General features: G+C 43.2%; 9 protein-coding genes and 1 long non-coding RNA gene across 15 annotated transcripts in view; 4 read left to right on the top strand and 6 right to left on the bottom strand.

Annotated features, from left to right (window-relative positions):
- kcnb1 (potassium voltage-gated channel, Shab-related subfamily, member 1) overlaps positions 1-35,122 on the top strand; it is a 72,087-nt gene extending 36,965 nt beyond the window's left edge. Inside the window, exons 3-4 of the mRNA XM_055912372.1 lie at positions 28,043-28,253; positions 28,386-35,122. Of these exons, the coding sequence (XP_055768347.1) occupies positions 28,043-28,253; positions 28,386-30,226 (2,052 nt within the window). The 3' untranslated portion in view covers positions 30,227-35,122. The remainder of the gene's footprint in view (positions 1-28,042; positions 28,254-28,385) is intronic.
- On the bottom strand, positions 34,891-46,100 carry si:dkey-7k24.5 (somatomedin-B and thrombospondin type-1 domain-containing protein). Its single transcript, XM_055912374.1, has 5 exons — positions 45,609-46,100; positions 38,823-39,014; positions 37,971-38,049; positions 35,850-36,026; positions 34,891-35,613 (listed from the first exon to the last, which is right to left on the bottom strand). The coding sequence occupies exons 1-5, from the start codon at positions 45,847-45,849 to the stop codon at positions 35,493-35,495; spliced, it is 810 nt and encodes a 269-aa protein (XP_055768349.1). The 5' UTR covers positions 45,850-46,100; the 3' UTR covers positions 34,891-35,492.
- Positions 46,101-49,567: 3,467 nt separating this feature from the next.
- On the top strand, positions 49,568-54,083 carry rdh20 (retinol dehydrogenase 20). Its single transcript, XM_055912371.1, is given in 5 exon segments — positions 49,568-50,108; positions 51,442-51,531; positions 53,329-53,495; positions 53,730-53,861; positions 53,927-54,083. Coding segments are annotated over 5 exon segments (924 nt in total). The 5' UTR covers positions 49,568-49,688; the 3' UTR covers positions 54,042-54,083.
- Positions 54,084-54,930: 847 nt separating this feature from the next.
- On the bottom strand, positions 54,931-63,018 carry LOC129843770 (double-stranded RNA-binding protein Staufen homolog 1-like). 2 transcript variants are annotated; one of them, XM_055912369.1, is made up of 16 exons: positions 62,811-63,018; positions 61,549-61,869; positions 61,335-61,456; positions 60,873-61,023; positions 60,481-60,637; positions 60,226-60,400; positions 59,454-59,546; positions 59,074-59,292; positions 58,601-58,744; positions 58,181-58,327; positions 57,928-58,006; positions 57,480-57,637; positions 56,802-56,969; positions 56,566-56,688; positions 56,234-56,328; positions 54,931-56,041 (listed from the first exon to the last, which is right to left on the bottom strand). In XM_055912369.1, the coding sequence occupies exons 2-16, from the start codon at positions 61,742-61,744 to the stop codon at positions 55,945-55,947; spliced, it is 2,124 nt and encodes a 707-aa protein (XP_055768344.1). In that variant the 5' UTR covers positions 61,745-61,869; positions 62,811-63,018; the 3' UTR covers positions 54,931-55,944. The 2 variants fall into 2 exon arrangements, with proteins under 2 accessions (XP_055768344.1, XP_055768345.1); XM_055912370.1 differs by having other exon boundaries at positions 60,481-60,634; positions 62,811-63,017.
- Positions 63,019-71,855: 8,837 nt separating this feature from the next.
- LOC129843751 (protein polybromo-1-like) lies at positions 71,856-105,173 on the bottom strand. 4 transcript variants are annotated; one of them, XM_055912336.1, is made up of 31 exons: positions 105,049-105,173; positions 104,175-104,330; positions 100,910-101,007; positions 100,586-100,733; positions 98,171-98,320; positions 97,689-97,874; positions 97,260-97,358; positions 96,883-97,060; positions 96,506-96,722; positions 96,101-96,242; positions 93,883-93,980; positions 93,231-93,369; positions 92,773-92,910; positions 92,035-92,146; positions 90,135-90,342; positions 87,566-87,869; positions 87,151-87,287; positions 86,841-87,052; positions 86,499-86,681; positions 86,109-86,266; positions 84,561-84,803; positions 80,690-80,835; positions 80,212-80,369; positions 79,813-79,996; positions 79,333-79,543; positions 76,123-76,321; positions 75,640-75,780; positions 74,897-75,058; positions 73,418-73,482; positions 73,080-73,287; positions 71,856-72,847 (listed from the first exon to the last, which is right to left on the bottom strand). In XM_055912336.1, the coding sequence occupies exons 2-31, from the start codon at positions 104,310-104,312 to the stop codon at positions 72,684-72,686; spliced, it is 4,926 nt and encodes a 1,641-aa protein (XP_055768311.1). In that variant the 5' UTR covers positions 104,313-104,330; positions 105,049-105,173; the 3' UTR covers positions 71,856-72,683. The 4 variants fall into 4 exon arrangements, with proteins under 4 accessions (XP_055768311.1, XP_055768321.1, XP_055768331.1 ...); XM_055912346.1 differs by having other exon boundaries at positions 75,709-75,780; XM_055912356.1 differs by lacking the exon at positions 74,897-75,058 and having other exon boundaries at positions 105,049-105,172.
- A 6,749-nt stretch (positions 105,174-111,922) lies between these two features.
- On the top strand, positions 111,923-169,864 carry camk1a (calcium/calmodulin-dependent protein kinase Ia). Its single transcript, XM_055912314.1, has 13 exons — positions 111,923-112,109; positions 113,383-113,425; positions 117,608-117,737; positions 154,471-154,602; positions 157,044-157,118; positions 157,725-157,863; positions 159,795-159,921; positions 160,372-160,447; positions 160,796-160,908; positions 161,720-161,798; positions 163,283-163,370; positions 163,837-164,014; positions 167,547-169,864. The coding sequence occupies exons 3-13, from the start codon at positions 117,646-117,648 to the stop codon at positions 167,636-167,638; spliced, it is 1,191 nt and encodes a 396-aa protein (XP_055768289.1). The 5' UTR covers positions 111,923-112,109; positions 113,383-113,425; positions 117,608-117,645; the 3' UTR covers positions 167,639-169,864.
- Positions 169,865-170,134: 270 nt separating this feature from the next.
- Positions 170,135-178,377, bottom strand: LOC129843740 (actin-associated protein FAM107A-like). Its single transcript, XM_055912324.1, has 5 exons — positions 178,104-178,377; positions 173,772-173,829; positions 171,868-172,087; positions 171,627-171,783; positions 170,135-171,249 (listed from the first exon to the last, which is right to left on the bottom strand). The coding sequence occupies exons 1-5, from the start codon at positions 178,125-178,127 to the stop codon at positions 171,133-171,135; spliced, it is 576 nt and encodes a 191-aa protein (XP_055768299.1). The 5' UTR covers positions 178,128-178,377; the 3' UTR covers positions 170,135-171,132.
- Positions 178,378-179,346: 969 nt separating this feature from the next.
- LOC129843700 (protein FAM3C-like) lies at positions 179,347-183,286 on the bottom strand. Its single transcript, XM_055912310.1, has 9 exons — positions 183,048-183,286; positions 182,819-182,929; positions 182,681-182,710; positions 181,586-181,712; positions 181,288-181,346; positions 181,089-181,139; positions 180,719-180,803; positions 180,071-180,197; positions 179,347-179,798 (listed from the first exon to the last, which is right to left on the bottom strand). Exons 1-9 carry the CDS (start codon positions 183,058-183,060, stop codon positions 179,712-179,714), a joined length of 690 nt encoding a protein of 229 aa, XP_055768285.1. The 5' UTR covers positions 183,061-183,286; the 3' UTR covers positions 179,347-179,711.
- Positions 183,287-186,947: 3,661 nt separating this feature from the next.
- Positions 186,948-251,076, bottom strand: cfap20dc (CFAP20 domain containing). 2 transcript variants are annotated; one of them, XM_055912308.1, is made up of 17 exons: positions 249,096-251,076; positions 248,902-248,991; positions 246,481-246,574; positions 246,278-246,350; positions 233,215-233,326; positions 230,198-230,351; positions 229,366-229,512; positions 224,227-224,420; positions 223,221-223,347; positions 220,248-220,364; positions 220,034-220,111; positions 212,393-212,802; positions 208,483-208,968; positions 204,192-204,443; positions 202,569-202,630; positions 189,489-189,592; positions 186,948-187,368 (listed from the first exon to the last, which is right to left on the bottom strand). In XM_055912308.1, the coding sequence occupies exons 1-17, from the start codon at positions 249,114-249,116 to the stop codon at positions 187,247-187,249; spliced, it is 2,643 nt and encodes an 880-aa protein (XP_055768283.1). In that variant the 5' UTR covers positions 249,117-251,076; the 3' UTR covers positions 186,948-187,246. The 2 variants fall into 2 exon arrangements, with proteins under 2 accessions (XP_055768283.1, XP_055768284.1); XM_055912309.1 differs by lacking the exon at positions 220,034-220,111.
- A 13,029-nt stretch (positions 251,077-264,105) lies between these two features.
- LOC129843663 (uncharacterized) lies at positions 264,106-281,281 on the top strand. The gene is made up of 2 exons (XR_008757870.1): positions 264,106-264,270; positions 275,435-281,281. It is a non-coding gene; the product is annotated as an uncharacterized LOC129843663 (long non-coding RNA).
- The last annotated feature ends 7,077 nt before the right edge of the window (positions 281,282-288,358 follow it).

Here is a 288,358-nt window from a genome sequence, read left to right as displayed (position 1 = left end):
CTGTCGCGATCAATACAGCTGTTTCAATCGAACATGCAGTCGCAGACCAGTTCAGGTTGACTGACTTTCTAACCTTCTAGGTTTCTAAACGGTAACCATAACAACAAAGAGTCTCTAGTTTATGTGTCAGCTGAGAAAGGAATGAAATAATGAGAGGGGGGAATAGAAAGGTCAAAAGAAAGACAGAGAGAAGAGAGAAATGGAAAGAGCGAGGAGAGAGCTGAAGGCAGCGAGAGAAAGAGAGAGAGAGAGATAACGCTTGCGTGTGTATGTGTGTGTGAGACTGTCAAACTTGCTTTTCACAAGCAGCTCCAAGTAGCTACCTCCTGTCGAGCATCAAGGGGGTTGTCATGGCGAAGGCAGCCCGGACCCCCAGCCTCTGAGAGCATGGCATGATGTACCTATGGCCGACATAGCCGTCCCTGGCCTAGGGAATGATGGGAAATTGGAGGTCAGGGGTCGACCGGAAATATATTTTGATCTCAACCTAAGTATCTTGGTTTTTTTCTCCTCTTTTACTCTCTCTGCCCTATAGGCTACATGAGAGAAAGAGAGAGGGGGAGATGGAAAGAGAAACAACATGAGCGATATCCCTGGGTAGTCTCACAGCTCCTTGAGTGCCTGTTGTGTACTGTGAGTTTAGTGACGATGACGGAGGAGGGATTCTCAGGAACAGCCTGGTTAGAGCACAACGCACACACGTATAGCACTCAGCTGGGCCTGCTAATGAGAGGGATGCCAGTCTGAGCACTGGGAGTTTCTTCCTGTTGCATGGCCCTTTGGGACGGCAAAACACTTCCCAGGGTGTACACTCCTGTATAACACAGGAGTGCACATCAGAACAGTCTGAGCTGTAGCACACTCAAAACACACAAGCAGGACTGTGAGCTCTATATTCCAGGTTCAAGGTTCAAAGTTCAATAAAGCTGGGGTTCAGAAGTGTGTGAGACATGCAGACAGAGACAGTCAGGCACCTGACCCTGAATAACGCACGTACAGGCAGACACGCACGCACATAGAGCAGAGGATGAATCATAGCTACTGGGACTCGACAAGCATGACATCTCCTGAGAGAGGGGAATACACAGTCTGTATGAGAGAAACAGAGATGCAACTGAAAAGCGAACTGTTGTCAGGAACTCAAGGAGTGAATTAACATGGAAAAAAGAGCTCATTTTAAAAGGGTTTGGATGCTTGCTTTTCTGTGTAATGCAGGAGCATCTTGAAGGAGGAACTAGTTGTGTTAAGTGGTACACATCCTGTAACAATACACTGTAGAACCATTATACTGTGAAGCCTTTTAGAGACAATCAAAGTGGAGCATCCTGTACAGAAAACTCTGTTTGCATCCCCAACAAATCAAATGGAGAAAAAAATGGTCACATGCACCGAATACAACAGGTTAGTCAAGTTAATTGGGGGGGGGGTCAATGTAAATAGTCCGGGTGGCCATTTGATTAATTGTTCAGCAGTCTTATGGCTTGGGGGTCGAAGCTGTTAAGGAGCCTTTTGGTTCTAGACTTAGCGTTCCGGTACCGCTTGCCGTGCGGTAGCAGAGAGAACAGTCTATGACTTGGGGGACTGGAGTCTTTGACAATTTTGGCACTCTGTTTCCTATGTAGTGCATCAGGGCTCTGATCGAAAGTAGTGCACTATGTGGGGAATAGGGTTCAATTTGGGACCTTGTGAATCTTATCATCATAAAAGATCTTCAGGGTTTCATGAATAACACTTTCAATGAGCTTCCATTAAATGTTTTTATTTAACCTTTATTTAACTTGGCAAGTCAGTTAAGAACACATTTTTATTTACAACAACGGCCTACGAACAGTGGGTTAACTGCCTTGTTCAGGGGCAGAACGACAGATCTTTACCTTGTCAGCTCAGGGATTCGATCTAGCAACCATTCGGTTACTGGCTCAACGCTTTAACCACTAGGCTACCTGCCGCCCCATTTCCTTTGGCTTAGGTCATCATTGTTTCAAGGAAACATCACTCGAGTGCGCATCTTGTCAATGACACAATAATACATAGTATATTACATTACTCCAGTACAATATTAGTAACTATTAATGGCTGTATGCTGGCAGACTACCCATTCCTTCAGAGCTGTTTGGTGTTGTGTTGTCTGCTTATCTGGACTGATACGCCCACCAACAATGTCTGGGGAATCTTCAGAAATAGCTTGTTGGAGGTTGGGACAACCTTGTCTAATACAATGTCTAACAGAACATTCTGTCTACTATACTGTGTGATGAGAGTGCTGTGGTGGGCCTGGTGTGGTGGATATATGACAGTTGACGAGAGGGCTCCGGGTGTGTGTAGTCTCTGAGTTGCAGGTGCTGTCAATCTGGTGTGTCACAACCAGCCATATCCAAACCCCTGGCTCGCAGCTCTGTCTCTCTCTCCCTCCATCTCTCTCGCTCTCTCTCGTCAATATTCACTCACATAGTCCATTGACACACAGGCAGCATAATACATATAAACAAACAGCAGCAAATATTGGTGCGCTCGGCTCACGCTTACTCATTTTAGACAGATCACCTGGGGCTACATAGCCGCTATTTTTAGACAGACAGAGAGTTTCATCATGCATGTTGCCTTAGGGTCCAGAGTTAGTGCATATCACCAGTCTGCCTTGTTGTTTACTGTCTGCTGTCACAAACAGTAGTACAGCCAATTACTTTCTCTGTGTGTGTGTGTGTGTGTGTGTGTGTGTGCAGGTTGCCGCTTGAAGCAGTTGTTGACTTCCCGACTTTGTCATGTTTGTCTATTACAGTGGGATTACTAACTACCCACGGCCCTCACCCTAGAGAGAGAGAGAGAGAGAGAGAGAGAGAGAGAGAGAGAGAGAGAGAGAGAGAGACAGAGACAGAGACAGAGACAGAGACAGAGACAGAGACAGAGACAGAGACAGAGAGAGAGACAGAGAGAGAGACAGAGAGAGAGACAGAGAGAGAGACAGAGAGAGAGACAGAGAGACCAAGCAAAACAGAAAGGTAAAGAGCATCATGTGTAGAGGGAATTCCCGTTAGTTGGCAACAAGGGCAGGAGGTACCAGAGGGAACACAACACAACACTGGCTTTCCTCCTATAGTGGAACGTGACCTCATAGCCACAGCAGCAGCAGAGGCAGCAATGTGCCAATATTAAACTCCTTGTCTTAGCAACCTTTTAATAGCAGCCTCCCAATCCTATTAGCTCTATCCTTTCTTGTCCTACACGGACACCTCTTTCCCACAGGCCACACTCCCGGGGGCCACACACACACATGCATAGACACACACAGTCACAATTCAGGGGCCCGACACACACGCACACACAAACACACATGCACACACACACAGACACACAGATGCAACACACACATTGTATATTTAAGTGGACACATGGCGCAAGGATGTCTTTTATCGTCATTCTCCATACCTACACACACTTTTACAGTAATAGACACACTAACATATGTGCAACATACAGTTTATAATGGACACTACTGTATAGTCTTACACAGCCAGTCAGTCATAATTTAGATGGCGCCGACAGAGGTGGGCTGCCTCGCTTCTAGTTCTAAGGAAACTTTGCAGAATTTTGTTTTTATTATTTCTTACATTGTTAGCCCAGAAAATGTTTTGTGTTTTTACATACAGCCGGGAAGAACTATTGGATATCAGAGTGCCGGTAATTCACCAGCATTACCAGCATTACAACCAGGAAAAAGACTTTCCAGAAGCAAATTCTTTGTTCGCACCACCCAAGGCAATTGAACTGATTCCAGAGGCCGACCCAAACAACGGCGGTGGAAAAGAGGGAATTGGAGGGGTCTTCTAGTCCGACTTAGGAGGCGCACACACCCACCGCTTCCGAGTATATTACTAACTAATGTTCAGTCCCTGGATAACAAAGTTGACGAGATCAGGGCAAGGGTTTCTTTCCAGAGAGACATCAGGGATTGTAACATACTCTGTTTCACAGAAACATGGCTCTCTCGGGATATACTGTCCGAGTCGGTCCAGCCATCTGGATTCTCAGTTCATCGCGCCAACAGAGATAAACTCCTCACTGGGAAAAGGAACGGCGGGGGTGTATGCTTTATGATTAACGACTCATGGTGTAATCATAACAACATACAGGAACTAAAGTCCTTCTGCTCACACGATCTATAATTCCTTACAATCAAGTGCCGGCCATTTTACCTACCAAGAGAACTCTCATCAGTTATAGTCACAGCTGTGTACATTCCCCCTCAAGCAGACACCAAGACGGCCATCAAGGAACTTCACTGGACTACATGCAAACTGGAAATCATACATCCTGAGGCTGCATATATTGTAACTGACGATTTTAACAAAGAAAATTTGAGAACAAGGCTACTATACTATTCTATGAGCATATTGATTGCTATACGCGCATGCGCAATACCTCGACCACTGCTACTCTAACTTCCGCGATGCATACAAAGCCCTCCCCCACCCTCCCTTCTACAAATCCGACCACGACGCCATCTTGATCCTTTCATCTTATAGGCAGAAACTCAAACAGGATGTACCAGTGACGAGAACCATTCGACGCTGGTCCGACCAATCGGAAGCCACGCTTCAAGATTGTTTTGATCATGCGGACTGGAATATGTTCCGGTCAGCCTCAGAGAACAACATCAACCTATACGCTGACTCGGTGAGTGCATTTATAAATAAGTGCATTGGAGATGTTGTACTCACTGTGACTATTAAAACCTACCCTAACCAAATAAACGTGGATGGATGGCAGCATTCGCACAGAACTGAAAGCGCGATCCACCGCATTTAAGCATGGAAAGAGGTCTGGGAAAATGTCTGAATACAAACAGTATAGCTATTCCCTCCGCAAGGAAATCAAACAAGCAAAATGCCAGTACAGGGACAAGGCGCAGTCGCAAGTCAACGGCCCAACGAGATGTATGTGGCAGGGTCTACAGGAAATCACGGACTACAAAAAGAAATGCAGCCATGTCACGGACACCGACGTCATGCTTCCAGACAAACTAAACACCTTCTTTGCCCGCTTTGAGGGTAATACAGTGCCACGGTCACGGCCCGTTAACAAGGACTGCACCCCCCCTCCCCCGTTCTCCGTGGCTGATGTTAGTAAAACATTTAAACGTGTTAACCCTTGCAAGGCTGCTGGCCCAGATGGCATCCCTAGCCGCGTCCTCAAAGCATGCACGGACCAACTGGCTGGTGTGTTTACGGACATATTCAATCGCTCCCTATCCCAGTCATGCTTCAAGATGGCTACCATTGTTCCTGTACCCAAGAAGGCAAACATAACTGAACTAAATGACTACTGCCCGTATCACTCAATGCTTTGCATCAAAGCTGGGACCGAGAAGCTGTTTTTCAGTCTATCTCAAGGCCATCAGACTGCTAAACAGCAATCATTAACTCAGAGAGGCTACTGCCCACATTGAGACCCAATCACTGGCCACTTTAATAAATGGATCACTAGTCACTTTATACAATGCACTCTAAATAATGCCACTTTAATAATGTTTACATATCTTACATTACTCATATCACATGTACAGTATATACTGTATTTTATACCATCTATTTCACCTTGCCTATGCCGCTCGGCCATCGCTCATCCATATACTTACATTTAAATATTCTCATTAACCCCTTTAGATTTGTGTGTATTAGGTAGTTGTTGGGGAATTGTTAGATTACTTGTTAGATATTACTGCACTGTCGGAACTAGAAGCACAAGCATTTCGCTACACTCACATTAATCTGCTAACCATTTGTATGTGACAAATAAAAGTTGATTTGATTGGATTTGATTTGAGAGAACACCCCATTTTACTTGCCCTAGCAGAGCTGGTTAGGCTTTTTTCATGTTATCCAGAGCGTTCGTGACTGTAACTCTGCTGCTGGCAACAGTTGAATTACGCTTTGTTGCCGAGGTTTATTGACACCGGACATATTCAACAGGTATTGAGCGTTCAAAAATGCATCAGTTATTCTGTGCTCTGGCACACTACAATGAGAGTCTTCTGTTGAGAAATGTAGCTAGATAGCTAGCTAGGTAAACAATGAATCCCAATGTATGACGTAACATTAGTTAGCGAGCCAGCCAGGTCATGTTAGTTAGCGAGCCAGCCAGCTAACGTTAGCTAGCTAGCTAACAGTACACTTTAGCTTGAAATGAAAATACTTTGTCAAATTTAGAGTTGAGTCTTTTGTTAAGACATGTAGCTAGCTAGCTAAACAATGGACCATAATGACAACTCATGACGTTACTACCCTGCATGAATCTGCTAACCAACCAGGTTCTATGGCTAACGTAAACTCACTCACTTCTGTACATCGCCTTGGTCCGTACAATTGACCTTATTTTAGCGCCACAAAAACGTAATACTTCCAGATCAACTGTAATGTCAATACCATTGTAAAGCACAATTTCTCCCCTTTCCAACAGAATCAATTACATGACCAAAACGCTGCCCGTTTCTGCATGATTCAAGACGGCAATGAGCCGAAACTAATGCGTGATAGTGAGAAGGAGAGATGTGTGGGAAAATTGCTTTTTTTTCACTCGATCTGTCCAACTTATCACCTTATCGCCTCTACAATGTAAATTAAACACTATAAAGAGTTTATATAATGTGTTATTAGATATCTATTTGAAGGTTTGTGTCGAATTTGAGTCGGGTTTTTAGGGCAGTGGTAAAGGGATCTTAGAAGTAAACAGCGGCTTTGAGAATGATGATCACATGCAAAGATGACACAAAAAATGACTAGGTATCCCCCCTTACCCCCGTCACTGTCCATTTCTTGTTTTTAAAGGATGAGAGAAGTGTTACACCTGGTGGAGAGAGATTGTAAGACAGAAATAGTTGCTTTATGCGTGCTGTACGTTACGACATGACAAGTCACGATGTAACGGAGGGTCCGTTTTTTCAACTTTTCTCCAATACTATAGAGCCATTACCATGTCGATCAATGCTTGAATAGAAACGTAGTTCACACCCCCGATTTTGAAGTCAACACAGTCGCTACAGTCCCATTAGTTTTCTTTGTAGCCTCGTTTGAATGTTGCACACATTTGCACGGAATGGGGTGAATTTACGTTATAACTAGTCAAGCAAATGTGTCTGAGATACGAAGAATGAGATCATACACATAACGTCAGCTAGCGACCCAGCCAGCTAACGTTAGCTAGCTAACGGTACACTTGAAATGAAACCACTTTCTGTCAAAATTAGAAACGTGTTATATTTGAAAATCTTTCCAGTATACATCATGGTTCTACGCTTCTCCTGTCTGATGCCATGCATGGTTGCCTTAGTTTGACGATGTAATCCAGACTCGTGTTTTCTCCATCTCCTTAGCTATCATACTCGATTTCAAAACTCGGTCCTCCAGAAAGTGGAGAGCATACACATAACGTTAGCTAGTGAGCCAGCCAGCTAACATTAGCTAGCTAACAGTACACTTTAACTTGACATTAGGTTTATGCAGTTTTACTACGCGATACATATTTTTTATAAAGTTGCGTTCAACACGATTACCTAAACATGCTGACTCATCTCTCGGCTTGTCCAGCCCACTCATTATCTCAGCCAATCATGGCTAGCGGGAAGGTTGCTCGCTTTTTCTGTGGCGAAACCAACTAGGCTCGTAATTTAACAATTGTATTCATATTTACAGATTGCATACAAGTTTGATATTAAAGCACATTAAAGTTCACATGTTTGAGAAGGCATTTCTGCCAAAAAACATATTTTGATCCCAAACTAATTTTACATTCAAACAGCTCTCCTGTGAAGTCGTGACTTGCGATATACACCGAGTTTCCTGAATCGGGTCACAAATGTCAGTTGGCTTTTCATAGCTGAGCATTCAGAGTTAGAGACAGCAGGTGTGGTAGAGAGAGTGAGTCGAAAACAGCAGGTCCAGGACAAGGTAGCACGTCCGGTGAACAGGTCAGGGTTCCATAGCCGCAGGCAGAACAGTTGAAACCAGAGCAGCAGCACGACCAGGTGGACGGGGGACAGCAACGAGTCATCAGGTCAGGTAGTCCTGAGGCAAGGTCCCAGGGCTCAGGTCCTCCGGGAGGGGAGGGTGAGGGTATTTGAGGGAGCATACTTCAATTCACACAGAACACTGGATAAGACAAGATAAATACTCCAGATATAACAGACTGACCCTAGCCTCCCGACACATAAACTGTTTAGCATAAATACTGGAGGCTGAGACAGGAGGGGTCGGGAGACACTGTGGCCCCGTCCAACGATAACCCCGGACAGGGCCAACCAGACAGGATATAACCCCACCCACTTTGCCAAAGCACAGCCCCCACACCACTAGAGGGATGTCTTCAAACCTCCAGCTTACTACCCTGAGACAAGGCTGAGTATAGCCCACGAAGATCTCCCCGACGGCACGAACCCGAGGGAGGCGCCAACCCGGACAGGAAGATCACGTAAGTGACTCAACCCACTCAAGGGACGCACCCCTCCTAGAGACGGCATGGAAGAGCACCAGAAAGCCAGTGACTCAGACCCCATAATAGGGTTAGAGGCATAAAATCCCAGTGGAGAGCGGAACCAGCCAGGCAGAGACAGCAAGGGCGGTTAGTCGCTCCAGTGCCTTCCCGTACACCTTCACACCCCTGGGCCAGACTACACTCAATCATAGGACCTACTGAAGAGATGAGTCTTCAATATAGACTTAAAGGTCGAGACCGAGTCTGCATCTCTCACATGGATAGGCAGACCATTCCATAAAAAATTGAGATGTATAGGAGAAAGCCCTGCCTCCAGCTGTTTGCTTAGAAATTCTAGGGACAATTAGGAGGCCTGCGTTTTGTGACCGTAGCGTAAGTGTAGGTTTGTACGGTAGGACCAAATCGGAGAGATAGGTAGGAGCAAGCCCATGTACTGCTGTGTAGTTTAGCAGTAAACCCTTGAAATCAGGAAGCCAGTGTAGAGAGGCTAGCACTGGAGTAATATGATTAAAAAAAATTGGTTCTAGTCAAGATTCTAGCAGCCGTGTTTAGCACTAACTGAAGTTTATTTAGTGCTTGTTATGACTGTTAAACAGCCATCACTAACACAGAGAGGCTACTGCCTACATACAGACTTGAAATAATTGGCCACTTTAATAAATGGATCACTAGTCACTTTAATAATGTTTACCTATCTTGCATCACTCATCCCATATCTATATACGGTATTTTATACCGTCTATTACACCTTGTCTATGCAGCTCTGTCATTGCTCATCCATATATTTATATGTATATATTCTTATTCTAATCCTTTACTTAGATTTGTGTGTATTAGGTAGTTGTTGTGGAATTGTTAGATTACATGTTACATATTGCTGTATTGTCTGGCTCTGAGACACAGAGGCACAAACTTGAGAGAGAAACTCACCAGCCCAGCAGAGGCTAGTATCCCCCAGTTTCACACCTCTGGCCCATGGGAACTCTGTTGCTAGGGGCAACTCTCTCCTGACCTGTGTCATGTGACCTGGCCAGCCAATCAGTGGCCTAGCCAGGGGCAGGAGAACCCCCAACACAATCTCTGCACTCTTCAGTTGCATTTTGGAGCCCAGGTTGAGCACATCCTCTAAACCTGGCTCCACACCAACTCATCAGCTGGACCTTTCTTCCTGGACAACCCTACACCCTGGACGTCCTACCGGTGTGTTAGTGTGTCACTAACATGTTATGATTCATGTATATATTTAATATGTCTGTACGTTATAAGCTCCATAGTACGATAACTGCATGTTTATACATGCCTTATTGATGTTAGTATGTTGGTATTCATGCCTGGGTACAAGTAATTTTATTGTCCCCTGTTTATGCCCTCATGGCATAGTTTGTGTGTCTTAGCTATTCAGGTCATGTGGTAAAATCTCTCCCCATTAGTTAATTTTACCTTCATTTAACTAGGCAAGTCAGTTTTTCAAATTCTTATATATAATGAAGACCTACCCCGGCCAAACCCTAACCCGGACAATTGTGCGCCGCCCTATGGGACTCCAAATCACTGCCGGTTGTGATAGAGCCTGGAATCGAACCAGGGTCTGTAGTGATGCCTCTAGCACTGAGATGCAGTGCCTTACACCGCAGCGCCACTCGGAAGCCCCTATGGGTCAAGATGGCTGCCAGCCAGTCATTGGTCACACTCACCCAAAATGGCTTGTCTATGATGTCATCACGTCCCAGTCACTGCCTAGCCCCATCCAAAATGGCCACTTAACTTTGGCCAGTTTACATCTTTGCATCTGAGCATGCTTTCGCTAACAATTAGCCCCACTAGCCGCTAACTGTACTTCGCATGGGGTTAACACAGCTCTCCATGCTGGCCTACAGCCCTGGCCTACTAGCTTAGTTTTCTGGTCTCTATTGCACTGTATATAATGTATGCTATTACCTATAGCCTGAGACTACTACCCTAGCATGCTAGCCTCCACTGTACATACACTTTCAAATCCAAATTAAATCAAATGTTATTGGTCACATACACGTGTTTAGCATATGTTATTGCGGGTGTAGCGAAATGCTTGTGTTTCGAGCTCCAACAGTGCAGTGATATCTAACAAGTAATATCTAACAATTTCACAACAATACAAACAATTCACACAAATCTAAAGTAAAGGAATGGAATTAAAAATATATAAATATTTGGACAAGCAATGTCAGAGCGGCATAGACTAAGATACAGTAGAATAGAATACAGTATATACATATGAAATGAGTTATGAAAATATGTATGCATTATTAAAGTGACTAGTGTTCCATTATTAAAGTGGCCAGTGATTTCAAGTCTATGTATATAGGGCAGCAGCCTCTAAGGTGCTAGTGATGGCTATTCAACAGTCTGATGGCCTTGAGATAGAAGCCGATTTTCAATCTCTCGGCTTCGATGCACCTGTACTGACCTCGCCTTCTGGATGATAGTGGGGTGAACAGGCAGTGGCTCGGGTGGTTGTTGTCCTTGATTATCTTTTTGGCCTTCCTGTGACATCGGGTGCTGTAGGTGTCCTGGAAGGCAGGTAGTTTGCCCCTGGTGATGCATTGGGCAGATCGCACCCCCCTCTGGAGAGCCCTGCGGTTGAGAGCCCTGCGGCTGTTGCCGTACCAGGTGGTGATCCAGCCCGACAGGATGCTCTCAATAGTAAATCTGTAAAACTGTGAGTGTTTTACGTGCCAAGCCAAATTTCTTTAGACTCTGTGTGGGTGGACCATTTCAGTTTGTCAGTGATGTGTATGCAGAGGAACTTGAAGCTTTCCACCTTCTCCACTGTGGTCCCGTCGATGTGGATAGGGAGGTGCTCCCTCTGCTGTTTCCTGAAGTCCACGATAAGCTCCTTTGTTTTGATGATGTTGAGTAAGAGCTTTATTTCCTGGCAACACACTCCCAGGGCCCTCACCTCACTCTAGGCTGACTCGTTTATTGCTGGTAATCAAGCCTACTACTGTTGTGTCGACTGCAAACTTGATGATTGAGTTGGAGGCGTGTGTGGCCACGCAGTCATGGGTGAACAGGGAGTACAGGAGGGGGCTGTGCACGCACCCTTGTGGAGCCCCTGTGTTGAGGATCAGCAAAGTGGAAGTGTTGTTTCCTACCTTCACCACCTGGGGGCGGCCCATCAGGAAGTCCAGGACCCAATTGCACAGGGCGGGGTTCAGACCCAGGACCCAAAGCTTAATGATGAGCTTGGAGGTTACTATAGTGTTGAATGCTGAGCTATAGTTAATGATCAGCATTCTTACATAGGTATTCCTCTTGTGCAGATGGGATTGGGCAGTGTGCAGTGTGATAGCGATTGTATCGTCTGTGTATCTATTGGGGCGGTAAGCATATTGAAGTGGGTGTAGGGTGTCAGGTAAGGTAGAGGTGATATGATCCTTGACTAGTCTCTCAAAGCACTTCATGATGACGGAAGTGATTGCTACTGGGCGATAATCATTTAGTTCAGTTTCCTTTGCTTTCTTTGGTACAAGAACAATGGTGGACATCTTGAAGCATGTGGGGACAGCAGACTGGGATCAGGAGAGATTGAATATGTCCGTAAACACTCCAGTCAGCTGGTCTGCGCATGCTTTGAGGACGGCAGCCTTGTGAGGGTCTACACGTTTAAATGTCTTACTCACGTCAGCCACGGAGAAGGAGATCCGACAGTCCTTGGTAGCGGGCAAAGGCAGTGACACTGTGTTATCTTCAAAGCGGTCGAAGAAGGGGTTTAGCTTGTCCGGAAGCAAGACGTTGGTGTCCGCGACGTGGCTGGTTTTCCCTTTGTAGTTCATGATTGTCTGTAGGCCCTGCCAAATACATCTTGTATCTGAGCAGCTGAATTGCGACTCCATTTTCTATACTGACGTTTTGACTGTTTGATTGCCTTATGGAGGGAATAACTACATTCGGCCATATTCCCAGTCACCTTGCAATGGTTAAATGGGTGCTTCACGCTTTCAGTTTTGTGCGAATGCTGCCATCTATCCACGGTTTCTGGTTAGGGTAGGTTTTAGTAGTCATAGTGGGTACAACATCTCCTATACACATCCTGATAAACTCAGTCACTGTATCAGTGTATTCGTCAATGTTATTCATAGAGGCTTCCGGTACATATCCCAGTCAGCGTGATCAAAACAATCTTGAAGCGTGGATTCCGATTGGTCAGACCAGCATTGAATAGTCCTTAGCACGGTTTCTTCCTGTTTGAGATTCTGCCTATAGGGAGGGAGGAGAAAAATGGAGTCATGACCAGCTTTGCAGAAGGGGGGCAGGGGAGGGCCTTGTAGGCATCCCGGAAGATGGAGTAGCAGTGGTAGAGTGTTTTAGCAGCGCAAGTACTACAGTCAATGTGTTGATAGAACTTCAGTAGCGTTTTCCTCAAATTTGCTTTGTTAAAATCCCCAGCTAAAATAAATGCGGCCTCAGAATATGTGGTTTCCAGTTTGCATAAAGTCCAGTGAAATTCTTTGAGGGCCGTCGTGGTATCGGCTTGAGAGGGAATATACACGGCTCTGACCATAACCGAAGAGAATTATCTTGGGAGGCAATACAGTGGTATTTGATTGTGAGGTATTCTAGATCAGGTGAACAAAAGGACTTGAGGTCCTGTATGTTATCACAGTCACACCATGAGTAGATAATCATGAAACATACACCCCTGCCCTTCTTCTTCCTATCTGCGTGATGAACTGAGAACCCAACTGCTGTACGGACTGAGAATGAGTATGAGTATATCCCAAGAGAGCCATGTTTCCATGAAACAAAGTATGTTACAATCCCTGATGTCTCTCTGGAAGAAGATCCTCGCCCTGAGCTCGTCAACTTTATTATCCATAGACTGAACATTAGCGGATAATATACTTGGATGCGGTGGGTGGTGCGCACCTCCTTAGTCAGACTAGAAGTCCAATCTGAATACATCTTCTCCGCCGGAGGTGTTTTGGATCAGCCTCTGGAATCAGTTAAATTGCCCTGGTGGATACGAACAAAGGATCCAATTAGAGAAAGTTGTATTCCTGGTCGTAATGCTGGTGAGTTAGCGCCCCTCTGATATCCAAAAGTTTCCTGGGTTAATAATGTAAGAAATAACACATAGAAAAACAAATACTGCAAAGTTGCCTAGGAGCTAGAAGCACGGCTGCCCAATCTGTCGGCGCCATTTTACAGTTGGGCTACTACCCAAAGCCTGTGCCCTGCTAGCGTATTATGCTAGTTTATTTTGTATATCTTGTTAATCATGCTAGTCACAAATTGTATCCTGTGTATTACCCTATGCTATGCTAGCCCAACTTTACAGTGCATTCGGAAAGTATTCAAACCCCTTGACTTTTTCCATATTTTGTTACGTTACAGCCTTATTCTAAAATGTATTAAACCGTTTTTCCCCTCATCAATCTACACCCGAAATACCCCAGAATGACAAAGCAATACAGCTTTTCTTTTTGCGAAATAATGACATTTACATAAATATTCAGACCCTTTACTCAGTACTTTGTTGACGCACCTTTGGCAGCGATTACAGCCTTGAGTCTTCTTGGGTGTGATACTACAAGCTTGGTACACCAGTATTTGGGGAGTTTCTCCCATTCTTCTCTACAGATTCTCTCAAGCTTTATCAGGTTGGATGGGGAGCATCGCTACACAGCTATTTTCAGGTCTCTCCAGAGATGTTCGATCGGGTTCAAGTCCGGGCTCTGGCTAGGTTGTCTTGGCTGTGTTGTCTTGCCTGTGTTGTCTTGGCTGTGTGCTTAGGGTCGTTGTACTGTTGGAAGGTGACCCTTCTCCCCAGTCTGAGGTCTTGAGAGCTCTGGAGCAGCTTTTCATCAAGGATCTCTCTGTACTTTGCTGCGTTCATCTTACCCTCGATCCTGACTAGTCTCCCAGTCCCTGCCACTGAAAAACATCCCCACAGCATGATGCGGCCACCACCATGCTTCACCGTAGGGATGGTGCCAAATTTCCTCTAGACGTGACGCTTGGCATTCAGGCCAAAGAGTTCAACCTTGGTTTCATCAGACCAGATAATCTTGTTTCTCATGGTCTGAGTCTTTAGGTGTCTTTTGGCAAACTCCAAGCAGGCTGTCATGTGCCTTTTACTGAGGAGTGGCTTCCGCCTGGCCACTCTCCATAAAGGCCTGATTGGTGGAGTGTTGCAGAGATGGTTGTCCTTCTGGAAGCTTCTCCCATCTCCACAGAGGAACTCTGGAGCTCTGTTAGAGTCGGGTTCTTGGTCACCTCACTGACCAAGGCTTCTTATTGCTCAGTTTGTCCAGGTGGCCAGCTCTAGGAAGAGTCTTGGTGGTTCCAAACTAAGGTCACTGCATTCTTGGGGACCATCAATGCTGCAGAAATGTTTTGGTACCCTTCCCCATATCTGTGCCTCGACACAATCCTGTCTCAGAGCTCTACGGACAATTTCTTAGATCTATGGCTTGGTTTTTGCTCTGATATGCACTGTTAACTGTGGGACCTTATATAGTTAGGTGTGTGCTTTCCAAATTATGTCCAATCAATTGAATTTACCACAGGTGGACTCCAATCAAGTTGAGGAAACATCTCAAGGATAATCAATGGAAACAGGATGCACCTGAACTCAATTTCGAGTCTCATAGCAAAGGGTCTGAATGCTTATGTAATAAAGGGAAAGGGAAAGGGGGATACCTAGTCAGTTGTACAACTGAATGCCTTCAACTGAAATGTGTCTTCCACATTTATGCATGCTGTTCTCTTGTTTATTCTTGTCGACAACCACTATCACTATTCAATACCATCAGTCAACTTCCTGTCTGCTGTGTGTGTGTGTGTGTGCCTGTCTTGAGTGTGGCAATGAGGTGTGAATTGTATCCCTGTCTCCTACTGGTCATTTCCATCCTATTACCGGGATGCTGGGACAGTTGCACCTATATCTAAACCAGCACCTCAATCGGTGACCACGACATGGTGGCGCTCTCTTTCAGTCCTTATTTAACGCTTTCGACACCTTTTAGAGTCCATGCTCTGAAGAATTGAGGATGTTCTGAGAGCAAAAGGAGGGGGGTGGGCGACTCAATATTAGGAAGGTCTTCCTAATGTTTGAAATACATCAAAACTATGTATATCAAAACTAATTTCACACATAATAGGGTTAGCCTAAAAACATTATTAAATTGACAAAATTCTGATGAGTGAGTGCCAAAAAAGTGACGTTGACAAGTTCTCCTACAGAGTCACAAGCAGGTCATAATGTATCAGAAAAAGCAGATTCTGCAGTTTCCAAATCACATAACCTTGCCAAACAACTCTTAAAGCTCTATTTCAAAATATAATAATTGACAGAATTACTGCTATTACATGTGCTCTCGCAACACTCAAAACAGAGTAATATATTTAGACTTAAAATATTCCATTCCGTTCTTTTGAAATGCGTTTTCTTAAATTCATGAATGCATGCCCTAAGACCTGACCATAACAAAATAATAATGAATGATCTGAGTTGTGGTGTTTTATAATGGATTTTAACACTTGAAATGTGTTGTTTTCGTTATCTTTCTTTTGTACATATAGCCTAGTGTTACATAAACTAATTCAAATGCTGTTGTGTTCCTTGAAATACATTTTCTTTCATATTTTAATGTTGCCTAAGACCTTCATAAATACAACCAAATGATTATTGTTCCGATAGCATATATGAAATGTATTTATTTGTCACGCCCTGACCTTAGAGAGCGTTATTATGTCTCTATTTGGTTTGGTCAGGGTATGATTTGGGGTGGGCATTCTTTGTTTTGTTTTCTATGATTTTGTGTTTCTATGTTTTGGCCGGGTATGGTTCTCAATCAGGGACAGCTATCTATTGTTGTCTCTGATTGGGAACCATACTTAGGTAGCCCTTTTCCCTCCTTTCGTTGTGGGTAGTTAACTTTGTTTGTGGCACTATAGCCCCTAAGCTTCACGGTCGTTTTTGTACTGTCTATTGTTTTTGTTGGCGTCATTCCAAAATAATAGTAATGTACGCTCACCACGCTGCACCTTGGTCCGCTTCTTCCAGCATCAGGCCGTGACATTATTAGACCTGTTGACTTTCAAAAGACACGTCATTGGCCCAATCAAGGCACGAGGTGAGACCCAAATGCAGACACAGGAGGCAGATGGTTGGAGTCTTACAATGTTCATTAATCCAAAGGGGTATGCAAGAGAATGGTCGTGGACAGGCAAAAAGGTCAAAACCATATCAGAGTCGAGGAGGTACAGAGTGGCAGACAAGCTCGTAGTCAAGGCAGGCATATGGTCAGGTAGGCAGGTACAAAGTCCAGAAACAGGCAAGGGTCAAAACCGGGAGGACTAGAAAAAGTAGAATGCAAAAAGCAGGAGAGCGGGAAATATGCTGGTTGACTTGGAAACATACAAGACGAACTGTCACAGAGAGACAAGAAACAGGGATAAATACACTGGTACAGAGAGACAGGAAACACAGGGGTAAATACACTGGAACGGAGAGACAGGAAACACAGGGATAAATACACTGGGGAAAACAAGCGACACCTGGAGGGGGTGGAGACAATAACGAGGACAGGTGAAACTGATCAGGGTGTGACAGCCCGGAAGAGGGTCCAATAAGGCCTTTCTAGTGTTAAACACTGGCACGGAAGCATATCACCGTAGATCAGGTTTGCATTAGGTTACAAGCTGCATATAAAACACCTTCAAAGGAAATTGTAATTATAGCCTAACAGTATTTTATTACACATAATAATAGGCCATAGAAGTGGGATCCAACATAACATAAGAACATAACAGTATAACACCAACCTTTTCTTAGTTGAGATCACTTTGAGTCAAAATGCAAGCGGAGTGCAATTCTCTGCTGGGCGCGGGAGATCAAGTTTGCCTACAATGTATTGTGTGATATCAATTAAAATGATCAATAGCCTATAGAGCCTAATTATAATGCAATGGCAGAGAAGCACAGGGCAAAGTTCTATTTCCAATTACATGAAATTCTTAAATAATAGGCTATTTACATTGACTGGAAATAAATGTTGTTTCATGCATTTGCCTATTTTTATATATAATAAGAGAGGTCTGATTTTCTCCACGTACGTCTACCCCTTATTATAAATGACGTACACTGATTATACAAAACATTAAGAACACCTGCTCTTTCCATGAAATAGACTGACCAGGTGAATGCCCTGATCCCTTATTGATGTCACTAATCCACTTCAATTCGTGTAGATGAAGGGAACGAGACAGGTTAAAAGAAGGATTTTTAAGCCTTGAGACAACTGAAACATGGATTGTGTATGTGTGCCATTCAGAGGGTGAATGGGCAAGACAAAAAATGTAAGTGCCTTTGAACGGGGTATGGTAGTCACGTTCGGATCGTTTTCCTCCAAAGACTCACAAGATTTGTCTGAAGGTAACCCTGTACAAGTTTTAAAATTAATGGAAGTATATATGGAAGTAGTTTAGTGCCTAAAATATATCTTGCAGATATAGGACAGACACTTCAGAACAAACTTCCTTTAGAATCTTTGTTGACTATCTGTTTATCCATGTATGAGCTGTTATTCAATGTGTTTCTATGGGCGCATAGCAAATCAAATCAAAGTTTATTTGTCACGTGCGCCGAAAACAACAGGTGTGGACCTTACAGTGAAATGCTTCCTTACAGGCTCTAACCAATAGTGCGAAAAAAATGTGTGTGTGTGTGTGTGTAGGTAAGTAAAGAAATAAAACAACAGTAAAAAGACATTTGAAAATAACAGTAGCAAGGCTATATACAGACACCAGTTAGTCAGGCTTATTGAGGTAGTATGTACATGTACAGTAGGTATGGTTAAAGTGACTATGCATCTATGATGAACAGAGAGTAGCAGTAGCGTAAAAAGAGAGGTTGGCGGGTGGTGGGACACAATGCAGATAGCCTGGTTAGCCAATGTGCAGGAGCACTGGTTGGTTGGGCCAATTGAGGTAGTATGTACATTAATGTATAGTTAAAGTGACTATGCATATATGATAAAACAGAGAGTAGCAGCAGCGTAAAAGAGGGGTTGGGGGAGGGCACACAATGCAAATAGTTCAGGTAACCATTTGGTTACCTGTTCAGGAGTCTTATGGCTTGGGGGTAAAAACTGTTGAGAAGCCTTTTTGTCCAAGACTTGGCACTCCGGTACCGCTTGCCATGCGGTAGTAGAGAGAACAGTCTATGACTGGGGTGGCTGGGGTCTTTGACAATTTTTAGGGCCTTCCTCTGACACCGCCTGGTGTAGAAGTCCTGGATGGCAGGCAGCTTTGCCCCAGTAATGTACTGGGCCGTATGCGCTACCCTCTGAAGTGCCTTGCGGTCAGAGGCCGAGCAATTGCCGTACCAGGCGGTGATGCAACCGGTCAGGATGCTCTCGATGTTGCAGCTGTAGAACCTTTTGAGGATCTCAGGACCCATGCCAAATCTTTTTAGTTTCCTGAGGGGGAATATGCTTTGTTGTGCCCTCTTCACGACTGTCTTGGTGTGTTTGGACCATTCTAGTTTGTTGTTGATGCGGACACCAAGGAACTTGAAGCTCTCAACCTGCTCCACTACTGAGCACGCACCCCTGGGGAGCTCCAGTGTTGAGGATCAACGTGGCAGATGTGTTGCTACCTAGCCTCACCACCTGGGGGCGGCCCGTCAGGAAGTCCAGGATCCAGTTGCAGAGGGAGGTGTTTAGTCCCAGGTTCCTAAGCTTAGTGATGAGCATTGAGGGAACTATGGTTTTGAACGCTGAGCTGTAGTCAATGAAAAGCATTCTCACATAGGTGTTCCTTTTGTCCAGGTGGGAAAGGGCAGTGTGGAGTGCAATAGAGATTGCATCATCTGTGGATCTGGTGGGCGGTATGCAAATTGGAGTGGCTCTAGGGTTTCTGGGATAATGGTGTTGATGTGAGCCATTACCAGCCTTTCAAAGCACTTCATGGCTACGGACGTGAGTGCTACGGGTCTGTAGTCATTTAGGCAGGTTGCCTTTGTGTTCTTGGGCACAGGGACTATGGTGGTCTGCTTGAAACATGTTGGAATTACAGACTCAATCAGGGACATGTTGAAAATGTCAGTGAAGACACCTGCCAGTGTCAGCACATGCCCGGAGCACACGTCCTGGTAATCCGTCTGTCCCCGCAGCCTTGTGTATGTTGACCTGTTTAAAGGTCTTACTCACGTCGGCTACGGAGAGCGTGATCACACAGTCGTCCGGAACAGCTGATGCTCTCATGCATGCCTCAGTGTTGCTTGCCTCGACGCGAGCATAGAAGTGATTTAGCTCGTTTGGTAGGCTTGTGTCACTGGGCAGCTCGCGTTAAAGTCTCCGGCCACTAGGAGCGCCGCCTCTGGGTGAGTGGTTTCCTCTTTGCTTATTTCCTTATACAGCTGACTGAGTGTGGTATTAGTGCCAGTATCTGTTTGTGGTGGTAAATAAACAGCCACGAAAAGTATAGCTGAGAACTCTCTAGGCAAGTACTGTGGCCTGCAATTTATCACGATATACTCTACTTCAGGCGAGCAAAATCTAGAGACTTCCTTAGATTTCGTGCACCAGTTGTTTACAACTATGCACAGACCGCCCCCCCTCATCTTACCAGAGTGTGCTGTTCTATCCTGCCGGTGCAGCGTATATCCCGCTAGCTGAATATCCATGTCGTCATTCAGCCACGATTCCGTGAAACATAGGATATGACAGTTTTTGATGTCCAGTTGGTAGGATATTCGTAATCGTACCTCGTCTAATTTATTGTCCAATGATTGCACGTTGGCGAGTAATATTGACGGTAACGGCAGCTTTCCTACTCGCCTTTTGTGGGTCCTGACGAGGCATCTGGCTCTTCGTCCTCTGTACCTGCGTCGTTTCCTCTTGCGAATAACTGGGATGTTGGCCCTGCCGGGTGTTTCGAGAATATCATGTGAGTTTTGCTTGTTGTTGAAAAAGTCTTTGTCTAATCCGAGGTGAGTCATCGCTGTCCTGATATCCAGAAGCTCTTTTCTGCCGTAAGATACAGTTGCAGAAACATTACGTACAAAATAAATAACGCAAAAAAACACATAATCGCACAATTGGTTGGGCACCCGTAAAACTGCAGCCATTTCTTCCAGCGCCATTTTAAGGCGCAGTAAAGCCAAATTCAATGTTCCAACAAATACTTTAAAAAATATTTTGGGGGGATACCTTAAGGGGGTCTACATTTTTAAACAATTCCATATGTTAGCTAATGTTAGCTTAGTAGAACCTGCCCTCCCCCCCGCTCAATGCAATCAGCGATTTATATAGAGGGGGACTGGAGACCCTTCGTGGAAAAATCACTGATATCAAATAACTTGGCAAATGCACAGTCTCTTGAATTTTTTTTACAGTGAGCTTTGTTTGGCCATTTTACTTGTTTTTGCTTGCCACGTTGGCTAGTGAGTCTTAGCTAGCTAGTTAATGGTGAGAAACCTACACAGTGTAACCTAGCCTGATAAGCAGATGTTTTGTTTTTTGGGGGGGTAAATAATAAACCACAATTCATTACATAGGCCTAAGTGAAATTGATTTTAAGTACAGCACTATATTTTATGTAAGGTGTCATCAATGTATTATTATTATTATATTTATTGTCTATATATCCCTTTAGTTTTCCCACACCCTCCCTACTGCTTGCTATGAATTCTATCTGGATGATGTATGCATGTTTAGGCCAGTGCCTGACTAGGTGTCGGTATTCATTATGGATGCCGGTACAGTTTATATTTAGGTGCAGGAACTCCTCAATACTTTGTACCTAATATTCTATAGGACATGCAGGAACCCAAGCAGAAGAAAAGTTGAGGTGCCGGTTGTCAGTTACGGTGAGCTCCTGCCCAAGTCAAGTACTGTGTTAAAGGAAAATACAAATGATGTCCTATTTGGAACACTGACAAGTACGTTGCTCAATCTGATTGAGGGGGCCTGGCTCCCCAGTGGTCTGGCCTGAGCCCACCCGTGGCTACACCCCTGTGGTTGGGTCATCCATTTGTAGACTAGTCGTTTTGTAAGACTACATGTAGTATGGGTGAGCAAGGACGTAATACAGGTGAGTAATACTACAGATTCAGATTCAGTGTTTAATAGTCACATGTGCAGGGTTGCGGTTGGGATTGGAAGAGTAAGTGAAATAAAATAATGAGTTAATGGTCACAAAAAATATAAAGATGAGTTGACAAGTTGTCAGGGTGAGTTAAGGATAATGAACGCTGAGTTGTTGGCTAGTAGCCTAATCTACTGATGAGTAGTAGGCCATAGAGTAGCTGTTGCCTAATCCGAGTGTGTGAGAGAGAAGAGAGACAGGTGTAAATCTGGACTTTAGAAAAAACGTAAGCCTATAGGCATTCAAATATTGCTGAAGCAAGTCGTCTGACTCGATAAACTATAGGACTGGACTGGCTGGAAATTTCTGGACTAACTGGACTGGACTAGACGGGACGGAACAGCAGGCGGGACAGTTGTGTGTGTGTGTTTACGAGACACAAACAAACACACACACACACACACACTTGGGAGCAAATTAAATACGAACAGTAATTACCCATCATAACAAACACACAGTGGTTGGAACAGAAGCAGCAGCATGGTATCATTTTAATAGATCTAAATCCATGTATTAAAGCACATACATGTCAATTTATGCTTCTCTGAATCATTATTTCTTAGTCAAGTCACTACAGAGGTCTATTGTAATTGTAATGTCTGGGCTGGCTCTGGGAGATCATGTAGAGAAAGCATCTGCTGGATTTGTGCCTCTCAAGCTATGGGATTGAGAAGTGCTGATTCCATCATCTCCTTCTAATATTCGTGTCAATGGAAAAGGACTGAAGGGCCAGCTAGAGTGATATCCTGAAGGGCCAGCTAGAGTGATATCCTGAAGGGCCAGCTAGAGTGATATCCTGAAGGGCCAGCTAGAGTGATATCCTGAAGGGTCAGCTAGAGTGATATCCTGAAGGGCCAGCTAGAGTGATATCCTGAAGGGCCAGCTAGAGTGATATCCTGAATGGTCAGCTAGAGTGATATCCTGAAGGGCCAGCTAGAGTGATATCCTGAAGGGCCAGCTAGAGTGATATCCTGAATGGTCAGCTAGAGTGATATCCTGAAAGGCCAGCTAGAGTGATATCCTGAATGGCCAGCTAGAGTGATATCCTGAAGGGCCAGCTAGAGTGATATCCTGAAGGGCCAGCTAGAGTGATATCCTGAAGGGCCAGCTAGAGTGATATCCTGAAGGGCCAGCTAGAGTGATATCCTGAAGGGCCAGCTAGAGTGATATCCTGAAGGGCCAGCTAGAGTGATATCCTGAATGGCCAGCTAGAGTGATATCCTGAAGGGCCAGCTAGAGTGATATCCTGAAGGGCCAGCTAGAGTGATATCCTGAAGGGCCAGCTAGAGTGATATCCTGAATGGTCAGCTAGAGGGAAACATGGATAAGTCACTGTGAGTAATGGGCAGCCAGGCAGACAGACTGGAAAGTGTTCCCCATTGTGTGTGTGTGTGTGTGTGTGTGTATGCGTGTGATGTAGGAGACTATCGGCTTTTTTAGACCTGTCACACTGGACTAGCCACACTGAGCCTGAGGCTAACTTTCAGTTAACGTTTCATACACACACACACACACCGTAAACACCAGTGTACACCATTTAAGATGAGGGAGGACGATTATTTTTTTTCATGAGCATGTCCATATTTCTATTACAGCATATTGGATGACTGTCATTCATATTCCATTCACCCAGTTCAATGTAACATCAATAGGTTAAGGCTACTACATGATACTCTAATTTTCCCTGTACCCATCATGAGGTTGCCACAACCTAGCCTATGAATTAAAGTTTAAAACAAAGGTGCACACAGGTCGAGAGAAAGATTTGAGGTGACAGACATTTACACATTCAATACCACCTTGCACACTCTTACCTGCATCTAGCTGATCTAGGGTGTAATCATTAGTCCAACAGTTGCAAACAAGAGTTTCTATTGGACAAATTCAGGTATGTTTATCCCCGTTTCGTTCCGTTTGAGAAATGTTTTTCAACAGAAGAATCAGTGGAATGAATACACCCGTAATCACACGTAAACACAGTTCACTTTCATAGCAGCCAAGTTGTATTCCTTCTCGCATCTACTCGCTCTCCTCCTCTCACCTTTACCCTTCGCTTGTGTACTTCAATGCACAACACATCAGCTGTATGTGACAAGGCTAAATAAACTTTTCAAGCCAAACCATATCATACCTCTACACACAGCCTACATCATTCTCACCATATTAGCTAAAGTAACATCATAATCAACGTGGCTAATAGAACTAATGCGTTAGTAAACAATCATGCAGTACATTGTACAGTCAGTAAGCAGTTTAGCAGCTACACCGCCGGGCCCCGGTGGTAATATAAATTGGTTAAACCAAAAATGTACCTTGACTTGGAAGAGTTCCTGTGTTGTGTTGGATAGTCATAGCGAGCTATCTAAAATAGCATCCCTTTGTTTGAGCCAGGTGTTTGAGTAGGCTAAACTAGCTAGCTGCATTTGCTAGCTTCTTCTTCATTCCTTCATTGAATACATAAATGGTTATACATCTCCTCTAGCTTCTGAGGGTTGAGCCCCTGAGGACTGGAGGCCTTGGCCTTGCTGGGGGAAATATCTTTAAAAAACAATATATTTTTAAATGTTTCACTATTTTTATGAAGGATGGTCCTCCCCTTCCTCCTCTGAGGAGCCTCCACTGGTATACACACATGTTCCATACATGCTCTGGAGAGATGGATTATATCCAATGTTACTACAGTTAATCTCAGGTTAAAGCACTACCGTTGCTGGATAACATCAAGATCAGACAACAGTAACCTTGGGACCTATCTTGGGATATATATCATACCATTGGAATTGATTTGTATTTGAATACAGTCGGAATACTTTTGAATGAAGCAAGTTACGTATGGCTTGTTTGTTCTAAAAAAGGTTTTGTATTCAAACTTTTAGATAGAAAATGAAACATAGACTTATGAAATGTATAATGCCAAAAATTATTTGCATGAATTTACATTTAACAATATGACTTTTCTACTTTCGGGCTTCCTTGTGCTCTAAAAGCTGTTTCCATCCATTGTTTGACCTTTTTGTATTTTGTATTTTGGTTGAACTGTCACATCGTTGCCATTCTGCTGGCTAAGCATTATCTCACACTCTAACGCTCACTCATAGCTAGCAGGCAATTGTAGTCAGATAAGTGGGTCATGAGTTAATAACTTTTCCAAGTCAGTCCCCCTGCATTAGGCTGAGCTTCCAACCAAACACACACAAAGACTTGTCAGCTTTTTTATTGTAGGGTGCTTGATTGGTACCAGCACACTGGCCTCAAGACAGCATGCATTTGTTAAATTTATTTCTACAATAACACTGGACATACATTGACTATCCTGGGTGAAGATGTATTTTTTTCCCTTAACAATAAATCATACATTAAAATTTAACATGTGACATGTGTAGACACAAAACAGAAAAATAAACATTTCCAATTCACATTGTACCATAAAGTTGTTGGTTGTTTTGCCATGCAAAGTAGACACATAACCTGTCTCTGCTCTGATACTTTCTCTGATAATGCACTCAGAAATGCACTCACTGAACTTAACAGTAAGTCGCTTTGGATGAAACCGTTGGCTAAATAGCATATATCTGACATACAGTACCAGTCAAAAGGGTTTTTCTTTATTTTTACTATTTTCTATATTGTAGAATAATAGTGAAGAAATCAAAACTATGAAATAACACATATGGAATCACGTAGTAACCAAAAGTGTTAAACAAATCAAAATATATTTTGAGTCCGTATAGGGGTGGCAGCGATGAGACAAGACTGTAACTACCAATTGGATACCATGAAATTGGGGTAAAAAAATAAAAAATGCGTTTGAGTCAATCAGTCAGTCCCATACGGACTCGGGAGAGGTGAAAGCCAAGAGTCGAAACACAACCCAGCCAAGCCGCACTGCTTCTTGACACAATGCCCACTTAACCCAGAAGCCAGCCGCACAAATGTGTCAGAGGAAACACCGTACACCTGGCGACCGTGTCAGCGTCTAATATGTAATATGTAACTAATATGTAACACTGTAAACACATTAGTTAATTATATAAGCTAACATTTTGATAAGAATACCTGTCATTGAAATTACACTGAACAAAAATATAAACGCAGAAGTGTTTGGTCCCATGTTTCATGAGCTGAAATGAAATCTCCTAGAAAAGTTATATGCATACAAAAATCTGACAGGTGTGGTAAATCAAGAAGCTGATTAAACAGCATGATCATTACACAGGTGAACCTTGTGCTGTGGACAATAAAAACACCTTTAAAATGTGCAGTTTTGTCACATAACACCATGCCACAGATGTCTCAAGTTTTGAGGGAGAGTGCAATTGGCATGCTGAGTGCAGGAATGTCCACCAGATCGGTTGCCAGAGAATGTAATGTTAATTTCTCTTTGGCAGTACATCCAACCAGCCTCATAACAGCAGACCACGTGTATGGCGTCGCGTGGGTGAGCGGTTTGCTGATGTCAACGTTGTGAATAGAGTGCCCCATGGTGGCGGTCGGGTTATGGTATGGGCAAGCATAAGCTACGTACAACGAACACAATTGCATTTTATCGATGATGATTTGAATGCACAGAGATACAGTAACGAGATCCTGAGGCCCATTGTTGTGCCATTCATCGACCGCCATCACCTCATGTTTCAGCATGTTAATGCACGGCCCCATGTCGCAAGGATCTGTACATAATTCCTAGAAGCTGAAAATGTCACAGTTCTTCGATGGCCTGCATACTCACCAGACATGTCACCCATTGAGTATGTTTGGGATGCTCTGGATTGACATGTATGACAGCGTGTTCCAGTTCCCACCAATCTCCAGCCACTTCGCACAGCCATTGAAGAGGATTGGGAAAACATTCCACATGCCACAATCAACAGGGGTATTTTTCGCTGCTAATACAGGTGTAATAAAGGCCTATTTATTTATTTTGTACTTCTTTTTATTTTTTATCAGGGCAACCCTACTTCCAGCAGCTATGCACGACATGGTTTCTGAATGTAAAATGAGAGTCCCGGTGATCTGCTATATGAAGATACAACTGTTTTACCCGTAATATGGGTCAGGGGCCTCATTTATAAACATTGCATTTGCACAAAATATGCCCCAAAACATGCATGCGCCAGCTTTCACGCAAAAATGGACATTTATGAAAACGGAACTTGACTTGAGAATGTGCTTAACCTCCCGCAAACTTCAGTTTAGACCATACGTAGGCCTACGCACAGTTTCTAGTGGTTAAAGAATTGCATTGAAAGAAGCCAAAAGTAGTAGACCATTGTGCAAATGGGGAATATATGATGACACTCTTATTCGTCACAAAAAAACAGGTAGCTTAATATAATAACAAGATTCAATCATGTGCCGTTAGTCAGAGGCGCGAAAATCGGTTTATTTGATCTTTGCATTCTAAAATAATTTGAAATAGGCATCTAATTTCCTATTGTTTACTTAATTTCCATGATCATTGCATAATACATTCCTCAACTTTTCTGACTTTGATGGTTTCCAACACTGGACAACTGAGGAGTGGAAAAATATTGCCATGAACATGACTGCGAGTTCAGTTTACTAGAGTGGTTTGCGTAGTCCCCAGACTTCAACCCAATGGAGCATCTTTAGAAGGTACCGCCATCCAATCTACAGCAACTGTGTGATGCACACACCTTGTAGAATGCCGAGAATCATTTTCGTGCAGGGGAAAAAGTACATGCAAAACAGTATTGAATTCAAAAGATCTGTTTACAGGTGATGGTTTTTCAGGCGGAGTTAAAATGCTCGTTCACACGCACACAGTTTTAGGATAGGTCTGACTTATAACGGGAAAGATGCGTATATATTGCGTACGTCAAGTTAATGTATCAATATTTTTGTGCGTGCGCAGTCTTTTCAGAAATGGCGCAGGCAGATATTTAATGTAAAATGTATGCAGCGGTTATAGATGAGGTCCCAGATCTTTTGAACTGGTTGGGTTAGATGCAAGCCGTTTTCGCCGTAGTAATGGCGCAACCTTTACACTAATGAATCTGCACTCGGCAACAATTATTATCTGGGAGATTTTTTGCAGAGATGTCCAGTACTCCTGCATTGCAAAATACGTATTAGCACTATAGAGACCTGATTATGATACTGATAATCTATTTGGTAATGACACTGAGTCCCATACTCACAATTGGCACCCTATGGGCCCTTGTCAAAAGCAATGCACTATACAGTATAAGGTATTGGGTGACATTTGGGACACAGACAATGTCTCTGGCTGTCTTTTGACCAATCAGATCAGCTCGGAAAAATAGCTGATGTGAAAAGATCTGATGTGATTGGTTAAAAGACTAGTGGAAACAATTTTAGAATTGGGCTGCCTGTGTAAACTCAGCCTTTGTGTCGCAGATTCTCCTCAATGATAACATCTCTCTTTTTTCTCCAGATCCTAGCCATCATCTCCATCCTGTTTATCGGGCTGTCCACCATCGCCCTGTCTCTCAACACCCTGCCTGAGCTGCAGGACACAGACGAATTTGGACATGCCTCAGACAACCCCCAGCTGGCCCACGTAGAGGCCGTCTGCATCGCCTGGTTTACTATGGAGTACCTCCTCCGCTTCCTCTCATCGCCCACCAAATGGAAGTTCATCAAAGGTAAACACTTTCGTTCTTAATATGCATTCATGATGTGCTACTTTTAGTGTCCGTGTCCATTATAATGTACAGTATTTATTGGTGTTGTATGTTTTGTGCAAGTAATAACTACTGTCTTATCTTATCTTTAAGGTCCCCTGAACGTGATCGACCTGCTGGCCATCCTTCCTTACTACGTCACAATCTTCCTGACCGAGTCCAACAAGAGTGTTCTACAGTTCCAGAACGTCCGGAGGGTGGTTCAGATCTTCCGGATCATGCGTATCCTTAGGATTCTGAAGTTGGCGCGTCACTCCACAGGGTTGCAGTCTCTAGGATTCACCCTGAAGAGGAGTTACAATGAGCTGGGTCTACTCATCCTCTTCCTGGCCATGGGCATCATGATCTTCTCCAGCCTCGTCTTCTTCGCAGAGAAGGACGAGGATGACACGAAATTCAAAAGCATCCCGGCCTCCTTCTGGTGGGCTACCATTACTATGACCACGGTGGGTTATGGGGACATTTACCCTAAGACACTGCTGGGTAAGATTGTGGGTGGTCTCTGTTGCATCGCAGGGGTGCTGGTGATAGCTTTGCCCATTCCCATCATCGTCAACAACTTCTCTGAGTTCTACAAGGAGCAGAAACGCCAGGAGAAAGCTGTGAAGCGGCGGGAGGCACTAGAGAGGGCGAAACGCAATGGGAGCATCGTCTCCATGAACATGAAGGAGGCGTTCGCCCGCAGTGCCGAGCTGATGGACGTGGTGGTGGAGAAGAGCGAGAGGCCGCTAACGCAAGACAACCACCTGTCACCCAGCCACTGGAAGTGGACACCTAAACGGGCCACAACCGCCTCCGAGACCAGCTCGGCCCACTCCTTCAACCCTGTGGAGTCGCAGACCGGTTCCCCCAGCAAGGCCAGGGCCTCCAGTCCTCAGGGGCTCAACCCTCAGAAGCTGGAGGAGATGTATAACCAAATGGCCAAGACCCAGTCACAGCCCAACCTCAACGCCAAAGACAAGAGCTCCAGGGCTGGCAGGCAGAGGGATAGGGATGAGATGGAGCTGGGGACCATCCCTGGGGGTCCAGGGGACCTTATGCTAGGGGGTCGAGAGGGGGTGGGGGACATGAAGAGCCTGTCTAGTATTGACAGCTACATCAGCTGTGCTGCAGACTTCCAAGAGAATCCACGTGGTGTCTACGCCCATAGTCCAGCCTACGGCCTGGCCCTCCTGGCCCAGGAGACCAGCCGCTTCTCCCACATCAACCCAGTCACGGCCCTCTCTGGGCGGGTCAGCACCAACCCTGGCCTCCAGACCACCCTGGAGCATGAGCCCTTGCTGGATCCACTCTCTGCTGTGAAGCCTGCAGGTTCTGGCAACACTCGTCACTTTAACAATCCTCTAAAGGGTGGTGGCCTTTCCTACAAGGTGAACTACCGGAGCAGTGGAGGGGAGTCAGTGCCAGGACCAGGCCCAGGCCCTTCCCCCAGCAGCGGTGGTCCTCTCTCAGACAGTTCCGTCCTGTCTGACCGCTCCCTGCTCAGCCCAGAGGCGTCCATCTACACCACGGCCAGCAGCAGGACACCGAACAAGTCCCCTGACAGCTCCACCCTGACCACAGCCCTGACCTCCACACCGGCCGTCTTCACTTTCCACGACTCCTCCATCAGTAAGTACATTGACGCCGACACAGACGAAGACGAGCACCTGCGGGACATGTCGGAGGCCACCAGCCCCTCAGAGCGCCTGCTGGCCGGCTCCAGTCCCCCCAAACACAGCAGGAACATCAACAGCGGCTACAACCAGAGAGGCATCAACCACCTGGCACCAAGCACCACCCAGCGGATGCTGGGGCAGAACTGCCTATTCCCTGGCCTGGATGAGGGGACGCGGGGGAGCGGGGGCCACACGGAGAACCATGTGGTTCCAGAGCTGCCCCGCAGGTCCAAAGGGGACAGAGGAAGGTCTAGTGCCATGGACAAGAGTCTCTAAGCTACAGAGATAGGGCAGAGCAGAGGATAGCACGGCCAGCGTTAAGGGAGCTGGAGCAAGGAAGACTTATGTCAGGGACATCCAGAGAAACACAGACATGGTACTGTGTGGAAGGCAGAGAAAGTGAGAGAAAGAGAAAGTAAGAGAGTGAAGGAAAGAGACCCACTGTGCAGAATCCCTTTACAAACTGACAGAAAGGGCCAGGAAGGGAGAGAGATTCAGGGCAGGGTTTGGGCTGTGGTGTGGTGTTCAATACTATGGGAAAAGACTTGCAGGACAGATAAAGAACACTCTCCCTCTTCTCCCTCCCTTCCTGTTAGCCACAGTACACAAGCTACCACAGAACTGGGCAGAAAACTCCCACAAACCCAACTGAGCAGGGGCCCCACAGGGAGACGTGGGAGCAGGTCAAAGCAGAGCATGCTGGGAAGAGACATGGTCTGTTGGTTGGTTGAGGCTGTGGTGGTCCATTTCAGTGGCTATGGGGTAAGAGGCAGGATGAGGGGTGAGGTGGGAAACAGCAAGACAGTCATCCCCTATATTCTCCCACAGGTCTATATATATCAGCTGACCACTGTCCCATTCCACCCCAGCCCAGCTCACACTGTAGAAAACTACACTCTTAGAAAAAAGTTTTCCAAAAGGGTTCTTTGGCTGTCCCCATAAGAGAACCATTTTTGGCTCCAGGTAAAAACCTTTTTCTGTTCCAAGTAGAAACGTTTTGGGTTCCATGTAGAACCATCTGTGGAAAGGGTTCTACATGAAACCCAATATGGTTATATTTTGAAACAGAAGGGTTCTACCTGGAACCAACCTTTTAGGTTCTAGATAGCACCTTTTTTTCTAAGAGTGTAGGGAGGAGTTACGGTAGACGCCAATAAGCTACTTACTAGTGCCCCCCTAGACCCAAACCTGGCCTTAGTCATATGTGAGTATGTGTTTAAGCCTGTGTGCGCGTGTGTGTGTGTGTTTGAGTGAGTTGGCGTGTACGTGTTTAAAAGATATCCACACTTTTAGATTGTCTTACCTGACTTATTTTTATATAGATAAAGGAGGTTACATATAGGAATTTGTGATTTGCTAGTCTGTTGTGTCATGACCATAACTGTTTGAGTAATTCTGTATGACATATTTCTAGACAAGTTACAGTTGCTGGAGGTTTACAATCCAGACTCATCTTAGGGAAAACCACAGTCTGTCAAAAATAATCTTGTTCTTCTTGGTACCGTTTCTTTATCACATAGTAAGAGTAGAGGACCACATTTGATCTGACATTTCTGTCTGTGAATGTCTTGATTGTGTGTTGTTTTATTTTTATTGTATTGGGTTTGAGTCAGAGGGGTATGGTTGAAAGAAACCTAATCTTTTTGGTATTAAAGTCAGGAATCATAAATATCCCTGAAGAGTTTTTGCATCAAACACACATTTAGGAGAGCTCTCGTCCAAGACATGCATGTACCAAACAGCCTGCCTCTTCCTCCCAGTCATACCACCAAGACACAAGGGCCTCGATTCAGTCCATATCGGGGAAATTCAGCGTAACTGCGTTATTGAAATTGAAAAGCAATGTTTCCGCGTTAGCAGGAAATGCATTCATGGTAAACACTGCAAGTGTCAGCTCAATAGGAAATTACATTTACATCTCAAGTGCGCTTTCATTAACGCTTCAGCAATACTGATTAAATAGAGTCCAGAGTTCAAAAGAATCACTTCAGCTGAAGTGCTGAGATGTGTAAAACAAAAATTACCTGTTTATTTCTATGGTACTTTATAAAGAATGTGGTGAACGGATTTATGAACCTATATTTCCAAATCCAAGCAAACATTTATGATATACGTTCATTTTTAAAGTGAAACATTGATAATGCTGCCATAACATGCATCATCATACTTTTCCTTTCAACAAGATAGAGCCAAAGAGTGGTCCATTTAGAACTGTAGTTGGAATGAGCGAGAGAAAGATCCCCCATACAGTACTCCTTAGGTTGCAGTATAAGTCTGAACAGATTATTAATTCAAAAGAGGGAAGAGTGTTACTTCTCACTTATCCAGGAAACCTAGTTACAGGTTTTGATTGAATAGCATGTCTAGTCTTTTTGAGTGCATCTGCATTCATCCACACACAGACATACAGACATATTGAAAGGACAGCCCATACACAGGTATACAATATCTACAAGATAGCTCCAGGCCTGCCCAGTTTCCATAGTAACAAGCTCCATCCTGGCAAGGCTGATGCCAGAGCTGCATAGCTCTGCTAATTGGGGTGGGAATGTCTAATTGTATCAAAATGCATGCATTCTTTACGTTTACACAGTTTGCACACTCAAACATACAGTAGTTGTTACACAGGAATGCACGTAGACAAATAAACATCCTGTAACCACCCATTCCCCCCTGCATAGTTTTGAATAAATGTATGATAATGCATTCTGAAGAATAGACATCACAGTGCATAGATATCACTGAAGATGCTTATAAATTAAAAGACAGACCCACAACACTGTCCACATACATGTCCATGTGTTTGTCCTTGGCTCTCTTCCTCTTCCTCTTTCTGAGAAAAGTCAGCGTGAAAAGGTGAGAATGTCGCATCTCCAGAGACGCATTTTTCGCACCCATTCCTGTCTGAGCTGGATCCGAGCGAGGGGAGCTCTGTGAAAGGAATAGTAATGACTGCAGAAAGGGCAGAACCTCAAACACTGTGTGTGTGCGTGTTATTGTCATGTTTAAAGGGACTGATGCTCAGCCAAAGGCTTCCACTTTGTTAGCTAGGTTTCTATCCAATTGGCGACAGATTTTCATGCGAATATTCTAAAATCCACATAACAACAATATGCGCATTTTCCCACCAGAGATGTGTTTCCATCAAATTGACTTGTTGCGGATAAAAGCATGTGCGTGATGATTTAGGCCTAGTGAACATACAATTATTTTGCAGTTAAATTCCCATGTACCGAATGAACAAAATCTATGTTTAATGGGTTTCCATCGCATTTTCAACTCTACTGATGGCTTTGTCACAACAAATGTAGCGTTAAATATCAAATGTGCCCAGTGGTTTTGGCATATACGCTCTAGCCAATAGGCTACCTATCTACATGATGATGAGTATATTATGGATAAGAGCGAGATTATTTTTATTTGTCAAACGGCAGCCAAGCATCGATCATCATGTCAACAGAATGAGATCCTTGAAATGTATTGGAAAGAAGGAAGCTCATCACCGTGCACTTTCACAACCTTGTGAAGTTCATGATTTATTCATCCGTAGCCTAATAAACTGCATGCTTTCCCAAGTCATAACCGGAGGACCACACAACATATCGCATGACTAAATTTACTTCGATCTTGTGGTTATTATTAATATTTAAGGATAGTGTTTCCACCACCAATTCTTGCATAATTCATTTTACCAGCACAAAAAGATCCCACCTTGTCTGGCATATTCTGTTTTGTCGACATTTGGAAAGTTTACCGACACATTTTCTGTTTCCATCAGGCCTGTCATGACCTTTTTTTAATTCGACATGTACTTTAAATTTATCTGGAAACTTGTTTAATGTTAACATCCCACTGGGCACCACCTTGTTGAACCAACGTGGAATAGACGTTGTACTGACGTCGGTGCCAGTGGGATATGATTTGAAACTGTAGCGTGGACATACAATGTCACTGTTTTAATGTTCATTATGTTCACAATGCACTTCAAATCCATCTGGTTAAGTTGGCTGTCATCTGTATAGCGTTGGCTTCTTGTGCACTGTCTAATACTGAGTTGTGTTGCTGTCCCATATGTTTCACATAACCAGGCCTCATGTTATGCTCACACTGTAAGAATACATAGTGGGAGTCAGGGACAGTTGTCACGTAAAATATCTCTTTAAAAGAAAGATGACAATCAATTCGTCATGAATAGACACTATATACATTGTAGCATTGCTATGAGATGATCCTGTGGCGTGTCATCGGTTGGAAAGACTAACTGGAAAACACACCATGGACACTTACAGAAAGGAAGTAGCCACCGATAGCCTTTACATATTTGTTTTGGTAGAACGATTCTGGACAATGTTCTGACAAGGTGAAATGTGTTTACTGCTATACTGTGACCACTGACCAGTGTGTTTAAAAAAAGTTCATGTAAATTTGCTGCTAGTCTTTGTATTTTTTTTTCTTCTTAAAGGGCACTTTATACATCAGTCTCTCTCCGTCTCTGAGTGAGTCACCCAACATCCAAACGTCCTGTAGCGTACAAGAGCTTTAACTTTTACTGTAGTCCTGAACAAAAGGGTTTCTGATGTCAAAGGATTTGTAAGCGTTATGTTTTAATGAGAAAGCACAATCAAGTGACTTCTTTTATTTATCTTTTTTTGATAAGATATGAATAACATACAATTTAGGAATTAGACAAATGCCATTGAAATTGAGGTTGGGATTTCAGAGTTAGGGTCCATTTGAAATGCTTGGTAAATTGGAATTCAATAATTGGATTTGAATCGATTTGAAAGAGATCCCAACGAGTCATTCCCAACCAGTCATTGTAACATACAGAAATTCCAGGGAACTGAAGGGAAAAAAAAGATTTGACAGACTTTCAGACTACCCCCACCTCTTCTTCTACTGTTGTTTTTGTAGGTCTCCAGGCTACTGTTTGTTTTGTAATATTTTTACCTGTTGACTTTCTAATGCTGTAAGTTGTTGCTGTATAAGTGTTCTGTTGTTCGATCGATGCATGTCGTAACTTTGGAGCCGTGACTGGGTGTGAAACATGCACAACGCCAGTTTAACTGTCCTGTAAAAAGTGTCTCAATGTCCCAAGATCTTTCTATTTCTTTTTAAAAAGGCAACATTCCCCTTGGATGACTGAAAATTCAATAAAAGTCTGATTAATGACTGGGTTGAGTTTTGGTTATTGACATGTGTTACAGGAATTATTGAAGGCTTTCGCTAATACAAAGAAAGACTGCACTGACAGTTACATACACTTAGAAAATAATCTACAATAGTATTTTTTCAGAAGAAAGAGTCTGTCCAACCAGAGAACAAAATGACCCGAATCAGCCACATAAACACGATTAAATTGTTGGCAGAGGTTTCATATCAATTGTTAGGTTAGACACTGGTATGGTCCGGTCCATACGGATGCACACAGCACTGTCGATGTTGCTTTTTGATTATGCCTGATCCATGTGCTGTCCGGTCTGTCTGTATGGCCATGAAGAAGTTGTAGACTCAGGTCTGTAGACTAGACAGTAACACAGGGTTATATGAAGAGGAAGCTGTGGACGGTGGGACAGGAGCAGGAGTCTAGTCTCCCGACACGCCTCCACACACCACGACACCTGGGGTTACCCACCGCCTGCCACTGCAGAGACTGCCTGCCACTGAAAGAGGGGGGAGGGAGAAAGAAAGACTGTCGTTTACTAATCTAGTCTAGACTAAGACTGCCACCTAGTGGCTGAAACCTGACTCTTCAAACAAGAAAAGCAACATTGGGTTAGAATGTACACACGATTTAAACGGAATGTCCTTTACCACATATGTATAGCCTCAAGCTCTCTTCTCTACCCTCCCCCCCCCCCCCCCCCCCTCCTTTGCTCGTGGGCCCTGCATGTCTTACCTCTCCTCCTCATCTCCATCTCCAGAGCAGTGTGTCTGCCCGGCAGCGAGGGCTGGAGGCTGGCACTCCACACAAACTTGGTGGCCCTCCCTCAGGTACTGCATCCATCGGGTGTGTGGCCCCACACTACGCTGGCACCCAGGGGTCAGGGAGGTCAGCTGGAACTGCACACAGTACCTGGATAAGTATACACATTACAGACACGCATACAGACATACAGTGGCAAGAAAAAGTATGTGAAGCCTTTGGAATTACCTGGATTTCTACATAAATTGGTCATCAAATTTGATCTGATCTTCATCTAAGTTACAACAATAGACAAGAACATGGTGTGCTTAAACTAATAACATACAAATTATTGTATTTTGCTTGTCTATATTGAATACATCATTTAAACATTCACAGTGTAGGTTGGAAAAAGTATGCGAACCCCAAGGCTAATTACTTCTCCAAAAGCTAATTGGAGTCAGGAGTCAGCTAAACTGGAGTCCAATCAATGAGACGAGATTGGAGATGTTGGTTAGAGCTGCCTTGCCCTATAAAAAAAACTCACAAAATGTGAGTTTGTTATTCACAAAAAGCATTGCCTGAACAAAAGAGATCTCAGAAGACCTAAGACTAAGAATTGTTCGACTTGCATAAAGCTGGAAAGAGTTAAAAAAGTATCTCTAAAAGCTTTGATGCTCATTAGTCAACGGTAAGACAAATGGTCTATAAATGGACAGTTCAGCACTGTTGCTACTCTCCCTAGGAGTGGCCGTCCTACAAAGATGACTGCAAGAGCACAGTTCAGAATGCTCAATTGGGTTAAGAAGAATCCTAGAGTGTCAGCTAAAGACTTACAAAAATCTCTGGAACATGCTAACATCTCTGTTGACGAGTCTACGATACGTAAAACACTAAACAATAATGGTGTTCAGGGGAGAACACCACGGAAGAAGCCACTGCTGTCCAAAAAATACATTGCTGCCCGTCTGAAGTTTGCAAAAGGGCACCTGGATGTTCCACAGCGCTACTGGCAAAATATTCTGTGGACAGATGGAACTACAGTTGAGTTGTTTGGAAGGAACACACAACACCCCGTGTGGCCCAAAAAATGGCACAGCACACCAACATCAAAACCTCATCCCAACTATAAAGTATGGTGGAGGGAGTATCATGGTTTGGGGCTGTTTTGCTGCCTCAGGTCCTGGACAGCTTGCTATCTTCGACGGAAAAATGAATTCCCAAGTTTATCAAGACATTTTGCAGGAGAATGTTAGGCTATCTGTCCGCCAATTGAAGCTCAACAGAAGTTGGGTGATGCAACAGGACAACGACCCAAAACACAGAAGTAAATAAACAACAGAATGGCTTCAACAGAAGAAAATACGCCTTAAGGAGTGGCCCAGTCAGAGTCCTGACCTCAACCCGATTGAGATGCTGTGGCATGACTTCAAGAGAGCAGTTCACACCAGACATCCCAAGAATATTGCTAAACTTAAACAGTTTTGTAAAGAGGAATGGTCCACTATTCCTCCTGACTGTTGTACAGGTCTGATCCGCAGCTACAGAAAACGTTTGGTTGCTGCCAAAGGAGGATCAACCAGTTATTAAATTCAAGGGGTCACATACTTTCCCCACCCTGCACTGTGAATGTTTACACGGTGTGTTCAATAAAGACATGAAAACATAATTGTTTGTGTTTTATTAGTTTAAGCAAACTGTCTATTGTTGTTTGTTGTCTATTGTTTGTTGTCTATTGTTTCTTGACTATTGTTGTGACCTAGATGAAGATCAGATCAAATTTTATGACCAATTTATGCAAAAGTCCAGGTTTTTCCAAAGGGTTCACATACTTTTTCTTGCCACTGTACACCCACACACAAAGTACAGTGGAGGCTGCTGAGGGGAGGACAGCTCATAATAATGGCTGGAACGGAGCAAATGGAATGGCATCAAACCATGTGTTTGCTGTATTTGATACCATTCCACTCCAGTCATTACCATGAGCCCGTTCTCCCCAATTTAAGGTGCCACCAACCTCCTGTGCAGTACACACACATTCATATACACACAGGGGTCAGAAAATATGACAGGAATACTATGGAAGGAGACAAACACATAGACCGGATCTCTCACCCTTCGACATCATCGTTATCAGGGATGTCCCTCTTCTTCCTGGCATTGCCATAGCCACCGGTAGTGATGAGAGCCGGGACTGCAAAGACAATATCCATGAGGACAAAACCACGACAACAATAGCACAGCTTTAGCTCCCACACGCACATTTCTTTATTTAACCAGGTAGGCCCATTGAGGTCAGAAGACCTATTTTGCAAGGGAGACCTGGGAATGTGACCTTTACTTGAAGACAGAGGGATATCTGACAGAGACAAGAGGCCATTAAACACATATGGGTTAAGGTCCTTACCAGAGCATTTAGATATATAGCCTAAGGCAATATACACTGAGTGTACAAAACATTAAGAACACCTCTTTCCATGACAGACTGACCAGGTGAATCGAGGTGAAAGCTATGATTCTTTACTGATGTCACCTGTTAAATCCACTTTAAATCAGTGTAGATGAAGGGGAGGAGACAGGTTAAAGAAGGATTTTTAAGCCTTGAGATAATTGAGACATGGATTGTGTATGTGTGCCATTCAGAGGGTGAACGAGCAAGACAAAAGATTTCAGTGACTTTGATCGGAGTAGGGTAATTGATGACCGGGGCACCAGTTTGTGTGTCAAGAACTGCAACGCTGCTGGGTTAAGCTCAACTGTTTCCCGTGTGTATTAAGAATGGTCCACCACCCAAAGGACATCTGAGAAACTTGACACAACTGTGTGAAGCATCCCTGTGGAATGCTTGACACCTTGTAGCCCATGCCCAACGAATTGAGGCTATTCTATGGGCTAAGGGGGTGCAACTCAATACAAGGAAGGTGTTCTAAATGTTTGGTACACTCAGTATATGGCTGTGGTGCTTACCTAGTGACTTGCCGCACTGTCGGTGGTGTTCCCTGTACTCTGCACAGCCGGCGTGCTCCTCCACGTGTGGACAGGGTTTCCCCCCATTTCGGGGCTCCTGCAGGACTTCCCTGCTCCTTATCCGAACTGTGGCCCTGCAGGGCTCACCACAGCCAGACCACGCAGTCCACTCACTCAGCATACAGGACACCGCTAGGAGGGAGGGGGAGGACAGGCAAGGCCAGCTCCAGGCATAAGCAACATACATTATTTTTTTGTAACTCTCAACTTACTGTTGAGTTAGAATAGTAGAATACACAAGGTGTAGTTTTGAAATTTGGTTGTGCATCATCACTTTTGCTTTCGTTATGTCAGTCAATGAAAGTCACTCAATTATCATTCACATTTTTTTTTTAGATTGGTAAGTTAGTCTAGTCAGCGTGCCCAGGGGCCAGCTGCAAGTAGCCTAGTGGTTAAGAGCATTGGGCCAGTAACCAAAAAGGTCACTGGTTTGAAACCCCGTGCTGCCTAGGTGAAAAATCTGACGTGCCCTTGAGCAAGGTACTTAACCCTAATTGCTTCTGTAAGTCGCTCTGGCTATTAGCTTCTGTTAAATGACTAAAATGTAATGGCTCTGACCTCTAGGGGGCCCCCATTGATTTTGTTAGTCAATCTCACTCAGATATAATTTTAACATGGCATAAGTCGTGACAAAATGTGTAGAATTTTCTACTAACTCTCACATAGGGACCCCAAAAGGCTCGAGCGGGCCCTGAGGACAGGACAGCATGAGAACATGGCAGGGGTAAATGAAAGCAGGTACAAGCACAACTCTATGGTAGAGTGCCCTCTACTGTATTCATTTGCCACTGAAAAAGCATTTAGCATTTTTAGACAGCTAAATAAAAAGTAAATTGGTATAGAATTATAAGCAAGGTATATACTCTATGAATTACAAACAAATCATACGGCTCACATGACAATTAATCATCACACTTTCAGGAGAATCTCAATTACTTTTACACCAAACTGGGGCAAAATGACCATATCCAGTGTTGTCAAACACAGGTCTTATGCTAGTGTGTTGTAGAAATTGACACACTTTGGGTAACATATTATACACTACATGACCGAAGGTATCTGGACACCTGCTCGTCGAACATCTCATCACAAAATCATGAGCATTAATATGGAGTTAGTCCCCCCCCTTTTTCTGCTATAACAGCCTTCAATCTTCTGGAAAGGCTTTCCACCAGATGTTGGAACATTGCTGAGGGGACTTGCTTCCATTCAACCATGAGCATTAGTGAGATCGGGCTCTGATGTAGGGCGATTAGGCCTGGCTTGCAGTCGGCTTTCCAATTCATCCCAAAATGTCTCTATGGACCTCACTTTATGCACGGGTCACTGTCATACAGAAACAGGAAAGTGCCTTCCCCCAGAGCCGGGCGGGCCTATACGCTCAGTACGCAAGTTGCGTAGGGCCTCGCAAATTACGCAAGGGCCCCGCCTCCCCCTCGTGTCAAAGCGGGTGTCAATGTTTACACTCGATGAGAGGATGAAGCGGAACTATCCTTCTGGTCACGAAAAGAGAAGGAAAAAAAACACCACGAGAGTGAATTGTGGGAACAGCGATCATGTAAACTTGTTTCCTCTCCAAGTTTGATGTCAGAGCAAATAGCAGTAACGTTAAATTGATGTGCTAGCTTGCAGTGCATCTCTTGGTCTGTCTGTGTCTTGCTTGCCTGCCACTTCCGGGGCTGTGTCCTGTGACTTTGTGCCTGACAAAAGTGAGAGTGAAATACTAACTATTTAATACGTTTGATAAACGCCAACCGGCAACAATAAACAGCAGCTCGGAAAAGATAACCGCGTCGGGCGTGAACATGTGTTCATATGCGCGTGCACGAAATGAAACTCGCGCTTTGCAGCGGCAACCACAATATATGGGTGATGGCACTCCTCATAGGCGCACATCATTTTAAAACAAGACAATGATTATCTAGTCTCTCAGTCAAGGTTTAGTTACAACTTTGGACTAATGCAAGATGGAAAGCAATGGATTGACATTGACTATATATGTATATATTAGATTTATATATTGAATTTAAAATGTTGATTAGCTGGGCATACTGGGCAATATGGATGCACATCTCTAAGTAAATAATAACCATCAAGTATTCAGCCAAGCCATAGTATAAATTGTATTTTATATTTTAAAATTTATAAAATCAAATCTGGGGGAGCCAGTTTGAATGGGCCTGATGCAGCTGATAAAATGTATAATAGTATTGTTATCTATAATCTACAGGTGCTTAAGTTTGTTAGTAGAGGAGATGTTGGATCATCAGCCAGTACAAGCACAGACTCAGTTGATCCACATCCAGCCAGTACTAACACAGACCCAGTACAGCTGGCTTCAGCCAGTACTAACACAGACCCAGTACAGCTGGCTTCAGCAAGTACTAACACAGACCCAGTACAGCTGGCTTCAGCCAATACTAACACAGACCCAGTACAGCTGGCTTCAGCCAGTACTAACACAGACCCAGTACAGCTGGCTTCAGCCAGGACTAACACAGACCCAGTACAGCTGGCTTCAGCCAGTACTAACACAGACCCAGTACAGCTGGCCTAGGCAAATACTAACACAGACCCAGTACTGGCAGCTTCAGCCAGTACTAACACAGACCCAGTACAGCTGGCTTCAACAAGTACTAACACAGACCCAGTACAGCCATCTTCAGCAAGTACTAACACAGACCCAGTACAGCCATCTTCAGCAAGTACTAACACAGACCCAGTACAGCCATCTTCAGCAAGTACTAGCACAGACCCAGGGGAAGTACAGGCAGCCTCAGCCAGTACTAGCACAACCAGAGGTGTACAGCCAGCATCAGATACAAGCAGCTCAGACCCTAATAGAACAGTTGCTGCTCCACCAAATGACCCAGCAGATTGGCCCCCAGTCTTAACAGACTTTATGAGGACTGAGTTAGTGCGCAGAGGTCCATTCAAACAAGGACTGGATTTTTCAAACCCTAAAGACAAGTCAAGAGGAGGTTTCCATTCAGGCTTATTACAGAGACGGCTGTCAAATGGGGAAAATATTACCAGGAGCTGGCTTTCATACTCAATCAAAAACAACGCTGTGTTTTGTTTTTGCTGTAAGCTCTGTCGTGGCAGAATCAGATTTAGCTAAGTAACATAGATAAGATGTTATTTTCATCATATGCTTGTGAGATACTTGTCATTAGAAATGGGGCCCTCTGGACTATAGGATTGACAGTGCATTTTCCCTTCTGAGCTAGGAATAAGTAACTTGGGGCCAGAGAGGGGAGAGGTCAGGCTTGTCTTCATAAGTCAATGTATCTGTAACTATTCTTAAATCATGTGACGGGATGGCGTTATTAAATGGAGAACCAGTTAGTCATCTCATACAATGTCTGTACGCCAGTCACTCCCTACTTTTCTCATATGGGGAAGGAGTTTGGCAGTGTTTGGAACCATTGTATTTCCCCTCTGAGGTTGCCCTTATCTTGATCTAGTATATGACCTAAGAGGCTCACTGTCTTTTCTGAGCTTATCCAGGAGGGGGTGTATTTGACATGGGAGTATCTCAAATGACAATTGATATATGCCATTGGATGAGGTAATGGTTGGTAGACAGCGAAGTACCAAGCATGAGATTGAAACCTTGTCTTGGGAGATCAAACTGAACGATGATTTATAGCTGATGCTGTCTAGCGATAGGATACTCCTCTTCCAGGTAAAGGATTCTTTGTAAGTTGAGAGGGGTGTATCTTGGCTATAAATGAAACTAAGAATTGTTTTGTAAGGACTCTCAGAGAATTCATTTATAGACACTGAATTGATCTGAGAGTCAAAAAAGGGCTTTGGTAAAGCTTGTATATATATTCAAGATGGAATATATAATTTAACTCTGACTTGTGTGTGGTTGGCTCTCTCTCTCTCTTTATTGAGTAATACAGGAAATTACCACGACAGCTCTTTTCTACAAACGACTACAAAATAATAAAGGAAGGTGTGAATGACTGATCAAATATCAAAGCCATTCTGAAACACCATAAGGATAGTCCTGAACACACGGACAATATTTTTAAGTGGAGAGAACTTGATCTGCGCCTAAGTCGGGGACAGACTCTTGACCAGATACAAATGCCAATTTTGGAGGCTGAAAGAATCAGATGTCCTTACACGTTTAATAAGTATCACCCAGAAACCTGGGATTCAGACGACAAACTCTTCCAACCAGATAATGGAAACTTCCTAAAAGGAGGTTGAATTACTGGCAAAATTTGACCCTGTTATGGAAAATCATCTCAGCAAATGTAAAGATGGAGACACACATGCTCATTACCTTGAGAAGCGCACACAGAATGAGCTGACACAGATTGTGAGCGACAAGATTCTGGAAGAAACAGTAACTCAAGTAAGAGACTCAAAGTACGTCTCCTTTATCTTGGACTGTACACCTGACAGTCACCAGGAGCAAATGTCAGTTATTCTGAGAAGTGTGGCTTTAAATGGAAAGCCAGAGATCAAGGGGCACTTCCTCAGCTTGGAGAATGTTGAGTTTAACACAGGCTTGAATCTGTCCACTGTCATCTTAGATAAGCCGAACGAGCTGAAGATCCCATTTGAAGATTGCAGAGGGCAGAGGGCAAGCTCATGATAATGGGGCCAACATGAAGGGCAAGGAGTACAAGCCAGACTGCTCAAAAAAAAATCCCAGAGCCGTGTTCGTCCCATGTGGAGCACATACTCTAAACCTTGTCATTGCAGATGCTGCCAAATCTTCAAAATATGCATTTTTTGGGGGGGGGGGGGGGGGGGGGCATGTGCAAAATCTCTTCACCTTTTCAGCTGGCACACAAAAATGGAGTGTTTTGAAGAAACACGTGAACATAACTGTGAAGTCATGGAGTGACACGAGATGGGAGAGTAGGCTCCAAAGTGTTCATACAATCAGGTATCAGGCTTCAGAGGCATTACTGGAAGCCAGACAGTGGAGGCACAAGCACTTGCAGAGGAAGTTGGGTCCTACCGCTTCTTGAGTTGCTGTGTCGTATGGTGAGATACTGACAATGACAAACAAGGTGAACAAGCTCCTCCAATCCGCCTCAATGCAGTTGGATATCGCAGTGAATTTAATCTCAAATGCAAAGGCCTCCCTCACTACATACTGGCAAACTGTATTCTGAGGCCCAGAAAACAGCCAAACGCATGTGAAGAAATGAATGTGGAGGCTGTTCTGAAAGAGAAGAGACTGAGAAACAGCAAGAGGCATTTCAGCTATGAGGCTTCTGACGAACCAGTGACTGAGGCACTGAAAAACCTTGAAGTCAACTACTTCAACATTGTGGTCGACTCTGCTGTGACATCCATGGATGAGAGATTTGAAACACTCAACCAGGTGAAAACCAAATATGGAGTGCTGCTGACCTTCAGCACTGCCTCAGATGTCCAGTGAATCTTTAAAGGCTCACTGCATGGAAGTTGAAAACACTCTAACCTTCAGAGATGACTGTGACATCAGTGGAATGGATCTGGCACACGAGATTCAGAATGTACCTCATCTGCCATCAGATAAGATGACTGCCTTTGAGCTGCTTTCCTTTCTCTGTGAGGAAAAACCTGGAGGAACTCTATCCTAACCTTTGGATAACCCTAAGAATTGCAGTCACCCTACCAGTAACAGTAGCATCGTCAGAGAGGAGCTTTTCAAAATGAAAGCTCCTCAAAGCTACCTGAGGTCTTCCATGTCACAGGAACGTTTGAGTGGTCTGGCCATCATGAGCATAAATCATGACGTGGGGAAACACATGTCCTATGATGACATCATTGATGATTTTGCCTCAAGGTGCAGAAGAGGAATATTTTGATGGTAAGATTTTAATTCAAACATTCAAATGTTTACACACTTAGTAACATTTAAGATTGTATGGCAGAAGTGCATTTGTGTAAATGACTGGTGCCCATGCTGAAAATGCCCAGGCTGTAGAGGGAACCAAAGTTAATCACACAGCTGTATAGGTTTTATTTTACTATTTTGAGACATATACCCCTATAGGCTATGGCTGCAGCTACATTTACATTGTATAGACAAAGCTAATTGTGTAATATTGTGGACACTGGACTAATTACCAGGCAGCAGAGCCAAAGCTCAGTAATATATTTGATTATTTTCTACATTTTATATTTTCTACAATTTCTTATGTTAATATTCACTTATCTTAATATTCTATAGAACATATTATATTCAATAAATATTGTTTGTTTTTACACCTCCTGTTCTGTATAGGTCAACTTATTCTTAGACCGACAGATGGAGCAAACGTGTTTTAAAGGAGGGAGGATTGTAGTGGGAGCACTGGTAGTGGGAGCACAGGTGTGACTGAGACAATGGTTTACATGGCTCACGGGTCAGGTAAGAGGGCCCCCTTAGCAGAATGTTGCTTGGGGCCCCGGGAGGTCAGGACCGGCTCTGCCTTCCCCAAACTGTTGCCAAAATTGGAAGCACAGATTAATCTAGAATGTCATTGTATGCTGTAGGATTAATATTTCCCATCACTGGAACTAAGGGGCCTAGACGGAACCAAGAAAAATAGCCCCAGACCATTATTCCTCCTTCACCAAACTTTACAGTTGGCACTATGCATTGGGGCAGGTAGTGTTCTCCTGGCATCCGCCAAACCCAGATTCGTCTGTCGGACTGCCAGATGGTGAAGCATGATTAATTTGATGGGTGTCCACATACTTTTGTATAGTGTATGGGAAACTTACCTGGGCAGGCGAATTCATAATCATGACAGCAGTCCAGAGTAGAGGTACAAGCCTGGTCGCAATAGCAGGTGCCATATGAACGGTCAACTCTCCATCCCTTACTGACGCACGACCGGTCGTGCCCAGTGCAGCAAAAACCCGTGTCCTGACACCCTGCCTCGTTCGGGACGACCAGCAAAACTAGCAGCACGACACAGGAGTGGAGCCAGCGGCCGGTAACAGTATAACTGAACGGGTGCATGGCTATTGGCCTAGATTAGTATTTCTGTGGGATTTAGCGCCGCGGCTAACACCTGTAAAATCGCAAAACTGTGTTCACACGCCGAAGTTGATACTAGGGGACTTTCGATGTCGTTTATCTAAGTATTTCGAGTTTTTTGAAAAGATAGGCTATCATTCTGAAAAGTTTTTAACACAGAGTTTGTTCAGCAACTATCCCCATAATGGGATTCCAAGTGCTATTGGGCAATATATTGCAATGGCTTTTGTCAAGCGCATATCTCTCTCTTTCGCTCTCTTAAAGGGACAGTTCGTTTCTCTGACCACAGCGCTCCCTACAAGGAAGCTCATTTGCCTCAAAACTAAATTAAAGAAAACAGTACAGCTGTGAAGCATAGGCTTCTTGTTCATATTTTTCATAATTTGTATATATCATATTCTGCGGGGCTCTTAATTTAAAATAACATGGTCATTAAGCAGGCTACTGTTTACTATATGGTGATTTTATAATTGCATGATATGTGGATGTGCGTTTAACAATGTTAATGAATGATCACGGTAGGGATGTATGTGCAGGCCTGTGAGAATCTTTACTTCAACCCATAAGGTTTTATTATGATAAGTAGCCTACAGTGACAGTATGTGGCCTCATGCCCATTTTCCCTGGATTAATTAGTGGGAGGCATGAGTAACTTGTTTGCTTTGCACAGCCCATTCTTTCTACCCCTGTTAGCTTAAGCTGCCAGCTTTCCTGGCCGCTTGTGCCTCAACATGTGAAATAATGGATTGATCAAATTCCTAAGGCCAGGACCATTCATGCAGAACAATAACAACACTGTGGATAGTGCAGCAGCATGGGTCTTCCGCTCAAATACATATTTCCCAGCTACTCAGTACTGAGTGTGTGCTTGAGGACGTGTGGGCGTGGCGGGGCAGTTTCCCAGGCATTGACACACACACACAAACGCACAGACACAAATACAAAAAAACACCCACATACACACACACACACACACAGAGAGAGAGAGCGGCCCCATAGAGGGGCCCTGTCCTGGTGTAGTCTGGGAGTACTGCCTCAATAGAACCTCTGCATTTACCGCTCTAATAAACACAGATCAGCTCTAACTGTCATAGACAATCCAAAGGCACAATTCATAGTCCAATCAAATGTTACTTGGGTAGTTCCCCCATTTCAGATAAGCATGGCACATAGTAAACTCATCCAATGGTCCGTTTCTACATGGCACCTGTTAAAGGACTTGTATTCTGGATAGTTGCACATGTTAAATAAACCACAAGTAAGCCAAGTAAGTTATTTGGATTAACATTTGGATCATGTTTACAATCTGAAAGTGGCTTAGAGTATGTTTTTCTTGTACAGCAGTGAACAAAATGCTGTACCAGATACCTGATGCAGTAAAGGACACTAAATAGGGCCTATTGACTCCTATCTGAGTGGCAGAAATATGCGTAGCTGCAATTACTCCGCCTCCAGCGCTCTCAAACTACTTCTGTTCTTGTCTCCACGTTTCTGTATCAAGCATCTTATCAGATCTCTCTCGTTAACCATTAACACCTGGAGGTGAATCAGACGCCAACACCCATCCAGCCGAAACCACCACCACACAATCTAGGATCAATTTAGCCTTTTATATCATAATGAATAAGAGGGGGGACCTGATCCTAGATCTGCATTCCTTCTCCGAGACACTTTACAAATATGGGCCCAATTTTATAATGTAAGTTTATCAGCGGTTTTTATGAGAGGTTTCTATTTAAGGGCACCTCTTGCCTCATTTAACGACTGACAAGTATGTTGACTAGCCTTTTAGGTAATATACTACATTATCTCATGTTTACATAGTCCAGCTTCTTAAAACCATTTTGCATTATAAGGTATTATCATAGTCCTTATCCTGACTCACAATATAAAAACATATCAACTACAAAACCTAAATCAAGATTACAGCATTGAGGAAAACAGGGTTTGATTTGATTATCCCCACAGGTAGCAATATGTAATGATTTAAACCCTGACTCAGGCTTTAGGGCCTATCCTGCTATCCCACTGGCCTGAGGAGGACTTGGCTGGTTGGCACACCATCAGGCAGCACTACGTGCCAACAAGGCAGCCTGAGCCTTGGATTCAAATCACCTGATTTACAAGCCAAGATTTAGACCTACGGCAAATGGAGGCTTTGATAAGTTATTTGCACCGTTTTCAAGTCTATCCCAACAGATGCCAGGCCACACCAGCCAATCTGTAGTTTCATATAAAGTTGACCTGGTTCCAGTACTGTAAGTGAAGGCCCGTGTCTGTTAATTATTATTTATCTGACTGGGCCAGCCAGTTGTCGTTCAAGGTGTTTACTTCAGACATGATCCTTCGCTTTTGTTCAACCACACCCTGATGAATAGTCTGGCTGACACCAGCTCTTACTCTTCGCTGTGTAGTCGCGTGGGTCGCGTCCGCCAGGCTAGTTCCCCTCCCATAACCCTCTGCAAAGTAATTACCTGAAATAGCCTTTAGTCTTTACATTCAGATTGCCCAACCCTGATTCACGTGCTTGCGTTTGTGTCTTGTATTTCCATTTGTTCAGTCAGTCTATGCGTGTCTGTAACCTTAACTTCATGTTAGATGCTTAGGAGATTTAAGGTTAAACAAGGGAGGTAGCGTTCACCTAAACATTGCAGGAACTTTATAGAAACATATGTAAGCAGACAGGATGTAAGCATCTATAATAAGGTTTACAGTTCATGTATGCATAATCTTCTTATGACATTTACATTTCATACATTCTGGCTAGTGACTACAGTACTCAACACTAATACTGCAGTACTCAACACTAATACTGCAGTACTCAACACTGTGAGAAGAGAAATAGTTGAGAATAAGTTGAGAATAATCTTTATCCATAACCTTGAACGAGTCCAGTAAGCCAGTAAGCCATTTGCTGTCATATCTTGCAAGTGTGTGTGATGAAGGGTCAAATGGGGTTGAAAGTGTATGTGCATGTTGATACTGTAAGCATCATAAAACTATTAGACATAATGGCAGATATCTATTTTGATTATTTCTTATTGACAAAATCAATAGTGTTGGTACCGTCATTTAAAAAAAACAATTTGCTCTTAACTGCCTGGTAAAATAAACGTGTTTCTTATTTGCACATAAGAAAATTCTCAGCCCAATTTTCTAAAGTAATAATGAATATGCAGTACATGGTGTCCCTCTCAACAAACATGTTTTTTATAGGGGGCTCAAGGAGGTATTCAAGCAATAAGGCCCGAGAGGGTGTGGTATATGGCCAATATACCACAGCAAAGGGCTGTTCATAAGTTGCGGAGTGCCTGAATACAGCCTTTAGCCGTTGTATATTGGGCACTTACCACAAACCCCTGAGGTGCCTTATTGCTATTATAAACTGGTTACCAATGTAATTAGAGAAGTAAAAATAACTGTTTTGTCTAACCCGTGGTGTACCGTCTGATTTACCACGTCTGTCAGCCAATCAGCATTCAGGGCTCGAATCACCCATTTTGTAATTCCTTTTAACCTAATCCTGAAGGAGTTTTGAAATAAAGTGAGAAGGCAGGCCGGAGTCACAGAGTAGAGCAAAGGGAAGGTAACATGCACCAGCTTGGCTGTCTGCACCTTTAGCGTTCTCAGTTAGAACACTCCGTAGACTCTCAGACACACTTTTATTTTCTACCTTTTATTTAACGAGACAGTTCAGAACAAAGTCCTTGCATCTGAGCACAACAGACCTTAGCTAGCTGCTTTCATACTTGAACATAACACACACTCTGTACAGTCAGGACATCAAACCCCCAGGACCACCAGAGAAGATCATCTTTCTGATGGACCTCCAGATGATGCTCCTGGATGTGATCTCCTTCCTTCCTTCCAGCCGCTCACCAAGCCCATCGACGGCTGAGCTTGTCCTCATCACAGGGTCAGGGGGCGCCTTGGGACGTCTCTTCGCCCTGGAGTTCACCAAACACGGGGCAGAGGTGGTGCTATGGGACGTCAATGCTAACAACAACGAGGAGACTGCCAGGTTAGTGAGGGAGGCGGGGGGCAAGGCGTAGCCCTACAGGGTGGACGTGACCAACCGGGTGGAGGTGTACCACACGGCGGACGAGGTGCGGACGGACCTGGGCCGTAATGTCACCATGCTAGTGAACAACGCCGGGGTGGTTGCCGGGGTACGGCTGATGGACTGTCCGGATGAGCTGGTGGAGAGGACCATGAAGGTCAACTGTCACGCCTTCTTCTGGGTAAGACTGCTGCTGCTACTGTTGTTACTCTGTGGTCCAGATAACACTTTATAGAACGGGGAAAGGGGACTCTTATCAGATGGTGGAGGAAGAGGGTGGCATGCGGCTATCATCCAACTGTAATCTCAGAACCCAGAACCAAATCTGGTGTGTGCTGGCCAGCTACTCAGTTTGACATACTGTATATGTTAACAGTCTGTCACAAGAGACTAATCACACTGTGATACACTGTAGGGATGATGACAGTTAAATTCTGTCCATATAGTACCATAGAGTTCTGTTATCAGTCAGGCTTTAGGATGTGGGCTTGAGGTTTCCATGATTTATTGTCATTGATGATAATCAGACGGATTATTATAATCTATAAATATACAGGCTCCCGTTTGATATGCAATGTGAAGTAATATGAATAGTAATAGGTTTTATGTACAACTGTTTCTGCAGGATCCTACAGGCTGCGTTCACACAGGCAGCCCAATTCTAATATTTTTCCACTAATTGGTCTTTTGACCAATCAGATATTTCAGATATTTTGCCAATAATTGGGAAAAATATCAGAATTGGCCTGCTTGTGTAAATGCAGCCATAGTGTTACAAGGGCTATATGGGTAACATGAAGAAGACAAACCTACTGGTATGTGAAAACAGACTATCAGACTATAACTCGTAAAATATGAAGGGTTTAGGTTTACTCTTAAATCTTTGCATTGCGAAATAGAAATTCCAAGCCGTTTTATCCCTGTGTGCGTCAGTTTTATCCCTCCCTATACCTCAGCTATAGTCGAACGTATACAGTGCAGTTTATTGTTCTTAATGCGTCACATGACACGTGTGAAATGTACAACTTTAATAAGTTCTTATCCCCTTAGCTGAGCGACAACATCCCATACAGTGACCCTATTAAAGTGACACACACACACAGCCAATTAAAGGGCTAGGGGATTCCCTCCCTGATCCTCTTACAGTGGGGAACAGTAAGCCTGCTTCACATTAAGCAACTTTTTTAAGAAGCTTAGTGAGGCAGAACTCCCATCAGGACTGCAGTACAATAATACTGCCTCATTTTGCTCATTCGAAAATGTTCATGGACTATTTTGATATTAATCTCATTATTGCGACTCCTGATAGTCAGTAATTGTGTTCATCGAATAGCAGTCTTTTTGTGTGTGTGTGTGTGTTTGTGCATCTGGTTGTGTATGTTCGTGCCTGCGTGTGTGTCTGCCTCTCTGTGTGTCCGTGCGTGCCTGTGTGTGCCTGCGTGTTTGTCCGTGCGTACACGTGTGTACATGTCTGTGCGTGCGTGTGGACCTGCCTATCTGTGTGTGTCTCACAGATGACAAAGGCCTTCATTCCCCAGATGAAAGAGCAGAACCATGGACACGTCGCCAGCGTCCCGGGTCTCTTCAGCACTGCCTGTGTGGAGGTGAACCAGGGAGGACACACCACCTAAGAGTGAATATTACTGATGTCTATGACTGTCTTGTTGCTGTTTATTACCGTAAATATTATTTAACTTCTTACGGCTGAGATCCCATTAACGGGATCGATATGACAACAGCCAGTGAAAGTGCAGGGCGCCAAATTCAAAACAACAGAAATATCATAATAAAAAATTCCTCAGACATACAAGTATTTTACACCATTTTAAAGATAAACTTGTTGTTAATCCAACCACAGTGTCCGATTTCAAAAAGACTTTACGACGAAAGCACAAACGATTATGTTAGGTTTGCACCTAGTCACAGAAAAACCCTGCCATTTTTCCAGCCAAAGAGAGGAGTCACAAAAAGCAGAAATAGAGATAAATTTAATCACTAACCTTTGATGATCTTCATCAGATGACACTCATGGGACTTCATGTTACACAATACATGTATGTTTTGTTCGGTAAAGTTCATATTTATATCCAAAAATCTTAGTTTACATTGGCGCATTATGTTCAGTAATGTTTTACCTCCAAAACATCCAGTGATTTTGCAGAGAGCCACATCAATTTACAGAAATACTCATAATAAACATTGATAAAAGATACAAGTATTAAACATGGAACTTTATCTAAACTTCTCCTTAATGCAACCGCTGTGTCAGATTTTAAAAAAACTTTACAGAAAAAGCACACCATGCTATAATCTGAGTACAGCCCTCAGAGCCGAAATCAGCCATAAAGATATCCACCATGTTTTGGAGTCAACAGAAGTCAGAAATAGCATTATAAATATTCACTTACCTTTGATGGTCTTCATCAGAATGCACTCCCAGGAATCCCAGTTCCACAATAAATGTTTGTTTTGTTTGATATAGTCCACCATTTATGTCCAAATACCTTCATTTTGTTCGCACGTTCAGTCCAGTAATCCAAATTCATGATGCACAGGTCAGACGAAAAGTCAAACAATTCCATTACAGTTCGTAGAAACATGTTAAATGATTAGAATCAATCTTTAGGATGTTTTTAACATAATGTTTCAACCGGAGAATTCCTTTGTCTTCAGAAATGCAATGGAAAGCAGGTCGCTCTCACGTGAGCGCGCATGTTCAGCTCATACCAGACACCTGACTCAAAGAGCTCTCCTTCCCTCATTCCTCACAGTAGAAGCATCAAACAAGGTTCTAAAGACTGTTGACATCTAGTGGAAGCCTTAGGAAGTGGAATATGACCAATATCCCACTGTATATTGGATAGGCAAACCTAAAAACCTCAGATTTCCCACTTCCTGGTTGGATTTTTTCTCAGGTTTTTGCCTGCCATATGAGTTCTGTTATACTCACAGACATCATTCAAACAGTTTTAGAAACATCAGTGTTTTCTATCCAAATCTACTAATAATATGCATATCTTAGCCTCTGAGCCTGAGTAGCAGGCAGTTTACTCTGGGCACCTTTTCATCCGAGCTACTCAATACTGCCACCCAGCCATAAGAAGTTAACCAAGAACGGTATTACTACAGTTAGTACTGTGTAGAGACATACTGTAGGTAAAAGGGTAGTCTATGGTAAAGTATCTTAGCCTCTGTAATGTAGCCTACTGTATGTACAGTATGTGTTACTGTGATGTTCTAAATGTGTTCTGGACCCATATTCACAAAGCATCTCAGAGTACGAGTCCCTGATATGCAACCTTTTAGATCATACTGAGTAAGATTACATGGACAGGATGGACCTGATCCTAGATCAGCACTCTTACTCTGAGACTTAATGAATATGGGCCCTGACGTCTCAGTGGTGTTTCTGTTTGTACCATGATTATTGCGCCAGTAAGTTTGCGGCGGTGGGTTTCCACGAGTCCCTGGCCCACGAGTTGCTGACTGAGGAATTTGATGGAGTCAAGACCACTCTTGTGTGTCCCTATATTGTCGACACGGGCATGTTTGACGGGTGCAAGATCCGGTGAGAGAAACTATGGGCTGGAGAAAGGGCAGCACTAAAGAGGGACTAAGGGCAACTTTGTTCTGGGTTAATCAGACTGACATTGCAGGTGTAAGCCTACTTCATACAATAGTACACAGTGGTTCATCATTTGACACTGAACATAGGCTTACACAAGCATGTTTCAGAATGTTGTAGTTGTACTTCTAACAATGTGATGCTGTAAAGCTCTTTGCTCTCTGCTGCATCCCTCAGGGATGAGGTAGCACTGTTCCTGGCACCGCTGGAGCCGGAGTACTGTGTGGAGCAGGCCATGAACGCCATCCTAATCGACCAGTCCCTGGACTGCATCCAACTTCACATCAAACGTAGTGCTTGTACAGGACACCCTGGCATGATACTGACAGGTTTTACCTTTGACCTGTGTAACTGCACACTTCCTCTTCCTGCAGACTGTTGCCGTGGGAGTCCAACGTGGTGACCTATCGGTTCATGGGGTCAGACAAATGCATGTACCCCTTCATAAAGAGCAAGAAGTACAACCTGACCTACCCTGATTGCAGCTAACTAACTCTCCCTGTCAATTCAGTCTCTACAAACGAAATCTAAGGGCCAGTTTCACAGACACATATTAAGCCTAGTCCTGGACTAAAATTCTCCATTGAGCATGATTTTTATTCCAGGAAGAAGCTTAAACTGTGTCCCCGGAACAAACCTTGAGTGGATAGACAAATATTTAATGGGATAAAAATGATGTAATGGGGAAATAAAATGGCCACACTTTCTTCTCCCAAACTATTCTACCAACACTAACTGTATGACTGTGACTATGGCCCAACATAAGGTCAGTCTGCTTTTGTAACACACTCAGTTATTCCCAGGTGGTTTACGGGCATCGCCAACCAATCACCCATTCCCCTCGACTGGTTTAAAAGCAGGCTGGCACCATCGGTCCTGTTCAGCTCGCTTTAAGCAACCCTAGCTGTGCTGGAGAGGACAATGTGAAAAGAAAATATCTGAGGCAGCACAGTATGTCTCAAGTCTGCACAATAGTGTGAAAAGGTTATATGTGTGACACCTGTGATTGGTGGTCCTCTGATTGCATGTGATGGAATGGAAGTAATGGTCATTGGCCAGCAATGAAGTCTTGCAGGACAGGGTGGTTGTACCATGTGTTTGACAGGTCAATAATAATAATAATAATAATAATGTGTCAGCCGTTTGTTTGGCTTACCCACCATCCTGCTGCCACAGAACTGATTACGTTGAGTAAAAACACTGAGTGACTGGGTTTGTGTTTCCGTCACTGATATCAAAGCATGTCTAACCCCTATAGGGCTAGACATGCTTTGCCAGAAACATACTTCTGTCGAGAGAGTAAAAAAAAAAAAAAACGTATTTACCTTCCTCTATCCTCATACCATTTTCTCTTGGAACAAGAGATGAACAAAAAAAATATATAAACTGATGGTTTTATTTTGTGCGTTACAGCACACAAGTTCTACTTACATTCCATGGGGAGCAGAGAGGTGGTTTGACACCGAGGGAGGGGGAGAGATGAAGGGGGGGGGGGGGGAGCAACACAGACTTATATTGCCCCGCCATCTTTCAGTGGGGATAGACATCACACACACAAACGCTACAATTAGTCTCAAAACCTTCCCAGTCCTACATGGTAATGTAAATAAACACTGTTCACTTGTGGTGGTTGTTATAAAGCACTCTAGGAAAATCAACAGTGGTTTGCTAGCTGCATCCTATCCTTCTATGGGGTAACATACTTCACAAGTAAACACTATTGCAACAACTACAGTAGACCTGGGTTCAAAAGCCATTTGAAATCATTTCAAATACTTTAGCTGCGATTGATTGAGCTTGCCTGGCACAATGGAACCAATGGAATAGTGGCAAAACTGCAAACCAGTCCATCTGGCACGCCAGTCAGACTAAAGTAAACGCTGAAAATATTTCAAAAAAACGTTTGAAGCCATGTTTGTGAACAACCCGCCAAGAATTCCAGGCCCTGGGTTAAAGAACAATAAAATATTTAAAAATGAGAGAAAGAAAGTTGTTAACAGAAAAGGGAAAAAAAGAGAGAAAACGCTTCTACTCAAAAACAAAGCTTTTCACAGTTAACATTATCCCATTCCATTCCATCTCAACAGAGCGGACTGCCATTATATCGGATATGATGCAGCTACACTTTTCTATTAAGCAGCAAAAAAAAAAAAAAAAAACGTGTACAATTAAACAACATTAAGGAGGAGGAAATGAAACTAAAACAATTTCTTCTATTAATCTTGTTTAACTGTGAACATTTCAGAACATTTAATATAACATGAACACTAGTGATGCTTTAGAGCCTACAGTTGCCCTGAGCTTCCTGTAGAATCCTAAAACAGCCTATCACAACACAGTGTCAGAGTTTTCTTTTAGTGCTTCTTGCAAACAACCAATGGTGTGTGTCTGTCTACACAGTGCCATCCAGAGTCTGTTGTCCCAAGGTGCTTGAGTTAGCCTGTTTGATGAGGAGAGAGTCGCTGCCACCCATGTCCTGTTTGCCACACCTACAGAAGCAACACAAGCCAGATCAGCATTACCAAGTCATACAGACCAAATTCTCCAGTTGGAGGGAAACAAGGATTTCTGATAAGCTTTTAAAGTTTCCAGTTTTACAACCCTATGAAAAAAATGTATTATTCAACCGTAAGTGTTCTCGTACTGGTTCACATCTGACCCATTCAGACGCGTGGTCTTACCCAGAGGTTGGTCCGCTCCCTGTCCTGTCATTGGTCTGCTGCTGGTGCTGCTGCTGGTCCAGCTCTGACAGTAACTTTAGGATACTCAAGGCCGCCTGTGGATGGGGTTGGAACATTTGATATAGCCTATATCATCATTTCCCTAGTGCTTGTGCCAGTATGTGTCTGATTTAAAGCATCCGGGTCGTGTTCAGAGGGTACAAGTGAAAAAGAGAAGTATATTCTGAACATGTCCAATATATGAAAATGTTTAGCTACGGTGTGCCCTAATGGACAAGATTCTGGTCTAACCATCAAAGCACCTTCAGTGTGGTTGAATATGTGTGTCTCACCATGTCGTGACAGGACTCCACGTCCTTGCCAATGCCATGGCTGATAAGAGGCGGCTGGGAGGAGCAGTTGATCAGCGATACAAATTCATTCTTGTTGTTTTTGGGGAAGTCTTTGTAATCCACCTGCAAAGAAAAAAAATGGTTTTTAATACTAACACTCCAAAATACATAAATAAAAATGTGTGTGTCTGTGTGTGTTTGTCCGCACATGCTTGTGCGCCTCTGCGTCTGTTTACCTGTAGACCTTGTACGTTGGCTAGGTAGCTGAGCTGTTCGGAGGGTCTGGTCATGGGTCCGTGAGGTACTAGATGAGCCATACTGTTCTGACTCTTCAGGATGGTATCGGCGGTCAGGGAGGTACCAGTGTACAGCAGCTCGTTGGCGATCATGGCCGTCAGGGTGACCTTAATATAATAACATTAAAAAGGTGCAATATGCAGAGATCTCTCCATTTCCTGCTTGCTAAAATTCTAATAGTATGCCTACTACTTTCAAAATAAGCAAGTGTAGAGAATCATTGTACCATCCTAACTGCTGTGAAATATCTTTTAAATAACCAAAAACATTGTATTTTCAGCTGTTTGAAGCCAAAAGTAAGACACAAAAACTAAACTTAACAGGAAGTATAGAAAAAGGGAACATAGAACATATCTATTGCTTCTTACACTTGCTGTCAATAAGAATGACAGATCTATAACTAATTTATATGTGAATTTGGTCAGGTCGCCCAAAAAGTTACAGCTTTTAACAATAATAATGTTTATTTGCATACTGCTTATCTTTATACAAATACATTTACATAAAACAGAACATCAAAGGACTAAAAATAAATATACAAAGGAAACCGAGCAAAAATATCATCACCAAGGATAACGTCAAGAACTAAAACGCACACTAGACACTGACATACACACCTTGGCAGGGTTGGTCCGGGGGCCGTAGCCCTTGTTCTGGTGCCCTAGGCTGGGGCTGGCCCCTATAGCCTGGGCCACCTCTGCCACCATGGGCAGGATGCCTGCTGGGAGCTGCTGGTGGCTGAGGTAGGGCTGGCGGTAGTTCTCTGCCTTGGAGCCTGAGAGATAGGGGGCGCCAGAGAGAAAGACACATGTAAAACACTGGGAAGGAGAATGGAACACACGTGTAAAAGCTCCCTGATTTAAAGAAAATCCTAAATCTGTCATCCCGCACAACACCAAGCCCGTTGGAGTAAGATTGTGAATGACCTATGCTCCATAGAGACAAAAGGGTTTAAGTCAAGTAAGTCAAATCTCTTAATATAAAATCCAAAAGCAAAGTCTACTACATAACTCCGAGTACATATCAAAGCATGTGTAGTTCCAACCCTGCCCCTGAACAACTCACCCAGTGACTGGCTCTCTTCTACAGAGCCCGGCTCAAAGAAGGTCACTTTCCTCCCATCTCCATTTTTCTTCTGCGGGACCTTGGATTACATGATCAACAGAAAAAGCACACGTCAGTTGGCTGCTCAACGATCATTCAAGTCAACACAAACTACCTCTGCTGTGTATTGCTGGCTAGATGAGCACATGAGTAGGGTCTAACTAAACCAGTTGCCTGGCTGGTATGCCTCCGGTGGCTCTTGGACATACTGTACCTTTTCGTCTGTTTTGAGCGCAGGTTTGTGGGGCTGAGGTGGAGGCACTTTGAAACCTAGAAGCTCAAGCATCTTCTCTGCTGCATTCCTCTTCGCTACCTTCTTACTGGGGCCCATACCCTCCGCACAATGGCCACACACAGTCACCTGATGACCACAAAACAGGTCAGAATGGGAAAAAAAGTGTGGCCCCCAAACCGACCATAGACACTTATAGAGATCTGTGGGAACTAGCCTAGATAGACATACGCAATATGGAGCCAAATTGCCCTCTGATAGGATGGGTGTCATGTTTGCCATATTTGTTCACACCTGTCCAATCCCCTCGGACCTCCACAAGTGCCCTAGGCCTAGAGAATAGGCACTGTGGGGTTGATTTGGTCAAGAGCAGGCTAGGCTATTTGAGCCTCCTGTTTTTACCTGCATGACGAACTCCCTGCGTCTGGGCAGCCCCCTCTCCGTCATCATGCTGTACTCTGGCTCCTTCTCTTTCTTAGCCTGCTGGATCTGAGCCAGTCTGCTGATGGGGTTCATTCCCTGCCCATACTCTGGACTGGTCTGCAGCTGGAGGGGGGGGGGGGGGGGCGCGGGGTGGTGGAAGAGAAGGCAGGAGAAAAAGAGAGCGCGAGAAAGATGCGATATTGCGCATTACACACAAGAACAAAGATTCCTTAGAAACAATTTTCCAACTCTACAAAAGCTTTCCTCATCACCCCTCCTTTCCCTCCTGTTGCCCTTCCCTTTAAAAAATTATATCTTAGAAGCACTTGTTATTTTTTTTATGATGTACAGTACCCTTTACGCACTGTTAGCTAGCAAATTTCCCATCTGGGATAACAAAGATGCTCTACTGCTCTCTACACTCCCTGACCTCATCCCCCTGGTCCGTTCACCTTAATGATGGACTTGGTTTTCTTCTTAATGCGTGCTGGCTGAATCTTCTCCACGCTGGGGGACAGCTGGGGCAGTCTCCTCAGTTCCTCCAGCACGGCTGTAGCTGCCAGCTTCTTAGCGATCTTCTTACTCTTGCCCTCGCCCTCACCACAGAACTCGCCCACCGCCACACACACCATGAAGCTCTTCATGTGAGGCGGACCTGCCTCCTTCAGAACCTGTGGGTCGGAGGAGGAACGAGGTTAGAGAAAGACAAAACAAATTAGAAATAGGCGTATCAATGGAAAGGTAGGTCATTGAGAGGACAAATGATTTGTTCAAACTGGACTTGATCAATCTAAATGACTGTTAGGCTATAGTCCTGCATTGGCTTAACTACCTCAAAGTTGACAGGCATGTTCCTCTTCAGTGCGATCTCAAACACCTGGCTGATTTCTGATTTATTGAAGTTCTCTGTGTCTTCTCCATTCGTCTGAAATCAACAAAGTTGTGTCAAAACATTCTGTCTGACAGTTGTGTATGTTACAGCTGAGTTGCTTTGTGTGGCAGTATTGAGTCACATGTGCCCTTCCTTCACGTTGTGAAGCAGACAGGTGTAGTGATCCATGTAGCAGGTGTTGCCTTGTGGGTAAACTACTATATATTTTCCCAAAGTTCCACCCAACTTTTTCCAGGATTCCTGTTGGAGGATTCACGGAATCAGAAGGGAATAAGCAAGGAAGGAATAATAGAAATGGGAATCTTCCAACCAGGATTTCTGGAAAAACCCTGGAATTTTGGAAAAGTTACCAGAATATTCCAACCCTAGCGCTGACCCCAGGCCGCTCTGACCCCAGGCCGCTCTGACCCCAGGCCGCTCTGACCCCAGGCCGCTCTGACCCCAGGCCGCTCTGACCCCAGGCCGCTCTGACCCCAGGCCGCTCTGACCCCAGGCCGCTCTGACCCCAGGCCGCTCTGACCCCAGGCCGCTCTGACCCCAGGCCGCTCTGACCCCAGGCCGCTCTGACCCCAGGCCGCTCTGACCCCAGGCCGCTCTGACCCCAGGCCGCTCTGACCCCAGGCCGCTCTGACCCCAGGCCGCTCTGACCCCAGGCCGCTCTGACCCCAGGCCGCTCTGACCCCAGGCCGCTCTGACCCCAGGCCGCTCTGACCTCAGGCAGCTGCTGCAGCAGTATGGGCTCTTTCTGTAGAGTCTTCAGTGCCTTGGCAGCGGCGTCGTGTTTGGCGAGCTGCCGCGTACGCCCCTTCCCGTGGAACTGTTGGCCCCCGATGTTCAGCTCCATGTGGTACAACACCGGCCCCACCGGGGGAAACGGGTAGTAGTACCTGACCACACAAAGAAGACAGGATACGCTCAGGTATAGCTTTTACTGAGATGACACCCCCCCACCCCAGAGTGGACATACTGTTGCATGGAGCGTTGGTAAGGCCCCGGGGCCCTGATGTTGTAGTTGAAGTTGGATGGTCTCATCCCAGGGTAGGGGTCTATGGGCTTGTACATAGGCTTCACCCCTAGCTTCATACAGAAGGCATTCAGCTCCACCGTGTGTGTCATGCAATCTACTGTGGTAGGGGACACACACACACACAGACAAAACAGAAAACAAACATTACAGAACAATAGGGACCAAAACTTTAATACACCTGGTGATCAAACTCTTTTGAATGTAGACTACTTAACACCACTGACTATCAATGTTTCCCCAATCATGATACTTTCATGATACAGCAACTGATGACCTGAGAGCCTCTCAAAAATAAGCACACACACACAGGGCCTGGCGTGCTGGGTTCTTGCCTGTGTTGTTGCGGGGGTTGTTCCTCATGCTAGGTTTGGGCAGTGTTGTCTGGGCCAAGGCTGTGGCAGCTGCAGAGTGCTGGGCCTTCTTTATACTGGTCCCCTCTGCCCCCCAGTGCTGATCCCCCAGTGATAGCCGCACTGAGAAGATCTGGGGGAGGAAGGAAAGAGACAGAATAGATAGAAGTAGAGAGAGGGATATATATCTGTTATTGAAATGAACAAGTATTTAAGAGCAGGGAGGTAGACATTAAAAATCACAGTGATGACTGATCTCCTAGGGTCATGTTCGGTAGGCAGAAAAAGGCCAGAAATGATGAGGTACTATCTGAAGTTAAACATGTCCAACAAGAAACATGTGCTTTTGTTTTCAGTTGCAAAACCCTTTGCTACAGTGAGTGTACCCTAGTGAACATGACCCATGTTTGGTAGTGAGTGTCAGTGGTTGGGTTGTTGAGTTACCTTGGAATGAGCTGGTCCTTCCTCACAGAGCAGCTTATACTCAGGCTGGATCTTATTGAAACGGGCTAACTCATTCACCAGACACATGGGGGTCTTCTCTTTAGGGTTTGCCATGTTAGATACTAAAAACAAATTAACAAAAATAGATAAGTCCATTGAGAGAGGCACAGAAAGAAAGCTTTGGAGCACACACAATGCACGCACAACGACAGACCTGTGGAGGTGGGGCTGAATGGAGTGGCTGAGCCCGAGGGCAGGGCTGAGCTCAGGAGCGGGTGACTGGCGCTCTCGGAGGGCAGGGGGCCCGAGGCACAGGGGATACTGTACCCTGGCTGGGGCTGAGACAGCTGCTGCATGGGGCTGGCAGCAGGGCTCGACATAAGGTTACCCGGACACTGGAACTGGGACATACTGGCCAGTTGGGTTTGGTGGAGTCAGGCGGTAGGTAGGTTAAGTCGAGGTGGGAACTCCTCAGTACTTCAGCGATAGACGCTTAAGATTTATTTAATTGAGGTGAATGACTGCAAAGCTCCACCTGAAAATAGGATAATAAAGACAATGACTTAGACTTAGAGGGGTGGCTTGTTCCCTACAATTTGGTGCCACATTTGCATGACCACAACAACAAAAAACATTCAGCGCCTTGCACAACTGGCCTTCAGCTGCCTTTGTAGATCCAGCACTGAAAGCAACAACAATACAGATTCTTTCATTTGTAACACCTAATAACAACCATACATGAAAAGGTCATAAGGGTGCTGTAATTTTGCATCATAAAACTAAAATGAATGGGCCGCAATAACTGCAATAAACCGTAGCTATTTAATCTGTTTCCCTGCAATACAATAATGGCTAACTAGTAACTTAGACATCTGGCTGTTGTGACAATCATCATTCTCTGCAGACAGTAGAACTTGCTGAGAGGACACGTTTATAAGAGAAAGTCGTTTGGAGGATCTTTGTAAGGTGTGTTCTGCTAGCCAACCAACTAGCTGTCTGGCTATCCAACTGAACTACTTCATGTTAATTTCATATACGAATATTAAATACTAACTTTAAATGTAATTTTTGTTTCTGCAAAACGTTGTCAAGTGTAATTGATTGATCCGGTCTTGCTAGACAAGTTATTGCAGTTGTGCCGTTTGTTTGCACGCTTGTCAAGTCAAGAACCGGCGGTAGCTAGCTAGTTAGCCTAGCCAAAGTATCTGGCTAGCTAACAATCTAATTATCTGGTCGACGTCAACACATTTCACACTCATGTCATGTGTATTAGCATTTTAAATATTCTTCTAAAACATTCATTAGCTATATATTGTGCAATAAAAAGGTATGAATCCGGCATAAATCTGAAGCAATTCGCTTATCGAACTCCATCAGATATTGATGGATCATGGATGTCGAGTTAGGTAGCTCGAGACGCTAGCTAAGCAAACTAGCTAACGTTAGCTAGTCAAGAGGCATCTAATAAAACCTCACCTCGTTATCTTTCTGTCCAGTTCTTGGTTACTTCATTGGATACGTTACTTTAGTGTTGTATTGGTTTGTTTTTGCTCCAATTGTGTAGGGTTTCCCGTGTGATTTTGGATCAAAATGTTGGTAGTGATGAGGTGGGGGAAAGGCATACAAGGCAAACACTAAAGAGAATGGCCCAATCTTAGCTGTCTCTTCCGGGAAATGACATCGTTCAGCTAAGAGGAAGTATGCTTGGAAAGTGGGCTACTTTGTAGCTAACGAATGAATGAATGATCATATAATACACACTGCTCAAAAAAATAAAGGGAACACTAAAATAACACATCCTAGATCTGAATGAATGAAATATTCTTATTAAATACTTTTTTCTTTACATAGTTGAATGTGCTGACAACAAAATCACACAAAAATGATCAATGGAAATCAAATGTATCAACCCATGGAGGTCTGGATTTGGAGTCACACTCAAAATTAAAGTGGAAAACCACACTACAGGCTGATCCAACTTTGATGTAATGTCCTTAAAACAAGTCAAAATGAGGCTCAGTAGTGTGTGTGGCCTCCACGTGCCTGTATGACCTCCCTACAACGCCTGGGCATGCTCCTGATGGGGTGGCGGATGGTCTCCTGAGGGATCTCCTCCCAGACCTGGACTAAAGCATCCGCCAACTCCTGGACAGTCTGTTGTGCAACGTGGCGTTGGTGGATGGAGCGAGACATGATGTCCCAGATGTGCTCAATTGGATTCAGGTCTGGGGAACGGGCGGGCCAGTCCATAGCATCAATGCCTTCCTCTTGCAGGAACTGCTGACACACTCCAGCCACATGAGGTCTAGCATTGTCTTGCATTAGGAGGAACCCAGGGCCAACCGCACCAGCATATGGTCTCACAAGGGGTCTGAGGATCTCATCTCGGTACCTAATGGCAGTCAGGCTACCTCTGCCGAGCACATGTAGGGCTGTGCGGCCCCCAAAGAAATGCCACCCCACACCATGACTGACCCACCGCCAAACCGGTCATGCTGGAGGATGTTGCAGAAAGCAGAACGTTCTCCACGGCGTCTCCAGACTCTGTCACGTCTGTCACATGTGCTCATGTGCTCAGTGTGAACCTGCTTTCATCTGTGAAGAGCACAGGGCGCCAGTGGCGAATTTGCCAGTCTTGGTGTTCTCTGGCAAATGCCAAACGTCCTGCACGGTGTTGGGCTGTAAGTGTAACAGTATAACTTTAAACCGTCCCCTCGCCCCGACACGGGCGCGAACCAGGGACCCTCTGCACACATCGACAACAGTCACCCACGAAGCACGGTCGTTACCCATCGCTCCACAAAAGCCACGGCCCTTGCAAAGCAAGGGGCAACACTACTTAAGTCTCAGAGCAAATGACGTAACTGATTGAAATGCTACTAGCGCGTACCCGCTAACTAGCTAGCCATTTCACATCCGTTACATAAGCACAACCCCCACCTGTGGACGTCGGGCCCTCGTACCACCCTCATGGAGTCTGTTTCTCACCGTTTGAGCAGACACATGCACATTTGTGGCCTGCTGGAGGTCATTTTGCAGGGCTCTGGCAGTGCTCCTCCTTGCACAAAGGCGGAGGTAGCGGTCCTGCTGCTGGGTTGTTGCCCTCCTACGGCCTCGTCCATGTCTCCTGATGTACTGGCCTGTCTCCTGGTAGCGCCTCCATGCTCTGGACACTAAGCTGACAGACACCGCAAACCTTCTTGCCACAGCTCGCATTGATGTGCCATCCTGGATGAACTGCACTACCTGAGCCACTTGTGTGGGTTGTAGACTCCGTCTCATGCTACCACTAGAGTGAAAGCACCGCCAGCATTCAACAGTGACCAAAACATCAGCCAGGAAGCATAGGAACTGAGAAGTGGTCTGTGGTCACCACCTGCAGAACCACTCCTTTATTGGGGGTGTCTTGCTAATTGCCTATAATTTCCACCTGTTGTCTATTCCATTTGCACAACAGCATGTGAAATTTATTGTCAATCAGTGTTGCTTCCTAAGTGGACAGTTTGATTTCACAGAAGTGTGATTGACTTGGAGTTACATTGTGTTGTTTAAGTGTTCCCTTAGCAGTGTATTTCCTAGTAGACATTTGAGTGCATATCTTGCTACAGACGAGCACATCCATAGCTCGAAAGGCTCTGGAACATTTAGTAAAGAAGACTACCTGGTGTTGTAGACTGGTCTCAGATTAGATGTAACATGGTAAACATCAATCCGGGACTATCAAATTAGTATGGCACATTACATAAAATAAGATGGAAGCAGGTTGTATTGATAGGTGGGTGTATAAAGCGAACGTCTAGCAACCGATAGGCTGCGTGTTCGAATCCCATCATGGATAACGTTATCAACTTTGCAAATACTTTTTAGCAGTGGTGTAAAGTACTTAAGTAAAAATACTTCAAAGTACTACTTAAGCCGTTTTTTGTGTTATTTGTACTTTACTATGTATATTTTTACCAACTTTTACTTCAATACATAACTAAAGAAAATAATGTACTTTTTACTCCATACATTTTCAGTGACACCCAAAAGTACTGGTTACATTTTGACAGGACAATTGTCCAATTCATGCACTTATCAAGAGAACATCCCAGGACACCGCTGTCTCTGATCTTGCGGACTCTAAAAACACGTGCTTTGTTTGAAAATTATGTCTGAGTGTTGGAGTGTGCTCCTGGCTACCCTTGTCTGTTAATTATGCCTTGAATCTATTCTACCACGCCCAGAAATCTGCTCCTTTTATTCTCTGTCCCCAACGCACTAGACAACCAGTTCTGATAGCCTTTAGCCGTACCCTTATCCTACTCCTCCTCTGTTCCTCTGGTGATGTAGAGGTTAACCCAGGCCCTGTAGCCCCCAGTTCCACTTCTATTCCCCAGGTGCTATCATTTGTTGACTTCTGTAACCGTAAAAGTCTTGGTTTCATGTATGTTAACATCAGAAGCCTCCTCCCTAAGTTTGTTTTTTTCACTGCTTTAGCACACTCTGCCAACCCCGATGTCTTAGCCGTGTCTGAATCCTGGCTTAGGAAGGCCACCAAAAATTCTGAAATTTCCATCTCCAACTATATCATTTTCCGCCAAGATAGAACTGCCAAAGGGGGTGGAGTTGCAATCTACTGCAGAGACAACCTGCAGATTTATATCATGCTAGCCAGGTCTGTGCCCAAACAGTTCGAGGTTCTACTTTAAAAATCCACCTTTCCACAAACAAGTCTCTCACTATTGCCGCTTGTTACAGACCCCCCTCAGCCCCCAGCTGCGCCCTGGACATCATATGTGAATTAATTGCCCCCCATTTATCTTCAGAGTTTGTACTGTTAGGTGACCTAAACTGGGATATGCTTAACACCCCGACCGTCCTACAATCTAAGCTAGATGCCCTCAATCTCAACTAAATTATCATGGAACCTATCAGGTACAACCCCAAATCTGTAAACTCAGGCACCCTCGTGGATATCATCCTGACCAAACTGCCCTCTAAATACACCTCTGCTGTCTTCAACCAGCATCTCAGCGATCACTGCCTCATTGCCTGCGTCCGTAATGGGTCCGCGGTCAAACGACCACCCCTCATCACAGTCAAACGCTCCCTAAAACACTTCAGCGAGCAGGCCTTTCTAATCGACCTGGCCCGGGTATCCTGGAATGATATTGACCTCATTCCGTCAGTAGAGGATGGCTGGTTAATCTTAAAGAGTGCTTTCCTCACCATTTTAAATAAGCATGCCCCATTCAAAAAAAATTGGACCAGGAACAGATATAGCCCATGGTTCACTCCAGACCTGACTGCCCTTGACCAGCACAAAAACATCCTGTGGCGTACTGCACTAGCATCGAGTAGCCCCCGTGATATGCAACTTTTCAGGGAAGTTAGGAACCAATATACACAGGCAGTTAGGAAAGCAAAGGCAAGCTTTTTCAAACAGAAATTTGCATCCTGTAGCACAAACTCCAAAATGTTCTGGGACACTGTAAAGTCCATGGAGAATAAGAGCACTTCCTCCCAGCTGCGGTCAGCAAACACTGTCACCACCGATAAATCTACGATAATCGAGAATTTCAATAAGCATTTTTCTACGGCTGGCCATGCTTTCCACCTGGCTACCACTACCCCGGTCAACAGCTCTGCACCGCCCACAGCAACTCGCCCAAGCCTCCCCCATTTCTCCTTCACCCAAATCCAGATAGCTGATGTTCTAAAAGAGCTGCAAAATCTGGACCCCTACAAATCAGCTGGGCTAGACAATCTGGACCCTATCTTTCTAAAATGATCTGCCAAAATTGTTGCAATCCCTATTACTAGCCTGTTCAACCTCTTTTTGTATCGTCTGAGATCCCCAAAGATCGGAAAGCTGCCGCGGTCATCCCCCTCTTCAAAGGGGGAGACACGCTAGACCCAAACTGTTACAGACCTATATCTATCCTACCCTGCCTTTCTAAGGTCTTCGAAAGCCAAGTTAACAAACCGATCATTTCGAATCCCACCATACCTTCTCCGCTATGCAATCTGGTTTCTGGGTCATGGGTGCACCTCAGCCACGCTCAAGGTCCTAAACGATATCATAACCACCATCGACAAAGGACAATGCTGTGCAGCCGTATTCATCGACCTGGCCAAGGCTTTTGACTCTGTCAGTCACCACATTCTTATCGGCAGACTCAACAGCCTTGGTTTCTCAAATGACTGCCTTGCCTGGTTCACCAACTACTTCTCAGACAGAGTTCAGTGTGTCAAATCAGAGGGCCTGTTGTCCGGATCTCTGGCAGTCTATGGGGCTGCCACAGGGTTCAATTCTCGTGCCGACTCTTTTCTCTGTATATATCAATGATTTCGCTCTTGCTGCTGGTGATTCTCTGATCCACCTCTACGCAGACGACACCATTCTGTACACTTCTGGCCCTTCTCTGGACACTGTGTTATCTAACTTCCAGACGAGCTTCAATGCCATACAGCTCTCCTTCCGTGGCCTCCAACTGCTCTTAAATGCAAGTAAAACTAAATGCATGCTTTTCAACCAATCGCTGCCCGTACCTGCCTGCCCGCATAGCAAATCTAGAATCGGCTTCCTATTTTGCAACAAAGCATCCTTCACTCACGCTGCCAAACATACCCTAGTAAAACTGACTATCCTACCGATCCTTGACTTCGGCGATGTAATTTACAAAATAGCCTCCAACACACTACTCAGCAAATTGGATGCAGTCTATCACAGTGCCATTCGTTTCGTCACCAAAGCCCCATATACTACCCACCACTGCGACCGTATGCTCTCGTTGGCTGGCCCTCGCTTCATATTCGTCGCCAAACCCACTGGCTCCAGGTCATCTATAAGTCTTTGCCAGGTAAAGCCCCACCTTATCTCAGCTCACTGGTCACCACAGCAGCACCCACCCGTAGCACGCGCTCCAGCAGGTATATTTCACTGGTCACTCCCAAAGCCAATTCCTGCTTTGGCCTTCTTTCCTTCCAGTTCTCTGCTGCCAATGACTGGAACAAATTGCAAATATCACTGAAGCTGGAGACTCAGATCTCCCTCACTAACTTTAAGCATCAGCTATCAGAGCTTCTTACAGATCATTGCACCTGTGCATAGCCAATCTGTAAATAGCCCATCCAACTACCCCATCCCCATATTGTTCTTTTATTTTTTGCTCCTTTGCACCCCAGTATCTCTACTTGCACATTCATCTTCTGCACATCTATCACTCCAGTATTTATTTGCTAAATTGTGATTATTTCGCCACTACGGCCTATTTATTGCCTTCCCTCCCTAATCTTACTTCATCATATAGACTTTTCTATTGTGTTATTGACTGTACGTTTGTTTATTCCATGTGTAACGCTGTGTTGTTGTTTGTGTCGCACTGCTTTGCTTCATCTTGGCCAGGTCGCAGTTTTGAATGATAACTTGCTTACCTGGTTAAATAATATTATAAATGAAATAAAATAAATAAAAAATCAGTCAATAAAAAAAACAATTGTGCCGTCTGGTTTGCTTAATATAATGGATTTTAAATGGTTTATACTTTTACTTTTGATACTTGTGGATTGGATCCTAAAATGACATACCCAAATGTAACTGCCTGTAGCTCAGGACCTGAAGCAAGGATATGCATATTCTTGATACCATTTGAAAGGAAACACTTTGAAGTTTGTGGAAATGTTAAATGAATGTAGGTTAATATAACACATTAGATCTGGTAAAAGATAATACAAAGAAATACAAATAAAAACATTTTTGTTTGTTTTTTGTACCATCTTTGAAATGCAAGAGTAAGACCATAATTTATTATTCCAGCCCAGGTGCAATTTAGATGTTGGCCACTAGATGGAAGCAGTGTATGTGCAAAGTTTTAGACTGATCCAATGAACAGTTATGAACTTGAAATTGTATTAATAAACCAATTAGGCACATTTGGGCAGTCTTGATACAAAAACAGACATGCAATGCATGCAATGCATGTCTGTTTTTGTATCAAGACTGCCCAAATGTGCCTAATTGGTTTATTAATACAATTTCAAGTTCATAACTATTCACTCTCCTCAAACAATAGCATGGTATTCTTTCACTGTAATAGCTACTGTATATTGGACAGTGCAGATAGATTAACAAGTATTTAATCTTTCTGCCAATATCAGATATGTCTATGTCCTGGGAAATGTTCTTGTTACTTACAACCTCACACTAATCACATTAGCCTATTTTAGCTCAACCGTCCCGCCGGGGGTGGGGGGAGGCACCGATCCTGTAGAGGTTAAGTACATTTAAAACCAAATACTTCAAATCAACTTTTATTTGTCACATGCGCCGAATACAACAGGTGTAGACCTTACAGTGAAATGCTTACTTACAAGCCCTTAACCAAAAATGCAGTTAAGAAAATACAAATTAAATTTCAAAAAAGTAAGAGATAAGAATAACAAATAATTAAGAGCAGCAGTAACTAACAATAGCGTGGCTATATACAGGGGGTACCGGTACAGAGTCATTGTGCTGGGGCACCGGTGTCGAGGTAATTGAGGTAATATGTACATGTAGGTAGAGTTATTAAAGTGACTATGGATAAATAATAATAAAATAAGAGTAGCAGCAGCAGCGTATGGGGGGGGGGGGGGGGGCAATGCAAATAGTCTGGGTAGCCTTTTGATTAGCTGTTCAGGAGTCTTATGGCTTGGGGGTAGAAGCTGTTAAGAAGCATCTTGGACCTAGACTTGGCGCTCCGGTACCGCTTGCTGTGCGGTAGCAGAGAGAACAGTCTATGACTAGGGTGGCTGGAGTCTTTGACAATTTTTAAGGCCTTCCTCTGACACCGCCTGATATAGAGGTCCTGGATGGCAGGAAGCTTGGCGCCGGTGAAGTACTGGGCCGTACGCACTACCCTCTGTAGTGCCTTGCGGTTGGAGGCCGAGCAGTTGCCATACCAGGCAGTGATGCATCCCGTCAGGATGCTCTCGATGGGGTAGCTGTAAAACATTGAGGATCTGAGGACCCATGCCAAGTCTTTTCAGTCTTCTGAGGGGGAATAGGTTTTGTCATGCCCTCTTCACAACTGTTTTGGTGTGCTTGGACCATGTTAGTTTGTTGGTGATGTTGACGCCAAGGAACATGAAGCTCTCAACCTGCTCCGCTACAGCCCCGTCGATGAGAATGGGGGTGTGCTCGGTCCTCCTTTTCCTGTAGTCCACAATCATCTCCTTTGTCTTGATCACGTTGGAGGGAGAGGTTGTTGTCCTCCCTATTGGCTGTCTCATCGTTGTCGGTGATCAGGCCTACCACTGTTGTGTCGTCTGCAAACTTAACGATGGTGTTGGAGTCGTGCCTGGCCGTGCAGTCATGAGTGAACAGGGAGTACAGGAGGGGACTGAGAACGCACCCGAGGGGCCCCCGTGTTGAGGATCAGCGTGGTGGATGTGTTGTTACCTACCCTTACCAGCTGGGGGCGGACCGTCAGGAAGTCCATGATCTAGTTGCAGAGGGAGGTGTTTAATCCCAGGGTCCTTAGTTTATGATAAGCTTTGAGGGCACTATGGTGTTTAACGCTAAGCTGTAGTCAATGAATAGCATTTCTCACATAGGTGTTCCTTTTGTCCAGGTGTGAAAGGGCAGTGTGGAGTGCAATAGATTGCATCATCTGTTGATCTGTTGGGGCGGTATGCAAATTAGAGTGGGTCTAGGGTTTCCGGGATAATGGTGTTTATGTGAGCCATGACCAGCCTTTCAAAGCATTTCATGGCTACGGACGTGAGTGCTACATGTCAGTAGTCAATTTGGCAGGTTATCTTAGTGTTCTTGGGCACTCGGACTATGGTGGTCTGCTTGAATGTCAGTTTAGACACTTGCCAGTTGGTCCGCGCATGCTCAGAGTACACGTCCTGGTAATCCGTCTGGCTGTGGAGAGCGTGATCACACAGTCGTCCGGAACAGCTGAAGCTCCCATGTATGTTTCAGTGTTACATCATTGCAGAGAACACAATTCCACTGCTTCAGAGTCCAATGGCGGAGAGCTTTACACCATTCCAGCCGACGCTTGGCATTGCAAATGGTGATCTTAGGCTTGTGTGCGTGCGGCTGCTCGGTCATGGAAACCCATTTCGTGAAGCTCCCGACGAACAATTATTGTGCTGATGTTGCTTCTAGAGGCAGTTTGGAACTCGGTAGTGAGTGTTGCAACCGAGTTGTTGCTCCTAGATGTTTCCACTTCACAAAAACAGCACTTACAGTTGACCGGGGCAGCTCTAGCAGTGCAGAAATTTGACAAACTGACTTGTTGGAAAGGTAGCGTATTATGGTGGTGTCACGTTGAAAGTGACTGAGCTCTTCAGTACAGGCCATTCTACTGCCAATGTTGTGCCTTGGATTTACGTACAGAATAATATGAATTCGAATAAGTGCCTTATACGCGAATGGAGTCAAATGATAATGCTCATCACTAATCTCCTTGAGGGATATCTCTCATAATAAACCTAATGGTGCATGGATTGATCAAACAACAAACAAATCAAACGAAACCACCATAATTGTCCTCAGCACATTTATTTTGTCAGTGAATGACCGTAAGCTGCAAAGAACTTTAACTTACATTGAGAAATCTTTACAACCATGATACAAAAGAGAAAAATCACACACACAAACCTAAGCTTTTTATGCTCAAAAAATATAAAATCCATGATTGATTCACTATAAAATATTGCTTCTCTAACCACATTTTTCTTCCTGTGTCTGTCCATTCATGAGGACAGTGAGAGAGAGACAATAGCTGTGTTTGAGAGCATCAAAACTGTGATGTATCATGGGTAAATTGTGACTGACTAATGTACAAGAAATAATGAGTCATTATTTACGATGCAAGATTAATAGTAGATCAGTCAGTCAGCAGTCGCCTGCACTGTCGAACATTTCACATTTATATTTTAGTCATTTAGCAGATGCTCTTATCCAGAGCAACTTACAGTAGTGAGTGCATAATTGTTGTACTTTTTCGTACTGATCACCTGTGGGATTCGAACCCATAACCATGGCGTTGCAAGCGCCATACTCTACCAAAAGCCACACAGGACCCAAACAAGCCCAGTGGTTGCATAGCCGCGCGAAGTATGGGTGCGGAGGGTGCTGCAGCACCCCCTGAAAAATTCCCCCAAATAATAACAATTTTTTTTTTTTTTTTTCTCTCCACAAAAGTAGTGTACTGGGCCTTTACTAGTCCTGTATTAGTGGACCACTTGCTGTCTGTTGCGCGGGAAAAGATGTGGTTAGCTAATATGTTAAACACCCATCCATGCATTGTGAGATCTGGCAGGTGTCTGCAATGAAGTCAGCCAGGAACACGGCCATTCGTTTGAGGTTTTTTACATGTTGTACACCTGACGTATGTTCAGTGAGTCTCGAAGCATCAGGTCCCGCAGGCGCCACAGTGCATCTGCCATCGTCTTGTGGGCTCCCTTGCTCTTCAGCCAATGGGAAGGGAGCCTGCTCTCCTGGTCTTTGGACAGGTGGGCATCTCTCCGTCGCGCTGTGGAAATGACAGACTTTACCCATTTTGCTCACAACACACACACACCCACAAACAGAAGTGTAGAAACTCAGCAATAAAAGACACCTAAGAGGACAGCTATTCAAGAGACCGAGAATACATGGGAGTAGAGGGAGAAGGAAATTGTTGCGCTCAATTCATTGGAGTTAATTCAGTATGCTGCAGTACAGGTACGTAGAGAAGAACAGCACATTTGTGATTAGAAATATACCTTTGAGAGATTGGTCCCACTTGCTGACTGTGTCGGTCTCTGCGTTCAAGCCCTCAATGTACTTGAGGTAGGCCTCAGAGTGAAGCACCCTCTGTGTCTTGGGCGGTGGAGCCACAAACATGGGAGTCATGGGCTGGAGGTGAGAGGGCTGGCCTAGCTGGCCTGGGTAGGGTGGAGGAGCCTGCTGCCCCGGGCTAAACATCCCAGGCTGAAGGGAGATACAGGAAAACATAATAAGAGCACTGCTTTCCCACTGCATTTGGGTACAATATACCACGTATGGAACTAATGAGTGCAGTAGCTCATTGGTAGTTCTTAGTAATAAGTTAGGCTTTTACCTGTTGCATGTAGTAGTGGCCTCCGGGACTTCCTTGCATGCCATTCATACCAGGACCCATCACACCTATCACAAAAATAATGAGTTTCCACACACAACAACATGCATTGTTAGTGTAGGATGTATAACATGGTGGATGTGCATGGAATGCATGCTGTAGAATAAATGTGTGCACTTCTTTATTTGTAGTCATTTAGCTCCACATGCATTACATGTTTGTTCATGTGTTAATTGAGCTGACCTTGGATTCCGAGATATGCGCAGATGGAACAGAGTAATACTGTGCAAATGTGTAGAGAGGTAAAGGACGGTAGAACCCCTGTAGAGAAGGTCGCTACCCACTAGTGCCTACAGAAAGTTTACAACCCCCCCCCTGGATTTCTTCACATTTATTGTGTTACAAAGTGGGATTAAAATGGATTTAAATTGTCATTTTTTTGTCAATGATCTACACAAAATACTCTGTCAAAGTGGAAGAAAACAATATATATATTTTTTAGATAAATAAAAAATAAAACACTAATATACCTTGATTAGGATAAGTGTTCACCCCACGAGTCAATACATGTTTGAAACACCTTTGGCAGCGATTACAGCTGGGAGTCTTCTTGACTAAGTCTCATAAGAGTTTTGCACACCTGCATTGGGCAATACCTGCAAATTATTAATTAAATTATTCAAGCTCTGTCAAGGTGTTGGGGATCATGGCTAGACAGCAATTTTCAAGTCTTGCCACAGATTTTCAAGGAGAATTAAGTAAAAATTGTGACTTGGACACTCAGGAACATTCACGGTCTTCTTGGTAAGCAACTCCAGTGAAAGATTTTGCTTTGTGTTGTAGTTTATTGTCCAGCTGAAAGGTGAATTCCTCTCCCAGTGTCTGGTGTAAAGCAGACTGAAGCAGGTTTTCCTTTAGGATTTTCCTTGTGCTTAGCTCCATCCAGTTTCTTTTCACTCTGAAAAACTCCCCAAGCATACCCATACCATGATGCAGCCACCACCATGCTTGAAAATAAGGAAGCAGTTACTTAGTGATGTGTTGTGTTTGCCACAAACAAAAGGCTTTGCATTTTGGCCAAAAAGTGTATTCCTTTATATCATTTTCTTACCACTTTGACATTATGGAGTATTAGATGTCGATCGATGACAAAAAAATACAATTAATTTGTAGACTTTCGATAGGCACTGTAGCTCTAATGCAGAGCAATAGAATGTCCAGCTACCTTCTTTACTTTTCAAATTGTTTTGTTCTGCAACCTGGACCTCGCCAACTCAGGTTTACATTTTCCCATCTTGGAAACGACAGACAGAGACCAGGCTTGGCAGCCTGAATGGTCAGTGGGCCACCACAGCACAGCCTGTCTGTGGACCAGGTAAACCCCTCCAGCAGGAGAGACCAAGACACGACTGACTAGAAGCTACTGACTGACCAGGACAGGTTTGGCCTTGGCCTGGAGTGGAAGGTTGGTGGGGTCCTTACCCGGGTAGGGCATGCCAGGGTGGTACCCAGGCATACCTGGCTGGAGGTGTTGGGGGGGAATCGGGCCCATATGGTGAGGTGGCATTGGGCCAATACCCAGCAAGCCCTCATGGGGGCCCTGCATGGGCATGCCATAGGGGGGGCCGTAAGCTCCCATCATGCCTTAGGAGGAGGAGGCGGGGCCGGGAATGACAACAACAACGATACCCATGCATAAGTGACATGCAACTGACTATCCAAAAGACATGCACTACATATTAATGAATGATAAAATATTAAAGTTAAACAAGCTAGTAAGTAAAACAAGAATGGATGTTACTATAAAGAAGAGTTGAAAAAAATACAAATACTATTTTTGGTCATGCAGTTGATTTGGATCATGCAAACTCTGATTCAATGCATTTGATGGAAAACAAAATATAAAACAGGGATGAAATACTAAATAAAAATTAGCAGCAACAGAGAAAAACAATCACAGCCTATAATGAGGATGCCGTTGAAAGCCACTGGACAATTTTGAATGGGCTATTTCTGGATAGGGGAAGAGGGTAAATAAATTAAGGTTGAATTGTTTTAGCAGTCCAGCTTCATTATTTCCCAAGTAGCTGCTAAGTCCCAAGCAATGGTGCCATCGCCCTGAATCCCAAATCTCCCTTAGCCACTACCCTTTAGGCACTGTAGATCTGGGTGCTTAGGGGCTAGTGGTTGATTTGGGATGTCTGTCTCTGTGAGGAAGGGGTTACCTGGACCAGGCATCATTCCCATGTGGCTAGGCGAAGGCACCACCCCCATCATGGACCCTACTGGGGTACCTGCTCTCGGGGATGCTTGCTGCTGGGCTGCCCTCTCCTTCTCCTGTCGCTCCACCACCCTGGCTGCTCGCTCTGGAACAAACAACAATACGCAGACTTGGATTAATTCATAACGCTAACACTGAAGGGACATAACACTCCAAGTTTGTCAGATGTTTGGCTAGGGATATGGACTAGTGTATTCTGTTTTGTCGACATTTGTAAAGTTTACCTTCAAATTAGCTGTTTCTAGCAGGCCTGACGTGACATTTTTTTATCCAACATGTACTTTACTCGCATGGAAAGGTTGAATGGAAACCTGGTTATTGTCATCACCAATCTGATTGCAGATCTCAAACGGTGTATGAATCCACTGGTGAAACAAAGTCTCCATAGAGATGCCTCAGTACTAGCATGCTTCCCTGGCCTTCCTACCTTCATACTCTACTTTCTTGGGAGCCTCCAGGTTCCTCCACTCGGTGCCCACCAGACGGCTGAGCTCCCCGAAGGAGAAGTCAGGGTGGCGGGTCTTGATGACCGAACGCATCTCACTGCTAAATAGGATATAACCACTCATGTTGACCTTCCTCTTGGCTCCTTCCTTCTTAGAAACGCCCTTCGCCTTGGGAGTAGACTGTGAGAGAAACAGGGGGTAGACCAGTCAATGAACAGTAACACCCATGTTAATTAATAGTCAAATGTCCACACCCCCGCATAAACCTAATTAGCATAATAAATACACCCCATAACATCCATCTGTATAAAGCTAAAGATGTGGGGGTTTTTTATTGCATGGGCTGCGTCTCAATCCACCGCATCTGTCAATGTTGGCCTTCCGCACCTGCGGTGAAAGGTGGCAGAGCTACAGAGGTGTTTGTCAGACTAGGAGACATCCTGAAAATCTTTCTCACGAAAACATGTGTCGTGTCCAAAAGATAGAGAGAGATAGCTATATACAGTGCATTCGGAAAGTATTCAGACCCCTTGACTTTTCCCACATTTTGTTACGTTACAGCCATACCAAAATGTATTAAGTTGTTATTTTCCCTCAATCTACAGGTTTAGAAATTTTTATAAATGAAAAAAAAAATATATATATTTACATAAGTATTCAGATCCTTTACTCAGCACTTTGTTGAAGCACCATTGGCAGCGATTACAGCATCGAGTCTTCTTGGGTATGATGCTACAAGCTTGGCACACCTGTATTTGGGGAGTGTTTCCCATTCTTCTCTGCAGATTGGGCTGTCATGTGCCTTTTATTGAGGAGTTGCTTCCGTCTGGCCATTCTACCATAAAGGCGTGATTGGTGGAGTGCTGCAGAAATGGGAGAACCTTCCAGAAGGACAACCATCTCCACAGAGGAACTCTGTCAGAGTGACCATTGGGTTCTTGGAAACGTCCATCACCAAGTCCCTTCTCCCCCGATTGCGCAGCTTGGCCGGGCAGCCAGCTCTAGGAAGTCTTGGTGGTTCCAAACTTCTTCCATTCAAGAATGATGGAGGCCACTGTGTTATTGGGGACCTTCAATGCTGCAGAATTGTTTTGGGACCCTTCCCCAGATCTGTGCCTCGAAACAATCCTGTCTCAGAGCTCGGACAATTCCTTCGACCTCAAGGCTTGGTTTTGGCTCTGACATGCACTGTCACCTGTGGGACATTCTATAGACAGCTGTGTGCCTTTCCAAATCATGTCCAATCAATTGAATGTACCACAGGTTGACTCCAATCAAGTTGTAGAAACATCTCAAGAATGATCAATAGAAACAGGATGCCCCTGAGCTCAATTTCGAGTCACAAAGCAAATGGTCTGAATACTTACAGTACCAGTCAAAAGTTTAGACACACCTACAAGGTTTTTTATTTATTTTTTACTATTACACATTGTAGAATAATAGTTAAGACATCAAAACTATGAAATAACACTTGAAATCATGTAGGAACCAAAAAAAGTGTTAAACAAATCAAAATATTTTATATTTGAAATTCCTCAAAGTAGCCACCCATTCATTGCCTTGATGACAGCTTTGCACACTCTTGGCATTCTCTCAACCAGCTTCATGAGGTAGTCACCTGGAATGCACTTCAATTAACAGGTGTGCCTCGTTAAAAGTTAATTTGTGGAATTTCTTTCCTTCTTAATGCGTTTGAGCCAATAAGGTATGGGTGGTATACAGAAGATAGCCCTATTTGGTAAAAGACCAAGTCCATATTATGGCAAGAACAGCCCAAATAAGCAAAGAGAAACGACAGTTTCATTACTTTAAGACTAGAAGGTCAGTCAATCCAGAAAATTAAGAACTTTGAAAGTTTCTTCAAGTGCAGTCGCAAAAACCATCAAGCGCTATGATGAAACTGGCTTTCATGAGGACCGCCACAGGAAAGGAAGACCCAGAGTTACCTCTGCTGCAGAGGATAAGTTCATTACAGTTATCAGCCTCAGAAATCTGCAATTAACTGCACCTCAGATTGCACCCAAATAAATGCTTCAGAGTTCAAGTAACAGATACATCTCAACATCAACTGTTCAGAGGAAACTGCGCGAAATCAGGTCTTCATGGTCGAATTGCTATTGAAGGACACCAATAAGAAGAATAAACTTGCTTGGGCCAAGATACACGAGCAATGGACATTAGACCGGGGGAAAGCTGTCCTTTGGTCTGATGAGTCCAAAACTGAGATTTTTGTGTCTTTGTGAGATGCAGAGTAGGTGAACAGATGATCTCTGCATGTGTGGTTCCCACTGTGAAGCATGGAGGAGTGATGGTGTGGAGGTGCTTTGCTGGTTACACTGTCTGTGATTTTACACTTAACCAGCATGGCTACCACAGCATTCTGCAGCGATATGCCACCCATCTGGTTTGCGCTTAGTGGAACTATAATTTTCCCCCCAAACAGGACAATGACCCAAAACACACCTCCAGGCTGTGTAAGGGCTATTTGACAAAGAAGGAGAGTGATGGGGTGCTGCACCAGATGACCTGGCCTCCATAATCACCCCAATTGAGATGGTTTGGGATTAGTTGGACCGCAGAGTGAAGGAAAAGCAGCCAACAAATGCTCAGCATATGTGGGAACTCCTTCAAGCCTGTTGGAAAAACATTCCTCATGAAGCTGGTTAAGAGAATGCCAAGAGTATGCACAGCTGTCAGCAAGGCAAAAGGTGGCTACTTTGAATATTAACTTTTTTGGTTACTACCTAATTCCATATGTTTCTTAGTTTTGATGTCTTCACTATTATTCTACAATGTAGAAAATAGTAAAAATAAAGAAAAACCCTTGAATGAGTATGTGTCCAAACTTTTGACTGTTACTGTCTAAATCAAATAGCTAAATTATCCTTTGTATCACCATGTTAAAACAATTCCATATGTTAGCTTAGTAGAAGTTTTAAGATCTTGGGGTAATGATGGCAATGGGTGTAAAATCTGCATAGAGCTATGTGTGATGCATGACTGGCTGAATGGAGGGATTAGGTGGGAGTAGGCATTCGAACTGGATGCTTAGATAAAAGTAAGACATTGGGCCAAGAGTGTGTGAGTGGCTGTATATGAGGAAGGGATAAGATATTTGGGGCGAGGAGAGGCGTGTGTGTGTGGAAGGGTACAGCAGTTGGGCATTCAGTGCGTGTGGGTGTTTTTAAGACCTGGGGAGGAGGGGTGTAAGGCATGATGTCCAAATCGCTTGCCAGAGGGGTCTGAATGGTGGGCATGGAGGGGGTCTCTGGAGCCTCGTTCTCATCCTCCAGGTCATCCAGATCCTCATCCCCCTCATCTATGTCTGCCAGTTTCAGCTCCAGTTCCTCAATCTTCTTATTCAGCAGAGGAGATGGCTCCTTCTGGGGCACTATCAACTTCCTGGATATGGACAAATCAGAGAAGAGGGTTGATACTAGCTAAACAAGAAAATCAGAAGTGCTATCTATTTAACCAAGTCTTTGGTGACAGTCCAATTATCTTCCCTTGTTCTCCCTGAAGTAAGCAGAGAAGCTTCCTTAGCCTGTTTATACACACCAGTCCAATCCACGAGGGGGAGTGAATTAGTTCAGCGCACACTTCAGGAGGAGAAAGGGGATAGGGCTTTTACCTGTTCTATGTTATATGTACAGTATGTGAGTCACTCCCACCTGAAGTAGTAGACCTCGTCGTCCACCACCTTAGCGTGGAGGGAGAAGCGCTTCAGGCCCTTAAACTTCTTCATCTGCTTCTCACTCTCAATGTAACGGCTCTCACACAGAAACACGTCCTCCTCAGACACCTCAGTGGGCCGACACGAAAGGTAGTCCTTAAAGGACGACACCACACATTTACCTGCAGGACGGAGTGATGGAGAGAATGATGGTTAATTATAGGGCCAATTATACTGCTATTGAAGGATTCCAGGGGGTACTTGATGTCTGAAACGGTTTGAATGTCTGAAACTAGTCTAGCAAAGGTCTGATAATGAAAACAACTATAATGAATGCATGTTGAGTGTAGAGAGGATGCGGAAGGCAGTGCAGAAGCCTAGCAAAGTAGTAAGGTACCTATGACGCAGGTCATGGGGCAGGCCTCCTCCACGTTGTTGAGGAACACCTCTCTCTTGTAGAACATCCTGGTGGGCTCGTGTCCTGTCTCCTCTGGGTGGATGAAGATGGGTCCGAAGAAAAATGCTGCGCCGTCGAGCACCCACAGCTTCTCTATCCTGTTACAGTTCAATTTATTAAAATAGCCCTGTTGGCTTCCTAATGGCCACATTCACAGACATACACCACATCGCCATACTCAAAACAAAGGGTTTATCTCAATCCATATTTCTGTGATTTCTGACATCTTATCTCCTCAACTGCATTGGAGGAGTAGGTCACAGGTCCCTCCCCTCAGACCATGTTCTCCAATGCATTTTTGAGAAAGAGGCAATAGGATGAGAGGAATCGAGGAAAGAGAAAAAGCCACCGACACCATTAACACATTACAAAAGAGTTCTGAAGAGAAACCAAATACTACGAGGTGTGTTTGACGTACCTGCCGACACGGGGTTTAACGAGCCCATGTGACTGGACGTAGACACAGTCTCCCACCTTCAGCCACATGTTGTTATAGTGGAGCTGGTCGTAGTACTGACAGCCTGGCTCCCCTCCACTCATCTCTACCGGGACATCCTCAAGCTCCTACACACAGTCACATAGTATGAGAGCACACACTCAGTAACACCGGTACACTTTTTAACACTATCGTGTCAACCCAAACCCATATTGTGACCCGACTCAGATATTTTCCAACACCGCTCGAGCAAATATGGTGCGTAACCAACACAGCGTGGCTTTGTTCAGTTCGGCTCAACAATATGGAACGGGTACGTTAATACATTCCAATGTTTCAGTGTTGTTTATGATGAAATTAGAGATAAGAAGTAGGGTTGAATGGTGCAAACCCGGTTATCGAGATTTACCTCCCAAAACCACTCTCTTTTCCCGGGATAAATAACTGTGAGAACCCAGTAAATGATAATAAATTACCGATATGAACAGCATGGAGTGATATGGAACTGTTAAATTATACGCAATGTCTAAATCTGGCTTCTCTACAGCCTGTATGATGAATCAGGGTGGGGACAGACAGCCCATCTCAGTATGGAGTCAGTTCACAATGTACGTAGACCCATCATGGTACATTTTTTTTCTTGTGACAGGTAGATCTACATTTGCTGCAGCATAGCCTATGCTACAGGAATATAAAGACCGAATGCGCGTCTAAATTTACCAATATCTATCTGGCTTTCGGGAGTCACTTTGTTATTTTTAAATTGTAAAGATGATAATTTTTTAAATTGCAGCTGCTGAGTCTTAAAACAGCCTATCACTCGAATATCACAGCCTATCACTCGAATATCATTGCATGCGCGAGCATTCAAATTGCATCCTAGAGATCTCTCTCATATAGTGCATCTATATATAGTGTATGTGTTCACCCCTTCAAATTAGTAGATTAGGCTCTTTCAGCCACACCCGTTGCTGACAGGTGTATAATAGCACATAGCAATGCACTCTCCATAGACATAACATTGGCAGGAGAATGGCCCGTACTGAAGAGCTGTGACTTTCAACGTGACACCGTCATAGGATGCCACCTTTCCAACAGTTCAGTTCGTCAAATTTCTGCCCGCTAGAGCTGCCCCGGTCAACGTCTAGGAGCAACAACGGTTCAGCCGTGAAGTGGTAGGCCACACAAGCTCACAGAACGGGACCATCGAGAGCTGAAGAGCGTAAAAATTGTCTGTCCTCAGTTGTAACACCCACTACCAAGTTCAAACTGCCTCTAGAAGCAACGTCAACACAATAACTCGGCGGGAGATTCATGAAATGGGTTTCCATGGCCGAACAGCCGCACACAAGCCTAAGATCACCATGTGCAATGCCAAGCGTCGACTGCAGTGGTGTAAAGCTCGCCGCCATTGTACTATGGAGCAGTGGAAACGCGTTCCCTGGATTGATGAATCACGCTTCACCATCTGGCAGTCCGATGGACGAATCTGGGTTTGGCAAATGCCAGGAGAACGCTACCTGCCCCAATGCATAGTGCCAACTGTACAGTTTGGTGAAGGAGGAATAATGGTCTGGGGCTATTTTTCATGGTTCGGGCTAGGCCCCTTAGTTCCAGTGAAGGGAAATATTAACGCTACAGGATACAATAACATTCTAGACGATTCTGTGCTTCCAACTTTGTGGCAACAGTTTGGGGAAGGCCCTTACCCGTTTCAGCATCACAACACCCCCGTGCACAAAGCGAGGTCCATACAGAAATAGTTTGTCGAGCCAGGCCTAATTGCGAGCCAGGCCTAATTGGCCAACATCAGTGCCCGACCTCACTAATGCTCTTGTGACTGAATGGAAGCAAGTCCCAGCAGCAATGTTCCAACATCTAGTGGAAAACCTTCCCAGAAGAGTGGAGGCTGTTATATCAAAGGGGGGGGACCAACTTCATATTAATGCCCATGATTTTGGAATGAGATGTTCGACGAGCAGGTGTCCACATACACTACATGAACAAAAGCATCTATCCTCCTAGCCAACCTCTTTAAGATAATAAATTCAATGCAGTAAAAGCCTTATATTTAGCTAATTAATGATGGGTTATGCATAATATGCTTCTAACTTACAGCCTCTGTTACTTGCGCAATACGCAAGCACCTGTGCTCTGCTTGTCTCTCCTTAAAAAAAAAAGAAGCTCCTTAGCTCGGAGTCCCATGCAGGAAAAGGTAGACTAGAATAGCTTGCTGGACATAATTTTTTAAACACTTCTAATACCAATACACTATTCCAAAAGGAACGTAAGCTCTTTATTTGCTGAATATTAAATACTGCAGCCAATAGAACTCATGGGTAGTTTAAAAGAAGAGCGAACGTGCGATGGCGGTAGGCTGTAGCAGTTATTTATTCAGACCCACTCAATCTTCGTGTAGAGAAGTCAAAGCCTTCATCTAATTCTAGTCCAATATTCTAGGATGTCATTAGAATGAGGACTTATTTCATTTAACTGTTGAAAGCGAGGAAGGAATGAAGCAACAAGAGTGATAAAAAGCCTATGTGTCAGCCTACTAATTATACAAATAGGCTGTATTATATTTCAAAATTAAAATCTAATTCGCTAGCCTATGCTTGCAACATTGTAGGCCGCATGGGCTGCACCAGAACCCATGTTCTCTTCGGCTTTATCATGGTTTGAACAATGTGTGTAATTCCAGTCCATATAATACAGCATAATACAGTACAGTAACACAGTTCACACTAAAAATATTAGCCTACTGGAGCTAGTTTCATTTATTTACCCAAGAGAGCATATACAGTGTGAACTGGCTTGCTGTAAAAGGTGGTATCCTATGAGGGTGCCACGTTGAAAGTCACTGAGCTCTTCGGTATGGGCCATTCTACTGCCAATGTTGTGTCTCAGATTTATGCACAGAATAATACGAAATGCTCCGAGAGCATGTTGCAGACAGACAGATGAGTTGCCACAACTACAGTAGCTAGCTACATCATGGGCTTTTATGTTTTTCTGTCGTGCATAAATGTGTAGTAGCCTATATCATAGATGTATTGGATAACGACACAATCATTTGGGCTTGGGCTCATTAAATGTCGTTCATGTAGGGCTCATAAAATGTATGTAGTATATGGCTCATCAGGCTCAGGCAGCATCAGGTTAAAATGTTCATGCTTATCAAAGCTCCAATCAAATCCAGACATATTTATATGCTTTATAATGCTTTTGAATAACACTTCCGGTTTTGGCAGGAAATGCTGGGTTACCTGGGAGAAAAGTGAATTGTAAAATACTAGGAAAAGATTCAACCTTAAAAGAAGTACTCAATGAAGTGTTGCTTCACACATACAGTAAATATGGTCTTATTTGTGATGGACATGTCCAATAAGCAGGACAAATGCATTTCACTCTCTAAAATAAAATAATTAGGGGTGTCAAAGTTAAAGAGGCAATATGTAACTTTTTGGGCATCCCGATCAAATTCACAAAGAAATGGGACTTATAGATCTGTCATTCTCATTGAAAGCAAGTCTGATACAGATTATTTGATGTTTCTTCCCTTACAATCAAATCATAGTATGCCTGTAACTCAATGCACTGCTTAAAAAAACAACAAATATATATCTTCAGGGCCAACATTTTTACAAATTCTAAAATGTTGATGAATTATTTTAATCATTTGACAGCACTAAAAATAATATTTGCCATTTAGCAGACGCTTTTCTCCAAAGCGACTTAGTCATGTGTGCAACATTTTATGTAAGGGTGGTCCTGGGAATCAAACCCACTATCCTGGCGTGAGCACCATGCTATACCAACTGAGCTAATATCCTCCTGTGCACAGACTTCTCACCTTGTCGACGATACTGTGGCTGCCGTTATCGGCCACGGCCAACAGTTTCTCCTGATCACGCTTGGCATACATGGAGGCCACCCGGATAACGGGCAATAGCACATCCCGAGGGACAAACCTCACGCCGGCTGGCCCGGCCCACATCTTGATTTTCTTGAAGGCCTTGTTCCTGGCAGAGTAACGGGACTCACAGACATACACGTCCTCTGGTCTTACTCCCTCAGGCTGAAGCTTGAAGTAATCCTGTAGAGGGGGAGCACACAGTTGGTCAGTGTGTTGGAGGGAATCAGTTTGAGCAAGAATCACTAATCTTGGTAATGAGTAGTTATTTGGGATACAAGGTGACTTGTAGATCAGTGATTCTGCACAGTAGACAATGTAGATGATTTAAAAACACAAACAATATGGACTACTACATGTCAAAATGAGAGGGATGATGCTTCAAATGCTGGTTGAAAAGGTTTGCAGACTAACTTCAACAGAAATTATACACGGACAGGCAGTGTATCTCATATTACAAATTGACATTACAATATTTAGCAACGGCAGGGCTTGGAATTCACTTTTTTTGCCACTTGTCCCTAGGACAAGGACAGATTTTTTGCTTGTCTGAAAGCTCAAGTTACTTGTCCAAAAATAAAAACAATAGTCTGTAACACCATTTTTACACCATTGTATGATGCAAGGAACCACTTTACAAAATAAAATGCATTAGTATCTTTTTTTACCATAGAGAATCAGACAAAAAATATAAGTAACACTATTTGCATATTCAAGCTGCATATTCAACACTGCCCATTTAATGCTATCCTGGAGGATGGTTGCCCACCCTTGGTAGCCTATGAAATATTGTAACATTACAATTAAAACCAAATAATAAAATTATTCACTCCACGGTTTGAAATTAAGGGCGTCCTGTCGTCCTTGGGGCGATAAAAGAAATGTCTAGGACGGTTTAAAACAAGACTCTGGGACAGTTCTAGGAAGACCGATCCCAAATTCATTTTCGGAACATCCCGAATGTTCTTTTTCGGAAGTTGCTTTCATTTCAGAGCATCTAACTTGTAAACATTTCAACTGTATTAAATGATTACTTTTTTCAATTCCACAAAAAAAATGAACACCAATTAAAATAAAGTTATTTCTTCTCTTTCTTGTGATGTAAGTGTCGAGACAACAGGATACGTTACATTCCAGCCAAAGCGTTCTTATAGATGCAACAGAAAGAATGTATTCCATTGAGCCCATTTCAGCAATTACTGGGGTGTGTTTGACAGGTCATCATAAACATCTCCGCAGTCATAACGTTAACGTGAAAAACCGACAGGCACAAGTAAGAGCATGAATGAGTTGCAGGAGAAATAAAAGCACCCCTCAAACACAGGAAATAGATGGCTGAAGAAGACAGATCATCAGGTGGGCGTGGCATGCATGTAGCTACAATATTCAGCTAAAATAATGATCCAATAGATGAGCATAGAATTGCATACATCTATGGTCCCGGGGTGTGTATTATCAAAAGCATTCAGATATATAGGATGGCCTTACCTTGACAAACATGACCATGCATTTTGCCAGTATCTTGCTGATTGGTACTTTGTTGAAGTAGTCACTCTTGAAGACCTCTTGCTTGAGGAACTTGCGTGTGGCTAGATGGAAGGTCTCACTAGGCCTGTAGAACCAACAGCCATACAGCCACTTCTCACCTACACACACACACACACACACACACACACACACACACACACACACACACACACACACACACACACACACACACACACACACACACACACACACACACACACACACACACACACACACACACACACACACACACACACACACATATTACTAACAGGAGGGAGTGGCAGAAAGCAGAAGGAGTGTGTGTGTCTTAAAGCGTGCATGTCTAAACCTGCGTGTTGAGTTGGTTACCTGCTTCATCCTCCCACAGGCGCTCGATGCAGACGATGTGAGGCTTGAGGTTGGCCTCTGCTGGCTGCACGTAGACACAGTCACCCACGTGGTAGGTGCTGTTCTCAAAGCTGCAGTCCTGACGGTATGTCCTCTTTGGCCCCGCACCTCCCCCAGCTGGGTCCTCAGCCTTCTCTCCCTCCTCTGGAAGTAAATTAGAATATTATAATACCTCTCACATTGACCCTGAGTCTGAAGCGTATACAATGTCACATCAATCACCTGCACTGACAATCACACACCAGCACAGAAAAATTGCACATATTCTATACACGCATACCCGGCCACAACGCCATCACACACCTTTGTTCTCCTCCTCCCTCTTCAGTTTGTCCTCCTCTATCTCCTTAGGTACTTTCTCTCTCTTTTCCTGCTCCACGTCATTGTGCAGGTGTTTGGAGGTGTAGCTGAGCGCAGGGGAGAGGAGGATCTCTCCGTTCTTACACAGCTCATCCCGGATCTTTATAAAGAACTGCTGCAGCTCCACCGCATCCTCAAAGATCTCAGAGTCCGTCCTGGGAAGAGACAGGGCAAGGTGAGGGTTCATGGGGGTGGTTCAAGACTCAAAAAAGGTTGGAGAGCAATTCAAAAGGCCTTTCTAATGACTACGTACCTGTGTAGGCGCCTGGCCTTCTCCAGCACATTGAACATGTGCTCCTGGAACACATCCAGCCTGCGGTAGCGTCCTCGGTCTACGTTGGCCCGTATCACGTCGAAGTTGAGAGGAGGGTTCTCCGGGCTGGTCGGGTCCTGTTGAAGTCAGTTAACATAGTTTTATTTGTCATTCAGAAAAACAGTTGCTATTAAAAACTCTGAATGACTTTGCTGATATCTTAAACATCAGTTATTTTTAAGAGCATAACCAGGGGCCATATGAGTGCTGAATTATGATAGGTTTTGCCTTTTAGATCACAATGAATAAGATTACATAGACAGTGGGGGACCTGATCCTAGATCAGCACTCCTACCCCGAGACACTATGAATACGGCGGCCCCAGGTAGGGTATGAGCGATCTCCTCTCTCTTACCTGGGCAGGGATCTCAGCCAGTGAGTCGCTGTAACACCTTCCCTCCTCGTCCTGGTGCGCCAGCACAGACACAAACAGGTTCCTGATCAGTTCCATGACCACGGGCCCTACAGCAGGGGGAGAGCCGCCGCCCTCCTCCCCTCCCTCCTGCAGCCGCCGGGTATCCAGGAGCACGCGGTGGAGGAGCAGAGCGTCGCGGTAGATCAGGGACTCTGGCTCGTTGTAGGTACAGGCGTTGTTGAACATCACTGCAAAGTCTTCCACCAGAGCATCCACGTCCTGGTAACGGCCGCCCGCCATGTGGCTGGAGAACAAGAAGATAAGATCATTGCATTTTCTATTGAAACAGGGAGAAAGATTTTTTACATTTTATATCTTTACTTAATATGGTTTGCTTTATGGACTCGTCATTTATCTCACTTCATTCAAATAGAGCTACAATAACTTATGTGGTATTTAATACATGTATTTTTCGAGGGCAAATCATACTCAAATAAACATCATTGACGTTGTTGTTATAGTCAATTTTATTCTGATACCTGTTCTTTTTGTACTATACTCTTCTTATTTCATTCTACTGAATGAAAGGTTGTTTTTAGTTTTATCAGATCCCAACCCCAAGCGCCACTATTGCAGTTTAGGGGATAAGTGCCCTGCTCAAGGGCACAACACCAGGATATAGTATCTAGGATACTGACACAAGCAACCCTCCAGTTGCTGGCTCACTCCACAACAGCTTTTCCCCGTCGGAGCTGGGATTCAAACAGGGCAACCTTAGTTCTTGGCCCACATCTCTAACCACCCAGCAACCTAACCTTTAGCTAGCCACACACTAGTGGTGGAAGGGTCAGCTATTTGTTCACCCGCACCCACCTGCAATTGCTAATAACCCACCCGCAACCACCCAACTATATGTAATAAAGTTAAAATCTGAGGCACATATTCAACCCTGACCCGCTAATTCAGAACATTTGCTGTAGGCTACAGTCAGAGATGGCAGAAAGAGTTGACAGGAGGTGCAGGATTTTCTTACCCGATATAGATATGGTTCTTCTTATAATTTCCAAAATTTTGGTAGGCTATTTCTTAGTCAACTTGTCTATATTAGATACATGCAGCTTCTCTTCTCTCATTATATGTTACACTAGAAGACCAAATAAACCCTTGCGCACCAGAATGTCAAAATACTTAATACTCTACTTGCACACATCTATCCCTCCAGTGTTTATTTGCTATACTGTAATTATTTCGACCACAATGCCCATTTATTGCCTTACTTCCCTTATCCTACCTCATTTGCACACACTGTATATAGACTTTTTCTATTGTATTGTTGACTGTATGTTTGTTTATTCCATGTGTAACTCTGTGTTGTTGTTTGTGTCGCACTGCTTTGCTTTATCTTGGCCAGGTCGCAGTTGTAAATGAGAACTTGTTCTCAACTAGCCTACCTGGTTAAATAAAGGTGAAATGTAAAAAAAAAAAAAAAAAAACATAAGAATTCGACAGAATGAATGCTTCAATCTAGTTGACATTGGTAAAGTTCTCTGTCATCTCTGCTTCTTTCGCGGAGCAAAAGACGCTTAGGGGCCGAAGAGAAAATGCAATAACTTTAAAAATTTGAAATATTTACTGTGCAAAATGTCCAAATGACATCAGTTTGACCGGTTGTAAGGCAATAGAAAGCTGTGAAAACGAACCAACATGTTTCTGATGGGATTTTAGTTCAGCTTGGATGCATATTTTGTATGATTGAAATACTATCAGCTCTTATGATAATGATAAAGATAGCACCTCTACAGACAGTATCTAACTGTGCATTCGCATTCTCTCAAGATATTGAAAGAAAGAAAGATTCTCTCAACTCATGTTCCCAAGTCAAAATGTAGCCTACATTTGGTGTATAGCCTAATTGTACTGTAATAAATGCTTAATTCTTCAGGAGATAATATTAAGGGTATGTGAGAGGTTATAGACCTACAGTCAGTGTCCAGATTTCATTTTCCATTTAACCCATCCGAACAGTAGGCTGCAGTACCCGTAACGTGTCATAGGCTTATTTGAAGTCCCAGTCTTGTCACTGTTGAATTTGTATAGCCCTCACAATCACACATAACATAGCCTGTACTGCTATCATCCTTTTACCACATCACCACATCTTTCCAAAACATTACATTTCTGGCCCTCCCTTCGCTCCATTTTCAACTCTCCATTTCACAGCTTTTCTCATATTGAATTAAACTCTGACATTGTCCTTTTTGCCTCCGTGGATTAACGCTTGCTTTTTTTGCCCGTTCCCAAAATAATTTGTAGACTATTTGGCACGCGTACAGTTAGCCTAAAATAATGAAAGAAAAACCTCAATGTAGCCTATAAATATAATTGCACAATAATGATAAAACATCCATGAATGTAAGGCATTGTTTTCTCTTTATTCAACCCAGCCTTTATCCACACAATATTACATGACCCTAAACCCCCAGATATAACCACAGGAACTGCGGGTTATGAGTCAACCCGCGCATCACTACCACACACACACACACACACAGGTTAGCCTCTAGCTTACCTGCGCAGGCGCTCCATGTCGATGGGCCTCTTGATGGTGGCGTAGTAGTCAGGCAGCTCGGCACGGGAGGGCAGGCGCAGGAAGATGGTGGAGATACGTCGCCCCCTGGCGTCTGTGTAGTTCCTCACAGCGTCATACAGCTCGTTGAGGCGCTGCTGCAAGAGGGTCAGGCACTTATTGGACTTCTTAGGAGACACACCACTCTTCCCTACAGAGAGAATTACGTGTAAATGTAATCAAAACAGCAAGATATACAGTTGAAGTTGGAAGTTTACATACACTTAGGTTGGAGTCATTAAAACTCATTTTTCAACAACTCCACAAATTTCTTGTTAACAAACCATAGTTTTGGCAAGTCGGTTAGGACATCTATTTTGTGCATGACAAGTCATTTTTCCCAAAATTGCTTACAGACAGATTATTTCACTTAATCACAATTCCAGTGGGTCAGAAGTTTACATACACTAAGTTGACTGGGCCTTTAAACAGCTTGGAAAATTCCAGAAAATTATGTCATGGCTTTAGAAGCTTGTGATAGGCTAATTTACATAATTTGAGTCAATTGGAGGTGTACCCGTGGATGTATTCCAAGGACTATCTTCAAACGCATTGCCTCTTTGCTTGACATCATGGTAAAATCAAAAGAAATCAGCCAAGAACTCAGGGGAATTTTTTTTTGACCTCCACAAGTTGGTTCATCCTCGGGAGCAATTTCCAAACGCCTGAAGGTACCATGTTCATCTGTACACACAATAGTACGCAAGTATAAACACCATGGGACCACGCAGCCGTCATACCACTCAGGAAGGAGACGCTTTCTGTCTCCTAGAGATGAACGTACTTTGGGGTGAAAAGTGCAAATCAATCCCAGAACAGCAGCAAAAGACCTTGTGAAGATGCTGGAGGAACAGGTACAAAAATTTCTATATCCACAGTAAAACACATCTTATATCGACATAACCTGAAAGGCCACTCAGCAAGGAAGAAGCCACTGCTCCAAAACCGCTATAAAAAAGCCAGACTACGGTTTGCAACTGCACATGGAGACAAAGATTGTACTTTTTGGAGAAATGTCCTCTGGTCTGATGAAACAAAAATAGAACTGTTGGCCATAATGACCATCCTTATGTTTGGAGGAAAAAGGGGGAGGCTTGCAAGCCGAAGAACACCATCCCAACTGTGAAGCAAGGGGTGGCAGCATCATGTTGTGGGGGTGCTTTAATGCTGGAGGGACTGGTGCACTTCACAAAATAGATGGCATCACAAGGAAGGAAAATTATGTGGATTTATTGAAGCAACATCTCAAGACATCAGTCAGGAAGTTAAAGCTTGGTCGCAAATGGACAATGACCCCAAGCATACTTCCAACGTTGTGGCAAAATGGCTTAAAGACAACAAAGTCAAGGTATTGGAGTGGCCATCACAAAGCCCTGACCTCAATCCTATAGAACATTTGTGGGCAGAACTGAAAAAGCATGTGCGAGCAAGGAGGCCTACAAACCCGACTAAGTTACACCAGCTCTGTCAGAAGGAATGGGCCAAAATTCACCCAACTTATTGTGGGAAACTTGTGGAAGGCTATCGAAACATTTGACCCAAGTTAAACAATTTAAAGGCAATGCTACCAAATACTAATTGAGTATATGTAAACTTCTGACCCACTGGGAATGTGATGAAATAAATAAATGCTGAAATAAATCACTCTCTCTCCTATTATTCTGACATCTCACATTCTTAAAACAAAGTGGTGATCCTAACTGACCTAAGACCTTTTTACTAGGATTAAATGTCAGGAATTGTAAAAAACTGAGTTTAATAAGTGTATTTGGCTAAGGTGTATGTTTTCTTGGAATTTTTCAGGAGTAATGTTAAAACGCCCATAGAGAAGAGTCAAACACACTTAGTTTCAGCTTAGGAGATCCCATGTTGTCAATGTCCTCCTCAGGAGAAGCTCCTAGTTCCTTCCTCTTGTCCTTCACTATCTTCTCCAGGATGCCAGCGTCGTTATAAACCTTCACAGCAAAACAACATCAGAACATGTCACTCAACCCTCCCTTTTGTTGTAAATTTAGCCCAGGGTTGTGTTCTTTAAGGAATACAATAGACAACATTCAGTTTCTTACTGGACAAGTTCAGGTAGTCAGTCCCACCCAGTTGTACTTTGTTTTATGCCTACCAGGGATATGGCAAATTGAAAAAAAACGATCTAAATGTTTAAACTGACATTTTTATTTTTTCAAAATCGGGTTTCTGTTATAATGATAAGAAAAGAAGAAAAAAAATCCACGTGAATTCACAATGCCAGCAATTGTTTGGGTCGCACTGTGAGTCATAGCAAGCTAGCAAGGGATGGCGAGAGAGGGGAAGGGCACAGTACAGGCAGGTCGGCCACCCGGTAGACAGTCAGACCGTGCACTAGACCTACCTAACAACAATCAAAAGCTGTATCTTGCAATGTAATAATCTCGCAATGTCTTGCAACTTCAGTAAAGCAGGGCCTATCATCAATGAATAGCCGAGGATACTGAATGAGCGAGATACAACACTTTGATCTCACACAGTATCTGCGCATGTGCACCGGTTCGCTTCACACTGTTCACAGCGACATGGCCCTGTAAGTGATTGGCTGTGGTCCTACCTGAGATCCCTCCTCATTGTAGTGACGTGCATTGCGGAACATCAGCCTCATGTCGTCCATCAGGGCTTCTTCGGTGGCGTAGCGCTTTGAGCGGACGTTGTGCTCGATGGTCTTAAGGTCCATGGGCTCCAGGATTACCTGATAGTAGGGAGGAGTTAGGTTCATAGATTAGTCAATCCACGGCATCTGTATCGATTCCAACATTGGGGAATAAAAAGAACAATTCCAAGATATTTTCCATTGCTGAACCCGAGACATGCGTTTCAAATAAACAAGATTCTGCTTGGATATAAAATATGTGTGGCGTTTCTCCACTGCAATAGGATCTGTCCAGTACACCGGACTACATTTTGTCATGGAAAGTAAGATTTGTACGTTTAAAGAAAAATGTTGATTAATTGCCCCTAGCAACCACCAACTAGTGGATTGTGAAAGCCTTGTGTTGAACTCATATCTACCTTGTAGTAGTCTTGGTAGTCCTTCTTGGAGGGCTTGACCATGAACAGATCACAGAGCCTCCGGTTAGTCCCTGCCTCTCTGGCTTCAGTCACTGCAGCATACAGTGCCTTCATACGGTTCTTCATGTTCTTCTTATGGCTGCAGGGCAAGAGAAGCCTGGGTTAGTAAAGTTACTTTTTTAATGAAATATAAAATATGTATAAATGCAATATTAGCTAACACAAGTTGTCAGGATAGTGAATTAATGCTTTATAGATTTGATTTAAAAAACCTGCCCGCCTGTAGGCAACTTGAGTTGCAAGTGTTGCAGATCTACTTAGTTTGACAAAGGGTCAACTCATAACACAGGAGGCTGCTGAGGGAAGGACAGCTCATAATATAGGCTGGAATGGCATCAATGGAATGGTAAATGGAAACCGTGTGTTAGATGCGTTCGATACCATTCCATCCATTCCGTTCCAACCATTACTATGAGCTCGTCCTGCACAATTAAGGTGACTCCTGTGACTTATAAGCATGAGGGCAGCTGTTGTAGATAGACACAGAAATCGAGAATGAAAGCGATAGGTGGTTGACTTGGTGTGAGATGGCAACAATGGTATCTATGTAGACGTGGTAAGGAAAGAGAACGAGAGAGAGAAGTAGTCCTACCTTTTCCTCTTGGTGGAACTGCCAGTTCCTGTGTCAGAGGACAGAATGCTGTCCTGTTCCTCTTCGTCGCCTCTCCTCAAAAGCTCCCTCTTCTTAAGCTGCAAAACATTCATTACATACTGCATTCAAAACAATAGTGTACTATTAACCATTCAGTCTTAATTATTTTGTATACAGCACAGGAGGTTGGTGGAACCTTAATTGGGGAGGACGGGACCGTGGTAATGGCTGGAGCGGAATAAGTGGAATGGTATCAAAAACATGGTTTCCATGTGCTTGATGCCATTCCATTTGCGCCGTTCTGGCCATTATTATGAGCCACCCTCCCCTCAGCAGCCACCACTGTTTAACAGAAACCCTACCAGAATTAGCATTTTTATGTCTTGTATTCCTACAGTTGCAGTCCCAACCCACCACCAGAAAGAAATCCTACTAGTGAACTCTGAACTACAGTTTAATATATTCAGCTCTTACCCTAAACCAGGGTTCTCCAACCTTGTTCCTGGAGAGCTACCGCCCTGTAGGTTTTCTCCAACCCCAATCTAGCGCACCTGATTCTAATAATTATCTGGTTGATAAGCTATACAGTGGCTTACGAAAGTATTCACCCACCTTGGCATTTCTCCAATTTTGTTTCCTTACAAACTGGAATTAAAATAGATTTTTGGGGGGGGTTTGTATCATTTGATTTACACAACATACCTACCACTATGAAGATGCTAAATATTTTTTATTGTGAAACAAACTTTGAAGCATAACTATTCGCTCCCCCAAAGTCAATGTCAGGATAGCGAATTAATGCTTTATAGATTTTATTTAAAAAAACACCTTTTGGTAGAGACACCGTTTGCAGCAATTACAGCTGCAAGTCTCTTGGAGTATGTCTCTATAAGCTTGGCACTTCTAGCCACTGGGATTTTTTCCCATTCTTCAAGGCAAAACTGCTCTAGCTCCTTCAAGTTGGATGGGTTCCGCTGGTGTACAACAATCTTTAAGTCATACCACAGATTCTCAATTGGATTGAAGTCTGGGCTTTGACTAGGCCATTCCAAGACATTTAAAATGTTCCCCTTAAACCACTGGAGTGTTGCTTTAGCAGTATGCTTAGGGTCATTGTCTCAAATCTCTGGAATTCTGAAACAGGTTTCCCTCAAGAATTTCCCTGTATTTAGCGTCATCCATCATTCCTTCAATTCTGACCAGTTTCCCAGTCCCTGCCGATGAAAAACACCCCCACAGCATGATGCTGCCACCACCATGCTTCACTGTTGGGATGGTGTTCTCGGGGTGATGAGAGGTGTTGGGTTTGCGCCAGACACAGCGTTTTCCTTGATGGCCAAAAAGCACAATTTTAGTCTTATCATGCCTTTTGGCGAACACCAAACATGTTTGCTTATTATTTTTTCTGGCCACTTCCGTAAAGCCCAGCTCTGTGGAGTGTACGGCTTAAAGTGGTCCTATGGACAGATACTCCAATCGCTGCTGTGGAGCTTTGCAGCTCCTTCAGGGTTATCTTTGGTCTCGTTGTTGCCTCTTTGATTAATGCCCTCCTTGCATGGTCCTTGAGTTTTGGTGGGTGGCTCTCTCTTGGCAGGTTTGTCGTGGTGTCATATTCTTTACATTTTTTAACAATGGACTTAAATTGTGCTCCGTGGGATGTTCAAAGTTTCAGATATTTTTTTATAACCCAACCCTGATCTAGTGCCGCTTAGTGGTGTTGCAGACTCTGAGGCCTTTCAGAATAGGTGTGTATATATACTGAGACAATGTGACAGATCATGTAACACTTAAATTAAGTCCACCTGTGTGCAATCTAACTAATTATGTGACTTCTGAAGGTAATTGGTTGCACCAGATCTTATTTAGGGGCTTCATAGCAAAGGGGTTGAATACATGCGCACGCACCACTTTTCCGTTTTTGATTTTGTATAATGTTTTGAAACACATTTTTTTAATTTCACTTCATCAATTTGGACTATTTTGTGTGTGTCCATTACATGAAATCCTAATAAAAATCCATTTAAATTACAGGTTGTAATGCAACAAAATAGGAAAAACGCTAAGGGGGTGAATACTTTTGCAAGGCACTAGATTAGGTTAGTTACAACTGGGGTTGGAGTGAAACTCTACTAAAGGGTAGGTCCCCAGGAACAGGGTTGGAGAGCACCCTCCTAAACCAACAGTAAAGGGCAAACAAGATCCAAGTCCCTCTACTGACCAGCAGGATCTGCTGCAGCCGGAGGGCCCGTTTGGAAATGCCTGAGGTGGGCACGTTGTAACACTTGGCGTTCTCAAACATCAGAGTAAGGTCAGAGTCCATCTGCTCCACGCTCTCGTACTCCCCATTCTTCATCTTCTCCCTGAGACAGGGACAAAGAAGTTCATCATTCACTGAATGGATGGGTTTTACATACATCCAAAATAGCACCAGGAGCTGGACAAAAACAAGGTCCATAGAGTTTTGCTGCTCGCAAAAAAGGAGATTTTTTTTTTGTTGCATTAGGAGCAGCAACACTGTGAGTGGACATTCTCTTTTTCATCATTGACTGACGTTAGCTACACGGACACCAACTCTCCATGTACAGTGCCTATAGGACGATGTACTGTAGTAGCCTATTCCTACCTGATCTGCTGCAGGGCGATGGGCTGTTTGATCTGCTGGTAGTAGTCAGGGTATTCTTTCCTGGAGGGCAGCTGGAGGAAGGGTTCAGAAAGGAGCGGTCCCTGGCTGTTCCTGCCCCCCCTCACAGCCTCGTACAGCTGGAACACTGGGTTACCCATGTCCATACTGGAGCTCAGGCACTCCGCCTCAGACTCACCCTCGTCATAATGCACAGAGCCTGGAACACATGATACACAGAGAAGTGCACACATTTACAAAATCACACATACTTAACCACACCGTAACAACATAAAGCTATGAAGAGGGCCTGGTCTCAAAGACTCAACAATTCTAATCTGATTAGTGTGTGTGCGCGTTTATTGTGTTGACAAACTCACCAGAGAGCAGGGCGTCCTCGTCATTCTCTGAACCGTACTGCAAAGCCAGGGTGATGGCAGAGAAACGGTCTCCCTGGGCTGACCTCCGGTTCTTGATGCGGACACTGGTCTTAGTGGGCTCAGCATGGTCTATCTCAGTCTTTCTCTGGATGAAGACCTTCTTGATGATGTTAGCATCCTTCACATCAAATAAGGAAGCGTTGAGATTCGTGTGCTTTCTATAACATCTACAAGTTGTAGACATGCAGGGAAATCTTGAGCACAACATAGCTCTACTGAAACTAGACTTTCCGCGCAACTACTCACAAGAACATAAGATACAAATAGGGAAATGCTGTATAAAATATATCCTATGCCATATAGGAGGATAAATATACCTTAAAAACCTGAGATCCTGGTTCATTGTATGTTTTTGCATTTTTCACCAGAAGGTCAACATCCTTAGCCATGCCGGTGACACTTTTGTAGTATCCAATCTGACAAAGATTCACAAAATATCATGGTTAGGTTACAGAGTTACATTTGAGTTATTTAGCAGACGCTCTTATCCAGAGCGACTGACAGTAGTGAGAGTATATATTTTCATACTGGTCCCCCATGGGAATCGAACCCACAACCCTGGTGCTGCAAGCGCCATGCTCTACGAACTGAGCTACACAGGACGCATATGACATCTTATATGATTACACAAAATAACGAATGATATCAGGTAGGCCTATATTCATGTGTTTATGTATTAATACGCTTAACCAATTAGATGTCAATCAATTCTACACAAATTACAATGCATCAGGTGAATAGGATACCTGTATTCTCTGAGTGATGGCTCTCAGATCAAGGGGCTCCTTGATAACAGCATAGTAGTCTGGGTAGTGCACTTTGGAAGGCAGCTTCTGGAAGAGCTCACTGATGACCCTTCCTGAGTGGTCCGTGTATGACACTACAGCATCTAGCAGCTGCTCCAAAACCTCCTTCAGGCAGCTCGGTGGGGTCTGTATATCAGCGCATACAGGAACAACCACAAGCTATGATCCCACGCACATCCAGTACTTATGGAACTTCAGTTGCAAGTGTTGCACGTCTACAGAGCTTGTCAACAATGAGTAAACTTAGCTTGTGGGTAGATGTTGTAGACACAGAAGACATGAGAATAAAAGGTATATGTAGTTGACTTAACATGATGTAGATTGTCCATGATAGATAGACATGCAAAGCAGGAAGGAGCTTAAAGATCTCACACTATTATAGGAGGTAAAAATGGATTTGTCCGATGATCTTTAATCTTTACCTCATCTTCAGTGAAGAGAGCAGGATTATCTAGGATGTCTTCACCATCGTCGTCATCTTCATCACCATCCCCTGGCTGAACAAACTCATTCCTGGTGTGGACATAGAGTTCCCACAGCCTGCAGGCCTTTTGGTACTCCACACCATCAGCCTGACAAGTCAGAGATAAAACAGGGTTTCCGTTAGCCGGTAATTGCTGGCTGTTGGCCAGTAAAAAAAACAAAAGGCCGATAAATAAAATTGTTGCCGGCTAAATTGACCCGGGAAGAAAAAAAACACCGGTAGGCAGGCTATCAGCACGTCACCCACCACTTTAGCTGGAGGCAGTATGCATTTTGAAAACATTGTTTGAAACCTGAATGTTTTACTTCATTTTATGAGGCATGTCCTACCTTGCTTGAAAATCCAAACAAAGAAATGGGCAGGCAAATTATTTTCTAAAAGACTTGTTTCAAGTTTGGAGAGGCATACAATTTATCCTACCACTTCTTCCAATCTGCGTGCCAGTTATGATTTTCATATGCGCATTTCCGTGGAAGTTTCATTTCAATAATAACGTTTTTGTTTCTCAAAATCATTATCACGTTATATCATAAAAACCTTATTTATAATGATAAAAATATAAAATTCGAAACTCAACTAATGCGAGAGCACTAGCATCTGCCATATGGACACATTTATACACTGTGATCATTGGTGGCTAAATAGCCTAAATGAGCACATGGAACTCAGGTGGCCAATGCATCTGGTGGCCTATAACTTATTGTCAACTAAGTAACATTACATAAAGCTGACAAATAAAACATACTAATGGAAATTCCAGTTCTTTCAAATCATATTCATCTCTCTACTCAGCCTGTCTGCCTCCCTTTCCTATCTGTCTTGACTGGAGCTATTATTGCTAGTGAAGTGCAACATGGAATCAAATCAACTGGATCCAGCCTGAAGTGGTTTCTAGCTAACTTGCAACATTGCATCTACCAGCCTATTACAGCCCTCAGACAGCTGTTTTTGCAAAAGGTATTTTATGACTTTTCCACTGAGGCATGGTGATTTTTTCAAATAGCCTAATAGTTCCTCACAATAGGCCTATCATTCGCAATGGATGTAAAAAAGTTAATAAAAAAATAAAACAGTTACCGTGTGGGACGAAGAAAAAAATGTACTGAGAGACTTGGTTTATTAATAGTGGATGTGGTAAGTTAAGAAAAGCAGGAAACATCCTCAAATGGGCACTATCCTACATTTGTGCACAGCTGGCCAGGTAGGCTACTTCTATGGGTGCTCCCTCAACATTAACAAGACAGAGAAACCAGACCCATGCTCATTGCTCACACGGAGCACTCCAAACAAAAGACAATGAGGGAAAAAAGGCTAAACTCATAAATGATAGTTATGAAATAAACCTAAACTTGTTTCTCACAAGTGTAGCAGGTTGTGAATTCTGCAAAACACATTTCCACCCCAAGAATGGGAATGGTAAATGACTGTAGGCCTAGTAATACAACCAAATGACGGGCATTAACGGTACATTTACTACTCATGACACATGTAATGGGGAATTGATAAAAATAAACAATTCCCACAACGAAACAGCAAAATAATTGTCAGGAGACAGCTGAGTGCATGCTGGAGAGCTGAGAGCATGCATTCTGGAGACAGATTTTTATTTATTTCACCTTTATTTAACCAGGTAGGCTAGTTGAGGCACAAGATGCGCCTATAGTCTATCTTTGCCACACCCCTCCCCTTCTTCTTGTCTCAATATTTTAAATCTTCACATATCTTAGATGCTTTTCACTGACAGCCGCCACCTGCACTGCCTATTAAAAACTTCCTCTTATGCAATTTCTCTCTTGTTCTATTGGTTTTCATATCAACTTTCTTTTGTTGTCCAGAAGCCAAAGGTACAATCCTAGTCATAATAGCAACCCGTCCTAGTTGTTGCATCTTTAGTGTCACCCTCTTTCTAAGGAGATTTTCATCTCTGTCATATACTGCTGGCATCAGGTGCACTGTTTAGAATTGTATTTAAGCAAACGTTTGAAAGTGACGTTTTATTGGCGGCTTCATTACAGGAGTTGAATGTTCTGTTGAGATGAATTACCACAATGTAAATGTTATTTCTGTCATTCTGAGCACCGGACGCCCTAATGGGTTGCGAACCCAATGCATGTGGGTCCGGTACATTTCTCAAAATGGCAAGTAAATGTAAATCTTCCCAGTCACGTTGTCCGGCACCACATTATCCTAACGGAAACCCTGATATAAAAGCATTAATAACCTGCTGTGTCTAAAGGATGTGTTTCCTGCTAGTCAAAGACTAACAATGTTTGTTATCACAAAGTGTAATAGCACAATCAAGTTTTCAATCAATTTTCATCTTAGACTTCAATCCACATAGTGTGTGTGTCACCTTATAGTAGGTCTTGGCGTTGTTGAACATGAGCTGGAAATCAGCAGTGAGCTGCTCCACATCTTGGTAGTCCTCTGACTTGAGCTTCTGCTGGATCTTGGTCATGTCTATAGGCTGGGACACCACCTCATAGTAGTCTGGCTGTTTCCTAAGGGAGGAAGAGGCAGAGATAAGTCACCTGGGGGCTTTTCCTCTAAATTTAGTCTATGGTCATTTGGCACCAAATATCAGAAAATGGGTTGCGAAAGGGAGGGACTACATGGACATGTCCAATGAGAAATGCTAGTTAAGTTTTTTGCTGCAAATTTTTGTTATGATCCTTACCTTCTCTTTGGTACCCTGATGAACAGCTCACAAAGCAGTCTTCCCTGGTCGTCCTTGTGGTCCCTAACAGTGTTGTACACCTCATGGCACACAGCAATCTGTTGAACACAAAACATGATATAATAATAAGTGTCAAAGCAGGTTACAGTAGACAATTCCGTGTTTGGGATACTTGGATTCACTGCATCACACAAATAAAACATGGCAAACCTGACCAAGAGTAAAACAAGGATGTTGATAAAGATAACCACAAGCTTTATCAATGGGATAATTAGGGTGGGTTCGTAAATTCCCTCTGGAGTGTCAGTCTGCACTCTCGAACAGCTTTGTTCGATTGTCCATTCGTAAATTCAGTGCATTTCGCTCATGGAGCGTTCAGAGCGCACACTGGATGCTCTGGCCGAGGAGCAGGGTTGATCCGAGCGTTCTGACCTCACAACGGTAGTCAAGAGCCCACGCTAACTAACTAAATCTGGCTAGCTTCTTCCAAACACAAATGAGAGAACACCTCACGCTTCACGACTTTACTCTCCCTAGCAGAGCTGGTTAGATAACATGTAAACAGTCTGTGCTGTTAGCAACAATTTGATTCAGTTTTTTTTGCCGACGTTTACTGATGTCTGTCAAATTCAATGGGGGTTGCCTTAATTTCTCAGAACAAGAATAGACTTTCAGAAGAAAGTTCTTTGTTTCTGGCCATTTTGAGCCTGTAATTGAACCCACAAATGCTGATGCTCCAGATACTCAACTAATCTAAAGAAGGACAGTTTAATTGCTTCTTTAATCAACACAACAGTTTTCATCTGTAAAAACATAACTCCAAAAGGGTTTTCTAATGATCAATTACCGTTTAAAATTATAAACTTGGATTAGCTAGCACAATGTGCCATTGGAACATAGGAGTGATGGTTGCTGAAAATGGGCCTCTGCACTCCTATATAGATATTCCATGAAAATCTGCCGTTTCCAGTTGCAATAGTCATTTACAACATTAACCATGTCTACATTGTATTTCAGATCAATTTGAAGTTATTTTAAAATGGACCAAAAATGTGCTTTTCTTTCAAAAACAAGGACATTTCTAAGTGAACCCAAACTTTTGAACGGTAGTGTATATATTTTGTAGTTCATTTTATGTTATTATCACATTAATGTGTCACATCAGTTTGCAAACAATGCAAAAGATTATAATTGAGTTAAGAAATCCGCTTACAAACATGGTCTCTTTTTTGCTTTCTTGAGTAAGGCATCTCCAAAATACATGCATTTCAGCCTAGCTCACTGCTTTCTGTGGTGGTGGGGCAGCCAGCGGAAAAAACAGAGTGTAGGGGTTGGTAATGTTCTCTGGTTGCGCCGTAATTGGCTCAGTGTTCTGTCACTCATGGGGACACTACGTCACCGCAATATTCAAGCCCCTTGGGTGCTGCCATAGATTGACATTAGAAGTGCGCATCCAAGAAGGCTCAAGGCCACTGATAAATATCTACCATAGCTTTGATTGGACTGATCATGTCAACATCATACTTTCAAAATCTTAGCTAGCAAGTTAGACAAGCAGTCATCATTAATTAATCAAGTCGACAATCTACTGGCAAATCCTTTTCAATCCTTGTCATATGAAGAGAAATTATAGATACAACGTATCGGTGCTCATCTGACATTGGACATGAACATTACACAACAAGTTGGAAAACCCAAATTCAGCAATGAGTGGTTTGGAAGGAATCAGTGGCTAACTGCAAGCGGTGCAAAGCAATCACTGGTCTGCTATTCAGTGGAGTGGATTTGCAGTCTAAGTCTGGGTTTACCAGTCTCTTTTCCAAGCTTAAACGGACAAACATTCACATATAACACCATGGGCCAGAAAAGGTTGAATACAATGGCCATGGTGTCAATCCAGCATGACTTCTGCCATGGACAAAACAACTGGAAAATCTCAGACTTCAGTGAGTTCAAGACAACTGGGAACTCTGAAAAGAATCTAGCTCCAACTGGGAAAATACGTTTTGAGCGGTCCTAGTTGAGAACTTGGGCCTCTTTCTAGAGCTCCGACCTGAAGATCACTGACGTTTCGACCAACTAGAGTTCCCAGTTGTCTTGAAAGCACCATCAATTCAGAGAATGTCACACTTTGATGACAAAATTTGCCCACAAGAATGGCCTCCTCTTCAAGTGAGCACAGAACAACAAAGATTATTCCAAAAATGTATCGTATGCTGCTGCATAATGAGGGAGATATGTATACTGTAGCTAAGAAAGTAATACTAAGTGTGTGTTGTGTAGTAAGCTGATAGTAGCTCGTGTGCCTCACCCTAATTAATTTGGTCCCTTTCCCCCTTTTAACTTAGCCTACTGTTGTGACTTGGTGGTGCACATTTATTTTTTTATTTTACCTTTATTTAACTAGGCAAGTCAGTTAAGAACAAATTCTTATTTTCAATGACGGCCTAGGAACAGTGGGTTAACTGCCTGTTCAGGGGCAGAACGACAGATTTGTACCTTGTCAGCTTGGGGATTTGAACTTGCAACCTTTCGGTTACTAGTCCAACGCTCTAACCACTAGGCTACCCTGCCGCCTGTAGCCTATTGCCTGTTTTAGAGAAATGTAATCACTGAATATTGTAAGAGCTTTCATTGTCTGCTTATATGCTCCCGTTATGTATCCTACAGTTCTAACTTTGTGTACAGGGAGAATACTGTAAGAACGGCCCATGTTCTGAATTCTGTCACTGTACATTTCAAAAGGGCTGAAAAAAATTGTCATCGTAGCGTGCTCAAATAATGTCTTCATCGAAATTACGCATGGCCTCTTTTCCGCTCGTCGTTCCCTTATGCCATTTGTACATCTCAATTGTCAGTAGAATCCACATTTTTTTAAGCAAGTCAGCCATGTTTTTTTTTAAGACAGGAAATGAGGCTGAATGAACTGTTTTGCTGCCAGACAAGGCTCCGCTGATAGCTAGGTGTAGAGATGGTAAGGATTCACTCCATGGTGCTGAAAAGAAAGCTCTGAAGTTGGAACAGCTTTATTTATGCCCTAAAAGTTTGTGGGCACCGTTATAGTGCAATTAATGCATTGTTTAGTGGCTTTGCTGGCATGCATAAAAATAAATGGGGGGGAGTTTGCCCCACCAACATTTACATGCTAAAATCGCCACTGCCACTACTATATCATTGTGTTTACTTGATAGCTACCTACACAAATAACTAGCTAGAACAACGTGTTAATAAGATTTTAAAAATAAAGATAAGAAATTCAACTCACAGGATCTACCGTAGGGACATTAGAGGGTCTTCTCCTCTTTCGCCCGCTTCCAGGAGTGGAGGAGGAGGCATCGTCAAAGTCCCCTCCGCTCACACTACTACTGGATGGAGAGGTGGCCCTTCTCCTTTTCGAACTCATTGGTATAACTGATGGTACCTTCAAAACAACACACACAAATACCGTTAGCTTGCTGGCTAAGTAGCCATCCAATTTTTATAATATTATAAACACTGACTAGACCTGTAACGTTACAGAATTAAGTATTTTATTATAATTCGTTTATTTAACTAGGCAAGTCAATTAAGAAAATATTATGATTTACAATGACGGCCTACAAAGAGACAGAGTCCCGCGGGGACCAGGGCTGGGATAAAAATAAAATGTACTGTACACTAGTAGGACAAAACACACACCACGACAAGTCAGACACCACTAGCTACATAAAGAGAGACCTAAAACGACAACACAGCATGGCAGCAAAACAACACCACCGTAGCAACATAACACGGTAGCAACACAAACATTGAGCGAGATTAACGATGAAAAGCATTTAAACACGTCCGTGTTAACTTTATCTGGCTACCGGTAACGTTAGTTAGTTAGTTAGTTAGTTAGTTAGTTATCAAACATGGGAAAATGGGATCTTCGACGTAGAATATTGGCTAGTTTATCTCGCTATCTAGCTAACAATCTGCCGATAAATACAGTTAGCAGTAACGTTGTTAGCTAGCTAGATGACTAAGTAACTTACAAAGGCGAGCGCCTAAAATTGTAACGTTCGCTAAACCGTAAAAACTAGAACTAGCTTGCTAACACGCTAGTTGTAATGTTACTTTGATAAACAAATTTAAAGCAAAATGCAAACCCGGCTTACCTGAATTGTAGTATATTTCCCTGAGCAAAATTGTTTCGTTAAAAAGTCAATTCATTCGAAACGTTAGCTAGTCAAGCTCCTCCCCCGTAGCAGTATATTGCCGGATGTGACCCTATAAAGCTGCGATCCATTTGGAAAAAGTGGAGGCGGCTCGGACTTGAAACAGTATCAAATGCATGAAGCGAGACTGGTGGTGGTTGTTGAAAGAGCGCGCTTGTTTGAAATGGAAAAGCGTCGTGATAGCTTTTGATAAAGAAGAACATCAATATGAAGCAGCTGCTTTATAAGTGGGATGCACTGTTGAGCGCAACATCCCGAGGGGTTCGTGCTGATTGTTCGTAGATTGTGACAGCCGGCTAAATGGCGTCCCTTGAGAAGGCAAGAACCCGATGTATGTCAGGACAAGTGCAGTATTAGCATAAGGGCACATATACTTGGAATATGGAGGGAGAAAGAGGCAGATGAGATCTAAGAGCGAGGGAGGAAGAGGGTGAGCTTGAGTCTGTTAAAAATGGCGGGAAAGGGTGAGATGGTTTGTTCAAGAAGAATGGTAGAAAGGGTAAGCAGAGTGAACTAAAGACAGGAGGTGAAATGGAAGTGAATGAGGGCGAAGTATCGGAGGTGGTAGGTGTGAAGTTCTCGGAGCCCAAGGCTTGCACCAAGGGTTAGGATAAAGATGAGCCTGTGACAGTAGGAGTGACTTTTTTGGAAAAAGTGGACCCTTGCCTTTTGGCTGATCCATTTGTGGTTTCAGGGTGGGTGAAAACAGAGTTGGGTGCTGTGGAATCGGTGAAGTTAACCAGAAGTGGTCTTGTTTGTGTTTCTGCTGGTCAGAGGGAGAAGGTGCTCTGCGTAAAACTAATAGGGGCAAGAAATGTGAATCGTTTTGCTCTCAAGAAAAGGGTTCCATTGAAAGGAGTGATTACTGGGGTAGTAGTAAATGTAAAAATTGACCAACTGAAGGGGAAGATTCCTGGTGTTTGTGAGGCTTGTCGTTTGGACACAGACAGGGTGGCGTGAGTGGTGAAACCGAGTCGTTGTCTGTTCTTATGAGTTTAGATGTTGAGTCTTTGCCCGACAAAGTGATGTTAGAATAAATACGTTTACTGTATGAGCTTTTGTGCCGAATACATTACGTTGTTATAGGTGTCAAGCTTATGGGCATGTGGCAACAGTGTGTAGGGGGAAGGTTCCTAGGTGTGCGGAAGTGCATGAGACAAAGGAATGTGTAGCATTGGGGAAAGTCGTGGTATGTTAATTGTAGAGGTGCCCATAGGGCTGGGGATCAAAAATGTTCCGTGCAAGAGAGGCAGGTTGAGGTTCCAGGGTTAGAGTAGTGCAGAGGTTTTCAAATGCTGAGGCAGTGAAGAAAGTAGAGGAAGATGGGTCAAGGGGGAGGGATCCTGAGAGGAGTGGTGTGAGTAGGAGATCAAATTAGATTTTTAGCGTGTATAGCAATGGTTATCAACTGTACTGCAGGGATGGAACATAAGTTGCAGAAAATGTAGGTTGTGGTGGCAGCTGCAGAGGGGTATTTGCGTGTGCGAGATTTGACATCAGAAGAGTTACAGTGTGTGTTAAGTGGTGGTCTCATCCTTTCAGGTTGTTGGCATGAGGTAGGACTAAATAGATTGAAATTGTGGAGTAGGTTGTTATTTTTTATTATTTGATTTATTATTACATTTTTTGTGAGTGCTGTGTTAGATGGTAGGATATTTGTTTATTTATTTCAAGAAAAGTATAAGGGAGTTGTACTCCAGTCTAGTAGGTGGCGGTAATGCAACATTTATTGGATGCCAACCGCCATTACACCTCATCGAAGAAGAAGGCGGCGTTGGACTTACAAATCAAATATCTGTAAAATATCCCTGTTGTGGTGGCATAGTGTTTCTATCTTACGGTGAATGGTGGTGCTTGGGAAACATGGCGGAAGTGGATGATGAGTTCGAATCAAGCAGCGTGTCAAGAAAAGTTGAAGACGAATGTTCACAATGGAAAACAGTAGTATCGAAAACTATAGAAAGTAAATTGTCTAAAATTGGAGAAAAATAAGAAAGTCTGACTCCTGTTTTTTGATAAAGAACAAATAGCTACGCATGTAAAGTGTTGGTCCCATGTTTCATGAGATGAAATGTGCAGTTTTGTCACACAACACAATGCCACAATTGTCTCAAGTTGAGGGTGCATGCAATTGGCATTCTGACTGCAGTAATGTCCACCATAGCTGTTGCTAATTGAATGCTAATTTCTCTACCATAAGCCGCCTCAGCATAATTTTCTTGACAGTATGTCCAACCGGCCTCACAACCACAGACCACGTGTAACCACGTTAGCCCAGGACCTCCACATCCGGCTTCTTCACCTGCGGGATCGGCTGACACCAGCCACCCAGACAGGATGAAACTGTGGGTTTGCACAACCGAAAAATGTCTGCACAAACTGTCAAAAATCGTCTCAGGGAAGCTCATCTGCGTGCTCGCTTTCCTCACCAGGGTCTTGACCTGACTGCAGTTCTGCGTTGTAACTGACTTCAGTGGGCAAATGCTCACCTTCAATGGACACTGGCACACTGGAGAAGTGTGCTCTTCACAGATGAATCCCTACTGTACTAGGCAGATGGCGTGTATGACATTGTGTGGGCGAGTGGTTTGCTGATGTCAACGTTGTGAACCCCATGGTGGTGGTAGGGTTATCGTATGGGTAGGCATAAGCTACGGACAATGAACACAATTTCATTTTATCTATGGAATTTTTATTGCACAGAGATACTGTGGACGAGTTCCTGAGGCCCATTGTTGTGCCATTCATCCACTGCCATCACCTTATGTTTCAGTATGATAATGCACCATGTCTCATGTCTCAAGGATCTGTACACAATTCCTGATAGCTGAAAATGTCCCAGTTCTTCCTTGGCCTGCATACACATCAGACATGTCACCCATTGAGCACGTTTGGGATGCTCTGTTGCATCTGTTGGTCAGATACTGACTGGATATCTGTATTCCCAGTCATGTGAAATCCATAGATTAGGGCAGTGTTTCCCAACCCTGGTCCTTGAGTACCCCCAACAGTACACATTTTTGTTGTAACCCTTGACAAACATGCCTCATTCAACTCATTGAAGGCTTGATGAGTTGAATAAGGTGTGCGTGTCCAGGGTTACAATAAAACTGTGTACTGTTGGGGGTACTCGAGGACCAGGGTTGGGAAACTGGATTAGGGCCTAATTTATTTATTTAAATTGATTAATTTCCTTATATGAACTGTAACTCAGTTAAATCTGTTGCTGCAGGATTATTTTCCTGGTGTAGCAAATTGGCTCAAATTACATCTGTAGAGTTCTCAGAATCTAAATGAATTTGTTTTAACATTCTGAAATTAAATCTCATGCAATTATGATTGTATTTCATTCATTGGAATGGAATTGTGTGGAATCTGGTATTGCACCCTCAATAATAATTTATAATAACAGCATCATGGTGTGTGTTAGGCTATTAGCATTAAGAAATAGGCTACAATGCTTTCCAGTAGGGTTGCAAAGAGAGGGCACATTACTGGAAACTTTCTAAGTTTACCAGGAAACTACTAGAATTTTGGTAGCTTTCAAGTTCTGTGGGGAATTTTACAAGATGATATCTAGTGGCCTTTTGGGGTACTTCCGATTATCACAGGGGTCTGTAATTACTATGGCCTTCTGTGTGGCCTTATCACATGTAAGATAAGATGATAAAAAAAAAATAAGAATGACAAATCTGTAAAAACATTATCTTAAAAATAAACAATCAACTTAGTGAATGCCATTGGTTTTTAATATGAGGGTTTGATCATTAAATATCCTTTATATATATATTATTAGGGTTTCATTATGAAATATCCTTTATAAATATTTTTTACACATTTTTTTCTACTATGTCAATATGTCTTTGTTGTAAATGTTTTGGTGCCAAACTGGTGGCAGTTGTGAAAAAATTATGTCATTGCTGTTGATTAGATTAGCTTTTTAGCTTAGTTAGGATATTTTCTTTTGAACCATATGGTATATCTACTAGAAACTCATGGACACGGATATAAAAAGTAATACTAGCCTATATTTCAGGCCTGCTATATATTAATTATAAAATAAATGTTATTCAAGTGTAAATTACCAAAGTTACCATAGATACCTGTTAATTATGAAATGACAGAAGATTCCGCTACCTTTGGTAAATTACCGGTGTGGAAAAGTGTGTGTGTAGCTGAAAACAAGTAAAAATGAAACAAAAAGGTTTGTGGTGTGCCTTCACTCTGTTTTCCTCCTCCCCGGGCCTGCTGTTTCAACATAGCACCAATAACCTGTCTGTATCCCTACCTGTCTGCCTGTCTTATGCTTTTATCACACTCTTTACCCTTTGTAGAGTGTGAAACTACACAATCTATTGCGGGAACATGCACAGTGTTATTACAATACATTATTTCGATACAATGTAAAAAAAATAATAATAATAATAATAATAATCTGTATTTTCTCACACTCTACCCCAGCCAGGTGCAAACTGGGGGAGGGACACAACAAATAAATAGCTTTGCATGTGTGGCTTCTTACCACAATCAATCAGTATGGTCAAAATAATCTCTGCTCAGAGGGCCTTAGAAATAATATTTGCAGAGAGAGAAGCTGGTGTGGTAGGACCATCTTCCACTTTGGAAGATGAAGAATATTCTGTCAATTCTGAGTCCGACAGTGAGTTGGAAGAAGAGGATGAGATTGACCCTCAGCCAGACCAAGGACCAGCCCGTCAGCAGCCAGCCCCAGGAACATCCCGTCAGCAACCAGCTCATCAGCAGCCTGAAGGAGGAGAAATATGGATGTCAAAAAATTGTGAAATTGAATGGTCTTATTGCCCAAGGAATGAGCCACCCCGCATGGCTGTCAGTGTGATAAGAATGATACCAGGGCCGACGCTGATGGCGGTTACTCATGTGCAGGACATAGTCTTCTTTTGAACTGTTCATCCCAGACACCATCCAGAAAATCATTCTGGACTGCACTAATTTGGAGGAAAGGTGTGTTTTTGGAGAGAGATGGAAGGAGATGGCCCAAACTCATTTACATGCATACTTTGGGGTTCTTATCTTGCTGGTGTTTTCAGATCCAATGGGGAATCCAGAGAATCCCTGTGGGATGCAGAAACTGGCAGATAACTTTTCCGTGCAACAACGTCTCTGGAAAACTTCCACATTCTTTCCAGGATTATCCTCTTCAATAACCGAGACACCAGACCAGCTCGGCGGCAGAGAGACAAGCTAGCTGCAATCAGGTCAGTGGGTGGACCGTCTTCCCTGTTTTACAACCCTGGGGCCAACATTACTGTTGATGAGCAGCTTATGCCATTTAGGGGCTGCTGCCCCTTCAGGCAGTATATGGCGTCTAAACCCGCAAAATATTGAATCAAGATATGGGCTGCTTGTGATGCTGCTTCATCATATGTGTGGAACTTGCAAGTGGATACAGGGAAGCCAGATAGGAGCCCCATAGAAGATCCAAGGGATGCGGTTTGTTCTGGACGTGACAGAGGGACTACGTGGCCACAACATCACATGCGATAACTTTTTTACTTTGCAGAAGTTGGGACAGAAGCTCCTCAACAGGAAGCTGGCGATGGTAGGAACAGTACAAAAAAACAAGCCAGAGCTCCAACCTCAGCTGTTGAATACACGGAACAGGCCTATCAATTCCTCTAAGTTTATGTTCACGTCCCCAGTGTCCTATGTGCCAAAGAAAGGCAAAAATCTGGTACTCATGAGTACGCTGCATAGGGATGGGAACATTTTTGGCCAGGAACATCAAAAAACAAATCATAATGGATTACAATGCCACAAAAGGAGGGGTGGACAATTTAGACAAGCTGGTGACTGGCTACAGCTGCAAACGAAGAACCCTACGCTGGCCACTTGTGATATTCTTCAACATCTTGGACATCTCGCCCTACAACGTGTTTGTCATCTGGATGGCGTTGAACCCAGATTTTAACAGAAGGAAGCTCCAGAGGTGACGGCTCTTTCTCGAAGAGCTGGGCAAGGCATTGGTAGGACCTAAAATCCAGAGGAGGCAATATATCCCAAGGACCCCAGCTTCTGCAGCCATCTTAAGGAGGATTCAGGAGGAGGATGCTGGTGCCCCATCTGCCCATCCATCTGACCCACAGAACCAACAACTCTGGAAGTGTGAGGGATGTTGTTGCATGTGTGTGTGTGTCTGACTCTCATACCTTGGCCTGCTGTAACTTAATATGTGAGTGAGATGTTAGTAAAATTCCTGAACTAAGTGTTTTCATCATTCTAGATTGCAGCCTGTAGCAACAAGAAAAAGCACTGTGATGTGTGTGGGCCCAAGGACAGGAAGACACAGTGCACATGCATCAAGTCTAAGAAATACATTTGCAACACACACACAGTAAAACTCTGTCCCTCATGTGGTGTGTAGACCGGCCTTAATGTGTGTTCAATGGGGCTCATTTATCGTTTCCATAAAATACTGTATGTACAATGTGTCCTTCCAATTTGTTCAGTTCAAAGCAATAGACATCAGTAGTGATGAAAACCTTGTTTCATTTATATTTGTTCAATATAAACATGATTTATTCCACCCATGTCTTAATTTTTATTTATATAAAAAAAAAACGAATAGTGATTTTATTGATAAATGTGATCTGTATGCTGTATCCATGTATGCTGTCTATATTGCTTGTAATTGATATAAGTCAACATATAAGTATTACGTATTTTTACGTAAATTGTTCTGGTTGTATCGTTTTAAAAACCCAATAATGCTGTGGGTCCATCAGACCCGCGAACATTGGATGCATAACAAAAACATGTACACCAGACAATGGTTAAGTAAGGCCAGTAGGCTACTTTTTAGCTGTGGTTGATTTAGGGCTGTTTGATTTCCTGAGCTGTGAAGCCAATACCCTTCTTTGACGTCAGGCGCGAGACCAGCAGCCTCAACTGATATAGCGCTGCGCATAGAGCCAAACAGCCCATTAAGAGGGAGAAGGGATTCTTGAGCTTTGCGCAGTCAGGTAAGATTTGCATTGAATTTGGACGCAAAAGAAAACATAGGCTAACCACATTTTACACATAGCGGGGTTTTTTTTGTCCCCGGGTAGGCTATAATGTCGCAGTAGACTATTATATAGCCTGTCTATCCAACTGGCGCATGTTCGATTTTGCATAGGCAATGTCTTCTACGTACTCCCTTAGCTTACAATTCATATCCATCTATGACTATAGCCGTTTTATACTCTCGCTGGACTATAGCCTACCCTTGAACATTCAGAATGTTTATGTACACCCATACACCTTGTATTTTGATTCCAACAATCGCCTATTGATGCGCACTATACTTGTAGGCTACCTGGGTTTGACAGATTAGTCTATATGATAATATATTACATTGGTTAAACCGTCTGCTATTGTAGGCCTACCGTTGTCATTGATAGCCTAATCGTGTCTATGAAAACCTGCCAGTTTCTCACATAATTGACAGTGAAGTAAGTACTTGGCTGCGTTTACACAGGCAGTCCAATTCTGATCTTTGTTTCACTAATTTACATCAGATCTTTCATATCAGGTATTTTTCAGAGCTTTTTACATTAGATCTTTTCACGTCAGATTTTCTTCACAGCTGATCAGATTGGTCAAAAGACCAATTAGTGAAAAAAGGGCAGAATTGGTCTGCCTGTGTAAATGCAGCCCTATTCTATTATTTTCTATATCATATCTATTTTTTCTTACATTTCAAGTCTTGTCATAGCCTGTTGGAAATCGAATAAAGCTAGAAGAACTGAGGCTATGGAACAAGATATCGCATATTTCCTGTGTTATTGGTGATATTCTGCTGTAGCCTATGGCTTTCCTTACTCTTTGAGAGATGCAATACTATACTACTATTCATGTATAAAGCAATAATGTCCAGGACTGCCACACTTTTCCATGAGACTACGGCACTGTGCTACACACTAGGACTTTGCCAACAGGGTAATGGTCATCATCAGTTCTCGATAGGTTGGCATGAAAGACAGTTGTAGAGAGGTTGCAGGTGTACCACAGATGTTAGGGTCCAGAAAAATCTCCCTAAACAAGTATGTTTGACTGTTGCCTTATTCAACTTCTTTTCACCTCATTACAACCTACAGACAAAGAATGTGAAATGAATAAAATTGTACTGCTAAATCTCCTAGTTAAACACTTCACTAAATGAAACATCCATCCTAATTATGGTGGATGGGACTACTTGAGCCTACTGCCTGCCAATGTCTCCTGCACTTAAAAAAAAATGATTTCATCCATCAGATTCCAGTGTTGACTCGTGGATGTTGAACAATATTATCTGAAGGTAAGTAAAATTGTTGAAATTGTTGCATGTTGTGTTTTATATTTTTGTTCAGTGCATATACGGCACATTCAAAATATTCAGACCCATTGACTGTTACATTACAGCCTTATTCTAAAATGTATGAACATTTTTTTTCTTCTCATCAATCTACACACAATACCCCATAATGACAAAGCAAAAACAGTTGATATTTTTTTTTTTGCGAAGGTATGAAAAATAAAATACATATCTCATGTACATAAGTATTCAGACCCTTTATCAGTACTTTGTTGAAGCACCTTTGGCAGCGATTACAGCCTCGAGTGTTCTTGGGTATGACACTACAAGCTTGACACACCTGTATTTGGGGAGTTTCTCCCATTCTTCTCTGCAGATCCTCTCAAGCTCTGTCAGGGTGGATGGGGAGCTTCGCTGCACAGCTATTTTCAGGTTTCTCCAGAGATGAGATCGGGTTCAAGTGTGGGCTCTGGCTGGGCCACTCAAGGACATTCAGAGACTTGTCCCGAAGCCCCTCCTGCTTTGTCTTGGCTGTGTGCTTAGGGTCGTTTGCCCCAGTCTGAGGTCCTTGACGCTCTGGAGCAGGTTTTCATCAAGGATCTCTATACTTTTCTCCGTTCATCTTTCCCTCGATTCTGACTAGTCTCCCAGTCCCTGCCGCTGACAAACACCCCCACAGCATGATGCTGCCACCACCATGCTTCACCGTAGGGATGGTGCCAGGTTTCCTACAGACGTGACGCTTGGCATTCAGGTTTCATCAGACCAGAGAATCTTGTTTCTCATGGTCTGAGTCCTTCAGGTGCCATTTAGCAAACTCCAAGCTGGCTGTCATGTGCCTTTTACTGAGGAGTGGCTTCTGTCAGTTTCTCCCATCTCCACAGAGGAGCTCTGTCAGAGTGACCATCAGGTTCTTGGTCACCTACCCGACCAAGGCCCTTCTCCCCTGATTGCTCAGTTTGGCCAGCTCTAGGAAGAGTCTTGGTGGTTCCAAACTTGAAAAATGATGGAGGCCGCTTTGTTCTTGGGGACCTTCATTCCTGCAGAAATGTTTGCTACCCATCCCAAGATCTGTGCCTCGACACAATCCTGTCATGGAGCTCTGCGGCTAATTCCTTCGACCTCATGGCTTGGTTTTCTTGTTTTTTTTGGCTTGCTCTAACGTGCACTGTCAACTGTGGGACTTTATTTAGACAGCTGTGCGCCTTTCCAAATCATGTACAACCAATTGAACTTACCACAGGTGGACTCCCATCAAGTTGTAGAAACATCTCATCTCAATCAATGTAAACAGGATGCACCTGAGCTCAATTTCGAGTCTCATAGCAAAGGTTCTGAATACTTATATAAATAAGGTATTTCTGTTTTTAATTCCTGGTATATTTGCTAAAATGTCTAAAAATCTGTTTCACATTGTCATTATGGGGTATTGTACATAGATTGAGGAGGACCATCTTTTTATTTAATCAATTTTAGAATAAGGCTGTAATGTAACAAAATGTGGAAAAAGGGAAGGGGTGTGAATACTTTCCGAATGCACTTATATATATTATTTCTACCGGTCCAAAGTTTTAGAACACCTACTTATACAAGTTTTTTTTTTTTTTTTTTACTATTTTCTACATTGTAGAATAATAGTGAAGACATCAACAACTATGAAATAACACATATGGAATCATGTAGTAACCAAAAAAGTGTTAAACAATATACACACACACTACATGACAAAGTATGTGAACGCCTGCTCATCGAATATCTCATTCCAAAATCATGGACAATAAAAATGGAGTTGGTCCCACTGCTATAATAGGTTCCACTCTTCTGGGAAGGCTTTCCACCAGATGTTGGAACATTGCTGCAGGAACTTGCTTCTATTAGTGCATTAGTGAGTTTGTGCCCTGATGTTTAGGCCTGGCTCGCATTCGGTATTCCAATTCATCCCAAAGGTGTTTGATGGGGTTGAGGTCAGGGCTCTGTGCAGGCCAGTCAAGATATTCCACACCTATCTCGACAAACCATTTCTGTTTGGACCTCGCTTTGTGCATGGGGGCATTGTCATGCTGAAACAGGTAAGGGCCTTCCCCAAACTGTTGCCACAAAGTTGGGACCACATAATTTTCTAGAATATCATTGTATGCTGTAGCGTTAATATTTCCCTTCACTGGAATAAGGGGCCTCGTCTAAACCATGAAAACACCCTCAAACATTATTCCTCCTCCACCAAACTTTACAGTTTGGACTATGCGTTGGGGCAGGTAGCGTTCTCCTGGCATCCGCCAAATCCAGATTCATCCATCGGACTGCCAGATGGTGAAACATGATTCATCACTCCACAGAACACGTTTCCACTGCTCCAGAGTCCAATGGTGGCGAGCTTTACACCACTCCAGCCGACACTTGGCAATGTGCATGGTGATCTTAAGCTTGTGTGCGGCTGCTTGGCCATGGAAACCCATTTCTTGAAACCCCCTGACAAACAGTTCTAATGCTGACGTTGCTCCCAGAGGCAGTTTGGAACTCTATATTTTTGCAACCTAGGACATACGATTTTGACTATCTATTTATGAAATGGGTAGGACCGCGGGCTGCCAGTTGCCCATCCCTAATATATATATACTGAATAAAAATATGTTCCTTTGCAGCATAAGAGTATTTCTCAAAAATGTTGTGCACAAATTTGTTTACATCCCTGTTAGTTAGCATTTCTCCTTTGCCACCATAATCCATCCACCTGGCAGGTGTGGCATATCAAGAAGATGATTAAACAGCATGATCATTACACAGGTGCACCTTGTGCTGGGGACAATAAAAGGCTACTAAAATGTGCAGTTTTGTCACACAACACAATGCCACAGATGTCTGAAGTTTTGAGGGAAGATGCAATTTGCATGCAGACTGCAGGAATGTCCACCAGAGCGGTTGCTATGGAATTTAATGTTAATTTCTCTACCATAAGCCACCTCCAACGTAATTTTAGAGAATTTGGCAGTACGTCCAACCGGCCTCACAATCGCAGATCACTTGTAAGCACGCCAGCCCAGGACCTCCTCATCCAGCTTCTTCAGCTGCAGGATCGTCTGAGACCAGTCACCCGGAAAGCTGATGAAACTGAGGAGTATTTATGTCTGTAATAACGCCCTTTTGTGTGGAAAAACTAATTCTGATTGGCTGGGCCTGGCTCCAAAGTGGGTGAGCCTATAACCTCCCAGGCCCACCCATGGCTGCGCTCCTGCCCAGTCATGTGAAATCCATAGATTAGGGCCTAATGAATTTATTTCAATTGATTGATTTTCCTTATATGAACTGTAACTCAGTAAAATCTTTGAAAATGTTGCTGGGGCGGCAGGTAGCCTAGTGGTTAGAGTGTTGGGCCAGTAACCAAAAGATTGTTAGATTTAATCCCTGAGTTTACAAGGTAAAAATCTGTCATTCTGCCCCTGAACAAAGCAGTTAACCCACTGTTTCTAGGCAGTCATTGTAAATAAGAATTTGTTCTCAACTGACTTGTCTAGTAAAAATGATCTTGCATTTATATTTTTGTTCCGTATACTATACTGTATACAGAAACTATAACCACATTTCTCGCTCTCTTTCCTTCTCTTAGCCTTGTGGTAAATACACAATCTCAAGTGGTGATCACTCTTTACTCGTAATTTATCGATTGAAATGTCCTTTGAGTTGTAATGAATTACATACTAAAGGGAGACGGCATTGGAAAGTGCTTTAAATCTCCAATATTGATCCATACATCTGGTTTAGCACCATGTCTGCTTCCCAAATGGCACCCTATTCCTTATTTGTGTTATGTGTCTTTTCCAGTGAGCAGATTTTTCTGGCTAATTTTGAATTTGATTAGGATCCCCATTAGCTGACGCCATGCATAACATCGGCTAATCTTCCTGGGGTCCAACACAGAACTAAATAGACATTACAAACAATTACAATTTACATTAAGAGATTAACAAGTAGACATTGCAGACAATTAAAATACCCGACCGGTAATATATTTAACATTCAGTGAATGCTCTCTGGCGTTAGTATCTGTCCAGTCATATGGTTGATTGCATTAGATGTTCTTTTAGGTTTTTCTTGAAGGTGGATTTACTTTTTGCCTGAGAAATGTGAGCTAGTAAATGGTGATGCTAAGCTTTCTGCCTGACTGTCCACCACTTTATTCCTCCACAGTTCTCCCTTGGCCGATCGGATTGACAGTTTAGGATAGGATGCCCCTTGGAGATCTCGAGGACGGGAATGGATGGAAAAAGAAGACGTCAGACATCAAAGAAAACTACGACTTCAAAGAAATTCTGGGAACGTAAGTGTTCTGACACCACTGTTACAGTAATAGCTACAGTGGGGTCCGGAATGATTGGATCCCTTGATAAAGATGAGCAAAAAAAATGACTGTGTTTTTAAAAAATGATACAAATACTGAGATATATTGTATGCTAAAGAAATGGAAAACTGTATACTAATACAATTGCTCAGAGAAATAGATTTTGTTTAACAAGTAATACAAAAAATCCCTCAAATAGGGGTCAAAATTAGTGGAGAATGACATTGAGCCTTTTTCTATAAGACTAGAGAACACATTGGGAGGGATCTTAGACCATTCCTCCATACAGAATCTTTCCAGATCCTTGATATCCTTCGTCTGCCTTCTTCAATTCAAACCACTGGTTTTCAATGGGGTTCATGTCCGGAGACTGAGATGGCCACTGCTAAATGTTGATTTTGTGGTCAATTAACACATTTCTTTGTGGATGTGTGCTTGGGATGTTGTCTTGCTGGAAGATTCACTTGCAGCCAAGTTTCAGCCTCCCAGCAGAGGCAACCAAGTTTTTGGCTTAAATGTCCTAGTACTTGGTGATGTTCTTGATGCCGTTGCACCCCAGGACCAATGGCCTTTTGAAAGAACAATTCATATTCACAAAATACCTCATCCCTACTGTAAAATATGGTGGTGGATCTTTGATATTGTGGGGCTATATTGCTTCCGTTGGTCCTGGGGCCCTTGTTAAGGTCAACCGATTCATGAACTTTACCAAGTACCAGGACATTTTAGCCAAAAACCTGGTTGCCTCTGCCAGGAGGCTGGAACTTGAATGCAAGTGAATCTTCCTGCAAGAAAATTACCCCAAGCACACAAAGTCCATAAGCACAGACTAAGGATATCAATAGAGCCCTATTAAATCAGTGTTATTTTTTGCCTGATTCCATTTTCTGTTTTAGTTTTTCCAGGTTTCTGTTTTTCAATATCAAAATCATACTTTTTTAATAGGAAAAACAAAAAAAGTGGATGTTATAAGCCCACAACAATGCTTAAACCACACCAGAAGATCCCCTTTGGGGTCTGGGAAAAATCTGACATTTTGAATTTTGGGTGTATTTACCCTAGTTCAACTGCACACCAGCAAGGGACCGTTGTTTGGTTAGCAATGTTTCTGTAGCACTCATGTGATTGCAGAGTTGCAAAACAAAAGGCTGGATTGATGCAAATAATCATTATATCATTCTGCCATTTATGCATAGGCCACTTTGTAGTTAACATTTAATTGAGGTTTTTGGGAAAGCCATTACATTAGCATTATCACTAATGGCAACACAAAGTGGTAGACAAATGTTTGCGCACGCAGTGTCAGAGGAAGACCCAAAAAATTGTCAAAAACTCCAGTCATCCAAGTCATAGACGGTTCTCTCTGCTACCACACGGCAAGCGGTAACGGTGTGCCAAGTCTAGGACCAAAAGGCTCCTTAACAGCTTCTAACCCCAAGCAATAAGACTACTGAACATTTAAATCAAATGGCCAGCCGGACTATTTGTAAATCCTATCTTAACTCTATTTTCTTTAAACTGCATTGTTGGTTAAGGGCTTGTAAACAAGCATTTGTATTTGGCGCAGGTGACATGAAATTTTATTAGATTATTTGATTCCTGTGACTTTGCCTCTTCAGAAAGTTGAAGTAAAATATGAATCACTGAGGCTTTTAATGCATCTTTTATGTGAAACTTGGGCAGATTAATGCATTTTCTAATAAATTCGATACATTTTCTAATAAATTCAATACATTTAGTTGATTTTTCTACGAATTAAAAAAAAAGTATATTGTTGAATTGCATTTAATGTCTAGATTCCTGGATTCCGTCCGCATTCTCCGCAACGCAGATTTTATAGGGCCCTAATTATCTAGGATCTGGAAAGAATCTCCAATCTCATAAAACATTTTAGAAAACAGCTCCGTGTCGTTATCCTCGCAAGGGGAGGGTGCTTGAAAAAAATGGATCAATTCTTTTTCAATCTCTTTTTCGGAGGAATTATATTAATATAAAATAACATAATTGTTCATTTAATACAGTTTTTTGCTTATCTTTATAAAGGGGTCCAATAATTCCGGACCCCACTGTATATAACTCTCAATGCTGGAAGAGAGATGTGCAAGGAGAAGTATATTATGTTTAGCGTTCCAGAGAGATTAGTGTTCTTGGCCATCATTGGATTTATTTATAGTGTCTCAGTGAGAACAGATCATATAGCAGCCAGGCCAAATGGCCCAGTAACAGCAGCAGCAAAGAGGGGAAAATGAAAAAAGGAGCCAATGAAAAACAGGGTGAGAAGAATACATTTTATTTAACCAGGAAACACCCTTGAGGTTTCGAATCTTCTTTTTGCAAGGGTGACATGGATGTCATTCGCGGTAATAACACACACTTGGATGTGATCATGGGGCCAACATTTTTCAACATCTTTGGCCTTTTTCTGTAGCACGGCATCATGGATCCATTATGCGTTTACTTGGATGTTCTGAGAAGGAGAACCATAGCGATCTTATAATGAAGGAGAACTCCCTTATGTCTTTGAGTAGTTAAATTTAGAATTTGTACTTAAAAATGTATCCTTGTTTGCCTTCCCACGGCGCGTATGTGTACCTTAGCATGTCTCTCCTTGGGGTAGAATGCAATGTACTTTACACTTCGAGTATCCGCCCCCCTCAGATATAGTCATTATAAGGATGCCTGAATGGTCTCTCAGATGCGGCAAGATGGTCTGACTGTTGCATTATGGTCACTGTCTTATGCGGTCTTATTTAGACCTTTGCTCTTCTGTCAATGTGTTTGTGATCAGACAGAGAAAACGTTCTTAATGCATTGTTTCATTTTTAAATTTCACATTTAAAAAACATTTCTCAGTAGACATTGTAATGGTCCAAACTTTGAAGCACATATGAAGCCTAGGATCGTCACATGACGTTTCGGTCAGTTCACACAGGTAGAGAATAGGGTGGCATTTGGGACGCAACCACTGTTGGATGGATAAGGAGGTGGTCCCTTACAGTATATCAGACCTGGTGTAGCCAAATGGGGAAAGCTAAAGTAAGTAGAGAGACAAGTCAGTCATATACAGTTCCAGTATTACACCATATTTATCCCAATGTTGCATCAACGTGAGAGAAGCAGATCACCGCTTCAGTGTTAAACAGTGAACAAAATGAACAAATCTTTATCCAAATATTTCAACCTTAAAGTTGTTAATTCTCTTTTTTTCCCAATAACATTGAAATTCAATACAGTAGTGTGGAGTCTGACAGAATATTGAGATATTATAAAAAGTCTTATATAAGCAGGATTTAAGGAGTGAATAACCAGGAGGGTAGCATCGCCTTGTTCCTATGAAAACCTTGTAACCAATCTTCCCTCCCTGTTGTCAGTGTTTCCAGTGAGACCTGGCAGAGAGCAAAATATAATCCCACTGTATGTGTTGACGGAAAGCTCCTTACGCTCCCAGAGAGATTACTGAATTCAGTTTATCCCGGAATTCAGGGTATAGAGTTAATAAATTAATTTGGAAATATTGTATTCAGGTCTTATGGTTTAATCCTGACATTCCTCATGTGTTAGGACCCGGCTTTAGTACAAACTGTCCTGTTCTTGTGCACGTTTGATAACATCTGGATCCATAAAACAAGTTAGCGTTCAGTTGATGTTTTTATTTGATTTTTGAAATACAGTATGTCACTATGTACAGTGCCTTTGGAAAGTATTCAGACCCCTTGATTTTTTTTACACATTTTGTTACGTTACAGCCTTATTCTAAAATGGATGACAAATATTTTTTACACCATAAAGACAAAGCGAAAACAGGTTTTAGAAATTTTGCAAATGTATAAAAAATATAAATAATACCTTATTTACATAAGTATTCAGACCCTTTGCTATGAGAATTGACATTGAGCTCAGGTGCATCCTGTTTCCATTCAACATCCTTGAGATGTTTCTACAACCAGTGGTAAATTCAATTGATTAGATATGATTTGGAAAGGCACACAGCTGTCTATATAAAGGTCCCACAGTTGACAGTGCGTGTCAGAGCAAAAACCAAGCCATGAGGTCGAAGGAATTGTCTGTAGAGCTCCGAGACAAGATTGTGTTGAGGCACAGATCTGGGGAAGGGTAACGCATTTCTGCAGCATTTAAGGTCCTGAAGAAAACGGTGACCTTCATCATTCTTAAATGGAAGAAGTTTGGAACCACCAAGACTCTTCCTAGAGCTGGCCGCCCAGCCAAACCGAGCAATTGGGGGAGATAGGCCTTGGTCAGGGAGGTAAGAACCCAATGGTCACTGACAAAACTCTAGAGTTCCTCTGTGGAGATGGGAGAACTTTCCAGAAGGACAACCATCTCTGCAGCACTCCACCAATCAGGCATTTATGATAAAGTGGCACATGACAGCCCGATTGGAGTTCGCCAAAAGGCACCTAAAGACTCTCAGACCATGACAAACAAGATTCTCTGGTCTGATGAAACCAAGATTGAACTCTTTGGCCTGAATGCCAAGCGTCACGTCTGGAGGAAACCTGGCACCATCCCCACCGTGAAGCATGGTGGTGGCAGCATCATGCTGTGGGGATGTTTTTCAGTGGCAGGGACTGGGAGCCTAGTCAGGATCGAGTCAACGATTAGCAGAGCAAAGGACAGAGAGATCCTTGATGAAAACCTGCTCCAGAGCACTCAGGACCTCAGACTGGGGTGAAGGTTCACCTTCCAACTGGACAATGACCTTAAGCTCACAACCAAGACAACAAAATGTGGAAATAGTCAAGGGGTCTGAATACTTTCCGAATGCACTGTAAGTGGCATGGAATTATGCCTGATCATATCTGATGATGACTGATCATCTGTTTCTTTGTTAAACATTGTGAAAAAATGTATTATAATGTATTTTCCTGGTCTTGAGTGGGACACAAATGTGCACACAAATGTGACAAAACAAGTTTCTGTGGAATGGATGGTGAGTTTAATGTAATGAATTGCTCTTTGTTTGAAACACACTCAACAGACTGTGGGAAGATGTGGTAGTGTTGTTATGTGACTAGGACCAGACCAGAGCACCGTATTGAATCATAGTGTGTTAACAAGAAAAGGAGATACCTAGTCAGTTGAATGCCTTTTACTTAAATGTGTCTTGCGCGTTTAAACCAACCCCTCTGAATCAGAGGGGTGCAGGGGGCTGCCTTAATCAACATCCACGGGGAACAGTGGGTTAAACTGCCTTGCTCAGAACGACAGATTTTTACCTTGTCAGCTCGGGGATTCGATCCGGAAACCTTTCGGTTACTGGCCTAATGCTCTAAACACTTGGCTACCATACGCAGGTACTAAGTGTTAGGAAGAATAGCATGTTACACTGTAAACTACTGTTTCTCTTAAAACCAAACTCTGACCACTGGGCACATCATGTCATTTCAACGTGGAAATATGGGTCATATTTGGTTGAGACGTTGTTCAATGAGATTTCAACCTTTTATTCACCCACTCAAAAAGACAGCCAGAAATGTGTTGACTTCCCGATGTGTTATCACTGCTTTCAACCATCTAAAAGCACAACCAAATTCAGATGAAAAAACAGTCAGATTTTTGATTTAGTTGTCATCTAAATGTGTTATCACTGCACTTTCAACCATTTTAAAAAACCCACCAAAGTTGAAATGGGAATACAATGTCAGATATTTTGTATTTATACAACAATTTAATGTGTACCGTAATTACTGTTTTATCTAATAGCACAACCAAATAACCGGGACTGAAGTTGAGATTAGATTAAAAGTACATAGTGCAAGATATCAAGGATGTTCGAGATCCTGCACAGATTGTTATAGCAATTGTGAAGATCTCCACAGACCTGCAGCCTTTGCATGCTATGTTGAACATGCACATTTTTTATGATTACATAGGAAGACATTTATAGTTACTGTAGGCTAACCTCAAAATGTGTCCATGGATGTGCTGGTCATTTTACGATTGAATAAATACTGTTACATTCATTTGTAAGCGCCTTAAATTTTGACTATTTACTATATTACAAAAGTTGTTTGGTTGTCAACGCAACCATATATCAACATTTTTAAGGAGACGTATCTTTTGTGCCACTGACTTTAATTCCAGTTTGTCTATAAATTAATATTTTTTTATGTTGGATTCACGTGTCTCTCAACCAACAATCTAATTTTAAGACTAAATCTAATCAAACTTTAATGTTTGATTTACTCCTATTCTTTACCTTAGATTTTTCATTGACATGGAGATGTGAATCCAACATATCAATTCTAAATTAGACATAATAGGATTTAAAGCCAGACTAAGTCTGTGGCACAGATGGAACTATCCAAGCAGAAGATATATCTCCTTCAAATGTTAATGTTTTGTTGCGGTGACAACAAAACACAATATCCAGTTTGTCTACAAAATAATATATTGATATGTTGGATTCACGTCTCCAGCTCAACCTGTAAGGACCAACGCTGGAGATGAGAAGCAGGTACAGGGAGTTGACATTTAATACGGAACAGGGGAGGTAATGACAGAGATGATTGAGTCCAGGTGAGTCCAATAATCGCTGATGCGAGTGACGGGGAAAGGCAGGTGTGTGTACTGACTGTGGCAGGAGTGCATAAGGGCTGGGGAGCCTGGAAGAGCGGGAGCAGACGTGACACATCCAAAAATCAAGAATAAAAGAATAAGACAATCTATTTAAACTTTAAATGAAACTTTAAATCATATTTGATTTAGACCTCTTATTTACCTTTGATTTTTTGTTGAGAAGAGTTGAATCCGACATATTAATGATTAACTTGAAGATTACATTTGAAATCAACCAAAGCTTGAAACCCTATTGTATTGTTTATTTTTAGTTGAACCCTGGGTTGAATTGAAACAAAAGCTGTTGATGACTTTGCAAATGCTATATAGGCCTAAATGGTATCATTGTTGATATATAAGTGATAAAGTATGGTCACATGTAATATGGTCTGTTAAACTGACCCTTTTGAATGACTTTGATAGCGACAGTGAATAAGTTTAGTTATTAAGAGATCTCTCAATAATCATTCTCACGATTGCACATTGGTAGTACTCAGTGACAAATATCAAAGCTAAGCTGGGCTTGGTTAAATCCCTGGATGGGAGACCAAATTAATAGCTGTAGATGGATCAACTCTCCAGGAAGAAGTGCTGCCAGCCTGTAGTTTTTTTTCTTCTGATAGTGGATATAACATTGTTTCAAAGATACAAATTCAACATTTTATACAAGGTTTGTCTTGTTGAAAATTGGTTACTGTAACGGCAGTCCTCCTCCTCTTCATCTGAAGAGGAGGAGTATTGAGGGAACCAAGGCGCAGCGTAGTGAAATGACATATTTTATTAACGAAAACACGAACTTGACTAAACTAACAAAAACAACAAACGGTGTAGACAGACCTAAACGACGAACTTACATAAAACAAGAAGAACGCACGAATAGGAAACATAGACTACACAAACCGAACAAACCGTAAACAGTCCCGCGTGGTGTACAGACACGGAAGACAATCACCCACAACGAACACTGTGACAACGCCTACCTAAATATGACTCTTAATTAGAGGAACGCCAAACACCTGCCTCTAATCAAGAGCCATACCAGGCAACCCAAAACCAACACAGAAACAGAAAACATAGAATGCCCACCCAACCTCACGTCCTGACCAACTAACACACATAACAAACTAACAGAAATAGGTCAGGAACGTGACAGTTACAATGATGACATAGTCCTGTGGTTGAAATTCCACCCTCAAAACAACAGTTTGGATAACTTTTTTCAAATCCAATGTATTTTTCACATAGGTTCCACGTCACAAAACATTGACAAATTACATTGAAATAACATTGATTCAACCAGTTTGAGCCCAGTGGGTGTTCTCTGGGATTCACAGTGAGTATGTTTACATGCACACTAATACTGCAATATTAAACTGATTATGGCAGTAGGCTGAGTATGGAAATAGTCATGTAAACACCTTACTCTGTTTATCTTAATCGGCGTAAAGTCAAAATAGAAGTAAGCATACGCCGATTAAAACACTTGGTTTTCTTAATCTGCATTTCAGTGGTGTATATGATCTGTGTATATGCCAGCACTGGTAGCGCAAACCTCCCTCTTCTTATGTGCGAGTGAAGTGGCTTCGGCAAATTTTTAAGTATGCATCTTAGAAATAGTTATCACAAACTTTATATGTCCAAACTTATAGTTTAAAAGGTTTCGCAAAAATAACATGGTCACTGTGGTAGAGCTTTTGTTTTGATTGCTGATTTTCAGCATTTATCAAAGGTCAGATCAGTAGCCTTTTTCAGATGTGTCCATGTAAATAGGATTATTATGGATATGGTTCTAAGAATGTAAATATTTTAGACAAACTATATTAATCTGACTATCCACAATAATTGTATTATTGTGTGCATGTAACCGTGCTCAGTGTTTAAACTCCTCGCCTCAGAATAATCTAGCATGTCAAATACTGAACACATTGTTCGTGCAAAGGGCAGCATTATATTAAAGCCTTTCAGAGGGGCCTTCCAGGAGTTATTAATTGTTCAAGTTTAGTGCACTTCATACAAGGAGGTGAAACGCAGGTTGATGTTTATTGTCATGAGTCTTGCCCTGGAGGCATAACTGAGTGCAGCTGGCCCATCTTGTAAAGGCAGTCATTGTTGTTCTCCCCCTTAGACGAGAAGGAGCATGGATAGGACCAAGATGCGGATTGAGGGAAATAAGCCATCTTTTAATGAAGAACAGCAAACAAGACACTACAAACTACAAAACAACAAACTAACAAACCTTCAACCGTCCTGTGTGGCCCAAACACTGACACAGGAACAAACACCCACAAAACACCAGTGAAACCCTGGCTGCCTTTGTATGACTCTCAATTAGAGACAAACAATACACACCTGTCTCTAATTGAGAATCATACCAGGCCGAACACAAAACCCCACATAGAAATACAAACATAGACAAACCCACCCAACTCACGCCCTGACCAACTAAAATGAATACAAAACAAAGGAAAACAGGTCAGGAACGTGACAGAACCCCCCCCTTAAGGTGCGAACTCCGGGCGCACCAGCACAAAGTCTAGGGGAGGGTCTGGGTGGGCGTCTGTCCACGGTGGCGGCTCTGGCGGTGGACGAGGTCCCCACCCCACCATAATCAATCCCCGCTTCTTTATCCCCCTCCCAATGACCACCCTCCCACTAACCCCACCTAAATGAAGGGGCAGCACCGGGACAAGGGGCAGCACCGGGACAAGGGGCAGCACCGGGACAAGGGGCAGCACCGGGACAAGGGGCAGCACCGGGACAAGGGGCAGCACCGGGACAAGGGGCAGCACCGGGACAAGGGGCAGCACCGGGACAAGGGGCAGCACCGGGCTGAGGGACTCCGGCAGCACCGGGCTGAGGGACTCCGGCAGCACCGGGCTGAGGGACTCCGGCAGCACCTGGCTGAGGGACTCCGGCAGGTCCTGGCTGAGGGACTCCGGCAGGTCCTGGCTGAGGGACTCCGGCAGGTCCTGGCTGAGGGACTCCGGCAGGTCCTGGCTGAGGGACTCCGGCAGGTCCTGGCTGAGGGACTCCGGCAGGTCCTGGCTGAGGGACTCCGGCAGGTCCTGGCTGAGGGACTCCGGCAGGTCCTGGCTGAGGGACTCCGGCAGGTCCTGGCTGAGGGACTCCGGCAGGTCCTGGCTGAGGGACTCCGGCAGGTCCTGGCTGAGGGACTCCGGCAGGTCCGGGCTGAGGGACTCCGGCAGGTCCGGGCTGAGGGACTCCGGCAGGTCCGGGCTGAGGGACTCCGGCAGGTCCGGGCTGAGGGACTCCGGCAGGTCCGGGCTGAGGGACTCCGGCAGGTCCGGGCGTAGGGACTCCGGCAGGTCCGGGCTGAGGGACTCCGGCAGGTCCGGGCGTAGGGACTCCGGCAGGTCCGGGCGTAGGGACTCCGGCAGGTCCGGGCGTAGGGACTCCGGCAGGTCCGGGCGTAGGGACTCCGGCAGGTCCGGGCGTAGGGACTCCGGCAGGTCCGGGCGTAGGGACTCCGGCAGGTCCGGGCGTAGGGACTCCGGCAGGTCCGGGCGTAGGGACTCCGGCAGGTCCGGGCGTAGGGACTCCGGCAGGTCCGGGCGTAGGGACTCCGGCAGGTCCGGGCGTAGGGACTCCGGCAGGTCCGGGCGTAGGGACTCCGGCAGGTCCGGGCTGAGGGACTCCGGCAGGTCCGGGCTGAGGGACTCCGGCAGGTCCGGGCGGAGGGACTCCGGCAGGTCCGGGCGGAGGGACTCCGGCAGGTCCGGGCGGAGGGACTCCGGCAGGTCCGGGCGGAGGGACTCCGGCAGGTCCGGGCGGAGGGACTCCGGCAGGTCCGGGCGGAGGGACTCCGGCAGGTCCGGGCTGAGTGGCAGCTCCGGACTGTAGGGCAGCTCCGGACTGTAGGGCAGCTCCGGACTGTAGGGCAGCTCCGGACTGTAGGGCAGCTCCGGACTGTCGGACGTCTCTGGCAGCTCCGGACTGGCGGGCGTCTCTGGCAGCTCCTGACTGGCGGGCTTCTCTGGCGGCTCCTGACTGGCGGGCGTCTCTGGCGGCTCCTGACTGGCGGGCGTCTCTGGCGGCTCCTGACTGGCGGGCGTCTCTGGCGGCTCCTGACTGGCGGGCGTCTCTGGCGGCTCCTGACTGGCGGGCGTCTCTGGCGGCTCCTGACTGGCGGGCGTCTCTGGCGGCTCCTGACTGGCGGGCGTCTCTGGCGGCTCCTGACTGGCGGGCGTCTCTGGCGGCTCCTGACTGGCGGGCGTCTCTGGCGGCTCCTGACTGGCGGGCGTCTCTGGCGGCTCCTGACTGGCGGGCGTCTCTGGCGGCTCCTGACTGGCGGACGGCTCTGGCGGCTCCTGACTGACGGACGGCTCTACTGGCTCGTGGCAGACGGACGGCTCAGACGGCGCTGGGCAGACGGACGGCTCAGACGGCGCTGGGCAGACGGACGGCTCAGACGGCGCTGGGCAGACGGACGGCTCAGACGGCGCTGGGCAGACGGACGGCTCAGACGGCGCTGGGCAGACGGACGGCTCAGACGGCGCTGGGCAGACGGACGGCTCAGACGGCGCTGGGCAGACGGACGGCTCAGACGGCGCTGGGCAGACGGACGGCTCAGACGGCGCTGGGCAGACGGACGGCTCAGACGGCGCTGGGCAGACGGACGGCTCAGACGGCGCTGGGCAGACGGACGGCTCAGACGGCGCTGGGCAGACGGACGGCTCAGACTGCGCTGGGCAGACGGGCCGTTCAGGCACCGCTGGGCAGACGGCAGACTCTGGCCGGCTGAGACGCACTATAGGCCTGGTGCGTGGTACCGGAACTGGAGGTACCGGGCTGAGGGCACGCACCTCAGGGCGAGTGCGGGGAACAGGAACAGGGCACACTGGACTCTCGTGGCGCACTCTAGGCCTGGTGCGTGGTACCGGAACTGGAGGTACCGGGCTGAGGGCACGCACCTCAGGGCGAGTGCGGGGAGAAGGAACAGTGCGTCCAGGGCTCTGGAGACGCACAGGAGGCTTGGTGCGTGGTGCCGGAACTGGAGGCACTGGGCTGGAGACACGCACCATAGGGAGAGTGCGTGGAAGAGGAACAGGGCTCTGGAGATGCACTGGAAGCCTGGTGCGTGGTGTAGGCACTGGTGGTACTGAGCTGGGGTGGGAAGGTGGCGCCGGATATACCGGACCGTGAAGGAGGACACGTGCTCTTGAGCACCGAGCCTACCCAACCCTACCAGGTTGAATGGTCCCCGTAGCCCTGCCAGTGCGGCGAGGTGGAATAGCCCGCACTGGGCTATGCAGGCGAACCGGGGACACCACCTGTAAGGCTGGTGCCATGTACGCCGGCCCGAGGAGACGTACTGGAGGCCAGATACGTTGGGCCGGCTTCATGGCATCCGGCTCGATGCTCCCAGTGCGGCAAGGTGGAATAGCCCGCACTGGGCTAAGCACGCGTACTGGGGACACCGTGCGCTTTACCGCATAACACGGTGTCTGACCAGTACGACGCCCTCTTACTCCACGGCAAGCCCGGGGAGTTGGCTCAGGTATCCAACCCGGCTTCGCCACACTCCCCTTTAGCCTCCCCCCAAGAAATTCTTGGGTGAGCCTCTCGGGCTTCCAGCCTCTCATCCGTGCTGCCTCCTCAATCCACCGCTCCTGGGCTGTGGCTGCCTTCTTCACCTCCCGAGAGCGGCGATTCTCTCCAACCCTTCCCCAGGGTCCTTTTCCGTCCATGATCTCCCAAGACCATTCCTCCTGTGTCCAGTGCCTTAGTTCTTTCTCTCTCTCCTCAATCCGCTTGGTCCTGTTGTGGTGGGTGTTTCTGTAAAGGCAGTCATTGTTGTTCTCCCCCTTAGACGAGAAGGAGCATGGATAGGACCAAGATGCGGATTGAGGGAAATAAGCCATCTTTTAATGAAGAACAGCAAACAAGACACTACAAACTACAAAACAACAAACTAACAAACCTTCAACCGTCCTGTGTGGCCCAAACACTGACACAGGAACAAACACCCACAAAACACCAGTGAAACCCTGGCTGCCTTTGTATGACTCTCAATTAGAGACAAACAATACACACCTGTCTCTAATTGAGAATCATACCAGGCCGAACACAAAACCCCACATAGAAATACAAACATAGACAAACCCACCCAACTCACGCCCTGACCAACTAAAATGAATACAAAACAAAGGAAAACAGGTCAGGAACGTGACACATCTAACAGAAATCAAAGTCAAAATTGGCTATATCATAAAAATTCATGAAATGGTCTTAATTTTAGGTTAGGGTTATGCATTAGGGTATTCAGTGTGGTTAAGGTTCGGATTAGGTTTAAAATCTGATTTTATGACTTTGTGGTACATGAGTCATCCCAATAAAAAAAAAATCCCTTTCAGACAATTTTTGGGAACTCTGTGCGGTTTGTGTAATAAAAACAAAAAAGTGTGAATGCTCCAAAGCGACTCAGACCCCTCAGAGCCTGCGACGCAAACCAAATTGAGACCATCTCGAGAGTTTGGTTCATTTTGAAGTCTGTGGTTGGGTTCCCTTTGTTAGTGCAATGTGAACACAAAGCTCTCCAGGTTCACTTCTCATTATTTCCACACCAAGCACCATATGCTACTGCAGCATTGTTTCCTCTGTCATAGCCCCTTACATTAGTGCCACAAACAAAAAATGTGCAGGTTGGCGGTACAATTTTCAATTAAAACATGATTTCATCTGCAATTCCTCTTCTGCCATTTATCCTGTTACCAGTTATTTTTACATGTAAATATTAGATTTTGATTATAATTAGTATGTCTTATTTTGTAACTAAATTCAAACTATTAGCTTCCAGTTCTCTTTGTATTTACACTGCCCTTGCCTTTGAATGAGGACTATTTTGCCAGTTCTCTTCACCTATTTTGTGGTCCGAGTCCTCTATGCATTCACATTGCTATGTTTTAGAAAGGAACCAAGATCTTTTTCCAACATTCACTCAATGCACTCTGGGTTTTTATGAAGTGCAGGGCAAGCCATGCCATCAGATAGTGTTATTGGACAGCTAAATATACCTACTTACATTTTGAAAACTAATAGATTGCGATTAGTTAAAAGATGAGATATACCGGTAATAATTATCAGAAGATAATATTAACATGTAAACATTATTGGTAACATAATAAATAGCAGAGGAACACTGCAGATTAAATAATATTGTAATTGAAAATTGTACACTGCCCTTTCAAGAGCTAGCATTGATTTTGTGATTAGTGCTATACACGATCCTTGGGACATCCCTACCCTAAATCCTAACCTTAACCCTTACCTAACAATAGCCATTTTAAATGTCAACTTCAATGGGGTAACGTAAGTTGGGACATCCCAAGAGTCCTGGGTAGCAAGGATTTGGTACGTAATGTTGTGATTCTCACCAAATATGTTGTCTCACTATTTACACCACACAATTGAATCAACAGCTTATGAAGCTTTCTTACCCTATAGATCACATGTTGCAAACAAATAATCTAAAAATTGTGTCAGTACAAAACTCCACACATATTTTGGAATTCCTGTGCATCCTTGACAATTGCTAATCAATATCCAAAAAGCAACAACAAAAAATTCACAAACCTGCACATCATTTTCTTTCTTTTGTGGGTACTAATGTGAGGGGTTATGGCAGGGGAAACGGTGTTGCAGTAGTCTAGTGTGTGTGGTGTGGGAATAATGACAAGCGAACCTGGACAGCTTGGTGTTTACATTGCCCTAAAAAAGGGAACCGGTCTGCGGAATTCAAGCAAACCGAACTCAGACCACCTTGAGATGGTATCCGTTCGGTTTGCTTCGGGGGCTCTTTTAAAAGGCGTCTGAGTTCCTTTGGAGTGTTCACATTGCCCAAAAAATTAAGTGAACCGCACTGAGTTCACCAGAATTGGCTGAAAGGGACCAAGTGTGAAAACACCCGTGCAGAAGACTATACACTCAGTGGCCAGTTTATTAGGTACATCTATCTAGTACTGAATCAGACCTCCCTTTGCCTTCAGAACAGCCTGAATTCTTCCGCACATGGAAACGTTGCTCAATTGGTATCAAGGGACCTAACGTGTGCTAGGAAAACATTCCCTACACCATTACACCACTGCCACCAACCTGTACCGTTGACAATGGCAGGATGGGGCCATGCTGCTTACGGCAAATCCTGACTGCCATCAGCATGACTCAACAGGAACCGGGATTCATCGAACCAGACAATGTTTTTCCACTCCTTAATTGTCTAGTGTTGGTGATCTGCGTGCCCACTGGAGCAGCTTCTTCTTGTTTTTAGCTGATAGGAGTGGAACCCAGTGTGGTCGTCTGCTGTAATAGCCCATCTGTGACAAGGACCAGCGACTTGTGGGTTCCGGAATGCCGTTCTGCACACCACTGCTGTACTGCACTGTTATTTTTCTGTTTGTGGCCCACCTGTTAGCTTGCACAATTCTTCTGTTTTCGCTGTTTTCGCCCACAGGACTGCCGCTGACTGGATGTTTTTTGTTTGTCGCTCCATTCTCGGTAAACCCTAGACACTGTAGTGTGTGAAAAGCCCAGAAGGCCGGCCGTTTCTGAGATACTGGAACCGTTGTGCCTGGCACCGATGAGCATACCACGCTCAAAGTCGCATAGGTCACTTGTTTTGCCCATTCTATCGTTCAATCGAACAGTAACTGAATGCCTGTTTGCCTACTTTATATAGCAAGCCACGGCTACGTGGTCATTATCTGTAGGAGCTAACCATTCGTGAACTGGGTGGTGTAGCTAATAAACTGAGAACTCCAGCCAGCTTTTGACGTGTTTGACTCATGTTTCCCTGTTTGTTTTGCTTTTAGCCAATCAGTAGTCAAGGCCTAATGGAAAGAAAGATCCCTGCATGTCTAACTGTTTTTGCACTGCTCGGAGGTCATAGCGATCTGGTAGTCTTGACAACAGCGAGAGAGAGATTGCTGCATGCAGTCAGTCACTATGGAGACAGAAGTTAGTTTTTTCGTTAGGCAGATGAATGTGTTGTAAGACACAGCAAGATCCCCTCTCCTGTTGCCTCAAGCTCTCCTAACTGGGATCATCTGGAGGCTGGGGCTCGTAGTCACCCCGAGTGTTTCTCATCTTCCTGAAGGCTGTAAATGAAGGGAGGGGAAGGAGAGGAGGCGCAGGGGGAGAAGAGGGCAGAGGGAGGGAGAGGATGAGAGGGATGCTAGCGGTCCGACTACTCTGTTTGGCTTCATCCTGACTCCTGCACTCTACAACACTCCATCACGGCATTACTTTATTGCTGTTCTTGTCATTTCGACATCTAAAATGAGTCTGTTATGAGATGCTTTTTTCACAACCATAAGAACTGTGTCAATCATGAAAAGCATTTGTTGCAAAGTAATCTCGCTTGCTAGATTCATGGCAGCTGTAAGAGACAAGTTGAAAAGCATTGTGGATATGAAATCTTGCCACTTTTCTAGTCTATCAGTCCGTCTTTTTAGAATCTATTCTAGTCCATAGAGTAATGAAGAAATTACAGTACAAGACTGTCAATTTCACAGCAGCACAGTAAGTCATAGGCGATAATGACGTATGGTTAGGAGTTGGGACAATCGTTCTCATATGCATGGTGGACTAATCATCACTGTTGGAAAACACCCACTGCTATCTGATGAGTTTACATGAGAGGATTCAGGTCCAGAGCCGTCACACAGTAGGATTTGTTATTGGAACAGTAGCTATAGGAAATATATTAGCATCGTTAGGCGCTGGTCTGGTACTAGTGGGTGGTAAATGTTTGTTGTTGCGTTATCGTGTTCACAACACGAGGCGAGAGGAATGGATTTGAGGAATTAGGTTGAAACTGTTAAGAGAGCAGTGACCATATGCCCACACGTGAACGCCGACGACTAGAAAAAGCTCAAACCAAGTTTATTCACCCCACTGAGTCATACAGCTGCCAAGACAACATACAAACCACACAAACAAATCTGTATACCTTCCAACTAGGCAGAGTAACCTCCTTGCATGTCTAAGATTACCTAACACCAAAGAAGGATTGGTTGAAACACAGTAGGTTTCTCCCTCTTACTGGTATTGTCATGGCCCTGCTTAACTCTAGGACCCTCATGGGCGTGGAAGTGAGTATGTGTGTGGGAGATGTTCTTCCAGCAGTATCTTCTCTCTTCACACTGTTGACCTGGTCTCGAGTTGAGTTCCACATTCCCCATGGTCCTGGTTCCGCAGCAACTGGCTTGCCTTGTCAAGAACTGAAACTAGACTGTTGACCTTTACCGCCATCGTTAGGAACATTCATATTCAACAATAATATTTGAACAGAATATGAACTTCCTGCACTTCCCCTTTTCTCACTTAGTGACTTTCCGTAACTTTCCACACGCCAAGTACCTCTTTAGCCTTCCTTGACCCCAAACATATGCATTTCTTACACATGTAAAGTAATCAAAGTTTTGGTATGGTAACATGAATAAGTATATTTCAAGCTAGAATCCAACAAAGCTAATGCACACACACAAACCAATTAACACACCCACACGCAGCCTATATAGAAAGTAAATATTGTTCTGTTGAAGGAAAATGTCCTCTATGGATCACATTCAGACATAGGAAATGTATGCTTGCCCAACGCACTTCTCAGTAGTTGGTATTCAGAATTACCTTATGCAGCTGCGTAACAGAATAGGCAGGTGTGGTTCCCTTGCGCGTGCTGAATAAATTGAATTCAACCTCTCAAAACCCTCCCACTTGCTGGCCAACAGATTTTCTTGTGGAGTTTTCAGTCAATAGGATTTTCAATACATGTATCTAAAGCCATCCCTTTAAATTTGGCATACCTTTAATTCAAATTTTATTAACGGACTCACTAGAATATATGGAGAGCGGTTCAGATTATAAGGGACCAATGAAAGAAAGCCATGTAAATACCCACATATTCATATTTTCAGCACCAATTAGCAGATTTAAAAATACTCTGTCCTATTTATGAATGACAAGAAAATGAACTGGTTTGGAGAGCCTTTACACACTTTTCATCCTGAAAAGTTGCCATATTCAATTGTTCAAACCATGAAATATTGGAAGGAGAGAAAAGTGTCATCTGTGATGACAACGGTCCAGTTGTTCTGAACCGTGTGCCAGGCTCCAAGTTTACACTACTACTTATTGTCTGCGTTCCATAATGATTCAAGTAGGCTACATGTCCAAAATGATTTCCCAACTTGCAATACGTTAACCTAATATGATCCACTGTTGCTAGCGATCCTCAGGAACAACCACACAAACGTGACAGAGGAAAGAAAGATTAACTATGTAATGGAATGATGCAAAATGTAAGAAAACTAACACTAAAGTCACTGACATTTATAACGGATGGTGGCTACCGATAGTGGCTAATATTTAACATGATACAATAAAGTAAGAAGAAATACAGCGAAGTCTGGGCATATAATTAAAAGAATATAGAAATCAAAAATTAACTCAGGTTTGGCGCTATTGTGTCATTTGCGCATGGCTACAGAAGCCTATTGCTTGGGTCTCAATTTCGGCCTTGCAAGTTATAAGGCCAGCATTTCATAAACTTCACTGTGGAAAAGGTGATATGATGACATGCTTCTGTATTGCTGCTAAATGACTTGTTTCACATTTGTGTCCAGTGAACCTAAGTTAAAAGTTGTCTGGATGTCTTTTGGGTGGTGGACCATTCTTGATACACACAGGAAACTGTTGAGTGAAAAACCCAGCAGCGTTTGGGGTTCTTGACACAAACCGGTGCGCCTGGCACCTACTACAATACCCCGTTCAAAGGCACTTAAATATCTTGTCTTGCTTATTGTCTTGCTTATTCACCCTCTGAATGGCACATACACAATCTATGACTCAATTATCTCAAGACGAAAAAATCCTTCTTCAACCTGCCTCGCCCCCTTCAGCTACACTGATTGAAGTGGATTTAACAAGTGACATAAATAAGGGATCATAGCTTTCACCTGGATTCACCTGGTCAGTCTGTCATGGAAAGAGCAGGTGTCCTTAATGTTTTATACACACAGTGTATATTTACAATCCCCTTATCCAGACGACTTACTCATTTACCTAGCTCGTATCAATAGTTTTCATCAATCTGTAAATAACAGTGCATGGTGAATGGTGTTATTTCTATCGGGGAAAATCAAGGTTCTTCCACTTGGAACCGACAGGTTGCTCGACCTGATTCACCGTTTCATCACACGTAAAGGTGGTGGAATGAGGGAATTATGTCAAGGATAGAATACGACGCATCTGCAGAAAAGGGAATTCCTTTTACACACGCTTAATTCATGTCAGAATCCCCCGCTATTAGAGGGGGAAAAAGCAAATACTGTGCGCATCAGGGGGATATGTAGGGGTTGGGGTTGCTGAGTTTGGGAGGGGGTTGATGTTTGGGTGAGGATCATGGGTGAGGCAGGGGTGGGAGATGGTTTTGGCTGCCTGGAGGGAAGCACCTGAATCATGTGGAATCGACAGACAGCCATCCATCAGTCTGATGTTAGTTTTTCTCAAATCGTGAGAACTTGACTTGGTACCTGACTATTATATATTTGACCACCTTTTGATAAAGTTAATATAAATGTCACCAGTAGATACAAAATCTGGTACTTTTGAATACTTTTTAGCCAGTAGTTCTGAAAGTAGCTCTCACGAGCCAAAAGTGGTCACCAAAAATTGCTTACTACGTCACATACAGTATATGCACCACGTCATTGCGCTCTCTCGCTCTGCTGTGTGTGGATCTTGCTAGCTGTCACTCAAATGGTGAGGCGCTGAGTCGCATTGGCCAGAACTCAAAATTGCTAGGGGGCTGGCCCACATGGAGGAAAATGGCGCAGCACAGCTTCCAGAAAAACAGTCTTTCAAACGAGGGATTTCGTGGCTTACCACAGTCAAGTTGGCCGGATGTCCTTTGGGTAGTGGACCATTCTTGATACACACTGGAAACTGTTGAGCATGAAAAACCCAGCTGCGTTGCAGTTAACACTCAAACCGGTGCGGCCTGGCACCTACGACCATACCACGTTCAAAGGCACTTAAATGTTTTGTTTTACCCATTCACTTTGAATGGCACACGCACAATCCATGTCACAATTGTCTCAAGGCTTCAAAATCCTTCTTTAACCTTTCTCCTCCCCTTCATCTACATTGATTTAAGTGGTTGAATGTGACATCAATAAGGGATCTTAGCTTTCACCTCGTCAGTCTGTCATGGATCATAATGTTTTGTACACTCAGTGTATATTTGCCACCTCAGCAAGCATCCATCAATGGGAAAGAGATGTATTGGAGTGCTTTCTTTGAAATACACCATGCAGTGTTGCAGGCTGGCATGCAAACTCTGGGCACATGCTGGAGAGGCTGCAGCTAGCTACTGTATTCCGTGACACAGGCTGCGTTCCAAACGGCTTGGGTGGCAGTTGGGAATCCAGTCTTTCCTCCCTTAAAAGGGAAAGAAACTTCCACATTGAATGTTATAGTTTTTTTTGTGCATTTCTGAGCGATGTTCTATCGATTCCCTGGGTAATTTCATGTTGTTTTCATGTGTATCTGAGCTATTGCTGTTCAAGCAGGCAGAAACTCAGCCGGTATGATGTGCCATTGTGATAAAGCTGCGCTCACTACACTGGAAGTTAATAGAATCTTTTAGACCGCAGAAACGTTTATCATACATGGCCGATGTCATAACGCGGGAGGTTGTCTTCTCTCCAATGAGCCATTAATCATATTTCTGTGATATTCCTACCTCGAGAAATGTTTTATTTAACCAAGGCTCCACGACATTTATCCTATTTGTCTGCCTCTTCAGCCCAGGGTGCATTGCATGGTGCCATTGCATCGACTTTGTGAATGTCAGACTCCACTCTGCGAGGCACACCATAGCGCAGTGGTCTAATCAGCACTCTTCAGCTTCAAGCATCAAGAGTTCGTGACCAGTGCTGGGCAATCGTTTTGACACTTTGTATGAATGGAAACTCTTGATGTAGCCTACTGTTAACATTTAACCAATCCATAAGGCAGATGCCTACTGCCTACCAAGGCAACTACCTTAGTAGGTAGCACTTTTCCAGCAGGTTACTGCCATTTGGGCCGAGATTTGAAGGCAGCATCACCTGATGATGTGATGAAACCAACAGCCTTGGTTTCTACTAGGCAGTAGGTATCTGCTTCCAAGATGACGTAGCAGTCAAACGTGGGTTTTGTCCTGTCCCGTGTAAATATCGTTTCTCTTTTTTTTGTTTATATGTTAATCTCACTACATTTACGGACTGAATATACTCTCCTGCAACCTGCCTCACCTAATGTGGTACGGCTCTGCTATTTTTATCATTTAGAACCGGAACCCCCATCAGAAGCTAGTCAGCTAACTAGCTACTAGTCAGTTAGCCACTGCTAGCGGTCTTCACTGTTAACTCAGACACCAGCTAGCCTAAGCTCGGTCAATAACTGCCAGTCTATATAGCGCGATATCAACCCAGAGCGTATCGGACTGCTTTTTCTCTACCACATCTCCGGATTCCTACAGCAAGCGCTGAACCTTTACAGCTACAGCTAGCTAGCTGCAATCCGAGTGGCTACTCCTGGCTAACGTCTCTGTCCCAAAGCAAGCACCAGTTAGGCTTGAGCTAGCCTCGAGCTAGGCCCATCACCCGGCTGGCAGAAGAGGTCCACCAGCTAATTTCTTAAGCTACAATACCTCTTTTGCCAATTGGCCTGGACCCTTCACTGCCGACACGGAGCCCCGCCGATCCATCACGACTGGTCTGCCGACGTAATTGTCCGAGGTGGTCTCAACAGGCTCTTCCGTTGTGATGTCACTGAAGGCCCATCTGCTAGCCCCGGCCTGCTAACTGTCTGAATCGCCGTGTCTCCAGCTCGCCTAGCGTAGTAGCGACTACTGAATCGGCTCCCTGACTCACCTATTGCTACTTATTGGACCCTATAATCACTCGGCTACACATGCCTCTCCCTAATGTTTACATGCCTTGTCTATTGCTGTTTCGGTTAATGATTATTGTCTTACTTCACTGTAGAGCCCCCAGCCCAATATGCCTTAGATAGCCTTTTTGTCCCACCCCCCACACATGCGGTGACCTCACCTGGCTTAACTGGTGCCTCTAGAGACAAAACCTCTCTCATCGTCACTCAATACCTAGATTTACCTCCACTGTACTCACATCCTACCATACCCTTGTCTGTACAATATGCCTTGAATCTATTCTTCCACGCCCAGAAATCTGCTCCTTTCACTCTCTGTTCTGAACCCACTAGACGACCAGTTCTAATAGCCTTTAGCCGTACCCTTATCCTACTTCTCCTCTGTTCCTCTGGGGATGTAGAGGTTAACCCAGGCCCTGCAGCCCCCAGCACCACTCCCCAAGCGCTCTCATTTGTTGACTTCTGTAACCATAAACGCCTTGGTTTCATGCATGTTAACATTAGAAGCCTCCTCCCTATGTTTGTTTTATTCACTGCTTTAGCACACTCCGCCAACCCTGATGTCCTAGCCGTGTCTGAATCCTGGCTTTGGAAGACCACCAAAAATCCAGAAATTTCCATCCAACTACAACATTTTCGACAAGATAGAACTTGTCGGAAAGGGGGCGGAGTTGCAATCTACTGCAGAGATAGCCTGCAGAGTTCGGTCATAATATCCAGGTCTGTGCTCAAACAATTCGAGCTTCTACTATTAAAAATCCACCTTTCCAGAAACAAGTCTCTCACCGTTGCAGCTTGTTATAGACCCCCCCCCCCTCATCTCCCAGCTGTGCCCTGGACACCATATGTGAATTGATTGCCCCCCATCTATCTTCAGAGTTCATACTGTTAGGTGACCTAAACTGGGATACACCCCGGCTATCCTACAATCTAAGCTAGATCCCCTCAAGCTCACACAAATTCAGGGAACCTACCAGGTACAACCCTAAATCCGTAACCATGGACACCCACTTAAATATCATCCTGACCAACTTGCCCTCTAAATACACCTCTGCTGTCTTCAACCAGGATCTCAGCGATCACTGCCTCATTGCCTGCGTCCGTAATGGGTCCGCGGTCAAACGACCACCCCTCAATGTCAAACGCTACCTAAAACACTTCAGCGAGCAAGCCTTTCTTATCGACCTGGCCCAGGTATCCTGGAAGGATATTGACCTCATCCCGTCAGTAGAGCATGCCTGGTTGCTCTTTAAAAAGTGCTTTCCTCACCATCTTAAATAAGCATGCCCCATTCAAAAAATGTAGAACCAAGAACAGATGTAAACCTTGGTTCACCCCAAACTTGGCTGCCCTTGACCAGCACAAAAACATCCTGTGGCGTTCTGCATTAGCATCGAATAGCCCCCGCGATATGCAACTTTTCAGGGAAGTCAGGAACCAACATACACAGTCAGTTAGGAAAGCTAAGGCTAGCTTTGTCAAATAGAAATTTCATCCTGTAGCACTAATTACAAAACGTTTTGGAACACTACAGTCCATGGAGAATAAGAACACCTCCTCCCTGCTGCCCAATGCACTGAGGCTAGGAATCACTGTCACCACCGATAAATCTACAATAATCGATAATTTCAATAAGCATTTTTCTAAGGCTGGCCATGCTTTCCACCTGGCTACCCCGACCCCGGCCAATAGCTCTGCACCCCCTGAAGAAACTTGCCCAAGCCCCCCCCCCTGCTTCTCCTTCCCCCAAATCCAGACAGCTGATGTTCTGAAAGAGCTGCAAAATCTGGATCCCTACAAATGAGCAGGGCTAGATCATCTGGACCCTATCTTTCTAAAATGATCTGCCAAAATTGTTGCAACCCCAATTACTAGCCTGTTCAACTCTCTTTCGTATCGTCAGAGATCCCCAAAGATTGAAAAGCTGCCGCGGTCATCCCCCTCTTCAAAGGAGGAGACACTAGACCCAAACTGTTATAGACCTATATCCATCCTGCCCTGCTTTTCTAAAACCTTCGAGAGCCAAGTTAACAAACAGATCACCAACCATTTAGAATCCCACCGTACCTTCTCCACAATGAAATCTGGTTTCCGAGCTGGTCATGGGTGCACCTCAGCCACGCTCAAGGTCCTAAACGATATCATAACCGCCATCAATAAAAGACAGTACTGTGCAGCCGTATTCATCGACCTGGCCAAGGCTTTCGACTCTGTCAATCACCACATTCTTATCGGCAGACTCAACAGCCTTCGATTCGCAAATGACTGCCTCGCCTGGTTCACCAACTACTTCTCAGACAGAGTTCAGTGTGTCAAATTGGAAGGCCTGTTGTCCGAACCTCTGGCAGTCTGTATGGGGGTGCCACAGGGTTCAATTCTCAGGCCGAGTCTTCTCTCTGTAAATATCAATGATGTCGCTCTTGCTGCTGGTGATTCTCTGATCCACCTCTATGCATTCTGTATACATCTGGCCCTTCTTTGGACACTGTGTTAACAAACCTACAAATGAGCTTCTATGCCATACAACTCTCCTTCCATGACCTCCAACTGATTTTAAATGCTAGTAAAACTAAATGCATGCTCTTCAACCGATTGCTGCCCGCACCGGCCCACCTGACTAGCATCACTACTCTGGACAGTTCTGACTTAAAATATGTGGACAACTACAAATACATAGGTGTCTGGTTAGACTGTAAACTCTCTTTCCAGACTCACATTAAGCATCTCCAATCCAAAATTAAATCTAGAATCGGCTTCCTATTTCGCAACAAAGCATCCTTCACTCATGCTGCCAAACATACCCACGTAAAACTGACTATCCTACCGATCCTTGACTTCGGCGATGTCATTTACAAAATAGCCCCCAACACTCTACTCAGCAAACTGGATGTCATCTATCACAGTGCCATCCATTTTGTCACCAAAGCCCCATATACTACCCACCACTGCGACCTGTATGCTCTCGTTGGCTGGCCCTCGCTACATATTGTCACCAAACGCACTGGCTCCAGGTCATCTATAAGTCTTTGCTAGGTAAAGCCCCACCTTATCTCAGCTCACTGGTCACCACAGCAACACCCACCCGTAGCACGCGCACCAGCAGGTATATTTTACTGGTCATCCCCAAAGCCAACACTTCCTTTGGCCGCCTTTCCTTCCAGTTCTCTGCTACCAATGACTGGAACGAATTGCACATAACTCTTTTTTTTAAATCACTGAAGCTGGAGTCTCTATCTTTAAGCATCAGCTGTTAGAGCAGCATATCAATCACTGTATCTGTACACAGCCAATCTGTAAATAACACACCCAACTACCTCATCCCCATAATGTTAATCTTCTTGCTCTTTTGCACCCAAGTATCTCTACTTGCACATATATCTTCTGCACATCTATCACTCCAGTGTTAATTCTAAATTGTGATTATTTCGCCTCCATGGCCTATTTACTGCCTTACCTCCCTACTCTTTTACATTAGCACACACTGTACAGTCGTGGCCAAAATCTTTGAGAATGACACAAATATTAATTTTCACAAAGTCTGCTGCCTCAGTTTGTATGATGGCAGTTTGCATATACTCCAGAATGTTATGAAGAGTGATCAGATGAATTGCAATTAATTGCAAAGTCCCTCTTTGCCATGCAAATGAACTGAATCCCCCAAAAACATTTCCACTGCATTTCAGCCCTGCCACAAAAAGACCAGCTGACATGTCAGTGATTCTCTCGTTAATACAGGTGTGAGTGTTGACGAAGACAAGGCTGGAGATCACTCTGTCATGCTGATTGAGTTCGAATAACAGACTGGAAGCTTCAAAAGGAGGGTGGTGCTTGGAATCATTGTTCTTCCTCTGTCAACCATGGTTACCTGCAAAGAAACACGTGCCGTCATCATTGCTTTGCACAAAAAGGGCTTCACAGGCAAGGATATTGCTGCCAGTAAGATTGCACCTAAATCAACCATTTATCGAATCATAAAGAACTTCAAGGAGAGCGGTTCAATTGTTGTGAAGAAGGCTTCAGGGCACCCAAGAAAGTCCAGCAAGCGCCAGAACCATCTCCTAAAGTTGATTCAGCTGCGGGATCGGGGCACCACCAGTACAGAGCTTGCTCAGGAATGGCAGCATGCAGGTGTGAGTGCATCTGCATGCACAGTGAGGCAAAGACTTTGAGGATGTCCTGGTGTCAAGAAGGGCAGCAAAGAAGCCACTTTTCTCCAGGAAAAACATCAGGGACAGACTGATATTCTGCAAAAGGTACAGGGATTGGACTGCTGAGGACTGGGGTAAAGTCATTTTCTCTGATAAATCCCTTTTCCGATTGTTTGGGGCATCTGGAAAAAAGCTTGTCCGGAGAAGACAAGGTGAGCGCTACCATCAGTCCTGTGTCATGCCAACAGTAAAGCATCTTGAGACCATTCATGTGTGGGGTTGCTTCTCAGCCAAGGGAGTGGGCTCTCACAATTTTGCTTAAGAACACAGCCATGAATAAAGAATGGTACTAACACATCCTCCGAGAGCAACTTCTCCCAATCATCCAGGAACAGTTTGGTGACGAACAATGCCATTTCCAGCATGATGGAGCACCTTGCCATAAGGCAAAAGTGATAACTAAGTGGGAACAAAACATCAATATTTTGGGTCCATGGCCAGGAAACTCCCCAGACCTTAATCCCATTGAGAACTTGTGGTCAATCTTCAAGAAACGGGTGGACAAACAAAAACTTACAAATTCTGACAAACTCCAAGCATTGATTATGCAAGAATGGGCTGCCATCAGTCAGGATGTGGCCCAGAAGTTAATTGACAGCATGCCAGGGCGGATTGCAAAGGTCTTGAAAAAGAAGGGTCAACACTACAAATATTGACTCTTTGCATCAACTTCATGTAATTGTCAATAAAAGCCTTTGACACTTATGAAATGCTTGTAATTATACTTCCGTACTCCATAGTAACATCTGACAAAAATATCTAGACACTGAGGCAGAAAAATTTATATTTGTCAGTCTCAAAACTTTTGGCCACGACTGTACATAGATCTTGATCATTTACAACTGCGACCTGGCCAAGATAAAGCAAAGCAGTGTGACAAAAACAAGAGTTACACAAACGCACAGTATTGTGTTATTTACTGTGCGTTTGTGTAACTCTTGTTTTTGTCGCACTGCTTTGCTTTATCTTGGCCAGTTCGCAGTTGTAAATGAGAACTTGTGCTCAACTGGCCTACCTGGTTAAATAAAAGGTGAAATATATATATTTTTAAATGACGCATTCACGTTTGCAACTACTGCTAGCAATTCAGTGAGCAACTATCCCAAAGTGGAAATGTCTGACACGAATAACAAGAAACAGATTCGATCTCCTCCTCCTACAACTATCACACCTGCACATATTATTAAATGACACTGATGTTCAAGATAACATGGTTTTATATTTGCTGTAACTAATATTGAAAGGTAATAAGATACTTTCTAACTACTAAAGATTAGAACGCCAACACTACTTCATCCTAATCTAAATGCATTGGATACACAACCAAATACTGGCATGTGATTAAGGATAACATGTCCAAAAAACCTACCCTAACCAGAAACTGGGGATAGATGGCGGCATTCGCGCAAAACTGAATGCGCGAATCAGCACATTTAACCATGGAAAGGTGACTGGGAATATGGCCGAATACAAACAGTGTAGTTATTCCCTCCGCAAGGCAAACAAACAAGCGAAATGTCAGTATAGAGACAAAATGGAGTCACAATTCAACGGTTCAGACACGAGATGTATTTGGCAGGGTCTACAGACAATCACGGACTACAAAAGGAAATCCAACCACGTCACGGACACCGGCGTCTTGCTTCCAGACAAACTAAACACCTTATTTGCCCGCTTTGAGGATAATACGGTGCCACCGACGCAGCCCGCTACCAAGTGGGCTCTCCTCTGTGGCCAACGTGAGTAAGACATTTAAACATGTTAACCCTCGCAAGGCTGCCGGCCCAGACGGCATCCCTAGCCGCGTCCTCAGAGCAATTGCAGACCAGCTGGCTGGTGTGTTTACGGACATATTCAATCTCTCCCTAACCCAGTCTGCTGTCCCCACATGCTTCAAGATGGCCCCCATTGTTCCTGTGCCCAAGAAGGCAAAGGTAACTGAACTAAATGACTATCGCCCCGTAGCACTCACTTCTGTCATCATGAAGTGCTTTGAGAGGCTAGTCAACGATCATATCACCTCCATCTTACCTGACACCCTAGACCCACTCCAATTTGCTTACCGCCCCAATAGGTCCACAGACGATGCAATCGCCATCACACTGCACACTGCCCTATCCCATCTGGACAAGAGGAATACCTATGTAAGAATGCTGTTCATTGACTATAGCTCAGCATTCAACACCATAGTATCCTCCAAGCTCATCATTAAACATGAGGCCCTGGGTCTGAACTAGGCATGCACAATATATCGGTGAACATATCGGAATCGGACGATATTAGTTAAAAACGGCAACATCGGTATCGGCTGATGTCTAGTTTAACGCCAATGTTAAAAACCTATGTCAAAGCTACCGTGCACACCTATATAATGTAATAACGCCGCATTAATTTTGTGCTACACGTGCAATACAGCATTCCTAACCTAGCCCACACATGTCTGCTGTGTGGATCGAGCAGTCAACAAGTCGAGCAGTCATTTGAAAGTCTAAGAACATTTCAGCGAGACAACTTAAAGGCAAAATCGATTAAAGCCAAGTTAATAGAATTCATTGCCCTTGACAACAACCGTTCTCTGTCGTGGGTGATGTTGGCTTTCACCAACTGGTCGAGCACCGGTACACACTACCAAGTGTGCTATTTTTCAGATGTTGCCCTACTGGAGTTACACAGTAATAGCGTCACTACTGTTAGCTTCACGACATACACACTATGGAACGCCGTTTGGGATGTCCTTCAACTTGGAACAAGCAGAGAGGAGGGGAAAGAAATTAACCTCACTGCTCAAATGTCAGTGCTGGTTCAAGTTGCTTAAGCCACAACTACCTTTATTACTCTGCAATCATTTGTTAACAGTTTTGCATATTTTTAGGCTTGGTCAAGTTTACAGAAAGAGTAGAAAAATGTAGCCTCATTGTAACTAGTAACACCAACCCCAATGGTGCAACACAATAAGGGAAGGGAAAGTGGCAAGGTAATCAAACACTGCAGCTAGGTAGCAAAACAGACTCATCAACAGGATGTACAAATAACTTGGCTGGCTATTGGGTAGGACTGTTTTCTCCTGCCAATGCAATGGAGTGAAATGCGATCAGGTGCCCACTTTAATACCTGAAAACGATTTGCTGGCTAGCAAGTTCACCAATTCAGGATTTAAAACTGTCCGGTTCTTCACAATTGACATTTCACATTGCTGAATCTACGACTAGTTAGTTTAGGGTGTTCATCTCGAAAACAGCCGATTATAAGCAGGATGAGATCACCTGCTGTCGTGGCCAACGTGTTAACTAGCTAGCTTAGCAACAGACTCTTAAGGGATAGCCTCCTTACATGGGATTGGGACACGCCAATTTTGACACCCTGCCTCGAAAGTCTTCCTCAAAAGGCAGCATCCTTATGATCGCCAGCTACTGTCTCGTTAAACCATAAATTCGCGTTAAATTCACCCACGCAGCTGATCTCAAGTGCAAACATTGGGCACCTCATTACTGCTCAATACAAGATGCTTGTAACCACAGTATTTCAAGATATGTTCGCCCTCTGGTTGGTATTGTCATTGCAACAACTAAGTCCTTTATGAACAAAGTAAGGCTGATTGATTTATTTGACAAGCATTCCATACAATATAAATAAAATATTTCCTCGTTTAAATCTACTTTTGCAATTTACCCGACAGTTTGTATGACTAGAACCTAATGTTGGTGTAGCCTACTGACTTATTTTATTAGTTTCCTATTTATGTTATCCAACAGTGTCTGGTATGGTCATTTCTAATCAAGATTGGGGGTAAAATAACCCTTGACTGTCCATATTTTAACTGTGTAACTACATCAAGTCAATCGGGGTATTGAGTTATTTGTGCCAATTTTGAGTTAATTCGTAACCTTAGGATACACTCGAACAGGGGTCTCCAACCCTGTTCCCGGGGAGCTACCCACCTGTAGGTTTTCGCTCCACCCCCAGTTGTAACTAACCTGGTTCAGTTTATGAACCAGCTCATTATTAGAATCAGTTTGGAGTGAAAACCTACAGGACAGTAGCTCTCCAGGAACAAGGGTGGTGAGCCCTGCACTAGACACTTGTATGTCGTATCCCAGTGGAGACCAATATCTATCTTGTGTTATTAAGCTATATAAAACGATGGTTGTTGATGTGTATGGCTGCATTTTAGATCCATTTTTGTACATTTGAATGTTGCAGTAATAGGACCTAGGCCTAGCGTTTGCACAAGCAAGAGAGAACATCATTTTGATAGCAAGCCCTGATCCAATGACTCAACTGCACCCGCATGGAGAGAAAGATAACTGCTCATTTTCCGCCAGCTCACAAGGCTCATTTTAATTTCCTGATGCTAACATATGGAATTGTTTTAAGATAGCTAAATTATCCATGATATGACCATTTGATTTTGAATTGTATCTCTCTTCCGTTTCTTTTTATCCCCAAAAAACTCCCTAGTCCTTGCCGATGACAAGCGTACCCATAACATGATGCAGCCACCATGCTTGAAAATATGTGTTGGATTTTCCCCCAAAAGTTAATCTTTGTATTCACGACGTAAAGGTCATTTCTTTGCCAAATGTTTAGCAATTTTACTTTAGTGCCTTATTGCAAACAAGATGCATGTTTTGGATGTTTTACAATTCTGTACAGGCTTGCTTCTTTTTACTCTGTCATTTACAGTGCCTTTGGAAAGTATTCAGACCCCTTGACTTTTTCCAAATTTTGTTAGGTTACAGCCTTATTCTAAAATGTATTAAATAGTTTTTTTCCTCATCTACACACAATACCCCATAATGACAATGTAAACAGGTTTAGATATTTTGGGGTCTGAATACTTATGTAAATAAGGTATTTCTGTTTTTGAATTTTAATACATTTGCAAAGATTTCTAAAAACCTGTTTTTGCTTAGTCATTATGGGGTAGTGTGTGTAGTTGCTGAGGATTTGAAAAATATGTTTTAATCCATTTTAGAATAAGGCTAAATGTAACAAATTTAGAAAAATTCAAGGGGCCTGAACACTTTCCGAAGGTACTGTAGGTTAGCATTGTAGGGTAACTACAATGTCGTTGATCCATCCTCAGTTTTCTCCTGTCACAGTCATTTAACTCTGTAACTGTTTTAAAGTTACCACTGGCCTCATGGTGAAATTCCTGAGCGGTTCCTTCCTCTCCGGCAACTGAGTTAGGAAGGACACCTGTATGTTTGTAATGACTGAGTGTATTGGTACACCATCCAAAGTGTAATTAATAACTTCACCGTGCTCAAAGGGATATTCAATGTCTGCTTCTTTTTATTTTACCCACCTACCAATATGTGCTCTTCTTTGTGAGGCATTGGAAAACATCTCTGGTCTTTGTGGTTGAATTTGTGTTTGAAATGTACTGCTCGACTGAGGGACCTTATAGATTTTTGAATGTGTGGGGTACAGAGATGAGGTAGTCATAAAAAAAATCATGCTAAACACTATTATTGCACACAGAGTGAGTCCATGCAACTTATTATGTGACTTGTTACGCAAATGTTTACTCCTGAACTTATTTAGGCTTGCCATAACAAAGAGGATGAATACTTATTGACTTAAGGCATTTCAGCTTTTAATTGATTAATTTGAACATTTTTTTAAAACATAATTCCACTTTGACATTATTGTGTGTGACAATTGAGGCTGTAACACAACAAAATGTGGAACAAGTCAAGGGGCAGGAATACTTTCTGAAGGCTCTGTACTTAACCCCAAAAGAACGGTTGTTTTGTCTTTGTATTATCTTTTACCAGATCTATTGTGTTATATTCTCCTACGTTCCCTTCACATTTCCACAAACTTCAAAGTGTTTCCTTTCAAACGGTACCAAGAATATGCATATCCTTGCTTCAGGGCCTAAGTTACAGGCAGTTCGATTTGGGTATGTCATTTTAGGCGATTAAAAAAAAAAAGGGGCGGATCCTTAAGATGGCAGATCTGTATATGAATTTGCATTTGGCTCACAACACTTGTTTGATTTGATAAGGTAATGAAGCTATTATATAGTACAGAAGACATCACCACATACAGTACATGTCTGTTTGGATGTGGATCCTAAAAGCACACTGGTATCATTACACATATTGGCACTGGCCACTACAATGTTTTGGTAATCTGAGAGCCCACAGGGACTCCGGTTTACATCAATAGCTAATGGCAAATGTTGACTACAAGCCAGTGTATTACTGTGCTGTGCGTGTATGAACAGTGTGTACTGCATGTGTATTCAATCCATATGTTTGTGCACCAAATATTTGGGCTCGTTTGGGTGATGGGTGCGATAGTTCTCTCATGGCTGAGATTTATTCCCATGCTAATGATGGAAAGCGTACAAGCTCAGAGCTAAAAGGCTAGTGAAGTTTCTTCAGACTCTGTGCGTGTGCGTGCATGTGTGCCTGCGCGCGGTCTGTCACGCTCCGTTCCTCCCCCCTCTCTCTCCCCCTGCATGTCAACCTAGGTTAAACACAGCCTCCTTTCCTCTCTGCCTCTCATTCTCACTCACCACTCATATTCTTGTGTGCACTCAGATCACTGCACTAGAGACACATTACACTAGCTGAACCATCGCTGGCCTGCCTATTTATCTATGGCACATCCATTTTCCATTTTGGGAAATTAATCTCTCAACCCACATATCTGAGATGGTGTTGGTGTCACCATTGCTAAGGATAATATCAATATTGTGGCATACTGGAAGTGTTATAAGCAATCATCTGTAGTAGTCGTGTTATTCTATAAATAATTTAAATACCCGTATGTATTGTTTTTCAGATAGCTGCTAAGCTTCCGTTTTAGGGCTAGGAACTGCCAGTGACTTCACGAATACGATATCATGATACTTAAGTGTCGATACAATATGTATTGCTATGCTCACGATTCTATATGTATTGCGATTCAATATTGTGATTTTATTGCTATTTGATGTTCCAAACATATTGCTCTCTATACTGTAAGTCTCTATACTGTTATGTCTCTATACTGTTATGTCTCTATACTGTAAGTCTCTGTACTGTAAGTCTCTATACTGTAAATCTGCTGCAGAGAAATGAGAGCGGGAGAAAATTTTTGATCAGTCATGGAATAAAAGTACTGAAAACATGGCTCACTATTTAAAAAGTAGATGGAGAACAGGCTATAGGATGAAAAAAAAGAATATCGCAAGTATAGTCGACTAGCGTTAGCCAACTCTAGCAAAAATTAACATTTATCGATACTTGGAGTCAAAGTCTAGATAAAATATCCCTTACAAAAAATATTTTTTTGCGGCAAATTTGTTGAAAATTACATAGTGTGCAAAACAATGTTACCAGAAGTTTGCAAATGTTTGCCACTAGTGGTGAATCTGCGGCAAACCTTTGGCAACAATAATATTTATTGCCACTAATGGCAAACAGTTGAAGAGGCGACTCCGGGATGCTGGCCTTCTTGGCAGAGTTCCTCTGTCCAGTGTCTGTGTTCTTTTTCCCATCTTAATCTTTTCTTTTTATTGGCCACTCTGAGAGATGGCTTTTTCTTTGCAACTCTGCCTAGAAGGCCAGCATCCCAGAGTCGCCTCTTCACTGTTGACGTTGAGACTGGTGTTTTGCGGGTACTATTTCATGAAGCTGCCATTTGAGGACTGCGTCTGTTTCTCCAACTAGACACTCTAATCTACTTGTCCTCTTGCTCAGTTGTGCACCGGGGCCTCCCACTCCTCTTTCTATTCTGGTTAGGGCCAGTTTGCGCTGTTCTGTGAAGGGAGTAGTACACATCGTTGTACGAGATCTACAGTTTCTTGCCAATTTCTCGCATGGAATAGCCTTCATTTCCCAGAACAAGAATAGACTGACGAGTTTCAGAAGAAAGGTCTTTGTTTCTGGCCATTTTGAGCCTGTAATCGAACACACAAATGCTGATGCTCCAGATACTCAACTTGTCTAAAGAAGGCCAGTTTTATTACTTCCTTAATCAGCACAACCGTTTTCAGCTCTGCTAACATAATTGCAAAAGGGTTTTCTAATGATCAATTAGCCTTTTAAAATGATAAACTTGGATTAGCTAACACAACGTGCCATTGGAACACAGGAGTCATCGTTGCTGATAATGGGCCTCTGTACGCCTATGTAGATATTCCATAAAAAATCTGCCGTTTCCAGCTACAATAGTAATTTACAACATTAACAATGTCTACACTGTATTTCTGATCAATTTGATGTTATTTTAATGGACCAAAAATGTGCTTTTCTTTCAAAAACAAGGACATTTCTAAGTGACCCCAAACCTTTGAACGATTTTGTGTGTGTGTGTGTGTGTGTGTAAGTGTGTAATTCACCAGCTAAGTAAAGATGCACATCTGCTTCTAATCCTGTCCTCGGTTGAAACGGACCTCCTCTGTGTGTGTGATAGTTACACTATGTTTAGCTCTCTGGATTGAGGGAGGGAGTGAGCCATACACTCTACCTTGATTGTCCCTTTCATGGGCCTCAGGCCCTCAGCTCAGTGGTCTTTAAGGGTTGCCAGGCACAGGCCATTATGATTTTACTGACAGAGTACGAGAGAGCTTTGTGTCCTTGTGGCCTAGTGATAAAATATCAGTTAACATTTACTGTAAAACAGGCCAGGGCAGACTTTATAGGTACAGCGTGAATATAGAGGTTTTTTTTCTGGGTCGAACAGCACAAATAAAGCAATGGCTTGTCTCCTTTTCCAGGTCGATGAGAAGTGCAACTTTATTTGATTTTGTTGCTTGCAGGCTAAATTTGAAGACAATTATGTGGACGGGGAAGTGCAGTGAATGCGTGAGATTTGATCCCCTCTTTTTGGAATCAGCCTAACCATGCAACCCTTTCTGCACCACTGGCTCATTGAGCACAAGACTGAGGGCCATGGGTGGCAGGAAGTCTCATCATGGGGTGTCAAGGACTTACAGCGACTTTCAAAATGAATGCAAGGGGAGTAAACAAGATATGGGAATTCAACAGATTGCGTAGGATTAGAATATATTAAATTTAAGTTATGTAATATAGTTTAAGTTATTTAAGTGTGCGTGCCCGTTTGTGTGGTTGGTGTAATGCTCAGCTCAGTGATAGACAGTGAGTGAAAGTGGTGCGCCAATGTACCCTACAGCAGTGCAGGGTTGTTCGTGACAGCGGCTGAGAACCGTAAAGTTTACATGCTTTCAATTAACATTGACATTTTAGTAATTTAGCGGACCCTAATCCAGAGGCATTTACAATTAAGAGATGAAGATATGTGCTGTCGGCCAAATGAGGTTGTCAGGCTCACCAAATGGGATAGAGGGGCCTTTATGTTGATTCTCTCAGAACCTCAGCACCGTAACTGACCCTCCACTCACCCTCATGCCCTATAGCAGGGAGCGATGGAACTGACCACAACAAGTGATAGAATTACCATAACGCCCCAGTTCTCTGTGAACGTGCGTGCCCATCAGTGCATGTTTTTGCTCAATACCAACCAGACTGTTATGTGGGTTTACTGGGTTGCTCTTTTTTGGTTGCATTCCTTCTATAAGGAAATATTCCTTCTATAAAATGGAATAAATAATAGCATCAAGTTGTGTGTGTGTGAGTGTTGTTTAACAAGGGGAATGAGTCGAGAGAGAGAGAGAGATCACAGCTGCAAGTGGGATGTGCTCTCAAAGATGTCCTCCAGTAAAACAATGTTGGTGTGCTTGATTCTGAAAAGAGATATTTTTTTTATTTTTTTCTGCGAGGTTGTATAATAGCTGGTAACGTGAGTGTACACGGCTTCATCGTCATCTGTCTCTAACCGCATCTGTTTCTGATTGCACAGCGTGCGCGCGCGTGCACATGGCTGTGTGTGTGGGTGGCCTATTGAATAATTCACAATGGAGACATTGCTGTAGTGCCTCTAAAACTGTTTGCCATGTGAACTTTGAGACTGACAGGTAGGTGGTAGTGGGGGCAACCAAAAACACAGCACTATCCTAAATAGCAGCGAGAGAGACTGGCTTGTAGAATTTGTTTTATATATATCTAGATGGAGGGCTGTTTCAATGGTTATTTTTGTGGGAGTCAGACAGGGTTGGGGTTGGGATGGGTGATGTGGATGGCTAGTGATGATGAGTGAGCAAACACTCGTGTTTTTGTTTATCCAGACTCTCCTCTGCCCTGAACCCCACAGGACCTGGCTGCCATGACACACACAGCTGTGGAGAGCCTGGAGTGCATGTGATGTTCCTGGTTATAGTAGCTAGTCCTCCTTGGGGAAACCCTCCCTGGGGGGAGAGAACCTGTGCTGCTACTGGGAGGGATGGGATGAGAGAAACAGGATGTGCCTTATTAGAGGGTGGCCGTGGGGACACCGTCCATGGGTAGAGAGGTGCTACTGGCATGGGTTAGGGACAGACACGATGTGCCTGGTTATAGCAGCCATGGGGAGGCCCTCCCTGGGTGGAGAGAGCCTACGTTCGTGGGAGAGATGGTGGACAGAATGTGCATGGTAATAGTGGCTGGCCATGGGGAATGTGTTGGACAGGTTGTGCCTGGTTAGACCATGGGGATCTATGGGGGATACCCTCAGCCGCCCTTGGTGTGTGCTCTCTCTGAGGAGGAAGGGAGGCTCTTTCTGTAGCCACACTCCCCCCAACAGGAGTCATGCAGCTCACGTGCGAACACTCTTTGTGCAAAGTGATCCACACGCCTTATTTCCCAAGAACTCCACCTATTGAGTTGGGCCAGACCCTTTCGTCTTATTAAAATGTCACTATCGTTTTAGTAACCCACCTTTGAGACAAGCAGGCCTTATTGACTTGGGTTCTAGGGACCAAGACTAACTGCCTCAGTTTTGCATTGGTGACATATGTTCAGCAACACATCTTTAACCCATTTTAATGTACAGTATTTGGATTGGTCTTTGCAGTTAGTAAGTGTAACTGTAAGTGTGTGTCATATCTTTGAACATGTGTGTTTCCTGTGCTCCAGGGGGGCGTTCTCGGAGGTGGTGCTAGCGGAGGAGAAGGGGACCCAGAGGCTGGTGGCCATCAAGTGTATCCCCAAGAAGGCTCTGCAGGGAAAGGAGAACAACATCGAGAATGAGATCGCTGTGCTGCACAGGTCAGTAACATAGAGAATTAACAGCACAAAACACACCACACCACTACATAACTCGATATCCTTAATGCTAGAATCCGCAGTTGAAACAATAACAAAGCGGCCACGGCGCCTCTGTTTTGGTAAAATGCTAACTGATGGGCCTGAAGAAATGTAATCATTCTCAAATAAATAAACAGAGCTATGGGTGCAAGGACTGACCTTCCATGATATCAACATTATAGTTTAAACCATGTTTTGAGGCTATACAATGTTTGTTTATATTTACGTTGTTTACAAACATGAGTAATACCAACTTATATTTTGGGTTCCGATGGAAGTGACAGGTGAACTGAGCTCATGAGGCATTTCTAAGTTCTAGCCTATTCTTCAAGAATCAATGGGTAGGCTACATATCAATAATTAATACGTCCAAAAATGGATGTAGCAACTGCAGATTCCAGCTTTAATAATGAATACCAGGTCGTTTCCCCATCATCAGTCATGAAAATATTTGAATAGTCATTACGTTGACGTTCAGGAAAGAGGCTGAAGGCGGCAGGTAGCCGAGCGGTCGGGCCTGTAACCGAGAGGTTGCTGGGTCAAATCCCCGAGCAGACTAGGTCTAACATCTGTTGCTGTGCCCTTGAGCAATGCACTCAACCCTAATTGCTCCTGTAAGTCGCTCTGGATAGGAGCATCTGGTTAATTACTAAAATGTAAAGTCGAAATTATAAACTGGGTGGTTTCAGCCCTGAACGCTGATTGGCTGACAGCCGTGGCATACCACGGGTACGACGAAACATTTATTTTTACTGCTCTAATTACAATTGGTACAATCAGATAATAATAGCAATAAAGAAAATAGCAACTCTGCTTTGCATCGTACATAAGAACAGCCCTTAGCTGTGCTATATTGGCCATATACCACAGCCTCTTGGGCCTTATTGCTTAAGTAACACACAGGATCTGTCAATGTAAAGAATTGACAGCATGGTATCTATCTATTGGCTCATGGTAATGTACGGCAGAGCCAACTTGATGTTAAGCAGTGGATGCCAGTGGAGAAGGGGTACTGGCTGGATGCATGATACAGTACGTTATATATATGTGTCCTGTCAGTAGAAACACCAGGATTGTGCACCGGAAATGTCAGGAGTAAAGAAGATAAACCTATTTTTAGTGTCCTTGTTGCTAGGGCAACAGCACATACAGAGGCGGGGGGGAGATGTGTGTGTGTGTGTGTGTGTGTGTGTGTGTGTGTGTGTGTGTGTGTGTGTGTGTGTGTGTGGAGTTCCCTGCAGCAGTGTGATGAAGGAGAGAGAGAAATAGAATTGAGGGGAGGGAGAGAGAGAGACATACTCATAGACATACACATTGACATCCTCTCTCCTCCATCCTCTCGCTCTTTTCTTTACAGCAACAACACAGTGTCACATATCGCCTACATGAATGCTTACAGTGTAACAACGGAGCAATATCCTGCCTCAGCCTTGGATGTCTCGTTGTTGGCTTGTGTATTACCAGTGCTGTTCCTGCCAGTGTAATTCCCTCAGTAACTATAGAACTCCCCCTAACTGGCTCGCTTCTCTCTCGTCTGTGGTGCTGCATCAGGACATGGACACCGGTGTGTTCAGCCAATGTCAGGAGCTGTCTCCAAAATATATCCATATATTCTGGATCGAGATGATGAAACACTCCTCTGTCAGAGAATACTGTACGTTTTGGTGTGAGAAGAAAACAACCGGCCCCACGATATTACAAGTTCTCTATTTATGGGATGAGGCTTTGTGTATGGTACTCCTACACACTCTTTAAACACAGCAATGGTGCCACCTGGTGATCACATGACAGTATTGAGAGCGAGACACCGTGCAGCATAGTACTGTACACTGAGTATACCAAACATAAGGAACACCTTCCTAATAATTGAGTTGAACGTTTTCCCTCAAGAACAGCCTCAATTCATTGGGCGTGGACTCTACAAGGTGTCAAACGTTCCACAGAGATGCTGGCCCAATGCTTCCCACGGTTGTCAAGTTGGCTAGATGGGCTTTGGGCGGTGGACCATTCTTGACACACACGGGAAACTGTTGAGTGTGAAAAACCCAGCAGCGTTTGCAGTTATTGACACAAACCGGCACCTGGCACCTACTACAATACCCCGTTCAAAGGCACTGAAATATTTTGTCTAGCCATTCACCCTCTGAATGGCACATACACAATCTATGACTCAAGTCTTAAAACTCCTTATTTAACATGTCTCCTCCCCTTCACCTACGCTGATTTGAAGTGGATTTAACAAGTGACATCAATAAGGGATCATAGCTTTCACCTGGATTCAGTCGATGTCAGTCTATGTCATGGAAAGAGCAGGTGTTCTTAATGTTTTGTGCACTCAGTGTATTTTGTCATAATAATATCCCTGTCTCTCTGTCTTCCTTGTGTCTTTCTTTCTTTTTCAGAATCAAGCACACCAACATTGTTTCACTGGAGGATATATTTGAGAGCACATCCCACTTGTACCTGGTCATGCAGCTGTGAGTCGGCTCTTTCTTTTCTCTCTCTCTCTCGTTCTCTCGTTCTCTCTCGTTCTCTCTCGTTCTCTCTCGTTCTCTCTCTCTCTCTCGTTCTCTCTCGTTCTCTCTCTCTCTTTATCTCTCTTTATCTCTCTCTCTCTTTATCTCTCTCTGTCTCTCTTTATCTCTGTCACCGCTCTCTCCCCTTCTTATTCAGTGTTCTGGTAGAAATACTGTAAGTCCTGAATCGGGGACAGATTGCTGGACTGGTGTGGGGTAAGAGTTGAAGACATGTTTTTCCTTTCTTCAAATATTGTGTTTGGGAGAAGCAAAACAGGGAGCGGACATTCCCTTTTTCTGTATGTATAGGACCTTCTTTTTGTCCAGCACCTGCAAGTAAGTATTATACGTAAGTAGCATTGGCTCGTGCGTGCCGGGAACGGCTTATAGGAGTAAGGGCCTATCCCCTTTCTGTAGCATGAGGCAGCTTGATGTACAAGTACACCCCCTGGACAGGACACTAGTCTATAGCAGGGCCTTACTGCCACACTATCTCCTTAATGTTGTGTGCCAAGCAGGGAAGCATCGGGTCCCATTATTAGTATCATGGATGTGTGTCTCTGTCAGGGTGTCTGGAGGGGAGCTGTTTGACCGCATCGTAGAGAAGGGTTTCTACACGGAGAGAGACGCCAGCCAACTCATCCACCAGATCCTGGACGCTGTCAAATACCTCCATGACATGGGCATCGTACACAGGGACCTGAAGGTATGGCAACTCCACACTCACACATGCACACACGTGCCTTACACACACTCACACATACACGCATGTGCCTTACACACACTCACACATACACGCATGTGCCTTACACACACTCACACATACACACACGTGCCTTACACACACTCACACATACACACACGTGCCTTACACACACTCACACATACACGCACGTGCCTTACACACACTCACACATGCGCGCACGTGCCTACACACACTCACACATGCACGCACGTGCCTTACACACTCACACATGCACACATGTGCCTTACACACTCACACATGCACGCACATGCCTTACACACACATGCACGCACGTGCCTTACACACTCACACATGCATGCACGTGCATACACACCCTCACACATGCACAAACACACACACTCATACATGCACGCACGTGCCTACACACACTCACACATGCACAAACACACACACACACACTCACACATGCACGCACGCAAACCAGGGTTGGGGTCAAATCCATTTAAATTCCAGTGAATTCAGAAATTCTAAGTGTTACTCATTGAAAAGCATTGAATAGATTTGGAATTTCGGTGTACTTCCTGAATTGTCTGGAACTGAAAGATAATTGACCCTGACGCACACACACATGCATACATACACACACCTCCACGACATGGTCATACCATACATGGTCATACCATCATGGTCATACCATACATGGTCATACCATACATGGTCATACCATACATGGTCATCCTACACAAGGTCATCCTACACAAGGTCATCCTACACAAGGTCATCCTACACAAGGTCATCCTACACAAGGTCATCCTACACAGGGTCATCCTGCACAGGGTCATCCTGCACAGGGTCATCCTACACAGGGTCATCCTACACAGGGTCATCCTACACAGGGTCATCCTACACAGGGTCATCCTACACAGGGTCATCCTACACAGGGTCATCTAATACAGGGTCATCCTACACAGGGTCATCCTACACAGGGTCATCCTACACGGGGTCATCCTACACGGGGTCATCCTACACGGGGTCATCCTACACGGGGTCATCTAACACAGGGTCATCTAACACGGGGTCATCTAACACAGGGTCATCTAACACAGGGTCATCTAACACAGGGTCATCTAACACAGGGTCATCTAATACAGGGTCATCCTACAAAGGGTCATCCTACACAGGGCCGATCTGCTTGTTTCCCTCCTTGGAGAGTCAGTTGATGAGATCTTGTACTGTTGTGAAATGGTCATGATTCCTGTAGAAATAGATACATTAGTATTAGATGCTGTCCATTAGATTAGTACTAAAAAATAACAACCACTCCAATTACTCTTTGTCTTGCATTGCTACACATCCATGTCTCGTGTTCACCAATGTGAGAAAGCTGGAAATCTAGGTTAATTTACTCCTCTTCTGCCAAATTATAATTTTCATATTTAAATATTTTACATGGATACAGCTGTTGGTGCAATGTTGCCAAGCAATCACTATTTGACCATTTGAACATGGAATGCAACAGATCCTCCCTCAGGTTTAGGCATGCTGCCACATCCCAGGCTGGAAGAAGAGGTGCCAATGTACTCCCTCAACAACTTTTCTTGCCAATTATTTCTTACCGGAATCATTAAGGTTTCTGTAAGAAAAGCTTCGAAGCTCCAGTTGTAATCTTTTCACTTTTGATCATAACGTCATACCCTAATTTTCTCTCTTTCCCTTCTCTCTTTCTCTCTCTCTCTCCCTTCTCTCTTTCTCTCTCTGTTCCTCCCTCTCTCTCGCTCTCTTTCTCTCTGCCTCTCTTTCTCTCTCCATCCGTGTCTCTCTCTCTCCCTCCCTGTCTCTCGCTTTCTCGCTCTCTCTGTCTCCCCTCCACACTCTCACCCTCTCTCTCTCACTCTCTCTCTGTCTTTCTTTTGTCTCTTTTCTCTCTCTAGCCAGAGAATCTGTTGTACTACAGTATGGACGAGGACTCTAAGATCATGATCAGTGACTTCGGCCTGTCTAAGATCGAGGATACAGGCAGTGTCATGTCTACAGCCTGTGGGACCCCGGGATACGTGGGTAAGAGATCTGTGCGTGCATGAGTGTGTGTGTGTGTGTTCATGTGTTTGTGGGTGTGTGCATGCGTGATCTCTCTCACTACCCCCTCTCTTTCTCTCCCTGATCCATTCACAACCTCCTCCTCGAATGCCATTTATGTTGGAGTGCTATTGTATCAACTGTTAGTCCTTCAAAAGCTCTCTCTGTCTTTCTCTGTGTGTGTGTGTGTGCGTGTGCGTGTGCGTGTGTGTGATGTAACCCACTAGAGCTCTGATTGAGAGGGTAAAACACAAACTTCAATGGACTCTGTCGCAATCAGTCCCTCCGTCTTTCTCAATCACGCTCTCCCTCTCTGTCTTTCTCCCTCTTAGCCCTTCAGTTTTTCACCAAATCTCTCTACATCTCTGTATTTCTGACTCTCCCTCTCTTCCTCTCTCCTCCTCTGACTTTGCGGTTTCATGTTGTTGGCAGCTCCTGAGGTGTTGGCTCAGAAACCGTACAGCAAAGCAGTAGACTGCTGGTCCATCGGAGTCATCTCTTATATTCTGTAAGTTATCTGCTTAGTCCTCCAACACAAATACAGTCTCATACTCTGTATACTGACTGGTGCTTGTGCATTTAAACATCTGTTATAGAACACTCGCTAGAGCAGCTCGTTCCAAAAGTTGTCCAATTCTTAAATGGTTCTGTCCGTGTCCTTCAATGATCTTCACACCCCCACGTTATTTGGTATGGTCGTGTTGGTATGGTCGATCTGTGGCTGGGACTCTTGGCACTTAATAGCGCTATAGTGATATTACATCCTTACAACCCAATTTTAAATTTGGATATTTTATTAACTGCGTTCGATGTATGGAGCAAAAAGTGTTCCCTCATGTCATATGAACTCTTTCAGGTTGTGTGGCTACCCTCCGTTTTACGACGAGAACGATGCTAAGCTGTTTGAGCAGATACTGAAGGCAGAGTATGAGTTTGACTCTCCTTACTGGGATGACATCTCCGATTCAGGTATCTGAAACACACTTTTTACTTTATTTTGATAATAGAAAAAAAGTCAAAGAGGATCACACAAAAAACACAATAAAAGCACGAATCCTTTTTCAATGATCTGCACTCGTTTCAAAGACATAGATTACATTGGACTGTGAATGAATACCATGTCTACTTTGTGTGGATTTGTAAGCCATTGATTGTACTGTACCATACACAAGTATGTGGACACCCCTTCAAATTAATGGTATCGGCTATTTCAGCCACACCCGTTGCTGACAGGTGTATAAAGCACACAGCCTCGCAATCTCCATAAACAAACATGGGCAGTAGAATGGCCCATACTGAAGAGCTTAGTGACTTTCAACGTGATGCCGTCATAGGATGCCACCTTTCCAACAAGTCAGCTTGTCAAATTTCTGCCCTGCTAGAGCTGCCCCGGTCAACTGTAGTGTAAGTGTTGTTATTGTGAAGTGGAAACGTCTAGGAGCCACAACGCAAAGTGGTTGGCCACACAAGCTTACAGAACGGGACCGCCGAGTGCTGAAGCATTTAGTACATAAATATCATCTGTCCTTGATTGCAACACTCACTACCGTGTTCCAAACTGCCTCTAGAAGCAACATCAGCACCATAACTGTGAAGGATGTTATAGCAGCAAAGATGGGGCCAACTCCATATTAATGCCCATGACTTGGAATGAGATGTTTGACGAGCAGGTGTCCACATACTTTTGGTCATGTAGTGTATCTGGAGGTAGTGTAAATTGGTAAGGAATCAACAATGTAAATGTTCAGTAATGATTTGAAACTGTTTTGATTAATTCCAGCTAAAGACTTTATCTGTCACCTGATGGAGAAAGACTTCATGAAGAGATATACCACTGATCAAGCACTTCAACACCCCTGGTACTACAAGCTTTCCCCGACCACAACCCTAGCTCCAACCCCAACCCTAACCCTAGCTTCATTTCCACATCCTAGTTCAACCATAACCCTGATCGCAACCCTAACCCTAGCTTCATGTCCACATCCTGGTTTAACCCTGACCCTGATCGCAACCCTAACCCTAGCTTCATGTCCACATCCTGGTTTAACCCTGACCCTGATCGCAACCCTAACCCTAGCTTCATGTCCACATCCTGGTTTAACCCTGACCCTGACCGCAACCCTAACCCTAGCTTCATGTCCACATCCTGGTTTAACCCTGACCCTGATCGCAACCCTAACCCTAGCTTCATGTCCACATCCTGGTTCAACCCTGACCGCAACCCTAACCCTAGCTTCATGTCCACATCCTGGTTCAACCCTGACCGCAACCCTAACCCTAGCTTCATGTCCACATCCTGGTTCAACCCTGACCGCAACCCTAACCCTAGCTTCATGTCCACATCCTGGTTCAACCCTGACCGAAACCCTAAATCTAACTTCATTTCCACATTCCGGTACACCATAACCTCAGCTTAGGTTGAGGTTTATCTGAACATCTTGGTTCATATGCAGAAACATACAGGTATCTGCCAAAATAAAGGAAACACCAAAATAAAGTGTCTTAATAGGGGGTTGGGCCACCACGAGCCACCAGACCAGCTTCAATGCGCCTTGACATGGGTTCTACAAGTGTCTGGAACTCTATGAGGATGCGACACTATTCTTCCAGGAGAAATTTCATAATTTGGTGTTTTGTTGATGGGATGTTAATTCCTTAATTAACTCAGTAACCACATCTGTGTAGAAGCACCTGCTTTCAATATGCCTTGTATCCCTCATTTATTTAGATGTTTCCTTTATTTTGGCAGTTACCTTTACATAAAATGCGATGTCGTACAACAATAAGAAAATTAAACACAAGTAAAATATATAATCAGCCTAACTCTATGAACAGTACATCATCAATAAGTGATAAGTCATAAACAACAAAATGGCATACCACCAAATCAATAAATATGCATATCAATGTCTTTAGTGATATAGCAATACATTTGCATAGTTTGAGAGCTCTTGGCAAGAAAGAACTCTGGTTGTTGCTGTGTACAGTAGGGGTTAGAAACTTGTGCAGTAGACTCAGTGGTGGAAAAAGTACCCAATTCTCATACTTGAGTAAAAGTAAAGATACCTTAATAGAAAATGATAGAAAATGCTTCATCCTGTGTGCATGGGACTGAGTTGTAGGGCTTCATCCTGTCTGCATGGGAGTGAGCAGTAGGGAGTTCCAATAATGCGGCAGCGTCGTCTCTGAATGTGTTCTAAGACCTTAGAGAGACACTTCAAGCCCTTCAATGCATTCTGGCGTTCAGGCTGGTTTAACCAGGCTACGATGCCTACGTCCCACAACCCAAACTTCAGACAGCTTGCCCCACCCTGCTCTCATCTTTCTCTTTTCTGGTTTTCAGGATCTGTGGAGACACAGCTCTTGATAAAAACATCCATGAGTCTGTCAGTGCTCAGATCAAGAAGAACTTTGCTAAAAGTAAATGGAAGGTCAGTGGCTCAAAATCACAGCTTTGATAACTCATGTTCTTACGCTTTTTATTAGTTTATCTCTCTCTGTCCTCTCTCTACTTTATATGGTTCCTAGGTTTTTTATGGTGGTTGGATAAATCACTGTGCATTTCTCACCTTCAGCTCTCTCTCAATTCAATTTCAATTCCATTTAAGGGCTTTATTGGCATTGGGAAACATGTTAATATTGCCAATGCAAGTGAAGTAGATAATAAACAAAAGTGAAATAAAAAATAAAAAGGAACAGTGAACATTACACTCACAGAAGTTCCAAAAGAATAAAGACATTTCAAATCTCTCTCTCTCTCTCTCTCTCTCTCTCTCTCTCTCTCTCTCTCTCTCTCTCTCTCTCTCTCTCTCTCTCTCCCCTTTCTTTTGCTCTACCCTTTTCTCTCTTTTCCCCTCTCCCATCTCCCCCCTTTCCCCTCCCTTTCCCCCCATATAGCAAGCGTTCAACGCCACAGCGGTGGTGAGACACATGCGGAGACTGCAGCTGGGTACCAGCCTAGAGGGCCCCAGCCAGATCACCCCCACCAGCCCCTGTCACGCCCAAGCACTCCTGCTGCAGGAGGAGGATGAGGAGGAGGAGGAAGAAGAGGGACCGGGGGTAGAGGAGGAGAGCTGTAAGTGAGACAAACACTGAGCCTGTCCCCCACTCAGCCAGACACCTCTCTCTCTCTCTCTCTCTCTCTCTCTCTCTCTCTCTCTCTCTCTCTCTCTCTCTCACTCAGACTCTCACTCTTTCTATCTATTCTATCTATTTGAATCTATTCTTCCGTGCCCAGAAACCTGCTCCTTTTACTCTCTGTTCCGAACGCACTAGACGACCAGTTCTTATAGCCTTTAGCCGTACCCTTATCCTACTCCTCCTCTGTTCTTCTGGTGATGTAGAGTTTAATCCAGGCCTTGCAGCGCCTAGCTCCACTCCCATTCCACAGGTGCCCTCGTTTGTTGATTTCTGTAACCATAAAAGCCTTCGTTTCATGCATGTTAACATGAGAAGCCTCCTCCCTAAGTTTGTTTTATTCACTGCTTTAGCACACTCCGCCAACTCGGATGTCCTAGACGTGTCTGAATCCTGGCTTAGGAAGGCCACCAAAAATCCAGAATTTTCCATCCCTAACTATAACATTTCCCGACAAGATAGAACTGCCAAATTGGGCGGAGTTGCAATCTACTGCAGAGAGCCTGCAGAGTTCTGTCTTACTATCCAGGTCTGTACCCAAACAATTCGAGCTTATAAAAAATCCACCTTTCCAGAAACAAGTCTCTCACCATTGCCGCTTGTTATAGACCCCCCTCAGCCCACAGCTGTACCCTGGACACCATATGTGAATTGATTGCCCCCCATCTATCTTCAGAGCTCGTACTGATAGGTGACCTAAACTGGGACATGCTTAACACCCCAGCCTTCCTACAATCTAAGCTAGATGCCCTCAATCTCACACAAATTATCAATGAACCTACCAGGTACAACCCCAAATCTGTAACTATGGGCACCCTCATAGATATCATCCTGACCAAACTGCCCTCTAAATACACCTCTGTTGTCTTCAACCAGCATCTCAGCGATCACTGCCTCATTGCCTGCGTCCGTAATGGGTCTGCGGTCAAACAACCACCCTTCATCACTGTCAAACGCTCCCTAAAACACTTCAGCGAGCAGGCCTTTCTAATACCCCCTGGCCGGGGTATCCTGGAAGGATATTGACCTCATTCCGTCAGTAGAGGATGCCTGGTTATTCTTAAAGAGTGCTTTCTTCACCATCTTAAGTAAGCATGCCCCATTCAAAAAAACAAAAAAAAACAGGTACTGATATAGCCCTTGGTTCACTCCAGACCTGACTGCCCTTGACCAGCACAAAAACATCCTGTGGCATACTGCATTGGCATCAAATAGCCCCCGCGATATGCAACTTGTCAGGGAAGTTAGGAACCAATATACACAGGCAGTTAGGAAAACAAAGACTAGCTTTTTCAAACAGAAATTTGCACCCTGTAGCACAAAGTCCAAAAGGTTCTGGGACACTAAAGTCAATGGAGAATAAGAGCACCTTCTCCCAGCTGCCCCCTGCACTGAGGCTAGGAAACAGTGTCACCACCGATAAATCCACGATAATTGAGAATTTCAATAAGCATTTTTCTACAGCTGTCTATGCTTTCCACCTGGCTACCACTACAACAGTCCTGCACCCCCCACAGCAACTTGTCCAAGCCTCCCTCATCTCTCCTTCAGCAAAATCCAGATAGCTGATGTTCTGAAAGAGTTGCATAATCTGGACCCCTACAAATCAGCCGGGCTAGACAATCTGGACCCTCTCTTTCTAAAATGATCCGCCTCAATTGTTGCAACCCGTATTACTAGCCTGTTCAACCTCTCTTTCGTATCGTCTGAGATTCCCAAGTATTGGAAAGCTGCCGCGATCTTCCCCCACTTCAAAGGTGGAAACACTCTAGAACCAAACTGTTACAGACCTATATCTATCCTACCCTGCCTTTCTAAGGTCTTCGAGAGCCAAGTTAACAAACAGATCACTGACCATCTCGAAACCCACCTTACCTTCTCCGCTATGCAATCTGGTTTCCGAGCTAGTCATGGGTGCACCTCAGCCACAATCAAGGTCCTAAACGATATCATAACCGCCATCGATAAAAGACAATGCTGTGCAGCCATATTCATCGACCTGGCCAAGGCTTTCGACTCTGTCAATCACCACATTCTTATCGGCAGACTCAACAGCCTTGGTTTCTCAAATGACTGCGTCTTCTGGTTCACCAACTACTTCTCAGACAGAGTTCAGTGTGTCAAATTGGAGGGCCTGTTGTCCGGAGGGTTCAATTCTCGGGTCGACTCTCTTCTCTGTATACATCAATGATGTCGCTCTTGCTGCTGGTGATCCACCTCTACGCAGACGACACCATTCTGTATACGTCTGGCCCTTCTTTGGACATTGTGTTAACTAACCTCCAGACGAGCTTCAATGTCATACAACTCTCCTTCCGTGGCCTCCCAACTTCTCTTAAATGCTAGTAAAACTAAATGCATGCTCTTCAACCAATCGCTGCCCGCACCTGCTCGCACGTCCAGCATCACTACTCTGGACGGTTCTGAATATGTGGACAACTACAAATACCTAGGTGTCTGGTTAGACTGTAAACTCTCCTTCCAGACTCACATTAAGCCTTTGCTAGATAAAGCCACGCCTTATCTCAGCTCACTGGTCACCATTGCAGCACCCACCCTGTAGCACGCGCTCCAGCAGGTTTATTTCACTGGTCACCCCCAAAGCCAATTCCTCCTTTGGCCACCTTTCCTTCCAGTTCTCTGCTGCCAATGACTGGAATGAATTGCAAATATCACTGAAGCTGGAGACTCATATCTCCCTCACTAACTTTAAGCATCAGCTGTCAGAGCAGCTCACAGATCATTGCACCTGTACATAGCCCATCTGTAAATAGCCCATCCAACTACCTCATCCCCATATTGTTCTTTTTTTTTTGCTGCTTTGCACCCCAGTATCTCTACTTGCACATTCATCTTCTGCACATCTATCACTCCGGTGTTTATTTGCTAAATTGTAATTACTTTGCCACTATGGCCTATTTATTACCTTACCTCCCTAATCTTACCTCATTTGCACACACTGTATATCGATTTTTTTCTATTGTGTTATTGACTGTACGTTTGTTCATGTGTAACTCTGTGTTGTTGTTTGTGTCGCACTGCTTTGCTTTATCTTGGCCAGGTCGCAGGTGTAAATGAGAACTTGTTCTCAACTGGCCTACCTGGTTAAATAAAGGTGAAATAAAAAATAAAAAATTAAAAATCTCACATAGCCGCCAGTACTGTGGAGCCTCTGAGCAAGTACAGTGTTGTGTACAGTACTCTATTGGTACTCTAGTAGTACAGTACTCTAGTCACAGGAGGCTGCTGAGGGAAGAAAGGTTCATAATAATGGCTGGCGCAGAGCAAATGGAATGGCATCAAACACCTGGAAACCATGTGTTTAATGTATTTGATACCATTCCACTGATTCCACTCCAGTCATTACCACAGGCCCGTCCTCCCCAATGAAGGTGCCACCAACCTCCTGTGACTCTAGTACAGCACTGTGGAGTACTGTCCCTGTCATCAAGCTCTCCTCTCCTCTCCAGTGTCGCAGAGGCGCGGGAGTGCAGAAGGCAGTGCCGACCGGGACAGTCTGAGGAGTTGCACCTACTGCTGCAGGCCAGCAAGTCGTGTCTGAGTAGCCACAGACCCCGCCCCCCTGTCGCCATGGGGATATGTATGTTTCTATGGAGCCACCCAGAGCCGGCCCAGTCTGGCCATGAATGCAGAGTGATGTTATGACATGCTGTGTCCACTAGAGGGACACAACCATTCAGGCAGCGTTTCCAGGCACGAAAGACCATTTGTTTCCGTATCACTGAAGCCAATACCAGTTCATCATCATCAACATTCAAACCACTACTACTTTCTTCTTTCCATTGTAATGTTTATTTTTCTTCTTCGATTGTTCCACTTGGATCATGAATCATCCGTATCTTACCTGTGTTTCAGTTTTGATGCTTCCATCCCCATGAGAAACACTTCAGAGTTTATGAGTGAGTTGACTGCAGGACTCTGGATTGACTCTGTATTCTGGTTCAGACTGGGGTCGTAAAAAGCGCTTCTGGTTCGAGGCATCTGCATGCTTCGGTTGGATGATAAAATGTGAAATGTGTGGATATAAAAGGGAGACTTAAAAAAAAAAAAAATCTTATGGCTGTTCTGTTACCAGAGGTTCACACTGAGATCCCTATGACAACAAACGGACTGCATAGCCTATCAGATTAATCCTATACACCCTCTCAGCCAATGGGCATGTCCATAGTAACCACACCCACTTAACATGTGAGTTGGGGCACATGGTTTGATGTTGAGACCATTTCAGTTAGGAGTAGTTTGCAAATAAACTCCACTTGATAAGGAATCAAGTCAGTTGTATGCATGACACCTCTAGCCGCAAAGGTCCCTAAATGTTATGATCATTTAAACGTGCCGCCGATTTTACACCCCTATCCTTCGTGGTGGGAGGGATCTCAGTGTGTGTGTTCACTGTCTGCTCTGTACTGTGCACCTCTCTCTTGTGAAAGAAGTATCGGTCTACCGTCTGCATGACTTGGTTCTAATATGTTTACATGAATGATGATCCACATATAAATATTTTAAAAAAAAACACGTGTATGATTATTATTACTACTCTGTTGTCCTGATCAACAAAATATATAATGTAATTCTGAAAACTATATAATGTGAAGTGAGAATCACCAGTCGGATGTTCTGTTGTTGACAGCGTACGTACGTGCTGCACAGTCTGAACTGTAACTTTACCTTAACCTCTGCATTGTCCATATGATGGTCATATCTCTACCCCAGTGGCACACTGGCACCATTTCCCTGGTAACCATGTTGATTTAGTTTAAATGACAACTCTAGGATGTTCTATAAGTCGTTGTGGGAGTCTATTTGTTTTGTCCACTGAAGGTTTTGTAGTTTGTCTCAACATACTGAATAGTCCCTGACCCCTCTCTTGCCCTGGTACTGTGTAACCGTTTCGATTGTAACATAAAACATGTTGCGTGAACACGACAGACTTGAGTTAAAATACTATTTCAAATATTTCAAATACTTTGAGCGTTTGCTTAGGAGTGGAACGAGAAACCAGTTCTCTAACGGCAATGACAAGACAGAATGCAGTCTGATTAAAAATCTCAAAGTACAGTGTTACTTGATATGATTACGGTTTCAACACATCAGTAAGGCTGACGATGGAAAGCCAACTGGGGAAGCCTATTATAATCTGTTTTGTTCATGCCAAACGGCTGTTCAGATTGGATACCAAATCCTTATTGTTTAGTTGAATCAGAGGTACTGCTAGCCAAAACCTTATAGTTGGACCTGGTTTAGGCCAATGGGGACCTGTGTTTGGTCCTTAGCAGTGACTTCATGAGGTTATAATTGGTCAAAAGATGTTGGCCAGTCATAGAAGGCAATCATTCTGGCTTTATAAGTGACTGACTGACTGCAGAGTGGAAAATATGCAAACCATGTGTGAAGGGCTTCATGTTAAATGTTTGGTGTAGTTGCTGTTGATGACTTTATTAACCTAATAACCTGTGTTCATTTATTTCGTATAGACCTTCTGTTGAACCTTTCCTTGGTTTTGTTTCCCCTTGGTTCCGATTTGTTAAAAAAATAAACAGATTTATTTGACTCATGACAAACATTTAAATGCATAAAGAAACACGTGTATATTATATATAAGTATATATATTGTATATCCTTTTTTGTAAAAGCTGTTTTGAGCTACTAATGTATGGATGCAATGCATCATGGGTTATTGATCAACATGTATGAAAGGAGATAATGATTTGTACCATCGGAGGAGATATGATCGCAGGAAATGAAATTAAACTTCCTTGTCTATGCATTGTGTGTACTGTCATTTTACTGTCATTTAAAAAAAAAAATCTGTCAGGATCACGTAAATTAGACGACAAACAGGTAGAGACTACACTTTCATTAAAAAAGCATTTTTTTTTACTTGAACGGTGAGGGTTATGGTATGTTATAATAATACCATCAGTAATACAGTACATGCGTTCTATTCTGACCATCTGATGGGGCAGTATATACTGTACCTGAGTGTGGATAATACAGGACGTATGGTACACAGGACGCTGTCTTATGCTTGTGTCCAGATAAAATATCAAATGCACTTTATTAATGTTTATTTTCCTTTTTATTTATGACAAAGTAAACGTTTCCAAGGACACTGTCATCCAAAGTGTTAAACATTATTATTCACTGTTGTCACTAGGTGAATTATGTGTGTTCTGTTGATTTGCATACAGAATGTGTGCGTGAGAGGCTCAGGGAAAGACAGGACAGAACCATTATTTAAGAAATAACAGTCTTAGACCACTTGTTAAACTGCTAATAATATAAAATGACTCGGAACATTTACGACAGGTAAAAAATACTGTAAACTTATAAACAAATAGGAAATGTAATATTATTTTACAAATACATCTACTGATACAGTACATCAACATATTCCACGAATACAATCACAATGTGAACACTATATAGGCATGAAATTAAAAACGTTACATTCACTCATTGTATGTAACTCAGTAAGAGCCCTGGTTAAAGGGGTGCTCTCTCCATGTCAGAGGTGGTTGGCATGAGAGACAAATGACTAATCTAACGTCAAGTCTCTCAGAGGATGGGAGGGGCCAGCCACGTCCCAGATCTGTTTGTGCTGTATTGCCAGATCTTATGGTCGTTGTCATGGAAGATAATATTGAGTTGGCAAGACAACAAACAGATCTGGGACCAGGCTAGCAGGGAGTCGATCCCTAATTGGAACAAATAAAGATGTTCTTCAAAAGGCCAATTGGACAAAGGGTGGTTACCTTCAGGCAACAGGCTCTTTCAGAGAAGACGTGTGGCCGAGGACATGTTCAGGTACCAACCTGCACCATGCGTGCATCCATCTGTACTCCCACGCAGCTGAACTATGCCAAGCATACTATCCCAACAACTGTCAACCCAATCGAATAGCTCAATGTCACACAGTCTTCCTTCACCTCCATGTAGTCATGTATCCACACCATCCTATCCTTACCTCATGCAGACGCTAAAACAACCCCACGCCACTCTAACCATACGTTACGCGTCTTCCTGCCAGTCCTTTTAAACTACCTTCTCTCCCACATCCAGTATGGTGGTGCGTCTCAGGCTCTCTTTAACTCTGACGAACTCTGGGGAACTCTGCAGGCCCTCCTGCTGTGCCTTTAGCTCCCTCTCCAGCTGCAGGGAACAGATGGACACTGACAGTCATTGAATACAGAAGTAGATAGGACTGCATGCTATGTGTACGTACAAGTTTCAACCCAACAGGACACAGTATGTAAAGTTCGCAGGAACTGAATAAGTCATGTCTACTTTGACTCCATCATACATTTTAATAATGAGCATTGTATGTAAATGAGCTAGTAATGCATGAGTGAATCTGTGTGCAGTGCGAAACATGTCAACTTTGACAAGTCAGACAGACGCAAAAGCAAGGGGCTGGATTCAAGCCGTAATCGGCAGAGTATTGTGGAAGCTCCGCGTCAAAATTTGCCGACATGCGCAGCGTTTACCGCGAAGGCAGTCTCCCCAACGTTGACATGAAGCATACCAACCTCCCCCAGCCTCTGGTGCCTCTTGAGCAGTTCCTGTTGGAGAGGAGACCGGTTCTTCTTCTCCTCCTCTGCCTCTCTCCTCTGTTTCAGCCCCTGTTCCCAGTTCCTCTGTTCCAGAACACGCTGGAGCTCCGGCTTCACCTCCAGACAGGGACCTCTGACAGAGAACAAATAGGACTGTTGAAACGTGCTTGCAGCTATGTGCAGCGGGCATGCTTGGGTTACCCTGTGCAAGCCCTACCTCTTGTGTGTCATCCTTAACTCCCGGTGGAGCTCCTGGTGGCTCTTGGAGACGCTGACCAGGTTGAGGCGCTTCTTGGTCTGGATGATAAAATCTCTGCCCTCCTCTTCCTGACTCTCTGGCTGAGGTGGTGATCCACCTGATTTCCCCTGCTCTTGGTCCTTTGCACGTTGACCCTGCGCTCCATCCTGTTCCGACAGCAGGCCAGCGTGGGCTGAGGCTGGGGGACAGAGACAATGTCAACTTGAATGTTTTGCCTGAGCTCCCATCCTCGTTTTTGAAAACATGTCCGTAAGCCTCGTATTAGACAGGAGCAGAAATTATGACAGAGGTTACATCACTTAGTAGCATTACACAACTAAAATCATGTCCCTTTTCTGCTGGCCAGACACACTCCAGTTGCATCATAGCAGCAGAATCAGCTAAACAGGTCATTCTGTTCTGTTTATAGCACCACAGTTGTTTGTTATGGGAGAGAGGTCCGTTATGGTGTGTTAAGCTTATGTTCTATTCCTTGGCATGGGCAACAGTGATCCATTAGTAGCCTAGACCCAGTTCTGTTTGTGCTGTCTTGCCAACTCCTATGGTTATAGAAATGGGAAACATCATAGGAGTTGGCTGTACAGCACAAACAGATCTAGGACCATGTTAGGGCATTAGCTATCTCCATATCAGAACTACATAGAACAACAGGTGTCCTATTGCACGACCTCATTGTGCACATGTTGTGGTTATACATTTCACTATCAAACTCCAAGGACTATATTTACAAAGTGTTTGCATAAATACAAAGTTTGCCTCCGTGATTTTCCAGAGGGATTGATTCATGATCATCAACACCCATCAACCCAATAGCAAATCATTCATTCATTTATGTATAAATGAATGATGTACTCACAAACCCATGATGCCCTTTTTACACCAATCATCAATCAGTTCCTATGAAAAGCTACTCTTTCTGCAGCTGTTTCTCTCACTGTGAATTTATCTATAGGTCCCTTACCTGACTTGATCAGTCCCTCTCTCTGCCTCCCTGGTGTTCTGTTTGGGATGACACTGCTAGTATCCATCTCTTCTATGGAGCCCAGGGCCCAGCTAGTGATAAGTAAGCTAGCAAAGCTATCACTGGCACTATGAATCCAGAGGTCTGACCAGAGCTGGGCTGGGTCTGGGAGCCTACCTCCACAGCCACTCCCTGCTCCACTACCCTAACACCTCTGTCTCCATTCCACCTCAGCCCCGCCTCCAGCCCTGGCCACACCTCTAGCTGCCAGTCAGTCACATGATCGCTCAGGTTGTCCTGTAGCCTCGCTACTGCCCCCTCTCTCTCCATACATCATCTCCTCTTTCCCTCCTCCTCTCCTCTCTTCTTCCTCCTCTCCTCTCTCCCTCTACCATTTCTCCCTCTCCCTCCTCTACCCTCTCTCCCTTCCCTCCCCTCCCCTTCGCTTTGTGACTTTGATCCCTCCACTCTCTCCACTGTCCCTCTATCTCCCCTCTATCTCCCCTCTCTGCTCCGTGCCTTGCCCTCTAGGTTGGATTATCCAGGGGCTCAAGCCCCGCCCTGTTTAAATCTCCTCACTAGAAGCCAACCGCCGGACCTATTTACATAATTACACCCATCACAATATGGTTGGGGATTTACAGTATCACAAAGCACCTCCACACGCCTCATGGTAGACAGACACTACAGGCTGGTGTCCCGGACACAGATTACGTATAGTCCCGGACTAGGAAGGCCTTTCAATGGAGATTCTCCATTGAGCCTGCTTTTTCTGTCCAGGACTAGATTTAATCTGTGTCTGGGACAACTGCCCTACATCTTCATTGTCCAATGACAATACAGGTAGATGTTAAGTGATCTATTCTTCTTCTACTCTAATCGGATAACAGATTGTTCTCACCTGTTCCCTTCAGAGGTGTTCTACTTCTGGTGGGAGAGATTTGGAGGTGGTGTTCACTCTGTCAACAGATACAACACAATCAACCACATGAGAAACTGTCAGAGAAACAGTCAGACCAAAGAATACAGTAGCATGTATCACAGTAATGTCGTTCCCAGCCGTCCCCCCCTCCCCCCTCTCTCCTTCGTCCTCTCCCCCCATCTCCTTCCCCCCTCTATCTCTCTCTCTCTCCCTGTAATACCATGTTTTTCACAAACATTTTGAATGGTCTAATTTCGAGGATGTCTTTCATAAGGTGATCACAGCCTACTCATTTTGAATGTCCCAATGGACAATCAGCTCAACAATGGTCCTTTGTTGTTTGTGTTAGACCAGACGTGAAGGGGCAGCTACAGACCCAGATGACCAGTGAACCGAGAGGAGAGGCCCTTGGGACGTGAAGGGGCAGCTACAGACCCAGATGACCAGTGAACCGAGAGAAGAGGCCCTTGTGGAGGCCTGCCATCCACCTCATTACTGACAAAACCACAAACAACAGGCCTTAGTTACTGGCAATAATGTTCAATACAATTATTTTTTTCAATACAATATGAAGCCTTGTTTAGAGGAGCAATATACAATCAGTGGCCAGTTTATTAGGGCAAAACCATGTAGTACTGGGTCAGAACCCCATTTGCCTCCAGAACAGCCTGAATTCTTCAGGGCATGGAAACATTACTCAATTGGTATCAAGGGACCTAACGTTTGCCAGGAAAACATTCCCCACACCATTACACCACTGCCACCAACCTGTACCATTAACACCAGGCAGGATGTGGTCATGGACTCATGCTGCTTACACCAAATCCCGACTCTGCCATCAACATGACGCAACATGAATCGGGATTCGTCGGACCAGGCGTTGTTTGGTGATACCGTGCCCATTGGAGACGCTTCTTCTTGTTTTTAGCTGATAGGAGTGGAACCCGGTGTGGTCGTCTGCTGCAATAGCCCATCTGTGATAAGGACGACAAGGACTTGTGTTCCGAGATGCCCTTCTGCACAGCGCTGTTGTACTGAACTGTTACTTTACTGTTAGTGGCCCGCCTGTTAGCTTGCACAATTCTTGCCATTCTCCTTCGACCTCTCATTAACAAACTGTTTTCGCCCACAGGACTGCCGCTGACTGGATGTTTTTTGTTTGTCGCTCCATTCTCGGTAAACCCTAGACACTGTAGTGTGTGAAAAGCCCAGAAGGCCGGCCGTTTCTGAGATACTGGAACCGTTGTGCCTGGCACCGATGAGCATACCACGCTCAAAGTCGCTTCAGTCACTCGTTTTGCCCATTCTAACGTTCAATCGAACAGTAACTGAATGCCTTGATGCCTGTCTGTCTGCTTTATATAGCAAGCCACTGCCACGTGACTGTCTGTAGGAGCAAACCATTTTCGTGAACTGGCCACTGAGTGTATTTCAGATTAAATCCTTCTACTGGACATACTGCTACAACAGATTAAAAGCAAGTCCAACTTTGTTTTAAATGAAAGCTAAACATAATCTGGTGGTTCATTGCAATCGTCTACATGTACATATGTTGCCTGGGGTGGAGGTCAGCCAGACAGCATCTCTTATGGCCTGAGTTTGGAGGATCTTTGCCCCTTCAAAGGCCAGCATACCAATAGTTCAAAGAAAGGAAATCTGCATTTCAAACAATGATAATGCCTCACCACCACTGATGTGGTAAACAGCGGAGAGATGGAGCTGGAGAAATGTAACCACTCTAAAAACGTATGGACAGAGCTATGGATACAAGGACTGTCCATCCATGATATCAACATTATAGTTTTGACTATGGGCTCTACTCAGTCTGTATCACTGAAGTGTTACAGATTGTGTGCTGGAAACGTAAAGGTAATTTCAGATTGAGCTGAAATATGCCTTGTTTACTGTAAATGCTAATGCGGGAACATTGCCTTTCAATCACACTCTAACGCTCATATTTTGGGTTCTGATGGGGTACGACAATTGAATGTAAGCTCATGAGGCATCTATAAGTTATACTCAGAAAAATAAATCAATGGGTATATATATCATTAATTGAAAAGAAAAAAATGTATGTCGCAAAAGCAGGTTTTCATTAAATATTAAAGGGGCTGGCTAACTTTATACACAGCAACTCAGTCTACCTATTGGCAGTGGTGTACTGGTAAGTGTACTGGTATTTTAAGCTTCTTTGTCATTTTGTCCTGATCCACCACTACAAATGACTAAATTGAAATGGTATTGACCGCCCAACCCAGATACTAACATGATCAGCTATTGACTTAGGGAGTGAATTTGATTCATTATAAAAGGTTACATGGAGAAAATCGGACCTCTGAAATGAAAACGGATGGCCCTCCCTTCAGCAAAATATATTTTGACCTCAACCCTCCCTGAGCGCTTGAAGAAAAAAAAGAAGTGACCATCCCCTATACCCAAAATAATAATTAAAACAAAACATCCTTACCATTTACCCTCATTTCATGTGTAGGGTGCCGTCTTTCGGATGGGACGTTAAACGGGTGTCCTGACTCTCAGGTCATTAAAGATCCCATGGCACTTATCGTAAGAGTAGGGGTGTTAACCCCGGTGTCCTGGCTAAATTCCCAAACTGGCCCTCAAACCATCATGGTCACCTAATAATCCCCAGTTTACAATTGGCTCATTCATCCCCCTCCTCTCCCCTGTAACTATTCCCCAGGTCGTTTCTGCAAATGAGAATGTGTTCTCAGTCAACTTACCTGGTAAAATAACGGTAAAATAAAATAAAAATAAAATTTCCATAGGCCTATTTCCCAATGCCAAATCAAAATTGCCACAGAAACTGTCCCTGTTTGGAAATAATTCAATCTGAGACGTCATTAGGAATCTGAGCATGGTACTTTCAAAAGTTAGGCCTACCTTTCCACCCCAGACAGTAGGCCTACCGATGCAGAAAAATGTAAGCTTCAACTGCCAAATGCAGAAAAATGTAAGCTTTAACTGCCGTCTACTCTTGGCTTAACCCAATGAGAGAAGGTCAAGAAGTGTTTCCCTAGAAGCTGTCTGTAGCTCAGCCTCTGAATGTCAAAGAAAGGAAAGAATGATATCCCCATATGCAACCGAGTCAAGTCTTCCCTGGTATTTTACAGCTTGTTTCTAGCATAAAGCATCACGGACCAAATCGCTGTTATAGATCACTTTATATAATCAGATCTGTTTTATTTTCTTAAAAATCTTAAGCTAACAAGGGGTAGGCCTGTGCTTTTTGCCATTTTCTGAAATTGAAAAAGCATGACCCTAACCGATTTTCCTCCATGTACCCATTCTGTCCATTTGGATCCATCCCTAACAGGAGAATAGTTTATAATATTGTTGAGCTGTAGTATTGTAAGAGTTCAGTGAAGGTAATACTAAAATGATGTCATCTAAATAAATCTTGTTGAGGTTTAGCAATAGCGTCACTGTTCAAAGGGAATTGACCCAAACCCTGCTAATGAATACGAGGAGAGTGCGTGTGTGTGTACATCTGGTTGAGCTGTAGTAATGGCATCTCCGTTGGTTCAATGCTCTTTAGATAATGAGGTGGTATTGCCACTTATTGGCTAATCTCTGGGAGAAGATGTTGTGCGTCGACCATTATTGTGACACAACAGCAGGACCTTCGCTCTGTGGTAAACATGCTGCTCTTACCGGGTCTAGTCTACGTGTTGTTTCACACAGACACACACTTCTTTTGGGTTACTTACAAAGCTTGAAACATACTGTCACCAAGCTTGAAACATACTGTCACTCTTTCAATCGCTGTCAGAATATTTCAGAAGGTTCCACTGGGCACAGATGTCAATTCAACGTTTACTTCACATTAGTTGAACGTCATTTCATTGATTCATCCAGTGTGTGCTCGGTGGGTTTCTACGACTCATTTGAACGGTTAACAAGTTTGTAAAAAGCCAGTGAAGCAACTCTGGCCAAAGAGGGAACATTTCTGTAATTCTTTATTCTATGAAACAAGTTCGATGAAAGATGTTCATTCAGAGACAGACATTAACTTTCAATCTGGTTGAGGTTCAAAACATGAATTACAATTGAAAAACAATTGCCTCAGGTTTTCTAGCTCGCAAGTGACATAGACCTTCAGACCTTTTTTGGGCTTACAGACACATCAAAGTTAATTAGAATAGTTGTTTAACATTGCCAGTCTATTAACATAATGCATGTCCCTGCAGCACCACCCTGCAAGCTGACCATGTGACCTGAGATTTGTCAGAGTCCAGCGTCGTGTCAAATCAGAAGTGAAGAAATGAGGAAGGAAACATAATAGTTACTTACTTTCTTTCCGTGGGTAACTCCCATGGCCTCAGGATGAGCTGAGATCCTCGGCAAGAGTAGGTGAGTCTGTACAGCTCCTGAAGTTTCACTTGTTCTGGAGTTTCACTCGAGCTGGTCTCTAGTGAAGGAGAGGAGAGCGGGGAGGAATGCACTCCCCCAGGACCAAGGACAAGTTGACAACCCTACCCTCGTCTAATGCGTGACACCAGTTTCTGAGAGGGCGCATTAAATCTAGGGGATTCACCAGCCGTTCATCACACCAAGCCCGTCAACAAATGAGAGCAACAGAGGTCTGCCTCTTTAGGAGTGGGGGGAGGAAGAGAGCCCAGAGAAAGAGAGAGGGGTAAGAAAGAGGGTTAGGTGGGGAGAAGCTTGAGAAGGAAAGAGAAGTGAGCGGTTGATATTTTGGTTGAGAGGGTAAGAGATTGCAGAGAAAGGAGAGAACTGAGGAGAGAGAGAAGAGTGAGGGTCGGGGTTTGTGAGAAAGAGAGAGAAACAGAGACAAAAGGAGGTAGAGGTGAGATAATTAAGAAGAATAACATCAAAGAAAAAAAACTCCTGACCACCTGTTCATGGTTAACCGGTGGTCCCCACTCGCCACTCTCCAAAGCTTAAGGGGGGTCCAGGGCAGATTAGGTTAATTGAGGTTGACGGAGCAGCCGGTTTGCATACAGTAATGGGGGGCGTATTGGTGCTCTGTGCAGCCAAGGAAGGTCTAGCTGGCCACTACACCATTCATTTATCTATTTAACCTAGGTAATCCACTCACTAGCAATTGCCACTGCTATCCAGGGAGTCTTTAGCCTGGGTGCCAGTCTGTTTCATTGTCACGCCAAACATGCTCATGTGTGGCATGATAAGGAGTGACAAGGAATTCACATTATAGCACAAACAGATCTGGAACCAGGCTAGGGAGTCCTGGAAAACACCAACAACACAGATTAGGTAGAGATGGAATGCCATCTATTTAGTCAACCAATGAGAGGTGCCTCCCTTCCAAAATAGTCGTGCTAGCACGCTAAACACACAAAAGTGAATGAGATAAGTAATTTCTCCAGGGAAAAGTATGATGCTACACAAAAGACAGCACATTTCAAGTTAGGCCCGGGATTATGACAATACTAAATGTACAGTACAATTCATGAACTGTAGTTCAATAAAAATCCTATAGAGGGAGCCCAAGCTTCATTATTTAATTTGTAACATCTCTCATTCCCCAAATACATTCAATAAATCTCTCGAATTTCTTAAAAATGTATTTTTTATTGTTTACATACTTTGAAACTCCTCTATTTTGCAAAAAATTCTGTAACCATAATAATCTGACATGAAAAAACACACAATGAATGCCCAGTCTTAACAGAGAAGTTGTTCCTTATTGTTGAGTGATCCTGACAGTGGTTTGTTTGATCTGTCAATCATCAAGCCAGTCCGGATCCATTTTCATAGGACGTCTATCAAGGCCTGTACTTATAAAACGTCTCATATAGTATGAGTGCCGATTCAGGATCTGTTTAGCCTTTGACATAATAATGAATAACAATACATGGACAGGATGGACATGATTCTAGATCAGTATACTCGGAGATGTCTGTATGGAATGTCTAGTCAGATCTTCCTGGGGAAGCAGCCGGCTATTTCCACCATCTCTGGCCAGTTTCCATAAACATTGGTCTTCTGATCATTGGCAGCCAGCTGAACAATAGAAGATAGGAAATCATCACACTGTAGTTTCATCAAAGAACCTGTCACACTATATACCATCTGCTTTATTACAAAAGTAGAGAGATCTTATAGTACTATAGTATATACTATACATATAGTATGTACTGTCTATACTATTACAGTATAGACAGTACAATTGTGTAGTAGTATTGCAAAAAGGTTGCTGGACAGAATAGGGATTTTATATCGATTGATCTTGATATTTGTAGTAGACAGTGTCGATGCTACAAATGCTCTCTCACCTTCTCAAAGGGGCTTTTCTGTTCTGTCCCAGCGCCTCCAGCAAAGACCCAGCTGTCTCTGAATTTGACATCATTGATACTGCTGCTTCCCAGTCCCGCAAATATGTTCCTGATTTCATCAGTCATCCTGAGGAGAGATTGAGGGTCAGAGTGACTGTTCTAATTTGAAAACAGGATGTAAAATTAATATTGATTTATGAATGTTTGAATTTATTTAAACTAGAAATGGGCACCGATATGGAAAATCTATATCAGTTGCATTTTTATCTTGATACAATATATCGGTTTGTCTCTGCTCTGGGAAGTTCAGACATCTGTTTGCGGTTTGCTCATTGGGCCAGGTGTGAATGTTCTGGGAGCCTAACCTACCCACCCAGTCGGAATACAATGGGAGGCCCATCTACCGAGTGATGACTCAGCAGGCATGCTACGAATACTAAGTAGACAGCCTGTGAGAAGGTCTGTGAGAGGGTTTTGTGCATACAGGAACAGCCATTTATGCTTTTTTTACATTATAGTGTAGGTTAACAGGAAGGATAAACCGATATCACAATATGCCTTGCTCATATATTAACATCAAACGATATATCGATATCATATCAAATGATCGATATTGGTGCCCACTGCCCACCACTAATTTAAACCTACTTTGTCGCTGCATCATCAAAAGATGCCACCAGAACAATCATTCCGGGTTTAATCGTCTTTAAGAAGTCCAAGATGGCCTTTGATTCTTTTTGGAGAAAGTAGAAGAAAAATAGAAAACAAAAACTGTAGTTTAGATGAAAAAACAAGATAATTTCTATCTTTACATTTCCATCAGATTATAGAATGCATGTCGCTTTTGCATCCTAATAAAAAGCTCTGACGAAGGCCTTGAGGCCGATACGTAAAGCTCAATAAAGAGCAGTGATACCCCCACGCTGTATCTTATTCAATTGTTGCCATGCACCTGCAACAAAGATAGCTCAGATGTGCGAGTGCCTTTTGAATGTTGTATCCTTATAACGGCTCTTACCTCCAGAGTACATGTCAAAGTAGTCAAATTTTTCGATCTTCCCATTTTCACCTGTGAAAACAAGAGATGCACATTGCATAACGAGTCAGGCATGTCTGATCCCATTTCACTTTTGCACAATCCAATCATTCACTCCATAGCAGTGTGTCTACGTGCATCACAGCTTATGTGTGGTGAAGTTAGGAGAAGCTGAGCTCACCATTCACCAGCACTAGGTTCAGGCCTGGTCCCACATTGTTCATCACACCACTCATAACACTACGGAGATGAGAGTCACATGTCACAAGACTGCAAACACGAGAGCTGGAGTAGCAATCACATGTGCAATAGCTGAAGTGTCATGCAAAAGTTTGGTGAAAATATCCACGTTTAATTTGGGACACGTTTAAAGTAGGGGTGGGCTGCATTCAAATATTCCTGTCTTGCTCACTACTCACTAGCTAATAAGTCCATTTCTGTTAACAATATGAATGTAAATTGGTTAAGAACACACGTACATGTTACCATCAAAGCAGATCTTGGGGCCCACAACAGTCGCTGCTCCACTCCTGATTTGAAATGCAAAATGATCGATAGGGCAGTTTTTGGAAAGGCTGCATTTTGGATGGGAGATTTTGGGCACAGCTGACAAACACAGGCACAGATAGATATGTGTTGAAATGATATATTTACAAACCAACAGAGAAAACAACATACTCATCAAGCTGTAACACTCATCCTTATGATAAGTCTCATATACAGCCAGTCAAGCAACCTACAGTACCAGTCAAAAGTTTGGACACACCTCCTCGTTCCAGGGTTTTTCTTTATTTGTACTATTTTCTACATTGTAGAATAATAGTGAAGACATCAAAACTATGAAATAACACATATGGAATCATGTAGTAACCAAAAGAAGTGGCAAACAAATCCAAACATATTTGAGATTCTTCAAAGTAGCCAACCTTTGCCTTGATGACAGCTTTGCACACTCTTGACATTCTCTCACCCAGATTCATGAGGTAGTCAAAATATATCTACAATGTAGAAAATAGTAAAAAATTAACTTTTGACTGGTACTGTGTGTAGACGGAAACCTCTTCAGATGTGATTCAAAGTGTTACACATGATACAACGTGTGATACAAAGTTTAAATTAATGCAAAGTTAAGAAAATCATTTTATGAGAGACATAATTCATATGTAGGACCCCCCTCCTACGTCTCTCTCCTTTAGAACCAGCACTATCACACTCCTAGATCTGATGAAACAGAGTACTGGGTTACTTTCAAGAAGTGAGGGAGGAGGCTGTGAATAGCTAAAGATTACTGACTGATAGGCGACTGAGGGTGCTGATACATGCATCAGGGACAAAGAGAAAACTTCAGACATCATAAGAGACACTTCTGAACTGTCTGTATCACTTTGAAATTCAACTATTTACTTCATAATAAATTACTCCCGCAGAATATTTTACTTAGGAGAAAGGGTCAAATTCTACTGTATTCAGCATTTGGCATGTATTGAATATTCGGCATGTTCAGCTATGAAGATTGATTGATACTATTAAAATAGATGGGAAATAGCTGAAATGGAAATGCTTGAAACACTTACCAGCAGTGACCACAGTTGCTCTTTGAGATCCTGAAATAAGAGAAACACAACACAGTGATATTATACTGAGGGAAAAAGCGATTAAGTAGAGGGCAAAAGAGATACACAGAAATAGATATAGAGAAAGAGTGATCTTACCAAAGATATGTTGTTGTATAACCCTTGCTCTATGATGGATGTAGGGTGGGTTGGTATAAATTCCCCACATAACGATGATGACGATGAGGAAAGTAACAGGATACACAACGTCTAGCAACCACAACCACAGCAACACAACCACACATACGTGAGATAATGCAAATTCCACACTCAATCACATTTAACTTATTCAAAATATTCCCATACCATGCAAAAACAGAGCTCTCACCTCTTGGTCTCATCTCAACAGCCAATTAGAAGACAAATCCTTGGTATTTTGGCAGATCTTTACACTGAAAGAAGAGATTCCTGAAGTATTTCCTGACAGCCTGAAGTACTCTCCTCTGTCATGCTGTATAGCTCAAGCAACAGTCCCCACTTCCACCGTCATCCTGTAAAATCTACAGCAGTGTTCAACCTCAATAGAGAACCAAGAGTGATTATCCTGTAGCCTATAGTATAGAGTAAATGCCAACACTCCTGTAAGGTACATTGTGAAACCAGGATATGGTAATATGTCCACACCCACCATATAAACAAGATGGCCACACCGAGGAGGACACGACAACGGATATTGGCTTTGATCAAACAATACAACACAATGAGACCTGAGAAAGGCAGCTTTAGCAGTTCTATTTACTTTTGCCATACCTTTACTGTCCTCTAGTGTTGAAATCAAACACCTAACGTAGAACACAGCAGTGTGATTGGAAATGGGCCAACGGACAAGAGGGCATGCACTGGCCTGATGGCGTTAATGTTACTGGAATCGCTCCCTTCCATGATTCCATATTTACCCTTTGGATTATTGGTTTATGTGATTAGCATACACAGGTGTGGGGGTGTGGTTGATAATGACGTGTCACTCATGCCAGATGAGCAGAGCGTCTCTTTATTTATAAGCACTGAAGAAACTCACAGTAGCGGTACTGTACATTATTTAATTTCAAAATGCAGAAGGACAAACAAAAAACAGAACTGCAAACACTAAACACAGAACGGCAAACACGTGCTTATACGCCTGCATTGGTTGCTGTTTGGGGTTTTAGGCTGGGTTTCTGTACAGCACTTTGTGACATCAGCTGATGTAAGAAGGGCTGTATAAATACATTTGATTGATTGATTGATTGACATACACATTTTTGCTCAGGGGGAAATACATTTATACGACATGTTTATATAATATAAAGAAGAAAATAAACAACGAAAAACGTATGCACTCACTCACTCTGCTAAATGACAAAAAATTATAATAATTAAAGGACGTAACCACAACAGCTTGTGTCTTAAAGACAAAACCTGGGCAGCTGTGTTAAGTTAACATAGTATCACATACTTTACATTAAATGTGTGAATAATACTTAAAGATGACACAACAATACTCAACAACTGAAACAGTGCTTGAAGAAGTCAGTAACAAATAGAAAGATTTGATTGCGGTACACGGTGCAGACACAGCTTCTATACTTGTGAAGAATGGTTCTTCTGGTCTGCTTGCCATTGGTATCGGTTGTATATTTAAACATATTATTAACAGTCCAGATGTGTAGAATAAGGTATGCATGTCATGACAACAATTCCCTGAATTAAAACCAGCATCAGTGGATAATAGCCCTGTTGTAACTAGTCAATGCAAAAGAGCCCAGCCATTTTGGGTGCATGTAGACTGGAAGGGGTGCAAGGAGAAGAAGAGGTAACAGCTTAGCGAATGCACACACACACACACACACACACACACACACACACACACACACACACTTCACAGTCGACCTCAGCTAACCTGAGCGCAGAGCAGTGTCATCCGAGTGATGATTCACTCCAACATATCCTGTTGGAGGGGAGAAAAGAGAAGAAAGACATAACTAGATCTCTTATCACAGCAAAAACACCCACAAGCACTGAAAAAATATATAGTAGGCTAGACCTATGAAATAAATGGCCTGTCATGTCCCAATGTTTAGCAGCCAAGTACTGTCCGTGCAGGTAAAATTACTATCATATAGCCTATGGTATAACTTAGGTGTTGCCAAAACTTTTGTAGTCTCTAAAATGTTATTTTTTCCATCCCCTGAGTAAGACAGCTGTTCTGGAGTAGACTATAGTGGCTCAGGGGTAATATTTCCCCAAGATGCAAATCTAGGATCAGCTTCTCTTCCCCCAATCCTAACCTTAACCAACGAAAGGGAAAATGCAAAACTGACCCAAGATCAGCGTCCTGGGGCAACTTCACCCATACACCACTATAATGACGAGGAGGATGACAGAGACACAGGACCAGGTCCACCAACCTCATCAGAGTCCTCCCCCAGCGTGTAGGGCCCGTCCTCCTCAGTCCCTCCTGACCCCTCAGCCTCCATCCGCCTCAGCACTGAGTACCTGTATGTGGCCTCGCTGAAAAGAAAACACTGTTTAACATTTACATGATTTATTATTGAGACTATGACTTAAGCAGTTCATTATGATAGTACCCTGGGCACTACACCTGATAAGCAAGTTTACTAATTGATGAAATAACATAAAATGAGCATCATGAACAACCTCATGAAGGCAATCATAAATCCTTAAAAAGGCTCCATTCATATTGACATGCAGCCAACATCCAGAATACTGGACCTCCAGGTAGGCAACATGTTTGATGTTGTCTTTCATGATATTAAGATCTATAATGATCTAAAATAGAAAGGCCAACACAGCTCTATTGATGATCCATATCAATATCACAAATACCTGCGGGGAAAGCAGTATTTTCTGATGATAAAAACTGCAGCAAGAACTGCAGCAAATGTCACGAATATCACAGCTGCAATGACCCCCGGGTGCAGTCTTGCCTATTGAACGACAAAGATATGAATTTAATTTGAGAAATGAAATGTCACAAATGTGATTGCCATTTAACCGAATGCCTAGGTGTGCGCATATGTACAACTGTCAACAACGATTACATTGACAGACAACGGATATGCTACAATTACTTCACCTGTTGAATTGACGACTTTGTGGGGGTGACACTTCTCATATGGATCCCATTCCCGTCCTCCGATAACTTCTGGATTAAAGATAAACTAGTGGTGGGTCTCTCACAAAGTGTTTGTTGAATAAAGAAAATAAGAAATAGTTTTAAAACATTAGAAACAATTTTTCTTGAAGTCATCGCCATTATTGTTTACTTCCTGGTTGGGGTTTTCACCTGTTTACGTGGAAACGAAAGGCTTTTCTGATTGGAGGAGGTGGAATGCCTTATTTAGGGAAGTTCGAGAGGACAAGATTGTATATTGCATGATTGTGTTTTGCATGTTTCTTGAATGGGGAAAAGTACAAATTCCACGAAACAGCTGCATACATTGTAGGAATATTTGGGGGGGAAAATTGTCTGAAATAAATGTTTATAATATAATATTAACATTTCATAAGCAGTGAAATCAACAGAAATATATTGCTCCATAGTAATAGAGTGAGTGCGGGGAAAATGAAGATCATCTATTTAAGTGCAGTCCTGATTTGTCTTGTAAGCCTTGTGTAGGCAAAGTCCAGGGGCGGATTGGCCATCTGGCACTTCTGGAAAATGCCAGATGGGCTGGATAATTTTATTGTTAGATGGGGTGGTTGAAATTGACACACACCAAAATATTTTTTTCTTGAACATATTAGATGAAACAACTAATTTCTTGAATAGGCCTACCTCAGTAGTGTATTTATTATACTTCTTAATATTAATAAAGCACTATGAATTACTTTATGATTGCTTATGATTTGGGTCAAACTAAAACATGAGCCGGTGCCACCAATGTTAGTCTGATGCCCTGTAATAGTAATTAACACTTACTGTTGATTCAGGGGAACACATTTGACAGGCACTCATCTGCAATATAGCCTAATCCATTGGCTTGGCTTTTATAACGTATAAGGCTTAAGCAGACAGGCAAGACAGACACAGACAGACAAACAGAGAACAAGAAGAAGCACAGAGTGACAGCAGAGAAGATGCTGAGACAGATACGGCGAGTTGGCGGCGCACACAGTGACGTGGGCTGGTGTGGATCCAATGCCAGGGCCAAATTCTTCTCCCAGTCCGCCCCTGGCTAAGTCTAACCACTTAAATTGAACAAAGGACAAAAACATTTGAGCCAAGGATAAGTTTAATCACAAATATGTGTAGAGGACACACAAGACACACACACTACTGCATACACACTATACAGTACAGAACACTTAAAAAAGTCACTGTATAAACAATTAATTACAAGAGCATCCTCACCATTCCATATTAAATGCAACCCGAGGATAACAGAATGGTATAAATATTTTCTAAGGCTCATTAATAGTTCACAAAAGCGTAATTAAGTAAAACAAAAAAAATCTATTTTTCCAGCAGTGAACATGAACATTCTGTTCTTTTCCTGCATTTTGCTCATCAAAAAGCTTGATGAATTAGACCAGCTCATAGTATTTCCCAGACTGGGGATCAAAGTAGCAGTTAAGAGAGGGATCATAGAGCAGATTCAGGTACTCCTCCTCGTCCTCATTTCCTCCATTCACTGATCCATCAGCCCCTGAAACACAAACAGGAGGAACATGCAGTTATGACATACCATAATATGCACATACACAAGGGGGGATAGCCCGACTGGGAAGTCAACCTGGCTCCCTACTATTCCAATTTCCAACACCTTAACCGGTTACATTAAGAGGTCCAACCCTTTTTATTTCCTTTGTCATTTTTTTCTCTCACAAGTGCCAAAGCTTTTGATGAGATTGCAAAGGTGGCGTTTACATTTTTAAATTTGAACCTTTATTTAACTAGGCAAGTCAGTTAAGAACACATTCTTATTTAAAATGATGGCCTACCCCGGCCTCCCCTAACCAGGACGACACTGGGCCAATTGTGCGCCGCCCTATGAGACTCCCGATCATGGCCGGTTGTGATGCAGCCCGGGATCGAACCAGAGTCTGCAGTGATGCCTCTAGCACCGAGATGCAGTGCCTTAGACCGCTGCGCCACTCGGTCATTTAGCTTGCTACATTATAAATACCCCCCATATATAAATAGAAGAGTACAACTGAACCAGAGGAGGCTGGTGTGGGGAGCTATAGGAGAACGGGCTCATTGTAATGGCTGAAATGGAATAAATGCAACGGTATCAAACTAGGGTTGTAAAGCTACCTGGAATTTACCAAAGTTTTGTAATTAACAGAAAATCGATGGCAATCTATTCTAACTTTGGTAATTTATACCTGAATAACTTTTTACAAATTAATATATAATACTGTCACCAGTTTGACGCCAAAATATTGACATCAAATACATATTGACATAGTAAAATAAATAAAATGTCTAAAAAAAAATATAAAGGATATTTCATGCTGAAGCCCTCATATTAAACACCAATGGTGTTCACTAAGTTGATGATTTATATTTAATATGTTTTACAACTGTGTCATTCTATTTTTTATTTTAAAATCATCTTATTTCATATATTTTACACGTGATTATTACAGACACCTGTGATAATTTGAAGTACCCAAAAGGGCCACTAGATGTCTTGTGATAGATTACATAAAATCCTTGAAATATACCAAAATTCTGGTAGTTTACTGGTAAACTTAGAAAGTTTCCAATAATATACCCTCTTTTAGTAACCCTATATCAAACACATCAAACATATGGAAACCACGTTCGACTGTTCCATTTATTCCATTCCAGCCATTACAATGAGCCCATCCTCCTATAGCTCCTACCAGCCTCCTTTGGACTGAACAAGCATTCTGATTTCGTCTTAGGAAATATTCCTTTTGTCGAGAACTGAACAAGACCCTGTATGAACTGTAAGTGCACGACTGATGAGACTGCCAACACCAGACACATGCTGTGTAAGCCATGAATCTGTACCCCTACTACCCTGTGAACAGAACTATTTAGCGGAATTAAATGGTTCCTGGGAGGCTGTAAGGGTCTGCTGACCTTGGGACCCAGGTGAATCTTAACTTCTCCTCTGCCATTTCAGACACTCTCTTCACATCAATCAGCACAGCCACATTTAGGATCCTCATACCTCAGAATACCGCACAGACACATTCTGAAAGCTGTTAAACAAAAAGGTGATGTAATTTCCAACCCCTTGCTTTAACCGCCATTATTTTAGTTGTTAAATTGACGGGCAGTTAACTACTTAAAAAGGTAATGGAATGCTCTGGGAGAAACATTGTGTCTAATTGGAAACTCCAATGGATGATAATGAAAACTAATTATGAGACACAATGTGTCAGAGGTTTAAAATGATGTTGTAAATTGGAAAGGTTTTGCCAATTAACCCCGGCAGGCGTGTCTTTAGAAGCGCAGCCTTGTAACGAGACTGTCTCTGACCTATGGAGTCACGGGGAGAACAGAAAGCTGCAGCCTCCTGGGATCTATAGCCCTAATTGGTCCTAGTTTTATGGGTCTCCTCGCTCTGCCTCGTTTCCACCCTGTGTCTTCTTTAAAGAGAGCCTTAACATTTCAGCCTGCCTAACTTCTGACACCTGTGAAACATTTCCATTAGCAGAATGTGACGGTGGTGCCATTACACAGGTTTCTGAGAATAAAAAACAATATGGATTCTATAGGTTTACGTGTGTGTGTGTGTGTGTGTGTGTGTGCATGTGTGTGCGTGTGTGTGTTGAGCCAAGCCTGTACCTCTGGTCGGGGGTCCCCTCCGATGGTCCCCTGTGCCCTCTGACCCCTTCCCTTTCTTTTGGCTAGGAGGAATAATGGGAGGGCTGAGGACATCCATCCATTCCCTAGAGGCAATAGGCATCAGAACACAGTCATCACTACAGAGATGCTATCAGGACTACAAAGACAATTAGGAAATTCATAATATTAGTTGCGGTGTAGGTCAATTAACAATTTGTGAATAGCGGATAATGTCAAAAAAGGAGGACAGTATTAATCAATCAGGAAACTCCCATCCCTGTTACCAACACCAATCAAAGAGATTTGGGAGGGGAGAATACATTCTACCATTCCAGTGTTTAATTGCTTTATTGTAATTACTTCGCCACTATGGCCTATTTGATGCCTTACCTCCCTTATCCTACCTAATTTGCACATGCTGTATATAGATTTTTCTACTGTATTATTGATTGTATGTTTGTTTATTCCATGTGTAACTCTGTGTTGTATGTGTCGAACTGCTTTGCTTTATCTTGGCCAGGTCGCAGTTGTAAAGGAGAACTTGTTCTCAACTAGTCTACCTGGTTAAATAAAGGTGAAATAAAATAAATAAAATACTGTATGGATCGCACCTGATGATCTTTCCATGAGGCCCACCAAAGCCTCCCATCTCTTTTGTTCTTTAGACTAGACCACCATGGGCCACCACTAACCTCCCCGTCCACTGCCCTTGAGCCTCCCAGCCCATCTCCTCTGTTCTGTTCTAACTGTCTCAACAACCGAGAACTTGGCTGGAGGAACATTCGTCAGACACAGACACATGCTGTGATTTCACACAAGTGTCTGTCCACCTCAGTACCAGTTAAAAGTTTGGACACATTTACTCATTAAAGGCTTTTTTTTTTCTTTTCTTTTCTTTTCTTTTTTTTGTACAATTTTCTACATTGTAGAATAATAGTGAAGACATCAAAACGGTGAAATAACACATATGGAATCATGTAGTAACCAAAAAAAGTGTTAAACAAATCAAAATATATTTTATATTTGAGATTCTTCAAAGTAGCAACCCTTTGCATTGATGACAGCTTTGCACAATCGTGTCATTCTCTCAACCAACCACATGGGGTAGTCACCTGGAATGCATTTTAATTAAAAGATGTGTCTTGTTAAAAGTTAATTTGTGGAATTTCTTACCTTCTTAATGTGTTTGAGCCAATAAGGTACGGGTGGTATATAGAAGATAGCCCTATTTGGTAAAAGACCAAGTCCATATTATGGCATGAACAGCTCAAATAAGCAAAGAGAAACGACAGTCCGTCATTACTTTAAGACATGAAGGTCAGACAATGTGTAAAATTTCATGAACTTTTCTTCAAGTGCAGTCCCAAAAACCATCAAGTGCTATGATGAAACTGGCTCTCATGAGGACCGCCACAGGAAAGGAAGACCCAGAGTTACCTTTGTTGTTTTTGTTTGTTCATTAGAGTTAACTGCACCTCAGATTGCACCCCAAATAAATGCTTCACAGAGTTCAAGTAACAGACACATCTCAACATCAACTGTTCAGAGGAGACTGCGTGAATCAGGCCTTCATGGTCGAATTGCTGCAAAGAAACCACTACTAAAGGACACCAATAATAAGAAGAGACTTGCTTGGGCCAAGAAACACAAGCAATGGACATTGGACCGGTGGAAATCTGAGTCCAAATTTGAGATTTTTGGTTCCAACCGCCGTGTCTTTGAGACGCAAAGTAGGTGAACGGATGATCTCCGCATGTGTGGTTCCCTAAAATGAAAAGCTAAAATGTATTGAGTCAATAATTATTCAAAACCTTTGTTATAGTAAGCCTAAATACATTTGCTTAACAAGTCAGATAATTAGTTGCATGGACTCTGTGTGCAATAATAGTGTTCAACATGATTTTTAAATGATTACCCCATTTCTGTACCCCACACATACAACTGTAAGGTCTCTCAGTTGAGTAGGGAATTTCAAGCACAGATTCAACCACATACATACATCCGGTTTACAATAAGGCACGAAAGTAACTCCGCAAGAAAAATTGGCAAAGAAATTAAATTTTTGTCCTTAATACAAGGCAAATCCAACACAACACATCACTGAGTACCACTCTTCATATTTTCAAGCATGGTGGTGGTTACATCATGTTATGGGTATTTTTGTCATCAACAAGGACTAGGGAGTTTTTTTAGGCGAATAAAAATAAACGGAATAGAGCTAAGCACAGGCAAAATCCTAGAGGAAAACTTGGTTCAGTCTGCTTTCCAACAGACACTGGGATACAAATTCACCTTTCAGCAGGACTATTACCTAAAACACAAGGTCAAATATTCAGTTGAAGTCGGAAGTTTACATACACCTTAGCCAAATACATTTAAACTCAGTTTTTCACAATTCCTGACATTTAATCCTAGTTAAAAATTCCCTGTCTTATGTCAGTTAGGATCACCAGTTAATTTTAAGAATGTGAAATGTCAGAATAATAGTAGAGAAAATTATTTATTTCAGCTTTTATTTATTTATCAATTTCCCAGAAGTTCAGAAGTATTTGGTAGCATTGTCTTTACATTGTTTAACTTGGGTCAAATGTTTCAGGTAGTCTTCCACAAGCTTCCCACAATAGGTTGTGTGAATTTTGACCCATTCCCCCTGACAGAGCTGGTGTAACTGAGTCAGGTTTGTAGGCCAACTTGCTCGCACACGCTTTTTCAGTTCTGCCCACAAATTTTCTATAAATTGAGGTCAGGGCTTTGTGATGGCCACTCCAATACCTTGACATTGTTGCCACAACTTTGGAAGTATGCTTGGGGTCATTGTCCATTTGGAAGACCCATTTGCGACCAAGCTTTAACTTCCTGACTGATGTCTTGAGATGTTGCTTCAATGTATCCACATAATTTTCCTGCCTCATAATGCCATCTATTTTGTGAAGTGCACCAGTCCCTCCGGCAGCAAAGCACCCCCACAACATGATGCTGCAACCACGTGCTTCACGGTTGGGATGGTGTTCTTCGGCTTGCAAGCCTCCCCCTTTATCCTCCAAACATAAATGGTCATTATGGCCAAACAGTTATAGTTTTTGTTTAATCAGACCAGAGGACAATTCTCTAAAAAGTACAATCTTTGTCACCATGTGCAGTTGCAAACCGTAGTCTGGTTTTGGAACAGTGGCTTCATCCTTGCTGAGCGGCCTTTCAGGTTATGTCAATATAGGACTCGTTTTACTGTGGATATAGATACTTTTGTACCTGTTTCCTCCAGCATCTTCACAAAAAGACGCGTTCTGGGATTGAATTGAACTTTTCGCACCAAAGTACGCTCATCTCTAGGAGACAGAACGCGTCTACTTCCTGAGTGGTATGACAGCTGCGTGGTCCCATGGTGTTTATACTTGCGTACTTGTAACGATCGTCGTCTTCTTCGGACGAGGAATAGGAAAGATCGGACCAAAATGCACAATGTTAAATTTATTAAAACTGAACACTAAATATAAAATAACAAAAGTGAAACAACGAAAATCGAAACAGTCCTGAAAGGTGACACAACACAAAACAGGAAACAACTACCCACCAACACCAGGTGGGAAAAGGATACCTAAGTATGGTTCTCAATCAGAGACAACGATAGACAGCTGCCTCTGATTGGGAACCATACCAGGCCAAACACATAGAAATACAAAACATAGAATGAAAAACATAGAATGCCCACCCCAACTCACGCCCTGACCAAACCAAAATAGAGACATAAAAAAGGAACTAAGGTCAGGACGTGACAGTACTATTGTTTGTACAGATGATCGTGGTACATTCAGGCGTTTGGAAATTGCTCCCAAGGATGAACCAGACTTGTGGAGGTCTACAAATGTTTTTCTAAGGTCTGATTGGGTGATTTCTTTTGATTGTCCCATGATGTCAAGCAAAGAGGCACTGAGTTTGAATCTAGGCCTTGAAATACATCCACAGGGACACCTCCAATTGACTCAAATGATGTCAATTAGCCTATCAGAAGCTTCTAAAGCCATGCCATCATTTTCTGGAATTTCCCAAGCTGTTTAAAGGCACAGTCAACTTAGTGTATGTAAACTTCTGACCCACTGGAATTGTGATACAGTGAATTATAAGTGAAATAATCTTTCTGTAAACAATTGTTGGAAAAATGACTTGTGTTATGCATAAAGTAGATGTTCTAACTGACTTGCCAAAACTATAGTTTCTTAAATTGTGGAGTGGTTGAAAAAATAGTTTTAATGACTCCAACCTAAGTGTATGTAAACTTCCGACTTCAACTGTACACTGTAGTTGCTTACCAAGACGACATTGAATGTTCCTGAGTGGCTTAGTTACAGTTTTCACCTAAATCGGCATGAAAATCTATGGCAAGACTTGAAAATGGCTGTCCAGCAATGATGAACAACGAACTTGACAGAGCCTGAATAATTGTTTAAAGAATGATGGGCAAATATTGTGCAATCCAGGTGTACAATGCTCTTAGAGACTTACCCAGAAAGACTCACAGCTGTAAACGCTGCCAAAGGTGATTCTAACATGTATTGACTCGGGGTAGAATACTAATATATCTAATCAAGAGTGTTTTATTCTCCATACATTTTGTGTAGATCCTTGATAAAAAATTACAATTAAATCCATATTAATCTAATTTTGTAACACAACAAAATGTGGAAAAAGGCAAGGGGTGTGAATACTTTCTGAAGGCACTGTACATATAACACATATACTGTATATATGCAAGAGGCCCGTATACTGCCTTCCCTGTGCTCCATTCTCCCCTTCCAGCACTACTGTTTGTAGAAATTAAACAATTAAATGTAAGTATATGGTGATGTAAGGTGGAAACTGGAGAAAAATAGGCTAGGCATTATCATTGTATAGTAAATTACTACATTAGACACCATCCAGATACGTATCCACTTTAAGCTCGTCTTCAATTCTTTTGTACTTTCTTTGCCTCAGGGTAAAAGTTGCTTCAGAGAACATCATGGGAGGTTTATGAAGTTTTGAATTTAACTTATTTTCTTCTCGAAGGTTTAATTTATTTTCAAAGTGGGATCATGTTTCAAAGTGGGATTAAAATGGATTTAATTGTTAAAATTGAGTGTCACTAGTCTTTGTGGTAGTCAGAGGGACAGTATTACACCTTGTACTGCTGGTGGACAGACGTACTGAGAGGAGCAATACTCTTCCTCCTACACACGAGAGATGGGGGTGAAGGAGCACTGCAGACTGCATCAGCGTGTGTGTATATTTGTGTGTGTGTTGTGTGTGTCACCGTACTGCTACCAGCAGGGCTCTCTCTCTCCCATTTATATCAGAGGTCAATGCAACAGACAGAACAGAACCAAAGGCTATCTCCTTCCCACTACTTTTAGCCTCCTGTCTCCTAAACTCTGACTTTCAGAATGGCACCTTTATGGTTGAAGTTGATTCCTAGTTGACAATCTCAAAAAGACCCTGTCTTAATGATGGCTTGAGGCCAGTTGTTCAACTAGGAGCTAAAAGGAATGAGTCAAGTAAGTCACTGATAGTTTGAACACATCCGAAAGTAAACTGTCCACAGATTTTAGAACATTTGTGAACTTGATAACAGCTAAGAAGTATTTTTCATTGGAGAGGAATAGTTGCTTTCCTCTATGCCTTGGATTCCCCTTCTCTTCCACCAGTTAGCTCTGATCTTTGATATTCAAAATGAACAGTCACTATAAGTTGATATGATATCATCACTTGACTGAGATGTGTAGCGCTCTCCTCCATTCTAACAGTGTGGCTGCGGAATACATTTCGGGCAAAATATGGACTTCTCGAATTTCAATCTCTAAACTGGGAAAACAACATGCTTCCACTGAGTTAGTTTTTTGTAAATACATCTATCTACACACTCATAAATACAGCCATTCTATACTTCTGTCAGATATAGATCCTACTTGATTTTCAATTTCAACTTCAAGGACTAGATAGTAACCCTCCCCCATTGTGTCCCTTAGAAATAGATTATCACTTCTTCTCCAGACCGAAGCAAAAATCAAATATATTCCGAATAATCTTTCCTTCCCCTACCAGAGCCATTTACACCCTCCCACTTCCCTCTGACTCCACACTGGGAGGCACAAAGCACAGGCAGATTTAATGGAAGCTATTTTCAAGGACAACGCAGCTCAACGCTACAGACAGCAGCTACTTATCTGCAGGGAGAGGAAATTGTTAAGTGGGACTGGACGAGAGACTGTAGATTGAATTGTTAAGTCATTATATTCATGGCATAATAGTGAACTGGGGATGGGAGGAAATAAATTAGCCTTTTTAACCTGACAGAAGATGAAGGTCCCTTTTAGTAAGTATTTTACCTTGCGGTTAGTGTAAAAAAACAAAAACATGATCTATAGTGTACCCAGCAAACCAACATTGGTTCTGCAGAAGTTCCCAGAACATTCGTTAGGTGGCAAATGTTCTCATAACACAAAAACTGTCCAGTTGTGCTGATGATTATACAATGTTTGTATAAAACATATGCCTGACGTTGCAAGAATGTTCCCAGAACACATTTTGTCTGTTCTTTAAAAGTTCCTAAAAAATGTATTAAGGTGAGAACATTGTGGGGATATGACAAGAGATAGATTCCCAAAACACACCCAAAACACACCCAAAACAAACAAAAAACCTGTTCAGTTGCTGACAGTCAGATAATATTAGTATCAGATTTCACAAAAAATGAATGTGATGTTGCAAGAATGTTGACAGAACAGCCTTTCTGAGTTCTTTAAAACGTTGATTTGCTGGGAATTTTTTTTGTGTTAGGAGAACATTTAATTTTAAACATCTTCATTTTTTTTAATCAAAAACATTATTTGAAAGATTTTGAGATGTTGTCATCCTGATGTTAGAAAAAACCATAACTAGAACTTCATGGTAATCTTAGCTAATGTTCTGCCAATATTCCCGGTTTGCTGGGTATACTCCTACAATACATCTGTGCTTGGAGCTGGAGAAGAAATAAAACGGATGTTGGCACTTCTACCTCTGTTGAAAATAGACTTTGTAAAAAGATGATTCTGTGTTCAGTGAGAATGCCTCAGATTCTGTGTTCAGTGAGAATATCTCCATATCTCCATGACAGGGTGTTTAGGAGATGCAACGCTTGTTTACCAGCCAGAGGCAGAAGGCACAGATATCACACACAGAGGAACATGGTAAATGTGTCAGAAAAGCACTGCCAAAACTATAGCAGGGAACAGCAGCAGTGTTTCAACTGTCAAACTGTACCACTCCAGATAACTGACAGTGGAGCCTTGCAGACAGTGGTGCCAGTCAGGACACTTAAGACCGAAGATTTCACTTTTGGGCTTTCAGAACACAAAACCCTTTTGGGGGTCTGTCTGAATACAAAATAAAGAAAGAAAAAAAGAGAGGAGAAGAGAAAGAACAAACAAGATTTCCACTGACAGAGAGATAATTAAAGCTGGTTGGCATGCTACATCACACACCTCTCAGATCCACTGCAGCTGTACTTGAATACAGTAACACAAATTCAGTCATCACCTATCTAGTGTTTGTAGTATTGCTGTAGTAAATACAGGCCACTAGTGGATAGGGTTCGGTTCACAAGCCTATACTTAAAAAATATAAGCCTATACTTGAGTATACTCTAAGAAAAAATGGTTCTATGGGGGACCCTTTTAGGTTCTAGATAGCACCTTTTTTTCTAAGAGTGCACTCAAATCTGCCTCAAGGCGCAGTCAAGCAGAAACACAAGCACTCAGTCTGAACATTTGAAAGACAGAGACAGTCTCAAGGACAGAAGGTTTAGGAGCTTGTGTGAAATGAAACAGAAGTATAATACAAACAAAATTGAACCTCAAAAACACTAGCCTACATGACTGCAATTTTGTTGCCAGGTTCATTCAACAGTCATGTGGTTTTACACCACAAAGGAGCACTTAATACATCATGGAGACAGAGATATATACACCAGGAAGCCTTCCCTGCCTTTCATCAATAAATCAGACATGTTTGAGCCAACAGGAACAATGCATAATTCAACTTGGAGACAGGTGATGCAACACTTTTGTCATCCTTTGTAACATGTTGGTGGCGCTGCATGTGTGTCCTCAGAGAGAGACAGAAAGAGAGAACGGGAGAAAGGGAGAGAGAGACCCACAAAGAAATTGAAAACATAAAGACAGAGCGAGCGAGAGAGAGAGCGGGTTGTGTGCTAATGAGTGACAACAGCCCTGCATCTAATTGAGAGGCGAGCAGAGAGGATGACAAGAAGAGCTCTAATGAGTAATGGCAATGGCATCGTGTAAGATGAGGTGAGGTGAGCCAGACCCAAGCCCAGGTGATGACAGCCAAGTAATGACAGCCAGGTGACTGGTGTATTAGACCTCTGTGTGTTTGGGCCTTGCGCCAACGGAAACACTAACTAACTCTGTGCTAATCATCCGGGACAGCCTTGGCTAATGAGACACTGACGCACTGCTACAGGTGGGAATCTGTTAGTATGTGTTCATATTTACATTTTGTGTACGGTTTCATACACTTGTCAGGAAGGGTTCCATGCCCTGGGTCTCTTGACTGATTCTGAATGGACAGATAGAATGAATGCACCCTCCATCCATTCTCACTTCAGGATCAGTGAATTATTTCATTTATTCTTTATTTAACTAGGCAAGTCAGTTAAGAACAAATTCTTATTTACAATGACGGCCTACTGGGGAACAGTGTGTTAACTGCCTTGGTCAGGGGCAGAACGACAGATTTGTACCTTGTCAGCTCGGCGATTCAATCCAGCAACCTTTCGGTTACTGGCCCAACGCTCTAACCACCAGGCTAACTGCCTCCCTGATTTCCCATCATAGATAACGTTACGGAAGAGATTTGATGGAAAGGGAGGTTACATAATTTACAGGCTGAACATATTGGCTACCTTTAAACAGTTGGCGGAGGACCCGTATTGTTAGGAAATTCAAAAAGGACGAAACCTCCTCCACCCAACCTAAAACGTAATCTGCTCGAGGGGGTTACTCAACCGGCTCATACGCCGCGACGTCCCCTGAATGCCCATCTGCTAGCTGCGGCCCGCTAGCTGTCTAGAGCATATTGGACTGTTAGCTGAATAGATCCATTTGCCAATTGGACCCCTATGCTACACGGAACCCTACTAATCCATCACGACTGGTCTATCGACGGAACGACACAACGAGGCGGAAACAGACTTTCCTCTGTCGTGACGTCCCTCTAAGGCCCATCTGCTAGCCCCGGCCTGCTAGCTGTCTGAATCGCTGTGTCTCCAGCCAGCCCAACTACTGACTGGATCCCTATGATCACTCGGCTACGAATGCCTCTCCCTAATGTCAATATGCCTTGTCCATTACTGTTCTGGTTAGTGATTATTGTTTTATTTCGCTGTAGAGCCTCTAGCCCTGCTCAATATGCCTTAACCAACCATTTAGTTCCACCTCCCACATATGCGATGACATCACCTGGTTTAAATGTTTCTAGAGACAATATCTCTCTCATCATTACTCAATGCCTAGTTTTACCTCCAATGTACTCACATCCTACCATACCTTTGTCTGTACATTATGCCTTGAATCTATTCTATCGCGCCCAGAAACCTGCTCCTTTTACTCTGACCCGAACGTACTAGACGACCAGTTCTATTAGCCTTTAGCCGTACCCTTTTCCTACGTCTCCTCTGTTCCTCTGGTGATGTAGAGGTTAATCCAGGACCTGCAGTGCCTAGCTCCACTCCTATTCCCCAGGTGCTCTCATTTGTTGACTTCTGTAACCGTAAAAGCCTTGGTTTCATGCATGTTAACATTAGAAGCCTCCTCCCTAAGTTTGTTTTATTCACTGCTTTAGCACACTCTGCCAACCCGGATGTCTTAGCCGTGTCTGAATCCTGGTTTAGGAAGGCCACCAAAAATCCAGAATTTTCCATCCCTAACTATAACATTTTCCGCCAAGATAGAACTGCCAAAGGGGGCGGAGTTGCAATCTACTGCTGAGATAGCCTGCAGAGTTCTGTCTTACTATCCAGGTCTGTACCCAAACAATTCGAGCTTCTACTTTTAAAAATCCACCTTTCCATAAACAAGTCTCTCACCATTGCCGCTTGCTATAGACCACCCTCTGCCCCCAGCTGTGCCCTGGACACCATATGTGAATTGATTGCCCACCATCTATCTTCAGAGCTCGTGCTGCTAGGTGACCTAAACTGGGACATGCTTAAAACCCCGGGCCATCCTACAATCTAAGCAAGATGCCCTGAATCTCACACAAATTGTCAATGAACCTACCAGGTACAACCCCAAATCCGTAAACACGGCACCCTCATAGATATCATCCTAACCAACTTGCCCTCCAAATACACCTCTGCTGTTTTCAACCAAGATCTCAGCGATCACTGCCTCATTGCATGCATCCGTAATGGGTCTAAACGACTCCATAAAACACTTCAGCGAGCAGGCCTTTCTAATCGACCTGGCTGGGGTATCCTGGAATGATATTGACCTCATTCCATCAGTAGAGGATGCCTGGTTATTCTTTCAAAGTGCCTTCCTCACCATCTTAAATAAGCATGCTTCATTCAAAAAAATGTGGAACACAGAACAGATACAGCCCTTAGTTCACTCCAGACCTGACTGCCCTTGACAAGCACAAAAACATCCTGTGGTGTACTGAATTAGCATCAAATAGCCCCCGTGATATGCAACTTTCAGGGAAGTTAGGAACCAATATACACAGGCAGTTAAGAAAGCTAAGGCTAGCTTTTTGAAACAGAAATTTGCATCCTGTAGGACAAACTCAAAAAAGTTCTGGGACACTGTAAAGTCCAGGGAGAATAACAGCACCTCCTCCCAGCTGCCCACTGCACTGAGGCTAGGAAACACTGTCACCACCGATAAATCCACTATAATTGAGAATTTCAATAAGCACTTTTCTATGGCTGGCCATGCTTTCCACCTGGCTAACCCTACACCGGTCAACTGCCCGGCACCCCCCCACACCAACTCGCCCAAGCCTCCCCCATTTCTCCTTCACCCAAATCCAGATAGCTGATGTTCTGAAAGAACTGCATAATCTGGACCCCTACAAATCATCCGGGCTAGACAATCTGGACCCTCTCGTTCTAAAATGATCTGCCGAAATTGTTGCAACCCCTATTACTAGCCTGTTCAACCTCTCTTTCGTATCATCTGAGATTCCCAAATCTTGAAAAGCTGCCGCGGTCATCCTCCTCTTCAAAGGGGGAGACACTCTAGACCCAAACTGTTACAGACCTATATCTATCCTACCCTGCCTTTCTAAGGTCTTTAAAAGCCAAGTTAACAAACAGATTACCGACAATTTCGAATCCCACCGTACCTTCTCCCCTATGCAATCTGGTTTCCGAGCTGGTCACAGGTGCACATCAGCCACGCTCAAGATCCTAAATGATATCTTAACCGCCATCGATAACAGACATTACTGCGCAGCCGTATTCATCGACCTGGCCAAGGCTTTCGACTCTGTCAATCACCACATTTGTAGCAGCAGACAAAAACGGCCTTTGTTTCTCAAATGACTGCCTCGCCTGGTTCACCAACTACTTCTCTGAGTTCAGTGTGTCAAATCGTAGGGCCTGTTGCCTGGACCTCTGGCAGTCTCTATAGGGGTGCCACAGGGTTCAATTCTCGGGTCAACTCTCTTCTCTGTATACATCAATGATGTTGCTCTTGCTGCTGGTGATTCTCTGATCCACCTCTACGCAGACGACACCATTCTGTATACTTCTGGCCCTTCTTTGGACACTGTGATAACTAACCTCCAGACGAGCTTCAATGCCATACAACTCTCCTTCCGTTGCCTCCAACTGCTCTTAAAGGCAAGTAAAAGTAAATGCATGTTCTTCAACCGATCGAAGCCCGCACCTGCCCGCCCGTCCAGCATCACTACTCTGGACGGTTCTGACTTAGAATATGTGGACAACTACAAATACCTAGGTGTCTGGTTAGACTGTAAACTCTCCTTCCAGACTCACATTAAGCATCTCCAATCCAAAATTAAATATAGAATCGGCTTCCTATTTCACAACAAAGCATCCTTCACTCATGCTGCCAAACATACCCTCGTAAAACTGACCATCCTACCGATCCTCGACTTCGGCGATGTCATTTACAAAATAGCCTCCAACACTCTACTCAACAAATTGGATGCAGTCTATCACAGTGCCATCCGTTTTGTCACCAAAGCCCTATATACTACCCACCATTGCGACCTGTACGTTCTTGTTGGCTGGCCCTCGCTTCATACTCATCGCCAAACCCACTGGCTCCAGGTCATCTACAAGTCTCTGCTAGGTAAAGCCCCGCTTTATCTCAGCTCACTGGTCACCATAGCAGCACCCATCCGTAGCACGCGCTCCAGCAGTTATATCTCACTAGTCACCCACAAAGCCAAATCCTCATTTGGCCGCCTTTCCTTCCACTTCTCTGCTACCAATGACTGGAACGAACTGCAAAAATCACTGAAGCTGAAGACTCATATCTCCCTCACTAGCTTTAAGCACCAGCTGTCAGAGCAGCTCACAGATCACTGCACCTGTACATAGCCCATCTGTAAATAGCCCATCCAACTACCCCATCCCCATACTGTATTTATTAATTAATCTTGCTCCTTTGCACCCCAGTATCTCTACTTGCACATTCACCTTCTGCACATCAATCACTCCAGTGTTTAATTGGTATATTGTAATTACTTCGCCACCATGGCCTATTTATTGCCTTACCTCCCTTATCTTACCTCATTTGCACACTGTATATAGACTTTTTTCTACTGTATTATCGACTGTATGTTTGTTTATTCCATGTGTAACTCTGTGTTGTTGTATGTGTCGAACTGCTTTGCTTTATTCTTGGCCATGTCGCAGTTGTAAATGAGAACTTGTCCTCATCTAGCTTACCTGGTTAAATAAAGGTGAAATAAAAATAATAATAATTTAAAAAAACCTCTGCCCCCTTTTTAAAAGACAAAACATTGTTTATGTGTTGTTTATTTTGGGGACAAGATTTGAGGTATGCTCACCTTGGATTGGAGTGTAAGAGTGGGTTCATTTCCTTCTGGTAGTGATGGCCCTGTTTGGCCGGCTGAGAACAACAGAACACAATGAATGAGGAAAAGAGAACGTCATAATCTACCAGCGATGCTATAATCATTCAGATTCTAATCTCGGCACCCAGAAGAAAGTCTCGCATGCAGGCTGGCCGCTAACATTTTAATTTAAAGGCTGTCAGTCACCAGAGACTAATAACATAAAAAGATACCCGCCACACACATTTAGCATGTTGCTATCTTTTCTAACTATCTCATACAATATTATGTGAAATCACAATCTGCGTAATAACAAAAAAGCTTCAGTGCACCTCCCACAGCTGCCTGATGGGGGCGCTGTGGCTACATATGTTACTACAGAGTGCAAAGGTTCTCAGTATTTATCTCATGACTCTATAATGGCACATTTCCATACAGGATTTACCCCAGTGTTTTACCCAAAAGGCTCTGACTTTTCTGTTTCCATCTACGCGGGCCGGCACCCGTGTCTCACTGGGCCATGGCTCCGGCGGACCTGCTCTCACTTGGGGCCAAAACCAGGCCACTGGTACTTTTCAGCTGGCAATTACATAACACTGGCTAATTGTGAAATTCAACACCTCCTTATAAAGCAACTGTTTTGATTATGTAGAGTTTGTTGATTTTACTCTCCACAGGTCCTCACGGTCAGCCCTAGCTACGGAAACACCGTTTCTCTAGTATAACATCACGGTGTATACCCTAGCGTGACACTGATGTTACAGTCGAAAAAGCAGCTATATGATTACAGCACATCAAGCTGTTATGGCAGAATTGGGGTGAGCTGATGTAACTTCTCAAGGGTTATGCTATTGTTCTGTGTTCTGCTTTTCATAGACTCCTGGTATGTCTGCGCCCTAACACAAGGCCATTGTGTTCCGGAACTGTTGCTGGATAGAAATAACTGTTGTGTAAACAACATGATTGTATTATCACCTCCCACTATATAAGGGACATTTATTCTTTGAGTTATTCCCTGTGAAACCAGAGGTGGATCTCCCCTGCAGCTTCTTGATGAGAATATTCACTATTATATAATACAATTAGTCTCTGCCTGATCTTTGGATCGAGTTTTCCACAACAAAGGTGAGCAGCTAGCCTGGGAGAGAGAGAGAGAGAGAGAGAGAGAGAGAGAGAGAGAGAGAGAAAGAGAGAGAAAGAGAGAGAGAGAGAGAGAGAGAAAGAGAGAGAGAGAAAGAGAGAGAGAAAGAGAGAGAGAAAGAGAGAGAGAAAGAGAGAGAGAGAAAGAGAGAAAGAGAAAGAGAAAGAGAGAGAGAGAGAGAGAGAGAGAGAGAGAGAGAGAGAGAGAGAGAGAGAGAGAGAGAGAGAGAGAGAGAGAGAGAGAGAGCTTGTTTGAATAAGCCCCATTTGCACCTTGATGTATCACTCAGGAGAGCTGCCTGTAAATAAGGGCTTAAGGACAAGGGAAGGCATAATAGATATCTGGGCCCACTTCATTGCTTCTGCAAATTACAGTATGTGAGTATGAAATGAGCAACACCAACCCCCTACGTCAATGGCAAACGTCCTGAGTAAGACATCTTCATCTATCCCCCATCTTTGGAGTACATGACTCACCATAGGTATGTGTGTCCAGGTGGATGTCTCATCACTGCTGGTGCTGATGCTGACGTTACATTGGTGGATCTGAGAGGCACTGAGACCTGTTGCTCCTCCCCCCTCCTCTTCTTCCTCCTGTTCCCGCCGTAGACTGGCCAGCATATTTAGCTCCTCCTCCTCCTCCTGCATACGCAGGCTGTCCAACAGACGCAAATCACAGCTACTGGACCCAACAGGCTCATGCCTTCTCTCCGCCCTCCCCTCTCCCACCTTCAAATCGACAACAAACAAAATCAAGATGGATTACACACTGCATTCCAGATATTACAGTAAAGGAATTTGACAGATTTTTTTAATGGGCTTTGTGGTTTGACCATGGTGTGTACCAAGCACATGCCCCAAATTCCTAGAATCTCAATCATCCTTTTTCATCACATCCACAAATAGCAAGTTCTGTTCGATCCGTCCAATAAGAAGAAACAGGTCAATGACCTGAGCCCAACCAACCCCTGTGTAAGTGTAACAAAGATAAGAAATCAGTGTGTTTTAAACAGCATGTCTCAGTGTTCCCATCCAGGGCCCAGACCAGGCTTGGATATCACCCACTGGCCTGTGGCTTGGCTGGCATGACTGGTGTGTGTGTGTGTGTGTACAGTAACTCGTCCAGCTATCAATTCAGTTGGAGGCTTGGAGCTCTGTGGTAACTGGCTTTGTCCGAAAGGAAGGACTGGGGCAACCCTGGAGGTTGAGAGAGGATCAATGGCTGCTGGCGTGAAAGAGAGCCTCACAGGCCAGTGGGAACTGCAACAATCATCTCTGTCTTCTCTCTCTCTCTCTCTGACAACATTTCAATCAGGACCCTGACTCTACTGTACCATAGGCTAGCTCAGTGGCTACCACACTGACTCAGTACTGGTACCCCCTGTATATAGGGAAAGGGGGATACCTAGTCAGTTGTACAACTGAATGCATTCAACTGAAATGTGTCTTCCGCATTTAACCCAACCCCTCTGAATCAGAGAGGTGCGGAGGGCTGCCTTAATCAACATCCACGTCTTCGGCGCCCGGGGAACAGTGGGTTAATTGCCTTGCTCAGGGGCAGAACAACAGATTTGTACCATGTCAGCTCTGGGATTCGATCCAGCAACCTTTCAGTTACTGGCCCAATGCTCTAACCATAGCCTTGTTATTGTTATGTCATTTTATTGTGTTACTTTTTGATTAGATTTTTTCACTTTAGTTTATTTAGTAAATACTAATAACTCTATTCCTTGAACTGCATTGTTGGTTAAGGGCTTGTAAGTAAGGTCTACCCCTGTTGTATTTGGCGCATGTGGCAAATCCAATTTGATTTGACTTGATGAGAGGACAGCTCAACAGCCTTCACTTGCTACCTGCTGGGGACATGGAGCAGGGTGTGTCAGTGGTTGTCAGACTGCAGCTTACTGGGCTGTGTTCCACTACAATGAGGTGAGGGTTGAGGGGGGTGTCTGAGCCTCATCAGCGACCCAGGCAGCAGGCCTCCTTTGTGGGCTTGGGATCCCTCCACTCCTCTGTCTTTTGTGGACCTCAGGAAGAGTAGCTGCTGTGTCAGCTAGAGCTAATGAGGATCCCTAAAAAATATTTAAAAAAATACAAAATACTGTGCTCTGATCATGGATCCCCTGGTTCCTCTTAGGAGGAGAGGCTGGAAGGGAGTGGGCCCCGGGCACCTCAAGGTGTGACAGCTAGCCCCCCACCTCTCTTCACCCTCTCTCTCACCCTCTCTATTTTAAATCGCAGAATCCTTCTCCTCAGCACAGCATGACTGACAAACCTGCTCTTAGATCACTGCTCTGCTCTGCTCTGTACATCACACACTTTAATGTGAGCAGAGGAGATGAGGGGAAGCGAGGAATGAGCGGAGAGACAGGCAGGCAGGCGGGCGGGTGCGACACGGCGTGTCATCATGCCATCAGAAGCTGAACAGCACGATGCCAAGCCCTTTAACAAGCTTCTCTCTACATTTCCTCACTCACTCTTCTTCTATCTAAGCTTCTCTCTCTCTCTCTTCTCTTCCTCACTCTCTTCTATCTAAGCCCATCCTGACTGCAACCACTTGAGCATCGGAGAGGAGTCAACCCCGACCATAGAAGAAAGACTGGCACAAAGCAGGCAGCCACATGACTGTCACATCCACTCTTTGTCAAAAGGGACCTTTCCTCTTTCCTGAAAACTCTCTTCAGACTTCTCAGACTTTCCCGTCTGTGTCCCAAACGGCACCATATTCCCTATATAGTGCACTACTTTTGCCCACAGCCTGGTTAAAAGAATTGCATGTTACAGGGAATAGGGTGCCATTTGGGACACATTCCCCATCTTTAATTAAACAGTGGGCTCTCTTCTGTTGTGAGAGGTCAAGGGGAATGACTGTTCTCTCCTACAGTTCCCAGTGATAATTCTACATCTCTCGTTCAAAATGCACTCTGCTCCCTCTTTTCCTCTCACTCCCTCGCTCTTTGTGTATCCCTCCACCCACGCCACTGATTCCCTGTTTTCTATCTATTATTAAGCTTTGGCGATATGTCTGTGGGAGAATGAGGATCAACAAGGGGCACAGACAAACTCACTGTATCTATCTGTATCAAAACAGAGATTTCTTTTAAGCTGGCCTGGGACAATTCAACAGGCAGACTTGTAACTACATGTTTTCAGAGGGGGAAAATCCAGGAAATTGCAGTGCTTTTCTATTGATAAAACTACGATACAGTATACTACTGTAAACACAGACCACTGAAGAAAAACAATCACAGAGAACTCTAGATTAAATAAAGTACTATATAGCCTGTATATGTGACTACTAGACTATAACTTGAATGTGATACATCCATGTCCTGCATATGTGACTACTAGACTATAACTTGAATGTGATACATCCATGTCCTGCATATGTGACTACTAGACTATGACTTGAATGTGATACATCCATGTCCTGCATATGTGACTACTAGACTATGACTTGAATGTGATACATCCATGTCCTGTATATGTGACTACTAGACTATATGTGATACATCCATGTCCTGTATATGTGACTACTAGACTATATGTGATACATCCATGTCCTGTATATGTGACTACTAGACTATATGTGATACATCCATGTCCTGTATATGTGACTACTAGACTATATGTGATACATCCATGTCCTGTATATGTGACTACTAGACTATATGTGATACATCCATGTCCTGTATATGTGACTACTAGACTATATGTGATACATCCATGTCCTGTATATGTGACTACTAGACTATATGTGATACATCCATGTCCTGCATATGTGACTACTAGACTATATGTGATACATCCATGTCCTGTATATGTGACTACTAGACTATATGTGATACATCCATGTCCTGTATATGTGACTACTAGACTATATGTGATACATCCATGTCCTGTATATGTGACTACTAGACTATATGTGATACATCCATGTCCTGTATATGTGACTACTAGACTATATGTGATACATCCATGTCCTGTATATGTGACTACTAGACTATATGTGATACATCCATGTCCTGTATATGTGACTACTAGACTATATGTGATACATCCATGTCCTGTATATGCGACTACTAGACTATATGTGATACATCCATGTCCTGCATATGTGACTACTAGACTATAACTTGAATGTGATACATCCATGTCCTGTATATGTGACTACTAGACTATAACTTGAATGTGATACATCCATGTCCTGTATATGTGACTACTAGACTATAACTTGAATGTGATACATCCATGTCCTGCATATGTGACTACTAGGCTATAACTTGAAGTTACTGATGAGGCATCAGTCTGTTGTCTTGGGGAGGAATCACACGGTGGCACATCTGATGTGCTTTGACAACTGTAAATCCCTGCCGGATTGTGGCATCAGGCATGTGGCTGGCTGCTCAATTAGACTCTCAGACAGGTTCTCCCTCCCTCTTTCTCGCTCCCCCCTCATCCTTCTCTCCTAGGGGCTCCCTCCCTCTCATCCCACCCAGGGCCTCCCTTCCACCCAGGGCCATCCCAGAGTGGCAAGAGACAGTAAGGACTGATGGTCACTTGACAGCTGCTCACTTAATTATAACATGAGAAGTATAGGAGGAAATAGAAGATGGCGGCGTTAACAGCAGAACTTTCTCTCTCTTGGTAAATCATGTGTTTCTGTTCTGTCCCACAGGGCGGGTAAGAGCTTCTGACGAAGACAGTGCGATAATAAGGATGTGATTGTGAATACTAAATGCCTGGCTGCAGACAGACAGTCCCTAACCTTGTCTAATGTGGCGTCTCCTCGGGGGATGATCTCTCGTAGAGATCTCCTGCTCAGTGATGTCCTGCTGCTGCTCCTGTCCGGAGTCTGGCTCGCTCCCCCTCCTCTTCCCCCAGGTCCAGACTGGCCCAGACTGTTGTGTCTCTGCCCCTGCCTGGTACTCTGACAGGGTGACCGGCAGCGGGTTGGGACCACCCCAGGCACCTCTAATGTTCTCCTGTATGCTTGGGAGTCAGTGTGGGGAGCCAGCCTGGTTTTACACCCTGCAGGGTCTGTGTGGGTTAGGGTTCGCTCTATGGTAAATGTTCGGTCCGCACCACTGGACCCATTGAACCCACTGGACCCAGGCCGTGCTCTGGGCGGAGTGTCCTCATCTAGGCCTGATGATCCGGGGATACCAGGGGTGGAGCTGGGGGGAACACCAGGAGTACCAGGGCTGGGGGGGACACAGGACCTCTGATAGAGGAACCTAGAGGAGGTCTCTTCCTGGGAGAAATAGAGAGGAACAGTTTAAAAATAGGATTTTTTAAATTTATTTTATTATTAGAATATGAGTAATGGTAGCCAGGCAGACATATCTAAAAGGACAGAGGAGGCACTGACGCAACACCTTGAAAGAAAAAGACGTCTGCCTCAAGAAGGGAATTATAGCACAACCTGCCACAGATGAATGCAAAAGAATGTGCGTGCCGGCCAGCTAGCTAATAAACTGCTACGGCTGTACTGTACGATTCCATACTGGCGGCTAGCCGTGGGCTGGTATCCCACGTCCCAAATTACTTGCAATTAACTATGGCAGCAGGCTATCTGAAAAGACTCAATATTAGTCTTGCTTAGCTGGCAGAGGCTAAAATGGCTTTAAAGTAGTGTAAAGCGCTAGGCTTTCATCCCGGCTAATGGTCTCTGTAGGTTTGGCTTGAAAGCAGACGGCTCTGGTTCCTGGTTCACTAATGAGGACAACCTGGTGATAGGGCATGTTAAGTTTGACTCCTAGCCCGAACCCCATTGACTCTTCTTCACTCCTCCTCTTCCTCCCTTTTTACCTCTCTCTCATCTTTTTTTTCTGCTGCTTTTCGTTTCATGCTCAGAATCGTATGTCATTGAGTGGGGCACTGATGTCAGTGGTGTGATAGAGGCCTCACGCAGTTTAGAGTCAACACCTCTGGCATGGCCAATTACTAAGCATGATCCAACTGGGACGAGGCATCGAATGTGGACAACTCTGAAAAAAGTATGTCCATATGAATTAATTATCTAGTAATAATCAGGGATACATTTATTTTTTATATTTTTTTATTTCACCTTTATTTAACCAGGTAGGCTAGTTGAGAACAAGTTCTCATTTACAACTGCGACCAGGCCAAGATAAAGCACAGCAGTTTGACACATACAACAACACAGAGTTGCACATGGAATAAATAAGGAAGAATAATCTGATTTCCCTCATTGGTAACATTGTATTTTATGTCTTTTGCAAGTTACACTTTTAGGCAATCTGTCTTTTGGTTCCGACAAACAGTGCCAGTCAAGAGTTTGGACACACATACTAATTCAAGGGTTTTTCTTTATTTGCCAGATGACCTGGCCTCCCCAATCACCCGACCTCAACCCAGTTGAGATGGTTTGGGATGAGTTGGACCGCAGAGTGAAGGAAAAGCAGCCAACAAGTGCTCAGCATATGTGGGAACTCCTTCGAGATTGTTGGAATAGCATTCCAGGTGAAGCTGTTTGAGAGAATGCCAAGAGTGAGCAAAGCTGCCATCAAGGCAAAGGGTGGCTATTTTGAAGAATCTCAAATATATGTTCTTGCCATAATATGGACCTGGTCTTTAACCAAATTGGGCTATATTCTGTATACCACCCATACCTTTTTACAACACAAATGATTTGCTCAAACACATTAAGAAGAAAAGAAATTCCACAAATTAACTTCTAAGAAGGCACACCTGTTAATTTAAATTCATTCCAGGTGACTACCTCATGAATTTGGTTGAAAGAATGCCAATAGTGTGCAAAGCTGTGATCAAGGCAAAGGTTGGCTACTTTGAAGAATCTGAAATATATTTTGATTTGTTTAACACTCTTTTGGTTATCACATGATTCCATATGTGTTATTTCATAGTTTTGATGTCCTCACTATTATTCTACAATGTAGAAAATAGTACAAATAAAAAAAAAACCTTGAATGAGTAGGTGTGTCCAAACCTTTGACTGGTACTGTAGGTTAGGGAGAAGAGGAAGCTATTTTCAGTGTTTAATAACAGATTTTTTAAGGCCAACTGGGACTACCTGTGGATATGGTAGTAAGTTGTGATGTTGGATATTTGAACCCATGAATTACCTAAAACATGCTGTGTGTCTACTGTCTAGTCTGTTGTTTATTCAAATTAACCTTGGTCTCCCAGAGTAAGATGATTGGCTGAAAACAAGCAAACAGAACAAGATGGGAATTGAAAGAAAAATAGAAAGCTCCAGAGGTTTTACAATGTGTTCTTCTAGACTAGCAGAGCAGCTAACACACACACACACACACACACACACACACACACACACACACACACACACACACACACACACACACACACACACACACACACACACACACACACACACACACACACACACACACACACACACACACACACATCAATCAAAGTGGCCTAATTAACAGTAGCAGAGCATATGTATGTTGAAGATGAAACTGATTTCCCTCAGGACAGTAGAGGAGAGAGAGAGGGATCAACACAACAACTCAATTATCTTTCTCTATCTCACACACAACTGAATTGAGGATGAACAACATATATTCTCAATTCTAATGGAAGTTATCTAGTCTGAGCCAGCTGAGTGATATGTTTCTCACACAACAAACTGAATTATATTTCTCATACAGGACCCATAAAAAAATAAACTGAATCATGTTTTTTTCTTTCATATAGAAATGGACTGAATGTATAAAATAACTGAAACCCTCACTGCTTTTTTCTCTCCTTGTGGAATCCATTAGTCCAAGCCAAGAAAAGAACAATGAGCACCTCAAGGACCAGTCATTTATTCTGAATTTGACTATTAATGAAAGTCTTAAATCTGAATAATTATATTCCTTCTTAAATTTAAAACCAGTCAAGACAATTCATTTTCCTTTGAATACATCTAACGGTAATAGCCTTTGTACTCATTACTTATAAAAATTCTCCTCAGCAGCTCTTTATCAGCAGCTCTTTATTACTGGGTTACATTGCTGTGTAAACACTTTCTTACATTTTATATTTACATTTGAGTCATTTAGCAGACGGTCTTATCCAGAGCGACTTACAATTAGAGCATTCATCTTAAGATAAGTAGGTGAGACAATAACACATCACAATCACTTTGCACTAATGGTCTCAGATATAAGATTTAAGAGTATAGTTAGTTATTATATACACTTAGTTTATGCTTTGGTTACGTTTAAAATCTATCCTTTTATTTGCCCATAGAGTGTCTAATAACTTTTTTTTCCGTTTCAAACAATTGCTTTAAGGAAGCAGCTCCTACTGGAGTTGTTGTGTGGCGGTGGTAGGACTGCTTATTCAGGGGATCTAAAGGTCATGGGGGGTCTAAGAGGTTTCTATTGTACAATCTCTGAGAGGTTTCTATTGTTGAGGTTTTTATTGAGGTTTCTATTGAAGCTAAATGTACCAGAGCAACTAAATGTTTTGAAGAAGAAAAACAATGATGTTGAGAGGACTGTGTCATGGGGCACAGGGTCTTGTGTGTGTGTGTGTGTGTGTGTGTGTGTGTGTGTGTGTGTGTGTGTGTGTGTGTGTGTGTGTGTGTGTGTGTGTTTGTGTGTGTGTGTGTGTGTGTGTACTCTTCATCCTCCAGCAAATCTGGAACAGACCCAGTCGTTTGAGACACATAGACATACCTCCTCACTCTCGCTGGCTAGGAAGTCGTCGTCTGGCCTGGCCCCCCTGTGCCCTCCCGTGTCCTGCTGGCCGTAGGTGTCAGCGGCCTGAGCTGCCTCCTCAGTCCAGCAGGTCTCTCCATGTCCCTGGACCTGTCCCTGGTCTCCATGTCCTTGTCCCTGGCCTCGCTTGGCTGAGTGGGGCCGAGAAGAGAAGGTGAACACGTCTTCCACTGAGAACTGAGGCTCCGAGACTTCATCCACATCACTCTCCCCTTCACTGTCATCACTGTCCGAGTCCTGCAGGGGTAATGGTGATGGGGGAAGGTCAGGGACAGGGGTCGACTGGCCAGACAGAAGCTCTGGAGAAGATTTGGAGGGCTCCAAACAGGCTCTGTCCTCGTCAATAGGTCTGGGAGACAACAACTTGTCTAAGAGAAGAATAACAACAACAACAACAGCTTTACAGTCAATAAAAACATGAGACTGCTCTGATTGCCTTCTCCAATGGTTCTTGTTGACTCGATTTGCTCGTCCCGTGATCGTTAGCTACAACTGTATCATTGACACTAAAACTAAAGAGTTCCACCTTACTAACTTCATACAATGAAAACACAATGCCTAACCTCAGCTGAATGGATTGCACAATCCATAAGGAGTATTCAATATCAGAGTGCGTAGGCTGCTAATGCACAGCCCAAGCCTCTTGTGTAAGACACTCCTCTTGAGTCAACGCGTAATGGTGATGATGAATCAAGAATAATGACAGAGATCTTATTGCAGTGATCAATGGATCCATCTTTATTTCTTCATCATCAGGAAAACCTCCTGCTGTTCTCTGCCTGCCTGGGTTCATTTTCATATATGCAAATAACTACTGCCTAATCACAGTACGGCAGAATGAAATGAATTCGATTATGCCATGGTTGCCAAAAGCGGGCCTGCGTTAATTTCCACTCCTGCATAGATGTATATATTTTGGTCAGGTCTTTGTTAATAGAGGCATAATGCCTTAATGAGCATTTCAAATATGCATAAGTGGAAGCCGAAGCATTGAAAACGATTGCGAATGTATTTGTCTGTGGTATGCAGGGAGGGACTGGGGGAGAAAAACGCTTCGCCTTGGCAGAGCGGGGCTCACCCGCCGGCACACAAACGACATCATTAGTAGTGTGGGCGCCATTCTGCTGCAGAATCATCGCTCACACACCCATACCTCTGCCCATGGGGTCTGTCTACAGGCCCTGGCATTAGAAAACACCCAGGCAGGAACACACTGCTCCAGAGGCCTGACTGCATGTCATCCAAGCTGATTAATAGTAGTGTTGGCTTATTGCAGACAGTGACATTGGCTGTATGTGTATGTATGCTGTGAAATGTTCACCAATGGAGTCCAGGCCCACTTAGGAGGTCCAGACTTGGAACACATCATGTTCATTCACTCCAGTAGAGGCTGCTGAGGGGAGGACAGCTCATGATAATGGCTGGAATGGAGCGATTGGAATAGTATCAAACACACGGGAACCATGTGTCAGATGTTGATACCTTTCCACTTATTCCGCTTCAGCCATTACCACATGCCCGTCCTCCCCAATTAAGGTGTCTCCAAACTCCTGTGATTCACACACTCAAGAGCCCATCCATCCACTATGTTCAACTGACTCTCATCAGACCAAACTTAACTAAAGAATCCTAATACTTTCAGCTAGCTAGGCTCTACGGCTGCTTCCCAAATTAAACCCTATTCTCTAAATTGGTGGTTGGAGATATCCCGCTAGTGGTGTGGGGGCTGTGCTTTGGCAAAGTGGGTGGGGTTATATTCTATCTGTTTGGCCCTGTCCGGGGGTATCGTCAGACGGGGCCACAATGTCTCCCGACCCCTCCTGTCTCAGCCTTCAGTATTTATGCTGCAATAGTTTGTGTCGGGGGGCTAGGGTCAGTCTGTTAAATCTGGAGTATTTCTCCTGTTTTATCCTGTGTCCTGTGTGAATTTAAGTATGCTCTCTCTAATTCTCTCTCTCTTTTTCACTCTTTCTTTCTCTCTTTCCTTCTTTCTCTCTCTCTCGGGGGACCTGAACCGTAGGACCATGCCTCAGGACTACCTGGCCTGATGACTCCTTGCTGTCCCCAGTCCACCTGGTCGTGCTGCTCCAGTTTCAACTGTTCTGCCTGCGGCTATGGAACCCTGACCTGTTCACCGGACGTGCTACCTGTCCCAGACCTGCTGTTTTCAACTCTCTAGAGACAGCAGGAGCGGTAGAGATACTCTGAATGATTGGCTATGAAAAGCAAACTGACATTTACAGGTGCTGACCTGTTACACCCTCTACAACCACTGTGATTATTATTATTTGACCCTGCTGGTCATCTATGAACATTTGAACATCTTGGCCATGTTCTGTTATAATCTCCACCTGGCACTGCCAGAAGAGGACTGGCCACCGCTCATAGCCTGGTTCCTCTCTAGGTTTTTTTCTAGGTTCTGGCCTTTCTAGGGAGTTTTTCCGAGCCACCGTGCTTCTACACCTGCATTGCTTGCTGTTTGGGGTTTTAGGTTGGGTTTCTTAACAGCACTTTGTGACATCAGCTGATGTAAGAAGGGCTTTATCAATACATTTGATTGATATTTAGTGCACTTATTTTGACCAGGGCCCATAGAGCTCTGGTTAAAACAAGTAGTGCACTACATTTGGAATATTAATTCAGTGGCCTTCTGGTTAGTGTCCGCCTGTCACGTTCTGACCATAGTTCTTGTGTGTTTTGCTTGTTTTAGTGTTGGTCAGGACGTGAGCTGGGTGAGCATTCTATGTTGTGTGTCTAGTTTGTCTGTTTCTGTGTTCGGCATAATATGGTTCTCAATCAGAGGCAGCTGTCAATCGTTGTCCCTGATTGAGAATCATATATAGGTGGCTTGTTTTGTGTTGGGGATTTGTGGGTGGTTGTTTCCTGTCTTTGTGTTTTCTATGCACCAGCTAGGACTGTATCGGTTTGCCACATTTATTATTTTGTATTTGTTAAGTGTTCACGTTTATTCATTCGTATTAAACATGTGGAGCACTGGCTACGCTGCGTGTTGGTCTGATCCCTGTTACACCCCCCCTTCTAGTGAAGAGAGGGAAGGCTGCCGTTACACCGCCCAGAGATTGGAAGGTTGGGAGTTCGATTCCAGGCCAAGTCACACCAAAGACTGTAAATGGCACCCGATAGTGCCCATGAAGCTCATCACTAATCTAAGCACCCTGCGACTAAACACCTCCCAGTACAACTGGATCCTGGACTTCCTGACGGGCCGCCCCAAGGTGGTAAGGGTAGGCAACAACACATCTGCCACGTGGATCCTCAACACCGGGGCCCCTCAGGGGTGCGTTCCTAGTCCCCTCCTGTACTCCCTGTTCACCCACGACTTTGTAGCCAAACACTGACAATGATGAGACAGCCTATAGGGAGGAGGTCAGAGACCTCCAGGACAACAACCTCTCCCTCAATGTGATCAAGACAAAGGTGATCGTGGACTACAAGAAAAGGAAGGCCGAACAGGCCCCCATTTACATCGACATGGCTGTAGTGGAGCGGGACGAGAGTTTCAAATTCCTTGGTGTCCACATAACTAAGAACCTATCATCGTTGAAACACACCAAAACTGTCGTGAAGAGGGCACGACAACATCTATTCCTCAAGAGACTGAAAATACTTGGCATGTGTCCTCAGATCCTCAAAAAGGTGCACCATCGAGAGCATCCTGACCGGATGCATCACCGCCTGGTATGGCAACTGCTCGGCATCCGACCGCAAGGCGCTACAGAGGGTAGGGTGTACGGCACAATACATCACTGGTGCCAAGCTTCCTGCCATCCAGGACCTACAGTTGAAGTCGGAAGTTTACATACACCTTGGCCAAATACATTTAATCAACATTTTTCACAATTTCTGACATTTCGTCCTAGTAAAAATGTTCTGTCTTAGGTCTGTTAGGATCACCACTTTATTTTAAGAATGTGAAATGTCAGAATAATAACAAAGAGAATGATTCATTTCAGCTTTTATTTCTTTCATCACATTCCCAGTGGGTCAGAAGTTTACATATACTCAATTCGTATTTGGTAGCATTGCCTTTAATAGTTTAACTTGGGTCAAACGTTTCGGGTAGCCTTCCACAAGCTTCCCACAATAAGTTGGGTGAATTTTGGCCCATTCCTCCTGGCAGAGCTGGTGTAACTGAGTCAGGTTTGCAGGCCTCCTTGCTCACACACGCTTTTTCAGTTCTGCCCCAAATTTTCCATGGGATTGGGGTCAGGGCTTTGTGATGGCCACTTCAATACCTTGACTTTGTTGTCCTTAAGCCATTTTACCACAACTTTGGAAGTATGCTTGGAGTCATTGTTCATTTGGAAGACCCATTTGCGACCAAGCTTTCACTTCCTGACTGATGTCTTGAGATGTTGCTTCAAAATAATTTTCCTGCCTCATGATGCCATCTATTTTGTGAAGTGCACCAGTCCCTCCTGCAGCAAAGCACCCCCACAACATGATGCTGCCACCCATGTGCTTCTCGGTTGGGATGGTGTTCTTCGGCTTGCAAGCGTCCCCCTTTTTCCTCCAAACATAACAATGGTCATTATGGCCAACCGCTCTATTTTTGTTTCATCAGACCAGAGGACATTTCTCCAAAAAATACGATCTTTGTCCCTACGTGCAGTTGCAAACCGTAGTCTGGCTTTTTTTATGGTGGTTTTAGAGCAGTGGCATCTTCCTTGCTGAGCGGGCTTTCAGGTTATGTCGATATAGGACTTGTTTTACTGTGGATAAAGATACTTTTGTACCTGTTTCCTCCAGCATCTTCACAAGGTCCTTTGCTGTTGTTCTGGGATTGATTTGAACTTTTAGCACCAAAGTACGTTCATCTCTAGGAGACAGAACGTGTCTCCTTCCTGAGCGGTATGACGGCTGTGTGGTCCCATGGTGTTTATACTTGCGTACTATTGTTTGTACAGATGAACGTGATACCTTCAGACGTGGTACCTTCAGGCATACATCCACATGTATGCCTCCAATTGACTCAAATGATGTCAATTAGCCTATCTCAAGCTTCTAAACCATGACATCATGTTCTGGAATTTTCCAAGCTGTTTAAAGGCACAGTCAGCTTAGTGTATGTAAACTTCTGACCCACTGGAATTGTGATACAGTGAATTATAGGTGGAATAATCTGTCTATAAACAGTTGTTGGAAAGATTACTTGTGTCATACACAAAGTAGATGTCCTAACCGACTTGCCAAAACTACAGTTTGTTAACAAGAAATTTGTGGAGTGGTTGAAAAACGAGTTTTAATGACTCCAACACAAGTGTATGTAAACTTCCTACTTCAATTTTATATACTAGGCGGTGTCAGCGGAAGGCCCAAAATTGTCATGGACTCCAGTCACCCAAGTCTTAGACTATTCTCTCTGCTTCCGCACAGCAAGCGGTACCGGAGCGCCCCCCCCCCCCCCCTCCTTTTTTTACACTGTTGCTACACGTCTGTTTATTATCTATGCATAGTCACTTTACTCCTACCTACAGGTTCAAATTACCTCAACTAACCTGTACCCCCCGCACATTGACTCTGTACCGATACCCCCTGTATATGGCCTCGTTATTGTTATGTAATTTTATTGTGTTACTTTTTATTTTATACTCTAATTTATTTAGTAGATATATAACTCTTTTCCTTGAACTGCATTGTTGGTTAAGGGCTTGTAAGTAAGCATTTCACGGTAAGGTCTGTTGTATTGGGCGCATAACATTTTTATGACCTAGAATATGTGGACAACCACACATACCTAGGTGTCTGGTTAGACTGTAAACTCTCCTTCCAGACTCACATTAAGCATCTCCAATCCAAAATGAAATCTAGAATCGGCTTCCTATTTCGCAAACAAAGCCTCCTTCGCTCATGCTGCCAAACATAACTCGTAAAACTGACTATCCTACCGATCCTTGACTTCGGCGATGTCATTTACAAAATAGCCCCCAACACTCTATTCAGCAAACTGGATGTAGTCTATCCCAGTGCCATCCGTTTTATCACCAAAGCCCCATATACTACCCACCACTGCGACCTGTATGCTCCTGTAGGCCCTCACTACATATCCGTCGCCAAACCCACTGGCTCCAGGTCATCTATAAGTCTTTGCTAGGTAAAGCCCCACCTTATCTAAGCTCACTGGTCACCAAAGTCAACACTTCCTTTGGCTGCCTTTCCTTACAGTTCTCTGCTGTCAATAACTGGAAAGAATTGCAAAAATCTCTGAAGCTGGAGTCTTATATCTCCCTCTCTAACTTTAAGCATCAGCTGTCAGAGCAGCTTACCAATCATTGTACCTGTACACAGCCAATCTGTAAATAGCACACCCCACTACCTCATCCCCATATTATTACTTACCCTTCTGCTCTTTTGCACCCCAGTATTTCTACTTGCACATTCATCTTCTGCACGTCTATCACTCCAGTATTAATGCTAAATTGTAATTATTTTCGCCTCTAGGGATTATTTATTGCATTACCTCCCTACTCTTCTACATTTGCACACACTGTACATAGATTTAACTATTTTTCTTTTCTCTTGTGTTATTGACTGTACGTTTGTTTATGTGTAACCCGGTGCTGTTGTATTTGTCGCACTGCTTTGCTTTATCTTGGCCAGGTCGCAGCTGTAAATGAGAACTTGTTCTCAACTGGCCTACCTGGTTAAATAAAGGTGAAATAAAAAAATACGTTTTTTTTAAATTTGAATTTGATTTGATGCTTCTTTGCTTGGGAGTAAGCCCCTGTGATAGACTATTGTCCTGTCCAATGGGTGTACTTGTACATCAAGCTGCCTCAAGCTACTGACTCCTGCTCCTATGAGCCATTCTGGCTCGCGCGAGGCTACTTACTATACAGGAAATAGTGTGTCATTTGGGATGCAGCCTAGTAGTTCAGCGGTATGAAGTGTCTATGAACATTCAGCGCACTTTTGTCTCAACACTATAATCACCTTTTATAATTGTGCTGCTGTGTGGAAGACCCTGAGCCAAACCCACGGGACTTCCCTCTCTGACTCTTATTTAATGTGCCATTACCATTAATGAACGTACTGTGCTTAGACTGAGAGTAAGAGGGGAGGGCTGCAGTGCTGCCTCCTGCCCTGCACAGGGACTGCTCCAGGCTTTTGGAGATGGGAACAGCCCATAAATGTGCTTAGAGCAAAAAAGGTGTGCATTTAGTGTGGCTGGGGTGGGGGGTTAACAAAAAAACTCAGACAAGTATTTCATAGCCTTAGCAATAATCCTGCATAAAATGTGTAGAAATGGGTGAGACTTCAGAAGCTGGGTACTATTACTGTAGCTGGAAACTACTGAGGCAAATATACTAATGGCTAAAGTTGGCCCAACTTGCCAATTAATTGAGGTAGATGGAAGTAAATCTTATTAAGAACCATCCTTGGAAGTGTCATGCCAGATAAGCCATCTGCCACATACTGTAGCTCCAGATTGTGATGGTTGGATGTCTGCTCTGGAGTAGGAACTGGATAAAGGGGTTAAAGTGTCTTCACTTCACTCCCAAATCAGAAACAGAAGCACTAGCCGGAGCCCGGCTGTGTCCATTTTAAAAAGTGTGTCAGTTGAGAGAAGTGTCTGACCTGCTGTTTGGTCTCCACTCATCTCACTGGGGGTCAAACGTTGTTGGTTCCTGTCTCCATGGTGGCTAAGTCCAGCGTCTATGGGTCCAATTTACAACAGAAAAGAGGACATCTACCCTAAGACCACCACACTTCACACACTTCACACTTAGACACACAATCCAGTTCACACAGACAGGCTCTCTAAAGCTTTCATAATACATACACAGCTCACCTGAGCCAGGCGCCAGTTTCTCCTTCCCTGCACTGTGGACCCGTAGCTTCCTGGACCCCGCCTTGTCTGATGACGCTCTGTCTTTAGGTGGTCGCGGCTGCAGGCTCCCTGGCTTCCCTGTACGTTACACGACGAGGTTACATTCAAAAAACGGGTCACAATAATAGCCTGACAAACACATAATGCAACTTTAGAACCTGAGCAGATAGCAGTTTGTTCATGGCTAGTGGAACAGCTTACGGAGTACTGAATAGTATGCCACAGTAAAACCATCTTTCATTCTCAATAAAAGGTATTTCAGAAAACAAGCTTTGTCCAATCCATCAATAGCGAGTGCAGCAGACTAAATAAAGCTAGCTATGCACAACTAAAGCTAGATATTTTAATGATCTTCTTATACACTCCATCACACTTCAAACGTGTTGCATTACCAAGTCTAATATAGTTGAATTTAGGTCAGTGAGTGTATAGAGTCAGTGTGCGGCTGAATTACTATCACATAAAGGAGCATGCTAACCAGACATACTTATGTAATATTTCAATTACGCACTCAGATTTGAGAAGGGGAACCATAAGTATGATGAACGTTGGGGAGTCAATGATTCTGTCATACCATTGTACTAATGAACCAGTGTTTACGGTTAGTTAGCTTGGTGGAAAAGGACAGCTGTTGAAAGTACATTAAATATACCCACTGATTTAACTTCTCTTACGGGAGCAGTAATTCGACAAACTGGGCTGAATAAAGCAAGCTAGGCAAAACTAAGGAGGAAGTTGTTTTTCAGATTTGGCCAAATCACAATTTCCAAGTCATGTCTGTGACTATTGGTCAGTGTGGGAAGCACACTGTGGAATGAATGTATGGTTTCTGGAGTAGTGTGACTTGCAAATTATTAATGGCCTATAAAAAACTCTCAGTTCATGCTTGAATTTCTCTTACAACGATTTGAGATTTGCTGATGCTAATGAAAACGGTCGACACTACAGTGTGGAATCCACACTGACAGACATCTGGAAGCCCTATCGTCTGAAAACGTTTGAAAACCTACCGTATCAAAAAAATATCTTGATTAATCCCACAGCACCCTCATGTTTACTATGCCTGTGATATATGGTTGTCTCACCTCGCTACTTTAAGATGATTGCACTGTAAATCGCTCTGGTTAAGAGTGTCTGCTTAACGACAAAAGTATTAAAGATGAACTGAAACATTTTAGTAAGTTAAGGTGATTTCGATAACCAAATGTGATAAAGAAGCATGTTCCTACCCTTAAAACTGCTGAAAAACTAATATTTATGTTAAAATGATTGAAAATCATTTGACTACTCGGGCTCCCGAGTGGCGCAGCGGTCTAAGGCACTGCATCTCAGTGCTAGAGGCGTCACCACAGACACCTTGGTTTGAATCCAGGCTCTATCACAGCCGGCCGTGATTGGGAGTCCCATAGGATGGCAAACAATTTGGCCGGTGTAGGCTCTCATTGTAAAAAATGATTTGTTCTTAACTGACTAGTTAAGTAAAGGTTAAATAAAAAAACGACTGTGTGTTGCCATGTTGATAATGTGTCTTCAACGACATCACTTGATTGGTTCATCTGACAGGCAGCCCAGATTACAATGCATGTTAGTAGCCTCATTGACAATGTTTTCATTTTGACAACAATAAAAAAAAAATGAAAATAAGTGCCTTTTTAGAAGGCTCTCCTGTTATAGACTAGCTAGGTCAGGGTTCCCCAACTGGCGGCCCACTGGACGAATTTGGCCCGCGGGTGATTTTATTTATTTTAGTTTTCTTAGCAAAAATTTAAGAAAACATTTTTTTATTTAAAAATATATATATTTTCTTATTGGACATAAAAGACTGTAAAAACACCTGCAAATAAGCTTAGAGTGATTTTAATTTTGGAAATCTGTTCCAATGTATTCCCACACATAATAAAGAGATATACAGTATGCGATCGTATACAAATGTAAGCAAGGTTTGAAATGATTCTGTTTTAGTTATATATTATATCCGTTTGTGCTTCTTGCGGTCAATCTGCAGTTTACAAATGATTTGTAATTATGTTCCGGCCCCCTGACCATAGGCTTAAGAAAAAAATCGGCCCGCGGCTGAATCTAGATGATCCCTAAAGTAGGTGATATGGCATGATAAATTGACCCAAAAATTATACTGTGCATTGTGGGCTATCATAGCCAGCTAGTCCAAAACCACGGCATGCTCAGCTATCCTTGATGGATATTTTGCATGCTAGTGTCGTTATCGGAACAGCTTGCTACAGAGCAGGATTTTACTATGGATTATGGATTTCACTATGGACATTGGTAACATAATTTGGTCTCATAAATCTTACAACTAGCTGCAATTGATTTAATACGAGTGGACACTGTTAACAACCCGACATGTCTGTTGCTAAATCTTTCAGATCAGACACCTAGCTAGCGTCAATACTCCTTTTTCTAGCCAGCTGTTTCTAGCCCTGCTAGCTTGCGAGCGTCTACTGGGTTTGCAGGGAAGTCCCTCACTGCAAACCAGATTGAATACCGTTTTATGCATAGTGTACACGATCTGCAAATGTGACTTTATTACCATGCAGTTGGCTAGCTTACTAACCTTGTTTGCTGTTAGCTAGCTTGCTGGCAAACACAGTATGATCCGATGCACATGTCAAAACTACTGTAATGTTTAACACAGCCAGACCTTGCTCGCTGAACGGACACCAAAGGCCATGAGTAAAGTAGGCGCGCGGACGCTCTACCATTCCTATTACGCTGTTTCAATATGGCTGCGGCCACATCTCTCTAAGCTTGAACAATTTCAAATATTATGTTCTAAAAGTATTGTCCTAACATTCAACAAGGTTACCTAACATCGACATGTAAAACAATGTTGTAGGTTGATTTGAGCATTTCAGTTGAATGTAAATGTCTGCCATTTTTACTTGACGTTTTGTGGAACAGACTGGTCCTTACCTGCCAGCTCATAAACAGAGTCATTCTTCTGGCTACTGGGACCAGGTTGTTTCTCGCTCCAGTCTCCATGATCCCGATGTCTCTCTGAAGCAGCTGTTCTATTTGTTTTTGCACCAGAGACAGACCCCTGTGACAGAGAGAAAGAAGGAGAGAGAGGGAGAGAGCGAGGGAGACAGAGACAGAGCGAGAGAGAGTGAGTGAGAGCGAGAGAGAACAAGATTGGCAACCTGTTGCCACAAGAAAAGGGCAACATTATGTTTATTTATTTTCCCTTTTGTACTTGAACTATTTGCACATCGTTACAACACTGTACATAGCCATAAATGTCTCTATTCCTTTTCAACTTTTGTGAGTGTAATGCTTACTATTTACAATGTAAACATATGTTGCCCATGCCAATGAAGCCCTTTGAATTGAATTGAGAGAGAGAGAGAGAGGTCTAAAAACATATTATAAAACATAAATAAAATCAGAGCACTAAAGACTGAAACAGCAAAGCAAAAACAAACAAAAGAGGATCACAGAGCGGATCTCTCACCGGGCGTCCTAGAAGACGCAGCACTGGCTCTCCAATGAGGGGAGATATTACAGGTGGATAATAATACAGAAATAGTTCCGAATGCGTCAAAGACCCAGATAACTCCCGGTGCCTCAAGACAACATCCGTTGATTCTTATCATCATGAAACGATTGGAGAAAAAGAGAAACAAAAGCAGGAATACCTAAAATACTATTCACAAAGGTCTCTTTTAGTTGAGTAAAGTTTGCTCTTCAAAAAGTGGATGTGATATCTATGCTTGGAGAGTGGGCCAGCGCTACAATAAAATAATAACAGCTCCTCCCAACACTTATTTTCACACTATTGGTAAATGCAATAGTCACATCGTATGATGAATGTGTTCATGTGGGTATTCAAAAGAGAGACTCTAGCGCTCCCATGCAATATATTTATATATGAAATCAACCCATGTTTGGACAGCAAGCTCCCTTCTCAGGGGAGTATTACCATATTCATGCTTCGGTGTGTCCTCCCGTCCTGTGTCCTCCCGTCCTGTCCCTGTCCCTCTGAGAGTCCACTGTTCTTCCTTCCGGTCAGTGGAGGGGGTCCTAAAACCCTCGACCCAAATGCGATGTGGGAGGCGTCCGGCTGGATCTTGGGGCCTCGAGCAACACTGGCTACCCTGACACTGCCTGACTGATCTGGAAGGTACAAAAAAAACCGGATCATTTGGATACTCATTTGTTATCAATGTTTACAACGCATAGGATCATCTCTTTCAATGTAATACTGGGAAAATAGATAGTGATCGTGACTGTGATAGGGATCAACAGCAATGTTTGGCTGTTTTGTGTAATTTTCAAGTAACCAGCTCAAACACATTACACATAGGCTTAATGTAGCATATCAGCAGCCTATTACCTTTAAACTGTTTCTCACACAGTCACCACTTTGCACTTATTTGTGTTTCATTAATATTACTCAAGGCTAAGAATAACATAGCAAGAGACAAACACCGCCTATGTAAAAGGCAGTGATATCCTGACATTGCAAATGGATTCCAGCTGATTTAACATATGGATTTGAGCTTGATATTACAGTGGCATACTAGCACCCCTCTGCACATAATTAATTTACAAACATAAATTACACCCCTTTCAACCAAAATGTATAAAAAACGGACATACAGTTGAAGTCGGAAGTTTACATACACTTAGGTTGGAGTCATTAAAACTCGTTTTCAACCACTCCACAAATTTATTGTTAACAAAATAGTTTTGGCAAGTCGGTTAGGACATCTACTTTGTGCATGACACAAGTCATTTTTCCAACAACTGTTTATAGACAGATTATTTCACTTATAATTCACTGTATCACAATTCCAGTGGGTCAGAAGTTTACATACACTTAGTTGACTGTGCCTGTAAACAGCTTGGAAAATTCCAGAACATGATGTCATGGCTTTAGAAGCTTGTGATAGGCTAATTGACATAATTTGAGTCAATTGGAGGCGTACCTGTGAATGTATTTCAAGGTCTACATTCAAACTCAGTGACTCTTTGCTTGACATCATGGGAAAATCAAAAGAAATCAGCCCAACAAATTGTAGACCTCGACAAGTCTGGTTCATCCCTGGGAGCAATTTCCAAATGGCTGAAGGTACCACGTTCATCTGTACAAACAATAGTATACAAGTATAAACACCATGGGACCATGCAGACGTCATACTGCTCAGGAAGGAGACGCATTCTGTCTCCTAGAGATGAACGTACTTTGGTGCGAAAAGTGCAAATCAATCCCAGAACAACAGCAAAGGACCTTGTGAAGATGCTGGATGAAACAGGTACACAATTATCTATATCCACAGTAAAACGAGTCCTATATCGACATAACCTGAAAGGCCACTCAGCAAGGAAGAAGCCACTGCTCCAAAACCGCCATAAAAAAGCCAGACTACGGTTTGCAACTGCACATGGGGACAAAGATTGTACTTTTTGGAGAAATGTCCTCTGGTCTGATGAAACAAAAATAGAACTGTTTGGCCATAATGACCATCGTTATGTTTGAAAGAAAAAGAGGGATGCTTGCAAGCCGAAGAACACCATCCCAACCGTGAAGCATGGGGTGGCAGCATCATGTTGTGGGGGTGCTTTGCTACAGGAGGGACTGGTGCACTTCACAAAATAGATGGCATCATGAGGCAGGAAAATTATGTGGATACATTAAAGCAACATCTCAAGACATCAGTCAGGAAGTTAAAGCTTGGTTGCAAATGTGTCTTCCAAATGGACAATGACTCCAAGCATACTTCCAAAGTTGTGGCAAAATGGCTTAAGGACAACAAAGTCAAGGTATTGGAGTGGCCATCACAAAGCCCCGACCTCAATCCTATGGAAAATTTGTGGGCAGAACTGAAAAAGCGTGTGCGAGCAAGCCTGCAAACCTGACTCAGTTACACCAGCTCGGTCAGAAGGAATGGGCCAAAATTCACCCAACTTATTTTTGGAAGCTTGGAGAAGGCTACCCAAAACGTTTGACCCAAGTTAAACTATTTAAAGGCAATGCTACTAAATACTAATTGAGTGTATGTAAACTTCTGACCCACTGGGAATGTGATGAAAGAAATAAAAGCTGAAATAAATCATTCTGTACTATTATTCGGACATTTCACATTCATAAAATAAAATGGTGATCCTAACAGACCTAAGACAGGGAATTTTTACAAGGAATTGTGAGTTTAAATGTATTTGGCTAAGGTACATGTAAACGTCTGACTTCAACTGTAGCTAGAAACTGTGGTATAACTAATCTGAAGAATATTGGGAGTGGGAAATAAGCACCATAGCTTCCTTTATAGAAATGCAGAAGCTTGAGTCTGATTGGTTTGAAGCACCACAACTTACAGGCCTGGGTCGTTCCACAAAATGAGTCCCTTTTGCGTCCTTTTGATATTTTTAGTAGAAATGATGCCTGTCATATTAAATGAAGTGCTCTTTAATATAGACCATATGGAAAATTCAATAAATCAGATTTTTGTAAACCCCTTGTTAGTTTGTTGCTTTCATACAGTAGTTTCTAAAGATGATTATTTATTTAATGTGATTATTGATTTATTTTAAGGTTAAAAAAAACAACTAATTTTAATAATGGTGAAACTACTCCTGTTTAAATATTATTTTTCAAAAGAAACATTAAACATCAGTCCTGTGTGGCTCACTTGGTAGAGCATGGCACTTGCAACACCAGCATTGAGGGTTCGATTCCCACAGGGAACCAGTATGACAATGTATGCACTCACTACTTTGGGTCGATCTTGATAAAAGGGTCTGTGAAATGACTGGAATGTAAAAAAATGTCAAAGCAGGTGAGCTGGTTCTACATTTTTTTGCAATTTTCTGGTTTTGTGGTGGAAAGCTGAGTGGGTTGAGCATTACACGTCAAGCCTGTTTCCCATAAACACACAGGCAATCATTTTTTCACTATATTTTTTGTTGTTGTGAAGCTTGCATCCAATTGCCCCTAATTGTTGCACACAACGAGCTTCCATTCCCCCTGTCACATGGGGATTTATGGCTGATTTAAGATGAAATCGTCAACTCTGTTGCGTTCAACACCGTTACTTTCTTTGGCACTTAATAGGCACTTACCATATAACAAATAAATAATAATAATAATAACCTCTTGAGATAGTTAAAAAAAAAGTTGAACATGTGCTCATCATGACAGAATGTTAAAATTAGGGGAAATAAAGGTCTTCTTCACCACACTGCCCAAAAGGGAACAACCCGCCTACACTTTTCCATAGCAAAGTGCCTAGTGATAATTGGATGAACCTAAAGACAAGGTCACACCATTGTTGAAAAGACAAAACCCAGCATGCAATTGGTTCAACTGTTCTCTCTCAACAACAACAAAAAATCTCTATAGATGTTTCATCTTTTAATTTGCTGTTTGGCTGACGAATGTACTAAACTCAAGAAACAGTAATTAGCAACAGTCTTTTTTACACAATTAGATTGGATGTCTACTTTAATAGCAATCCCTTTTAATCATTATTAGGCATGTTATGCTAATAACTAGACCAACCAATTATGAGAACTAATTTACAAGAAAACGAACGGTGTGTGTGTGAGCGAGTGTGTGCATTGCATGTGTGTGAATGTGTGTGTGTGTGTGTCTCTCTCTTGGTGTGTCTGTGTGTGTGTGTGTGTGTGTGTGTGTGTGTGTGTGTATGCATGCATGCGTCCAAGTGTGTGTGTGTGCATGTGATTACTGTTCATTTCTAATGGCACGGCCAAGTGACTCAACATGCTGGAGACAGCTGTCAGAACAAATAAATATGCGCTGATAAAAAGGCCACAGAGGTACTGTCTGTCTGTAGGGGAGCAGAGTGGGGCTGCTGAATCACTGGCGCATGTCTTTCTCCCTCATAAACACATATAATTGCTGTTCTCTCTCTCTGGGTGTACAGGTGCGGGGTGATGTGCGAGCCAAATTCCAAAGGCCACCTGGGTTTTAGAGTGCAACAATCACACTGTGCCGCCTGCAGCAGAGTGGAAGCTTTTAGGTGAGAATAAAGGCAAGTCCTTTAAAGTACTACTTACTGCCTGTTCTGCTTTTTCTTTGCTTATAACCATAAAACAACAAAAGAATGTACACAAAACAACAACAATGGAACTTTGACCGCCTTTCAAAGTTATGAAGGAATGGTTACGTAAAGCCACATAATCTCAATGGGCATTGCTGTACTCTGATGATGCTGTCTTCCTGGGTATGCCTTGAAGGCCCTGTCTTCATGTATTTAATCCCTCAGAAACTCTATTAGACTTTACATACCATCTGTGATAGCAGCTCAGGAATCAACAGGAGATGAACTGACAGATTATTATGTAAGCCATGAGAGACAAGGAAACTATCTGCACATGATTACATGCAACAAAAGTGTCTGGAAAAGCACAATCTATATTCGACTGTTTATTTGTGTTTAAACATGTTATGGACATATTGAAAAACAAAACACATTTTACATTTCAAAGATAAAGATTTGTAATACGCTGCTTTCAATAAATGGAAAACTTTGCAACTATGGGACTATGTTTACTTTGGTTAGATGTGGGGGTCTGAGGCTGAGTTTAGCCAGTCATGAAGCATATCCAATCAGGGGAACAAAAACAGTAGGAGCCAGAAAGGGCAAACCAATTTCAGAGAATTACTGGTGTCTGTTTGAAACAAATGGAAAACTCTGGCTTATATGGAAATTAATTGAACTGAATTATTATTTGTTTCTTGGTCAAAGACGGAACAAAATGGACGTAGCCTAGAACTGTTTGATGAAAATATATACTGGACTGGACTTGATTTGATTGTTTTGTATTACTGGGTTATTGTTACTATTAGTGGACAATCACTTGGTCAGCTATTGACACTCGAGAACTCAGATGAACAACTCAAGCTCTATCCCAACCATAACGTGCTTGTTCCAACCAAGGAGGGGGATTAGAAATAAACACAGAGCGCAATGTGGTTACATTTGTTCTCTCAAATGAAGAAAGTCACACCCACACATGATTTTGAGTATGCAACTTTATCTAGTTGCACACTCAGGTTCTTTATCTATTTACTTCATAGATTTGTTGTCTCACCCACCAGACTCAGAGTTGAGAGGGCAAGTCTTCAGGTCTGCCAGTCTCAGCCGCTCCATGTTCATTACTTGGATCACCTGGTGGACGTCAGGGGGAAACTGGCAGCTCCGAGGGATCGAGTCCATGGGACCATTTCCACCAATATATAGGTCTACAGAGGGAAAACAAAAAACTAAGCATGAAACAAGAGAATGAAATAAACCAAAAGTGATCTAGCTGAAAACATAATCATGGAGGTATTGGCTTTCTCAAGGAAGAGAAAATAAGCTTTTGCATTATAATTCATTAAAAAATAAATAATTCCAGGCCTATCCATTTTCCAGATGAATTAGCAGGCAGTGTAATGGGTGTGTACACACACACACACACACACACACACACACACACACACACACACACACACACACACACACACACACACACACACACACACACACACACACACACACACACACACACACACACACACACACCAGTAATCTGCTGCTCAAGGTGTTGCTGTGGCATATCAGTTCTCATCAACAGTTCTCAACATGCTCTGTGAGGGATGGAGGTGTGAAGTTGGACTCGCCCTGGGGTGTGTCATTGATTCACCATGTAGGAAGAGGCTATTCACATGATACACATCGGCTTACCATGACTGTTTAAGCAACCTACCATGGTAGGCCAATGGTAGGCCATTTTCAAGAAGGCCTAATGTTCATCAGAATAAAAATGTACAGTTTAATATCCATGGAATGGACAAAAATGAAGAAGACATGTCTTGCCATGATGGAGCGTTTAGAGTGTTTTGGTCTGACTGACTGACTGACTGACTGACTGACTGAATGTCTTACCTCCATCAGAAGCCCCTGCAGGCTCAGTCTTCATGGTGAAGATTCTCCGTAACTTACAGCTGGCAGAGACAGTGATTCCATCCAGGGATAAGAACCCTACACCTTTAAACAGCTCACTGGTGAATGACACAAGGTCGATGCACATGTTGCACCACTAGAGATGAGAAAAGAGGGAAGAGAAGGAAATTGTTTTGTTCAGACTATCTAAAGCAATTTAAACAGTTGACAGCTGTCCTCCTTGTCCCTGTTTTTTTGTTTAAAAAGTTTGTTGAAGCAATATCCCAGCGAACAACAAATGCTCCCATAACTTTAGAGAACATTCCTTTACAGGTCCAATGCAGACGTTTTCATCTCAATAGCAAATCCTTTGTGGGTAACAATTAAGTACCTTACTGTGATTGTTCTACTAAACTGTATGGAATAAAAAGGTCATACCAAAGATCCTTTTTTCTATTTGATTTTGAATTTTTAAGACCCCTTGAAGTATCAAAAATGAATTTGATTTTTATTTTTTTATTTGGCCTTACTGCTATTAGCCCATACAAACGCATTGAATAAGAAAGAGACAGATACAATAAGAAACAACAGATAGTCCCCCCCTAAATATCTAAAGGAAGTTGGTTCTGAAGTGTCTATCCTTAGAGATATAGGAAAGATTCTGATCGTATCTCTAAGGATAGACACTTGAGAACATTTATTTAGATATTTTTTTACATGTATTTAACGGTTTATATTTGTCACTAAACAGTCTACATACAGTGCCAATCAAAGGTTTGGACAAACCTACTCATTCCTGGGTTTTGCTTTGTTTTTTTACTATTTTCTACATTGTAGAATAATAGTGAAGAAATCAAAACTATGAAATAACACATTTGGAATCATGTAGGAACCAAAAAAGTGTTAAACAAATACAATTTCTTTTTACATTTGAGATTCTTCAAAGTAGCCACCCTTGGCCTTGATGACAGCTTTGCACACTCTTGGAATTCTTTCAACCAGCTTCATGAGGCAGTCACCTGGAATGGATTTAAATTAACAGGTGTGCCTTGTTAGAAGTTAATATGTGGAATTTATTTCCTTCTTTGAGCCAATCAGTTGTGTTGTGACAAGGTAGGTGTGGTATACAGAAGATAGAACAGCTGAGAACACAAAGAGAAACGACAGTCCATCATTACTATAAGACATGAAGGTCATTCAATCCGGAACTTTGAATGTTTCTTCAAGTGCAGTTGCAAAAACCAAGCGCTTTGATGTTACCTCTGCTGCAGAGGATAAGTTCATTAGAGTTTCCAGCCTCAGAAATTGCAGCCCAAATAAATGCTTCACAGAGTTCAAGAAACAGACACATCTCAACATCAAGAGAAGACTGTGTGAATCAGTCCATCGTGGTTGAATTGCTGCAAAGAAACCACTACTAAAGGACACCAAATCTATCCTTTGGTCTGATGAGTCAAAATTAGAGATTTTTGGTTCCAACCGCTGTATCTTTGTGAGACGCAGAGTAGGTGAACGGATGATTTCTGCACGTGTGGTTCCCACCGTGAAGCATGGAGGAGGAGGTGTGATGGTGTGGGGTGCTTTGCTGGTGACACTATCAGTGATTTATTTAGAATTCAAAGCATACTTAACCAGCATGGCTACCACAGCATTCTGCAGCGATACGCCATTACATCTGGTCTGCACTTAGTGGGACTATCATTTGTTTTACAACAGGACAATGACCCAACACACCTCCAGGCTGTGTAAGGGCTATTTGACCAAGAAGGAGAGTGATGGAGTGCTGCATCAGATGACCTGGCCTCCACAATCACTAAACCCAATTGAGATGGTTTGGGATGAGTTGGGATGAGTTGGACTGCAGAGTGAATGAAAAGCAGCCAACAAGTGCTCAGCATTTGAAGTGGTCAGCATACTGTTGAAAAAGCATTCCAGGTGAAGCTGGTTGAGAGAATGCCAAGAGTGTGCAAAGCTGTCATGAAGGCAAAGGGTGGCTACTTTGAAGAATCTAAAATATATTTAGATTGTTTTTTGGTTACTACGTGATTCCATATGTATTATTTCATAGTTTTGATGTCTTCACTATTATTCTAGAATGTAGAAAATAGTAAAATAAAGAAATACCCTTGAATGAGTAGGTGTCCAAACTTTTGACTGGTACAATATATACCTGGTATAATATATACTCCCATTAATTTTTTCAACCGGGGGACCATCAGAAAAGTTTTTTGGGGGGAAGAACGTTTCTTTGGGACCATCAGGTGACATCCTGAAAAACGTATTTGGGGAAGTCACCCGGAACAACCCGGGAACTAAACAAAAACCTCCAGGGGACCATAACAGAATGCCCTATGTTTTAAATGTCTTTGAACACAGGAATGCTCTTGCAATGTTACAATGAAACGTGTCTTTAACATTAATATCTTATATTTGGAGAACATGGCACCATGTTCTGTGTATGTTTGGTGTGATGTTGATGGAATATTCTCCTAATCCTCAGAAAACTGAAAACATTAATGTTCTTGCAACCTCCCATGAAATGTGTCTAAAACATAAATATCTTATATTCTAAGAACATGGCAACCATGCTCTGTGTATGTTTGGTGTGACATTGATAGAATATTCACAGAACCCTCAGAAAACAGGACACGCAAATGTTCTTGCAACGTCCCATGAAACGTGTCTTGAACGCTAATATTGAATATTCTGAGAACATGGTAATCACGTTCTGGGTAAGTTATGTTTGACATTAAGGAATTGTCCTAACTCTAACACCAAAACATGCTAAATAGGCTCTCATAAGGTTTTTGCTGACATAGATAGAATGTTCCAACAACTAATGGAAATCTGGACACTCAAACATCAGGAGAACATTACAGATAAAAATGTTCTCTCTCCCTAGAATTGTAAGCTGGGATAGTATCTTTCGAACTGGTAGAAATTGGCAGAACTTTCTTAAGTCACAAGCAACCTCGATATATTGTACTTATGGTAGCGGTGGAGGCGAGGGCAATACTCACAACGTTGCGTTTCACACCTAAAGGTATCCTTGCATGCAAGGGTGTAGCAGAGAACTCTTTATGAACCGTGGATAGGTACAGCCTCCTTTTCAGATGACCTAAATCAGTTATCCTGAAAAACAAGTGAAGGAATTCACGAGTTAATAGTGAACAGGAATTATATATTACAACAAAGCTTTCAAGTCTTAGAAAAAAGATGCTATCTAGAACCTAAAAGGGTTCTTTGGGCTGTCCCCATAGGAGAACCCTTTGAAGAACCCTTTTTGGTTCCGAGAAGAACATTTTTGGGTTCCATGTAGAACCCTCTCCTAAGAGCATGCTTCATGAACCCAAAAGGTTTCTACCTGAAACAAAATTGTGTTTTGTGTTTTTTACCTGGAACCAAAAACGGGTTTCCTATGGGAACAGCTGAAGAATCCTTTTGGAACTCTTTTTTCTAAGAGTGTAGCCTTGAGAGAGTTGGGAAAGTAACCAAAAGGTCGCTGGATGGAATCTCCAAGCTGACTACGTGAAGAATATGCCAATATGCCCTTGAGCAAAGCACTTACAGTGAATTCGGAATGTATTCATACACCTTGAAATATCACTTTTACATACATTTTCAGACCCTTTACTCAGTACTTTGTTAAAGCACCTTCGGCAGCGATTACAGCCTCGAGTCTTCTTGGGTATGACACTACAAGCTTGGCACACCTGTATTTGGGGAATTTCTCACATTCTTCTCTGTAGATTGTCTCAATCTCTGTCAGGTTGGATGGGGAGCATCACTGCACAGCTATATTCAGGTCTCTCCAGAGATGTTCGATTGGGTTCGGGCTCTGGCTGGGCCACTCAAGGACATTCAGAGACTTGTCCCGAAGCCACTCCTGTATTGTCTTGGCTGTGTGCTTAGAGTCGTTGTCCTGTTGGAAGGTGAACCTTCGCCCCAGTCTGAAGTCCTGAGCTCTCTGGAGCAGGTTTTCCCTCAAGGATCTCTCTGTACTTTGCTCAATTAATCTTTCCCTCGATCCTGACTAGTCTCCCAGTCCCTGCCGCTGAAAAACATCCCAAAAGCATGATGCTGCCACCACCATGCTTCACCATGCTTCATGCTTCACCATGCTTCAGGGAAGGTGGCAGGTTTCCTCCAGATGTGACGCTTGGCATTCAGGCCAAAGAGTTTGATCTTGGTTTCATCAGACCAGAGAATCTTGTTTCTCATGGTCTGAGAGTCCTTTGGGTGCCTTTTGGCAAACTCCAAGCGGGCTGTCATGTGCCTTTTACTGAAGAGTGGCTTCAGTCTGGCCACTCTACCATAAAGGCCTGATTGGTAGAGTGCTGCAGAGAGGTTTGTCCTTCTGGAAGCCTCTCCCTTCTCCACAGAGGACCTCTGGAGCTCTGTCAGATTGACCATCGTGTTCTTGGTCACTTCCCTGACCAAGGCCTTTCTCCCCCGATTGCTCAGTTTGGCCGGGCGGCCAGCTCTAGGAACAATCTTGGTGGTTCCTAACTTCTCCCATTTAAGAATGATGGAGGTCACTGTGTTCTTGGGGACCTTCAATGCTGCAGAAATTTTTTGGTACCCTTTTTGATACCCTCGACACAATCCTGTATCGGAGTTCTACGGACAATTCCTTCGACCCGATGGCTTGGTTTTTGCTCTGATATGCACTGTCAACTGTGGGACCTTATACAGTAGACAGGTGTGTGCCTTTCCAAATCATGTCCAATCAATTAATTTTACCACAGGTGTACTCCAATCTAAACATCTCAAGGATGATCAATGGAAACAGGATGCACCTGAGCTCAATTTCAAGTCTCATAGCAAAGGGTCTGAATACTTATGTAAATAAGGTATCTGTTTTTATTTCTACTACATTAGCATTTTTTTTTTTACCCGTTTTCACTTTATTGTTATAGGGTATTGTGTGTAGATTATGAAGGTAAAAAACTAATTTCATCGATTTTAGAATTGTCACGCCCAGACCGTAGATTGCTTTGTATGTTTCTATTTTTAGTTTGATCAGGGTGTGATGTGGGTGGGTATTCTATGTCTGGGTATTCTATGTTGTAGGTCTAGGTTTTCTGTTTCTGTGTGTTTGGCCTGGTATGGTTCCCAATCAGAGGCAGCTGTCTATCGTTGTCTCTGATTGGGAGCCATATTTAGATAGCCTGTTTTCCAACTTTTGTTTGTGGATGGTTGTTTCCTGTTTAGTGTTTTGTTTCACCTTTCAGGACTGTTCGTTTGTCGTTTTTGTTGTTTGTCAAGTGTTTTCGTATTTTATTTAAAAAAATATGACCACTTACCACGTTGCACCTTGGTCCTCCTCTCCTTCTCCAGACGACAATCGTTAAACGAATAAGGCGGTAACGTAACAAAATGTGGAAAATGTCAACGGGTCTGAATACTTTCTGAATGCACGGTAACCCTAATTGCTCCTGTAAGCCGCTCTGGATAAGAGCATCTGCTATATGACTAAAATGTGAAATGAAACGTTATGGTTTTAATAAGAGAAATAAGATTGATCTTTTAAAGGAACAAACCTGCAGTTGCTACATCCATTTTTGGACATATACATTGATGATATATACTCATTTATTCTTGAAGAATAAAATTATTAAATGCCTCATGAGCTTAGTTCAACTGTCGTACCCAATCAGAACCTAAAATATAAGCTTGTTTTTCTCCAATATTTGTAAACTGTCACGATCGTCTATAGGAGAGAGTGAGGACCAAGGCGCAGCGCGTGAAAAGAACATCTTCTTTTATTAAGAAGAGAACAAACACAAAACGAAACCACTTTAACAAAATAACAAACAGACGAACGTGAAGCTAACAATGAACTAGTGCATACATAGAACATCGACATAGACAATTCCCCACAAACAGCTAAAGCCTATGGTTACCTTAAATATGGCTCCCAATCAGAGACAACAATAACCAGCTGTCTCTAATTGAGACCCAATTCAGGCAACCATAGACTTTCCTAAACACCTACACTCAACCATAGACACAGCTAGAAACTATACTAAACATAAACCCAACTCCTCTAAATAAACCCCCTAAACCTTACAACCACCCTAGACACTACAAAACCCACATAAATTACCCATGTCACACCCTGACCTAACTAAAATAATAAAGAAAACAAAGAATACTAAGGCCAGGGCGTGACATAACCCCCCCCCCCCTTAAGGTGCGAACTCCGGGCGCACCAGCACATAGTCTAGGGGAGGGTCTGGGTGGGCGTCCTTCCATGGCGGTGGCTCCGGTACTGGTCGTGGTCCCCACCCCACCATAGTCACTACCCGCTTACGTAGCCTCCTCCAAATGGCCACCCTCCACCTCAACCCCACTGGATTAAGGGGCAGCACCGGATTAAGGGGCAGCACCGGACTAAGGGGCAGCACCGGACTAAGGGGCAGCACCGGACTAAGGGGCAGCATCAGGATAAGGGGCAGCACCAGGATAAGGGGCAGCTCCGGACTGAGGGACGGCAGCTCCGGACTGAGGGACGGATCCTGGCTGGATGACTGCTCTGGCGGATCTTGGCTGGACGGCTCTGGCGGATCCTGGCTGGACGGCTCATGGCTGGCTGACGGATCTGGCTGCTCATGGCTGGCTGACGGATCTGGCTGCTCATGGCTGGCTGACGGCTCTGGCTGCTCATGGCTGGCTGACGGCTCTGGCTGCTCATGGCTGGCTGACGGCTCTGGCTGCTCATGGCTGGCTGACGGCTCTGGCTGCTCATGGCTGGCTGACGGCTCTGGACGCTCATGGCTGGCTGACGGCTCTGGACGCTCATGGCTGGCTGACGGATCTGGCCGCTCATGGCTGGCTGACGGCTCTGGACGCTCATGGCTGGTTGACGGCTCTGGACGCTCATGGCTGGTTGGCGGCTCTGGCAGATCCTGTCTGGTTGGCGGCTCTGGCAGATCCTGTCTGGTTGGCGGCTCTGGCAGATCCTGTCTGGTTGGCGGCTCTGGCAGATCCTGTCTGGTTGGCGGCTCTGGCAGATCCTGTCTGGTTGGCGGCTCTGGCAGATCCTGACTGACGAATGGCTCTAGCGGCTCGGGACAGACGAGCGGCTCTAATGGCTCGGGACAGACGGATGGCTCAGACGGCACTGGGGAGACGGATGGCTCAGACGGCGCTGGGGAGACGGATGGCTCAGATGGCACTGGAAAGACGGATGGCTCTGGCCGGAATAGGCGCACTGTAGGCCTGGTGCGTGGTGCCGGAACTGGAGGCACCGGGCTAAGGACACGCACCTTCTGGCTAGTGCGGGGAGAAGGAACAGGGCATACTGGACCCTAGGGACGCACATTAGGCCTAGTGCGTGGTGCCGGAACTGGTGGTACCGGGCTGGGGACACGCATCTCAGGGCTAATGCGGGGAGCAGCAACAGGATGCACAGGACTCTGGAGACGCACAGGAGGCTTGGTGCGTGGTGCCGGAATTGGTGGTACCGGGCTGGAGACACGCACCATAGGATGAGTGCGTGGAGGAGGAACAGGGCTCTGGAGACACACTGGAAGCCTGGTGCGTGGTGTAGGCACTGGTGGAACTGGACTGGAGCGGGAAGGTGGCGCCGGAAATACCGGACCGTGCAGGCGTATTGGCTCCCTTGAGCATTGAGCCTGCCCAACCTTACCTGGTTGAATGCTCCCCGTCGCCCGACCAGTGCGGGGAGGTGGAATAACCCGCACCGGGCTATGTAGGCGAACCGGGGACACCATGCGTAAGGCTGGTGCCCTGTAAACCGGCCCGAGGAGACGCACTGGTGGCCAGATATGTAGGGCCGGCTTCATGACATCCGGCTCAATACTAAATCTAGCCCTGCAGGGAGGTGGAATAACCCGCACCGGGCTATGCACATGTACAGGAGACACAGTGCGCTCTACTGCGTAACACGGTGTCTGCCCGTACTCTCGCTCTCCACGGTAAGTACAGGGAGTAGGCGCAGGTTTCCTACCTGACTTGGCCACTCTCCCTTTAAGCCCCCCCCAAGACATTTTTGGGGTTTTCTCACAGGCTTCCTACCGCTTCGTCGTGCTGCCTCCATACGGCGGTATCCCTCCTCGCACAGCGCCAGAGAATCCCAGGCGGGCTTCGGCACTCTCCCTGGGTTGATCGCCCACCTGTCGATCTCCTCCCACGTAGTGTAGCCCAGATCCTTTTCCTGCCTCCGAGCTAGCTCCTCATATCGCCGCCTCTCTGCTTTCGCTGCCTCCAGCTCAGCTTTGGGGCGGTTATATTCTCTTGGTTCTTCCCGGTCCAGAATTTCCTCCCATGTCCATGAATCCTTGCGCTGCTCCTGTTGCCGCTTTTCGCGCTGCTTGATCCCGCATTGGTGGGGAATTCTGTCACGATCGTCTATAGGAGAGAGTGAGGACCAAGGCGCAGCGTGTGAAAAGAACATCTTCTTTTATTAAGAAGAGAACAAACACAAAACGAAACCACTTTAACAAAATAACAAACAGACGAACGTGAAGCTAACAATGAACTAGTGCATACATAGAACATCGACATAGACATAGACAATTCCCCACAAACAGCTAAAGCCTATGGTTACCTTAAATATGGCTCCCAATCAGAGACAACAATAACCAGCTGTCTCTAATTGAGACCCAATTCAGGCAACCATAGACTTTCCTAAACACCTACACTCAACCATAGACACAGCTAGACAACTATACTAAACATAAACCCAACTCCTCTAAATAAACCCCCTAAACCTTACAACCACCCTAGACACTACAAAACCCACATAAATTACCCATGTCACACCCTGACCTAACTAAAATAATAAAGAAAACAAAGAATACTAAGGCCAGGGCGTGACATAAACATTGTAAATGTACCCAAAACTGTAGTCTCAATATATGCTTACAACTATAATTTTGATATATTGGATGGTCCTTGCATCAATAGCTCATTAACAAATAACATTTCTCCAGGCCCGTCCCTCAGCTGTTAACCAAAGCCATTGTTGTGAGGGAGGGCTGGCCTATTAACAGTGAGGGAGAGCTGGCCTATTTTTCCAGTCACACAGCTTTCAGGAGCATAATCTATTGTCTTGTGTCAGCGTGATAAGATGCATCCCCTTCATTGTTAGAGGTGGAGGGTAGAAGAGAAGAGGGAATTAATCAATTTACATGCTAATTCACTTTCACCACCTCCACTGAATTATAGCACCTATCTACCGATCCCCACCCCTAAAACAGAATTCAATTTGTGTGAGGAATGAAGATGTGTTGAGGGGTGAAAATGTAATGTTGCAGCTAGCTTAAAGCCCCTGAGGGTGTGTTATTAAGACATCAAACAAAGTGTCATTATAATAACATTTTGTATATTGGCCTATCTTTTAAGGCATTCTTTGTATGTTGCGTGCATTCTCTGCAAAGACACACACAGATACACAGGATTTCATTAAAAAAAATCATATAGGTGTAAAAAAATAAATAATTAAAAGCCAGGGGGAGATCACACACACAAACACACTGTTGACCCACAATTTCTGGTGAATTCACTTGGCTGGTGGTGGTAAAAGTAACAAATGTGACACCAAATTCTTCTGGATACTTGCAAGAGTAAGTTACATCTTAGATGCAAGGGCATAGTACAAAATAAATAGCATGGTAATTCCGTCTACAGTTTGGTAATCATAGTGGCATAATAGCACCGGGGGCTAAAAGCCAAATGGCTCAAAGGCAGAGCACAAATCATTTCTCTCCGTCTCAAGGTTATATGGTTATTCTGAATTAAGTATACATGCATCATTGATACGAAACTGACACAACCTTCAGTTGAACAATGCGAACAATGAAACATTTGCTACTTTGGGTACAGAGAGCTTTCGGCAGATTGAGCCAACTCAAGTTCGGATTTGTCACAAGTTGAGGACTGTGTGATCTGAGGCACAGAGATTGATGAAAAACTGTTGTATACTTAAACCATTTTGTGTTATGTTTGTGCAAGTAAGCATGTTACTTATGATTAGGGTTGCAAATGTTACCAGTAAACTACTAGAACTTTTGTAGCTTTCAAGGTTTTGGGGGAATTTTACAAGATGATATCTAATGGCATTTTTTTGGTACTTCAGATTATCACAGGTGTCTGTGCTTATTCCTGTCCCTCTGTGTGGCCTTATCACATGTAAAATATATAAAATAATTAAATAATATGATTTTAAAATAAAACATTTAATGACAAAGCTGAGAGGTACTACTAAGCTATAAGGGCACAAGGCGAGACCCAAATGCAGACACAGGAGGCAGATGGTTGATGTTACGGCAGATTTCCTCCTCTTCGTCTGAAGAGGAGGTGTAGGGATCGGACCAAAACGCAGAGTCGAAAGTGTCCATGTTTTATTAACAATTAAACTGAACACTACACGAAACAAAATAACCAAAAGATAATCTAACCAACAAACAGTCCCGTGTGGCACAACTACGTACACGGAAGACAAACACCCACCAAACACACGTGAAACCCCAGCTGCCTAAGTATGATTCTCAATCAGGGACAACGAATGACAGCTGCCTCTGATTGAGAATCATACCAGGTCGAACACAAAAAACCCAACATAGAAAACACACATAGACAACCCACCCCCACTCACGCCCTGACCATACTAAATAAATACAAAATAAGGGAAAATAAGGTCAGGAACGTGACAGTTGAGCTGCGATATATATTATAGCAAAAGGGGTAGGCAAAAGGCAGGTCGGGTACAGGCGAGAGTTCATAAACCAGGTCAGAGTCCAAGCGGTACAAGATCGAGGTCAGGGGCAGGCAGCGTGGTCAGGCAGGCGGGCTCAGAGTCAGGACAGGCAAGGGTCAAAACCAGGAGGGCGAGAAAAGGGAGACTGGGAAAAGCAGGAGCTGAGACACAAAACCGGTGGTTGACTTGACAAACAAGATGAACTGGCACAGAGAGACAGGAAACACAGGGATAAATACACCGGGGATAATAAGCGACACCTGGAGGGAGTGGAGACAAGCACAAGGACAGGTGAAACAGATCAAGGCGTGACATACTCTATTTGCATTTTTTTTTTTTTAAAGACGGTCATATCTAGGATAATTCTTCTATTTGATTTAGAATTTTAAGACCCCTTGAAGTGTCAAAAATGAATCTGATTTTTTTTTGTGGATCAGGAAACATTTGTTTGTTTTTTTTGTCACTAAATATATACTGTCTAACCACATTTTTTTCAACTGGTACATTGACAACTGGTACATTGGGGACATTCAGACGAGACTTGTGAGGCCTGTGGGCGTCCTAGAGCAAAACAACCGGCATGTACGTGTTCGTGAGTTTCACCTTAACACAGAGGGGTCACATTAGAGTGTAGTTCAAACTGACAGACAGAAGTTGGCAGATCGGCTGTACCAACTTCAGACTAGTCCCAAGACACGTGTGGGGGTCGTAGAGCAACACGGAGAAAACCATCGTGTTCTTGAGAGTCTCATCTCTCCATAGAGGGGTCATAATAAAAGTTTTTCTAGGCCAAACCGTTCAGACGATTTTGTGAGAAGACCGATTTTCGGAAGTGTTACATAGGCGGATGCGGTGGATTGAGACTGATCCAACTGATATCTCTAGCTTAAACTGACACATTTTTATGGAGATGTTTTTATTATGCTAATTATGCTAATTGATTTACGAAGGGAACACGAACATCAACCTTATTAATAAGGCTATTTTCTGTTGAACTATATGGTCTATTTACCAAAAACTCATGGACAATATGGACCAAAATATTGAAAATTAAACCAAAAATACAGAAGAAATTACTGAAGACTCCAGTAACTTTGGTAAATTACTGGTAGTTTTGCAACCCTACTTGTGAAATGATTCTAAGCAAAAACACGTAAGAATATGGCACATGGCTTGGGTTCTCCTCCGTCGTCAACACACACACGCGCGCGCGTTAACAACTGATCAAGCTATCTGGCCTACGAGAGCGTTACAGTATTAAGACCTTATTCTACTTACAGCTGAGATGGTGTGTTTAACCTCTATTCACACAGACACAAATTATGACAAGGCCTATCAATATGGCTGTCCTGATGCTAAACAGCCTCTCTCAGGGTCCCAAATGGTACCCTATTCCCTTTATAGTGCACTACTTTTGACTAGGGCCCATAGGACTCCGGTCAAAAGTAGTGAACTATATAGGGAACAGGGTGCCATTTGGGATATCCTCTGTCTCCCAGCATGTCTTTCCTCTGTAATGGGCTTTGGAACAGTGTTCACCTGTTACCTCTACTCCTTTCACTTGTTACCTCTTCTCCACCTAGCAGATATGATTAACCATCTCATCTCCTCACCTCGCCCAATGTCAGGGTACTACACTGGTGAGCACCAATTACTGTTACTGTGTTCAGTTCTGAATGCAATCATAATGTACTATGCTATTATTCATCTACACTATATATACAAAAGTATGTGGACACCCATTCAAATTAGCGGAGTTGGCTATTTCAGCCAAACCATTGCTGACAGGTGTATACATTTGAGCACACAGCCATGCAATCTCCATGAACAAACATTGGCAGTAGAATGGCCTTACTGCAGAGCTCAGTGACTTTCAACGTGGCACCATCATAGGATGCCACCTTTGCAACAAGTCAGTTTGTTCAATTTCTGCCCTACTAGAGCCATCCCGGTCAACTGTAAGTGCTGTTATTGTGAAGTGGAAACGTCTAGAAGCAACAACGGCTCAGCCGCGAAGTGATAGGCCACACAAGCTCACAGAATGGGCCCGTTAAGTGCTAAAGCGCGTAGAGCGTAAAAATCGTCTGTCCTCGGTTGCAACACTCACTACCAAGTTCCAAACTGTCTTTGGAAGCAACGTCAGCACAAGAACTGTTCGTCGGGAGCTTCATGAAGTGGGTTTCCATGGCCAAGCAGCCGTACACAAGCCTAAGATCACCATGAGGAATTCCAAGCGTCAGCTAGGGTGGTATTAAGCTCGCCGCCATTGGACTCTGGAGCAGTGGAAACGTCTTCTCTGGAGTGATGAATCACGCTACACCATCTGACAGTCCCGACGGATGAATATCGGTTTAGCGGATACCAGGAGAACGCTACCTGCCCCAATGCATAGTGCCAACTGTAAATTTGGCGGACAGTGTCCCGTGCACAAAGCGAGGTCCATACATAAATGGTTTGTCGAGATTGGTGTGGAAGAACTTGACTGGCCTGCACAGAGTCCTGACCTCAACTCTATCTAACACCTTTGGGGTGAATTGGAACACCGACTGTAAGCCAGGCCTAATCACCCCAACATCAGTGCCCGACCTCACCAATGCTCTTGTGGCTGAATGGAAGCAAGTCCCGCAGCAGTGTTCCAACATCTAGTGGAAAGCCTTCCCAGAAGAGGAGGCTGTTATAGCAGCAAAGAGGTGACCAACTCCATATTAAACGCCATGATTTTGGAATGAGATGTTCACATACTTTTGGTCATGTAGTGTATCTTCATCATCTGCAGGGAGGTATGGGGGGGGGGGAGGGAGTTTGAGAGAGAGAAAGTAGGAGAGGAGGACCTTATGAAATAGAGGGAAAGAAGCAAACTGAAAGCCTAAAGTAGCTCTTCTGGCCCATTTTCCACACAGCCCCCTCCTCCATCTGAACGATAGCTTCATTAACACTAGCGAGTAACCATGACCAATGTCTCTAATGGATTGCATTTTCTCCAGCCTGAAGTTTTACATAATTACACGGTACCGGTGACCAGGACACAATCGAAACGCTGCGTTTTTCCATTATTGCATCTTTATTAATTAGTGCTTCAGAATAACAAACACTACACAGAAAGATGATGCATGAAATTCATCAACATCACATCAATGTTTTCACTGCAGCGGGACCAACAAGTCTGCTCTGTCGAATGATACAGGGCCTATTCTCGGCCCATTATAGGGCCTATATATACCGGTAATACATTAAGGCCTATATTTACTCAATTTAGAACAATTCACAAAAGTGTTTGAAGAACACATTTGGCAGACCGAAAGTCCCAAACTGATTAAGTTTCCATTTCAACCGAATGAACTGCAAGTTACCAGCAAAGAAAGTGTGCAGCCAAGACCGTTGCTTCACTTACTTCACCCTCTTCATTATTGTGACTACAAATCAAGCCAGGGCTTTGAATATGATCAACTGCCAGCGCCTGTTTTCTAATCTGGAAATTAGTTTTGCAGCACAATGGATTATCTTCTTGCTAAAAGCCAATTCTACAAATGTGTTATTGTCTCTCTCAAATAGAAAAAGGTTGCTGAATTAAAAAGAACATTTGAATTGAATCACTCTAGATAATGTAACACCTGATTACTTTTGTTTATAATAACTTTTTAATATCCACCTCCATCGGAAGTGTTGATTTTAGCAATTCTGATTATGGAAATTCTTCTTCGGATGACAGGATTACACACAGAGTTTAGAGTGTATGCCATCTCTCCTTTACTGTGTACTAAGCACACTGATTTAAGTTTGTGTGTGTGTGTGTGTGTGTGTGTGAGAATGTGTGAATGAATTAATTAAAGTGTGTGTGTGCATGTGCGTGCATTTAGATGTGTGTGCATATGGTTGCTACTCTGTGAACAATGTGTAATCCTTTTGTGTAAAGCTAACCCGACCTTCAACATGATGATCTGCTACTGTAATTACATATACTACTGCCTGCAGAACAGAGTTTCCTAATGGGTCACACTATAAAGGTCCTGTGCCTGCCCAGCGTGACACAGTATAATGTGTCACAGAGATAAATCTCGTCAGTCCCTTCATTAAAATGGTCAGGTCCTATCAAACACATTGCTTCAGTTCAGACACACCATCACTGTGGGCTTTTATTCTTAACTTAATGAAGTTTCAGTAGACAAAAGATTACAGAATTATCCAATACTAACTCACTGTCATTATAATGAGGGTGAGAGAGAGAGAGAGAGAGAGAGAGAGAGAGAGAGAGAGAGAGAGAGAGAGAGAGAGAGAGAGAGAGAGAGAGAGAGAGAGAGAGAGAGAGAGAGAGAGAGAGAGAGAGCCGTAGGCAGACATGGCTCTCAAGAGAAGACAGGCTATGTGCTCACTGCCCACAAAATGAGGTGGAAACTGAGCTGCACTTCCTAACCTCCTGCCCAATGTATGACCATATTAGAGAGACATATTTCCCTCAGATTACACAGATCCACAAAGAATTCGAAAACAAATCCAATTTTGATAAACTCCCATATCTACTGGGTGAAATTCCACAGTGTGCCATCACAGCAGCAAGATTTGTGACTTGTTGCCACCAGAAAAGGGCAACCAGTGAAGAACAAACACCATTGTAAATACAACCCATATTTATGTTTATTTACTTTAACTTGTGTGCTTTAACCATTTGTACATTGTTACAACACTGCATATATATATAATATGACATTTGTAATGTCTTTATTGTTTTGAAACTTCTGTATGTGTAATGTTTACTGTTCATTTTTTATTGTTTATTTGACTTTTGTATATTATCTACCTCACTTGCTTTGGCAATGTTAACACATGTTTCCCATGCCAATAAAGCCTCTTGAATTGAATTGAATTGAATTGAGAGAGAGAGAGAGAGAGAGAGAGAGAGAGAGAGAGAGAGAGAGAGAGAGAGAGAGAGAGAGGAGAGAGAAGGAGAGAGAGAGAAGAAGAGGGAGAAGGAGAGAGGGGAGAGAGAGAGAAGAAGAGAGAGAGGAGAGAGAGAGAGGAGAGAGGAGAGACGAGAGAGAGAGGAGAGAGAGAGAGAGAGAGAGAGAGAGAGAGAGAGAGAGAGTCTGTGTGCATGCGTGCGTATGTCTACATTAAAAGGTAATGGATGTCTTTTGGAACCAATAAAACTGTCACTCTGTTTTCCTGAGGAATTAGTGGCTGGATTTAGATGATCAACTCATCTTGGGAGGAGGGAGAATACATGTGACCAGGGGCAGTTAGATTATGGCTGACAGACAGCTTCAGTGTTAAAGATGTGTGATTACAGTGGTTTTTCTGGTATGAAGCAAGGCGATGAAGTAAGTGAAAATAAGAGGATACTGGTCTGGTAGGCTACTTACACAAGCTCTGTAGAGAAGTCTTTACATTGGGAAACATTCACCTGGAGGACCAAGAATCTCTGTACCAGTCCAACTGGAATGACAATCAAACAAACAAACATTATTCAACCTAGAGTAAATTAGTAATAGTTTGTTTTTTCAATAGGAGTAGTTGGGTACAATATTCTTAGGTCTCGTTCAAACAGTATATGGTTGAGACTTACGAGCCATTTTTCCATCCTTTGGCATCTGCATTTTAATAGCTTGGCTGCTCCCCTCCAGACTGTACACAAAGCTCTTGACCTCTTTGTCAAACTCCTAGAGCAGAGCAATGCAAAAGTGCTAGATTATGATGATCAGGTTATTCATATCAGCAGCGGCAGATTGGCCATCTGGCAAATCTGGCAAATGCCAGATTGGCTGGACCATTTTTTGCACATGCCATTGCGCGGGCATAGGCCTATACCGTGCATTCGGAAAGTATTCAGAACCCTTGACGTTTTCCACATTTTGTTACGTTACAGCCTTATTCTAAAATGGATGAAATTGTTTTTTTCCCTCATCAATCTACACACAATACCCCATAATGATAAAGCAAAAATAGGTTTTGATATATTTTAGCAAAGTTATTAAATATAAAAAGCTGAAATATCACATTTACATAAGATTTCAGACACTTTACTCAGTACTTTGTTGAAGCACCTTTGGCAGTGATTAGAGTCTTAAGTCTTCTTGGGTATGATGCTACAATCTTAGCGCACCTGTATTTGGGGTTTCTCACATTCTTCTCTGCAGATCCTCACAAGCTCTGTCAGGTTAGATGGGGAGCATCGCTGCACAGATATTTTCAGGTCTTTCCAGAGAGGTTAGATCGGGTTCAAGTCCGGGCTATGGCTGGGCCACTCAAGGACATTCAGAGACTTGTCCCGAAACCACTCCTGCAAAATCTTGGCTGTGTGCTTAGGGTCGTTCTCCTGTTGGAAGGTAAATATTTTCCCCAGTCTGAGGTCCTGAGTGCTCTGGAGCAGGTTTTCATCAAGTATCTCTCTGTACTTTGCTCTGTTTATCTTTCACTCAATCCTGACTAGTCTCCCAGTCCCTGCCACTGAAAAACATCCCCACAGCATGATGCTGCCACCACCATGCTTCATGGTAGGGATGGTGGCAGGTTTCCTCCAGACGTGACACTTGGCATTCAGGCCAAAGAGTTTAATCTTGGTTTCATCAGACCAGAGAATCTTGTTTCTCATGGTCTGAGAGTCTTTAGGTGCCTTTTGGCAATTTCCAAGCTGGCTGTCATGTGCCTTTTACTGAGGAGTGGCTTCCGTCTGGCTACTCTACCACAAAGGCCTGATTGGTGGAGTGCTGCAGAGATGGTTGTCATTCTGGAAGGTTGTCCCATCTCCACAGAGGAACTCTGGAGCTCTGTCAGAGTGACCATTGTTTTTTTTGTCACCTCCCTGACCAAGGGCCATCTCCCCCGATTGACCAGGCGGCGAGCTCTAGAAATAACCAAACTTCTCCCATTTAAGAATGATGGAGGCCACTGTGTTTTTGGGGACCTTCAATTTTTTTTACTCTTCCCCAGATCTGTGCCTCGACACAATCCTGTAGCGGAGTTCTACGGACAATTCCTTTGACCTCATGCCTTGGTTTTTGCTCTGACGTGCACTGTCAACTGTGGGACCTTATATAGGCAGGTGTGTGCCTTTCCAAATCATGTCCAATCAATGGAATTTACCACAGGTGGACTCTAATCTAGTTGTAGAAATATCTCAAGGATGATCAATGGGAACAGGATGTACCTGAGCTCAATTTCGAGTCTCATAGCAAAGGGTCTGAATACTTAATAAGGTATCTGTTTTTTATGTTTTCGCTTTGTCATTATGGGCTATTGTGTATTTAATCCTTTTTAGAATAAGGTTGTAATGTAACAAAATGTGGAAAAAGTAAATGGGTCTGATTACTTTCCGAATGCACTGTATGTCCCATGGGTAATAGCATAGTGTTGAATTGAAAATGAATACGCCTATGATATTAGTTAGTGCACATAAAGATGTATGTAATCCATCTATGACGAACAAAAAATAAAAATTCTGGAGTCCTATTTTGACAGTAAAATGACAACTATAGTTTCATTGTCAACCCAAAATTCATGACAATGACTGGAATTAGTTAGCACATAAAAACATCTTGAATTATGCATTCCTGCTTGGACGTGTTAGATGAAACAACTTATTTTATGAATAGGCCTACCTCAGTAGTCTATTTTTCATTTATTATACTTCTTAAAACATATGAATGACTTCATAAGATGATAACTCATGATTTGGGTGTGATCAGAATTTGGGTCTGACCAAATCATGGGCTGGTGCCACCAACCTTAAAAGTGTAAAATGTTAGTCTGGTGCCCTGTAATAGTAATTAACACTTATTGTTGATTCAGGGGAACACATTTGACAGGCACTAATTTGCAATACAGCCTAAATCGGCTTGGCTTTTATAACGTATAACCTAAGGCGCAGATAGGCAGGGAGACATACAGAGAACAGGAAGAAGCACAGAGAGGGGAGGGTGCTATTTTTTCCAACCTACAATTGAATGTGAAAAATCATGCAATATGTCTGGCTCAATATGCAACTCACTTTATTTATAGCTGATTTTCCTCCACAAAGTTTCCATTTTGCAACAGGATCTTTCCCTTGTGCACTGAAGATCTCTACAGCAGCTCCACCCTTTGAAGGAAATGCCATTCGTTTTCATGACACAGACAGTGAGTGTTTGAGAGGTAACGGTCAGGCTATGTTGTAGATTGAAGATTTGTTAAACTAAGATTTACCTGATATTCGTTCTTAAACATGTTTCAGGTAGGATATCTTCTTTCCTTTGTCCACCACTAATGTTAGCTAGCTAGATAACATTCTGGACTGGTATTTGACCACTTCCAATAGCTGGCTACAGTAACGTTAGCTGGCTAACGTCATTTTATTTAACCTCGGCATGCATGTGTCTAGCCATCAGTCCAGTGTTAGCTTTACAGTCAAAGATTGTCGGCACGCTGGCCACGGGAGTGTTCCAAAACAGAGCAAATTCTCGAAATAATTCTTCATCCGTGAGTTTCAATGTTTACTAGCTAACTGGCAAATGCCAAAGTCTGCTAGCTAAAAACCACAGTCAAGTTCCCTAGTCATTTGAGTCGGGGTGTCTCCATGGTGACAAGACGCTACATTGTAGCACGAGGCTGCACTACTGTAACGAGATCAGGTCTAGCCAGTCTATCCCAGTCTGCATATGAGATAGTAAAATGTGTAGAATTGCAGGAAATTAACTTTAAAACAGCAAAAGACAGCTTCTAGACGGCCAAAAAATGCATTTTACGTACATGTCTTTAGTATTTTACAGATAGAAGGATGAAGGTCCAGTCCAGGAATGTCTTAACAAAATGAAACCAAAATATTTAGGCTGACATCCAGTGTCCAGAAAACAGGGTTTTGTGCTATATGCAAATATCAGCATTTATCAGCCAAATTACCCTATGAGGGTGTGGTGCCTGGACTTAATACTAAACAAAAATATAAATTCAACATGCAATATTTTAAACGATTTTACAGCTACAGTTCATATGAGGAAATCAGTCATTTGAAATCAATTCATTAGGCCTTAATCTATGGATTTCACATGACTGGGCAGTGGCGCTGCCATCAGTGGGCCTGGTGGAGCATAGGCTCACCCACTTGAGAGCCAGGCCCAGCCAATCAGAGTACATTTTTACCCAGAAAAGGGCATTGTTAGAAACAGAAATACTCCTCAGTTTCATCAGCTGTCCCGGTGGCTGGTCTCAGACGATGAAGAAGCCGGATGAGGAGGTCCTGGGCTGGCGTGGTTACACGTGGCCTGCGGTTGTGAGGCCGGTTGGACGTACTGCCAAATTCTCTAAAATGGCATTGGAGGCGGCTTATGGTAGATAAATTAACATTACATTTCTGCAGTCAGAATGCCAATTGCACACTCCCTCAAAACTTGAGACTTCTGTGGCATTGTGTTGTATGACAAAACTGAACATTTTAGAGTGGTCTTGTAACGACTGTCTACTTCGTCCTCCTCCTCAGACGAAGAGAGGCGAGAAGGATCAGAGGACCAATGTGCAGCGTGATAGTTATATGACATAATGATGTTTATTAAAGTAAAGACGAAACACGAAAACACTTCAACAAACTACAAAACAAATAACCGATGTAGACAGACCTGGACTCGAGAACTTACAAATGACGAAGAACGCACAAACAGGAACAGACTACCTACACGAACGACAAAACGAAACCGTCCCGTGTGGTAGACATACAGACACGGAAGACAACCACTCACAACAAACAATGTGAAACAACCTACCTATATATGGTTCTCAATCAGAGGAAAACGTAAAACACCTGCCTCTGATTGAGAGCCATACAAGGTCAATTAAACCTGACACTTAACATAGAACAAACACAGACTGCCCACCCAGCTCACGTCCTGACCCACTAAACACAACTATACAAAAGGAAAACAAGGTCAGGAACGTGACAGGTCTTTTATTGTCCCCAGCATAACGTACACCTGTGTAATGATCATGCTGTTTAATCAGCTTCTTGGATGGATTATCTTGGCAAAGGATAAATCCTCACTAACAGGTATGTAAACACATTTCTGAGATTTTTGTTGTTGTTGAGAATATGCTTATTGTGCATATGGAATGTTTCTGAGATATTTTATTTCATCTCATGAAACATGGGACCAACACTTTACATCTTGCGTTATATTTTTGTTCAATATGTGTGTGTGTGTACTGTATATATATATGGCTATATATATATATATATATATAATATATATATCCTATAATTAAATACTTAAGGATTGGAGAACATTTTACGAACAGCACCAAATATTGAGATGAGTGAGATGCAAGACTTCACTCTCACACAATCACGCTGTGCATGTGCACAGATTTGCTTGAGCCACGGGACCAAAACAGCGGAGAAGTTTAGCCTCGCGCTTCAACGCTCTTAGGTGTTGCAGAAATTGACACACTATGCTGTTTACTTAGTGAATCTACGTCATATTGCTGAGTCTAGCTTTAACATTTATCAATCAAAAGAATTGAAAGTAATGCTACAAATGTAAAGCAAACAAGACAAATGTTTAGGCCTGAAAAAAATGTGATAAATTACACTTTCAGGCATTAAGCTAGATCTAGGCAATAAATTGACTCATCTCAAAATTAGAGTAGAACAGTTTTGCATTTTCAAAATGACTAAGAAATATATCATGAGTGAGACATACATGTAAAGCAATCCTTCTGCCCCCCCCCCCCCCTCCCCCTTAAAAGATCTAGATGCACTATTGTAAAGTGGCTGTTCCACTGGATGTCATAAGGTGAATGCACCAATTTGTAAGTCGCTCTGGATAAGAGCGTCTGCTAAATGACTTAAATGTAATGTAAATGTAAGCTAATACAGTAAAACTTGACATCAAGTTCATGTAGTAAATTTATGATTTCTACAATAGCAACATTGTTGTTATATAGGACTTTAGAAATGGCTTTTTAACTGCTTAATAATTGAGTTATCACACAAGTTGAATAAAGTAGTTTAGAGTAGTTTTAAAAACTCTCAACTCACTGTTATGCAATTAAAATGCAATTACCAAATTATTATTTAACATCATGCCAATCAAATGTTGCTTAGTGTTATACCACAGGAACAATAACAGTTTAATCAAAGACAGTACAGTATTAAGATATGCAGAAACTGTTTCTCCAATAGAAATCCCCGATCACACTTGTAAGCGATGTCATGGCGATGTTGGCTAACTAAGCTCATGCATAGAAACACATCATCGGGTCTAACGGTCATCTATCGCCGAACTGCGCATGTGCAGTCCGTCAAATCAAAGGTTTTTCTTCGATATAAGGTTGTTTTTGGTGAAAATGAAAACTTCAGTCAGTTTGTCACTTTCACCAGGTTGGAGTAATAACCGCTGCGCTCCCGAGTTGCGCAGTGGTCTAAGGCACTGTATCTCAGTGCTAGAGGTGTCACTACAGTCCCTGGTTGGTATCCAGGCTGGATCACAACCGGTTGTGATTGGGAGTCCCATAGGGCGGAGCACAATTGGCCCAGCTTCGTCCGGGTTTGGCCGGTGTAGGCTGTCATTGTAAATAAGAATTTGTTCTTAACTGTCTTGCCTATTTAAATAAAGGCTAAATAAAAAATAAAATTAATAAAAATAACGTGTTTAACTATTTCAAGAGATTATCCCGTATTTTTTATTTGTAGTAAATGTGCAAAAAATTCTAAAAACCTGTTTTCACTTTGTCATTATTGAGTATTGTGTGTAGATTAATGAGTACCTTTTTATTTATTTTAATTTTAGAATAAGTCTGTAACTTGTGGAAAAAGTAAAGGGGTCTGAATACTTTCTGAATGCACTGTATGTGCATATTACTGTATGTGTGTGTGAGCAAATGATGAAGTGAGTGTTTGTATGCGTTGGAGTGTCAGTGCACGTAAATCTGTAGGGCCCTGTGAGCGTGCATAGCAAACATTATTAGCAAATAATGACAACATGACAATAACAGTAGCTTTAGATAAATACAGGTTAAATAAAAATGATGTAATGAGATGGAGGAAGGGATGGGATGAGTGTGCAGATTGTTGGGCAATCAGAAGTCACTAGATGCAGAATTTCATCAGGAGGGAGAGGAGAGAGGAAAGAGGCGGAATCAAGAGATGCTGCGGCTAGTTCTTCCTGTCACTTGTCCTCGACAGGCAGCCAGTTTCAGTCATGGGTTCAATATCATGGGCCTGGTTGAGTTGGAAGCCCTCTCACCACGTCAAGGCTGAGAGCAGTATTTTGTTTATAATTAAGGCCTTTAACTCCCTACTCTATCTTTGTAGTGTTTGACCTGATGGAGCTGGGATAGGTGTAGCAATATGGTGATGACTCAACCCTGCTGTGTAATGGACTCTGGGAGACTTCTGCCATGTTACATACACAAATCTAGAACCTCCAGATATGCAAACACTAACTAGAAACCAATGTCCAATTCCATACCAACCCTGGCCTAAAATTTGATTTGGAATTGGACACGAAAGATTAACGGTTAGGAAGAAGGGGTTATTAAGGACCAGTAAATAACTAGGCAATTGAACTGTCCATTTCAGTCAATTGAAAATGTTACTTGCAATGAATACATTTAATATGCAAATGTATACATTTACAGCCAATTTGAGCAAGTTTCAAATATTTACCAGCAAACAAATGGAAAAATAAGTAAACATTACTTTGAATACAAGACAGATTACATATGCTATATACTTACCAAACAACTTACCAACTTCACAGCCAGTGTCTGCAAGAAAACGCATCTTTATACACATTTTAAACAATATTACAACAGGTTATTAAGGTTATTTACAATAACATACAATATACAACAAGATGCAATGTAGTAAAATACCTATCGTTTTGAGGTGGGGAGCCGGCCAATTAGTGAAAACAAGGGTGGGGAAAACATCAGACAAAACAGATGACGGACGATGGACAGACAAATTCACACACATTGACGACATGAGACAAACAACACACATGAAAATGCTTTCCGCATCTCCTGCATCGGGCCACCTCCTTACCTTCTCTCACGTATTTCCCGACAGAAGCATTGGTCGCTGACCTTGGGAGGCCTGGACCCAGGACGGGGACTGGAATCGGCACCGGGAAATGGATTTGTCTGTTCCCCCTTTCTGCTGCTGGACTGCCGGCCACTCCACAGTCAGAGAGGTCCCTGGAAAAGATAAGAGAGAGGTGAGTTGTGAGAGAAACTCTTGGGTGGTGTCATGACCACTGGAGTCATTCACCTTAACAGTACCTACCTGGCAGCGAAGGTTATTTACCGTGACCCAGTGGTTTTCCTTGAGGTTGACTATCTGGAAAACCCCCTGGGCCAGTGTTGGTACTGCTGACAGCATGGCGATGCCTCCCACCGTGAGGAGGCCTCCTACTTCTGGATGCTGCACCTGCAAAAGAGCTTGAGCATGATCAATTGTAAAATTGTCTAACCAGGAGTGTGACGGAAGAATGACCCCCCGCAGGTCCTCCATCTGGCCACAGAGAATAGCTGGCCTTACCTGTCCCTGTTAGACACTAGTGATGAGAACCTCACTAGTGTCTTCTAGTCCAGGGCCTGGACTTACCTGCCCCTGTTCCTCCAGTCCGACGCAAGCCACCTGTGAGAACATTTGATGGATTATTGCAGTGTTATGAAGAGGATATGTACTTTTCAACCGTTTTTGAAAGTATAGCCTACCTCAAGCTGGTCCCTTTCCTACTCAAGGACAGAGAATCAGACTGATCCTCTTGGGTGGCTCGGACAGTTGACGGTCCTAAAGTCATTTGGAGAGAGAAATTGAAGAGGTAAATTTTTATGAGCTCAGCATAACTACCATTTCTTGCTTTCTCAAATGTCAACCAAAGCCTAACATACAGTTGAAGTCAGAAGTTTACATACACTTAGGTTGGAGTCATTAAAACTTGTTTTTCAACCACTCCACAAATTTCTTGTTAACAAACTATAGTTTTGGCAAGTCGGTTAGGACATCTACTTTATGCATGACACAAGTAATTTTTCCAACAATTGTTTACAGACAGATTATTTGACCTATAATTCACTGTATCACAATTCCAGTGGGTCAGCAGTTTACATACATGAAGTTGACTGTGCCTTTAAACAGCTTGGAAAATTCCAGAAAATGATGTCATGGCTTTAGAAGCATCTGATAGGCTAATTTACATAATTTGAATCAATTGGAGGTGCCTCTTTGCTTGACATCATGGGAAAATCAAAAGAAATCAGCCAAGACCTCAGTTTTTTTTTTTTTACCTCCACAAGTCTGGTTAATCCCTGGGAGTAATTTCCAAAAACCTGAAGGTACTACGTTCATCTGTACAAATAATAGTACGCAAGTATAAACACCATGGGACCACGCAGCCGTCATACTGCTCAGGAAGGGGATGCGTTCTGTCTCCTAGAGATGAACGTACTTTGGTGCGAAAAGTGCAAATCAATCGCAGAACAACAGCAAAGGACCTTGTGAAGATGCTGGAGGAAACAGGTACAAATGTATCTATATCCACAGTAAAACAAGTCCTATATCGACATAACCTGAAAGGCCGCTCAGCAAGGAAGAAGCCACTGCTCCAAAACCGCCATAAAAAAGCCAGACTACGGTTTGCAATTGCACATGGGGACAAAGATCATACTTTTTGGAGAAATGTCCTCTGGTCTGATGAAACAAAAATAGAACTGTTTGGCCATAATGACCATTGTTACGTTTGGAGGAAAAAGGGGGAGGCTTGCAAGCCGGAAAACACCATCCCAACCGTGAAGCATGGGTGGCACATCATGTTGTGGGGGTGATTTGCTGCAGGAGGGACTGGTGCACTTCACAAAATAGATGGCATCATGAGGCAGGAAAATTGTGTCTATATTAAAGTAACATCTCAAGACATGTTATCATGTCATATATATATACATACAAAAGTATGTGGACACCCTTTCAAATTAATTATTGGCGTTTTCAGACGCACCCAATTCTGATAGGTGTATAAAATTGAGCACACAGCCATGCAATCTCCAAAGACAATCATTGGCAGTAGAATGGCTTTACTGAAGAGCTCAGTGACTTTCAATGTCAGAGGATGTCACCTTTCCAACAAGTCAGTTCATCAAATGTCTGCCCTGCTAGAGCTGCCCCGATCAACTGTAAGCGCTGTTATTCTGAAGTGGAAACGTTTAGGAGTAACAACGGCTCAGCCACGAAGTGGTAGGCCATACAAGCTCACAGAACGGGACCGTCGAGCACTGAAGCGCGTAGTATGTAAAAATCGTCTGTCCTCGGTTGCAACACTCACTACCGGGTTCCAAACTGCCTCTGGAAACAAGGTCAGCACAATAACTGTTCGTCGGGAGCTTCATGAAGTGGGTTTCCATGGCCGAGCAGCTGCACACTAGCATAAAATCACCACGCGCTATTGATGTAAAAGATTACTAGGTCTTTAAGAGTTTATTCGGAAGATAACAGCTCTATAGACATTATTTCGTGGTGCCCCAACTTTCTAGTTAATTACATTCACCTGATTAGCTTAATCAGGTAATATGAATTACAGAGAAATGATTTTATAGAATTGCATGTCATATCACTTAATCCGGCATAGCCAAAGACACAACACCGGTGTGAAATGGCAGGCTAGTTAGCGGTGTGTGCTATTATTTCAATCGGCGACGTCACTCGCTCTGAGACCTTGAAGTATTTGTTTGTTGGATTTTGTGGAGCGATAGGTAACGATGCTTCATGGGAGGCAGCAAGGAGAGGGACTGTTATAAAGGCATGAAATTGACTTCCTTGATTGTTTCTGTTCATTGATTGTGTGACTCACTGGGAGGGATGACATGACAACAAATGTGTTTTTCATGAGAAGATTTGAGACATATGTTGTTTCTCAGCGCTCGGTGCGTTGACAGTGCTGCTCTACTGAGCACCGTTGCAAATTGCAGAGCATCTTTCGTACCATAATGTAGGTTTGGAGACAATGTTTCAGCCAAATAGAAATATAAACTGAAATAAGCAAACAGAATGAACACCACACACACACACACACACACACACACACACACACACACACACACACACACACACACACACACACACACACACACACACACACACACACACACACCCACACACACACACACACACACACACACACACACACACACACACACACTGCTATTCAGTCTGGTTTGCTCCAGTGATCATCCACAGAGAAAAGTGAGCCTCATTTACATATAAAGGCATATAAAGGCTGAGGCATATGGAGTTCCTGTATTTACATGTATTGCAATAATAATGATGATGACAAAAGCAAATTAGAGCTAAATTAGATTTTGTGAGCTGTTATGGATCATGGTAATGTCACTTAATAGAATTTGCTCCCTACAAGAGGTCCAACGTGTCAGTTGATGTAAATTCCTGTCATGCATGCACACACACATTGTACGCTAGACGTATCACACTCACACTCTCTCACACGCACACACACACTTCTCATCCACTTAAAGAACAGGTGTTCACTACAACGGAAGGCCAGCCCAGAACAATTTGATTCAAAACATTCCATTATCTCTTTGTTCACATAACACTCATTATTTTTTAACTTACAAGAATACAGGCAGAGAATGTAGCCAATGTAACCTCTGCATAGAAAACTGACTCAGTGTTATAGTGTTATAGCCACCAACATTCTCATACAGTAATAGGGGTAGGGGCATGAGCCAGAGATAGTTTGGTTCAATCGAGGACATTTTGTACTCATATTGTACATCAAGCTATCAGCACGCTGACTGATTGGATGATAAATGTACTTCTTAATGTGATGTTATTGCTTCTTTCTTGGTAATCACCTTTGGATAATGACTTTGTGCATAATCATACGAGCAGCACAGTTGAGCAGTGAAAAGGTAAAATAGGGACCTTGTAGCAGTTGGAAGGATAGAAATGTTGCAGTTGAAGACAGGCAGAATCAAGTGCAAACGTAGTCTACAGTGCTTTTATTTCCCGATGAATCAGGTGGTCCAGACTTGCAAAAAACGATGATATCAAGCCTACATACTTCTCAAATCAACTTCATAATAAAAAAACACTTTAATGCCTTGGAGCAGGCAAACCTGTCTACTCCATTCGGACCCAGGAGGCTATAGGCCTAAGCCTCTCCTCCCAATTACCGAAATCAGTCCGCCAGACTGCGGCTTCTAAAGTTTATAATTTCCACTTTAAATGTTCAGACTTGATTTGCCCCAATGAAAAAAGCATTAACCCCTACACAAATGTCCATTTAATTATAATCCACATAATAATTCACATTTCCTGTTGTGAGAAACTGTTCAAATGAAGATCCTACATCTGTATATTGTCTTAGCCCCTCACTGGGACATACTCTCCACACAACTGGTATCATCCTCGCAGGAAAGCCAGGTCGGCCTATAGGAATGCGACTGTGCGAGCACTAAGCCAACGTCCGAACCTGACACATATGAAGGAGCTAACGCATTTGATGGAAATAAAATGAACTTCTACCTCGTGAGTCTAACAAATGTGCACTTTACAGACAGTGTGTTTAGAGCCTGAAATGTCGACAACGGTAGGCTATGGGCTGAAATGGTGGAACGCCAGCAATTATTTTAAGAGGTGATGGAATGTAGATTTAACAGAAATGATGTAAAACTTGGGGAAACATGAATAAATATTTATTATAGAAAAACAAAGCATTCTCAAAATTGGCAGAAATTTGGAGCGGGCGAGAAGCTTGGTGTGTTTTCACCACAGAAAAAAACAACAGGTTAACATTAACAGTTAGTTTTGGAACTCTTTAAAGCGGCAATCAGCAGTTGATACATACATTTTTTTTACTAAATGAATTATATGTACCCATTGATTATTGAAGAATATAAGTTAGAAATGCCTTGTGCTTAATTCAACTATCATACCCCATCAGAACCCAAAACATAAGCTTGCTTTAGTCCAATGCTTGTAAACAAAGTAAATATTAACAAACACTGGTTAAAACCTCAAAACATGGTTAAAACTATCATTTTGGATATCATGGATGATCAGTCCTGGCATCCTTAGCTCTGCCAATGAATTTGAGAGTGATTACATTTCTCCATCCCTATCCCTCAGCTTTTTATCGAAACAGTGGCGGGGAGGGCACTTTGTTTGTCTTTCAACTGCTGATTGACCCTTTTACACTCTGTCATGTCAAATCAAGCTTTATTTGTCACATGTGCCGAATACAACAAGTGTGGAACTCACCGTGAAATACGTACTTAGAAGCCCTTAACCAACAGTGCAGTTCAAGAAGAGTTAAGAAAATATATACCAAATAAACTAATGTAAAAATAATAAAAAGTAACACAGTAACATAAAAATAACGAGGCTATATACAGGGAGTACTGGTACCGAGTTACTGTGCAGGGGTACAGGTTAGTTGAGGTAATTTGTACATGTAGGTAGGGGTGAAGTGACTATGCATATATAATAAACAGCAAGTAGCAGCAGTGTACAAAACAAATGGGGGGGGGGGGTGGTATCAATGTAAATTGTCCGGTGCCATTTGATTAATTGTTCAGCAGTTTTATGGCTTGAGGGTAGAAGTTCCTAAGGAGCCTTTTGGTCTTAGACTTGGCGGTCCGGCACTGCTTGCTGTGCGGTAGCAGAGAAAACAGTCTATGACTTGGGTGACCGGAGTCACTGACAATTTCTGACACTGCCTATTATATAGGTCCTGGATTGCAGGAAGTTTGGCCCCAGTGATGTACTGGGCCGTACGCACTACCCTCTGTAGCACCTTACGGTCAGATGCCGAGCAGTTGCCATACCAGGCGGTGATGCAACCGGTCAAGATGCTCTCGATGGTGCAGCTGTAGAATTTTTTGAGGATCTGGGGACCCATGCCGAATCTTTTCAGCCTCCTTAGGGGGAAAAGGTTTTGTCGTGCCCTCTTCACGACTGTCTTGGTGTGTTTGGACCATGATAGATTGTTGGTGATGTGGACACTAAGGATCTTGAAACTCTCGACACGCTCAACTACAGCCCCGTCGATGTTAATGTGGGCCTGTTCGGCCCGCCTTTTCCTGTAGTCCACGATCATCTCCTTTGTCTTGCTCACATTGAGGGTGAGGTTGTTGTCCTGGCATCACACTGCAAGTTCTCGGACCTCCTCCCTATAGGCTGTCTCATCGTTGTCAGTGATGAGGCCTACCACTGTTGTGTCATCAGCAGACTTAATGATGGTGTTGGACTCGTGTTGGCCACGCAGTCATGGGTGAACAGGGAGTACAGGATGGGACTGAGTACACACCCCTGAGGGGCCCCAGTGTTGAGGATCAGCGTGGTAGATGTGTTGTTGCCTACCCTTACCACCTGGGGGTGGCCCATTAGGAAGTCCAGGATCCAGTTGCAGATAGAGGTGTTTAGTCCCAGGGTCCTTAGCTTAGTGATGAGCTTCGTGGGCACTATGGTGTTGAACGCTGAGCTGTAGTCAATCAACAGCATTCTCACATAGGTGTTCCTTTTGTCCAGGTGGAAAAGGGCAGTATGGAGTGTGATTGAGATTGTGTCATCTGTGGATCTGTTGGGGCAGTATGAGAATTGGAGTGGGTCTAGGGTATCCAGGAGGATGCTGTTAATGTGAACCATGACCAGCCTTTCAAAGCATTTCATTCCTACCGACGTGAGTGCTACGGGGCGGTAATCATTTAGGCAGGTTATCTTCGCTTCCTTGGGCATAGGGACTATGGTGGTCTGCTTGAAATATGTAGGTATTACAGACCCGGTCAGGAAGAGGTTGAAAATGTCAGTGAAGACACTTGCCAGTTGGTCCGCGCATACTTTGAGTACACGTCCTGGTATTCCGTCTGACCCCGCGGCTTTGTGAATGTTGACCTGTTTAAAGGTTTTGTTCACACCGGCTACTGAGAGCGTTATCACACAGTCAATCAGAACAGCTGGTGCTCTCATGCATGCTTCGGTGTTGCTTGCCTCGAAGCAAACATAAAAGGCATTTAGCTTGTCTGGTAGGCTCGTTGTCCGTAATAGTTTTCAAGCCCTGCCACATCTGACGAGCGTCAGAGCCGGTTTCAATCTTAATCCTGTGTTGACACTTTGTTTGTTTGATGGATTGTCTGAGGGCATAGCGCGATCTTTTTTTAAGCGTCCGAATTAGTCTCTCACTCCTTGAAAGCGGCAGCTCTAGCCTTTAGCTCGATGCGGATGCTGCCTGTAATCCATGGCTTCTGGTTGGGGACGACGTCGTCGACTCACTTATTTATGAAGCCGATGACTGAGGTGGTATACTTCTCAATGCCATTGAATGAATTCCAGAACATATTCCAGCCTGTGCTAGCAAAACAGTCCTGTAGCGTAGCATCCGCGTCATCTGACCACTTCCGTTTTGAGTGAGTCACTGGTACTTCCTGCTTTAGTTTTTGCTTGCAAGCAGGAATCAGGAGAAAAAAATGGTGGTCAGATTTGCCAAATGGAGTGCGGGGGAGATCTTTGTTTGCATTTGTTTGCATGTGTGTGGAGTAAAGGTGGTCTAGAGTTTTTTTTCCCTCTGGTTGCACAGGTGACATGCTGGTAAAAGTTTGGTAAAAGTGATTTAAGTTTGCCTGCATTAAAGTCCCTGGTCACTAGGAGTGCAACTTCTGGATGAGCAGTTCCTTGTTTGCTTATGGCCTTGTAGAGTTGTTTGAGTGCGTTATTAGTGGCAGCATCGGTCTGTGGTGGTAAATAGACGGCTATGAATAATATAGATGAGAACTCTCTTGGTAGATAGTGTGGTCTACAACTTATCATAAGGTACTTTACCTCAGGCGAGCAATACCTCGAGACTTCTTTAATATTAGACATCGCGCATGAGCTGTTATTGACAAAAAGACACCCACCCCCACCGCTCGTCTTACCAGAAGTAGCTTCTTATCTGTTCTGCCGGTGCATGGAAAATCCTGCCAGTTCTATATTATCCATGTTGTCGTTCAGCCACGACTTGGTGAAACATAATATATATTACATTTTTTAATATCCTGTTGGTAGGATAATGATAGGTCATCAATTTTATTTTCCAATGATTTCATGTTAGCCAGTAGAACCGATGGCTGTGGGAGTTCACTCGCTCGCGTGCAGATTCTCAGAAGGCAGCCAACCTGCACCCCGTCAAATGACATAGATTTGGGCCTGTTTCCGGGAAAGCAATATATCCTTTTCGTCAAACTCGTTAAAGGAAAAAGCTTCTTCCAGTTCGTGGTGAGTAATCGCTGTTCGGATATCCAGAAGTTATTTTCGGTCATAAGAGACAGTAGCAGCAACATTATGTACAAAATAAGTTACAAACAACCCAAAAATAGCACAATTATGTGTGTTCATAATCTATGAATCTTTAATAGGTTTCTTGCAATTACTAGAAAACAACTTCAAAAATAACAACCAATTTGACCAAGTTGTCATTTCAGTTCCATTTCTAGGATTTCTAAATTGGCATCATGAAAAGGACAGCCATTAACACCAACTTTGTTCAGCTTAGCAGACATCGTTAGCTACTGCCAATTAGGCAAAAACATCCAGTCAAATGTCTTTGAATCTCACCCAATTACTCTAGTCACAGACCCCCCGTTTCTTCTATTATATTTTGAAATATTAAATCGTAAAAAACAGATGTTAATAATTCATTTGCAGTGCCTTCAGAAAGTAGTCATCACTTACTTCACATTTTGTTGTGTTACAGCCTGAATTCAAAACGGATTACATATATTTGTTTCTCTCATCGATCTACACACAATACCCCATAACGACAAAGTGAAAACATGTTTTAATAAATGTATTAAATTAAATACAGAAATATATAATTTAGATAAGTATTCACACCCCTGAGTCAATACTTTGTAGAAGCATCTTTGGCAGTGATTACAGCTGCCTTATAGCTGTCTATAAGAGTCTTTCTGTGTAAGTCTCTGAAAGCTTTCCACACATGGATTGTGCAACATTTGAACATTCTTCTTCTTTAAAAAAAAAAAAAGTATTTTTTAATCTATGGCAAACTGGTTGTTGATCATTGCTAGACAACCATTTTCAGGTCTTGCCATAGTTTTTTAAAAGTAGATTTAAGTCAAAACTGTAACTTGGCCACTCAGGAACATTCACTTTCCTCTTGGTAAGCAACTCCAGTGTAGATTTGGCCTTGTGTTTTAGGTTATTGTCCTGCTGAAAGGTGAATTAATCTCCCAGTGTTTGATGGAAAGCAGACTGAACCAGGTTTTCCTTTAGGATTTTGCCTGTGCTTAGCAACATTATGTTTTTTTTTTATCCTGAAAAACTCCCCAGTCCTTAACGATTACAAGCATACCCATAACATTATGCAGCCACCACCATGCTTGGAAATATGGAGAGAGGTACTCAGTAATGTGTTGTATTGGACTTGTCCCAAACATAATACTTTGTATTCAGGACAAAAAGTTAATTGCTTTGCCACATTTTTTTTGCAGTATTGCTTTTGTGCCTTGTTGCAAACAGGCATGTTTTGGAATATGTTTTATTTTGTATAGGCTTCCTTCTTTTCACTCTGTCAATTACGTTAGTATTGTGGAGTAACTACAAGTTTGTTGATCCTATCACAGCCATTAAACTCTAACTGTTTTAAAGTCACCAATGGCCTCATGGTGAAATCCCTGAGTGATTTCTTTCCTCTCCATCAACTGAGTTAGGAAGGACACCTCTATCTTTGTAGTGACTGGGTGTATTGATACACCATGCAAAGTGTAATTAATAACTTCCCCATCCTCAAAGGGATATTCAATGTCTGCTTTTTTATGTTTACCCATCTACCAATAGGTGCCCTTCTTTGCGAGGCATTGGAAAATCTCCCTGGTCTTTGTGTTTGAATTTGTGTTTAAAAATCACTGCACCAATCCCCTTCCCTCATTTCACCGATCCCCTCCCCTCGTTTTACCGATCCCCTCGCCTCATTTCACTTTATACAGTATGTGTTTACCTTGTATGCTTTGGAAATCAATCAGAATTCTTCTAACTGTGGATATCTGATCTGTGATTCCTCAGCAAACTGTGGAGTTCTGAGATTTGTTGTCTCGTGCTTTTTATGTATGTTCTTTTTGTTATGTCATGTATGACGTGTGTAACTTTCTGAATCGTTCCATCAGTTGTTGATGTATGCTTCCATCTACCCTGATCTCCCCTCTACATGTGCCAGGGCTGGAGCAGTGTGCAGGTTGTGTGTGCCAGAGACCAGCGGCAGATGGGCCACATCTACAACAATCCCCACCACATCAAGCAAACAGGACGCAAAACTGAATCCAAGTCAACTTGCTACATAGCTCACAACATGGACAGAATAACGTTCATTGTCTTAGGGTGAGTACACATGCAGCTGTTACTGGGTGGTAGTGGGGGGTTGGGGAGTCCCAGGATACAGTGGTGGCTGGAGAGGAAGGGAGGTCAGGAAGGTCCATTGGGTGGAATGAGTTCTGGGGAAACAATCTGCTGTGACTGACCGGAAGATGATCAGGTCATACAAATGGGTTTAGAAACAAGATGTGTTTCTCTTGGATCGGACGGCAGCTTGTTGTGAGTGGATGAGTCACTGGGTAGGCCGATATTATGTGTAGATTGGCCAAGTGTTGAGATTGGATTGTGGGCTTGGCTCGACCTCTTTCCCTTTAGAAATTGAGGGCCCTGGCCTGGCTTGGGACAACTGCTTTGCAGAGAAATCCAAGAAAATGTATGGTTCCATCATGCTTTGTTCTAAAATACAACACAGAAATGAGGGGTGGGGATCGGTGAAATGAGGGGAAGGGATCAGTGAAATGAGGGGAGGGGATCGGTGAAATGAGGGGAGGGGATCGGTGAAATAACGGGGGTGGATAGGTGAAATGAGGGGATGGGATCGGTGAAATGAGAGGAGGGGATTGGTGAAATGAGAGGAGGGGTTTGGTGAAATGAGGCGAGGGGATCGGTGAAATGAAGGGAGAGGATTGGTGAAATGAGAGGAGAGGATCGGTGAATTGAGGGGAGGAGATTGCTGAAATTAGGGGATCTGTGAAATGAGGAAAAAGGATAGGTGAAATGACGGGATGGATAAGTGAAATGAGGCGAGGGGATTGGTGACATGAGGCGAGGGGATTGGTGACATGAGGCGAGGGGATCGGTGACATGAGGCGAGGGGATCGGTGACGTGAGGCGAGGGGATCGGTGACGTGAGGCGAGGGGATCGGTGACGTGAGGCGAGGGGATTGGAGACATGAGGGGATTGATGAAATTAGGGTATTGTGACATGAGGGGAGGGGATTGGTGAAATTAGTAAAAGGGATCGGTGAAATGAGGGGAGGGAATAGGTGAAATGAGGGGAGTGGATCGGTGAAATGAGGGGAGGGGATCGGTGACATGAGGGGAGGGGATCGGTGACATGAGGGGAGGGGATCGGTGAAATGAGGGGAAGGGATCGGTGAAATGAGGGCAAGGGATCGGTGAAATGAGGGGAGAGGATTGGTTAAATGAGGGGAGGGGATTTGTGAAATGAGGGGAAAGGATCAGTAAGATCAGGGGAGGGGATTCGGAAAATGACGCGGGTGGATAGGTGAAATGAGGGGAGGGGATTGGTAAAATGAGGGAAGGGGATCAGTAAAATGAGTTGAGGCATCGGTGAAATGAGGGGAGAGGATCGGTGAAATGAGGCGAGGAGATCAGTGAAATTAGGGTATTGGTGAAATGAGGGGATCGGTGAAATGAAGGGATCGGTGAAATGAGGGGAAAGGATCAGTGAAAAGAGGGATCTGTGTAATCAGGGGAGGGGAGGGGATCGGTGAAATGACGCAAGGGGATTGGGGAAATTACAGGGGTGGATCGTTGAAATGAGGGGAGTGGATAGGTGAAATGAGGGGAGCGGATAGGTGAAATGAGGGGAGTGGACAGGTGAAATGAGGGGAGTGGATAGTTGAAATGAGGGGAGTGGATAGTTGAAATGAGGGGAGTGGATAGTTGAAATGAGGGGAGTGGATAGTTGAAATGAGGGGAGTGGATAGTTGAAATGAGGGGAGTGGATAGTTGAAATGAGGGGAGTGGATAGTTGAAATGAGGGGAGTGGATAGTTGAAATGAGGGGAGTGGATAGTTGAAATGAGGGGAGTGGATAGTTGAAATGAGGGGAGTGGATAGTTGAAATGAGGGGAGTGGACAGGTGAAATGAGGGGAGTGGATAGGTGAAATGAGGGGAGTGGATAGGTGAAATGAGAGGATTGGATCGGTGAAATGAGTGGAAATGGCATGGGTCCCCAGATCCTCAAAAGGTTCTACAGCTGCACCATCGAGGGTATCCCGACCGGTTGCATCATAACCTGGTATGGCAACTGCTCGGCATCTGACCATAAGGCGCTACAGAGGGTAGTGCGAGCGGCCCAGTACATCACTGGGGCCAAGCTTACTGCCATCCAGTAAGCTTATTGTGTTACTTTTTATTATTACTTTATTTTAGTCTACTTGGTAAATCTTTCTTCTCTTCTTGAATTGCATTGTTGGTTAAGGGCTTGTAGTAAGCATTTCACAGTAAAGTCTACACTTGTTGTATTCAGCATATGTAACAAATAAAGTTTGATTTGATTTGAAATGATTGGTGAAATGAGAGGAGGGGTTCGGTGAAATGAGGCGAGGGGTTCGGTGAAATGAGACGAGGGGATCGGTGAAATGAGGCGAGCCGATTGGTGAAATTAGGGGATCGGTGAAATGAGGTGAGGGGATTGGTGAAATGAGGTGAGGGGATCAAATCAAATCAAATTTTATTTGTCACATACACATTGTTAGCAGATGTTAATGCGAGTGTAGCGAAATGCTTGTGCTTCTAGTTCCGACTATACAGTAATATCTAACAAGTAATCTAACCTAACAATTTCACAACAACTACCTTTACAAGTGTAAAGGAATGAATAAGAATATGTACATAAAAATATATGAATGAGTGATGGCCGAACGGTAGATGGTATAGAGTACAGTATATACATATAGATTAGTAATGTAGGGTATGTAAACATTATATAAAGTGGCATTGTTTAAAGTGGCTAGTGATACATTTATTACATCGGTGAAATGAGGCGAGGGGATCGGTGAAATGAGGCGAGGGGATCAGTGAAATGAGGTGAAGGGATCGGTGAAATGATGGGGAGGGGATTGGTGAAATGATGGGGAGGGCATTGGTGAATTGATGGAAGAGAATCTGTGAAATGAGGTGAAGGGATCGGTGAAATTATAGGGCTGGATAGGTTAAAAGAGGGGAGGGGATCGGTGAAATGAGGGGAGGGGATCGGTGACATAAGAGGAGGGGATCAGTGACATGAGGGGAGGGGATAGGTGAAATGAGGGGAGGGGATCTGTGAAATGAGGGACAGTCCATATTTCACACTCTAGTTCATGCTTTGTCTGCCTTATTACGCTAGGCTACTGTTTGCAGGTCTTAGCCAGGGAGGCAGTTCTTCCCCAAAAATGTTTTGCAGAGATGAAGAGGGAAACACATTTTCATCAGGTGGTTTGTTGTCCAGGCCAATTCAGAAATCTCTGACTGCCACAACCCCTAACGCAATGCCCCCCGTCCCTCTTTCTCTCTATCCCCTCTGCTTGTCTTACTGTTTGTAACAACAGGCATATAATTATTACAGCAGGAACATTCGAAAAGAACGTACATGTACAACAATCAGAATGTCAATGTATGTTGTATTGATTGTAGGAAGTAAAGTTTAGGTTAAAAGCTTTATTCTGACACCGTCCATCTACAGAGATTTATGTGTCTTTTTAAAGGTGTTACTGTCGGTGTTATGGCCATTAATCTGGTTCTGAAAGACACACACAGACATTTGTATAGTGTTCTTTCTTCCTGTTCGGCTCAGATCGAGCTGCTAATAAACTGCAAATTATTCACTGTCAGAGGAGTGTATTGCAGATCGGGAAGTTGACTTAATTTAAAGGTTGTGGTCTCCTGAGAGAAACATTGCCTCGTGACAGCGGAGTTCGTTTTCATCTAGCCTTACCTCCTGCTAATGGTATGACACTGTGACATACAGGCACACACATACAGGCACACACAAACACACACACTAATGGAAGAGAAACTGTGACAGCCTCTGACTCATAATAGTTTTTTCCCTGTCACTTCATTGTCACAAAGCACCTCTCGGCCTCTCTGTACAGTAAGTAGCTCCATTTTCCTCCAGCATCCCACTGCAGGCTGTAACACTGCCGCTCCACAAATGACAGGAAATACATTGTAGAAAACTCTTTTGTTTCTAAACTGTTTTTTTTTTGTAACTCTTTTTGTTCTTTCTCTGTGCGATCGTTTTTTGTTGTTGTTTCATTGTATTATTTTTCTATATTGAAAACGACCTTCCCAAGGGTTTCAATTTACATCATAATGAGTTCTGAAATAGGTAATGTGGTTTTATTAAGCGGAGGACTCCGAATCTGCAAGTTGACATTTATTTTAAACAATAACGTTCCATTTGCCAAATTTAAATAGAGAATCCGCTGAACCCCAAGTAATTGAAAGGGGGCTCAGTACACCCAGCAGTGAAATGGTGTCGCAACAGAGGCCTATTAATTTGCCCTTTTCTCCTCTGTCATCACTGGTCCACTGGGGAGTGATGAAGGAAGGATAGATTAAGAGGTGTTTCGACAGCTCCAGTGAAAGGCAGGAATGATTCTTATTATGGTGTGTTTGATGCTAGGTATGCAATGGGATTCATACGTAAAGTGAGCAGCTTCACATGTTCCTGTGTTCAGATAAGAAATTGTGTCTATGCACTTTATACTGTTCACTGTTCACTGCTTGAAACAAATAGCCATTAACATTTGAAGGGGCATCCACCCTGGGTTCACTAGTATATCTAGCAGAGACTTGTGAGTCACAAGAGACTTGTGAGTCAAGGGGTTCAATAGCTAGATCTCTGCTTTGGTTTTCAAGCTCAGTAAAAAAAACATTCACAGCAGCTCTAAATGTAATCCACTTGTGGAAGAAGGAGTGTGTGTCACAGAATATCCAGGGTTGGACACACACACACACACCTGTGGAAGGAGGTGTGTCACAACATATCTGGTTAATTACACAGAGTGGGCTCAGTGGCTGCTGGCTGCTTCTGATTCATATACTCTACAGAGGCAGGGGAGCTAAGTGTTTGTGACAGGACACCTGAGGAGTATAATTGGAAAATAATCAAACGGTAATTTTACTGCAATATTACTAGTGTAACAGAGTTTTTATTGGTGATTCCCCTTGCCACTCTATTGTCAGCCAACGTTTTTTGTTTGTTTTTGTTTAGTCTTGCCTCCACCTACTCAATATAGATTCTTACTGGCTGGTTTGTGTGGCTTGCTTACGAGGGGCGGTGTTTGAGTTAGAATCATCTCAGTCAACAAGCGTCAAACCAGCGGGAAGTTAATGGTTGCAAAGCAATGTACATCAAAAGTGATTTTTATACTCCTCATTGCAGATCGGAATGCACAAGTTATATCAATTTTGTTATTAACATTGGCGGATTATTATACATGAGATGTGGTGTTTCTTTTGCGGTGCATTTCGTTGAATATAATTTCAGCTAATGCTGGTTATTCAATGTGTCTGGGGGGGGTCAGGTCTTTTCTACAGCGTGTGCAGAGAGTAGGATGATTATCTGTGGCGGCTGCATTGCTATGTGCTAGCTGTGCTGTTTCCTATTAGGCGCATTGTTTAAATTATTATTATTATATTGTGCATTGCATGTATTCCTGTTCTAAACTTGTATTATTTTTGGTAACTATGGTTACCCCAGTCAACAACTCCAAACCAGCGCGCATGCAAAGCGTAGGATGAGGATCTGTGGTGGCTCCATTGGATTAAGTGCTATCCGTGCTGTTTTCTATCAGGTAGTAAACTGTGCTACATGCTGGAGTCCTTGTCGATGATTGTTCACAACACAAGAAGACCACTGTTCCACTGTTATCGTAAAGAAATAGCTGTATCCTGAGTTTGTGCCTCCTCTTCGCCTGAAGGAAGTCTTGGCTCAACAAAAAAAAAGTCAGCCTCACATGGCCTAGTGCTTGACCTGGTTTGACCTTAAAGAGCTTGTGACATTGTACTCAAAACCAAATATCTATGGAAGCATGCTAACAGTAAACAGCCAATAATGGAACATCCGTGTTCAACCATGTTTGGCCCACAGATTGGGTTAAGTGTTGAATAACTTGACAGATTGTTAATACAGTTTTTTGACTGCCCAAATATCCATGTAGCTGGTAATGCTGTCCCTTTTAGAGTTAATGTTCATTTTTCGTAGGGCTGTAGTTAATTTTTATCCATAATATACCAGTGACCCAGAAGTGTCTGAGGATATCAAAGATGAGAGGACCTTTTAAGGGTGCAGATCAAACGCCAAGCCTCTTAGCCATCCCCATCCTCTTTCCAATGAACTTTTAAACCAACCAACCAGTGACTGAGAAGATCTGACACACTTACAGTACTTCCCACTCCGTCATATGATAATTGTGTGTGCGTGCGTAGCGATTAAGATGTCACACAGCGTCCAAGTCTCTCAAAAACCAAAAATATAATTCAAGTGAAAGCAAATCTTGGTCTATTATCCTAACCTAAGACCTGGCGCAGAGCAAAGGGTCTGGGTCAAACAAGCAGCCTCTTTTTGAAGTGTCAGATAAATTAGGGCGTGTAAGGGAGTATGCGCGGGGGTATTGTAATGAAATGAGCCTTTGCGATTAGCCTAGCCTCTGTTTCTTTTTGAGGTCAGAGGTATAGGCTTGTGGAATACCAAAAGAAAGTCACATCATACTAACATCCCTGGTACACCAATCCACTATGGAACGGAATTGTAAAAGTTCCCTTTTCACTCGTAAATCGTGACATGGGGTGTCTCTATGTTTGTTGGCTGACCACTTGGCTTGTCCTGTTGACAGCATGACAGTAACCCTATAGCAAGTCTGAGGTGTACTGTGTCGGTGTCATGTTGTGTCACATGGCCTGTATATAGCATGGGAGAACGACTGCCCCCTCTCATTGAAGCCATGAAAGTTCAAGGCCGACCACGGTATTGAGAGCAATGTTAGCAGAAAAAAGATCCCCCATTATACACAAACTATATCAACCTTGTTGAAAACGACCCTTTTTTGTGACTACAGTATATTAGTTAATAATTACGTTCACTCTTAATTACTTTTTAATTCAGTTTTACTTTGATTCAGTCAAACTTGCTATCCATGTTAGTCTCATCCATTGCAACAGTTGGAAGTATAACAATTAACATGTTGTTATGGTGTTGGTTTGTTTCATATCTAATAACACTTTTCCATATTAATTACCCATAATGCAGCTTGACATCTAATTATCTCATTGCCTAGGAGGAAAATAAAAAAAATTCTTGTCTGACCTTAGTTATTTATACCTAATGTTGCCCCAGGCAACCTCTGGTGTCAGGTTCATGCACACACATCTGAACCAGTTTTCATTCTGAGCAGTTGCCAAGTTTCCTATATCAGCTAGGAAAAGCTTGCATCAATTTGCATTAGATTTAGTTTATTTTGCCTGTAGTTAAAGTAGGTAGACTCATAATTGCCTGATGTAGGCTACTACGTTGTACTACAAAGAAATACTCTTTATGCCTGATTATGGCAGCACACACACTTCATGCTTTACACACGAAGACAAGCATATAACATACTAACAGACACTACGTACTCACATACAGGCACATTTTCACAAATCTTCAACAATACCAGGCGCTGTCAGTAGGTGACAGGTGAAAGACGTGGGCCAATCAGACACCTCTACACCCATCTACATCACAGCATTCCTACAGATCTAAAGGTGTGTTTATGTAGCTTGGTCCCAGATGCTCCTGGTGTTGGTGGTCTTGCATTCCATGGTTTGTAGTGTACTGTATGCCGCCTGGTTGCTTGGCAGCTGCTGAGCTGAGTGGAGAATGACAGTGAAGTACGGAACCGCTCTTCGTTGTGTCCTGTCTGCTGACTGAGCCGATATCTAATGCATCAGATGTGGGGAATAGAAGAATTGGATTTACTAGGTCTATACTGTAGTGATGTCTCCATTCAGATCAGACGCCATGTGTCATCAAACAGTAGAGAGCAGAGGCACATATATTACAGTGAGCAAACGATGGGATGGAATAATATATATATAATACATTTATTTAACCTTTAATTAGCCACGTCGGTATCGTTGAGATGAAAATTGCTTTTTCAAGAGAGACCTGGATACAATTTTGCTAATAAGATGGATGGTACTATCAATTTCTTAGATGTATCGATATTCCTTAATCAGAAGGGATGTGAAAGAAGACGTTCTGTGCTTGAAGGACTGGTGTGTGTATCAGAGGTACTGGTTTGTGTATCAGAGAGGGACCATAGGGAGCTAGTGTTTGAAGGACATGAGGAGGAAGCTGCTGTAGCAGTCAGATATCAGTGTCCTCACTAAGGGGACTCAGTATTGTGTTGTGAAAAACTCGATCCGAAGATATGGCAGAGACTATTTAAAGTCTAAGGGGGATCATAGCTATTTTATTTTAGGACCCTTTTAGGTTAAAAAAATATATATATTTCAAAATGATTTGATAAAATATTGAATTAGGCCTTTACTACTAGCCCAGAGAAACGCACATTCATAAATAGCAAAAAAAAGTAACAAATAAAAATAAATAATAAGAATCAAGGTTTTGAAGTGTTTGTCCTGTTTAGGAGATAAAATAAATCTCAGGAACAGTTATTTTATACAGCAACAGTTCCAGAACACAATGGTCTTGTGTTAGGGTGCAGACATAACAGGAGTCTATGAAATGCCTAACATCAGAACAGAGCATAAACCTTAAGACGTTTCAACAGCTCACCCCAATTCTGCCACCACAATTCCCCCTTTGATGCCATGAAAACCATAATCATCACCATACACAATATATCTGAGCTGTCAGACAGAACTTAAAACGTTCTGGAAAAAGGACATTTTCATTTGACACTAAAAGGGGTAGTCTGAATGGAACTCCTGAACGGTAACTTAATAATAATAATCTGGGGAAAAGGGAGGTTCATAGGGATCGGGGTCATTTCGATGACAGTAGGTACTATCATCTCTGATAGGGCAATCTGGGTGAAAGGATGAAACAGTGGCCAGATCCGTCAGGTCATTTTAAGCTGAGTTCTGTGGTCATGACCATCTGGTGGGGAGGGGATACTGCTCTTTTCACACAATCTCCTCACCAAGGTCGTCAGGCATGAGAACAGAGAACAATAGCAGAAGGAATCCAACCAGTACCAGGAGACATTGCAACACAAGAGTTCCAATGTTCCCAAAGGCTAGCTTTCACATATGCAAACAGAACCCAACCCCACTCGTTATCTCGCTTTGCCACAGTATCAACCATCTGTCTGATAGTGGCAAATGACTCAGCAAAACCCATAGAGGACTCTGGAATATAAGTACAGCATTCTTAACCAGCTACCGTACAGGTGCCTCCCTTAGATGCTAGGAGAATATCCAAAGCCAATCTGCTCTGTAAGACCATAGTACGCATAGCCACAAGTTCAGCAGTAAATTATTCAATAGCAGTAGCATTGCCCATTATTTGCTAGTTCTCTAATGGAATCAAGTGCAACTGTCAAGACATAATTAGGGATTAATGCAGAGAAAAAAAAAAAAAATTGCAGGACAAGATGCAATGGTCCTCCTATACAAGTTGGAGAAAGGGTGATTTGTGGGTGTTGGGATAGTACGCACAGCAGGAACAACATAGTTAGCATAGCATGATCCTGACCAATTTTTAGGCAGATAATAGGAGGCGTTCCCCCCACATATACATAGTTCCACTTACTGAGGACATACACTGACATTCAAAAGTTCAAAAGTTTGGAGGAAATTGGCTCCAATTAAGCGCCGTCCACGGGGTATAGCATGGTGTTCCAAAATGGAGTGATAGCCTTCTTTCTTCAAGATCCCTTTTACCCTCTACAAATCTTTCATTTTACCACCACCAAAGCACCCCCAGACCATCATATTGCCTCCACCATGATTGACAGATGGCGACAAGCACACCTCCAGCATCTTTTCATTTTTTTCTGCGTCTCACGAATGTTCTTCTTTGTGATCCGAACACCTTAAACTTAGATTTGTCTGTCCATAACACTTTTTTCCAATCTTCCTCTGTCCAGTGTGTGTTTTTTGCCTATCTTAATCTTTTATTTTTATTGGCCAGTCTGAAATATAGCTTTTTCTTTGCAACTCTGCCTAGAAGGCCAGCATCCCGGAGTCGCCTCTTCACTGTTGACGTTGAGACTGGTGTTTTGCGGGTACTATTTATTGAAGCTGCCATTTGAGGACTATTGAGGCGTCTGTTTCTCAAACTAGACACTCTAATGTACATGTCCTTTTGCTCAGTTGTGCGCTGGGGCCTCCCACTCCCCTTTCTATTCTGGTTAGGGCCAGTTTGCACTGTTCTGTGAAGGGAGTAGTACACATCGTTCTATGAGATCTTCAGTTTCTTGGAAATTTCTCGCATGGAATAGCTTTCTTTTTTCAGAACAAGAATAGACTGACGAGTTTCAGAAGAAAGGTCTTTGTTTCTGGCCATTTTGAGCCTGTAATCAAACCCACAAATGCTGATGCTCCAGATACTCAAGTCTAAAGAAGGTCAGTTTTATTGCTTCTTTAATCAGGACAACGGTTTTCAGCTGTGCTAACATAATTGCAAAAGGGTTTTCTAATGATCAATTAGCCTTTTAAAATGATACACTTGGATTAGCTAACACAACGTACCATTGGAACACAGGAGTGATGGTTGCTGATAATGAGCCTCTTTACGCCTATGTAGATATTCCATACAAAATCTGCCGTTTCCAGCTACAATAGTAATTTACAACATTAACAATGTCTACACTGTATTTTTGATCAATTTGTTGTTATTTTATTGGACAGAAAATGTGATTTTCTTTCAAAAACAAGGACATTTCTTCCCCAAATTTCTTCCCCAAATTTTTGAACGGTAGTATACGTTTAGCATACACACTGACATTCTTAAGTTTTTAATGTATTCCTAATGACATGTTAGGGTGGAATGTTCCATTTCTCAACAGGAAGGGCAGGGTTATGTTATTGTAGACAGAAAGGTTATACTTACAATGACTTTCCCCCAACTGGAGACCAGTTCCATTTGCTATATAACACATAACCTGGGGGAGAGTAGACAAGGGTGATGGGTTGCTTGGGCAGAGAGGTGTGTTTATTAAAATCTTCTCGTATAAAACACCTCATCCTCCACCCAATCAAGCATGGTTACCTGCTTTGGTTACCTGCTTTGGTCCACATCAATATTTGATAAGCACCGAGGGGTATAGCTCGTAATGGCATAGTCTCAGCACTGTCTAGTAACAATCCACAAACCTAACAATCTGATACATTCTGTAGTACAGAGACATTACTAGCTAAATGTAAGAAAGTGTTTGACCTGGGGGAAACCCCATCATGTTCATGTCCTCTTTTTTTCCCTCTTCAGGTCTGTGGGGTCATCAGAGTCCAGGCAGGTTTCATATGTACTCTTCTTGGCTCCACCCTGTGGAAGCCGGGCCTTGGAGCGGAGAGGTCGGGGAGAGGTTACTAGCACTTTCACCTGCCTCGAAGTCTGCTTCCACCCAGAGGATGCCCACAGACACAATAGCTACGAGTCCCAGGATGAGCAGAGTGCCCCTCCTTTGTTGCAGGAGTAACATCTTCTTCCTGCTCTGCTACTTGCTTGCAGTGGGAGGCGTGGATCCAGGTGTCTTTTCCTAAGCACTTTACCGCTGTTGGGGTGGTGAGGGCGATCTGATGTGGTCCGTTCCACCTGTGTTTTAAGGGTTCTTTACCTCTGTTGTGCCTCCTGACCATTACCCAATCTCCAGACTGGAGATCGTGATGGGGACGGTCATCTGGGGGAGTCTGGGCATCAGAGACCTGTGAGTGAACAGCTCGGATACAGTTAGTCAGAGAGCTATACAGTACTTCATCATAGTGTCTTCCAACAGATGCAGATCTGGGAGAGCACATGGAGGGGATGCTGGGGTTCTCATAGGCCTTGCCAAATCAATTTGCATATTTTACTAATGGGCCCCAGGGGACTGGTAGTCAAGACAAGGAAGTGGGTACTCGTCCTCCTGCATTGTGTTCTTGGCAAATCGGTGCAGGTAGTACATTTTCTGCATACACTGACCATTCACTTTTTGGACACATGACTCACACTGTGATACATGCTTCCAAGGTAACCCAACAGTGTCGGTGACGAATCGTAAAACCCTCCCCATATGTAGCCAACAGAGTAGGAAATTGATATAATTGGTTACAGTAATCAACCACTGATTAGAGTAGCTTGTTGTTGGCTGGAGTACACAACAGGCCTTTCTCTCTCAACCCTGGGAGGAAACCCTCCCTAACCAGGGAGCTCAATGGATTCTTACAAACATTGAATTAGTTTCAGAAACCACCTGCAGGATGACATTTCTATGAGGGCATAGGAATGTGTAGGAATAGCTTTGCTTTACTGCCCCACTACATTTCTTCAGAAGGATTTTAAAAAAAAATAAACTCCTCAGAATAACAAATAACATTTGAATTACAACCCTTGACAACTCATAAGGAAATCATTTTATCCCATGAAGGAAAAGTCAAATAGACTAGAGACAGGATTTTATCACACCACTCATGCACTATTGGTGAGTAGCTCACCCGACAGTGGCAGCGCCCTGTCTCTCTCCATCTCGCCTGTCCGAATCAGAATAAGAGCTATTGATGAATCACTTTGTAATTATCAACGTGTACATATTATATTTATATTTATAGCACCTAAACAGGCCAAATCATCATCATCATCATCTCCATATGCTGAAAGAGGATGAGGAAAATCATAGGGACATTGTAATTGAAAGTGTTCCAGTGATTTAATGTATTTAAATTCTTGACGAAGGTTCTGATATCTTGACGATTATATTTTTCGGCGGAAGCTATGCCAATCTTTGTCTGAGACTTTTATTCCCAAACCTTTTTAGACAGTCATGCAGTGCTTTCAACCTTATCTTTATCAAATGATCCGTAAGGGGACCACTCTGAACGTCTCTGAGAACGTCTACCCCACTTACGTACGTCTACGTGTGGGTGCACAAGTTGTTTTTTTTTTACATTCGCCCGGATCAGCACTTTCACTGCTGATTTTGGAGGGTTTATCTCCCATGATTTCTAATTGTCTTCTTACTCTTGTATTATTACACCAAATCTCTAGTAACCCATACACATCTAGTAACCCACACACACCTAGTAACCCATACACATATACACACATACAATTCGATCTTTCTTTATCCAACTACGTCTCTTAACAGACACAATTCTATCCGACCACTGGTCTATCCCTTCCTCTCTATACTCAACCTGTCCTATTACCAACCAAACTATTAGTCAGATTTCTGTAATTACCTTCCGCTTTCTCCGCTCATGCAGGCAAACCAATTCCTACTACCTTATAGTCAAAACGATATATATATATATATTCAATTGTAGGCCAACCAATTCCTACAGATAGATAATTCGACTGTTTACTTTCTTGTAGGCTATCCAATCCCAGCTAATAATGTTAAAAACTGTATATTTGACCAACTTCATTAGACATAATCAATCCTTCTCACCTCCTTAACCCTCTGTGTACAAATCGATTGTATATACAGTATATACTGACGCAACAGTATTCACCTGCAAGTGTAGAGAAACCAATCCCTATTTATATACTGATCCAACAGTATTCACGTGATTGTAGGAAAACCAATCCCTACTATTGGAGACACCCCTGTGCTCCCATTGGTCAATGGTATTCAGCCAGATTCATTATTATAGGGAAATAGTTCTGCCAAATTGAACCCCTAAATGTTGTGGATGAGGAGGACAGGCGATCTTTCACTGTTAAGGCTCGGCTGGAAAACAGACAGCCCCTGGGAGATGTTTGAATAAGGTCTCTTATCTTTTTTTAGTTGTGGCCAGATGGATGTCTGGGTCCAAGTCGAGCGAAACGGGCCACTTCCGTGTCACAGCACCGAATGTTGTGGAAAGCTCGATCTAAAGGTTAGGCAGAGACTAATTTAAAGTATGATAGTGAATCTTTAATACAACAGCTGCAAGGTAGATCCCTCTAATCTCATTTATGGAAGGAGCTCAAAGAGGAAATGGTTACCTCATATAGTGGGAGGTGATAAAGCAATCATGTTGTTTACACAAGTTATTTATACACGAAACAGTTCCGGAACACATTGTTTTAGGGTGTAGACATAACAGAAGTCTATGAAATGCATAACATCACAGTTCAACGTAGAACAGAGCAGAAACCTTGAGAAGTTACAACAGCTCACCCAAATAGGAATAGACCCAGAGCATCCACTCCCCTCTCTGCAACTGATGCCTTCCCATACTTTTATACTCTTTTTACATTACCGGGCCAATCTGAGCTGTACCTTGCTGACTTGGATATTTTCTTTTCACATTGTCCTTTACAGATTGGCTTCAGAAATGATGGTGGATTACGTAACCAGGCTAGCGCAGTACAGCTTGGCACAGTAGTTTGAAAAGTGTATTTGTCCAATTGGCAGCTGTTCCAGAATCTTGAACACGTATAAAACCAACACTCAGGGCTCAAAGCGATAGTGGAAATACTGAAGCAGCTCACAGGGGAATGCACTTTGGCTTGTCAGGGAGTGTTTTTGCTAATGAGTGACTGAATTTAATCCCATCTCATAATAACACACCGCAGAGCATCATGAGAGGTGCAATCTTTAATAATCTTTAATAATTTGACTAATATACCCATGATTCGATTCTGAAAAGGCCTTGTGTTGACATGTCGAGACCCAAATTCTAAGTCTGTTATACGGTTATGCTGATCACGGCAGTTTATTGAATATTATGTACATATACACAGATCATAGATTTGGCGACTTTACATTTTGTACGTCCTTTGCATTTATGTCTTAGTAACCCCCTGCAAATCTCTAATGCATTCATCTTTTTCATACCAATTTTATTTTCACGCTTGAAAAAAGTTTCAAAAGTACTTTCATGGAGGCGATGGGGAAAAAACAAGCAAATGCAGATTTGACTTTAAAGGGAAAGACTAAAACAACCAAAAAGAACACAAGACATACACTTTGTCTAGACTAGATCAAGGAGGAACAGAGAAGAAGGTTTAGTTTAAATCAATACCAGTAGACATGGGACTAACTCACTCAGCCACTGAGAAAGGCTACAGGCAGAGCAATCAATGTCAGAGTATGGCTCTGCTCTCACACATAAATCAAATCAAATTTAATTGGTCACATACACATATTTAGCAGAGGTTATTGCGGGTATAGCAAAATGCTTGTGTTCCTAGCTCCAACAGTGCAGTAGTATCTAACAATTCACAGCAGTATACACAAATCTAAAAGTAAAATAATGGAATTAAGAAATATATAAATATTAGATTGAGCATTGTCGGAGTGGAAATTACTAAAATACTGTAGAATAGAATACAGTATATACATATGAGATGAGTAAAGCAGTATATAAACATTATTAAAGTGACTAGTGTTCCATTATTAAAGTGGGCAGTGATTCCATGTATATGTATATAATGCAGCAGCCTCTAATGTGCAAGGTTGAGTAACCGGGTGGAAGCCGGATAGTGATATCTATTTAACAGTCTGATGGCCTTGAGATAGAAGCTGTTTTTCAGTCTCTCAGTCCCAGCTTTAATGCACCTGTACTGACTTCGCCTTCTGGATGATAGCTGGGTGAAAAGGCTCGGGTGGTTGATGTCCTTGATTATCTTTTTGGCCTTCCTGTGACATTGGGTGCTGTATGTGTCCTGGAAGGCAGGTAGTTTGCCCCCGGTGATGGACAGACCGCACCACCTTCCCAGAGCCCAGCGGTTGCGAGTGATGCAGTTGCCGTACTAGGCGGTGATACAGCCCGACATTATGCTCTCAATTATGCATCTGTTAAAGTTTGAAGGTTTTAGGGACCAAGCCAAATTTCTTCAGCCTCCTGAAGTTGAAGAGGCGCTGTTGCGCCTTCTTCACCACACTGGCTGTGTGGGTGGACCATTTCAGATCGTCAGTGATGTGTACGCCGAGGAATTTGAAGCTTTCCACCTTCTCCACTGTGGACCCGTCGATGTGGATAGGGGTGTGCTCCCTCTGCTATTTCCTGAGGCCCACTATCAGCTCCTTTGTTTTGTTTGACGTCGAGTGAGAGGTTATTTCCCTGGCACCGCTCTCCCAGGGCCCTTACCTCCTCCAAGTAGGCGGTCCCGTCATTGGTGGTAATCAAGCCTACTGTTGTGTCATCTGCAAACTTGGTGATTGAGTTGGAGGCGTGTGTGGCCACGCAGTCGTGTGTGAACAGGGAGTACAGGAGGAGGCTGAGCACACACCCTTGTGGGGCCCCTGTGTTTAGGATCAGCGAAGTGGAGGTTTTGTTTCCTACCTTCATCACATAGGGGCAGCCCATCACGAAGTCCAGGACCCAGTTGCACAGGGCGGGGTTCAGAACCAGGGCCCTGAGCTTAATGAGGAGCTTGGAGGGTAGTATGGTGTTGACTGCTGAGCTATAGTCAATGAACAGCATTCTTACATAGGTATTCCCTCTTGTCCAGATGGAATAGGGCAGTGTACAGTGCGATGGTGATTGCATCGTTTGTGGATCTATTGGGGCGGTAAGCAAATTGAAGTGGGTCTAGGGTGTCAGGTGAGGTGATATGATCCTTGACTAGTCTCTCAAAGCACTTCATGATGACAGAATTGAGTGCTACGGGGCGATAGTCATTCAGTTCCATTACCTTTGCTATCTTGGGTACAGGAAACAATGGTGGACATCTTGAAGCATGTGAGGACAGCAGACTGGGATAGGGAGAGATTGAATATGTCCGCAAACACTCCAACCAGCTTATCTGCATGCTCTGAGGATGTGACTAGGGATGCCTTGCGAGGGTTAACATGCTTGAATGTCTTACTCACGTCGGCCACCATACCTTTTCACAACACAACTGATTGGCTCAAACCCATTAAGAAGGAAAAAATTCCACAAAATATATTTTATCAAGGCACACCTGTTAATTGAAATGCATTCCAGGTGACTACCTCATGAATCTGGTTGAGAGAATGCCAAGAGTCTGCGAAGCTGTCATCAAGGCAAAGAGTGGCTACTTTGAAGAATCTAAAATATATTTTGATCTGTTTAACAATGTTTGGGCTACTACATGAATCCATATGTTTTATTGCATAGTGTTGATGTCTTTACTTTTATCCTACAATGTAGAAATAGTCAAAATAAAGAAAAACCCTTGAATGAGTAGGTGTGTCCAAACTTTTGACTGGTACTATATGTCTCGTGTATGAGCCGTTGAATTGTAACTCCACTTTGTCTCTGTACTGACTTTCTGCCTGTTTGATTGTATAGTGGAGGGAATAACTACACTGTTTTTATTCAGCCATATTCCCAGTCCCCTTGCCAGGGTTAAATGAGGTGGTTTGCGCTTTCAGTTTCAGCCACCATCTTGGGTAGGTTTTAATAGTCACAGTGGGTACAACATCTCCTGTACACTTCCTGATGGATGAACTCAGCCACCATATGCGTGTATTCATCAATGTTATTCTCAGAAGCTACCCGGAACATATCCCAGTCCGCGTGATCAAAACAATCTTGAAGCATGGATTCCGATTGGTCAGACCAGCATTGAATACACCTTAGCACGGATACTTCCTGTTTGAGTTTCTGCCTATAGGAAGGGAGGAGCAAAATGGAGTCGTGATCAAATTTGCCAAGGGGAGGGCCTTGTAGGCTTTTCGAAAATTTGAGTAGCAGTGGTCCAATGTTTTTCCAGAGCGAGTACTACATTCAATGTGATGGTAGAACTTCAGTAGCATTTTCCTTAAATTTGCTTTCTTAAAATCCCCAACTACAATAAATGCACCCTCAGGATATGTGGTTTCCAGTTTGCATAAAGTCCAGTGTAGTTCTTTGAGGGCCGTCGTGTATCGGCTTGAGGGGGAATATACACGCCTGTGACTATAACCGAAGAGAATTCTCTTGGGAGGTAATAAGGTCAGCATTTGATTGTGAGGTATTCTAGGTTGGGTGAACAAAAGGACTTGAGTTTCTATATGTTATCACAATCACACAATGAGTAGTTCATCATGAAACATACACTTTCTTCTTCTCAGAGAGTTCTTTATTCCTGTCTGTGCGATGTACTGACAACCCAACTGGCTGTATGGACGGGGACAGTATATCCAGAGAGAGCCATGTTTCCGTGAAACAGATTGTTACAATCCCTGATGTCTCTCTAGAAGAAGATCCTCGCCCTGAGCTCGTCTACTTTATTATTCAGAGACTGAACATTATCGAGTAATATACTCGGAAGCGGGGGATGGTGTGTACGCCTCCTGAGTCGGGCTAGAAGTTCACTCCGAATACCTCTTCTCTGCCGGCTTTGTTTTGGAGCAACCTCTGGAATAAGTTAAATTGCCCTGGGGGGTATGAACAAAGGATCCAATTCGGGAAAGTCGTATTCCTGGTCGTAATGCTGGTGAGTTACCACCGCTCTGATATCCAAAAGTTCTGTCCGGCTGTATGTAATAACACAAAAGAAATTGGGCTAATAATGTAAGATATAACACAGACAAAAAAAAATACTGCCAAGTTGCTTAGGAGCTAGAAGCAAAGCTGCCATGTCTGTCAGCTCCATCTTAGAAATACACTTTAAGCTTAGAAATTGATAAGAAAGAACACAGCTCTCCCTTATTTTCAGGGAAAACAGCTTTAGGTTAAGAAGATGTTTCAAAGTAGGCATGAGTTGCCACCACAAACATTGTAAGAAACATATTTGTTCCATTGGCAACCCTGCACACCTCAATGTAATACATTTCTATGCTCAAATTGAAGTTGATTTAGAAATGTGCACACTCAAATTGAAGTTGATATTGTCGAAAGCAATCATCCCAATTTGGGCCCGGTTTCCCAAAAGCATCTTAAAGCTAAATTAACCTTTAGAACCTTTGTAGTAGCATTGTTAAATCTCAGAGCTGTTTCCCCAAAACATCGTTATAACATTGCACTTGAAAACACTCGTAATCGAATGCCTGATTCACCCAGAAGCACTCCGTTACGTTGAGCCGGATGTCATTCATTTGAATGAGGACCATCCCCAACGGAATGAAAATGCAATGCCCCCTTCCGGTTGAAGACTCTATTGCGAGACAGACACCGCTTACTTTGAATTTTTCTAAACTCTGCGTCTTCTTCAGTCTGGCCAGAGTCCGTTGAAGAAGTGGAAGTTACCAAACCACAGAACAAAATGAAAATGTGTAGTATTAGAGGATGGGTTTATGGGATAACTATGTATGGTAAAAATAATAAACATTGGCTGTCATGCCAAATATACTTTCTGAAACATTTTTGTTTATTGTGATGGTAATGTTTGTTTTTGATGAGAATTATTAGGTAGAGGTCGCTAAGTGGTATCTTCAACCTAGTCTAGCCTTGAGACACTTGAGATATGGATTGTGTATGTGTGCCATTCAGCGGGTGAATGAGCAAGTCAAAAGATTTAAGTGCCTTTGAACAGGGTAAGGTAAGTACAGTACTGTAGGTGCCAGGCTCAACGGTTTGTGTCAAGAACTGCAACGCTGCTGTGTTTTTCATGCTCATGAGTATCACGTATCAAGAATGGTCCACCACCCAAAGGACATCCAGCCAACTTGACACAACTGTAGGAAGCATCGGAGTCAACATGGGCAGCATACCTGTGGAATTAAATATTAGGAAGGTGTTTAATATTTTGTATTTTGCAATCTCCCTAAAAGAAATGCGTAGGTGGTAATATCTCCCTAGGAGCTGATCCGTTATCAGTATTGTGAAATAATTATAATGTTAAGGAAATATTTGAATGAAGGAAGGTGATCCAGGACCTGCGCTCCCTTTCTTTCGATCCTGTCAGTATAAATGCACTTAGCGACTGCTCTTACTGCGGGTCATTTTGGGAAATGCATGTTACATCTTCGGCCGTTGTAAGAAAGAAGCATTGTTAAAACACTCATAAACCTAAATTCCCTTTCCATTGCTATTAGGAAATCGGGCCCTGGTTTTAATCAGTTTAGTGTCCTCAGTGCAGTACTGTGTGACATTTAACAAGTCACCAATAGGTGGAGCAAGTCAGTTGAGTGTTAATTAATACATATCTTCTGATTCATTTAGGTGTCTTCAAACACAGGGATGCTAAATGTTGCATGGAGAATCTGGAGACTCAAATATTCAGAGCTGTCGAGTTGGAATTCTCTCATCTGGCATCCATGCTCGAGTTTCCGCTGACTTCCTTTGAAAATAATAAATGATATTGGGAAGCTTGTTTTGGGCCGGATATATTAGGAGAAATCACTGAGAGAGTTGTGTATGTTTAGTGAGGACCTCATGCTGGGCCTGTATCATATTCTAATGATGCTGCCTGCCTCAATCAGTATCAAGCCATCGCTGGAGACGAATGAAAGTTCATTCTGAGCCTTACTCTGCTGCCCTCTCTCTGTCACCATCTCGCTCACTCTTTTTGTCTAACACTGCAGAGCACAACCCATCCTTTCCCACATGAAATTAGCTTATTCCCTCCCAGAGTTTGCACTCTGTCTTCCATTGTCATGCACAATGCTCCCTAATTATCCCCGGCATTGTGTCCAACAAAAAAAGTATTTGTGAAGGTATTCATAGCTAGGAAACAAGGGAATATTGGAGAAAACAGGAACAGAAACAACAAAGTTAATGGCTTGAAAGGATGTCCTCGACATAAACATTGCCTGTGGAGACCGGGGCGGGAGTGGGCTGTGGTCTCCTTTGTTCCAACATCTTCCACAAATAACAGAGGCCACCTCGTGGTTTAATCAAACGTTTGTTTTCTAATGTGTAAATAAGCAATACTATAATAAGATCTAGCCCATCTTCTGGATATTTATCTTCCTCCGTAGCTAATTAAGTAAGGGATAATTAACGAGGGGCTATGCATTCTATGGGAAATAATTAACGATGTGGAACTAAACTTCCACGGAGTTGCATTATTTTCCAGAGTATGTATAGAGCCTCGTGTTGATTATCCCTTTTATACCATGGCTATTACTTAACACATTTGCCACTAGAAATGTGTTAATTTGCTATAAATTAACACATTTGCCACTGGAAATGTGTTTATTTGCCATTCTTAATGTGTTCAACATCCACTGAAGTAGCTAGCAAGTTTACTAGATAGCTACAGTAGTTGCCTTGGTAACCAAACTAGCAGTCCAAGCCTGCTATTATGAAAATTGAATTCAACAATGCCAGTAATGTTTTCAATTCGAATTTTGCTTTCAAAAGCAGCTCAAAAATAGAACATGTAAAAATGAACTATAGCCATTGAATTCTACCGTGCAGATATACCATGCAATATATGGAAATAATGCATGCTCTAAAATGCCCTTCAAGCCAATTAGAAACGAGTATTCAACAATGCCATGGTATAGACCCAGTCGGTATTAGATAGAACATTGCAGCCCCGCCCGCCCGCTTGTGGGGAAAACAACCTGTGGTTACCTAAATTACCCTATTGCCTCGCAGCAAATATTTGGTCTTTTTTAAACACAATTTTATTTTTGTCTGCTTGTTTTAGTCAATTACAAACTACATTTAAGAAAAGGAAATGTTTAAAGATTACTTTTCGACATTGCCTGCTCCCAAGTGTTCTCAGTACTAAGAAAAACACTAATATTGTAGGGACTCATGACTTTTTTCAGGACAGTGCTAGCAGTCACATGAGTGAGTACTAGCTAGCCAACCGGAACATTGAGGTGGCCAAGACCAACAACAGACTATACAGCTACAATAGTGAGTGGCGTTACAAACGGACTGTACTAAACACATTAAATGTTTTACCAGTTGTTACGTTCCCCAAAAATGTCGCTCAAACAGAACGGGGAAGTAACAAAGAGTCACTGACCATCAACCAAAAATAAACAGGTGGGGTTTTAGGAGGGGTTCTGAAAGACACTCATGGATGTGTCCGCTGAAAGTCGACTAGTAACAACAACTGGAACCTGAAAGACCCCCATAATGAGCACCTACTAAATTTGCCCAAGAAGAGGCAAACAAAAGAAAAACCCATCCCAAACTTAAAGACAGGAAGCAAACCAACAATGATTACCATGGCATAAAAGGGACAATCAACTCGGGGCTCTATGCGTACACTGGAAAATAATGCAACTCCGTGGAAGGTGAGCTTGTGGAACACAGCTTCCATGTTGTTCATTATTTTCCATAGAATGCATAGCCCCGAGTTGATTTGACCTTACTTATTTTTGATCTCTTTATAAACCTACGCGTTTCGGGGAAAAAAAGTGCTATCTAGAACCTAAAATGGTTCTTTGGCTGCCCCCGTAGGAGAACCCTTTGAAGAACCCTTTTTGGTTCCAGACAGAACCCTCTGGAACCAAAAAAGGGTTCTGGGGCATTTTGCATTTTTCAAACACTTGAAATAGCTTTTTCCTGCAATCGAAAGCCATAATCGATCATTATGCCTAATTTGATGTATACTTTTCTGCGTAGGTTATATGAGTTACCCTTTTGACTGTTCAATTGTAATTTTAATGCGGGTGTTATTCTGAATGTTGTCAATTACACATCTCAATATACTGCACTAACATGCCTAGGATATTATATCTAAAGTACAATACAGTACATGGGAAAACACACATTATCAAAACAGGCACATGTCATGGCATCATAAATAATACACAAATATCATGCTATTACCATAAGATGCCAGATTACACTTAAATCAATTATTTGTCTGCATATCTAAGCATATCTCTTGAGCTGTCTGTATCCTCCTGTTTCTATGCATCTCTGCTAAAATCTGGGTAAAAGATTGAAAGGAATGTGTTTTATTCAATACATTTAGTAATTGCTTGCTTTTCTAAAGTCTAGCAACCTTGCCAGCAGGCATGCCAGCTATGATAGTTAGACAAGCTACTCTAATTTGATTGAATGCTTGAAATGGCTTGGTAGCTAGTTATGAGGTTGGGAGATTGGGAACCTATCATACCTCCTTCGAGTTCTGCTCATCACTGGCAGCTAAAAATTGAGAATGCTATGTGTTTTGCTCCATGGTGCACATTGGAAGGAACCACTTTATAGGGAGACTAGGGGGAGGGTACTCTTTGCCTGGTCCAGTCAGTGTGCCCCCTCTACAAAATACAGGCTAACAGACCTTTTTGAAAGTAATTATGATAAAACGTGGGCTTAAAAATGAAGTTTAGTAATTCATTGAACATCTGAAATGTTTTAAAACAGGACAAATCTGAGGGGGCACGTGCCTTTATGCCCCCATTGGGCATGACGCCTCTGATGTTGAGAGAGACTGTACAGAGCCATGATAGAGCTAATCCACATTTAAGACACACAAGAGAAATGAAAATGCACTCAAAAATAGAAAAATAGATTTAAGTGGCTCAGTTCTGCAGGCATTCTGCTCCCCGGACCCACCTTAAACTCAGTGATATGAAAGTGGACACTTTGAGAGTTCAAAGGTTTTCCAGTGATTGTGTTTTACCTGCACTTTGGGAGGTGTGGAATGTGCTTTAGGAAGATGTGCCCGCTGGTAAAGATGGTTTAATTGTTCTTCTGGGCTCTCTGAAACAATAGCCTCAGGCTCTCAGAGGTTCTCTCTTATACTGCTTCTCTATATTTTACGGACCAGAAGGTATTTCTAGAAAAACACAGATCGATACAATAGAATATAATACATTATTTGAATTAGTCTATGTTCTCTCTGCTCTGGTCTTTTATCTAGTTTTGTTTGAGAGGTCACATATCAAATCTAATTAACATAGAAAAAAGGTGAAACAGCAGTGGTGGCGTTGTGAGAAATAATATGTTTAACACACACACACACACACACACAATGAACACCCATCAGTAAACAGAAAAATGCAGTACACATATTTATTCTTGCCAGATAAATTGCATTATGATTTATATTATTATTGTACTGTATTAATAATCATTTAATCTGTTATTTGAAATGGAGAAAGTAAAAGGTCACAGGAAATCAATAGGTGGGACAAACATTAATGACACATTTTAAAGAATACTATTTGCATGACCGTTATACGAGCTACAACACTCAGAGAGAATTTCTATATGTGTACATTTAAGTCATTTAGCAGATGCTCTTATCCAGAGCGACTTACAGTAGTGGTAAGTGCACGCCTTTTTTGTACCTCTTCAAAAACACATTTTATTCTATATTTAACCGTGCCTGGCTCCATCAACACAGTGACTTAAGAACAAAGTATTTGAGCAAGTAACATACATGGAAATCTCAACCTAGGAATACTCAAAACTGCAGCCG

This window comes from Salvelinus fontinalis, chromosome 3, assembly GCF_029448725.1.
Source record: "Salvelinus fontinalis isolate EN_2023a chromosome 3, ASM2944872v1, whole genome shotgun sequence".
Classification (NCBI taxonomy): domain Eukaryota; kingdom Metazoa; phylum Chordata; class Actinopteri; order Salmoniformes; family Salmonidae; genus Salvelinus; species Salvelinus fontinalis.
This window is presented reverse-complemented; position numbering and strand designations above follow the sequence as displayed.

Coding starts and splice junctions, on each gene's coding strand:
- si:dkey-7k24.5 (XM_055912374.1), bottom strand. CDS start 45,849: ATGCACCCGTTCAGTTATACTGTTACCGGCCGCTGGCTCCACTCCTGT. Junction 39,015..45,608: donor TTATGAATTCGCCTGCCCAG/GTAAGTTTCCCA, acceptor CCTCCCTCCTAG/CGGTGTCCTGTATGCTGAGT. Junction 35,614..35,849: donor GATGGAGATGAGGAGGAGAG/GTAAGACATGCA, acceptor CCCCTCTTTCAG/TGGCAGGCAGTCTCTGCAGT.
- camk1a (XM_055912314.1), top strand. CDS start 117,646: ATGCCCCTTGGAGATCTCGAGGACGGGAATGGATGGAAAAAGAAGACG. Junction 117,738..154,470: donor TTCAAAGAAATTCTGGGAAC/GTAAGTGTTCTG, acceptor CCTGTGCTCCAG/GGGGGCGTTCTCGGAGGTGG. Junction 160,909..161,719: donor GGATGACATCTCCGATTCAG/GTATCTGAAACA, acceptor GATTAATTCCAG/CTAAAGACTTTATCTGTCAC.
- LOC129843770 (XM_055912369.1), bottom strand. CDS start 61,744: ATGTCCCAGTTCCAGTGTCCGGGTAACCTTATGTCGAGCCCTGCTGCC. Junction 59,293..59,453: donor ACATGCCTGTCAACTTTGAG/GTAGTTAAGCCA, acceptor TCCGACCCACAG/GTTCTGAAGGAGGCAGGTCC. Junction 56,042..56,233: donor GGGAGCGGACCAACCTCTGG/GTAAGACCACGC, acceptor TTGCTTCTGTAG/GTGTGGCAAACAGGACATGG.
- LOC129843740 (XM_055912324.1), bottom strand. CDS start 178,127: ATGGGAGTTACCCACGGAAAGAAA. Junction 173,830..178,103: donor GAGTTACCCACGGAAAGAAA/GTAAGTAACTAT, acceptor ATCTGTTGACAG/AGTGAACACCACCTCCAAAT. Junction 171,250..171,626: donor GGCACCAGAGGCTGGGGGAG/GTTGGTATGCTT, acceptor TGTTCCCTGCAG/CTGGAGAGGGAGCTAAAGGC.
- LOC129843751 (XM_055912336.1), bottom strand. CDS start 104,312: ATGAGTTCGAAAAGGAGAAGGGCCACCTCTCCATCCAGTAGTAGTGTG. Junction 98,321..100,585: donor ACGCCAAGACCTACTATAAG/GTGACACACACA, acceptor CTGACTTGTCAG/GCTGATGGTGTGGAGTACCA. Junction 93,981..96,100: donor GGCTGCAGCAGATCCTGCTG/GTCAGTAGAGGG, acceptor AATGTTTTGCAG/CTTAAGAAGAGGGAGCTTTT.
- cfap20dc (XM_055912308.1), bottom strand. CDS start 249,116: ATGTTTAAGAACGAATATCAG. Junction 248,992..249,095: donor TGTTTAAGAACGAATATCAG/GTAAATCTTAGT, acceptor TTTCCTTCAAAG/GGTGGAGCTGCTGTAGAGAT. Junction 223,348..224,226: donor CACACCGAAGCATGAATATG/GTAATACTCCCC, acceptor TCTCTGTCACAG/GGGTCTGTCTCTGGTGCAAA.
- LOC129843700 (XM_055912310.1), bottom strand. Junction 182,711..182,818: donor TATACAACAACATATCTTTG/GTAAGATCACTC, acceptor CTCTTATTTCAG/GATCTCAAAGAGCAACTGTG. Junction 179,799..180,070: donor AGAAAAGCCCCTTTGAGAAG/GTGAGAGAGCAT, acceptor TCTATTGTTCAG/CTGGCTGCCAATGATCAGAA.